We start from the raw sequence: 244,709 nt of genomic DNA on the forward strand, positions 1-244,709 counted from the left end.
CCCTTCGGCCGCCTTCTTCACCAACCTCCACCTCCACCAGTGCCGGGTCCCAGGGAATGACGTTCCTATCAGCATCTGGAATGCTTAACCGAGCCTATCGCCAATCGATGTCCTCAGCCGGGGCCCGAGCGCCAAAGATTTAATTCATGCATGTTAATAAACTTTTCTAATCGTGTTCCTTTCTCTGTCTGAGTCTCTCCAGATTGAATTTGGGGGCAATCAGTAATTCCTGACTGCCCCTAAAATGTGAAAGAAAATCAAAAATAGAATTGACTACATGCAATTAAATTAAATTATATATGAGGTTTTAGCATTGCGTACTTATCTAGGTACATAAAAATGGACCAACCACCAAGTGAAGAAAACTGGTAGAAAACGGTGCATTTACCTTTACGAAATGGAGGTAAGTGGAAACAATATGACATAGCATATAATGTACTTATTTCACTTTATTGCATATTTATCTTTCATTTTATGTTTCTAGAGGACATAATGTCATCAGAAAATACAACACAGTTTTATCACCACATAAACCTGCCAGAGCTACATACTGTATGTCTTAGAGTTTATTTGTACTTATACTCAGAAGAACTCACTCTAAAGTAAAGCTATTTACAGCTTGTGAACTCAATTGGTTGCACTGAATTTCATTCATTCATTCATTCATTCATTCATTCATTCAATCATGCCAAAGTAAATCATGTTCTTTCTACTGTACTGTTTTGCATTGGTCTCTCTTTCACATAAAGGATATGATACTGTAGCATAGCTGGTACAGTACGCTCTTTTTTTTTTTTTTTTTACACTTAAACAGTGGCAGAGATTGTTTCTTTTAACTCTGCTGGCAGATTCACAGCTCAATGAACCTCGTTCATTTGAAGAACTGGAAACCCCAAATCTGCCCTCACTCCCTAGTTATTAATCACCGCTACTTACAAAAAATAAAATAAAAAAAATAAAATTAAGCCTTAACCCTCTATGGCATGGCGTTGCCCTCAGGCAACAAACCACATAGCTGTACCTCACATTGCTCCTTTATTTTATTTTTTGGGGGGCATGATTTTTGACATATTTTTGTCCAAAAAATAGTTCTTTTATGAATATAGTTTTTGTTTGATTTGTATTTCATTTCTCATAATCAGTGTAGACAATCTTGGTGTTCTAGACCAATGTTACCCTGAGGCAACAAACCCAAATCTGGTTCCAGGAGGTGTCAGAGTCCGATTTTATGATTGACATGTAATTAGGGACCACCAAGCTCCCAAAGAATGCAGGAAAATATTTCTTCCCCACAAAAATAAAAAGTCATGCCATAGAGGGTTAACCGCACCAACTTTACTGCAGAAAATCAAGAAAATCAAGATCGCTGACATCACAGTGTGTTCTTCATGTCTGTCTTATTCTTCCAACTCAATTATCCAGCTTAGGAGAAAATCGACTCCACAAATCCTCCTTGTGAGAGGTTAGCAGAAAATGACCGGTTTGTTTTCGCTTTCCAAGGAACAGAACTTTTCAAAATACAGACACGCCTCCAACTACAAATGTCACTGTAAAAATTAGAAGGAGGACAAGAATACAATCTATATCAGAGGTCTCAAACTCCAGTCCTCAAGGGCCGGTGTCCTGCAATTTTTAGATGTGCCACAGGTACAAAACACTGGAATGAAATGGCTTAATTACCTCCTCCTTGTGTAGATCAGTTCTCCCAGCCTTGCTAATGACCTAATTATTCTATTCAGGTGTGGTGCAGCAGAGGCACATCTAAAAGTTGCAGGACTGTGGCCCTCGAGGACTGGAGTTTGAGACCCCTGATCTAGATGAATATAATAAATCATGCTTTGCTTAAATATTTCTCTATCTAGTTAGTTTTTCCTCAAGGTAGTATCTTAAAATGATGCGATGATGGACATTTCTGATAGTTTTTTAATTATCAAGAGAGTCTGCTGAGGGAGAACTGGCATGATTCAGCTCAATAAAACAACTTTCCGGGCATCTTTTTGCGTGCGAGTTGAGATGAGGCGCTTCAGAAACCCGTATTCTTTTGGCTCTACTCTGGCCCCACGCCAGTGAGGTCTACCTCGTTTGAAACAAGTTCCCCAATGTTGCGTCCAAAATTAGAGGCATTAGGGGGCGGGAGATCAGAGAAAGCAAGCTCAGAAATAGGTGTAGACATTATTTGAGTGAACTGGGATGGATAGGGAGAGATGTGGCCCAAGGTTAGAGAGAAAGCGAGAAACGGCGAAGAAATGCGTGCAGAATAGCCAGTGAGTGAGGCAGAAGATTGAGCAAGTAAAGCATTAAAAAAAAAAAAGTCAACATGGAGAGAAATGGAATGATGGAGTGAGGGTAGGCAGGGCAGGAAGCGGAGGCCGATGGGCAGGGTGGTTGAGGTGGAGGACAGGACAACACTGCGGGGGTGAAAGCTGGACCTGGGCCAGGGTCAGTGAGGGCGTCCAAGAAGGAGGCATGACTTAGAAGCAAGCCAGACAGTAGCTCAGACTTGCAGAGCTCAGTTTCATTATGCCCTGCTCTGCACAGTCAGGAAACTACTTTGTTCTTGGGGAGCTTTCTCACTGAAACCCGACTTGGGCTTCCGTACATAGATACGTTTCAACCAATTGGCATACGCTAAATTAGACTGTCTTACATTACATGTAAGATCAGATTGTATTCGACTGTATTTGCATGAATTGTCTTTAGAGCAGTGGTGTAGTAGGTACTGTTGCCTCGCAGCAAGAAGATCCTTGGTTCAAATCAGTTTAAATTGGTTCCAGTGCATATGCGGGTTCTCTCAGGGTACTCCGGCTTCCTGCCACAGTCCTAAACCATGACTGTAAAAGTAATTGGTCTCTGTAAATTGTGTGGGTAAAGTGTCTTGGGATTACCTGCATTGTGAATTGTTGCTATTTATATATATACACGTAGATTTAAACAAACTAATTCAATTTAGTATGCAGTCAATTGATTTTAAGTGCCTCATATTTGGTAAAAAACAAACAAAAATTTGTTGATTCAAATGCTCATACCATAACATATATGAATGTATATTGGATATTAAATACACATATTTTTTTTATATGAATATCTCCATCAGTGGAGAGTGGCAGTACTGAAGCCTCTTTGGCCCAAAACACATGAACAACATGGTGCGTGGGTATGTTATGCAATATTACACAATGTAAATAGGACTAAAGCAATGAGGTGTTTTGGTTGTGAGTTCATATTCAGAAATATCAACATGAATATCCCATGATTCCCACTAACTCTCACCACAAAATCCGATATGGGTCCCTTACAATGTACACAAAAAAAAGAGTCTTGCACATAGCATTGTACAAACATTTAGTGAACATGTTGCTTTGTTGCTTAGATGCAGATATGTAGGGATAAATGTTTCAACTTGTGTTGGTAAAGTGGTCTTGAGACCTCACCTCATTAGCATAAAAAGAAGAAGTCCTGTGATCAGTTATCAAGTATTTGTGTCAGTACGGCAAAGTAGTAAAGTATAGGTGTCAGGAATTATGATGGCACTGGAACATGGTGCTAACATTTTTAACTTCGACATTCTGTTGCATCTGTTGCAAGTTTTTAACTTTCCCTAGCCTGGCCATTGCCTTCCTGTGCCATCCCACTCTGAAAAAAAAATCTCGCTTACAGCACAGTCTGGGTTTTCTACCCTTGACTTGGATTGTCTTCAGTAGATTTTTCTTTCTTTTTTTTTTTACCGGGCCAATCAGCGAACAGTAGTATAAGTTGTGAAACGAAGACACCGATTTTCAGTTTTGCAACCGTAGTCTGCCTGTAGTTTTGGCAATGGCAGTGGAGGAAGAGAACAAAGTCATTCAGTCCATGTTGGTCACGCTTCAAAATACTGAATCAACATTAGCAGTGGCCTCGTTCAGCTCAACACTTCTCTCCTCGCAGTGGAGGACGGTTGTTTACAGCGCAGGCAATTTCCAGTAAGCCTCTTAGCGGCAAACTCGTGCAGTGCATATGTCACAGGCAATCATTAGCAATTGGGTAAAATGTTCAACGCCTCCAGAAAGTAATGGTTTCTCAATACATCTCTAGATGAAGCAATGGTGTAGGACAAGGAGCTGGATTTTACCCTAACGTGTTGATAGAATTGGAAACTAAAGGCTTCCTGAAAACACTTGGTTAAACATGCTTTGAAGAAGTTTTAAGATGTTTAATTGGCAGCACTTTGTGTCCTCAGTAGAAAAAGAAATGGTTACAGATAAGATATGAGTTTTAAACACTATAAAAATACCACTAATAACTAACGACTCTATAGCTCCTGTTAGTGCCAAACTAAAGGCTATTTCACAGTTTTGTGATGAGTCTGGGATGCATTTGATTATGTCTCACTTTCAGTGTTATTATTAGTTCTACACTGGGCAGAACTTTTTTAAAAGATAAAAAAAATATCTATGAAGCTCGGGTATCTTTAATGTGTTTTTTAGGCACTAGGAGTAGTAGAACCCGAACTGGATTTCTTGACACTGATTATAGATTCTTTAGAACACTGCAATTTGTGAAACCCTTCTTCAGCTTTACTTGTGAAGACAACAGTTTTCCATGGATTGTGCCATTCTTCCTCAACCTAACCAATTATTTTGAGTTTCAGAGACAGAATTTCCGTTCAATCCTCCACAAAGCACACAATCAACCGAGGGGTGGCAACTCAACATAACCGGAGGCGTCAACTTCCCATTGACTGAGCATGGATTAAAGCAACAGAGAACGTGTTCAGGAAGCAACTGAAAGTGAATGTCATTCTTCATTAGCTGACGCTTGTGCTCCCCAACCAAACCTTCTTCACTACCTCAGTGTTTTGGTCTTCTACTCAGGACTTATGTACCAACTCAAGCTAGTTGAAACAAATACAAATCTGCTTATAGCTGTAGCAAGGATCCTTTACAAACGGTGAATTAAAAGTCAGAAAACGCTAGTATCCAAATTGTGAATTAACAAAAAGTCATTTTTTTCCCCCAAATGGCAAGATCGTTCTTTTATGTAATTAGGTTGAGAAACATCGCAGCACAGACAGCTTGCTCTAAACCTACCATGTACTCCATGTTGGAGGCCGGAGGGTAGACCTGTCCCCGCAGCTTGTTGTGCAGGTCGAGGATCAGGTGCTTGTCTTCCTCACTGATGGCCCTCTTCCCCCTCGACCGCGCCCTCCACCACTCCCCGTCCTTGCCCTTGTACTTGTCCAGGATCGAGTCGAGCCGAGTGGAGTTTGAGAGGAACACGGCCACAGCGCTCTGGCTCAGGCAGAGCATCAGGCCCGCTGCTCTGACCCAGCAAGATAAAGGAAGAGACCTCCTCATGATGAAGGGGCGACGGACGTTTGATTTCACTGCACAACACCAGGAAGTTGGTTTTAATTTAGCTTTTCAACATTTTTTTACCAATCGGCTCGATTTCATCGATTTTCATCAGATGAAATCGAACCTTGCATTTTTCTCCACAAAGTTTTTTTTGTTTTTTCTTTTATATATAAAATTGATATCTACTCTAATGCCTGAAGCAGCTTAATAAAAACAGTGTCATCTTGGATTTACTTTCAGCCCCACTTTAATAATTCCTTAAGTAGGAGGGAGAAAACTTCAAAACAGTGAGCCTAATATACCTTCAGCGCTCTGAGTGCATCTGCAGGTCACTGCATCAGTACACACAGTAGGACCAGTGTAAACACAGCGTTCACACGACATGTTATACAGCAAAGCTTCACTGCGCATGCTTAATTAATTAAAGATTGAGTAAAATCTTACTAGTTAGCAAATACTATTATTATTATTATTATTATTATTATTATTATTACACCTACATGGAATTAGCAACCAAAGCAAAAAGCATAATCTTATACTTACAAGCAGCAAGAAGTTTTTCTTTGTCCTAAGGTTTTCTTGATTTTCTGCCAGATTCAATCTTCCAGATGCGGAACCGTGGTGAGATCAGCGCGGACTGACAGAGAGCACTTCAATCCGTCCATCAGACATGATGAGCTCGGACAGCCGGGGTCTCCTTCAAGCTCCACATCCACGCTGCAGCAGGACAGAGAGACGCTGAATGTCTGTCGGTACCTGCTGAATTCCTCAGGTCTCTCAGGACGCCGCAGGCTGAGCGGGATCGCCGGTCATTTTTGCACTTATATACAAATTTGCTCTCCTCTTAACGCGGGCGCGAGGCTGCGGCCTCGCCCCCTGACAGCGCGCGCTCTCCCTCCTTTTCGCAAATGTGCGCGCGTGCGCTCCGACAGCTCGCACAGACACAAACACGCGCGAGCACACCCACTCACACGCACACACACTGACACACACACGCACGCACACACACACACACACACACACACACACACACACGCACACACACACACGCACACACACACACACACACACACAGAGACCGATGGCGAGCAGTCTGAGAGTCACGGTTTATCTATTTAAGGAAGAACAGGTTCCCACCAGAAGTGACGTGGTGAGAGTAAGTGAATGATGCCTTTTTCATACGGCAAGCTCTGCTGGTTCAAGGCTTTTAGTTTTGACAGGTAGACAAAATCAACACTTGGGTTGGAGTAGGAAAAACAAGAGCTGTAAGAGGGTGCAAGAGGTGAAAATAACATAAAAGTTTGGCAACCTCTCATTCAAAAACAATTAGAGAGACATAGAGTGTGTGAGTGAGTTAGTCATTTAGCTAGCTAGTTATATTAGCCAATTATAGTTCATTATTTGTGCCATACACCATAAAAGTATATTCAAAGTAAATTAGACAATAGCCTATATATATATATAGTGTGTGTGTGTGTGTGTGTGTGTGTAGTGTGTGTGTGTGTGTGTGTGTGTAGTGTGTGTGTGCAATTGTGCATATATGTATCATATACTCATATAGGTGTAGACAGACAGACAGACAGACAGATAGATACTATTAGCATGTAATCAATTGCATCTTTTTTCTGGACTCTGCTGCCACCTTCTGGCTACAGAGGAACTCTTCAAAAACCACGCAGAATACATTATTTACTTTACTTGGAGCAAAAACATGTCAGGCCTTGACTTCCAGTTGAAATCATTTATCAATCATTTAGAATTTAGGTTAAAATATTGACCAGAAGTATATGCACTGTACCAGCAAATAGTGTACTTGTTAAAAAATTAAACTGTCTGTTTAACAGTAGGAACTCCAACTTAGTCATGACGAAACATGAACATACATCCAGCCTTGGTCAATGTCAAATATTAACCATCTTCTGATCCTGGGCTGCTCAGACAGACTGTCACAAGACTCAGAAGAAAGTAAAGTCGTGTAGGTTCATATTTGTCACTTGTCAAGCTTCTGACTGACCATTAAAATGACAACAGCAAACCTCAAAACGGGTCTCAAGATGACTTCTTAAGGCTTTCTGACCTAGCAGCACAATCCCGCATGCTTCCTGCTGCTTGGTTGTATTTCAGTGGACACCAGCGCCCCCACGTGGTGCTGGCTTAAGTTGCTAAACTTCAATTAGGCAACTTATGATTTGGTGCCAAGTCCGTGTTTTTTAAGGGTCTGCAGTAACAATTAAAAATTTATGTTAAAGCTCAAACTCAAAATATGTTTTTTTTTTTTTTTTAAAGAACAATGTATGATTTGCGAATCATGTATTTTATTTGTATAAACGCAACAAAAATCACATTTTGAATGTTTTATAGCACTGGGGGGTCACGTTACAATGAGACAACAGTGAACACGCACAACATAGAACTGTCAAATCCGGTCTCAGTTATTCTACAAATATCCAAAAGCACAGATTATATATGTAAAATTTCCAGGAAAAAAATGTTTTATTGTTTCTTTTCTCAAAACTTATTCAGTCCCCTATAGCTATCCTTTAACCATCCATCCCCCCCAACAATCAAACCAACGACCAGAACTTTTAAATAATAATAATAATTAATAAAATGTTGTATTTGTCTTATTTAATATGAATACAATTTTCTGGCAATACTTCTTTATAATTCGGTATGAAAATATAAACGTGGGTCCTAATGTCCGATTTGATTGCTAGATGTCAAAAGAATGTAAGAATCGCACATTCTTACGTGACGTGGGGAAAAAAATGAATAAAGTAAAGAACTGCAAAATTCATAACATGAAGAAATGTGCAACAAAACGCGGATATGCTAAATAAAACACCTTTTTTGTGTGTATATGTTTGAAGCGCAGTAAAACGGCCTGCAGAGGTGGCGGCACAGAAGAAGGAGGGTAAAAAGTGAAGGTTTGTGTCAGAAAAGTTAATCCTTAAAGCTGCCGGGAGAAAAAGGGAGGGCTGGCCGGGTGGGTGGATGGATGGATGGATGGACAAGTGTCCGCTGTCTGCTGCTTTGGCGCATATTATGCATGGTAAGCTGAAAGGCGCAACGGTATGTTGCATCGCGCAGAGACCGACGAGAGGCGACGCGCCCGCGCTGCGCAGCAGTTTCATGGAGCCATGTGAGACACATCTGCGCATCTTCGGGACTCTGTCATGGCGCACAAACTTCTGCTGCCCATCGGTGAGTTCGCTGAATGAGAACATATAACCTCTGACAGAAAAAAAAAATCAAGTGCAAACCATCTGCGAAGACTCATCAACTGCTGCTCACTTCCTGTTTCCCCCCTGCTTCTCTCGTTTCTCCTTCTTTCTCTCTCTTCTGGCTCCCCAGCGATAGCAGCGAGCCTCATTCCACCTGAGCTGTGTGGTTCAACAGCAAACACGAAAAAAGCTCAAGGTATAACTTAGTACAAGTATGCAAGTTATTACAGTTTGATGCAATACGTTTGATGCCTCATTTTGCCTCATTCAAAGAAATGATTTCTCTATTAATGCTCATGTTAGAAGCACTTCCTTGAAGAAGAATGTTTTTCTACTTTTTTTAAATTCGGATAATTCAATGAAATACCCCCAATGTAGGGCTGGTGTTGTAAGTCAGGGGGCCTAAAGGGATTTAAAAAGGTTGTGGTTTTAATCCTGTTCAGTTCAAATTGAAAAATACTTCATCCTAAAGGGAAATGAAATGTTGTCGTATCATCCAAGTATGTTGAAAGAGTCATTGTGAATTGTGATGATGTGGTGCAGGATGAATCTCCGACAGCAGTCAGTCTTGCAACGGCTCTCAAGAGCTCTCTGACCGAAGTTACGTTTTATTACCTTGTAGGAGTAATCACTTAGATGATCTTTTACATTTTTTTTTTGCCTTGAATAAGTTTAAATACCTTTAAAAAAGACCGTAGATATGTACTCTCGAGGAAATCCACGAGAATCTCACAGCACCAACTGAGATTTTAGCAATCTGTCTTTTTTGTTGTAAATTAGAATTTTTAAACAAATCAAAACTAAAATAAAAGTAAACACGACAAAAAACGACAAAACCCAATTCGATAAAAAAACAAAAACAACCTAATTCTTATTTTTTTTTGTTAGTGAAAAACAACTCAGGTGTGACCCCTGCTGGACAGTGTGGAACATGGGTGAAGGAGCCCAGTGGAGGGTGCTTCACCTCTCCAAACTACCCTGAGAAATACCCACCTGAGAGGGAATGCATCTACATCATAGAAGGTGAGACACAACGACTGTCCCATCCTGCTGCAGATCTTCCCTCCCACTCTTTAAACGGTCCCTCTGCTGCAGCCTCGCCTCGACAGTGCATCGACCTGTTCTTCGACGAGAAATACTCCATTGAGCCGTCCTGGGAGTGCCGATTTGACCACATCGAAATCCGCGACGGGCCCTTCGGGTTCTCTCCGATCATCGGCCGCTACTGCGGGCAGGAGAGTCCTGCCTATGTCCGCTCTAGCGGGCGGTACCTCTACATCAAGTTTGTAGCCGACGGCGAACTGGAGGCCATCGGGTTTTCAGCCCGCTATAACTTCACGCAAGGTGAGCAAGAGCTGGAGATGTTTTGAGGTTGCCCTCTCGCAATGTGAGCTTGTTATGTCGTAGTGTTGAGCTGTGACAAGGATCGACTAGCGTAGGTTTGGGCACAGTCACCCATTGTTAGAGTATAGTGACCTTAAAGCCCCAATATCAATCGTATTCTATTGTGTTTTGTTGCATAGACCAACTCTCGAAGCAATACACCACTGTGAAATGGGAGGAATTGATTGTGTTGTGCATTTGTATTCAGATCCCTGAGTGTTACAATGTAGAATCACTTATACTGAAAATGCTACTTTAAGTCTTGTGAGTTATGTCTGCCATATTTGCAGTAGTTCCTCTCCGGTCAGACTAGCTAGAGAGCATTAAGATCAATTTTAAAGCTTCTCAATATCCAGTTGCGAACAGGCGATTTAGGGTGTTTTCACACCTTGTAGTTCGGTAGACTCAGTTTGATTAGGCACCAAATTTGCGACATTTTACTAAATTTTCAGCTGGTGTGATTCAAGTGTCAACAAATAAACAAACAAACCAAAACCTTTGGGAAAAGCCTTTGGGTGGCGCTGCAGCAATAACTACTGGAGAAAACGACATGAAAACCTCTGAAGGTGACACAACTTAAGAAAATTTAAATATATATTACATATACATATATGTATATGGGGAGCGGCATCAGATTTAAGCGGTTGTAGAATTTCTCTTTTGTCTTTGGCAAAAGACTATGAGCCATTTTTTCTCCGCTAGCGTCAGTCAGGAGCATTTGTTTTGATTGAAATTACCCAGAATGCCTTGTGTCCACCTCCTGCTATTGCTGGGTTTCAGACACGACCCGGATGACGTACAAAATTCAGATGGAGGGCCGGAAGGGGATTTCTCCGGTTCAAAACAAAGCAAAATTGACCACAACCAGTACGCTAATGCCCTAAATAGGCTGAAACAGATGAGGCTTCTTGAAAAAAATACCCGTATATTTAGGATAGGATCCGTATTAACTCTGTAAAAAAGACTTATCTTATAACCTTGAGGATTTACCCGCATCGAGGAGATCTACATAACTAACTATCTGGAGCTGCAGACCTCATATTATACCACGAGCCAGAAGAAAGTTTTCAAAAGCCTGGAGAATACAATTATTTAGTTTCATTTTGGATCAACCATTTAAGATCAAAAGAAGCATTAAATGGCTGTCAACTTGTTTCTGCCGGGTGAGTAGTGAATTGTGTTATTTTAAGTAATTAGTCTATGATAACAATGCTATCGCTAACAACAAACTAACCCATGTTATTTCTATGAGCTTGGATCTCATGGTAAATCATTTATTTAGCTTCTGTAAACCCAAATTTATACTGGAGTTGTCGTTAATGTTGAGTCGTTGTAGGGCGTTGGATTCAGGTCCAATGTAGGTCAACCATTAGCAGCGATCTACAGAAACTATGAATATAGTTTGTGTCCAGACAGGAAGCATGTGGGGGAACAGTCACAGCTCACTGTGACTGTATGGCTGGGCAGGTTATATTTAGTTCATTTAGCATTTTTATTTATTCTTTTGGCATGAAAGTCCCACTGAATAAACATTATATTTTCTGTCCGGGACTCGGCACTGAGTTAGCTGCTAGCAACATTAGCACTCCGAGGACAACCACTCTAGAGCCTAAAAATAATATATCTTACCTTACATACGAATGCTTGTCTTTCTAAGTGACTGTCCAATAAAATATCTAAACATACAATTTATAACTCTGGCAACCCTCCTGATTTTAGCTGTAGATTTTTGATCCACTTTTCTCCTCTTTTTTTTCCAGTAAGTTTTTAAAATTTAACCCCCTTGTGACCAATTACCTTCTAAACACGAAAATCACGTTTATCTTTCTCTCTATTAGAATGGTTGGAACAGCATTTTAATGTCTAAAGTGTCTAAAGAAATAAATGGGCTGCATTTACTTCCAGGCCTCCATCTGCATTGGGTGACGTCGGTGCTACGTCATCTGAAACCCAGCAATTGGACTGGTCTCTGGTCTGCTTACATTTGCAAGTAGCATTGGAACTGCGCCAGAACTGCACCAACCCCAAACGAACCGGACTTTGTAGGCAGATGAACTGGAGTCCGATTAAAGCCTCCTTCGAATTTGTCTGCACCCATCTGCCATTTTCCCCTCCTCACCTAGATAATGCACAATTACTTCAAAAATACACACCTTTAGAACATTATTTTGACTCTTTGAAGTTATTTTAGCTGTGGAAATCGTAATCGACAAGAATATAAACGGTCCTGCCTGTAGGATGTTGTGCTCTCCGTTTTGTTGTGCAGGCACAGCAGCTGCAGCTGACAAGAGCAGGGCAGCACAGGCATACACACACACACACACACGCACACACACACACACACACACACACACACACAGAGGCTCTTGTTCTGTCCGTCTGCCACGTACACACACACACACACACACAAGTTAATGAAAGCTTGTCTTCAGGGAATGCGGCTTGTCAGCGCTGAGCCGCGGTAGCAGCTTAAGGGTGTCCGAGGCAGAGGCTTTATTAACCACAGAGTTTATGGGCCACCTACACCGACAAGGGGCAGAGATTAATCCGCATCCCTCTGTCCATCCACCAGACTTATCTTTTTTTTTAGACTGTTTTTAAGCATTAAAATGTCTCTGCTACTGTTTTTGTTCCTTCAAGGGATTACTACAGCTAGAGCCTCCCTCAGTCGGTCCTGAAGAATTTGGTTATACGTGTCATGGAGAAGAGTTGAATATATATATATTTTTAAAAGATCGCTATCATTTTGGTGACTCTTGCATATTTTGAAAATTAATAAATACATGTTAGGAATTCCCTGAGATGATTTGTTCCTTTGAGAGGACATTTTGTTTCTTTTTTTTTTGTTTTTGGGTTGTGGGGGAGAAGGAAAGACTGGTTTTTGTGCATCTACATCACATGTAATTAATTGTTCAAGTCAAAAGTTAATCTGATCCCTAATTCCGGCCATCTCATGAGGCAGGAGAAAATTTGGCCACAGGCCTGCGTGCTTCATATCAGTTTGTCAACCAAAATGAAATCAAGTGTTTAAGTTGTTTGTTCACCGGCTGAGAGTATTCTTTAAAGTATTTTTGTGAAGAGTGCAAGCAGTGTAAAATGTTTGTGAATAATGTGTCATGGTCACGATGAAGTTGTGCTGAAGATGTGGTAGGAATGTGGTCAAAGCTAAGCCCTTACAAACGATTGATAAGCGTTACCATGATATCATCACCATAGTTTTTTTTTTTGTTCTGATGTGTTTTCATGTGTCATATGAGACACTTTGAAAAAAAGGGCATCTCAATATTCTATCCCAGCTGCATTATTCTGTGTGTGTGTTTGTGTGTGTTTTAGTATTTCTCACCTTCTAAGTTCCATCTTTCCAGCTGCTACGTTGAGCAGAACCACTGCTCCTGATGGGGCCCAAAGCCCAGAGCTGATCAAACCTGAACTAGGATTTTCCACACTGAGAACAGAAGCTTTAAAAAAACTATTTAAATCAGGGAGATTTTCCCCGATATCCATGAAAAATAGTTTTATCCATCCATCCGTCAGTCAGTCAGTCAGTCAGTCAGTCAGTCAGTCAGTCAGTCAGCATTATCAGGGTTGATCACTGGCCCTCTTTCAGAATTTGTTCACTCTTTTTGCTGATCTATAGTCAGGGTTTGTGCAGGTTTTCTTTTATCATCAGTTATTAAACATCTTCTCTGCCTTTTTTACCCTCAACCCATGCCTTTGGACATATGTCGAAAAATGGTGTCTTTTTAAATATTATTTCCTATTTTTAACACTTTGCATTCTTGTGTATACTTTTTTAAAAAACATCTACTCTTACATTCTCCATCTTTATTTTTATTTTTGTAAACCTACATAAGGACGAATTCTACTAAACGTCATGCCTCTTGTTTTTATTTCAGCCTTACAGTTTTGCTCTTCTTTTTGGCATAAATCCTCTGAGGATAAATTGTTGCGTCTCACATAGATGCGCACACACGCCCACTCCCACACCCACTCACACATTCACACACATAGACTCGCAGGAATAAATGTGAATAATCTGGCCTGGCCTGGAGGAGAAAGGTTAAGAAACAGAGAGGATTAATGAGAGTCGTGGCTGTTTTAAACCTCTCAGTCCACCACGTTACCTTTATAAACTCTGGGTTTTTGGGGGGTTTTGCGTTTTAGGTGGCAAAAAAATATATAGATGTGAAAAATCATTCTCCTTTTTCTAAACAGTTCTGTTACAGCACACAGTCTCTTACATCAACATAAGAGATGTTTTTTCTTTCTTTCTTTTTTTTCTTTTCAAATAAAGTATTTCATAAGAGAAGCCACAAGTACCAGTGATTTTTATCACCAGGTTGGTAGAAACCACTGGAGCCTAATCTATCCTCGACCAAGCTGGTCTGTTGAGATTTTTTAAAGCACAGAGTGTTCAGGACACAATATGTGTTCTCTTTGTGTGATTTTCTTTTTTTTTTACAAAGAGCATCAGGGTTTGTGAGTGTTTAAATGAGGCCAGCAGAACTGTGCCGCAGCGTCAGTATTAAAGCTCCGGCCAGCTGTGTGTTTCATATGCCTTTCAATATGCCTGGAGTATTACTGTTTTTGCTTCTTTTTTTTTTTTCCTTTTTGCTTTTTAATCTTTGGTCAGTGATTTTGTTTCAATCTCAATTTACTGCTTTACACAGCGCTAAACAACAGATGATATACATTTCTTGAGTTGACTGCACAATGAAATCTGTTATTGCAGTTACAATGTACAGAGCAGCGCATAACTTGAAGAGAAATGAAATATATAGAATACAGATAGCTAGATAAACTGAACTGAATCGAAAAGGTCAAGTGACAGTTACAATTTTCTATGAATAAAAATCTGAAAAGTGCGGCCTTACCCCTGAGTGAATGTTTTGTAGAAGCAACAGCTACTATATTTTCCCTCTGCATTGTTGAACTATAAACTGATCTTTTTTCCCCCCCATTCTCGTTTTTTTTTTATTTGTTTGTTAGCTCTTTTCCACAGAGAGTCACGGTTAGCAGTATGGCTGTTGCTAAGGAAACGCGTTGTTTTACTTTTTGCAAGATAAAACTTGAAAATGACCTGCAAGTAGTTTTAAGTTTGTCAAAACTGCCTAATCTAATCTCCTGGCAGATTAGATTTCATTAAATTAAAATTAAAAATGCAAAAAATTGTCGTTTTTTTTCCTTCCACTTTTTTTGTTTGTTTGTTTTGTTTTGACTGCATGATTTTTTTTTTTTTTTTTAAATAAAATTGGAAAGATCCAACAGACGAAAAGGGCTTTAGATTATTGCCTCATTGAAAGAGAAACAGCATTTTTGTTCACTCAACTTTTTGGGGGGGTAATCAGTTGTTTTCTATTTTGTCGACCACATTTTGTTTTACCACTCTTGACTTGCGGTGAGGGGCCGAACAAAATCATGGCTCCCAGGCACCCCCACATCCCACACTATCACAGGCAGTGCATCGCTTGCATAAAAGCCAGATGTTCTCCATGCAAGAGAAATGAAAAGTAAAAAGGACAACAAGTAAATTAAACATAGATAGACATAAATAAATCCAGAAGTATCCTGTGTCTCATACAAACATTTAGAGAGATTTATAAGGCTGTAACAGCGGTTCAAGGTTTTAAAGAATATCTGGATTCTTCACGTGTATACAATTTTTTCCCCCCTCAATTATTGCTCTCAATTTCAGATCCCGAGTTTGAAGGAATTGGAGAATTGTCGGCTCTACCAGGTGAGTATTCATTTTACCATCCAGGCGAATACAAACAAAATCCAACTTTCTGACTCTGGAGTATTTTTATTACTCAGCTTCATAGGAGATAAAGATCTGGGTTGATTCGATTTTTTTGTTCTTTTGCTACTATTTGCTATTCAGCCGCTTACTTTTCAAGCGCCTTGTCAGATGAGCAGTGACATGTGGCTTTGAGGACAAACCCACCTTTTGACGTGCAGCATCATTGTCCTCTAAATTTTTACTACATAGCAAACTTTGTGTTATTTTACCATGGCATCAATCAGTTTGTATGATTTAACGGATTAGTGAGACTTGGGATGAAGTGCTCATGTTGAGAAATTTCATGCTTTTCTTTTTTTTTTTTTAGCTTGAAGAGAAAATCTGTTAGAAGCTTTCCGATTAAACTGGATTAAAACAAGATAAAGATAATCTAACATATAATGAAACTTGTTGATTTGCTTTTTGTTCGGCCATTCTTTTTTCGGATTGGAGAATTTTTCTTTGTTACATTTTTTTTTTTTTGCTTGTTTTTGTCAAGTGGGTCAACACAGTTTTGTGTAGTTTGTCCCCGTTTAAAAGCGTCAGATAAATTTGCCATTTAGTGTTTGTGCAGCTGCGGTTTTCTGCTTACCTCTTTTTTCTTTTCTTTTTTTGCAAATTTCGATCTGGTTAGGCGCAGACGATTCCACATGCACCAACATAAAAACACTACCATCTATAATAGCTCTATGTTGGTGTATGAAGACTTAAATCCCGACATACTGAGAGCTTTCAGATCAGTAAACAAAGATGTTATTACAAATTTCTTTTTTTGACATAGCTTGTGATTTTGAGCTGAGTGGTCCAGAGGGCTTCGTGGAATCCACACAGATAGCCAAAGAGGGAAAGGCACAGCTGACTGAAGCAGTGGACTGCAGGTGGTACATCAGAGCTCCACCAAGAGCAAAGGTAGGCACGCTCCAGAGTATGTTCATTCATTGTAAAAGTAATAATAGGATAGAAAAAAAAGAAGATGTTTGGTAACACTTTATTTGAAAGTGTGTGCATAAGACTGACTTAACATCAGTGGCGCAAAAAAAGGTGGCTATGCAGCGTATGCTACGCATAGGGGCGCTGCACTAGAGGGGGCGCAAAAACGATGAGGGGACATTTTTTTCTTATAGTCAGCATTTTATGTACTTAGCTGTTTGTGTATGAACTGATCAATAACAGAGGAACAGCACTGATTAGGCGCCCCCTCCCTGTGAGATGTTCGCATCAAAAATATGTAGTTGTGCCCCTGCTTAATATCTGTCGTGAACATGAAGGAGTCTTCATGAATGTTTATGACTGTTGTTGTGAAGTGTCGTTCGGTGAATAATGACACTTTTAATGCAAAGTTGACACTTTTAATGGACGTTTAATGCAAATTTTAATATAACTTTGCATTAAAAGGGTCATTATTGACCAAATAATACAACATTTTCACTTTCTATCGACTTTTAATGCAACTTTTAGTGCAACTTTGCATTAATAGTGTCGTTATTTACCGAATGACACATCATGACAACAGTTGCTTACAATCAGGAAGACTCCTTCATGTTTATGTGTGTCATGTCAGTGTTATTCACACCCCCTCAAATAAAGTGTTACCAAATGGGCGTTATTATACCATGCAATAATATATATTACAAATAAATACAAATAAGTTACAAATAAATGTACCAAGTGTCTTTTGAAACTGATTAATGATATTTGTCTTTACAAGGGCGTAAACAGGTATTCAACATTTTTACTGTGGGTGGACTGTGATGTCTGACATGCAATAATTACAGTTCAAAAGATTGTTCCATGCCACAGTCTTAGAAGTGCTCCTTTTTTTTACCTTCATCTGAATGCTGGGCCACCAAAAAATATAGTTTTTGCCTTAAAAAAATAAAACATAGGCAAAAGAATATTGGCGAATTGACAGTTATAGATATGTTGGTTTCCCATCGACCACACGTGCAATTAGGAGGCGTGCGTGTTTCCTCCCCAGTTGGATTTATATCCTCGGAGCTCAGTCTGTGTGTTGGGCTTTTGTTGTGCGTGCTTTGGAGAGTTTCAGCTTGTTGGTTTGCCTTTCGCCCAATTCCCCTCCCCGCAAGATCTACATGCGTTTTTTAGAGTACGAAATGCACAACTCAAACGAGTGCAAGCGCAACTTCGTCGCCATCTATGACGGGAGCAGCGGAGTGGAACACCTGAAGAACAAGTTTTGCTCCACGGTGGCCAACGACGTCATGCTGGTGACCTCTGTGGGCGTGGTGAGGCTCTGGGCAGATGAAGGCAGCAGGAAGAGCAGATTCAAGATCCTCTTTACCACTTTCCATGAACGTGAGTGAAAGTCAATACGTGCACGAGGGAAAAATGCATTTGCGTGTGGTACAGCTACATTTTGCGTTCAATTTGCTTCTTTGATGAATAAAAAAAATAACAGGCATGTGTTCTTTGACACGATGTGTGTTTGTTGAAGTCAATAAATTGGTCCCACTAGTCAGTATGGGGCTCATTTTGGACCACGTTCAAAAAACCAAAATCTTTTGATAACATTTTTATGGTCTTTTCTTGCTTAAGCTTGATCATGTCTCTCTTCAAGAAGACATTACGGTAGTTGATCAATGTGGGCAATATTATAGCAATTTCCTCTTATCAGTAGTTTTTGTGATCTTATGCTAGTATGATGCCAAAAGTCCGGTTCAACCAATCACAGGGACTATAAGAGGGCTTCTTTCTTGTTCACTTTTTGACAGTGCTGTACACTGCGAAACATTTGAAGGTGTCTTAACTTGAAAATAAATGTCCACCTGCTGCCTTGAGAATGCAACAGGTGGACAAGAAAACTGGTTTGGGTTTAACTCAGAAATTAAAGTTTTTTTTTAATTCATCTTGAATTGTGAGTTTTAACCATGTCGTTATTTTACTATATGCAAGAAAGAAACTGCCCTCATCTAGTTAAAGAGCAAACATTTCTGTATTATTTTCACTCACAATTTCAAGTTAAAATGACTTGATTAACTATAGAATAATTTAAATTCTTGTTTTACGTTGCATGAACAGAGTTTCTGATATCATAATGAATTTAAACATCACAATGAGTTCTGTTCAAAAATATTTACTGTGAACAGGACATTATTCCCAAGCTTTGCAAACTGACAGCTGCATGAAAATGTGCGCTCTAAGACAGATCTATGTAACGCACTTCTGTTTCACTCACGGTGCCACACAGGATACAAAAATATGTCGCTAAGCGCACTGGGAATTAGTTCCCACTCCTGTCTTTTTCTTCTTTCAGTTTCTTTTTTTAAGTGCTAACCTAAGAACCCTTGTTTATTCAACTCTTGGAGGTTTGACAAAATGAACAAAAAGTTCACACAACGTACCGCTGCAAGTTTATCTTTCGCAAACCCACACATTTAGGTTGAAAATCAAAAACTCCCAAGTATTATTTGACTTAAAGAGCAGAATATAGTAGACGCAACCAAATGTGTCTCAAATGTTTTGCAGTGCATGTGTTCATCCTTTCATAAGAACCTGCTCTAAACTCAGTAAAATAACAAATAATAAACAATCAGCTCAAAGTTCTCAAAAAAGCGAGCTTTTATATGAAGCTTTCATATGAACATGTTTGTACGCAGTGATGTTTTTTTTTTTTTTAAAGATCTGTAATGGTGAAAAATAACAGAGTGAATCCCTGAAATAGTCTACTTAAATAGTTTGCCTTAAACTTTGACCTCTGCATATCAATCGTCTTTCGTCTTAGCTCCATGTGAAGGAGACACCTTCTTCTGCCACAGCAACATGTGCATCAACCACACCCTCGTCTGCAACGGCGTGCAGAACTGTGTTTACCCCTGGGACGAGAATCGCTGCAAGGGTACGCTGATGGTTTGAACTTGCAACGTCTTTCTTTCTTTCTTTCTTTCTTTCTTTTTTTTGGTTTCCGTCTGCTGAGCCGTGGTTTTTGTCCACTTACAGAGAAGAGAAAAGCCAGTATCCTGGACACGCTGGACAACACCAACCTCACAATCATCGGAATCACGTGCGGCCTGGTCGTCATCCTGCTCATCATTTCCGTCATCATTCAAATCAAGCAACCTCGCAAGAAGTACGTCATCCGCAGGTGAGGGATGAAAACCCCGTGCGGTGCGATTTGCTACCAAGGTGTTTACCACTAATAGCTTACTGTAATGTGGAAGTTACAAGCTAATACTTGCCAGAGGTGGGTAGTAACTAGTCACATTTACTGAATTACATTTGCTGGAGTAAGTTTTTTTGGGGAAAATTGTACTTTTAGGAGTATTTTTACTGTGCTGTACTTTTTACTTTTAGTAGAATAATTTTATTATGACGTATTTCTACTCTTACTTGAGTAAAATTTCTGGATTTTCTACCCACTGAATGGAAAAACAAACATGTTTTAAACAGAAAATTCACCACAAACAAACACACACTTTTGTTCAAGTTACCTAAGGTTTTCATATTGAAAGTAGCTGATGTGGACATTTTTTGATTTGATTTATTTTGTTATATTTTGTCTCTTATATGAAATATTGTCACCTTGGACCTTAAAATACCAAAATTTCCACTTAACTTCATATTTGATCCATCTGATGATGCCATTTTTCAACAACAAAAGATTAATAATTTGATCAGTTACTCAGTACTTGAGTAGACTTTTTACCACTTGAGTAATTTCTTGCACCGTTACTTTTTACTTTTATTTGAGTAAAAATATCTCCAAGTCCTCCTACATGACTACAATGGTTGGATACTCACTTGCTATGGTGTCAAGTTTTACTTTCACTGTTCCTGTCACGTCTTTGTTTGGTTGTAAACAAGCAAACGAAACGTGTGAAGCCAGGCTCACTGCAGACACGTATGAAACTCTCAGCTCCAAACCTTCATGAAAACTTTATTTGGTGACTTGAGGACATGAATTAATCACGATTCATCAGTGTCTCAGCTTCTCTCAGGGTACTTTTTATTAACATATTTAAATGCAAGATGACATTGCTTAAATTACATCTGCGCATCTCTTGAAGCCAAGAAAAGTATTAACAGATTGACGGCGACAAAAGGAAACCGCATTTTACCACCAGGGATTTGCTCCGACTTTGATCCAACCAAGCATGATGATGAGTCATAGATGTTTTCAGATCGTATTAAACGATCTGGAAATTGAGGTGAATGGTAATACGTGTCGACAGAAACATTTTTCTGTTATAATTTTTTTCCCCAATGGAGTCAAAATTATTATTTTTTTTATTTTAGCATACAAAATGGCTGAATTACAGACTTCCAAGTCTTCCCAAACCAAGTGGAACTAAAGAATAAGGAATGAGTTCTTTTCGTTTTGATGTGGAACAAGGGTCTCTCTTCTTTTTTTTATTCAGGGAAGTGGAGGTTTTTACAAAATAAAAATCTGAATTTCAGCTCCACCATTTTTTTTAATGAACACATGTTTTGCAAATGCAACTTTGTTGTTAATATAAAGCTCACAGGCCAAAATTAGACAGGGTGTTTTAATATTGATGGACGTTTTTTAATTTATTAATTCAAACTATATTAGCTTTTTAAAATTACTTAGTTGTGGTGCAATGTTTTTAAGAACAACATGGATTCATCTTCCAGGCGTCATTTATCAAATTGTACCTACTAATCTGTAATCCGACTATCAATCTACTGTAATTTGAACAGGGGTGCTGTCTAGTGGGGAAAGGTTATGACAATTCTAAGGGCCCCTGACCGACAGGGGGCCCTCTACAATTTATTTATTTATTTTTTGTTCCTAAAAATTGAAAAAAAAAATTGGGGCCCTGTCAATTATAAAATTAATGATATTTTATTTTCGAAGATTGTTTTTAGCAGTAAAAATTAAATGTTCCCACTCCCAGACCAAAAAACACACATCCATATTTGCCCTGAACCCCCCTGGACCTGCATGAAATGGTTCGTTCCTGCTTGGAGCTCCTCACTGTGTTCAGCAGTAGACAGTGGAAAAGAAGAACGACTGTGGCTGTTTCTATGCTACTAAGAAATATTATAAAGTCAGGTTTTTAAAAAAAAAAAATAGGGAGAGAGAGAAAAAGGCAAGAGTGTCAATTTATAACCCAGTTTTTCTCCAAGAGAGGTGGGTGAGATGATCAACCATTTAGCATAGTTAGCATAGCTACTATGCTATATTACAGGAAAATAAACAATTTTCCTGTAATGATATGTTGTTTCTCCACCATTAGCACATTTAGCAGTGAGTGAATGAAGTTGATTGACAGCCCTAAGACCCTCCTCCTGGTTCTGATTGGTTGTTTTGGTCGGAATGTTGCATTACTTTAGCCAGTAACAGCAGCTCAGGGAGGAGATTGATGGTTTTCACAGATTATCTGTCTCATAACAAACTGTCACGACATGCTGGCAGCTTTAACAAATATGGAGAAAACATATTTTTTATTAAAGTTATATACTGCAGCTTGAATAAAATGCAACTACATAGCATTTTTTGAGAAGTCTGGATTGCTTCATGTATATTTTGCATCTTGCCTATGACTGTTGCTCATGGGGAGAGACGTTTCAGTAATCTAAAACTAACAGAAAAAATTTAAGCAACCTACTTGCACACTGTATGTGGACTGTTGCATGTAAAATTCATGAGCAGTAAATATTGTGCTAGTTATCAGTATTGGACCAAAGAAAGCAAGGTTTTAAAATTGTGACGCTTTTGTTGGGTCAGATAGACTCAGACAACTGTAACAGCAGCTGCGTGAGGGGGCCAATTTAATTTTTTGTCAGGGGGCCCAAGATTCCTGGCTGCGCCCCTGAATTTGAATACGTAAAGGAAACACCAGGAGCCCACTTTCTTCCTAATCCGACCCGGACTGTACCTATCCTAAACGTTTTCTTGTTATTTTCATTTTGCATCCTAAGAGATGACTTTGACCCAGCCCTGCTCCACCCTGGTTTTGACCCGCCACACTACGAGCTCTGCACCCTGCGCCGCGCCCCTTCTGGCGACCTCACCGACGCCGCCCTGGCGGACGACTTCGACAAGTTCCACAAACTCAGGCGCTCGGAGAGCAAGTGCATCCGCGACCACCACTGCGGCTCGCACCAGGGAAGCATCCACGGCAGCCGCAGCAACCTCAGCCTGAGGGACGCCACCATCGCGCCCGACGGAGGGGCCGCCGTACCCCCGATGTCGCCGAGGCTGGCGACGCAGATGTCTCCGCACCTCTCTCACCACAACACGCCGGCGTGTCGGAGGAGCATCCTGGTGATGAAACACAGCTACTCGCAGGACGGGGCGGAGGCGTACAGGGCGGAGGACGAGGAGGATGATTTGATGATGGACGTCGGCCCCACCACCAGCCAGCACCACATGCACCACCACCACATCCACCACAGCACCCCGGGGTTGGACCGTACGCTATCTAACGACTTCTAATTTATTGCAAGTTAAAAAATCGGGTCATCTGCAATTAGTTTGCGTTGAAATCGACGAGAGATGTTCGCAGGGGAAAGTAGTTTGGGACTTATTGGCCCTTTTTCTTCTCAATGGGGGCTGAAAGTCCTGGAGTTTTTAAAACTTAGTAGATTCCTTTGAGTGTGTCTTCCTAACGTCCATGTTTGACATTCAGCGAACAGAAAGAGCGTTTAAAGATAGTTTTAATATATGTTCCCTCAAGCCAAAGAATTAAGTTCGGTTTTAAATACCACGCTGCTTATGGCACAAATGACATAAAAAGGGAAGAAAGTAAACTGCAACAAAGTTGGGTCAGAAGTTCTACTGGATCCCAGTTCCCTCTTTTGTTCCTGCATTTCTGCCCTGTTTATCTAATGGATAGGTATATACTGTCCTATTTATTATTTTATGAAGAAGTAAATGAATTGACATTTTTCCACCACCAAAGCAAAAACAAATGTTTTATTGAGTGCTAGATACTGTACCATATATGTTTTCACCCAATTGTTAATGGATTTGATTAAATGTTTGTTTGTTTTTTTCCTGAAAGCTAGCATGTCATTGTTCTTTTAATTTCACACTCCTTTTAATTGTGAAAGTATGTTTTATGTCCTTGAATTTCTACCACTTAAACATTCCAACATTTTATTACAACAATAAACGTTTTTCAATGGGATTCAATGTGATGAACGGAAATTAGTGCTGAATCATGAAGTTGAAGGAAAATGATATAATTCACTTCAAATATTTAAAAAAAATATATATATATATATATGAAGACGTGTGTGTGCATTTGTAATGGAATTAATGTGATTGGAAAAGTGTGATTGTGAATAGTCGTACACTTAGATGTGAGAAAGAGAACTGGACTTTTTGTGCAAATACTTCATACATCTGAAGGACGTTTGAACTTTGAAGCATTATGTTTTTCAAGAGAAAAAGTTATTTTAAAAAGTAGTTTATGGAAGGGTCATATTGTAGTGGAATCATAAAATTAACCAACAAAAATTGATGTCAGTGGAAGAATGAAATTAAAAGGCTTAACAATTGCGAAACCTATTCCACACCAGCAGGTGGCAGTCATGTACCACTCAGCTTCCAATCAGAGCCTAAACAAATCCCCAAGAAAAAATAAACTAGATTTAATTCAGTTCTTATCGGTTGTAGAAGGACATTAAAAGTGGCCGATGGTTGATAAATATCTACTTTTGGATTTTTACGTAGTGGAATTTTTAAATATCTACTAACATTTTAGTAAAAACTTCTCTGTTTGGAGGTTAGCTAACGCTAGCTGACTTTTAGCTTGGGGGAGGTAGCATCATGTCACAACATGAACTGGTTCTGGACACTGGACAGGGCAGCGGAGCTGTCAGCGAGGGCAGACGGAGAAGAAGTCGACTCGGGCTGGTCGTCACCGGGGTTGTTGGAGGGTCGCTGGTCGCTCTTTACGCGGTGGCCGCTCCGTTTGTTGCCCCTGCCCTCAGAAGAGTCTGCCTCCCGTTTGTTCCAGCCACCACGGCTCAGGTGGAGAACGTTCTCAGGGTGCTGCGGACCAGAACGGGAACTCTGGTGGACATCGGAAGCGGAGATGGAAGGATAGTAAGTGCAGATTGGCCCTACCATCTGTCTGTATCTATCTGTCTGTCTCTATACATATATACAAAATAGGTTATTTATTTATTTACTTTTGTCTGAAACAGTCACCATGCAATTTCCCATGAATTCTCTACCAACTGGGGGAACCATTAGAAATCCATTTGGACTTGTTATAGTCAGTTTATTCTGATATTTTCTCAATTTTAAACAGTGAAAGAGATTGTCACCATTCTTTTTCAAAGTAAACATGTTAAGATCCTGAGAGTAAATTAATTGTGGGTTATATCCATATAATCTGATCATTTTTGCCTCCTGAAGCAAAAAATGAACAAATGATATTCTAAAAACTTTAACCTTAAGTTGTAAACCCACAGAAATCTATTCTAGGTTTTTTTTGATGGTGACAACGTTTTTTATTTAAATCTAACAGAAAATGGAGAAATTACAACTTTCCTGATTACATGCTGTTTAATGTGTTTATGGACTGAATTTTTTTAAATTTATTTCTCTTTGGAATTAATAAGGTAGTTTTGAATTGAATTAGATGTGTGTAATCTTAATGTATTTGAACTGCAACTGCACTACATTGAGAAAATATACAGTAATATTGGTGAATTCAGTGAGAAATACATACATGCGCTTAGTAAACAAATGAACTAAAATCTGATTTATCTGTCTCAACTGCTCATTTTTATTGATAAAAAAAACATTTTTGAATGGTGTCTGCTGTTTTTGGAATTAAAACAACTTACTTGTAATTTTCACCCGTTTACCTTCTAATACCTTTTTACCCTGCATTAGGCAACATGTGTCACCAAATATATTGCCAGCATAGCAGCCCAGAATGCTAAATAATAGCTTACTCTGATCATTTGATTTTATTTCAATATCCATTACTGTAGCACACCTAGGAAGTTTTCCTGAGTTGGAAAAACTTAACAGAAGACTTTGATCAGACAAAGTACTTTTTAATTTATCCCCTGTTTGTTGACTAAATAGCCAATTCAAGCAATTTAACTTGGTCTGGTATGTTTTTATTTTTTCGGTTAGTTAGCTGCTGTTAATTTCGTCAAGTCTGTTAAAGAATAAAATTGCAGACAGGTGGAAACCGACAGCCTACTTCATTTGTTTTCAGAATTCGAAGCCTCACCAGTAAGTTATTTAATTCATGAATAAAGTATGTCAATCTGCAGAATATGACCATCTCACATAATGAAGTCTGTCATCCTGCCAGAAAATGGTTTCTCCCCTTTTAGGAAATTAAAACAAAAAAATTGAATGGCTGTCCTTAATTATCTTCAGTATTGCTACATTCTGTCCTGCGGGAAGCCAACAGCAGCTGAAAAGTCCACTTATGTCACACAATGGCTTTATTCCATTTTCTACTATGACTTATTAAAGCAATAAAATTAGCTCACTTCTAACTTTGCTGTCTCCTCTCTCTCTTTTTTTTTGCAGGTGATAGCAGCAGCAAAGTGTGGATTTCAGGCTTCTGGTTTGGAGCTGAACCCTTGGTTGGTTTGGTATTCTCGCTACAAAGCCTGGAGAGAAGGCGTCTACCGCTCCACGTCCTTTCACATCTCGGATTTGTGGAAGGTTGGTGGCTCCTGATTAGTGGAGCGCGTACGAGTGTTCGTTTAGTGTGACAAATAAACGGTAAAACTATGTAATTCTACTCTCTAAACCCCAAATGTTTCTTTGTCCTTTTTGACAGGCTAGCTTTGCTCAGTATTCCAATGTTGTTATTTTTGGAGTTCCTCAAATGGTGAGTTTGTAACTCTGGGATAAAATCTTGCTGGGTGAAATTGCTGTACAAGTAAAATAAGATGTTGCTTGTATTTAGTATTCAAAATCCCTAATATGTTTTGTGTTGGGGTTTTTTTTTTCCCATGACTGCAGATGGATCAGCTAGAGGTCAAGCTGGCAAATGAGCTGCCAAGTTCAGCCAAGGTGGTCGCCTGCCGCTTCCCCTTTCCCACATGGGTCCCTGAAAGCACTGAGGGGGAAGGCATAGACACCGTGTGGGTGTATGACGCCAAAACATTTCGCTCAGATCTGCACAGAAAAACGGGCAAAACGTTGTTAGAACAAAAATCACATCCACATTCATGAGATGTTTCCTAAAGCTCCCTAAAGCTTATTTATTGTTTTGTTATTTGCAAAAATATACTTTAAATTAGCTGCCCACGGCATCCCTATCCAAAATTGCTCTGAAGAAAATTGGATGACATGAGTACTTTTGTATGTATTTTTGAAATGAATTATCTTGTGTTCAAAACGAGACTCTAAATCAAACATAGTGATGGTAAGTTGAGAAAGCATGGCTGTATTTCTCACAGCAACAGAGAGTGCTACTCTCATTAATGCTTGTATAATTAGTTGGTTTTGTGTGTATTTAATAAAAACAAATGCTGTAATGTAAAAAAAAAAAAAAAAAGTGTCTCGTTGCTCTTTGGTGCCATCTAGTGGTGAATAAGCCGTACTACCACGTGTTGTCGCTTTTGTGTATGTAGTGACTGCTAGCTTAATAACTATCAAGAAGCGTACGAATTATTTGTTTTAAAAACGCATGTTATTCTGGCCGTTTGAAAGTAAACACGGTGCCAAAATGTTTACTCGGAGATAGCTGACGGCTGTCTCTTTTCTACCCCACCGTCGGGCTGCATGTGTGGAGCTTAGCAGCCAGCCAAGATGGACACCGCAGAAGAAGGTAGCTAATGTTCAAACTTAAAATTATCTAATTTTGTGTTGCAACTTATCATGCCGCTCGTGTTGAAGCTACGCGCGTCGTGGCTTTTGTAGGTCTGAACCAACGACGGAGTCAAAGGAGTGCATTATGCGTCCTGTAGAGATGGACAGTGTTGAGTGAAATGCAAGAAACCGTTAGCCAATTAGTGTTAGCTCCGCAGCTAACGGGTATTAGCTTCCATCTGTAAATACAAACAGCTGTGTTGGGTTGCTGCGGTTTGGCATTTAGAGACATGATATGAAATACCGAAAGGTTCCGCTTGAACCCACTCGAATAGTTACGAAATACAAATGGACTCTTGTAATAACCCCGTGCAAAGTTTCTCTATGGTTTTTTCAAGATAACGTTGATTAAGTTGCACCGTTATCAAACGGTTACGTACAGTAAGAAACTACAGTAAGAAACTAGCCACGCATACGATTAATTAGGTAACACTGTATTGTTTCTGTACTTGTTACAGTTGAAAATGCTACATTTCCAGATTGATGCTGATTTCTAATCGGTCTACTCGGGTATTACATATATGCTACATTACATACTACATAATTATGTAATCTTTAAAAACGCCCAACTTGCTTCCCTTTTGCCTGACTTGTAATAAATTGACATTGACGCTGGTAGTCGATGGCGGATAACCACCCAGGGCATTCTAAATGCCGTCACCGGCTAATTATAGGTATTTTATTTTGGTCACTGAACTACAAAGGGTAATCCAAGAATTAATAGTTTGGCGCTGTTGCCCTGTCCTCTTCACCTGCCAATATTACAGCACATATATTTACATTTTTTAGGCTTCAAGATTTGAGTTTTCAGGTAATACAGAGTTTCTAAGCAGTCTTGGAAAAGTGTGCGAGTTGCTGATATTTTCAAGCTGTGGACAAGAAAATGTTTGATTCTCCAATGTTTTCCTTCCATTTCCCCCCCAAAGTTCAGAAGTCTAATAAATAATAGCAATGATAATAGTAACAACTTGACAGTTAAAATAACTGGTAGTAACACTATACATATGTGAAAAAAGTGGCCTACCGTGTCTTTGATTTGCAAAGTCAGTCCTGAATTTCAGACTTTTTTATGTTAGCATTTTTGTACTTTTGACTTGCTGATTGAATTCACATGGAGGAAAAGAAATTGAAATACTTTTATAGTCTCCAGACAACTCCAGTGTCAGAAAGAACTGGACCTGTGGAACGTAAACTGGCTCTAAAAATCTGAATTATTTATAGTTTTCTTCTGTGGCTGTGTTTAGTATATGTGGCTGTGGCTGGACAGTAAACTGGATTGGTCAAAACACACTAGCCACCTGTATGGGAAAGTGCAGAGCAGGTTGTACTTCCTGAGGAGACTGTGGTCCTTTAACATCTGCAGCAAACTGCTCTGGATGTTCTACCAGTCTGTGATTGCCAGTGTCCTCTTCTACACCGTGGTGTGCTGGGGAGGCAGCATATCCAAGAAGGACACGTCCAGACTGGACAAACTGACCAGGCGTGCCGGCTCTGTGGTCGGCATGAAGCTGGACTCTCTGGTGACAGTGGCAGAGGCGAGGACACTGAACAAACTGCTGGACACCATGAACGATAGCAGCCACCCTCTACACGCCGTCATCAGCAGCCAGAGGAGCCTGTTCAGTGACAGACTGCTGCTTCCCAAGTGCCGGACCAATAGATTTAAGAACTCTTTTGTCCCCCATGCCTTCAGACTGTACAATTCCTCATTGGGGGGGGGGGAGGTGACACAGGACAGAGGGTGGAAGGAGTAGTGCCCCCTTGTATTTTTCTCCATACTTATCAGGTCAAACCACATAGTGCAATACGATATCACTGGTCAATCTATTTGCCAAATTCTTAAATTTTTTTTGTGTTGTATTTATATTTATTTATATTCTTTATTCCTATTCCCTGTTTCTTGCATAATTTAAGGTTTTTCTTGCATAATTTAAGGTTTTGGTTACTCACATTTAGTGTGTACCTTAGTATTTAATTTGTAATTTTGTATTCTTTTGCATTTTTGCTTACTGTGTGTTATCTTTGTTTTTTGCCTGGGAGCTGCTGGTAACTTCAATTTCCTGAGGGAGTCTTCCCAAGGGATCAATAAAGTACAAGTCTAAGTCTGTTCAAGTAATTTATGTGTTTACTATTGAAAAAAAAAAGTTCAATAAAACCACTCAAGAATTTATTGAACTTCTGCTGATTGTAGATGATCTGTCAGAGAGAAATGCCGTGTCGAAGTAATTTTGACAAAAATATTCGAAACCTTCCTAATTTGTGTTTTATATATGCCTTTTACAGCGGACATTTGTCGAGTGTGTCGCTCGGAGGGCACCCAGGAAAAGCCTCTCTACCACCCTTGTGTTTGCACTGGCAGCATTAAGTTTATCCATCAGGAATGGTACGAGTGTGAAAACATTAATACACTCTAATGAAGGCGCATTCAGTTCTATTTTCTGTTGCTCTCGATGTCAAGCCGTTGCTTTAAATATGCATAAGTCATATTAAGCGTCAAACTCAAAGATAGAACGAATAATGCTGTTGAACTCATCCTGTTGTGTTTTGTCTTCACAGCCTACTGCAGTGGCTGAAACACAGTCGGAAAGAATACTGTGAATTATGCAAACACAGGTTTGCATTTACACCAAGTGAGTCGTTCTGTAAATAAAGGAGAAAAAAAAACACTGCCATGCAGAAGAATTCACACCCCTTCAACTTTTTCACATTTTGACAAATACAAATGTATAAATCCCTTTTTAAGTTTGCCACTCAAGTTGTTTAGATCGAGGCTATGTTTATGTGTTTGAGTGGCCCAGTCAAAGTCCAGACCTAAAGCCACATGATAAGACCTTCCCAATTCGTGTTCCTAACCTGACTGAGCTCGAGTTGTTTTGCAAATAAAATTACGATGGATACACTTGGTAAAATGTCAATGTCAAACAGATTTATTTAGCACTTTAAAAGCAGGTTTAAAACTGCACTGAAGTGCTGTACAAAAATGATCATAAAATAAGTTGATGAAAAGGAAAAAACAATAATACAAGAAAAAAATATGTGTATAATGTCAAAGTAGATTAATAATAAGTAAACAAAAAAAAAACCCCATCACAACAGAAGAGCTACAGTATCAGGCCTCAGTTAAATGTCAGAGAATAAAAATGAGTTTTAAGAAGCAATTTAAAATGATCCAGACTGTGGGCAGATTTAATCTGGAAAGGTAGAGTAGGAGCAGCAACGGAGAAGGCCTGATTTCCTTTTCTCTTAAGTGGAGTCCGAGGAATATAGCAGCTGATTATTTGATCTTAAAGTTCTGGACACAGAATGCAGTTTCATAAGATCCTGAAGATAAGGAGGGGCTAACCAATTTAAAACTTTCTAAGTTGATAAAAGAATCTTAAAATCTATTGGATATGAAACGGGCAGCCAGGCCAGTATTCGACTTGCATCCGTACTTGGAACTCAAAATGCAGCAAAAGGTGGATGGATAAAAATGCACACCGCACGTTTTAGATTTTTATTTGTTGCAACAAAAAAAACCCATTAATTCCCACTTTATTTTTATGTGCTAATTTGTACCAGTCTGTCACGGCAAAACAAAAAAAAAGAAGAAAAGTTGTGGTTGTAACATGTCCGAATGTGAAAAGGTTAATCAGCATTGGAGACATTTAAATATCTGTTATAAATATCTGTTCTTCCGTTTTATTCTCCAGTCTATTCTCCAGACATGCCGTCCCATCTACCTGTCCAAGACATCTTTGCAGGGCTGGTCACCAGTATCGGGACGGCCATCAGATACTGGTTCCACTACACTCTGGTGGCCTTTGCCTGGCTGGGTGTTGTGCCTCTCACCGCATGCAAGTCCCAAAAACAAACAAAAAGCAACTCAAAATAAACAGAAGAACTGAGAACAGGCTTTTACCGCGCTGCTTTAACTGACGGTTTGTGTCTTCCTGCCAGGTCGCATCTACAAGTGTTTGTTTACCGGCTCCGTGAGCTCGCTTCTTACCCTGCCATTAGATATGCTTTCCACGTAAGTGTCTGTCCTTGAGTTTGTCTTCCTGTTTGTGGTTTTTGCAGCTCTTCACTGGCCATCGTGTTGTTGAGCTCAAAAACCAGTGATGAAATTCATTCCTCCATTCTTTAAAGAAACTAAGACAGTTTTTGATCAGACGGTTTTAAGGCAGCGGGCAATGGTGGATCTTTCAGGAATGGTGCCCCGGGCATGTCCCTCCTTCTGCCACCCTCAACTAATTAAAACACAAGCAATTATCAGATTTTGCTTTTCTTCCAGCAGAAACCAGGTAATGTAGACTTCCAGTACTCAGCAGCAAGTAGCAGAAACTTAATATTAATTTTTCTTTATCAACAATTAATTTCCCTTCGGGATCAATAAAGTATTTCCGAATTTGAGTTTGAATTACTCCACTGCACAGACATATAATTAGCAGCAAACTTGATCAGAGTAGAGCTAACAGATATTTTATTTTCCAGTTTTTGGGCGACCCATCCCTTTCTAATGCCTCCCTGGGCATCTGCCCGTATCAAAAACTGCCACTGGCTATCAGCACTGGAAATCTTACTGAAGAAATTTTATTTATTTTTTTGTTGTTGTTGTTGTTTTTGCTATTAAGTAAGAAGTAAGAAAGAAATGTAAAAAAAAAAATTACCTGCAGAGAGCAAATGAGTGATGAAACCTGAGACTGCCTTCTATATATATTTTTTGCATGCTAAATTAAAAGCTGCTCTTCATATGATTATTATTTTTTGTTTGTCATACCAGATTCAAAAGCTGCACCGAGTAACTGTAATGGCTGACTAACTCCTGTTCAGTCTGAAAATGTGTAGAAATAGACTAAAAGTATTTCCAGTTCTGAATAAGTTTAGAAAGAAAAAAAAAAAAGGGTATGAATGGAGTGTTTTTAATACTTTTTAATTTTTTTTTCTAGGCTCAATTTTATAAATCATTTGACCAAAAGAATACATTTATAAAAAGTTATTTTTTCTTAGTTTTATTGTAAGTCTGGAATTTTAAAGTGATTATGTATAGAAACCCCTCTGCTCCGTTGTCCTAACCAACTACCAATTTTCCCTCTAATTGCTTATTTCACCAGTGTTTTCATCTTCCCACCACTTTTAGTTATTTCTCTCCCTTCGTTAGACGGATCGTGGAGCACATTTCAAATTCTTTTTTACTTTTGCAGGCAAAACCTGCTCGCCGACTGCCTCCAGGGCTGTTTCGTGGTCACCTGCACGCTGTGTGCCTTTATCAGCCTGGTGTGGCTTAGAGAGCAGATCGTCCACGGTGGAGCCCCACAGTGGCTGGAGCCGAATCAACCCCCTCTGGTTCCAAACCAGCCCAACCGTCCCGCACAAGCTAACGAGGTGAGCGCCATTCATGCTGCGGGTCGGCTACTTTTTTGATTTTCCTGCACATGGGGACTGTCATGTGGATGTGTTTAACTAATTCCCCGTTTTTCCTACGTGAAGATGCCACAATAGCAAACCCATCTGAAAAATGTGTATCATATGTTCTGAATGATAGGAAAACTGTTGGTAAAATCACCCTGCTCCCCCCAAAAAATGTGTCGTTATTGGAATTGAGGTTACATTTAAGTGCAGCTCTTCTACAACCACTCCAGGCCTCGTTGAAGCGGGTTTCGAATTGTTAAATCGAAACCCTCCACTGGGAAATCTGAAAGTGAGGCTGGCGGATGTGGAAATAGGAAGCTGAATATTTTCTGTATGCAAATACACTACAAAAAATCTAAATCCTAACACGTATTTCCCAAAACTTGAAATAAGACAAAACTGACTTACAAATAACTTTTCGGCAAGATATAGGAGCTTGTTTTAAATCAATAACTCCTTTAATATTAATGGGAAAAGTACTAGCTCTATTGGCAGGTTATTTCACATATTACATGGAAAAATGTCCTGTTATAAATAAAATAACCTGCCAATGGAACTAGCATTTTTTCATCAACATTAAGGAATTATTGACTTAAAACAAGCTCCTATTCTTGCTTAAAAGTCACTTGTAAGGTTGTTTTGCCGTATTTACAGTTTTTTAAGATATTTACTGTAGAAACTTGACAAAAAGACTTGGTAAGAGTTAGATATTTTTGCAGTGTAGGATGAATATATCTGCTGCATAGTTCCAACCACAACTCATCCGTTTATTTTATTTTTTTACCAATTCATGGTTGTGCAGAATCCGGCTGATAATGCCGCAGCAGCCGATGTCCCGGCTGCCGCAGACGAGGCAGGACGCCCCGGAGAGCACGGCCCCGACGAGCCGGACCGGGCCAATCAGCAGGAAGCCGGCGACGAAGCAGAACTGGACGACAACGATAGAGAGGACGAGGATGATGACGGGGAAGAAGATGAAGAGGAAGACGAGGAAGAGGGGAGGGAGGAGGACGCCGCTGATGCCAACAATGCAGGGCAAGGTGAGGAAAGATTCTATTTATTTTATTTTTTTGCTTGCTCCATAAAAAAACTGTTTTGTGATGCTTATGTTTCAGCGCTCAAACACATTTTTTATAATTCTTGCTCATTGGGATTTTACTGCACTTCTGTAAATGTTGGGAAAGTGATGACAAGTTGGGTGTATGGCTAATTGGGATTAGCTGAACTTAGCACATAGAAGTTCTGAGATTTACCTTTGGATAAATTTAAGTTCTCACTCAACGTGCCTAAAACAGTATACATAATATTTACAAAAAATAAAACAATTTCAGTAGGCTGTCAGTACTACTTCCTGTTTCTTTAAGTATCTTCCTTCTTTTCAAAAGATTTGAACTGGAACGCCCTGGAATGGGACCGAGCAGCAGAGGAGCTGACCTGGGAAAGGGTAGGAATCTTTATTTCCCTTTTTATTGCTGCCCTTGATTTAATTTTATTTGAAGTTCTTTTTTTTAATTGCGCAGAAATAGCCTCCATTACTAGTGGAAATGCAGAGATCAGAGATTCTGTGGCCAATTTCCGAACTCTGCTTGTTGTTTTAACTAATTTCTTTAATAATCATAATAGATTTTTTTTGTTTTCTGCTTGCTCTTGTGAATAGTCATTATTATCCGCCTTATTTGCAGAGGCGCTATAACATGATGGCTTAAAATAAGGTTTTTATCATCTTTGAAAACTAAGGCAATAATTTCAGAACTGACATCTTAAACCATCTTTAGCGTCTTAGCATTTTAGTAAAACAGCAGCCTCCATCTAGAAAAAGTAGAGTAGCAACTGTGAACTTTCCAATGTTTCTAAATCCAACAGAGGTTGAAAGGTCAAATGGATAAAACTGCTTCTTTCTGTACGGCTTGCTTTCTCTTGCTCTCTGGCAGCCGAAATGAACTGTGCTGTACGGAATGAACTTGACAGACATATTGTTTTAGTTTGGCTAAGTTTTAGTATTGTTTTCCATTTGTTTCTCAGATGCTTGGACTAGATGGTTCCCTTGTTTTCTTGGTAGGTGCATTGCTTTTCTTGCACTTCTTCTTCACACATCATTTAAAATCTTGTTGTAAATTAGATTAATATGCATCTTTAAAGGGCCCAAAAATTCTAACATGGAAGGCTTCCATGAGAACTTCAGTGCTGAATTAAGCCGTGTAAATTACATTAAATGTGAACCTTGTTGTGTGTTCGTTTCCAGGAACACGTCTTCTGGGTGGTGTCTCTCAACACACTCTTCATCTTGGTGTTTGGTGAGTTCAGTCAGTCTTTATACGGAGTCACAAGCTTTGACAAACATTTGTCTCTTTTAATGACATGAGAACCTTTCTGCATTTTCTTCCAGCTTTCTGCCCATACCACATTGGCCATTTCTCAGTTGTCGGGCTGGGCTTTGAAGACTATGTAAGTTCACCAGAATACACAATGAGGAACTTCTGCCTAGACGGGACAGTCAAAAATTATTATTTTTTTTCTATCTGCAGGTCAAAGCCTCACATTTCGACGGCCTCATCACCACAGTAGTGGGGTACATCCTCCTGGCTGCTGCTCTCGTAGTCTGCCACGTATCCTCTTCATGCTGCACTTTTTCTTTTTTTTTAGAAATGATTGTCACAAAATCTTGAAATCTTTAACATTCATCCAAAAGAATTCCAGTTTGAGTCAGTGTTCCTGTCGTACAGTGTCTTTCAAGTATTTGCATCGCTTGGATACATTTTTTCATATTACAACCACAAACTCTAGTGTGTTTTATTGGGGATTTTATTGAATTGATCAACACGCAGAAGCTTGTGCTCTGTACGCTTTTACTTGTGAAGTGCAAGTAACAGCAGGAGAGTTTTCAAACATTTTCAAATCCAGGTTTCTCTTGTCCATCTGTATAAGTCCTTAAAAGAGGCTACTGCAGGCTTTGGCTTCCCTCTTCAAGTTCCAGCGGCCCAGGCGCCTGCTGGGTGTCTGCTACATTGTTGTCAAGGTAAAGAAACACTGGAAACACTTGCTCTCCATCTCTCTCTACACACACACACCCACACACACTTACTTTCATTGCTAGCAAAGCTTTCAATCTCAAAGGCAATTTGGATAATTTTAATGATATGAAAACAAACTTTAATTGCGAGACTTTTTTTGTTTGTTTTTTTGCCCTCTCTCTCAGGTTTCCCTTCTGGTTGTCATGGAGATCGGCTTGTTCCCTCTCATTTGCGGCTGGTGGCTCGACATTTGTTCACTGGTAAAGCAAACGAGTGGAGAGAAAACATTGTTGTCGTGTTGCTTCAGTTGCATCCTGGGCAACGTGAAACATTTTGTTAAAATAACGGCGTTTAAATGTTAAGCCATTTAGCCTAAATCCTTATAGTTACTAAAAAGTAATTATTTTCATTAAAGGAAATGTTTGATGCGACGCTGAAGGACAGAGAGCAGAGTTTCGACTCCGCTCCAGGTACAACAATGTTCCTCCACTGGCTGGTCGGCATGGTGTACGTCTTTTACTTCGCTTCCTTCATCCTTCTGCTCAGAGAGGTAAACCACACCCACTCGCATGTGTGAAGAGTTGCGTTTGAGAAAGGCGTCCTCCAAGGTACATTTTTGGTTTGTGTGTGCGCAGGTTCTTCGCCCAGGTGTGCTGTGGTTCCTGCGGAACCTGAACGACCCAGACTTCAACCCAGTGCAGGAGATGATTCACCTCCCAATCTACAGGCACCTCCGGAGATTCACACTATCAGTGGTAAGTAAAAAAAAAAAAAACATGATTTGCCTTTTTTGTTTTTTTTTACTCAGTTTGATGCTTTGGCTTCAACTAGTCCTTTTTTGCCTGAAGGATGATTTTCATTTAATGAATCTTCATAATTCATTTTATTTGTTGTTTTATTTATTTTGGATATTTAAAATGTCTTCCAGTTCCAGTGTTAAATGTTCCTTAGAATATAAAGTTTATTAACCTTTTGAGAACATGCTTTTATGTTATTGTCACCATTACTTGAAAACGTTCTCCAAACAACAACATCATCGTTTATCGCAATAACAATTTATCGTCCAGCTAAATTTGCTACTGTGACTTGTCTGTTTACAACCAATCCCAAATAAAGGCCACCTGCTTGTAATTTAATGTCTGCATAAATGCTGCTGCTCTGGTTTAGACTCAAAGCTCTCCCTTGGTGGCGATCAGACCTCTCTCTCTCTCTTTGTCTCTACCTCGTGCTAACCTCGTCACGCTGCCGCCGCGGTTGTGTGTGTTTTACCAAACAGCCCACGCTTCAGACTTGAGGGTGATGGCTGAAGCGCCTTCGCCAATCAGTCTGAACAACTACTCACATTCGACTGTGTGGGCGTGTGTGTGTGTGTGTGTATGCTCCCTCCAGGTTGTGTTCGGCTCCATCGTCCTGCTGATGCTGTGGCTTCCAATCAGGATCATTAAGCTGCTCTCCCCTGCCTTCCTTCCCTACAACGTCATGCTGTACAGGTGCGGCAAATTCAAACCGAGCCTCATTTGGCGGTTCACACATAGAGAAAGTGAAAAATGACTGGTTATCAACAGTGATATTACCATTATGTAGTGAATTGGAGACTTGGTGGGTGTGTGGCTTCCACAGTGATGCGCCGGTCAGCGAGCTGTCGCTGGAGCTGCTGCTGCTTCAGGTCGTCCTGCCCGCCTTACTGGAGCAGGGTCACACCCGGCAGTGGCTCAAACGTCTCGTCCACGCCTGGACCTTCACGGCTGGATATGTGCTGTAGGTCTGACACACAAGCTAAGCTTTTATCTTTGTAGAACAAGCTATTGAGTTTAAATGAAAGTCTTAGTTAGAAAATTGCTTTCGTTTTTGTTGAAAATTGCTTTCAAGAACATACTGTATGTACTTGTTCTTCTCTTGTCCTCTTGTCATAGGATTAGATATATAAAGTAGTAAATAAGATTTATTTGTATAACCTGTCATCACTTAGGCAGCTCAGAGTGCTTTACACTATAAACACATAATCCAGTGACCAATTTTGAAACAAGCAATAAACATTGCATTTTGGCAAATTCTATCATCAGGCAAATATACATGAAATATTTCAAACCAGGTTGGGTTTTTAGCCTTGATTTAAAGGAGTTCAGTGTTTCAGCATCTTTGCAGTTCTCTGGAAGTTTGTTCCAGATTCGTGGTGCATAAAAACTGAACACTGCTTCTCCGTGTTTGGGCAATAAACATCCTGCCAACAGTGACCTTCACTCGTACCTCCTGGGGGAGCACGAAGACAACGCCAACCAACCAAACAACGCGCCTAATCGATTGAACAATAACCGCAACCCGGGGCTTGTGGAGGGACTTCACGCCGCCCACCAAGCCATCCTGCAGCGGGTCGGTCCTCTGGCGGTCCAGCCCTACCACCGACCCCCCCACTTCCTCCTCAAGGTGCCTTTTCACAGACGATTTCAACAAATCCACATCAGTTGTGTTGCTCTGATTTTTAAAATTTTTCTTTCATATGTTTTTGTTCAGATCGTTCTGCTGGTGGTCTTCATGTGCGTGACTCTTTTACTCGCGAGTCTAATCTGTCTTACACTCCCAGGTAAGCACTCACTTTAGTCCTTCACAGAATACACCAGATGACTTTGAAATGACCTAGACAAAGGATATCAGAGTACCCTTACTCCCAGTTGTTACATTTTATCTGTCTGCGTTGGACCTCCGCTCCTCTTCCTCCATCCTTCATGCTTCTTTGTTCCCCCTCTCAGTGTGCGTGGGTCGCTGGCTCATGTCTCTGTGGATGGGCAGCGCAGTGGTCCATGAGCTGTACACGACAGCCAGCGGCCTGTACGTCTGCTGGGTGTCCGTCCGCGCCGCCACCGTGCTGCTGTCCTGGATGCCGCAGGGCAGGACGGTCATCATGGTCAAAGTTCAAGAGTGGACGCTCATGGTAACGCCCCGTCTCTGCCGTGGCCGACAACAAAAACCTCCGGCGAGTGAAATTTGGATTGTTTTTGTTTGGATTGTTTTTGGTGGCCGCAGATCTTTAAGACGGTGGTGGTAGCCGTGATGTTAGCCGGGGTCATCCCTCTGCTGCTGGGCCTGCTGTTTGACCTGGTCGTCGTCGCTCCTCTCAGAGTCCCAATGGACCAGACGCCTCTCTTCTACCCTTGGCAGGTAGGAATATACAGTAAAATACACGGTGGGATCAGAGTGTGTAATCATTTTTATTGTTTTATTTCAGTTTCTTTTGCCTCATTTGGTCATTTTCACATAACTTGTCAGTTTTTGTTTAATTTTAATGCAAGATTTTTTTTTTTCTTTTTTTGGAACTGCAAAAGAGCTTAACATGAATTTCTCCTGATAGTTACTGTCTAGTATAATTTTTTCTTCTTGTTTCCTGAATGACTAGTTGTTCACTTTACCAGGTTTTAGGCTTATAAAATGTGGGTGATAAATTTGAACGTTTCTACAGCTGCTTCCTAATTGATGCCAGAAAAGAAATGGGTTGGTTTTCGACAACCTCTAGAAACAACTCTAGTTTTTACTCAAGTTAATACTGAAGCCCGTTTTTTTTGTAAGGATGACTGTAGAAAAATACAGCTTACCTTCAGAAATTAGAATATTTATCTCAGAATCCCAACAAAAAAAAAATCCTAATATCTACAACTCCATTTCTGAATGTTGTTTGAGAATGCTTCATAATCCCAGTCAGATAATCTCTCATCTGCACCAGCAGTGCTGGAAAGTAGGAATTATTAAGCGCTTAATAACTCCGTCTGGTGATATTAAAATGTTTAATTAAAAAGCGAGAAGGAACTTATCTTCAAGGATTTTTTTTGTGGAAAATATGAGCTCTACGCGTTTGACCTACTGAAGCTCAGTGACGCACTAATTCAGTGTTTTATTAGTGTCGAAGCTTTTATTGTCTTAAATTAAAAAGACCTAAAGCAAACTAATGCCACAGTTTTAAACATCTAAGCCTGCCACCAGTTTCTTTTTTTAATGGTCCGTAGAAAAATCATCATGTTTACACCGGACAACTGGAATAAAGTTGTAAAAAAAAATTTTTTTAACAATGTTTTTTTAAATTTTAAAAAGATTTAAAAATCTTTACAAACTGCAAAACCACAAAATCTTACCAAGTATTTTTGGTCTAGTTTCTGGTGTAAATATCTTAGTACACTAGAAATAAGAGACTAACTCATAGATAGCCTTTCAGCAAAACAAAGTAGTTTGTTGTAAGTCAATAATTCCTTAATATTGATGAAAAAGTACTACTTCCATTGGCAGATTATTTCACTTACAACATGGAAAAGTACCTTGTTGTAAATGAAATATTATGTCATTGGTACTAGCACTTTTTCATCAATACTAAGGAATTACTGACTTAAAACAAGTTTATATTTCTTGCTGAAAAGTTACTTGTAAGTTGGTTTTTGTCTTATTTCAATTGTATTACAAAATTTGAACTAGAAACTAGACTAAAATTACTTGTTAAGATATTGTTTTCTTGCATTGCAGTTACTTATTAGGCAGTCTAAGTGTGACTTTTTCCACGTTGGCTCAGCAGTGAGGCATGATTGCATATGTTGATGTGTTTTGGTTTCAAGTCTGTTTGGCTTCTAATCATTTGAAAACAGGTTTTCAGCATTGAATTCGTTAAAAACAAAGTAATTACAAACATTTGCGACTGTCTCAGTGTGCTAACTTGAAAGGCTTCTTGTTGTGCTGCAGGACTGGGCCCTGGGAGTCCTTCATGCAAAAATCATCGCTGCCATAACATTGATGGGCCCCCAGTGGCGACTCAAAGCGGTCATAGAGCAGGTCAGTCTCGCTTTCTGCCAATGAGGAAGGAGAAAACAGGAACAGGGATGTTTGAATACTCTGTGCAAGACGCCAAAACGTTTAAAGCCTCTTGTTTAGAGACGTGCTTTAGAACTAAGCACCCTGTGTTATCTGCATCATTAATGATTAACCTCTGATTTCATAACTGTGTGGTGATTTGACCACTGTTTAAACTGTATTTGAAACATCTGTCTCCAGGAAGTTAAGAATGACTATCGGTTAAAATATCGGCTGCCAGCCATCTTGAATTTTTAAGTTTCGGTATTTGCAGTGGAATCCTACAAAAAGATGCAAACTTTCTGGAATTTCTTTCAATTTCTTTTTATTATCCCAAATTATCCCCGCTTATTTGCCTGTAAAAAGAAAGTTTTGGAATCCCGTAAGCATTTACTCGCTCCTCCTTGCAGGTGTACGCCAACGGCATCAGAAACATCGACCTTCACTTCATCGTGCGGCGGTTGGCCGCCCCCGTCATTTGCCTCCTACTGCTGTTGCTCTGTGTTCCCTACACCATATCTAGAGGCCTCACACCGCTGCTGGGTAAGGACAGCTCTGGATGTTTATCTTTCATCTCTTACCATTTCAACAGATTTCTCTACAATAGCATTTGAGAAAATTATAAAGATGTCAGGAAGTGTTGTCGATTTACAGAAAATAAAATAAATACATATTCAGATTGCATTTTGGGAAGATTTTTGTTTTCTCAACAGCCAAATGAGAAACATAAATGACAACAGAATCCCAGCTAATAAATCCCAGTGATTGAGTTTGGCCCCTACTTTGCTTGATGCTTTATTAAGATAACTGCTCTCATCCTTTCTGCACATACTCCACTCATTTCCATTGCTCATTCTCTGCTTTTTGTTTTCCAGGAGTGCAGCCAAAGATGCAGATACTAGTGGAGAGGAAGATCTATCCGTTTCTGCTGATGGTGGTCGTACTGCTGGCCTTTCTGTCCTTTCAGATTCGCCAGTTCAAGCGACTTTACGAACACATCAAAAACGACAAGTCAGTAAAATCTAATATCAGTTTAGCTACTTTCAGCTTACAGATCCTTGCAAAAGGACACTAGGGCAGCAATTAACAGGTATTTTAGTAATCAATTATTCTGACGATTAGTCAATCGGATAAAAAAAAACTATTGACGGACTATGCAGATTTATCATTGAACCACTGTGCACAGTCCCACAGGTTGAAACTGATACCGCATGTGTTTTTACAAGGCTTTTTTTTGTTGTTGTGTGTTTTTGGGAACTGACGGTCTGACGGTACAACTTCCCTGTTCCCGTGCTGTCCTTTTTTTTTTTTTTTTTAATAAAATGTTAGAAATAGATTAAAAAATACAAATAAACAATTTATTTCTATTAAAAATCTATTCATTGCGATTAATCCGATTGATTGTTTCTGAACTTTTTCACATTTTCTCTCCATAGACTTGAGTTGTATTAGGATGTGAATAACAAATGAAAGGATTCATGGCTTTCTACTTCTACTACAATTTTCTTTTGCACAGATTTATTTCCCCGTTGCGAGATGATGTATTTTGTAAGTAACATCCTTTTGCATTTCTTATTCCTCACTTCTCCACCAGATACCTGGTAGGACAGCGACTGGTGAACTACGAGCGGAAGACGGGCCGCAGCTCCTCCAGCCCTCACACCACCTCCTCATAAGTCTGACACTGCGGCAGCTCCTCACCTCTCGTCCTCAAACACTGCATATAAAACCTCTGACTGCAGCCTCATCCCTTTCTTCTCCAGAATTCTCCCACAGTAGAGGTCGGGGAAGCAAAGCCGACAAGAAGCGAAGGCAAAAACTCTGCCTCATAAGTGTTGATGTGAGGTTGAAAGAATCGAAACAAAGTCTTTAATCTTGTTTAGCGCTCAGTTTGAGTCAAACTTTGTGGGATTACAAAATCCACTCGCTGGTCCTTCCGTTGTAGTCGCCTCCTCAGGTGTTTTTTTGGGGGGGGGGGGGATTATTTCCTGGAAGTTTGCTACGAAATTAAGGTCAGATGAGCATAGCTTTTACCTCAGATTGAGCTTCCTTTGAACATATTGTAGAATAAACGTGTGTACCGTTTTATATATATATACATATATATATATATATACACACACAGTATATATATATTTTCTTAGAGTTGTGAAGGAGATGTTTGGACTTTAGTTGGTGTACTTTGGTACTCAGAGGATCTTTAAGGTAAGGGTGGAGTTGGAAACTGATTGGTCGATAATAAGACAACCCTCAGAGAGGGGGGTACGGGGGAGTTGTAACAAAAAAATGTGAAGAACATGTTTTTATTTTTCTGATGTCACTGAGTTTTAGCGGTAGGCATCTTCATAGTTTTTTAGACATTTTAAAACTGAATCCTTTTAGATGTGGGCAAAAACAGAGGACAGAGGCTGCCTTCTGTCTTACGTCTTCTAGGCTAAGCCCAAAAACATTTGATTACCTAACAGTTTGAGACATAAAGCATCCTTTCCAGTACTCGGAAAAAAAAGTTGACCTTCTTAACACAGAATTTGCACTGAGTTCAGCTCGTCATCCAACGTTTACTCTCTGAAGAATACTTTGGAAAAGGCTAAAACTAAACCAGCCTGGAAACCCTCAAAAGACAACAGTTTAAAAAAAAAACAGTCTAAAGAAAACACTGAGGAGATTAACCAGATGTTTGTTTCAGAGGTCAAAAACAACTATGTTCCGCTCAGCTGCTGGTAGTTCTTCATTTTTACTAGACGCTTATTTGAATGTTTTGTTAGTCATTTGTTAGCTTTACTAATTTGAACAGGTGCGTAAAATCCGCATTTTATCCCAGTAAAATTGGAAACCTGTGGCCGTCATGTGACGAAAAAGAATGTGAAAAGTTCAGTAAAACTGAGCTGCTCTGCTCATCTTTCAGTAAACGGTGAATGGATCGAGAGCTGCGCAACTGAACGACGTCAAGCGTGCAAATTTCAGCTCCCAGCTTTACCGTGCAGTTCTTCGTGGATCCATAAAGTTTGTACAGTAAAGCTGGGAAGTGATCAGTGAGCTCCAGAGTTTTCTTGGACAGAAAGTTGTTAACTGCTTAGAGTTTTTTTCCCCCTGATGTTCCCTTCAGATGTGGGTCTTTGGTGGACAATTTGTAAGGTCATGCTTATGACGGGAGATCCATCTGGGAATTCCCTGGGTCAGTTCTTTGGCCTTATGTTTTTTTTTTGTTTTTTGTTTAATCCAACTGGCATAACGTAAGCTACACATGTCTTCATAACAGCAACATAGCAAGAAATCAGAGATAGCTGCTCCCCAGTGGGCGGTCTATTGGTCAGACAGGCCAAACCTCATGCAAAGGGCAGCTAAACACTTTTATATTCTTGTGTACGCGCGTGGTCATATTTCACATAAAGTGATCCACGTGCATCTGTAAACCGATGAATCAGCCACAACAACAAAACACTGTCCTGAGATAATCACTGATACCTGCATGGCAGTTTTGTGTTTTTTTTTAAGTGTATAATTTTATTAAGATTATGTGGTTTTCATTTCAAACGTGTGAATATGAAATCGAACTGGATGTCAGTCGCTGAGCTTCTCACTTGTGTGACCAAGTTCTCCGGATTTCTCTGCTATCCCCCTTTTTCTAACCGCTTCTAGAGAAAAGGTCAGACAGCTGAGATGCTTTAGAAGTGTTCAGTTGTTTTTCAAGGCTAAAGAGAAAAGAAAAAAGCCTAGCCCTTCTCTGAATTCTTACCGCTGCCGTTTGAGAAAATCCCATTTTTTGCTGTTTTCTATGATCTTAGAGAGACATTTAATTTATTTGTTTCGGATCAGTAATGGTCACGAAGAGTTAAAAGGTTTTTATTCCCCCACGTGTTTCACTGTGTCGCACTTTATGTTTCGGTTGCAATCATTTCAGTCTGTTGTGACGACACCAACATGGCTGGATTTGTGATTTTTTTTTGTTGGTTTTTTTTTGAGACGGACGCCAAGAGACGGAGGCGATGCCCCGGATTTTTACCTAAAGGACAAAATGACTTTTGCATCTGTTCCTTGTAATGAATTTTACATTTTAGCTGGTATTTACTACTATTCCGTCGAGGCAGATTGTGAATTTTACTTTCTTTCCAGTACCCCGTAGCTCTGCTGCTGTGTGGAACGCTGATATTTTAGAAAGATGCTATAAAGTGACCTTTGTAGTCCCTTTGAACTGAGCTGGACACATTGAATTTTAATGTTAAATTTCAATTTCTAGAAGCAAATAATCTCTATTTTTCTATATGTGCAAAAGAAAAAAAAGGCAGTGGCATGTACTGTAACATAAAGGTAAAAAAAAATCTTAAAGTTCAATTGATTGTTGATTCTGTGATATAAACAATAAACGGATGTTAAGAATAGATGATTTTATTTTTTCAGACAAATACCAATGTTAGCTTGACAAACTTATTTTGGAATCCCATATTAAGAAAAATTTAAACTGGCCACTAAAACGCCAAATTATATATATATTTTTAAAAAGTATTCATTTTTGGAAGTTATTAATTTGCCACAAGAAAAGATGCACTTGCTACAAAAACGCCCCCAACGTAAACATTCAAGTCATAATGGACAACCTACAAGCACCAACTGTATAATATGGTCGTGTTTAGTTTTTGAAAATAAAAGTATTGTAATGTATTGGACAGTTTTTAGGATTTTTATAGGTGACAAAATATTGAAACATACTAAATGAAACTTCTGGTGTAGCTAGCATTATATTCAAAGTTTTCTGGTTTTACATAAACGACAGGGCTTAAAGGGTCTAAATATATTGATTACCAATAGATGGTCAAGAATTAAGAAACTTGGACTTAAAACATATGTCCAACACATTTTGTAAGTCTTTAGCAAAATATACAAAGAAAAGTGGTCCAACAATGTTGCCCTGAGGGATCCCCAAAGATTTGACCTGATCCCAACAACTTAAGTAGAAATTGTTCTGTTGGAAGCCCTATTCAGAAGAAGGAATATCTAAATTGTCTACCTTGCTGCAGATGACATTTTCCCTCTTAATATTTTCGGAAACTACTCAAAAAACATTTTTAGAGTAAAGAGAAGCTTTTAACTCTGCTGCTACAGCTGTGCCACAGGGATATACGAGCATTGCGCTGCTTCCCGTCAGTTTTTCGTCATCAAATAAAACACACTGTGATTTTCCGTGTTTAATAACAGCCTGGCTCTTAACGTGCAGCCATTTCTGCTGCAGCTCCAGGAAACAACTCCAGGATGTGGAGTTATTTCTCTTGAATCCAATTACCGTGGAGCCAAAGCACAGCCTCAACAGTTAGTCCAAGCACAGATTAGGAGCATATGCAGCTAACGTCAGCGTTCCCATGCCATGCCAAACCAAATGTTTTCCCTCCCGTTCTCCGTTTTTCAGGAGCACAACGGGATCTGTGTTGTCATGACGATCAAATCTTGGAGTAAGCGTCTGTGGCTCCTTAAGGAGCTCTGGACAGATTAGTGGGGTGTCAAGAAGAGTTTCTCCTGCTCTGCTGTAAAAAACCAGGGTTAGCACATGTGATATGGATTCATTACATATTATGTGACTAGTTATACTAAACCTAAACAGCAACTTTCTATCACATCACATGTTGGGTATAAAAACAGGCTTGTATACATAAATGTTAAACTTTCCCCATGTATTATTTTTAACTCATTCATCTGACTTCCTACCCTACTTCGCACAGCCATATAGGGACCATTTCAACTCATAGACTAAGTTCCCTTTTTGCCTCATATCAAATTAAAGGGATTGTTGCACATTTTAGAGAGCGGTTTCTGTTATAAGGTTAAAACCATATCTTATCTTTGAAGGCACCAATCAGGGCTCAATAATTGGCGAGATGCAGTGGTGTGCGGAGTGCCTAGAGTCTTGAATTGTGTTATTCTACCCCTTTGTAGACCCTATAGTTGCTGTTTTTCTTGTGCATTGTGAGATAATTATGTCCTGCTCCCTCTTCCACCTGTTCATGACTGTTTTGTCACTCTTGTTCTTGCCACAACACTTGTGTTCAGTCATGCTCCATTTAGTTACTTTCTTCTGTGCTCCACTTCCCCTGTATTTCATTTAAATCATGGTTTTACCAGCTTGCTGCTTTCCCTACGGCTGCAGCCTAATGTCATCCAGTAGTCACCACCCCATTCTTTTTGGAAGCCGTTTCTTTTCCCATTCCTTGTAAGTTCCTCCTGTTATGCTGCTCAACGCTTTTCCAGTTGTTGTTGTTTTTGTTTTCTCTGTTGGGCTTTTTCTCCACTTGTTGGATTTTCATTTAAAGGTTCACCGCTTCTTCCTCCATTTTAGTCCCTCATCACAACCTGCTGTCATGCCAGGTCTGGATTTCTTTGGGACCTTTATTTGACCAGAGAGCTAAATATGCCACATGTGTCTTTCTGATACTTATCCTCTTCGTCACGAATCTCTTTCATTTACTAAGTGGCAGAGGTGAATTCGACTCAGAAGTCATTTTTTGAAAAAGGTGGCATGGCTAAAGTTTGGATTGCTCCCAGGTTTTCCACTGTAGCCTATATACCGATGAGGTCACGTGGGTTTGAAATCCAATTTAAGATGGTTGTGTTAAGTGCAGCAGGAGATAAAAGAAAGAGGGGGTTGAGTCAGCTTAGTTAAACTAATGACAATTCACTGATAGGCATATTTGTGTCAAACCAAGATGGCAAATGTAAAAAAAACAACCCATATCTTTTAACAAGAGCTCCCTTTAGGCACCGTGGGGAAAAAAAGATTTCCTCCAAAATGTCTCCGAATTCAAGAGAGGTTTTTTTCTTTTATTATTTCAACCTTGTGTTTGACTCAGTCAGTTTTAGGTCAGAGAGAGAGAGGCAGAGAGAGAGACTAAATGGATTATCAAGAAGCAGTTCAACAGAATCCCTTTCATCCCATTGCTGGCCATCAGACAGCCAAGTGCTCCCCTACAGGGAAACACGGGATTAGTTGCTCACCATCGTCGGCTTCTTCTCATTTGAGTTTTTGGAATTGCACCACAAGAATCTAGGAATTTTTCCAGTGCGAGGAGCGAAGAATGTGAAAGACGGGACTTACAGGGACACTGTCAAAAGCCACACAGAGGACAGCCGTGGCTTGTCTGTATTCTGAAACTCATGGATAATCTTCGACCTTTGAAGCTTCATTTATTTAAAAAATGTGTCACTGACAAGTCAATAGAGAAGAACGGCAAGTACAGTTTGTTGTCATTGACTCTTTTTGGCCACTAATGGACTACCCACAGTGACTGCCTCAGATCATGCATGTGATCAAATCTTTGCCAATGAGTCGCAAAGTTCTGTTGAATCCTGAGTTCACAGGAATTCTAATAAGATGTTGGAGGATTCTCGATGGAGTGCCAAGTTCCCTGTGTCTTTTTTCTCACTTCTTTTAGTTCTTTGCATGTGAGACTTTTAGAAGTCAACTTTTAGAGCGTGCTTTCACAGGATGAGAAACTACGATGCCATGGGCTGTTGGATGTAAACTCTGGGTTCTGTAAAGGCTTTTGTTGGCGCCCCACATGAATTTCAAAAGGTAAGCGGGCCTGGGGATGCTTTAAATGGTGTTAATAACAGAGGAACAAGGTAAAGATTCAAAGGTCAAAGAGAATGGATTTGCTGGAGGAGTTGCCCTTGGCAAGACTAAGAGTAAAGCCAACATCTTGGCTGGGGATGCACCCCTTATGTCCATCTGCAAGGTTGATGAAGATGGAGTTGAGTGTGCGGTATCAGAAGATGATGCTAATGAAGAGGCTGAAGTTGATTACACACGAAACTACTGGGAGGATGAGGACGATATCTATCAAGAGTTTGAGGAACTGGACTTCGACTCCCTACCGGATCGTTCGGACACCCACAGCATCACCACAGAAGACTCCTTCTATCCCCTAGACGATTCAGTTATTGCCCAAATTAACCGCTCCCTCTACCGCCTGGAAACCCCCGAACCGATCTCCTTCTTTAAGGCCTGCTGCAACAACAACCCCATCATAGTAAAGATTATGATCAGACAAGGAGTGACTGAAGAAGAGGTAAAGGAGACCGACCGGAACAGAAGAGTAGGTGTCTGGGTTCAGTACCTTTTACATTTTCTTTATTTTCTGCTAACTCCAGTCCTTAAGAGCTACTGTCCTGGACCTTTAGACCAAGCTCTGTTTCAGTATGCCTCAGTCATATCAGCATACCATCAAGGGATGCATCTCAAAGTTGTAGGACAATTAGCTTGTGAGGACTGGAGTTGGAGGCCTCCTGTGTAGACTGTGTATGTCACTTTAACCCTTTTCAGAAAGGAACCAGAATGCTCTTTTGTTCTAATAGATTTTTCACTTCTCAAGCTAAAGCTTCCTCAGATTAAACTGTTTGAGGATTTACATTATATCAGTAACCCAGACGGCCACGTACCACCCGAGTTGTTAAATAAACCAACTATAACCTTAGTGTTTCTCCTTGACCTAATTGTCTCACTTTGGGATCTTCGGGTTCACGTGGTCTAAAAAAAACATGTATTGAGCAGCATGTTGACGTCAGAGGGAAATGGAAAGACTGATAGGGTTGACTTCAGTTGAGTTTGACCTTATTGAACAAACCGTAGTAAAAGAATAAAGCAGTGATTCTTGAGAAGAGGGACAAAACATGTCCTATGGCTAAAGCACAAAATTTGAATAAAATATACACAAAATATTTTTTTTTTCAAATATCGGACTAAACTAACCTGGGCCATGTGAGCAATGTATGTTTTCCTGGTGTTTGCTGAATATTTTTTATTTTAAACATTGTAGTAGGTGGATGGTGTCTTTAAAATCCCTTGTCCTGGAGCAGAACTCAATACATTATAATAGTTTAAAACAAATAAAGGAATACTAAGATAATGTATTATGACAATTAAGTATAAGTATTTAAATAAATAATTATAAAAGTATCACTAAATTTAATTAAAAATCATTTTTATATATTTTCCAACTAAATTGAAATTTGTCCCAAGTTTTTGTCAACACCGTCAGACTAAAAAAGAATGTAAAAAAAAAAAATAAATCAGGCATTATTGGAGGGCATCAGAACTTCTGAGGACCCCATGACCTCTTCCTTTCTCTTCCTTTGCTAACAGGGCTAGGCAGCGCTGGTTAGCTTATGTTATTCTTTAGTTTCTTCTTCCGTTTTATTCCTGAGTTGCTCATCACAACCATGATGTGTCAACACCATAACTGACAATTTACAAAATTGTGATGAAATTTTGTGAACTAAATGCTTAATTTTAGTAAATTGTAAAGATTTCATGGACCTGATGAGCTACAATATGGCCTCCTTCAGAATAACGTCATATAAATTGAGGTAGTTTGTCATTTCATCAACTCCATCAAAGTTTTTAACTTTCAGTGTGACTCTTTCAGTGATGGTGTTGACAAATCTCATTTAAATGTGCAGTTAATTCATTTTAATATATTTTACATACATGGCATTACTTCACATGTATCAAGCTTTTCTTTTTACTCTAGTTCGTCACCACCTTCAGTTCTGTGTCAACTCCGTCTGATGGACTTTATGTTGTTTTTGTGTTAAATTATATTTCTTTTGTTTCTTGAGAAGCATTTGTCTGTAAAAATGAGTAAAAATATCACTAATAGGGTCATTAAAAATAATTTTATATTTATTTTTGTCGGATGGTGATGACAAAGTTCTGGGTCAGGTCCATTAAAAATTTAATTTTCAAATGTTGCAACTGGGAGCCTGCACCTTGGCATCTTTACATTTCCAAAACATTATTTGTCATATTTGAATACATAAGCTTGAGGAATAATGAAAACAATTTTTGGAAAAATTTAAACCTATTTTCTCCCACTTCTCAAGAATCACTGAAAGGTTAAAGTATATTTAGATGTTCAAAGAAGTGGATAGAAGTACAAACTTATTTTTTATACCCATCTCTCTTACATCTATAGCATCATCCAATAAATTACTACCCATATTGACTTAGTTTTAACACTTTTCTTAGTAATTTTCCGTAACTCTAAATCTATAACTAGTACAGTGCATTGATAATTGCATGCCATTATGAGCCAGCATAATTTTCTTTTCTAAATCAATATACCATAATGCGGTTATTGTTACAACCTCATTAAGTAGTAACAATAACATTGATAATAACTGTGATAGTGATGACCAGCTTCTTAAATGACGTTTTAAACTGCTGCTGAACTCATCCCACAGCTTCACCCCACATACTCGTATACACGAGCCTTTTCTTGTGGTTCTGAATTTTTAATTTTTGAATTCACGTTTTTAATTTTCAATTATAAAGCCCTTCCCTTTTCAAAAAGAGATTTTGAATGTTTCCCAGTAATAAATTAACGTTGGCTTTAAAGCAGATAGATGTTTGTTACTCCACTATGTCAGTAAATTTGAACATTTAGATTTTTTGTTTGTAAATAGTCCGTTTGTATGATCATCCATGTCTGAATGAACAACAAACTTAATCATCCTGGGAGCCTTCTCTGTCAGCTGAAAACAAGAAATTCAAGCTAGCATATATATATACATATATATCCAATGAAATGTCAGTGATTCAGATAGGAGGGTCAGATTCACATGTACAAAAAAGTCCTGTGCTGCTGTTTCAGTGGTTGAGAATGGTGGTGGTGTATCCTGGTACACTTTGAGCCCATTAGCATTGATTAAGCCTCATTTAATTGTCACCGGCTCCCTTAATACCATTGCTGACCATGTCAATCCCTTCTTGACCACAGTGTGTCCATCTACTGATGGCTACTTCCGGCAGATTGATGCACCATGAGTTTTCTGTAACCCAATCCCAAGATCGTATTTCAACAGAGCTCTTTTTGAATGTGATAGGACTTTAGATTAGTGTGATACACACGTAGCCAACCGTTATGTAGCCACTGCGTGATGCTTGATTGCGAAAATGGGCCGAAATCTCTGAAAAATCTCCCCAAGAAATTTTATGCGTATCTACGCCATGAAGAATTGAGCCAGGCGTAAAGGCAACGAGATTCCAAACAGTTCACAGTTTTCTCCGCGTTCTCTGGCTCACTCCGGAAGTTTATAGAAATGCTACACAATACTGCAAAATCTTCTCATGGCAATAATATTCGTAAATACAGTTACTGTGATTAGCTGCAACATATATTGTTTACACCGGATACAAATGACATTGCCCAAAATGCTGCAAACCACAGATTGAAGGAAGCAAAAATGAAAAAGAGAGGGGGGGAAATAAACCAGTCATATATGCTTCAGCATTTTGTGCAAACTCTCTTGTCTCTGCTTACCTTTTCCTCACACTTCAAGCATTAACCGGCTGTAGAAAATGGATGGGAGTATTATAAATTCTAAACCAGCCTCTAAAGAAGGAAACTTCATCTTTTTCAGCAGATATAGCCAAGACATAAGTGATGCAAGTTATAAGTTCAATTCACAGACCGTAAAAGTGAGGTAATGTTTTGATACGTGATGGAAGAGTAGAAAACCCCCAGTGACGGTGATGTGAGATTTAACAGAGAGCCAAACAGAAGGAGGGTGATCCACGGCAAAACTGCAGAAAGCCGGTTCTGGAGGGAGGACTTTAAGCCTTCTGGACAGATGGAGAGCGTAAACTGCTCGGTGTCAACGTAAAGAAACAGCTTGCGTCGAGGGCTCAGCTTTTAAAGAGCTCACTGAAGACACTGACCTTGGTGCCGGGTAAAAGACGCTGTATGCTGATGGACAGGGACAGAAAGACGCTTGCACTGACCGTGGGGCTGTGGGAAGATTTGGCAGACCCAGGTTTGTATCGCTTATCTAGAAGTGTTAAAATAAGTCTTTTGTGGGCTTGTTTTACTCCAGAGGTGGTCGCTGAACTCTGCCTTTTCAAGTAAAGCAGGAGACATTATCAAATACAATTTTATTTATTTATTTTCATATTGTAAATGATGGCAACTGGACGCCATCTGCTGTCTTTGTTTTATCACAGCCAGATGGACCTCCTGGGTGTCCAACATTAGTTCTTTTAAACAATGTCAGTTTTGATTAGCAGCCTCCAGCTGTTTTATTATTTATTTATTTTTATCCAAAAACCAAACTGCATGATTTATAGACCTCTGTGTTGGGGTTCTCTTTTCCAGTACAAACAGAAATAATTGATGAAAATATGTTCGTTTACACTTTTTCTGTTTTCATTACTCACAATATGAGAACGGGGTCTATTTGGAGAGCAGAACAAGGGGGGAAAAAACCAAAACACATTTCTTAACACTTTTTTTTTTACAGTATGTAAACCATTATTTGTTCATATGGTTTGCCGCCCAGGACAGTAGAACTTAACAAAGTTTGATCGCCGAACAAAAGCGATGAAAGTAGGAGAAGAAGGTATTTCTTTCACATTTTAATTATTTTATTTACATGTCCAGTCCAGTTTGGAATCAGCGCAGATCTGTGCACTGAAGTATGAATATTATAACCACTGTAACAGGAGTCTGAGTGAGGAACTCGGCCAAGGCAACTAGACAAGCACGAAACTGTGGGTAAATTTACATTAAGTCCTATTTTTTATATCAGTTGTTACATCAGCATAAAAAAAAACAATTTCTGGTATCCAACTTGGCTATTTCTCTTTTTTTTTCAAATACAGCCATAAAATGGTGTGAAGGTCAGTTAGTTTAACTCTTTTTTTTTTTTTTTTTTGCCAGCATTGGAAAATAGTTTTCATTAAAGTTAGAAAACATTACGTTTCGCCTCAACGAACCACATGAATATTTTTAAAGATCCTAATTGAAAGAAGAAAACAAGTCAGTCTCCTGCTATTCATTTTGTGCGTGTGTGTGTGTGTTACAGTCTGGCCTCATTGCTGCGTGCTACCATGGTTACGTGGACGTGGTCATGGCCCTCTCTCAGTGTCCCTACCTGGATGTGAACTGGCAGGACAACGAGGGCAACACTGCCCTTATTATTGCGGCTCAAGCAGGTAAACACAGCTTAGCCGCCCGCTGATTATCACACAGAACGTTGTTTCATTTCCGTCTAACACTGTTCTTCTGTTAGAACTGATACTTACTTTTTGTACACTTTTGGGGGAAAAAAATAAAGAAAACAGAAGGAATTGCCTATTTATGTTTGTAGTCGGTACTTAATAGGAGCTTAGATGCCATTAGTTTTACACAGAATTATTTTACCTGCGCTGTAGATTGACCAGGGTTGGATGATTGTACAACACAAAACCTAAAGGTTTGTTAAAAAAGGTTACAGTTGTGGTCAAAAGTTTACATACACTTGTAAAAAAACACATACCTGTTTGTCACAAAAAACAGTCATAAAGTTTGGTTCTTTCATAAATTTATTATGGGTCTGCTGAAAATGTCACCAAATCTGCTGGGTCAAAAATATACATACAGCAACATTAGTATTTGGTTGCATGTCCCTTGGCCATTTTCACAGCAACTAGGCGCTTTTGGTAGCCATCCACAAGCTCCTGGCAAGCTTCAGGTCGAATGTTTGACCACTCTTCTTGACAGAATTGGTGCAGTTCAGCTAAATGTGATGGTTTTCTTGCATGAACCTGTTTCTTTAGCACTGTCCACATGTTCTCAATGGGGTTTAAGTCAAGACTTTGGGAAGGTCATTCTAAAACCTTAATTCTAGCCTGGTTTAGCCATTCCTTTACCACTTTTGATGTGTGTTTTGGGTCATTGTCCTGTTGGAACACCCAACTGCGCCCAAGACCCAACCTTCGGGCTGATGGTTTTAAGTTTTCCTGCAGAATTTGGAGGTAATCCTCCTTCTTCATTATCCCATTTACTTTCTGCAAAGAACCAGTTCCACTGGCAGCAAAACAGCCCCAGAACATAATACTACCACCACCATGCTTGACAGTAGGCATGGTGTTCCTGGGATTAAAGGCCTCACCTTTTCTCCTCCTAACATATTGCTGGGTGTTGTGGCCAAACAGCTCAATTTTTGTTTCGTCTGACCACAGAACTTTCCTCCAGAAGGTTTTATCTTTGTCCATGTGATCAGCAGCAAACTTCAGCCGAGTCTTAAGGTGCCTTTTCTGTAGCAAGGGCTTCTTTCTTGCACGGCAGCCTCTCAGTCCATGGCGATGTAAAACACGCTTGACTGTGGAGACTGACACCTGTGTTCCATCAGCTTCCAAATCCTTGCAGACCTGGTTTTTGGTGATTCTTGGTTGACTCTTGACCATCCTGACCAATCTCCTCTCGGCAGCATGTGATAGCTTGCGTTTTCTTCCTGATCGTGGCAGTGACACAACTGTTCCATGCACTTTATACTTGCGAATAATTGTCTGCACAGTTGCTCTTGGGACCTGTAGCTGCTTTGAAATGGCTCCAAGTGACTTCCCTGACTTGTTCAAGTCAATAATTCGCTTTTTCAGATCCACACTGAGTTCCTTTGACTTTCCCATTGTAGTTTTTGTGGCTGAGTCTAATCACTGGGTCAAATGAGCCCTATTTAAATGGGCTCATGAGAAGTCAACAGCTGTAGTCAATCAGAATCACTCACAAGAAGTGAAGAGGCGATGACATGAAGCTAATTTGATTGACACAACTCTCTACATCACCATAATTGACAATTTATGTTGCTGTATGTATATTTTTGACCCAGCAGATTTGGTGACATTTTCAGCAGACCCATAATAAATTTATGAAAGAACCAAACTTTATGACTGTTTTTTGTGACAAACAGGTATGTGTTCCGATCACTCTATCACAGAAAAATAAGAGTTGTAGAACTTATTGGAAACTCAAAGACAGCCATGACATTATGTTTTTTACAAGTGTATGTAAACTTTTGACCACAACTGTACATAAATAGCCTGGTTCTGTACTCTATTTGTTTAAAATAGGAATATGGGTAGTTGTCCCTTGATGCTAACAATGCTAACGTGAGTTCTTTGGGTCACACACGTCTGCCATTTTGGACGACGAACTAAACACAGATGAACATCAGATGGAAGGGATGTAGCAGCTAAAGGAAACTGGTTTCACTTTGGATAAATGTCTCAGTTTTTACTGAAGTGCTATTCTGTTCTGCAATATTAAAACTTGGAACCAGGAATCCCTTCAACATTCTCACCATGTGATTTTTACAAACCGCTTGAGGCCACCAAGTATTTTTTTTATTTATTTTTGTTTTCCCTTTAAACAGATTTGTTTATTTTTTTTTGGGTGGAACAAGTTTTGAGAGGAAATATCATGGTCTTATTTTTGCATCACAAAAATCTGGAATCTCGCCAAGACTCACTTTTTACACCCACCGTGGCTGCGTCGATTAATGGTCGCCAATAAATGCATAGAAGTAGTAGTGAGACTTACAATGACACAAAAAGTGGAGAAATATTGAGCACTGATCATTTTAACCTTTATAGTATTACTGTAAAGTACAGTAAGTGTCACATCTAGGTACAGTAGCTGTTGCCAGTGTTGCTGCACTTGATATACAACACAAATTACAAGATAGCCTACGATTTAAATGGCAGTATTTCAGTATATGTGCGCATAGTAACCAGCAGTCAGTCTAAAGTGTTCAGATTATGCAATATTCAGTGTTATTATACTTGACAAAGTGGTCAATAAACACATTTTAGTGCATTTTTCAGCTTTGAAAGCCAACTTCGACCTTCTAACACAGCAGCTGCTATCCGATTTGTATTAACTTAAAAGTTATGGCAAACTGTTTAAGAATAATTTACAATAGCAGACAATGACGATGATGTGTTGTCATTAGCTGTATGCCCAGTTTAAAACCTCGTGGAAGATTATGAGGCTTATTGCCTCAAAGTGTGTTTGTCATAACAGAGGAGCATCATCTGTAATTTCACAGTGGCTCAGCCAGATGTGGCAGACACAGGGCCCCGGTCTCTTATCACCTAATGATGACAAATAGCTTTCTGGAGTCGGTGATAAATAGTCCAGGACTTGTTTTTCATTTTCTGCTTCGTTAGAAGAAGTATTGATCCCCTTTCATAAAAAAAAGAAAGGAAGAAGAAAAGAAAATACTCTCAACACTAAAGGCTCCATCATGCTGCAAGAGCAGACTGCCAAAAAAAAAGTATAGTTTCCAGATATAGCATGGGATTTCAGCTCAGGGCCATGATGAAGTTCAAGCATCATTAGTCTTCCAATCAGAATTGCCAACAAATTTGTGTGGCATGCTTCGACTTTAGCCTTGTGAACTTGACTGGTTGAAATATTGTTCGTGATAAATATCCAAGCCTGGGTTTGTTTTTGCTACCAATGAACGTTTCCCTGGGAAGTGGCAAGCTTTTCTGACGCTTGAATGACACAAATTGTATCACAATTCTATAATATCCATGCTGGTTAAAAAAAAGAAATAAAGAAAAATCAATAACAAACCGCTTTAACGATTTAGCAAATGGTCTGGTCATATACCTTTGGATTCGGTTTCCACTCTGCGTCTTCTTCACCTTGACTTTCTTCCCCAAACAATTTTACAGGAGTTCTTGAAGTCAATCCAAATTCAGCAACTCTTCTCAAAAACAGTCTAACTTCGACTCCACAGATTTTGGCAGAGACCACTTTAAAACTGATCTTTTTTTATGGGGAAGCAATTCTGTTGTTGAACTTTAAGTATGCTAAGAATTTAAGTTTTGACAAAAAAAAAAAAAAAAACTCTCTTTATCTTTAGTTTCCTAGAAGACTCACATCCTAACATATGAAAATCCTTCGATGTATTCTGCCATATTCTTGCTGTACCGTTTGGCTAGCTAGCTGTTCTCCTTAAAGGAGAATACCGGCCCCAGTCTCTGCTTGGTTTTCCTCTAGATTTTGCCTTGTGCTTCCAGAAAAGCTTGAAATCGTTCTTACACCTGACCAAATTAGATTTAAAATGATTTCTTTCAACCAATACGTTGTAGAAAACCCGTGCGGTTTCCCAGACCAGCTATGGTAACTTCTGAGGGCAGTTGGTGTCACTTGATTTTGGTTAAGGTACCAAAGTGAGTTAAGCACAAATGAAAACCACCATTTGTAGTTTTGTAAAGCTTGTATTATTTTACTCTCATTCTACAATTAGGCAATGCTTTGTGATGATTATTCCAATACCATGTTACGTGGACAGATGCTTGAGAAAACTAGCACAGCGCTTCGTAATGCACGGTGTGTTTCTTTCTCTGTGGTTCACAGGTCACGCGTTTATCTCCAACTACTTGTTGAACTACTTCCCCGGTTTGGATATCGAGAGGAGGAACTGTCACGGTTTCACAGCGTTGATGAAAGCTGCAATGCAGGGGAGGCTTGAGTGTGTCAGAGCCCTTATGCTGGCAGGCAAGTTGTGAAGTTATCGCTTCTCAATGAATCCGATTTTCATGTGGTCTGTTAGGAAACATGATCGTAGGGTCGCGTAGACTGAACGAATTTGTTTGTGTAGAGGACATGTCAATTTGTGCCTTAGTCAGACACCTGAAATCACCAAAATATGTCTCTACGTAGGAAGTGATATCCAGGCTCGGGACTATGGACGGAGAATGACCCCCAGAGAGTGGGCTCTCTTCACCGGACGATACGAGACGGCAGATTTGATGCTTCGGCTTATATCAAAGCCTTGCGCCGAGCAGTTCTGCGACTCCTTCACCCTAGAGTGGCCATTGTTAGAGGTTAATGCATCACGATTGATTTAAGTTTGAGTATCAAATGCACTGATTGGTACTTGTTCAAACATTTTTTCAAAATTAAAAACTGTTCTTTTGCAGGAACTCGTGTGGAACGCACAAAATCCACAGACATTCTGTCAGCGCTTGATGAAACTCATCTCTAGCTGCCCTTACAGGTTCCACTTCAACAACAAAGTAAACCCTGTGAACGATGGTGTCCTTGAACACATGGTGAGGATAACCACAGGCATCTCCAGCCCCTTCATGGCCACGGCGTGCCACACCGTCTGCCCGGGCAGCCCGCCGTGTGTCGGAAAGCGCCGGCACGCCGTGCAGGAGATCCTGAGGCGGCAACGGGTGGCGGAACTCAAACGCCTGGGTCCCGACAGGTTGAACAACTACAAGAGGCTTTTCCAGAACTCAAGGGTCCTCCTCATCCCCAAAGTGAGGGACCGACGGGCGAGCCTGCAGCCCCAGCTGCTCAGCGACGTGGCGGCAGCGTCCACGGTGGCCATCAGACGAGCCAGCCTCCTGCCGCTCAACATGCTGAGGAGAAGCAGCGTGCGGCCAGGCATCGTGGTGCCAAAGGTCACCCTCTGCAAAGCCCCGCCTCCGAGCTTCGTACCGGAAACGTCCAGCAGGAATGGCAACGACAACCAGCTCCAGATCCCAAAATGGGATTACAAGATGAAGAAAATAGAGAGGAGGCAGGAAGAGGAGAGGCGACGAATGCTATCTGCGCTAAGAAGGAGGTGAAGGATCGAAGGAGGACATGAAAAGTGTCTTGTGGCAAAGCGGGCACCAAGCACAGCGTCCCAGCCTTAGCAAATCTGAACCTTTAATGTGAATTTAACTGCAAGTGTTGTTTCTGCTTGTTCAGATCACTGATGCTGCTTTGCCTTGTTTCTACTTGAATTTGCACACTTCCCTTGAGAGGTGTAATTTGTAATGGGAATGGGCAGATGAGGGAGCAGAAGAAAAAAAAAATAAACATGTGACTTAGGAGAATCAGGTATTTTTGGAGAGATCAGACAACTTATTTCACCACATTCGCGACAACTTTCTTTTTGTTATTTCGCTACATCGTGTCATGCTTACGTGGAAAGACTCCAGTGGCAAACAACAGCAAAATGACAAGTGCTAACAAAAAACTCATTTGGTAGAGTCAGTTTTCACTTAGATTTGGAGACAAAAGCCCAGAGGAATAGGCTCACAAGTAAGAAGTAATCTTACAACCGGCCAGATAGATAAAAGATAGTGAGAATTTTGAACACAACCTAATGAAATAAAAGAAGTTGAGACTATGGAGCGTACAGCAGGACGACAAAACAAGGCAAAAGATCCTTCTTCACTGCTGCAGAGTATGTTTAAGGACGAGGAGCAGCTAAGCAGCGTTTCAGAGTCGAGTTGAAGAGCTAGCTCACAGCGGCTTTGTTGGGGCTTTGTGAAGAAGCTGAAAGGCAGAGCCAAAAATAAACAGCTTAGTTCTTCACTCTGACATGCTGACTTTTAAAGGTATCGCGGTACAGTTTCCTGTCTGCAGGCTGCCGGCTCGGTGACTTGTGCCATATTAAAGCTATCATTAGCCGTTTTTGCTTCAAAAGAGCTAAACTGGGCGAAATGAAGCAAAAATAGAGGTGCAGTGAAAAATGAGTGCAGCCTAATAACAAAACATTGTAGTTCCAGGATTGTATGTTTTAGGGTCACCACTTTAAATACGGAGAAATTATTTATTTATTTTTTCTGCTTTTTTAAAATTTTAATGATAGTATCTAAGCTAACGTTGCAGTTTAAACTAGACATGCTATTCCAGCTAGCTAGCAATAGCAGTAAAGCTCAGCAGTTCACTTCTGTCCATTTGTTTCTGTTTTGTTACAAAGTACAGCAAAGACCAAAACGCCTTTAGCTTTCAAATGCTGGGGCTAAAAACAATTACATTAATCAGTGAAAAAGTAGCTATGGTTTAAAAAAAAGAAGTTTTTTTTTCTTTTTCTAGAAGTGCCCATTTAATTTGACAGTTATTTTTTAATAATGAAAATATAATGCTCTTTTAACATAAACAACACCGAGCTAAAAAAAAGACAGCATACAAATCTACCTGCACAGTATATAGTGTATACCTGTGTAATATACTAAACTAACACTAGACTGAGTGTTTCTTCTATGTTAAATCTCTTTGGGTTTTGCTATTGAATTTCTATTTTCAGGTTTCAAAATGCTGGAGTGCATCAGGGGGTTTCTAAGTCATATTAATAAGTTGTGGAAAATAATGCTACAAATCATTAACAGTTCTACAAAATTTCTTAGAAATGCCCGTATACTGAAACAGTTTTTCAGTTACTTATTTTATACACTACACGTTACCATTTGTTAAGCTAAGTTTTGTTCATAAAGAAGACAGTTAGCATCCAAGTTAGCGATGCAGTTAATGTCAGTTTGGCCAAACAATTATGCTAAATATGTGGCCTCATTACTAAAAACCGATGCTGTTTTTGTCTTGGAAATCAGAGCTCAAACTTGGGAATAATATTACACGTTGATGGTAGCATTTTTCCCAAATGCTGTCAAACATTTGGAAAACAAAGAGTTAGCTTCCAAATTAATGCAGCTTTTCTTTAAATAATGCTAAAAAAAAAATCCTGACTACATCTAATGTTGAAGCTTGAGTCCTTCATTCAAATTGTTTTTCCTTTTTTTACAAGACATTGCAAGGCTCTAATACCTACGTTAGATCTTTATATTGAAAGGTACAAATAAAAAAAGCACATTTTCAATTATAAAAAAATACAATTATATATTTCGCATATGTTGTATTAAACATATGAAAAGAAAACTTGATGGCACTGAATGTAAACAAAACAAGAATAGCGCGAGACCTACTTCACATGCCAAAATCAATTAATAACTTTCACTTATGTCACAGTCCCTTGCCTTATGATATACTTATTATCCTAGTTGTTGCATTTTTCTACCTTTTGAGTGTGTCTCTGAATATAAAATTCCTTCAGAATATCAACAAAGCATATATGAATTTTTGGACTAATAATAAAAACCAGTGAAAGTGGATGACATGCGCACCTTTTTTGTGTTTCTAAGACAACAATTACGTTTTTTTCCATTAAGTTTTAGCAATTAGCTGGTTTGTTTCTCATGACACAAGATATTTTAATATTAATGCACCATTCTAAAAAATTTGCTGTCATATTGACAGTTTTCCACTTTAAAAATGTTTTTTTTATGGTTATAGTGAAAGTTGACACTGCAAACTGTGGCAGGCTGCTGCAACGTTTAATGACCAAATCAAATATCCTTTTCTTTATGTATCAAACTAAAAATCTGCAGGAGTTTTAAGATCAATATTGTGTTAGAGGTTCAGTCCTCCCAACTAGCCAGCTATGTTTGCATATACCTTGGGCAAAGCAGCAGACATAACACACAGTAAGGACCTGCCTATAGATACAATTAAGGTCTTTGTTGTTTTTGATGATAAACTTTTGATTTCTCTTCTTTAAACAATTATTTTTAGCACAAAAGCCATGAAAAAGAGGAGTCAAGAGTCCAATCTAAAGTACACGAAAGGCCAGTGTGTTTAAAACGTCTCAGATTTAGTCTGCATTGATAGAAAGTGGTTTTTAACTTCGACTAGAAAGAAATGAAATGTGAAAACCTCTTGAGAAGCTGGTGATCGTGCGTGCTTCAAATAAAGCACCAGCGATGGCGTAACAGACTGGTTCTGCAGTGCCATCTGGAAGAGTCAAGCAGAATGGACCTGCGAGACTAAAATGGCTGCCATCCTGACCTGTAGTGCAGTTTCCCTCACGGCCACCAGAGAGCAGTCATGACCCTTTACAGGTCAGCAGTCTGGTTGCCTGCAGGACTGAGATAAGCTATCCACAAACGCCATAATTAGAAATGAACTCATTTCAACTCAAATGACAAACATCTTTTATTATTTTTCATCTGCTGGCGATTAGTTTCTTGCATGTTGGACGCTTCAGGTCAGGAGTGGTGTTTAATGAAACCAACTTAAAGGCTCAAAGTTGATTTAAAAAAAAAAAAATTAAAAATATTAGTATCTGTACAACCAAAACAAAAAGTTCAAAGATGGTCGGAGAATCCTGTTCGACAACAAAGCTAAGAAAATTCTCTTTTATGCGTTTGGATGATCATTTCACGCACACGTTATGTGATAGCAGATTGTAAAAGGTCCACGTACAGCAGCCATGGGATTGGCTGATTGGATTATTGCAAGAGAAAGTAGTCGAACAATTAAGTTAAAGCAATGGCGCTTTTTTTCTTCTTAAAAGGAATTGTCAGCGCGCCAGCGTACAGCGCACACTGGTTTCAAAAGTCCATATCTTGTTTTTGACCCATTTACCGGAACTGTCACCACGGCCAGAGGGAAACACGAGCCAGACTGTGCCTGAGTGAAGGCGATCGATACGAGCCAGGAGGTGTTTCTGACTGCTGCCAATCAGCGTCACATCTGCAGTTATCAGCCTCACCGGCAGGGAGGACGTCTGGCTCAATTCTCAAACATGATTTTAAAACAACAAAGAAGCAATTTTGCTGCAGAAAAAAAAACAACTCGAACAATCAGAGGTTCTTCAGTGGTCCATTTATATATTTTTTGGAGCAGTTGCAATCTGTTTGAGGCAATAGAAAGATTCACAATTGTCTTTTTAAAACACATTTGGTCTAGCAACAAAAAAAAGAAAATAAAAAAAGGTCACTGACATTGCATCTCCGTTATAAGTCAGGTTTTCTGCCTAAGGATCACAAAAGACATACATAACGTCAGTTTCCAGATGCTCACTAACAAATACGGCACATCTGTTGATCATCCAGTGTGTGTGTGTGTGTGTGTGTGTGTAGGGGGCGGGAACAGCTTCGTTCTGTGTGGCGTTTCAAGCATTGGAAGATGACCTCTAGGACTAATAAAAGAGCAGTGGGTAGGGCGGGGCCAGGGTCTGCCGGTCAGCTGATTCAACGCAGCCTTTTGTCACTTGATGACAAAAAAAATATACTCATGCATTCATGGGATGCAAGTTTTTCACTTTGACATGAGGAGGTCAGCTTATAAAAAGTGCATTGTTAGAGTACTCACATACTTTGACTGTTTTTTTTTTCTTTTGCAAAATGTTTTATATAACTACAAGCCCCAGTGTGATTTATCAGGATTCATAGTTTGTTGCTAAAGCGGAAGAAAATTTTTCAGCCCACTTTGCTTTGATTAACCCTAAATCAAATCCTGCTCTGGTCAGAGAAATTGAAGCAGTACTGAATGTTTTGGTAAATAAGTGAAGAAAAAAAACTCACTGTGTGAAACACGGTGGTGACACGTCATGCCTTCACCTTCCAGCAACGCAACAATCCTTCGAATACAACTCGCTTCAGTTCAACCCAGCTTTTTTTTTTCTTTTTAATAACAAAGGGAAACCATGAATGGTTTCACATTTTCATGTATTAACATGGCCCAGTCAAAGTCCAGACAGAAAACCAATCAAGTATATGTGGCAAAACCTGAAAATTGCTGGTCACAGTTGATTTCCATCTGTGACCTTTGTTAAGTGTAGATCAGGGGTCTCAAACTCCAGTCCTCGGGGGCTGCAGTCCTGCAGTTTTTAGATGTGCCACAGGTACAAAGCACTGGAGTGAAATGGCTTAATGACCTCCTCCTTGTGTAGATCAGTTTTCCAGAGCCTTAATGACCTAATTATTCTGTTCAGGTGTGGTGCAGCAGAGGCACATCTAAAAGTTGCAGGACTGTGGCCCTCGAGGACTGGAGTTTGAGACCCCAAGTGTAGATGCTGTGGGGTTTTATGGCGTTGTCAGACCAGCTCTTTTGCAAATAATGAGCAAAACTTCCAGTGTCTAAATGGCAAAATCTGGCACTGACGGCTTTCCTACAAAGTGCAGTGCAAAAGAATCAAAATCTTACCAAGTACTTTTTGTCAAGTTGCTAGTGCGATAGCCTAGAAAACTTGACATATGGCAAAGCAACTTTACAAATAACTTCTTAGCAAGAAATAGAAGCTTGTTTTAAGTCAATAATTGCTCAATATTGATGAAAACGTGCTAGCTCCACTGGTAGATTTTTTCACTTACAAGACATTTTCCCCATGTAATAAGTAAAATAATCTGCCAGAGGAACTAGTACTTAAAAAAAAAAACATATTAAGGAATTATTGACTTAAAACAAGCTTCTGTCTTGCTGAAAAGTTATTGTAATGTTTTTTTGTTGTTTTTTTTTGCCATTTGCAACTTTTCCAAGATATTTCCACCAGAAACTAGGGGAAAAAACACTTGGTAAAATTTTGTTGTTTTTATTTTGCAGTGTGTTGACTGCAGGGGGCTAAATGCAAATGTCTGCCACACTTTCCAGATTTTATTTTAGTAAAAAACAAAATAAAAAACAAGATGGATTTCTTTCCTTCTCACTCACAACCCATCTATCCAGTGGAATCCAATTCAAGTCCATTGGAGTTTGTGTTGCGCGGCACAACCAGTATTAAAGAAAAGTCCAACAGTGTGAATACTCTAGCAAGGCCGTGTAGATACCCAGAGTAATCCGGAGATGGTTTGTGCACTGTTAAAACACCGACACGTTGGTAATACTCAACAAATGTAGCACCTTGTTGGCTTGAATCAGCGACAACGTAGATCCCTGGCGCCTGGGCTGCTCTCCTCCACATAGCAACAACGTTACTACACAAAGCTGACAATTTAGTGTGTTGACAAGAAAAGAAGATGTGAACAAAATGCCTACATGTAGCTGTTGTTTTTTTTGTTTGTTTGTTTTAACAAGTCTTTTCCCGTTACTGTTGCTGCTATACGTGACATCCACATCTGCACATAAAAAGTATATATTTGCATTTATATAATATATATCCGTACTCTATTAACAGATTTGTCTACCATGAAATTAGAACTGCCACCCATCTCTCAGAAAAGTTTTTTTTTCCTTTGTTTTGTACTTCAAACATTGACTATTTTACAACACAGAAATCAACTAATTTTGTACAACATCGGAGCGAGTGAAGCTCTGCCGGGGCCCCACTGTCCCTCAGTGGGGTTTTACTTTTTTTTTTTAACTTTATTTTGTGTGTGTGTGTGTGTGGGTTTTTTCTTCTTGTTGGTGCAAGTTAGACAATTTTAATTTCAGTATAACACAGTTTAAAAAAAACATAAAAACAAAGCATGTACAAACTAGCATAGTCTGAACCGAGAGGCTGTTCAGCTGAACTTGGACCCTTTGACGCACTCCGTTAAGCCGAGGGGACGTTATCACGCTTGTTTGGCACGGTTATATACAACAACGGGTGACGAGTCGTTCTGAGGAAGGCTCTTCCCCTAAACGACACAGAGCGGGGATTTGCGACGTCGAAGCGCAAAAGCTAGCCTAGAAAAGCGAAAGCGAGCAGAGAAGGAATGGCGTGTCAGTCTCTCTCTCTCTCTCCGGCTATTCCTGGCAGCGGTACCGTCTGCTAACAGCAGGGCAGTGAAAGGAGCACCGTGACCCAGCAGTTCATCTCCAGTGTTTCACATTAGCGACAAACAGACGACTGTGGTGTGAGATTTGAAGCGCGGCTATTCCGTGTGATGCCAGGTTATCAGGTGAGGCTGACCCAGTGGCAAAAAAAATAAAATAAAACAAAACAACAACAAACTAAAAAGGCCAGAAAAGAACATGAGAAATAGTGCAATGTACAGTACACAATGCATCTGCGTCAACGTACAGTGGGACATCAAATACTATACACGGAAATTTAAAAAAGTAGAAAGAAACGGACAAAAAAACCAAAACCATCAAAACGTTTCCCGTTCGTCAGCCCAGAGAAGGAGACACCTCGCTGAAGCCCAAACTAAAAGTACGAGTGACGTACTAAACGTCTGACAGCTCTGCCTCTTGTGCTTCACGTTACTACAAGCCGTGTTGCTATAGCACATATTTACAGACGACCACTTTCACCGTGTCCCTCTTTCGCCGCCGTCCTTCCGATCCCCAAAGCGATCGCCGACCCACACCTTCCTCCCTGTCTCTTCTCCCTCCCTGTACCCCGTACATTCAGACTCTCTCCTCATGTCTGTCTCGTCCCTCAGGGGTGCGACGTCTTCCTGCCGAGCTGAGCACTCTTTGAAAACACTTGTTGATCAGAAACGCAACACATGAACAAAATGTGTCCGATTGGTTGGTGTGCATGCACATGCGTGGCAGCTCTTCTTCCCGTCGGCCCCCTCTCGTGCCGTCCTCAGACGTCTCTGAAAGGAGTGTGCTGTCCCAATGTCTCCGTTCTACTACTCCGTCCTCCTCTTCCTCCTCCTTTGTCTTGCTATCTATAATGCTACTCAGAAACTACAGGGGAGAGGGAGAGGAGGGAGGCAAAATGTCCTCTCAGCTCGAACTCCAAACTTGAACCGTCCCTCCTTCTCCCCGTCATTCGTCTTGTCCTCCTCCGTTCCTCGTGTCTCTTCAGACCCAAGAGTCCGGTGAGGCTGGGTAGTGGCTGGTCTCATAGTTGAGCTCGCTGTAGGGTCTGGAGGCCGAGTAGAAGTCTACATAGTTGCCAGTGGACTTTAGTCCCTGTAGGTGCATGTTGAGGTCGCCCTGGGGGGGACGGCCTCCCGGGTGGACCTGGCTGTCGTAGAAGGCCTGGTCCTCGTAGTTGCTGCTGTCCGGTGGCGGGGGGTTCTGGAAAGGAGGATAGGGCTCTGATGGTAAGCCTTGGGAAGAGACCTGGAAAGAAACCAAAGGTCAGTCATGAGAGGAAGCAGTTTGTCCTGCAAACAGAGGTTCCTGTTGCTCTCTTCTTGGCACTCTTCTGTACAGGAAAAGATTGTGGCGCACACAACCGTTGATGATGCCTTCCCAAAACATGATCCAACCTGATGGAGGTTCTCTTTACCTGTTAGCTTAAGCAGACTCTAGTAATTATTTCTCTTCCAGTTGGCTATCAGAGGAAAGAGGGTGAATCTAAATGGACTGAAGTTTTTCAGGTTTGCATTTGATTAAAACCTTAAAACCACACATCGTTGTGCTTCTGTTTCACTGTTATGCGTTACTTTTTGTTGAGCTATTACATAAAACTCCAGTCAATACATCAAATCTTTAAGATGTTGCAGGGTGACAAAAGTTTGACAGGCACTGATACTCTTGCACACTTTGTGGCTTTGATCCAGATTTCCTCAAGCAAACTGCTAACATAAAAAATGAAAAAAGACTTTTGTCCCCCCCCCCCAGCTTTTACAATCTCCTAATGACACAACTTTTCTTTAATTTTTTTTACTACTAACAAACAAATTAAACAAACTCAATGAGAAGCAATTAAAAAGAAACTGCTGCAAACTGCAGTCCTATAAAGAATAACGGTAATAAGTAATGTTGCCTCTTTATAGTGCAGGCCTGATAAAGTAAGAGAAAGAATTAGAAACTCTTGAGGACTGCAGTATGCAACCTTGGCTTGAAGACGTCTGTTTATGCACTGGCTTGTTAATGTTCTGGCACATAACTTTGACCAACCTAAGCTGATAAGCAAGATAAAGTTAACACTGCATCACCATCACCACGCTTCATGGTTAAATAAATTATTACATCCCAACAGTTTGGTTTTTCATGAGAGGAAGCGCTCTGCTTACAATCCTTCTAAACGAATCGTACCTAATTTTTGTATTCCGCTGTCGAATTGACGAGAGCTTCCGAAACAAAAAGACTCGTCTTACCTGGTTATACTTCAGATCATCAGTAGGGGACACATAGGCTCCTCTGTGCAGGGTTGAAGATCCACCTGTGATCTGACCTGGAGGCACAAGGGGGAGATGTTTGAGCGACAATGGCACAAAACAAGTAAGAAATTTTGAGTTTAATGTTCTTATACAAGCGCCTTGTGTGAAAAGCATGTCTTTGGTTCTGTTGTCACTCTGGACTTAATGGAGAACCCTCCATGCCGTCTCCCATTCACCCATCTGGGGATGGAAGAACAGGGTTCCTGCTGGTTTCACCAACTCAAATTTAAGATGTTAAGATCATTACGAATGGAATTTACGACCCATATCTCCACAGCAACGTCACACTTCATCCAGCCAACTAGAGATAAACTGGAACTTAGCAAGTTAGCTAGCTACTGCATCTAGCTAGCAAGGCTGGTAGCCTCACCCGTCCAGAGTCGCATTTAATGTAGATGTCCACATTTTGACTGACAGAATAGTTTTGTAGAGGGGAAAAAAACGATAAATAGTCCTGTCAAAACAAAACTTAAGACTTGTAATTAATGTATTTCAGGCCAACTTACTTTAAAAAAAAAAAAGAATTTAAGACATTGTATAGCCTTGACTTTACATACTTGAATTTAAGGCTTTTTAAGGATGCGTGGCCACCCTGTAGAAAGACTTTGAAATGCCAGATGTGTGTTTTAGAACGGGCTGTACACACAGGTTCCACCTGTTTGTCGTCTCCTCACAGGGGATTTTCCTGCGCGAATCCTTAGAGACTTTGTTCCCTCGATAAACACCAGGAAACGTAGCTCGGCTCGACTCAACTAACCCAAGCCACCGTTAAGGGCCACGAGTCGAGGCTCCTTCAACAGAGAGCTGAAGCGCTGAGGCTGTTACACTGTCTGCTTGCTGTGGGCCTGTAATCCTGAGTGTGTGTGTGAGAGAAAAACTCCCCGGTTTACTCAGATGGGAGAAATCCTTTGTGATGCCTGCAGTGAAAGTCGACATGAACGGGTGTCCAGAGAGTGAACTCGAGGTCCTTTTCTCTTCGTCACCATTTTCTTCAGGAAAGGTCTCATGATCATGGATAACAGAACTTAATCAGTTCAATAATAATATTGCAGAATCAATCAATCAGCAGAAGCTGAAGAAGTTTTTATGTTTGTTCATAATTTGGTTTGTGTATATCTTACCAATGTTTGATTGTGCATTGCTGATCAATTATGCTTGTAGTTTAAAGTCATTTGCTATTAAACTTTAGATGTTCTAATCTATGGTTGAAAAAAATCAAAACATTGAGGAACATAAAGAAAACATCCAGGTGTTTTTTAAACGTGCGGCAAGAATTAGGCCAGTCATAATAAACAATAGCTCAATTATTTGCATGATGAACTAAAACAAGCTCAATCATTTCCATTTCCATTTGATTGAATTTCGTTTTTCTCTCCTGATGACAAAAGTCTTCAGTCTGTTGCTTTGGTCTCACCCAGCCCTTTGCTTGGAGGACAAGTTTGTTTACAGACTTCATAATTTGTTTTACTTGTTGTTTCTGGTTTTATTTTTAAACTATTTTGGTTATTGAAAATGTCTTCCAGTTTTAGTGTCAAGTGTTCATCAGAATTTAAAGTTTACCGATCTTTGAAAATGCGTTCTTGGATTATTACGGCGTTACCATGACATTACTTGAAAATGGTCACAAAACAACAATATTATCGTTTATTTCGATAATTTCTGGGACAATTTATCGTCCAGCCAGATTTGTTGCCGTGACAGGCCTAGCAAGACTCATTCAGGTAACGAATGGAAGAGAGACTGACAAATAGATGGATGGACGTATATGACTGATAAATTACACAATATTATCATGTTACTCTCTCAGAAATAAGATAAGTTTCAGTTTGGAGTCCAAATGGTTTTATTGTGTAGATGTAAAGTAAAGATGTCTTTGCAGAAAGCTTAGCTTAGCTCGCCCTCCTTTGCCTGGAGCTTCAGTCAGAGCACAGATGTATAGTCAGAGCTGATTCTCCAACCTGCTGGTTTCAAAACCAGTCACCCAGAAAATGCTCAAGCTTTGCTGCACACAGGCAAACCGACAGACACATGTAGGCCGACTTTCTTCCTAAAGCCTTTAACCCCACGGGGGAAACGGTGACAGATATACAAGATGGGATCCCTACCCGTCATGGCGTCCTTCCGGGACGTGTGCTCGCCCTTGTTGCCATGGAAACTGGCATTGCCGGTAGACTCGTAGTCTTCCTTCCTCTCCTTCAATGCCATCATCTCTCTGGGGGACGCGGGAGCACTCACTACGCACAAAAAAAACCAAACAAAAGAATCAACACATGTGCACACAGAATATATTTACTCTTTTATTTCAATATACATCAGGAGGTGAGAACAAAGGAAGCAACAAGCATGGATGAAACATTCTGGAGACCTCTCACGACTCGCACTTCTTCCTTTCTTTGTAAGCTTGGCCACTTGGATTTACTTGGTTTTAATCTAAGCTAACAAACGGAGATCTGACCAACGCAGGCGGATTTGTCGGCACCCCCCGGTAAATCCGGGCGAATATCCATGAAGTAAAGTGTTTCATAAAGCCAGCAAGTTCTCATATTCATAAGTAAAGAAAATTCCCAACCGTTCATTTGAGTACGTATGTTCATCTTCTGATCGAAAAGATCACAAGATGCAAAATTATTGATCCTCTCTTAACGATTCCTGTAGCAAAATATGTTTCGAGTCATACATTACTTTGTTGAATCAAATGAATATACAGATGTAGACAAAGATGTGTTAAACGCCTTTAAAAGATTCTGATTTCATGGCAAAAAGCATCATCCGACAATGAAAGTTTTTGAAAAAATACAAACTTTAACTTAAGTACATTTGAGTTCATTGAGCACAACTTATCCAGGGTGAGAAAAATCTCATGTTATTGGATAAAACGTTTCCCACAAAGTAACTACAGTTACTGGTCATACAATCTGAGCAGATCATCCAGAGTTGTACATTTTCTTCTTTTTCGTTCACCAAATACTCTATAAAATTTGGATTTAAGACGGTCATGGATTTTGTGTCCGCTGAACCATTTCAATCTGGAATTAACCATTCCGTTTTGTTTCTCTGTCTATACTGAAACACCCAAGAGGGTTTCCAAGTTCCTTTGGAAGAGAAACAGACCCACAGCATCACAGACCTAACTTCTCAATAATTCCCTAATATGAATGAAAAGAGGGCGTTTTTTTTTTCTTCCCTCCCCACTTATAACAACACGTTCCCATGTATTAAGTGAAATAATTTGCCAGTGGAACTCGTACTTTTTCATTAATACCAAGGAATTATTGACTTAAAACAAGCTCCTGTATCTTGCTGAAAAGTTATTTGTAAGTTTGTCTTATTTCAAGTTTTATAAAATATTTCCACTAGAAATTAGACAAAAAAAATTGTTTTTTTTTTGCACGGACAGAAGTTAATTACAAATATAAATGAAAAGTTGAATTAAACATTGGACTTCTTTTCAGTGTGACATTATGTTGATGTAATAAAAGATGATTTTTCCTCCCTCCTCTAAATCTTTACCTGGGGTGCAAACGCAACACATTCCTCGTAGCCTGTATGTCAGTTTGTTGTCACTAATATAACCCCTATTTTTTGGATCCCAGCTTTGTAAACACCGAGTCATCTCTTCCATCTTTTTCAAACTTTATCGTTCCACTGTATGGCGAGGACACACAGAAAAACATCCATCGGTTCAGAGCCGATGGATGGTGATGAACACATGGTTTGGTCTAATGTACGCTCCGCTGTCAGCAGCTTTGCACATAAAAGCAGCTTCACTTTATGCCACTTTATGTCTTCAGCATGCATTAATGCGGTTAACATTGATCCATATGCTCAGATGCAGTTCGACTGTCAGTCTCTGTCAGTTGGAGCGCTCTCTCTTTCCTAAAGCTGCCGACACACAAAGACACTCGTAGCTTTCTGTGAGCTTGGAGGACCATCTGCAGGAAGCTTGTAAACTGAGACAAAAAAAATAAAAACTCAAATTAGCTTCCAGATCACAAAGTCTCACTCATTGTGTCACTTTATTGCTCGACAGGATCAGATTAATGCACAGTGTTTCTAAATACAGATCGACTGACACCTGAAAAGATGACTTAAAAATAGTCGATTTTAGCAGCAGCTCCGCTTTACTCTACAGGTGATCGATTTCACCTTTTCACGCGTGTGTGACGTCAGCGACGGTACACCCGGTGCCTTCATACAACTCGATCGTTTTGTGGCATCCCAACCACAAACCTCGTCTCTTGTTATTGGGATTTTACAACAGACTGCAAAAGGCTGCATCATCGTGAAGCGCGGATATTATTTGCACAGAAAAACCTGGAAAGTGTGATGTGGATTTGAACTCCGCCTCAGTTTTTCCTTCCCATCAGGAGAGAATCAACTTGAATTTATTTTCAGATCAAAACAAAAGTACGTTTAAAGTTGGATTTCCTTGATGACAGGAATATCTTAGCAGCGGGAAATCATTCATCCTACGTACGCAGCGACATGCCATTTCTCATCTCTACATGGTTTCCTTTTCTCTCTACATGTCAAAATGTGATTGTTGACGTCTTTGATTTTCACTTTCATAACTAAAAACGTTATTTTGACGACTGGTTTGTTCCATGTGTGGTTTTAATTCTTCCAACATCGTGCACATCTGGTGAAACAACAGAAAAGGTATTTGAAAACAACCGACTGTTTTACCTGTCACTTTAAATTTAGGTCAGTGCTTGAGATTAAAGTAGAATTTAATCCTTCATTTTTCAAAGGAAATATTTCTCCATGACATATGCATCCATGAAAATTCTACAATATTTATATATTATTGCTGTAGCAGTGTAGTAATTGTTGCTTTCTGGCTTTAAATAATCCCCACAATTCCTCTAAGTGTTTGTTTCATCTTGGCAGAAAAGCGTGGTTAGAAGTTAAAATCCAAAATCATACATGGCTTATAAAAAGTTCAAGGAAAAACACAAAAATACAACACAGAGAAATCTGCTGTTGGGAAGTAAGTCTAAAGTTATGTGGAAAGAGGTGCGCTGCTCAGACGAGTCCAAGACTGAAATTTTTTCCGTACGTGTGAAAAGCTACAGCTTATGGTGGAAGACTGACCCTGAACACACCATCTCCCATGGTAAGATATAGTAATGGCAGCATCATGCTGTGGAGATGTCTTTCTACAGCAGGGGAATCTGGAGGAAACGTGCAGAACTGTGAAAGTATTTCAAATTTAACAGCAAGAAAAAGCGATTCAACAAAGTATTGACTCAGAGAGGCTTATTAGAGGATATAAAAAAAACTTTGGTATCACTTCAGAAATGTTTATGACTGTTGTCATGAATTGTTATTTGGTAAATAATAACATTTTTAATGCAAAGTTGCATTAAACGTTGCATAGAAAGTGTCAAAATTGTGTCATTTTGTAAATAATGACACTTTTAACACTTAATGTCCCAAGTTTAAAATGTCCGCCTGGATATTTTTGCTCATTTCAATGTTACGTAGTTCTTTAAATGTCCTGTGAGTAAATATATTTGCCCATTTATCCACATCGACTGGAACTTTCAATATCTAGCAAGTTATTTTCGCAATTTACCGTCTATTAAGAGAGGCGCTCAGATTAATTTCACTCCCTGCTACAGCGGGGGTGAAATTACCGTAATAACCCGATATTGGCTGGAAAGCTCAACGTCTCCCCTTTCAGAAACCGTTGGAATTTTTCACATAGCGCAAAGTGTGGCGGAGTTACAGCACAGGATTAGTTAGAGCGCCAGAGCTCCATTTAGGACTTACAGGGTTAAAGCAAAGTTGGATTAAAACCTGCATTAAAAGTATCATTATTTACCCAATTACTCTTGGCGACAGCAGTCGAAAACCTTCATGAAGACTCCTCCACGTTTATGACAGTTGTCAGTCTTATGCCCACCCCTTCAAATAAAGCGTTACCAGAACTTTGTAGGTTTTAATCTCGTACAAAATCAAACACAACAACAAAAATAAAACAACCTTCACATATTTTTCCTTTCAAATCCAATAAAATGATTCGAAATTTGTGGCTGTAGCAAAACAAAATGTTAAAACTCAGGGGTACGGATTGTGTCTGCAAGCATCGTTTCCAGGCAAATTTAGCACACAGAAACACTTTAAACTTGAAGTTTGTCTCTTTGGTTTCACAGCCTGAGAGCAGTCTGAAAAGATCAGAGATGATGAACATTGTCAGGAGCTGTCACCGTCACCACCATCATCATCCTCAGCCCAAGTTCTGCGAGACTTCGGTGGCTCGTGTTATCCAAACCCTTCCGCTGACAACGCGGAGGACGGGGAGCGTTCTTAATGGACACGAAGCGCGGATTTTACTCGACAGCGCCGTGCTGTGAAGACTCGGGCTGTGATGGAGCGGCGCTCCTCTGACCGGCGGGAAGAAGGATGAGGGGCTTCAAGAGGAGAGGACGCAAAAGAAAGGGAGGCGTGGAGACACCCACCTGACCGGTTGTTCGGGGAAGTCCGCACCGGAGAGATGGACGGCGTGCGAGAGGAGGAATACGGCCGCTGTCTGTCCCGCTCTATCGTGGAGGAGGAGCCCACGAAATGGTACTGCGAATAGCCGTCCTGAAAAGAAAAGAAAAGAAAAGACGGGACGGGAAGGCGGTTTGCAGTTTTATTTTCAGTGTTTCAGTCTGTCGGTATTCACCACAAACAATCAAAACAAAACACCAAAACAACTTCCAGAGACAAAATGGCCGCACCTTCTTGTAAAGACTCCGGAGGTCTCTGTACTGCCACATGCTGTTGAGGACTTGCGATGCCGCTTTCACCACTTTGGGACTATGTCTGGGAATTCAGCAGAGAGCAAAAAGACACAGCGTAAAGCTCAACTGTGTTTTTGTTATGGATGGAAAAGATTCAGAAATATCAGCCAAACAAACAAACAAACAAAAAGCCTTAGCACCTTCAAAACAAAGACGTGCTTTCCGTCTCTGTTGTGGCCTCAAACTGAACCGACGCGCTGACAGCGTGACAGCTGGTTGTGATTGATTAATTGGCCAACATTTCAATCTGCTTTTCTTCTAGGTTTTCACTCAGCTGACTAATGGCTCGGAGTTTAATTGGCTCGTGTGGCCTTATCGAAATTAGACTTCATTTCTCTGAGACATTTCGGTCGGCGTTATTATTTTGGGTTTACGTGAGGGCAAACCATTTATCAGAGAGAGAGAAAAAACAAACAAACAAACAAACAAACACATGAAACCCGGTAGAAATCACCTTTATGTTCCAAGAGTATCTCTAAAGCATTGTTTTTAGTTATAAAACAAAGTATAGTGTTTATAGAAATGAACTAAAGTTGGTGTTTTAGAGTTTGACATTATTTTACTTGTCCTTATGGTTAAAATGATAATTGTTCTAGGCATCACTGAACATATTTTTCCTCTACAGTGCCTTGGAACAGCAGTTTTCCACATTTTGTCATGTTCTAAGCACAATCATAAATGTATCTTATTTAGAAAGCAGTAAGAAGACCCTTTACCACGTAGATGACAAAGCAAGCATATGGAAATTGGTTTGCTCACAGAACAACAACAACAAAATAATTAGAACCTTTTGGCCAACATGCAAAGTGTTACGTGAGGTGAAACACGATGGTGGCAGCATCAGGCTGTGGGAAACAGGAAAACTGGTCACAGTAAACGTTTTAGACCAAAACACATGGATGCATGTCAGTGTGATGACAAACCGCAATGTGAACATCTTGAACAGGTGTGAATACTTTTGCGAGGCACAGTTAGCATTCTGTTTGGCCTTACAGATTCTTAGTTTCTCCTGGATAAGTTTATAAAAAATAACCTTTGTGAAATTAAGGGAATTTAGGGCAATTAAGCTACTTTCTAATCCTCAAAGTTCAAATCATTTTAATGATAACTATTGTCCCGTTGTTAATTTAATCAATTTCAATCAATCAATCAAATGTTATTTGTATAGCACATTTCAGCAGCAAGGCATTTCAAAGTGCTTTACATCATTACAAACACAGAAACACAAAGCAACATAGAATCAATAATCAAAACAAAGCATTAAGTCAAGTTCCATCAATAAATTTGTAATTGATTACATTTCAAATACAATCCTAAACAGGTGGGTTTTTAGTTGAGATTTAAAAGAAATCAGTGTTTCAGCTGTTTTACAATTTTCTGGAAGTTTGTTCCAAATTAGTGGTGCATAGATGCTGAAAGCTGCTTCTCCTCGTTTGGTTCTGGTTCTGGGGATGCAGAGCAGAACCAGAACCGGAAGACCTGAGAGGTTCTGGAGGGTTGATACAATAAAAGCAGATCTTTAATGTATTGTGGTGCTAAGCCGTTCAGTGATTTATAAACTAACAACAGTATTTTAAAGTCTATTCTTTGAGCTACAGGGAGCCAGTGGAGGGACTTTAAAACTGGTGTTATGTGCTCCATCTTCCTGGTTTTAGTGAGAACCCGAGCAGCAGCATTCTGGATCAGCTGCAGCTGTTTGATTGATTTGTTGGACAGACCTGTGAAGACGCTGTTGCAATAATCAATACGACTGAAGATGAATGCATGGATGAGTTTCTCTAGATCTTGCTGAGACATTAGTCCTTTAATCCTGGAAATGTTCTTCAGGTGATAGAAGGCCGACTTTGTAACTGTCTTTATGTGGCTCTGGAGGTTCAGGTCAGAGTCCATCACTACTCCCAGGTTTCGGGCCTGATCGCTGGTTTTCAGTTGTAATAACTGAAGCTGTGCATTGACTCTAGATCTATAACTCTAGATCTATAACTCTAGATCGTTCCTCTTTAGGTCCAAAAATAATAACTTCAGTTTTGTTTCTGTTCAGCTGGAGAAAGTTTTGGCACATCCACACATTAATCTGTTCTAAGCATCTGTTCAGTGATTGGATGGGGTCAAAGGTCACCTGGTGACATCGTAATGTAGAGCTGTGTGTCATCTGCATAGTTATGGTAGCTAATATTATTTCCTGTTATAACCTGAGCTAGTGGAAGCATATCAATGTTGAATAAAAGGGGTCCTAGGATTGAACCTTGGGGTACCCCACATGTGACCTTTGACCTCTTTGATGAAAAGTTTTCAATTGAAACAAAGAAGTCCCTGTTCTTTATGTAGGATTCAAACCAGTTAAGCACTGGACTGGAGAGTCCGACCCAACTCTCCAGTCGATTCAGTAATATGTCATGGTCAACACTGAGGTCCAACAGAACCAGCACTGTGGTTCTGCCACAGTCCGTATTTATAAGGATGTCATTGAACACTTTTACGAGGGCGGTCTCTGTGCTGTGGTAACCATGGAAACCAGACTGGAAGGAGTTAAAGAGGTTGGTTATAGTTAGGAAGCTAGTTAATTGTTTACACACAGCTTTTTCAATAACTTTGCTGATGAATGGGAGGTCAGAGGTCAGTCTGTAATTCTGCATTAGTGATTTGTCCAGATTGTTCTTTTTTATAAGTGGTTTGATTACTGCTGTTTTCAGAGCCTGGGGGAAAAAGCCTGACGAGAGCGATGAGTTACTATTTGGATCAGATCAGCAGCAATAACAGGCAGAACTTTCTTAAAGAAATGTATGGGTAAAACATCCAGACAGCAGGAACTGGAGCTTATTGACTTATAATTTCCTGTAGGGTTTTATAATTAAGTAGTTGGAATTGGGTCATTTTTCCTGTATTTGCATTGCACAGCATTGGTACTGACTTTATAGTGGATGTACAGATTAATCCTCTGATTTTTTTAATTTTCTCTGAAAAGAAGCTGGAAAACTGGTTGCAGGCGGCAATACATTGGAATTCAGGCGGTAACGTCACAGGAGGGTTTGTGATTCTGTCAACTGTTGCAAATAAAGCTCGAGCATTGTTAATGTTTTTGTTTATGACATCTGCAAAGAAAGCCTCTCTTGCATGTTTTAGTGTTAAATGATAGTTACGTAGACTTTCTTTATAGATGTCACAATGAACGTGGAGTTGAGTTTTACGCCATTTTCGTTCTACCCTACGGCAGAGTTGTCTTGCAGATCTAACTGTTTGTGCATTCCTCCATGGAGATTTCTTTTTACCAGACACAACCTTCATTTTAATTGGGGCAATGGAATCAATAATATCTGAGACTTTAGACTGAAAATCATTTACCAACTTATCTACATCATTACAGCTTAAGGGTGAGGAAGAAGAGTAGATTTGATTAAAAGTTTCTGCTGTGTTTTCAGTGAGAGAACGTTTTGTGATGGTTGCTGTTTGTCCAAGTGGGTTAAAAGATAAAGAACTTTCAAAGATAACAGCGAAGTGATCCGACAATGCGACATCAGTTACAGAGACACTGGAAATATTCACACCCTTACTGATAACCAGGTCCAGTGTGTGTCCTTGAGTGTGTGTTGCTTGTTTGACATGTTGTGTTAGACCAAAAGTCTCTAAAATATTAGTGAGCTTTTTTGCCCCTCTGTCTTGGGGGTTGTCAACATGAATGTTGAAATCAGCAACAATTATTAAACAATCATAATCAATACATATAATAGATAGAAGTTCATTCAAGTCAGTAAAGAAATTTTCCACAAAAGTTGGAGTTTTGTATAGAGTTACTGTCAAAGTTTGTTTGTGGCCTTTAACCTCAATTCCAAGATACTCAGAAGAGGTGAAGTGACCCAAAGAGATTTTAATTTATGGTATTCTTAAATATTGAAGCCATGCCTCCTCCTTTTTTGTGTTTTCTATTCTCACTGAAGAAATTGTAGTTAGGAGGTGCAGAATCAATTAGTACGATCGGTTCATTATTATCATTCAACCATGTTTCTGTCAGAAACATAACATCGATATTATGCTCAGTGATGAAATCATTAATTAATAGAGCTTTAGCACAGAGAGATCTGGTATTTAAAAGAGCTAGTTTAAGTGACTTGGAGGCCAAAAGTTCTTCAGTCTGGGGTTCCTTTAGGCAGGGGAACAGTCTGATGTTTGAATTAAACCACCTGTATTTTATGTTTCTGTTTCTTGTAAATTTTCTTGTAGTGATCCGGACAGGTAATGTCCTGTTTTGCTGTGCCGGGGGGCCAGACACATTCTGGAGGAAGAAGGGTGTAAAGATAAAGTCTGGACCCCGGCCTCAGACCTCAGAAACACAGAGTGGTGGATCCTCTGGGAAGTTAGAGTCAGGTGGCTTAAATGAAGTGAGGTCTGCTACTTGAGCGCTAAGGAGAGATGTGCCAACCTGCTGATTCATTACACCTGTAAACTTAAGAAACTCCGGTCCAGAAGACATTTCTTCATGTGTATCTTGTGAATCCTGTGACTAAGTGGGTGAGCAGAGAGGGGCGGGGGGAAGGAAAAAGGGAACCAGTCTCTCAGTCTTCAGTCGATGTATCAGCTTGTTTTGAAACTGTTTGTTCCTGATAAGCCGACGGTTCCTTCCTAGTCAGAAATCCTTGAGCCTGTTCTACTGAAGCGATGATCACGTTGCTGTCCTTGTTGATAAAATGAAAAAGATTTGCAGTGAGTAGCTTTGTCCCACGTTTATTAAGATTGCGCTATTTCCTATATAATCCGCAGCCTCCCGTTTTTATTTTCTTTTTAAATCTGCGATATATTTTCACCTTTAGGAAGGATTTTCACTCTCAGCATGTATTTGAACTTCTCTCTTTTATTTACTTCAGCGCAGCTCACAGTTTTTAACAAATTGTGTAGCTTTCGGTGTATTTCTAAATCTGCTCCTTAGTCGCATCTTTTCGGGCCTGCTACTGCCTCTAGTGGCGAGGGGGTGGCAACACATCTAATCTAATTACGTTACCAAATCCTCCTTCATCGGGGCATGCGGTGGAGCCCAGGTGTGAAATAATTAGAAATAAATGCTGTAGATGTATAACATTGTGTGCAAGGAATCCATATGGAGGCCAACTTTTAATATTATTGAAATAAATTAGCTTTTTGATTTACTCATTCGAGATGTGGACATTTACAGTTATTTAAATCAAGTTCTGAATAACTTTTTTTTTATATAGAACAAATCTGAATGTGTTTTATTTTGCCGGTAATTATGATGTCCTTCTGGTTTGATGCACCAGTTAGTACTGCACTTTGCTTTTACTTTTTATGTGTATTATGTCTGTTACAAGTAACTTTTACACACAACAGAGGAGATTGTTTTAAGTTAATAATTCCTTAGCATTGATTTTAAATAAGTATTAGTTCAACTGGCAGATTATTTCACTTATGGGGAAAATATCTTGTTAAAAGTTTGATCCGTCAGAGGAACTAGTACTTTTTAAAAATTAATATTAAGGAATTATTTACTTTGAAAAGTAAATAATTTTTAAATTAAAAATGTAAAAATAAATTTAAATTCATTTTTAAATGAAAATGTCTTACTAACTTGTAGTTAGTAAGACAAAACTAACTGCATGAAGTTAGTTTTGTCTTACTTCATGTACTAAAAAACTAGACCAAAACTACTTGGTCATAGTTTGTGTTTTCGCAGTGCATTTATTACATGTTAACAGATCAAGAAAAGAAAAAAAAAAAGCAATTGGCTGAGTTTTATTTTGGAATATATGATTGCCACACTTTTCAAACAATTATAATGAAAAACTGTTCAAAAAATTCTTTCTGCTTAAACTTTGCAATTATGTTAATTAAAATTCAAACAAAATACGCTGAAGGTTGTGTTTATAAGGCAACAAAAAGTAAAAAAAAAAAAACATTTAAAATCAATGTAAAAGCTGTGGCGTCTCTCAGCTGCTCCTCTGTGAGGGGCAGCCAGTAAATGCAGGGAACAGTTTTAGTGTTGCCAAACAAATCGTCCAGCAGCCTTGCAGAAGAATCCTCGGCTATTTTGAGAGGAAAAACAAAACAAAGCAGAAAAAAAAGACAGAAGTTCAACAAGAATTTATCATCAATCACACCGTATCCAGGTAAAAGGATCTAACATGAGCCGTGGTTCTGACCACCTGTGCTGCCTCGTCGTTTCCTACCGCAGCAGGGATAAATAGCTCAGTCGGTGTAAGATGTTTACAGACCGAAAACTATAGCAGGCTGTGTTAATGTTAAATATGATCATTTCTGATCACTCATTTCTTTATGTGACGAGACTGAAGTGGAAGCTTAGAAGTTGTGCTTAGCATAGCATCGGAACAATTTACACGACAAAAACACAAAAATATCACTTCATCAGAATATCCTACCCGTTTAAAATGAAAAGCTATCGCAGATGTTTGCACTAATCCTTTTATGAGAATTAAATATTCAAGAAAGAATTTGATGTAAATTATACATTTTGTGATTCATATCCTTAAACTGCTGTCCACTTGTTTTGGCGCTGTAACTTTGTTGATGCTTTTTGGCAGAATCTGTGTGACTTTATCCACAACAACATAGAAGCACAATTTATTCTGTTATGGGAAGATTTCTTACTTGGCCTCACTAAAATCATGCTTAACAATTCTGAGTTTCTCATAAATCCTTTATTGCCACTAGCTAAATATCATATTCATTGTTCCAGGTAGAGAAAGCCATGCCTTGCTGCATTTTACAATGAAGTTAAGTTTTATATCCTGACTATGAAAGACTCTGACAAAAAATAGCCACTAAAACAATTTAAATCTGTACTGCTTTGAGTTGGGAACCGAAGCCCCTTAGCTTTTTCTTGAATATGTTTATCTGTATTTGTTTTTCTTGAGGCATAACAAATGTTTCACTCTGTCGTTATACAGTGTATCTGAGAATAAAGTTAAAAAAAAACATCCCCCCTCCCCCCCTCTCCCCCCGCCCACGCAACAGACTTCTTGTGGCTTTGATGTGAAGCAGTGATGTCACTCATCCTGTCTGTGACATCACTGGTCACTGTCTCTGTATTCCCAGATTCCACAGAAAAATTCATTTGCGGTTTTAGGTTCGACACGAAGAGACAAGTATCATGGCAGAGAAGGATTTTTTTTCGGCAGAAATAAAAACTACTTCACTGGGAGGAAACGTTTTCCTGGTGGAAAGAACAAACAATTTTGAGAGGAGATGCATGAAATACGAGCGCGAAAACAAGGAGCTCAAAGAAATGGTGGCAATGTTGAGTAAAAAAATCGGGTGTCTCCATCGTAGCCAGAGCAAGAGCGACGTTAGAAATTGTCAAAGAGTGAACGAGATGCTACGAAGTCGCAATGAACATTATGAGCAAAAAATCAGAGGACTCGATTTAGATTTGGACGAAGCCAGGAAAACGACACAGCGATTACAATCTGACTACGACTCCATGGCGAGAATCAATGTGCTCCAGGAATGGACAAACAGAACTATTAAAGAAAACGCACGGGATTCTCTGAGGAAGATGACAGAAAAGATTGAAAGGCTGGAAAGGGAAAATGATCAACTTAACAAAGAGATTATTGTGTTGAAAATGAAGCTGGACAGAGCTAAAGCAAAAAAATCAGAGGATGAGATCTTGGTGCTGGAAGAAACGCCAAAGAGAACAATATTTCAGAGAATCGGGCACACTTTTCTGGACATGTACGAGTCGGGAACGGTAGGGAACTGGTTGTCATCATGGTTCTTTTAATTTCTAAAGTCTTCTGTGTCCGTTCCAGGAGCACATTGGTTCTCACCATGGCCTGATTCTACCCCGGAAAAGTGTAGAGTGCCTTCTCCGGGGTCGGGGGGGGGGGTGTGTCCTGCCCCAAGAGGAGGAGTTCAAGTATCTCGGGATCTTGTTCACGAATGGGGGAAGAAGCGAGCGGGAGATCGACAGGCGGATTGGCGCAGCGTCTGCCGTTAAGCGGGTGCTGTACCAGTCCGTCGTGGTGAAGAGAGAGCTGAGCCAAAAAGCGAAGCTCTCGATTTACCGGTTGATCTACGTTCCCACCCTCATCTATGGTCATGAGCTTTGGGTCATGACCGAAAGAACGAGATCGTGGATACAAGCGGCCGAAATGGGTTTTCTCCGTAGGGTGGCTGGGCTCTCCCTTAGAGATAGGGTGAGAAGCTCAGTCATCCGGGAGGGACTCAGAGTAGAGCCGCTGCTGCTTCACGTCGAGAGGAGCCAGTTGAAGGGCATCTGGTCAGGATGCCTCCTGGACGCCTCCCTGGTGAGGTGTTCATGTCCCACCCGGAGGAGACCCCGGGGAAGACCCAGGACACGCTGGAGGGACTATGTCTATATGAGGGGCTATAAACAATGACTATGGCCTGGGAACGCCTCGGGATTCCCCCGAAGGAGCTGGAACAAGTGGCTGGGGAGAGGGAAGTCTGGGCCTCCCTTCTGAAGCTGCTACCCCCGCGACCCGATCCCGGATAAGCAGAAGAAGATGGATGGATGGATTTGCAGTGAGTAGCTTTGTCCCATGTTTATTAAGATTGCGTTCGCCTCTTCCAAAAAAGGTGAAAGCGCTGCCAATAGATCTAGAGGTTATTGATGAAGGTCACTGAGCTGGCAGAGCAGGTTTTAATCAGCCATTTGTTTATCATGCCCAGCCTGGAGTGTTTTTTGTCTGATGGAATTGGACCACTGAGAAATAACTTCATTTTTAACTTTCCCATAGTGTTCAGAAGAATATTAAAGTCCTTTTTCAGAAGTTTCTGCTTTACCAGATCGTTGGCTCCAACATGCACAACTAAAGTAACATAAATATTTGGCCGATCAGCGGTTAGAGAGAGAACTTTACGAGTTAAATCAGATACAGTGTCACCAGGAGAAGAAATCACTCTCATTTTCTTGTGATTGCAAACGTGACTGATTCCATTTACTGCCTCATCTCCAACAATAAGCACTTTTGGGATACCTTTTGTTTAGCTGGTGGTTTACCTGCTTTGTCCTTTGGGGTTTGGGGGGTGGATGTGTTGGTCTTGCCTCATTGTTGATGTTTGAAGACAAGGTTTCACTCAGAGGCTCAGGCTGGAGTGCAGAAAATCTGTTTTTCAGTGGGATTCCCATGGAGTCAGAATGTCTTGAGGCCTGGGCTGGTCGCTCTGTCCTTGGGAGCGGGGTCGGTAGAACCGTTTTGGTTGCAGCTGCTTGTTTGTTTTCTTTTGGTTTAGCAGGTGTTGAGGTTGAAGGTGGGTTTCGGCTCAGAGCCGGCCACGCTGATTCGTCCAGGTGAGGGATTTCTCCCTGTTAGTTGTCTCCACGGATCTGCAGTGTGAGACTTTTGCTTAGGCTTGGCACCCAGAGCGTTCCAGGGTGAGCTGCTTGATACGAGGCGTACGGCCTCTCCGTTGATTTGAGGAGTTGTCTGATTTCCACAGGTAGCGTTGATCTCAAAGTTCACCTCCAGCAGTTTGATTTTCATTTCTATAGACTGAAGTCGTTGTATAATACTGCTAATGTCCCTTGGGGTTAGCTGGAGGCATTTTGCCCTGGTTCAACTTGGAGATGAAGAAAAGTAAGGTAAAAAAATAAAAGTAAATGTAAGAAAATCCCCCAGTCCTTAGGTTTGAAGTAATCCAGTTATCATGTCGATAATGTAAATATAACTATAAAAACTGTCACTTTAAAAAGTAACTCACAGGCAAAGTTATCAGTAAAGACAGGAGATAGCAGGACAAGCTGTTCCTCCTTCAGCTGCCACACCGTAAAGCAATTTGACCATAAATAACGTTGATTTATCAGACTGTGAGGAAAAAAAAAACCTCTCCAAAAATCACAATCTTAGATGCCTTGTGTTCTCAACTGTCCTAGATAGTGGATTTTTTTTTTTTTTAAGCACGGTGCCAACATGCCTTTTTAAAAAACGGTTTTATTCTCTTTAAATCCACGTCAGACTTCGCTTCGTTATGAAACCCCTAATCCCGCTTCGTTCACCCGCCGCCGCCTTCCCGTTCAGCTTACTTGTCTCCCTTGGTGCGCGCGATGCCGATGAGCTTCTCGATTCCGCCGGCGTCCCTCAGCGCTTTGGTGTTCTCCATGTTCTTGGTGATGACCTCGTGCAGCGCGCAGCAGATTGCGGTGATGGTGTCGTCCGACATGGTCTTCCCCCCCAGGATGCTGCTGTTGATGCTGCCTCCTCCTCCGCCGCCGCTAGTGTTGTTGTTGTTGCTGCCTCCGGGTAAGCGATGCACCAAATCCCTCATGGCGTATTTGCCTGGTCAAAGGTGACGGACAGAATGGGGGGGGAAAGAAAAGAAAGAAAAAAAAGGTTTAGCGGGAGGCTGCAGATGAGCTTTTAGAGGCTGAAAGGAATGAGAAACAAGACATGAAATAAAAATACTGTAATTCGTGAGAGTATCTTCAGGCAGAGCTGCAGGAAACCTCTTTTTAAAGTAACTTTTTTCCCCCCCTCAAAACTCTCTATGGAAGTGTTCTATCTAAAGGTTGTACAAGTTTGAAGTGGAGCTTTGAGGTTCGATTAAAATCAACACCACCCGAGGCCGTGGGCCCTCGAAAAGCTTAGAATTTTTCTGGAAAACCCCTTTGCTTCACTTTTTTTTAAAAACTGAAAAAACATTAAAAATAAATAAGAAGTAAACTTGTAGGAGGTTAGGTCTGCTGTACCAATATGATAACATTTATGATCATACGTTGTTATGTATGTCTTAATTATTATTGAGATGTTGAAAATTAAGAATTCACATCATAAAGTAAAAAAAAAAAAAAATCTATAATCAACATAGAATGTTCCGGCAGGAGATTAATTATTTTATTGTGCTTTTCTATGAAGGTAGAGATGATTAGACACAGTTGAGATCCATAAAGAGAAAACAAACATGCATTTAAGTACCAATACGAAGCTGGCAAACAGTTCAAACATTAGAGTCATTAGTGGCTAATAGTTTGTTTGTTGCCATGTCTTCGCAGTGCTCATCAATCGTTTGGATTCACTCTGTCAGTGCTTATCGTTTCTGTACTGGCTGCCTAAATTGCTGCTGGATAAATTATTTAGAAGTTATAGACACTTCAGCCACCTGGACAAGAAGCCATTGTAAGCTAGCTCTGTCCACATGAAGAGGCAACACAAGAACGTCTTCCTTTTGTACTTCAAAATAAATGCAAGGTGTTGAGCTTAAATCAGTCGCCTTCACACGAGGGGATATTATCCCTTTAGACTTCCCTTTGTGTTTTGTGGTACTGTATTTCTTTGTAATTGATTACGTTTCAAATACAATCTTAAACAGGTGGGTTTTTAGTTGAGTTTGCATCCATAAAAGGTTTACCTGTTACACTCCTACTGTGTTATGTGGAGCAAAATACCTGTTGCTATTTTTATTCCCACTCACGCTCACAATCACACAGTTTACAACGATGTAGACAGCATTTTAATGGGCTTCTGGCACGAGGTTCCGTACATCTCTTTCATGGAATTTCGCTCTGGGACTCCGCCGTCCCTCATGGATTTCTGTGCAATTCTATGGTACCTGTTAGTGTCTAGAATTTACAGGGATTTTACACCTCTTTCACAGAATGAGGTGTACGGTCAAAGAAAGACTAGAAAAGAGTATTTTAAAAACTTAATCCCAAGAAAAACAAATATCCACTCTGAGTTTATACTTGCTAGTCACATTCCCTGACACAGACGGACTACGTTTCCCATGACACCTATGTGATTCTGTCAGGGCATCATGTTCTCTCCGCCCCGTGGCTCTCGTCCTGAATGGGTCACCCTCGCCCTGCACTGGTCCCATCACGGCTTCCTGACGGCACACTACTAGACTGCGTGTGACTTCCTGTCGTAAAACTTCCTGTCCGTCTCCACTTTCGTCGCCGTGCGCACCCCAAACAGCGAAGCCCTTCGTCACGTTTTGTATTGCCGGAGTAATAAAACAACAGTTGGCTCACAAGCAGAGCCGCCAGTGCTGACAGTATTGATATTTGCAGCGGAGAGCGCCGCGAACCTGACCACACAATATGCTGTGCAGCTCAAGCAATTTGGTTGTGTTCCAACCAAGGGGAGGACAGTATGTTCTCTGAAAACACGGCCGCACGCACCGGGGTCAGCACAAAGGAAAATCTGACATCGCGGCCTACATCCGCCGAGGACGCGGATGGCCGCATTCACCGACCGAGACGTCACACGGTTTAGCTCAAAGCCAAAAGCATCGAACAGAGCAAATAGAAAGAGGCATGTGGCTGTTGCCATGGGGACCAACAGAAAAGCGGAGTTTATTAAAGACATCAGTCAGTCTCTAGCAAGCAAGAAAGAAAAAAAAAATCTAGCATCAGGTGTTCGGCTGTGCTGTGCGTTGTACAGAAAGGAGCGATCTGCAAACAGAGATTAATATTCCAACATGCTTTTCAAATTCTTTGTTTTCGTTTTGCAAATTGATTTTAAATTCAAACAGTAATCCTTTCCATGAGTTATATGTGCAAACAGATCTGCTAAGATACCCCTGCAGCGCAAATTCCCTTTGCCGCAATCTGTTTGAATTATGGCAAAATTAGGCTCCGTTTGTAGCAATAGAATGACAGCTGATGTTTGTGATTTGCTTTTGAAGTAAATGAAAGCGGCTCAAATAGACCTACACTCAGAAAGATCAAACAAAAAGTCATATTTTAGACTAAATTATATTTCAACAACAATGTCCTTTTCTTTGGCACATGTATATATAAATGTTTATATTCCAGGAGTGCATTCATCCTTTCACCTCATGATGCAATATGCAACAGCAGATCAGATTAATAGAAAATGAGACAAAAAGAGATTATAGTAATATTCTGGAGTTTTTTTGTCACAATTTTTTTATAGAGATATTACCGCCATAGGCTATAATAACTGGCTAAACTTCCTTCACCAGAAAAGATTCCCAGTCTGACACCAGCTGTGTGTCACGTCTTAAGACATTCTTTTCTTCAGATTCTTGACACACGGTTGACCCCTGGTATTTGGGGATCATAGTTAGCTTTAAAATCTGCAAATACTTGAGGCCTCCTCTGAAAAATGCTTCCAACTACCTATTTTAATTTCCCATCAAATATACCTCAATATGCATTGACATGCACAGTGGAAACCGTCTTCGAATAGCGTAAATGCTAATATCTGCAGCCAATCAACACCAAAGAAAATAAATGGCATTCCTGGAGTGGCTGCTGTGCAGAGGCCAGACAATAGCATGTAGGTAGCTATTTGAGCTCCCTAGGCCGTGTTTTCTTTCAAATATTTTCAACATGCCTATTCTATTCTACAGAAAAGAATAGGCATGTTGTCCATGAGTCATTTCTGCATCCCAGAAAAAAAAAAAAAAATCCACGAATGGGTGAATCTGCAAACCTTGAACCGCAAATGAAAGGAGGTCCGCCGTACACCTTTAGCTCGGCCAAGCCCCCTACATCTGCTGTGCTCAGCCGGCTTACCGATAAGCTCCTTGTTCCGAATGTCCAGAGCCATGTTCCTCAAGGCCGTAGCCACGGCGCAGACCACCCGGTCGTTGTCTATCCTCAGTAACTCCACCAGGATGGGCAGGCCCTTCTCCTTGCGCACTGCGGCTCGGATGTAGACGGACCACTGGACAATCGGGACGAGGAAAAGACGTGGACAGAGACAGAACCACACATTTGCAACACTTTCAGTTGTTATAGAACAAGTGTTAGCCACTCAGACCATTGTTGGCATTTACAGGTAACCCCTGTGAAATGCTTACAATTAACAAAAGAATATCGCATTATCATCACTCCGCCCCCCCCCCCCCCGTTAGCTTTGATGAAAACCGTCGAGGTTTCTTTCATTTGAAAACGACTTGGACTTTTCCCTCTCTACTAGAACTGCGATCTCCTCTCCTCTCGCAGATGCTGCTCGGTTACGACAATGACAGCTCTCACCTTCCAGCTGCCGGCGGCCAGGTTCTGCAGAGCCCCGGCTGCTCCCTCCAGCGTGTCCGGGTTGGAGCACTCAGACAGCAGCGTGAGGTAGGGCTTGACGATGGTGGGGTGCCACAACATCTGGATGCCTTTCGGAGGCTCAGCCAAGTCCGGGAAGGGTCCGACGCCGTCCCACTGCGGAACGACAAGGCAACGGCTCAGAACGGAGGAGCAGTCGCGAGGGGCCCGGCAGCACTCCCCGCGGGCAAAAGCAGCAAACGAGAAGGAGAGGATTCCTTGTTTCACAAAGCGAAGCTCATCTGCTGCTTGAATTGGATATACTCTCGAGCGCTGATGAAGCGCCCATGACGCACCTCAGAAAATGTTGGCGAGAGGCTAGACAAACATGGATTTCCCGAAACTGTGCGCACACTAAACCGAGTAATGATAAGTGCATAAGAAGCCGTAAGCTGCCGTGTTTTTAATGAGGGACTGATAAAGCTGTTGCATCTGTCTGGCTGCAAGTCGCACGGTTCTCCATTGTGCGGTGTGAGGGAGAAACGTTTAAAATACAAAAAATATGAATCTGAAAAGTGTGGCATGGATTTCTATCCAGTCACCCTGAATCAATAAATATAAACTCTACTTTAGATGCAACAAAAGCTGATGTCAATTGTGGTGCATCTCTCTGCACACCTAAGCATTTTTTTTTTCTACAAAAGAAAACAATTGGATAGTTAGTGTCCATATTATTGTCACAGACACTCTAGTGGATTTATATATGAACTTTGACTGGGCCATTCTAACAATTTTTTTAATCTTTTTTTTTTTTTATCTGAAGTGTGTTTAGGGAAACGTCCAACCTGGTCTCAAATCCTCGGCAACCTCGAAAAAGTTTTCTTACGTAGTTGATTAGTGAGTCAAACTTTATTAATGTGGAACCTGGCAAGATGAAAATAAACAAATTCACAAAACAAATTCAAGCACAAATTCAAGCACAATAGTTTCACAGATCAATTCACTTTAAATTTACATTCTAACGAACATTTAACGAACCGGAGCAAAATGACCAAGACGACGGAAACAACAAATCAAATGAATTACGAAAAGTCTGCAAACAAAATTGTCGTCCAATTTTGCACCAAAGCACCAGACTGAATACTTTTGTCATCCAGCTTTTGGTGGAAAAAGAGAGAGAAAACAGAAAAATGATCAATTATGCCAATGGAAATAATTGAGCTTGTTTTAATTTCTCACACAATTAATTGATTTACGGGTTAATGCGATGGACCAAGTAGTTATTGTTAAAACTAGACAAAACTCAGATTTTTCTCCCATTTTACTAGTACGTACTCATTTGTGCTGGTTTCGCACTAATCTGGAAACAACACTGATGATGTCACTGCACTATCAGGCTCAAATGATCTTGCAGATTTTATCTTGCATTAATTTTCTGCAGATTTAACTTAAGTTATTGTTTAAGTTTTTCTTGTCACCCTCCAGTGAATGTGCAGACGTCTCTGTCTCTCTGATGCAACACGATATCAGCTCATCTTATTTTCATGTGACTAACGTGCGATAGCTTCCTTCGCTGCATCTGTAACCCCGCCAAGCGCTGCTGTCCATCTTTAGCTGCTCCTCGCGCCTTTAATCTGATTTCGCCGCTACACCCTCTTTATCGTCTCCTGTCTCCTCCTCCACTTCCACTTCCTTTCCCTTCCTCTCCTCTAATTGCCCCGTTGGAGTTTTGTCCTCTTCGGCACACACACACTCCCTAATCGCTGCTTCATGGTAATCGCCCGCAGCTGCACTAGAGTGGCGACGGCGCACAGACAGAAGGGAGAGAGAGCGACGGACTTTTTGGGGTTTTTTTATTGAAGAGGTTATGATCTGTTCCTACTCCAATATGATCGTTAGGACCCGTCGTCCTCCCCACAAGCAGAAAAAAGACGTTTGCATGGAGAAAATCCGGCAAACAGAAGGTAATAAAACCCGAGTCCCAAAACCGACTTCATAAATCTCAGCCAGATTCAGAAATGATTGGCAGAGGTGAGAAAAGAAAAAAAAAAAAGTCATGCAGGGAGGATGAGCAATTCACACACCGGAAACGGTGTGTTTTCAGTTCCCACAGCCACACTGGAAGTGGTTTAAAAAAAACAAACCCCAAAACGTTCTCCACTCAATCAGAATGATACTGATTGCTCATTTGCATGACAAGAGGGCGGAGCTCGTCGGTCTCTTGCTTCTGCCCCTCAGCTGCGTGGAGGATTAACACTCGAGGAATCCAGAGAGAGAAAGGCAGAATCAGCCTCACAGAAATCAGAGCGCAGGCACCGAGCAGACTAAACCGAAACACTTAGACGATGCAGAGCCTCGAAAAAGTAAGCATGGTCTTTATAAGAACAACAACAACAACAACAACAAAAAAAGGTCCACACTCACGTCATGCCGTGTGGACGCAACTTGCCGTTTCGTGAAACGGACCAAAACAGGTGTAGTGTGTGACTGTGAAGCGGAAAGGAAGCGAGGCATGGCTCTCAAACGTTCACACATTCACTTTTTAAATAAGATCCACGAAAACCAGTTGTTTTCAGATTCAAATTCAAAATACTTTATTGATCCCAAAGGGGGAATTAAATGCTTTTGTAAATCAAAGCCTCCAGAGAGTTATTGTGGACAGTAATACCAGTTAGCAGGAAAGATCTATTCTAGATCCTTAGCTCTACAATAACCAGAACCTGTTTATCCAATTTGATGTTGGTCTATTGTACAAAATTTGGATGAAACATGTGGCTGTACGGTGAGAAAAATCTGGAAACAAAATTCAGCAGGAGTGAATATTTTTTTTAAAGGCGCTCTACATTTATTACATCCTGATTGTGTTGTGGAATAACAATATAATTATACTGCAACATGTCATAGCTCTGGCCCAAAATAATGCAGAATGTACTAAATGAGTCAGATGTAAGCGGTGAAAAGAATAGAGGCTCAAACAACATAATTTCAAAATAACAGAATTAAGTAAAAATCTATTTATGATACCAAAACCAAACAAAAAAAAAGAATCCCTGATGAACTAAACAAATACTGCTGAGACATCACAGAAGAACTCTGGGATATACTGAGATATTTAGAGAGGAAAATAATAATATATTTTTAAAAAAAGCTGTGATGAGTCCCAGTTTGCAACAAGCATCATCATAAAAACTTGATGGGCTTCAAGAGCAAAAAGAACATTTAATGTGTCGTTAAAAAGTTTGAGTTGCAGTTAAAATTCAATGATGTGTGATGTTAATGGGGAACAGAAGAGGAAGCGAGGCGGATAACGGCGCTGTGGCGAGGCCGGAGATGGTGAGATTTGTCAGAAACGAGCCCAGAAGGCACCGCAGCGATCAGAGGACAATAAAAGAGTTTCCCAAAATGGAAAATGTGTGTTAGTTTCTGTGGGTTTTTTTAAAATCATTTTTTAAACATGTACACTCATCAATAAATTCAGCTGTCGGGGGGCCGTGCTGATGAATATTTAAAGCAAAGCGTTGCTGCAGTCCGTATCTTTCTCCAGACAGTTGTTGTCTTTCTGTAAGCAGCTCCAAGATGGCTTCATTTTTTAAATAGACTATTAAAATTGAATAGTTGAAATTCCAGCTACACATTTTTATCATTCTTACCCTTGGTTTTGCAAAAAAATAGTAAACAAAAAAACCCCCAACTTAAATATGTCTAGAGGAACTCGGAGGACGGTCACGAATAAATAAAAACGTGAGCGCAGCAGCCTCCGCGCCGAGAACGAAAGCCGCTTCTAACGCGCATCCTGCGTATCTCCTCACCTGGTCGTGGCCCTTCTTTTTCTTCTTCTTCTTCCCCCAGCACCCAGAACTCTCCGCGTCTTTGCCACCGGTGTCGCACAACAGGCCGTCCAGCTCCTCGGAGCCGCCCTGCTGACTGTGCGACGTCTCCGCAGCCAGACGGTAGGACAGGTTCCTCAGGATGCACACGCAGTTCTCCACGGTCTGGAGGAGGAAAGGTTGGACGGGAGGGGAAAGTGAGGAGGAGACGGAGATGAAGGAGGCGCGGGAAAACACGGTGAGACACGCCGCAGAGATCACACACACACACACACTAAACCTATTGTTGAGAGTGGCAGAGCAGTCAACAGTCACAGACTTTGATCTTTTGGAGGATTTAAAAAGAAAATAAAAATCATCCAGAGAAGAGGTGACTCAGGGAACACACAGGGAGGCATCGAGTAACCAACGATGTTTCTGTGTCAGAGTTTGGGCTGAGTAATGTAACATAACAGAAAGCAGTTTAAATCTAAGCAAAGACTTCTCATGTCTAATGTGTTTTATAATGTGCATATTTAATTAATTAGTTATTAAATATTTTCTCACTCTAGATTTGACAAATATCTGGGGGGAGGGAAAAAAAAGTATTATGCAGCGGTTCAAAAACAGCTCTTTTGTGGCGATGGTGTGCAAGAACGGTGATGGAAAACACGACAAACCCACCAGAGCCAGGAGGAGGGTCTTGATGCCGTCAGTCATCCTCACGTACGCGCTGCTCACACTCTCCCCCTTGCTTTCTGCTATGCTAATGCTAGTTACCCCACAATGGGCGACGGCTGGACAAAGAGTTTTTCTGTAACAAGAAGTTGTTTTGTCGCCATTTGCACAACTGCAGCGCACACACGAGAATGATCGACAGCATGAAGACCCTCCCCCTGGCTCTGATTGGCTGTTTCTGATCGAGCACATGGCTGTAAGGACCACAGGAAGACGAAAGAGGAGTTAGATTTTTTTTTTTTTTTACTGTAATAATATCGTGAAAGTTTTAAGAAATCTATAAATAAAAAATATATTTATTTCTCAAGTCCTGCATAGAAAAACAACCACAGCCTGATGCTGCTATGTTACTCTGTCGAGACACTGCTAATTTCCTACTTTTCACTTTTTATCTCATCTGACTATGGCATGCATTTATATTTGGTTTTTTTTCTTCTTTCCTTTAAGCTATTTGTCATTCAAATGCCAGTTTTAAACAGCGACACGTCACACAAGCACACGGTATTCTACTCACGCAGGTATGAACCAGATTATTAATAGTATGCGGAGTGTGTGTGTGTGTGTGTGCCCTGCCGTGTGTCTCTGCATCACCTTGCTGTCTATCTCGCTGCTCCCCAGAGCGGTCTGGATGACGTAAAGCAGGGCATCTGTGAGGCCTTCGCACTCCCTCATCCTCCTCCGCGCTTCCTCCCCGGCAGAACTCACGTTCCTGTTTCACACAGAGACACAGACGGACACAAGTTCACGGTCTGCCGCTGTCGACAATGCACAGAAAAGAAGGGAAAGCTCTTCAGGTTGAAAATGTTTGTTTTCACATATTTTGCATCAGGTGATGTTGACTCTTTGCAGCTACGTCACTCGAGACGCCACTTTGTACGTCAGCGGTGAGACGAGAATAATGAGCAGGGCGACTGGAACTGTTTTTCCCCAAGTTGTTTTATCCAGTTTAGCAGTGGCTTCTGCTTGTTCGAGTCGAGCTCATTTGTCTGTGAACGTAACACACACCTGGTTGGGGTCAGAGAGGGCCAGAGTAGTACCCACAAATTGGACTCAAGTAAGAGTAGAGCTACTTAAGCAAATTTTTACTCAAGTAAAAGAAAAAAAATTGCCATCCAGAAATGACTTGAGAAAAAAAGGTGTCTGTTAAAAAGACTCAAGTACAGAGTAGCTAATCAAATTATCAATCATTTAATGTTTAAAAATTACATAATCAGATGGACAAAAATATAAATTTAATTGGTAATTTTGCATTTTAAGGCCCAACATGACAACAGTTCATATAAGTACAGTATTTTCTGGACTATAAAGCGCACTATACTATAAGCCGCACTTACAATAAAAAAAAACAAACAAAAAAAACAACTAAAAACTGGAAACGTACATATATAAGGCGCTGGTATCTCCGCCGCTCTCGGTTTACCATAAGGACCCAGCAGAGGGTAGGAGAGGGCTGCGTTTTAATAAATCTGCTGGATTTATTAAGGACGCAGCTCCGTCTACAAAGCCGAACCACGGTTTCGTTCACGCCGAGCGGCTCTATTTCCCTCCTGTACTGCCAGATCGATACTCCTCAACTTAAAAGCTGCATCATATGAGTTTGAAAACATTTCTCCGTCGTGCCTGCTGCTAGCATGGGCTTGTTGTGAATGAAAATTAGCACGTTCTTCTTTTTTTATACACCTCCAGGGGGTCTTTTGTGGGCTCTAGTGTCCCTTATATGACAGTAGGCTGACAGGAAACGGGGATGCAGAGGGGGGAAGACATGCGGCAAACATCGCAGGTCCGGGAGTCCAACCCACGACAGCCGATCGCGCTATCCCCTACACCACCACGGCACGCCCAGCATGTTCTTCTTTGATTTCCAATTTTGACTTCCAATGATTCACTTCCTGCTAAAGAGCCCCCTGGTGGTTGAAGAAAAATCCACAGAAAAGCCGCACCGGGCTACAAGCCGCCTGGTTCAAAACGACGGGAAAAAGTAGCGGCTTATCGTCCGAAAAATACGGTGACTGAAAATAACAAAATCAGACCAAATAAAATGTTTCCAAATCAGTTTCTTTCAATAAAAAGCTTATGAAACTTTAACAAAAACTGCAGGTGTTAAATTTTACTCAAGTAAGAGAAGTGATACTTCAAAGTAAAGTGACTCAAGTAAAAGTAAAAAGTACAGAGCAGTAAAGATTATTCCTAAAAATACTTTTTTGGGAATTTTTTTTAAATATTATATAATATTTATATTTTAAATATTCCTAAAAGTACTTTCCCCCCCAAAAAAGTTACTCAAGTAAATATAATTGATTAAATGTAACTACAGTTACTTTCCAACTTTAGTTGGGGCTCATAGACGATGTTGTTTACTAAAGTTTGAGCTAGCTTAGCAACCAACCAAAGTTATCGGTCAACTTCCTACATAACTGGCTACAAAAAAAGAAAGTCAAATTGATGTAAAATAATTGTCAAACATGTATGGTGACCACAACAAAACCATCAGGCTTCCTACACACTGAATCAGATTTCGAAGAGGAAGGAAAGGAGGAGGGAAGCTTGATGTCAATTCTTGAATAATCCAATGAGAGAAACTTTTAAGCAAGTCTATGGCAAACATTTGGTCTGTAGTTATTCAACTTTTTAAGAAACAGAAGACAGGAAGAATGAAAGTGATCCTGCTTTATTTCCTCATTCCCTCTCCAGTGGAGAGTCTTCCTCTCTTTACCCAAATCTAACAGCATCAGAAAAGTTGGGACTCACCTGCTGATCCAAAACCAGTGGACATCTGTACGCAGATGCCGTTTGCACATGACAGATTCATGAGAAGTCTGACTGCGTTAGTGGAAAACCAAGTGGGAAATGTGAAGGTGTTGTAGCGTTCTGTTTAAGTGAGGTAGCTGCTTTTGATTCTGACAATCTCAGTTTATTTTCTACAGTCAAATAACTGCCTAAAAAAAAAAGACATTGAGGTTGTTGACAAACTGTACTCCTCTGAGGCTGCATCGCCCCCCGGCTGTTATTTGCTTCGAGTCGTGATGCAAGTTCACCAGAACACACACACACACACACACACACACACGCACACACACACACACACACACACGCACACACACACACACACACGCACACCTACATGTACACACACACACACAGCAGGACACTGTCAGAGAGCTGCATAACCTGTTCAGTGAACAACATGACAAAATCAGAATAAACAGCCACCTGAAACATCCAAATTGTAACAAACAAGATCCACTTTCAACTGGCTTTAAGCATATGATTTCTCCAATATTATATTTGGTCTCCTGTCTATTTATAGGCTGAAATTAATTACCCTCAGTTGGTTAGAGGTAATGAATTCCAGTGAAGTGATTCCTTTGCAATGCAGCCGAGCTGCAAAGATTATCTCTCATTATTTGATCTTTAAGCGTAGAGGATCAAAATAACAAGGCAGATAAGAAATTACACCCAACAGATAACGCTGTGGCTAAAAGTGAGCTTCTTTTCACTCAAATGAAAATGTGATTTAACTCCCAACGTACTGCTGCCACAAAAAAAAAAAAAATCTCTCTATCCATTTTGAATAACTGTGCAAAGTAGAGATCTAACATGGTGGGATTTTCTTAAAATGAGGGTTTACAGTAGGAAATGCTGCATTTTCCTTGCAGTGAACGGCTGTACACGATCAGAAGGAAACCTGGTACCGTTTCATTTCAGGGGGTCTTTCCTGGACGTTTGTCTGCAATCTTACTCTGTGAAACACAAATCCCCCACAGGCAGTAGTCTGCGAAGAACCTTGCTGCCATGCTGTGGTCTCAGTGTTGACTAGACTAGAGCAGGTGCTGATTCAGAGCTGGGATGGTTAGGTCTGGTTACGGAAGATTTCTCTGTAAGAGATAACAGGAAAAGACCTCCAGGGTTTTTCTTTTTTTTTTTCTGGGCCGTCCATGTTAGTTTACCTAAGGGCTGGAAAATGACGTGCAAACTGTTGCAGTGGAAATAATAAAGACAGCAATTTGTTGCATTTTTAGTAACAGAGAGCCCTTTAATCTGCCTAAGCAGCGAGTTAAAAAGACCTGATGATTCCTAACGGAATGAAAGCCTCCAAAAGCTCAAAGTAAATGGGTTAATATGCTCCTTATTAGCCGCCGTGGCGTTTGCGTCGCATCTGCCCCGTTCTCCGCGCAGAACTCCAGATCTTCTTGTTAGCTGACACAACAGGAGCGAGGCAGTGAGAAACGACAGAGTAGAAACGGCGACGGAGAGGGAACGGCAGAAGGGAAAACGGATAAAAGAGGGCATAATACGATGGAGAAGGAAGTATCGGGATAATGTGACGAGAGAGAGAGAGACCAAAGAGGGGGTACACAGAGAGGGAGAGGGGAAAATGAGAAATTGCGGATGATAATAGAAGATGGAACGAGCGAGGAAAAAGAGAGAGCAGGTGGCCGGCGATAGACCAAACCCGCCATGAAATATTCAATCTTTAATCAGACTCCCAGCATTCCCTAACGAGGCGTGAGAAGGATGAATTAGGCCTTCGAGTTTGGGGAGCCGAGCGGCTCAAAGTTATCTCGCACCGACACGCTCGCCAACAGACTCAATATCACACACGCACCACTGTACCAGATGTGTCCTTTTATTTCCCCCACAAGTGTACAGTGACGAGATTAATAACCCGCACGTGGTTGGACGGAGAGACAAACAGAAAACACACACACACACACGCAGTTAGTGTCCTGCTGTGTGTGTGTGCTTGTGTGTGGAGAATGAGACGGAGTCGTGCTCAAGCCACTATTTTCACCCAAATTCTGCCCCGTTTGTATCCGGAAATATGCAGAAAAACTCTTGTTCAGGGTTCCTGCACATTTTTTTTCATATTTTTCAGACTAAACATGAAAGAAATTCTTTTCAACAGGAAGTAATGGGGCATATCTTTTTTTCTTCTTTTTTTTAACAGGTGGTCAGGCTTTAAATGTAAAACCTGCACAAAACCACAGACAAGAATGAAGGATAAAGAAAAAAGATGGATAAAAAACAGTATGAGACCTGAATGGAGGGACGGATGGAAGAATGGTTGGATTTAAAAGTGCATTTTCTTTTAACAAAATATTGTTTTGTGACGATGTCTCACCAGAAAACCTGTTGGAAGATAGAGGCAGCAGTTAGCTAATCTACAAAGGTGTGGCAGCGTGGAGTTTCGTATTTTAGATGAACAAAGATAAATGAAGACATTTTAAAGAGCTAAATGGATGCTTCCCCATTTAAATATGGGCTGTCACACTTAAAGTGGTTGCAGAACTTGTTGTTGTTGTTCATAGCACACTGCAAATCTTTCTAAAAAGGACAGAAGGTTATATATGTGACGTTATATATTTTAAAAGTGGAGATACTCTCAACCTAACAATACTCAACAATACTAAAACATTCGTATTGTTGTTTCTAAATGAATATGAACGTGTTTTCTTTGCATTATTTGAGGTCTGAAAGCGCTGCATCTTTTTTCGTTTTTTGACCATTTCTCATTTTCTGCAAATAAATACTAAATTTGTGCTTGGAATTTCAGAGACATGTTGTCAGGAGTTCATGGAATGAAAGAACAATGTTCATTTCACTCAAACATAGAGCTATAAAAAGTAAAATCAGAGTGAGATCATCTTAAATGGTCTCTTTAATTTTTTCTAGAGCTGCATAATCAGTTCAGTTTGCATATTTAGTTAGAGAAAAAGCAGTGGGTGGCAGAGTACATAAAAATTGTGCTTGAGTAAAAGTTGTGGTATTTTGACATATTTTTAGTCAAGTAAAATGAAAAAAAGTATTTGGTAAAATGTTTATTCAGGTACTGAGAAACTGATAAAACAAACCATTTGATTTGACATTTTAAAATAATATCAGACGTACAAAATTCTAAATTTATGTGCAAATTCTAGTAATCCAAACAACACGCAAACATTTTTTACATGAATTCAACACACTAACTTATTTATTCCAACTTAAAACTGAACATTAAAACAAGACGACTCACTTTGATGTAAAGCTGCAGGTTTCCGTCTGTGTCTGCTGCATTTTTGGTTAAAACATGTTTGCTTTTCATTCGCTTAAGTTACTCAGCATATCCAGACATTTCACTCAAGTAAGAGTAGCGATGCTTCACAGTGGTATTACTCAAGTAAAAGTAAGAAGCAAGGTGCATAGACATAACTCCTAAAATCATTTTCTGCTCAAGTAAATGTTCCTGAGTGGATGTAACTATTTGCTGCCCACCTCACGTTTTCCAAACTGCACTGAACAACCAACGAGAAACCGAGCAGCTACACTGGTGAGTCATCAGAAATGAAGCAAAGTCTTTCAGTTTTCTGAGTGTTGACTGGTAAAAAAAAACAAAAAAAACAAAATAAATAACACTGAATGTTTTCTAAAAATATATGACTGTGTTAGTCTGACGGACCCTTTTCTGTTTGGGTGCTTAATAAGAGAGAGAGAGAAAAAGAAGAAGAAGAAGTGTACAACAGAACAAGCTCTGCAAAGTGTCAACTAGAAATCTGAGGTACAAGACAGAGACAAAAAAATAAAGAAAACTAAGAACTGACCGGAGGCAGCCTGTGGCGTTGCGGAGGACCTGGGAGGAGTGCAGGTGAAGCTTGCGGTCCTCCTGGGTGTGGGGGGACGTGTCCCAGCCCGAGTGCGGGATGATCACGGCGTTGGTCAGCACGGCCAGGGCGTCCTGGATGATGGGCATCTTCAGGGCGTCGCATGACGACAGGTTCCACAGAACGCCTGCGGACCAACCAGAGCAGAGATGGAGGAGAACGGAAAACATGCAGAAAGTCGACCGCACACCTGGAACCTTTGAAAGACCTTAGTGTGGACTTTGACCTCATGTTCATGTCTACTACCGGTTTAGTACAGGGATCAATATCAGAGCCATATTGGCGTTATAAAATTTCCAATACAACAAACATTTAACACTTATAATCGCAGATTATGATGACGGCTCAAATCAGGTGAAAATCAATTTCCCAGTTGGAAACTTTTAATCAGGGGTTGAGCACACAAACGTCTAGAAATATGGCCCATTAATAATCAGAATGATGTGAATACAGACTGCATTATCTTCGTCAGTTTAGCCTGCTACCAAATGCAAATGCTAAAAAGGTAAGAAAGAGGTTGAAAATGTAACACTTTTAACTTGCATTATGTGTAACGCCAAATTTATTCATGACATTTGCTCTCTAAGACAATGACGACACTCAAACATTGTGCTGTTCTGCAGGCATCATTGTCTCATAAAAACAACAGCTTTTATATCCATGAGTTATTTTGACGTCCGATATTACATTTTACTGCTAATATTGGCCGATACCGATACCGTGCTGATAATACTGTGCACCCTTAGTTAAAATATTGCCCAAGTCTGCTGCTCTGCATCTTTTTGAATGTCAACACATTAAAATATACTTTAACAATATCAGAATGTGACACCCAAATGCAATTCTGAACACCATTTCTTTAAACGACACAGAGAGTGTGTGTTTGTTTGAAAGAGAAAGTGAAGACAGTAAATCCACTGAACGAAGAGCCGCTGCAGCTCTCCCCATCCCTCCTCTTCATTCTCTCCTGAATTCACCATGTAGCAACCAACCAACCAAGAAAGTGGAGTTTTTCTCCTGCCTACCAATTACCAATTACCCTTACCGCCGGCCGCCACAAACTACAAAACACTTTTGACCAGAACGGACAAAAAGGCCTCCTTTCTCTGGAGAACACCTCTCTTGTTGTTTGGAATAAGTATGCTGAACGTTTTAGAAAATAAACAAGGGGGGAAACAATGAGGGAAAGAGAGAAATCACCGTATTTTACCATTCATCACTCTGACTTCCTGAGTGTCATAAATGCGTACACAAACGACGAGAACGTTGATGCAGCACTTCGTCGCTCTCGTTGACCTTTATCTTACAATCTTTGTATTGGTGTAATTATATGCTTTTCCTTTGAGTGTCAGCCCGTAGTCATATCTGCACATTATTGACCCTGTTCCTTAATGACAGTAATTACAGCCATGGTGGCGATGCATCCTTTCTGTCTGTGAGCGTTTAACGCGTCTGGAGCCAGGCGTCCTGCTCTCCAGGCGTCCTGCTCTCCAGGCGTCCTGCTCTCCAGGCGTCCTGCTCTCCAGGCCTCTGTTCACCCTCGGTTCAACAGTGCCTGCGCAATTACTGCTCTTCTTATCTGTAAATAGGATTTTTTGTTTTTTTACTTGTGTGTTCATTTTTTTTTTTTTTGAGTGTTTTTTTTTTTTTGACAAGCCCCTTGACAAATCAAAGCTGACCCCATCAGCACTTTGGACTCTTTTTTTTTTTTTTTTTTTTTGTAAGGCGGACGGCTTCTGTTTGGGGGTCAAACACATTTGCAAAATTACTTTTGGCTTCGTCATTTAGAGAGTTTAGCTTCTCGTGGCGATCGGGACAAAACGGGTGTGCTGCTTGTGCCGCTAAATTTTGCAATCTAATTTTACTTTTCTTAAGATATTCATTAGCTAGATACTTTTTAAAAAAAAAAATCATGTAACCATAAAATAAATATCTGAACTTGAAGTAGGAAAGATTTTTCTGAGGGAATCGTCATTCTTGGCTGCACAGAAATTCAGGTGAAGGTCTTTGCTTGAGTGGTTGGGTTAAACATATACAGTAGCTTTACATTGATTAAAAACATTCAAAATGTCAAACTTTGGTAGACTGCTTTTCTTTTGGTGTAGGAAATGTATACGTGTGTGTGTGTAATGCAAAAAAGGTGGCACACACTCACACTCCCTTATTAAATGCTGCTATTGTCCTTTCCTATCCAGGTGGTTTTTATTCACTAAATGTTTCTTTGAACTTTAATGATGAAACAGAAATCAGATTCCTTGTTTGTACCCACAAACGTGGCGAATAACGTTGATTCTGAAATATGTATTACATGCAGGACAGCACCAGATATGTCGGTGTTTTTCCTCAGAAACAGATGTTCTGGCAATTGAACATAGAGGGCTTTACATATTTTGTTTCCTCCCAACTTTCTCCCCTTCAGTTACTGCTCTGTTGTCGGTTTTGGTCTGTTAATTGCACATACCACTCAGTATGTGCAATTATCAGAAAAAACTGCATGTGCCAAGCATTTTTCTGTAGCATCTATATGCGAAATGTGCAGATTGGAGATTTTTCTGCTATCTTGATGAAAAAATGAGATCGGATGCTGTTCATAATTATGCTGAACATGTTTTTACTGTTCAAAGTGTTTTGCGCGATGTAGTTTAAAGAAAAGTTTCTACAGAAACGCTGTATTATAGTGTCTGACAGAGTTTTATTCCAACAAAACCCTCAGTCACGTGATTGCACGTCTGTTTTGACGACTGGCGGGTCAGCGAGATGATCTCACCATTTTGTTCTCTGAAGTTTGAGTTTATAACTTTTAAAACCTTTCCACCAGAGACATCACCTTCTCCGCAGAGTCTTGCGTCTATTTTCCGGTGTCTGTGAGAGTACGTTTAAAGAGCGGAACGAAAAACAAAACGAACAAAAAAAAAAAAAACATCTAATGAGAAAGAAAAATAATAAAATCACGGCACTTCCACAGCCGTGTTTTACCAGAGCCCCGCTTTAGTAGGTAATAACTACGTTTCGTGTAATTAGAAATGCAATGCATGATGTCATAGCTGCAGCTGCGGAGGCAGAGATTCTTGACTATCTGGAGAAAATTCAGCTGTTTGCCAGCGTCGCCACTCGCTGTGCAGAGAATGACATCATCTCCCCGAGGTGAGAGGCAACGGGATTTTAGATTTGATCAGAAACGTACACACTCACAAACCCACGCCCACACACACACACAGACACACAGAAAGAGAGAGAGAGAGCAATGAGTGTCCGACAGATGAAGGAGGTTAATTGCCACAGCCTTACATCATGAGTGGCAACAGGAGGCAGCGGCCGCGCCGCTATCGTGAGGGAGGGGAAATGAATACGTCGGCTATCGCTCTTTGTCTCCGGAGCCATTTCCCATTTGATTTGCAGTTTGCTTGGATTCGTCGTCCTGTCACGGTTCTCTGTTTAGGCCATCGCAGCGTTGTGCGTCTTTGGTTCTCCCAGACTATTCCATATTTCATCTGTTATTGTTCCGACTGAAATTGTCAAGCGTTTTTAGGTGCTTGATGTGAGGCTACAGTTTTTGTCATAGTGAAAATTATAGCTTATTTTACAGAATCTAATTAACGTCTCTCTGGTTACTTTAAGGTAGAGAAACATAAAAAAAAAAAAGGATCTTTGGTGGCTCAGCAGCAGCGTTTTGTGAACCCTTTAGCAAGGCACTGTATGTACAGTTTAGCTTTTTATGCTAGTGACATGTTGCATCTTTAAGCGGCCCCAGGATGAGGCTTTGACCTTCAGAATGACAGCTGGTCTTCGTGACGAATGAGAAAGTTTCATCTTTTAATCCATGATTCCAGGTCCAAACAAAGCCTTTATATATCTACGTTTCTATTGACTATCCAACTCGTTTTACTCAGTTTATCCAAGTTTTTTTTTTTTTTTCACTCGGGTACTGCCAACAATGTCAGGTCCAGGCCACCGCTGCTCTTTCAGCTACGGGTCAGCCAATCAGAAGACCGCTCAGGCGTGAGATGCGCTCTCACAGCTGGAAAGGCTCCAGAGCGGTGATGGCGCATCATAAACGGTGTGAGAGGCCATTTTCCTCCGGTATCAGCAAATCACTGTTCGGGAAAAAGAAATTTTAAAAAATCCCACAATGGAAGTGGAGAAGGGAAGAGATGTAAATCAGCTGACGAGTTCCAAAAAAAAGTTTAAAAATAAAAATTGATGATGAGTTCCTAATCTAATAACCAGCAGAACCACGACGTTTCAAAGGAATTGGGAGTCAGGGAAGAACAGGCCACTCTGGCGGACGCCTTATGTTGCGACAAGTCCTAGAGTTTAAACCGGTTCCTGCTTTCCGCTGTACGCGAGCCTCAACCAGAGAGCCGGTGAAGTAATCGATGGGTCTCCTTTGTATGCAAGGCAGGTTTCAGGAAACTCTCTGCCATGATGTGGACAGCAGGCCCGGTGTTAACCCAACAGGAGGCAATTATCCTGTCCACAAATTTAGCCTCCAAAACAGAAACAACTTCCGCTGGACTAAGCACAACTATGGACATCCGTCTAGTTTTAGTTTGTATAGAAAAATTATTACCATCATTCCCAACATGCTAGGTTTGGGTCTCTATAGAGTCTGAGATGTGACTGTTATGGCTTTTACAATTTGTCTCAGAACTTGCGCTTTTCCACATGTTGGACACAAACGTTTCCACACACATCTCCAGAAACTTCAAACGGCCAAAACCAGACATTGACAAATGGCCACTTATAACAAAAACGATTATTTTCTCATATATTTGGTCTTAAAAAGAAATCTTAATGGATATATTAGCATTTCAAAGCTTAACAAAAAACAGAAACTGGCCACATAATACTGGTAGGTGCTCCTCATACAGAGAAGAGTTCAGCTGAAAAGTTTAGACACTTTTTTTTTGTTATTGCTGGAACTAATATATAAATTGTACGAAAGCGTATAAGCTTAGAAAGAAATGTAGCAGTAGCTTGGGAAAAACTTGAGAACATCCTCGTAATAACGAGATGCAAAACTCATTAGAACTGGAAAACTTGCTCGTTTTATTGAGGTTAAAGAAACTTGTTATAACGAGATGCACAGCTCATTAGAACCAAACGATCTTCTCTTTTAAATAAGAAAGGCGGTAAACAGCAACAAGTTGGGATTTTTAGATGTTGTCTAGCGGAAGCAGGGAAAGGAGAGTCATATCAAGTCCCTTCACCTCTTCCTAACATCTTGTAATCTGTCAGAGGAGCATATTTTACATCTCATTTAAACAAAACAATCTCGTTCTAATGAGAAACTCTCGCTTGATCTTGTTGTAACGAGAACGTTTTCTCATTTCAACGAGAAACTTTCTTGTTATAACCACATATAAAAATGATCTCATAACAAGAAGCTTTCTGTTTTAATGATTCTTGCTATAGCATCCTGCTACAACGTGAACGTTTTCGCGTTCCAGCGAGAAACTTTCTCTCTAGGAAGAAATGCTGCCCCTGAATCTGTTCCCAAACTCTGGCGGTTCAACGCTTCCGTAAAATTGCAAGTTTATATTTTCCTCTTCATATGTGTGCAGCTGTTGCACTTTGTAAGGTAAGAGATGAAGGTCAAAGATCTTGTCCTTGTCTGTTTTTGTATTCCACACATGTCGACTGCGGATCGCAATTATTCTGTGCAAAATGTTAAACCTGGACTTAACAAACAGAGAGGATTCTTCTGAGCCTAAAGAACGCGTCCAAGAGGCGGTACACTTCAAGTTTAAACATCCACATTGAATATGTATGTAATATTTACTCTGCACAATGAAAAATCTGATTTGTTATTCCACCCACATGATTTCTTTTTAGAGGAAACCGTAACTACACTGAAGCAAAAGGAGAGTAACTGAACAGCAGAGACTGTTTGTCACACATGACTGTGTGATTACGAGTAGGTCAGTGGGTGTGTGTGTGTGTGTGTGTGTGTGGCCAACGAGGCAGGTACCTGGACTTCCTGCTGTGATTCTGATTCAAAATGCTCACCAGACAAAGAGAAGCAAGCAGACAAGGCTGATGATACCGAGGAATGGCAAAAGGCAAAAAAGGAGAGAAAAGGACAATGGAGACGGGCAGGAAAAAAAAATTCCCCCAAAAAGACAGACCAGTTTAAAAAAAGAAATCCAACTGGAGCGAAAGAGAGGAGGAAAAGAGGAGAGACTTCCTGTGGGTCATTGAAGGAGAGAGAACAGAGCGCTCTGCGTGCGTCCGGTCGGTCATTGAGCTGATTTGTGACAGAGGGGATTTCTGTGCTCCACGCCACGAATTGCAGCTCTAATTTATATGGTAATCTTCTTTGACACTCTCGCTGCATACAAAACTCTTTTTATTCCTTTTTTTTTTTTTTGGAAAGACCGACACCTCTCCGAGGCTCACAAACACACAAGACGATGTACGGAAACGTAACACGTCGCTCACGCTCTGTGCGGAGAGGGACAGGAGACGACGCCTCTCAATGTCCCGTTAGCGCCGGTCGGCTCAACCGACGCTTCACGCGTTTGTCCCCCGGCCAGAATCCCACGTCGACCTGCGGCGCGAAGTGAGCGACTCGAAGGACGGCTGCAGTCGCTTTTGTTTCAGGAGGGTTTGCAAGGACACTCGAGTCAAAGATGGAAAATGTCGTTGAGTTAAAATAAATAAACGCCTACTGGAAGCTTTAGATACAGCATTTAAAAATAGTTCTGCTTTCATTTTATACAGAAATGACTAAGTTGAGCTAAAAAAAAAACAAAACAATATTTGCTAGAACTTTGTATTGGGTCTCTGACTTATGGAGAGTATTTGCAAAGATAGAGGAAATCTGATGACTTTCCTTTCAGCAGCATACGAAAAACATCTTAAAATAAACTACTTATAAAAACCATTATTGAGTCTCTACATTTTACAAAGCAAAGAGCATTTTCTCTAGTTTTGTTCCTTAATATTTTTGTATTTTTAAGCCTTGAAGATTCCAACCTTTTACCGCAGGACGCCCATAAAGTTAAAACGTTCATCAAGATTTTATGTGACAAACCAAACACCAAGGATTGTCTCAGTGTGATGTGGTAACAGGAATCTGACAGGTGTGGCATCTCCTAAAGGGCAAAAGGGGATCTGGAGCTGGTTTGAGTAGATAGGATGGGTTCCAAATAAAAGAACCAGGGGCGACCAAAGACATGAGACCTGGGTGGAGGTTCATTCTTCAGTGGAATGGCTTAGACCAAAACATATCCCTGTGATAAAGCGGCCTAGTCAAAACCCAGACCTGAGACCAGTTGAGAATATGTGACAGGATTTGGTATTTATACATCCTCTCCACCCGGTCTGACTGTGCTTTAGCTATTTTTCCAGACAAAAATGGTTGTTTCTAAAGCAGTGTGAGCTGCATATTAAAAGCTGTCCTCATTTTGACACACCCAACAATAGCAATTATTAGCTGGGGTGTCGGAGGTGAAATCTGTATCCCAACTGCCAGTCGCTCTCAGCGGCGCGGGCTACACGTCAGATTTCATACGTCTGAGACCTCAGCAAGATGTTTTCATAAAATGTGGGTGCCACAAAGAGAAATCAATAATTTCCTCATTTAGTCCCTGGATTGGAATCACCCACCCTCCAAAACCACACACACACCACACACACCTCCTCCTCATCCTCCTCTGGGGATTTCCTGTGAAGATCAGCTTTAAGAATTGAGTCATATTCCTCTTTTAGAGCTGTCATTTCTGACTCTAAGAGAAAAAAAATCTATATATATGTATAAAATCTAAATGTAGCAACGTGACGGAAACATTAGCAAAGCACTGATTGATGACTCTGTGTTTACATCCCACACTCAGCTGAAATTAATGAGCCATAAATCCATATTTCATAACTTGTTTGTGTGCAGTGGCAGTTCTGGAAGCCACAGTAGTGACTGTAGCCTCACGTTTCCTCACAATCTCTTTGTGTGAGGGGGTGCGTGCGTGTGTGTGTGTGTGCATGTGTGTGGGCGGATATTTTTGAGCTTCTTTCAGAGTGCAGCAAGGTGTACCTCGAGTAAATTAAATGTTTGCAAGTAGCATGTGAAGGATCATTTCCAGTTCAAACGCAACCAAAAACCCCATTAGGAGGAGGCTCAAGCGCACTTCTGCTACTGAGATCCAAGTCCAAGTAAAAAGAGCAGCTTTTTGTCCCAGTTCACAGTAAAATGCTGAAACGACAGGTGTGTAGTACCTGTGAGCAGCTCCCTGATCTCCAGGTCGGTGGTCTTCCTCAGCAGTCGGACCAGAGCGGGTATCCCTCCGCAGTTCTTCAAGGCGATCTTGTTGTCGTCGTTGGCTTTGCCGTACACCAGGTTCCTCAGGGCTCCGCAGGCGCTGCGGTGAACATCTGTCAACCGGTGATCCAACAGGTCCACCAGCAGCTGGATGCCGCCCTGTCGGCGAATCTGCACACAAAGGAAAGAGTAAAGAGCTGCACACGTTGGAGCTTGTACAAAAAAAAAACGCGTTTCAGAATGTTTTCTCCATCAAAACTGGAAAATAATATACCAGTAACGGGCTGTATCGATACACTAATCTCACGGCACAATACGATACGCAATATTCTGTTCACGTACAATATACTGTATATCACAATATTCAGCAAATGATACGAGTTGATACATTTTGAAGATTTTCTGAAAGATTTCGGAGGGACAGAGTGATTTTGTGACCGTTTTATAGACTTGGATTATTATAACTGATGGTGCAATACTGGTGTAATAAATGTTTTTGTTATACATTTGTTATGCATTTGCTTTGTTTAAATGTTAATTGTGTGGCTTTGTGTATTTGGCTATGCAGAAAACTGACCTTCTTTCTCTTATTCACTTATATTAGATAATGTAATTGATCTATTTCACCTCATTAATTAATTAATTGTAACTGGTTGTTTCATTACATGCCATTTTTAATGTACGTGTGCATCTGGGCAAAACATCTCACGTGTGACAGCTGTCATTTCACTCGTGAATTTGACATAAAACTCAAAGTAGGATTTAATGTATCGATACTCGGAGATAAAAAATCAATACTTTATGAGAAAAAATATCGATAAATATGGTAGAATCAATACAATTACACGGCCCTACTTACAAATGCCTCAAATTTTAAGGCCCCTTCTACATCAGCTGTGTTTGCATGTGTGTGTGTGTTTGTGTGTGTGTGTGTGCAGCCCACACCACTTTTCTTCATCTAGACAATAAAAATGCTGGGCAAACTGGCTGTTCTCCATGAACAGTCATTTTTAGCTCTTAACAAAAAAAGAGGAGCTGTGCAGGGTTGACACTTGTTCCAAATAAAAGGTAAAAACTGAGAGGTCTTAGATTGTAACTCATATACTGAACTTACATTGTTCAAACATTAATTCAACTATCATCCAAGTGAAGTATGTGTGAGTTTTATCACACAAAAATGGCAACACAACCCTATTTCAAACCAAAACTACCACCTGCAGCTTCATGCGATCCGATACTGGTAATCGACTCAAAGTTTGATTTCTCCTACAGGATTCTGACTTGTAGAGAGGTTACACTTTTCTCGCACTACAACAACATCATGAGTAACTTTTTGCCACTATGTGTGAAATCATGGCCTGAAAATCAGATGTCTCTGTGGAACGGTGGGCTCAAAGGACAACGCTGCTCTTTATGGCTGACAGCTGACGGGCATTTCGATCCTCTGTGATCATTTTGATGTGAACCAAAAGTGAAAAGCAGCACATACGACGTGTCAACAGCGCGAGGAGAATCTGTTCTCCAGCGGCTATACGTGTCAGATTCAGTGGTGCCTCAGAACTATAAATTCTGTGTGGTAAACACGCAAGTAAAGTAAATTATGTAACAGACACATTAATGTACCACAGCTAATGATTTTGGCTCGTAGGTTGGAGATCTAAAGAGAGATTTTATTTTTTTTACATATACCTATTCAATGCAGCTGGAAGGTAAAAATCCATCTCAAGATTTGCAGCCTTTAAAAGCTACTCTTCCAGAATCGACTTCCACTCATGATTCCACCACTTTCACTGTGACAGCTGAAGAAAATCACATTGACAACGTGGACCGGCAAACACCATGTTTCAAGAAAGTGGTGGTACGTTCACAATCTGTCTGTTTAAGAAAATGTGTACATTTTCTAGGGGTTCCTCCTAAACAACAACTTAAGAAGGAATGTCATTTTCTGATGGTTTCCTGCTAGCTAGCTAGCTTGCTACATAACTCTGTTTTTAAAGAGCTAGCTAGCTACACATCTAGGTTTCAGGCAAAACCTAGCTAGCTATGTAGCTAGCTAGTTCTAGCTTCACAGCTAGAGAATAGTTAGCTAGTTATTGTTTTTGCTGTTGTTGTCCAATAGAGAGCTCTGGCATTGTTTTGATCTGATCCGCCTTAACATACGTATTGCTCTGTGAGTTGACAAGGCAAATTTGGGTCCTGGTCCATCTTTTTTTATTAATAATTGAAATTGTTGTAGCACAGTTATTGCTCTGAGTGTGGATATGGGTGCCGATTGCCACATAATTTGTAGCCATTTCTTGGTTTGGTTGAGGAATTGAAAAACGCTCTACTATAAATCAATTCAAGACACTTAAGACAAAAACACATATCGCTAATGAAAATAGCATGTTCTCTTGTCCTTTCCATTTTGAAGAGTGGCTAAGCTACCTCTAGGCCACTTCTTATTGTAATCAACTTAATGAAAAAGTAAAGTATGTGCTTAAAAAACAGAAAATAAAAGAAAACATTTTGTTGTATTAAATACATCTACAGAAATCAAAAGGATTTGGGTTTTTCTATGTGATGCATCTGAAAAAGATGCATTGAAAAAATCCATCTTTTTCAATAAAAGTTGCATTTATTTTAATGCGTTTCATAAATTTTAAGTGGGAATATGAATAAGTCTGGAGAATACGGCTGCTTTCTACTTTAGCTGAACTGGACAGGAAAAAACACAACGCAGTAATGAAGACAAATAGGTGCAAAAAGGTAAGCGCTTCAAGGCAGATCACATTTATTCACTTGATGGGACTATGAAATATAGTTTTGATCCTCAGAAATTCAGATGCATTACACAAATGACAGACAGCTCCAGCTGTATTACTTGCTGGGAGACTGATCAGGCAGAAGGTCACACATATCCCTCGGTGTAGTTTCACCAATGAGGTGAAGGGCGAAACAATGTTTGGCCTACAGAGTTCAGTTCCTCCACACTTCATCAGTCTACTCGCTTTGTTTCACCTCGCACTCTGCGTTCGGTTGCCGGTGCCTGAATGCTGTTTGGAGAACTCGGTTCGGACTCATTTCCGTCGCCTCTGTAAGCGTCAATAAAGTGGAACTGAAATTCACAGGGTTGACACAGAGGAGACACACGGATCAGCGTTCTGCCGGACACAGAGAGACGAAGGATGGAGACGGAGCAGGAACCAGACGGCAGTCTGAGCCAGGCTCGGTGTTTGAGCCGGGGAGTTATGGTCTAATGCAGAGCGAAGCAGCAAGCCATACAGAGACACACGAGCCAAATGGAGCGCCCATCCAACGGAGACTAATCGCCTCGCCTTCAGGCAATGCACTAAATAACAATTTTATGCATTTGCACGTCTCGGTGTTACAGATAACGGCAGGATAACAATAAAGTAAATTGGCAGTCGTCAGATTTACAACCTGTCGTTATAGCGTCTGGGCACTGTGTTATGAAGTTGTGTTGTCACACAGGAATAATTTATATTTAAGCAGTGTGATAAATATAACAGTGGCCAGGATATTAGCACTCTCAGCTTGATAAGACAATACAATTAGTAAACTTTGTCTATGGCTAACTTTTTCAACTTTTCTCATGTCTTGAGATTTGCATATTTTTTTTTGGATGGATCAACATAAAGTACTATACATTTGTGAAGAGGAATGAAAATACTACGTGGTTTTTAAATCTTTTTTTTTTTACAAATGAAAATCTGAAAAGTTGGGGTGAATTTGTATTTGTTCAGGTCGTGATTTACCGCCTTTTCCTGTAGTTATAGCTACGACTTTGTAATCCCCCCCTTTGAGATAAAATGATTTTTGAAATGAACATGCAGAGACAGATCTTTCCACATTCTCATTTGCAAAACAGCTCAAACTCAGACACATTGCACGGAGAAAGTCTGTGAGCAACGCTTCGCCACAGACTCTGTCAGTACCGGACTTTGACGGGGCCGTGCGCACAAACGTTTTTCACACCATCTAACCGGTTTTCCTCCCGGGTGGTCCTGGATTTTGCTCCATCCGTCTTCCCTTCAACTCTGACCAGCTTCCATGACCCTGGTGCAGAAAATCGTCCTAAATATGTGATTAATGTAGGTTAGAAAGTTCAGGTTTGGCCTCCAAGCTGATAGAAACCACATCGACATATTTGGGAGTGTGACCAACTATTTGTCAGGATAAATACGAACAAGATGAGTTTCCACGGCTCAGGATTTTAAGACTTTCAGCTACATATTATTCTTCACATATTTAGATTAAAAGTTATTTTTTATTCAACCAAACAGTGTAATTCTGGAAATGACACAGCTGTTTTCCAGAAGATAATAAAACAAAAATAGCTGATAACCTCTGTCGATTTTAATACACATTTGAACAAAAACGGACAAATCAAATGTCTTTATCTAGATTGACTATGGTATCAAATTATTTTTTTCTAAACTTGGTAATCACTCAAACGACTTTATTGGCTAGGTTTTTATTTATTTATTTAAATTTTTTAGCAATGAGACTTTAAGGTCGGAAGACCTCCGTGCCATCACCCTAATCTTCAGCTCAGAATGTAGTTTCGGACTTCGCCTGGCAATTGAGTTTGACGGCCTTGGTTTAGGAGTCCATAGGATTAATCTTTATGCTAATTAAATGACTTGGTGGCACTGAACTTTATTAAGCGGTATCATAAAAAAAAAGAAAGATCCAGAGGACCTAGTCTTATTCTGTTTAGCAACCCAGAACAGGAAGATTTAGTTTATATACTTCACTCAAGCCAGAGCAGGAATAAGAACAAACTTAGAATCCAGACAAACTCCCACTAGTTTATAAATTCTTATTCTTATTAAACATGGGGAACAATACGTAGTTCTATACCTTTGTCTTTTTATGCTTTCATTTTTCTCTTGTTTTGTTTGCATGTCCTCTAATTCATTGTGAAGCACTTTGTACTGCCTTGTTGCTGAAAATGTGCTACATAAATAAAATTACCTTCCTTTAAATGGAATCTGAAAACAATGGCACACATAAAGTTAAACTGAATTTTCAAGCAATTGAAGACCATGTAATTTTACTTCCCCTTAACGATAACTCACTAAAACAAAATTTGTTATAACACAAAAACTGACATTTGTGAGACAGTGCAGCCAAATGTGCAACAGGTAAGCCTATGGGGTATCATTACTATATGTGGTTTTTTAAATTGGGATATTTTAGCATTTACAGTACAGACCAAAAGTTTGGACACACCTTCTAATTAAAATGGGTTTTCTTTATTTTCATGACTATTTATAAGGCAAGAAATCCCACTTATTAACCTGACAGGGCAGGTTGACCTATGAAGTGAAAACCATTTCAGGTGACGACCTCTTGAAGCTCATCAAGAAAATGCAGAGTGTGTGCAAAGCAGTAATCACAGCAAAAGGTTGCTACTTTGAAGAAACTAGAATATAAGGGCTATTTTCAGTTGTTTTACACTTTTTTGTTTAGTGCATATTTCCACATGTGTTATTCATAGTTTTGATGCCTTCAGTGTGAATCTACAATGTCAATAGTCATGAAAATAAAGGAAACTCATTGAATTAAAAGGTGTGTCCAAACTTTTGGTCTGTACTGTATGTCAAGAACCTACACAAATATATCTGAGGCCGCTCGGTTCTGGTTACTTGTTGACAACTGACTTATTGATTCCTGTTTATTTTGATTACATTTAATCAGTGAAACCATTTTAAAGCAACCATTGCGTTGCATTGTCAGGCAACACGATTCTCCAAACAGAAACATATGCATATAAAGTGTCCCCCCCCCCCCGATGTGTGTTTTCTCTATGCTTTTGTTTTGACACTAACAGAAGGTACAGACTGAGGAATAATGAAAGCGCAGCATATTTTTATTTGATTTATTTTTTTCCCTCCCCGCAGGCTCCGGATCATTATCCATCTTCCCATTTCGGCTCTGCCACGAACGCAAACAGCTGTGCTGCAGAAGTCCACATGCTTCCACGGAGCGGAGGCAGATCCACGACTGACGCAGAGAAAAACGGGTTTTCAAAGAGACGCCCGAGTTCAGGCAAAAAAAAAGACTTCGGCAATGTTATTGGAAAATTTGATGAAGGTAAGGTAAAAGGTAATTTCATTTATATAGCACATTTTCAGCAACAAGGCAATACATAGTGCTTTACAAGAATGAAAAGGAAATTACAAAATAACAAACCAAAGGAAAGAGCAAAAGAAGAAAAAACTAATAATGTTGATCCAAAGTAAATAAACTAGATACTCATATTCAGGGTTGGTAGATAAGTAAGTATCCTCTGGTCTAATTCCTTTTCTGGGTTGGAAGAATAGGAGTCTAAAGCGTAATCTTGCTAAGGTAGTTTTTCTGGATTCTAGGTTTGTTCTAATCCCTGTTCTGGGTTGCTAAATAAGTGTAAGTACGTAAGTATCCTCTGGACTTTCTAAGTGTGCTGTTAATTTGTAAAAGTGAATTGACATTTTGCCCCAAAAGAAGTAAGGATGTGGTGAAGATTTGTGGTGATTCAAAGGTGAAGTGAGTGAAACCAAACAAAGTTTTCTCCTGTGGTGGCGCTGATGAATCGTGTTATTAGAATCACTGGAAGTGAGATTCACACATATGTACACAGTAACGCATGTTCTTATTGCATTTTGAGGTTGGATTCTGACTGTGTATACTTATTTTGGGAAAATTGTGGATTTCAATTGGAGTTAAACATTATTTGACACAATCTAGCGTAAATAATAACGGGAGTTGCCAGTTGGTACATGACATTAGGCCTTAATGAGGTTTAACGCATTTCCACAACAAAAACAACAACAATCTAAATCCCCAGCAGATTTGCACTCGAAGTTATATTTGAATTTTACCAACACGTTTCTTCTCGATGGAAGTAATATGAACACTTTGGAGAAGTTAGACTTGAGTCTGAAATACAGATGCGTGGACTTCATGTACAAATAAAAGTGAGATCACACATGATTTTCAGTTAAATAAAAAAAAAAAGACAAGAGAGATCAGGCAAATGCAAACATTAAAAGTAAAAAAAGAAAAGAAAGAACATTTTTTTTTGTTTTTTTTTAAGTGCCTTGCCATTGTATTATAGAACAGTATGGGATTGCTTACAGCGTAGCTAAAAGTTTTTAAAACAACTAAATTTTTGAATTAAGGCCAAAAGGGAAATACAAGTATCTAATTCAGCTTCTCTATATTTGTACATCCTGAGTGCCGCATCAGTCACAAACCTCTCTGCATGTCACTTTACTGTTACTACTACTACTACCAATAATAATAACAATTTACATATTTTACAAAACAATTGGCATGTTGAAAATTATTTATACCCTTTTCTTCCTTTACCTCCTATTAAATGAGCCAATGAAATGCTCATAGTTGCTGAAAAGCTTTTTTTCGAATATTTTCACTGGCTTTATAAAAAAAAAAAAAAAGTGTCACACTAAATCAGACATTTTGTCGTAAGCTCAAATGTTTTGTTTATGTTGGAAGGTCTCCTTGACACCACCCTAATCTTTAGGTATCTCCAGAAGTACTGCATCAGGTTCAGATCAGAACTCAGGCTGCGTCGCTCTAGACCACAGGTGTCAAACTCCAGTCCTCAAGGGCCGCTGTCCTGCAGTTTTTAGATGTGCCACAGGTACAAAACACTGGAATGAAATGGCGAAATTACCTCCTCCTTGTGTACATAAGTCCTCCAGAGCCTTAATGACCTAATTATTCTATTCAGGTGTGGTGCAGCAGAGGCACATCTAAAAGTTGCGGTACAGCGGCCCTCAAGGACTGGAGATTGATACCTCTGCTCTAGACTGTTACTATTACTTTAAAGCTGGGTAGATTACAACATCTAAATCTACCATACTATGAATAATTAGAATTTCAGTAACTTATTTCCCAATGAACTCCCAAACTCCCTGTTAGGTTCAAAAAACCTAGAACCGTCTTTTAGGTTATTTGGTCATAACCTAGAAGACGCTAAAGGTACGGTAGCTCAAAAATATCTCCTCCTAGGACAGAGTGTTCCTGAGCTGTTCCCCCTTTCAGAGTTCAGTACCTCAGATTTGATCTTGTTGTCCCCAAAGCAGAGGTGCTGGAGGTAGGCTGCAGCGTTGGACTGGACCGACGGGAACTGATGCTGCAACATCTGGATCACCTCCGGCAGCTCTGGATCCCTCCAGCCAAACTCCCTGCAGACACACACACACACACACACACACACACACACAACACAAATGTTACATGTTACCGAGCAGTTTGCTTTTGTACCGCGATCCTATTAAAACACGCATGAGAAAACGGGGATTAACGGAAAAAGTGGGCCACAAACGCAGGCTGAAGATGAACCGAAAACAAGGAGGAGAAGAAAATACAAGATGTGTTTAAACAACACTTCAAACTGGCAATGTGCCAACAACTTGAGAAGATGTGTTTCGTTTTATTTAACCCTCACCACACAACAGCTGCCATGTGAAGCAGCATTTATAACTTTGTCATGATGTTCAGGAAACCTAAACTTTTTCTACGATATCTATACACACCCTTGGACTCCAGCGGCAGCGAACGCATGGCAACATTTCAGGAAGGTATAAATAAAATTACATAGTTTTTCACTGGGTATGTGCATAATTAAGCCCTATTTTGAATATGCTTTCCATTAACACACCGCTAAAACATAAAAAAAATAGGAACAAACAGTTAAAAATACCAAGTTTGTGTAAATGTGGGATTGTGGAAGAGCAAATGATGTCAAACACTTCAGAAATGGGATGAATGAACATGTAGTGAGATTTTGTGGTACATACAGTATATATATATATATATATATATATATATATATATATATACATGTATATATATATATATACATCTGTCGTAAGCTATATATAGCTTATAGCTATATATATATATATATATATATATATATATATAATTTAATTGAAGTAAAATTAATCTCTCAAATCCCTGTCTGGTTTCTGAATGTGTTTGATATCGATCGGTGAATTTGAGCTCTTATTGAGAACTCTTCCTTTGAAAATGACTATTTTGAAGTAAACAAGAAATTAATTCCTCAGTTTCTCTGCCGTGTTGACAAAGTCCTCAGATTCAGACTCATCTCCAGCTATGCTAGACTGTGGTCAAATATAACTAAAATATCCACCATTTTAAAATAATTTCTGCACAGAATTGTCTGCATTTGGTAAAAAAAAAAAGAAGAAACTTTGACACAATGGCAGAATACTGTGACTCTTAGCCAGAGGCGGTGATGAAGGAACAACCTTCTAGAGCAGGGGTGGGCAACTCCAGGCCTCGAGGGCCGGTCTCCTGCAACTTTTAGATGCATCTCTACTTCAACACACCTGAGTCAAATAATGAGGTCATTAGCAGGACTCTGGAGAACTTGACTGCACTTAGGAGGTGATTCAGCTGTTGGATTCAAGTGTGTTGGACCAGGGAGACATCTAAGAGTTGCAGGACACCGGCCCTCGAGGACCAGGATTGCCCACCCCTGTTCTAGAGGCACTAAGATATAGGGAATTTAAAATGATTTTTTTAAGATGAGGTATTTCTGGTTCAAAATATAAAAACAATAGGACTGATGAAACCTGTATGTGTTTCATCAGTCCTAAGTTTCTGAGTCACTACTGACAGTGACTCAGAAACTTATATTTTCAGTTGAAGGAAACATAAACAGGAAACTTTGTTTTTTGGCATTAGGATCAAAACAAAATTAGACAAGCATAAATAGCAAATACTCAAACCTGTAACGGATTATTTTGCCATGATTACCTAACTTTAAAGTGCTGTTTTGTTTGATTTACAAGAACAACAAACTGGGATGATACAGCTTACCTAAAAATTTAACAAAATCTTTGTTTCAGTTTTTTCTAATGAACTAGAGATCTCGTGCCGTCTTGTTTTGTTAGTGGAAAGGAACAAAACTTTCAAAGATGACTCACTCAAATGTGAGTAGTTCTTGACTTTTCTTTGCGTGTACAAACTTGAACTGATTTGGTGGCTTTGACACACAATATACTCCCCCTTCATACCCTACAGTTATTCTCCACCTGTCTGCAAATCATTTTGTACCCAAGATAAATATTTAAAAGAAAAAAAGCCATGTAACAATGGAGGAACAAAGTCTTAAAAAGGCTAAAATCTTATGAATAACTTAATGTCTAATTTCTTTTTAAAATTTTATATTTATTCTGGTTTGCATCCGTGTTTGGACCAGCGGATATGTTGTGAAATATGACTAATGACGAGTATAACTAAGCAAATTTCTGCTAGTAGATATGATTTATTGAATAAGAATGTAACCACATTTAGATACAGAACAGATAATACGTGATTAGTTCATCATTGGTTACCAAAGCAGGTGCAAAACGTACCTTTAATATCCTGCTATAGACGGCACCAAGTTGAGCACAAACCAACCAAGACTACTAAGATATGAGGATTTTAAGAAGGGCCAAATTCCTAGCCAGCTCCGAAGCAGTCAGTAATTACAATTGTTTTGCAGAAGAGAAGAAAGATTAGAGCTTTAGCCAATGTGGGGTCTTCCTCCTGCTGTGGTGTTTGGCTGCGGCTTCAAAATGCCCCAGCTGCTCCGGTTTTAGCACCTTAGCAGGGGTCTACAGTGACGCACCCTCGGGGTTGTTCTTCTGGCATTAAGACACGCCACCATTAAGACGCCAACGTTATGTCTCACCATACGCATGTGTGAGCTTTTGTGTATGAAGGTGGAGGGGGGGTGGAAGAAGAAATATGGACTGATGTGAAAAAGAAGCAAACGGAGAGAAAGAGGTCTGGGTGGGAGACGAAAGTTCATCAATAAAGATCATCTGTGGGACCGACCGAGCCTACTACTGGATCGGTGAAAAGTTTCATTCCCAAACTCGGTTCCCCCGACTCCTGATGCTACCCGGGTGCTAATTCAGCAGCACAATTGTTTTACTACGCTCTGCTACGTTTAAGCATTCTCCGCATGCGTCGTCTCCGTTCCACCTGAGCTTCCTCCCACTTTGATTTAAATCTCTCTGACAGTGCAGGAGAAGTTTGGGCTCGGCACAGATTCTCCATTTGCTCGGTTCTCGTGTGGAACTCGTTTCTCTTTGATGTCTCTTATTCTGGATGCAAAAAACAGCCTAACATCCCCATGGAGATGATTTCTGTTGGGTCTAATCTAAAATAAACACACGGACACGCACGCACCCACACACACAAACACACACCCACACGCATTCACGCAGTGCCGTAGGTCAGCGTGCCGCTTTGAAAAGTATTAGCCATCACACACACACACACACACACACAGTTTTGCGTCCTACTATAGGAGCCAACAAACACTCATTGGCTTTGCACACACAGTCAGCCATCAAAGGGTGAACAAAGGAGTCAGGATTAGAAAGCTTTTGTCTCTAAGTTTTATAATGGCTGATGTTATAAACCCAGTGCTTGGGAAAAAAACGGAATAGAATGATTTCAAAGCCTATCTCCTCCTTTCTCTCTCTCTTTTTTATAACAATTCTCTATTTTTGAAAATCTCTTGTCTCAACGCCTTCCATTCATCACCGGCTCGCCTCGAGGCACTTTCCCACATCAACATCCGCAACCATTTACTGCTCTGCGCAGGCACAGAAGCATGTGGCCCAATGGGACGTTATTAAAGATGACATACCCTCGTGTAGGTCATCTCTCGGGTTAACAAGCTGATAAGACATCTGATGCTACGCCCGAGCGAGCTAATACGAGTTTATCTACGTGTTTACGTCTATTTTTTGCCATGTACTAACAAGAAAGCTGAAAACCAGCCACAAACCGGGGCGTCTGTAGCACACATTACTCGTGACGGCTTGTTTTTAGATGAAGCTAGCCCAGGCGGCTAATTAGCTGTTAGAACATGACTATGTACTGTTAAAACATTAAATCAGAATGATCATTTTTCCTGTTTTTCCTCTATGAGCTGAATTATGATGAAATTGATTTTCATTTTTATTTTTTTTTAGCTTTCTTCAAATGTTCAAATATTTTCCAAACGGATGATGATGTCGTGGCTTAGCAAGCTTTTAATTGAGGGTGTTTTTTATAGCTTCCTTGTGTGACATCAGGGTGATAACTCAATCAGCAAAAATATCAGGAAGAAAGTTGCTGAACTCCACAAATCTAGTTAACCTCCGGGTCCAATTTCCAGATGTTTCCGATCCAGTAACTTTTCAAGTCTAGTGTGTTAATCTGTTGCACGTAAAACCATGCAAGCCTTTTGTTTTGTTGACTTTGGATGGGAGTTGCTATAGGTCAGGGGTCTCAAACTCCAGTCCTCGAGGGCCGCAGTCCTGCAACTTTTAGATGTGCCTCTGCTGAACCACACCTGAATAGAATAATTAGGTCATTAGCAAGAGTGGGAGAACTGATCTACACAAGGAGGAGGTAATTAAGCCATTTCATTCCAGTGTTTTGTACCTGTGGCACATCTAAAACCTGTAGGACAGTGGCCCTCGAGGACTGGAGTTTGAGACCCCTGCTATAGGTAGACACAAAATCCCAAAATGACTTGAATCTGTATATGGGAACACAAAATCTTTACCAGCATAAGCAGAAACTAAAGGCATTTTCCATCCAGTAGCATTTCGATGAATACTGGTTAGTGATCTGCCCAAACAAATTCATTGGTTAAAATAGATTTTGTGCATCATCCTCAATAAGTTATTTTCTTCGGATTCAAATGAGCAACTAGTTTACGACTGGACAGACACAACACTGCAAAAACACAAACTCTTACCAAGTAATTTTGGTCTAGTTTTTAGTGCAAATGTAATAGTACAGTTGAAATGAGACAAAACTAACTGAAAAGTAACTTTTTTAGCTAGATATAGGAACTTGATTTAATATTGATGAAAAAGTACTAGTTCCACTGGCAGATTATTTTACTTATAACAAGACATTTTCCCCGTGTTATAAGTTTAGTCTGTCTTATTTCAAGTGTGATAAGATATTTGCACTAAAAACTGGACCAACGTTTTCAAGTTTCGGCAGCAAAGAACAAGTACATTTCACAAATTTTGTATTACTTCAGAAAATATTTGTATTACTTCAGAAAGTGAAACTCAGTCTATAAAGACATTAAAGTAAGTAAAATGTTTCAAACCTCTTGATGCACTACCTCCAGCCTCAGTCCTGTGAAGCTCTCCCCGATCCCCCTTTGAGTGGATTGACAATCCTCTCAATCATCTCTGTGTCTGATGCACCTTTTTCCTTCCACTGAACTTCCCACAAATACACAACTCTGTACAAGCAGCTTTTTAAGCAATGCCCTCACTCATCTTACAGCCACTGAAATGGCTGTCCTCTGGTCGTCTGTCCAGTCAGCAGTCCTCCCTGTGCAGCCTTCTGACCCAGACCGAGACACTTTAGAGGGTCAGGAAACCTTTTCATGGGTTTTGAGTTAATTCGCTGATTAGGGTGTGACACCATGTGATCCCAATATGTCACTTTTTCAACAACATTCACTGGATTCTTGGTTTTGCGCACACACAGATGGATCAGAGACATAAGCAGAGGTTTGAGGGTTGACTTAAAGTCCACATTGCTTAGCCGAATCTTTCATTTGATTGTTGAGTCATGCAGAAAACGTGTAAGTTATGGATCAGATCATCTGAAACTTTTTTTTTTTGGATCTATTGCTGTTGCTGGTTTTCCTTCCATGCCTCCTATACGCTTCTACATGTTACCCTCAAATGATCACGACAGCATTGACATGTCCGGTGGACATGAAGGTGGATGTGCAGAAGATTGAAGCTTTACTTTACTGTAAAGCAAATTTACAGTGACAGACAGTCCAATTATAACAACAACAACAAAAAAAAAGACAGCTGAAGACAAATTACTTGTCAAGGCTGTTGGCAGGACAGAAAATGGGTCTGTTCTGGAACAGCAGGCTTTAAATGGGGTGTTTGTAACCTTTGGGCCCCTGCCTAGGGCCCCTTAATGCACCTAAGTAACTGGTAAGCAGTGGTGATGAGCTACAATGTTTGATTAAGAATCCTTAAATTTCCATTTCAACTTTGTTCATATGGCACGTTCAGCAATTCAATGTTCTTTACAAAAAAAATTCTAATATAATACAATAAATAAACAACAAAAAAAGATTACATTGCAGATAAAGAGAAGTTATGAAAAGTTGCAGTCCAGACTGAAACTAATGATGTTCCAATTATTGGTAATCAAAGGCAAATCAGACCAAATGTGGTTTTCGTCTTGATTTAAAGGAGCTCAATGTTTCTGCATTTTTGCACTTTTCTGGACGTTTGTTCCATATTAGAGCGGATTAGATACATCTGAACAGTGGCACAAATAATTTTTTAGGTGTTTAAAGGCAAATACATATTCTGTAGGCATTATTTTACTTGAGGTGACAACAACAACAAAAAAGTTGTGTCAAATCAGGACATTGTCTTCTACGCACTCAAGTGTAGAACTCTTATAAAGTTCACTTAGGGCCCTCCTACTGACACATTTATATGTAATAGTTGTCAGAAACTACACAATGAAAAAGGTTTTGTACAGACTATGCATCAAGAGCAAGAGTTCCCTCACCATGGCTGAATGTCATAGTTCAGCCACAGTTAGAAAATGTCATTCCTGGGTAAAAACCACTGCTGATCCAAAACGCCACAACTGCACATTAATCATTTACCAAAAGAAAGCGGACTGACAATGACAAAAAAGGCAAAGCTTCCAGGAATTATTTGAGCCTACAAACCTCTGGTTATACTTTGTAGTTCGTGGCCGACCCAGTGATACGCGTGTCTTACAGTTTTAAAAGAGTCTCAAAGCCTCATGCTTTCCTCGCCGTGCTTCAGGGTTAATTTGAGATGTTTGCACCCAAATTTCCTGACTCTCCGTTGTGGCTGAGGGTCTCCACTTATAGAGAATTGACTTTTCATTTGAAAAATTCTGATCCCTAATCAGACTAAAATAACCCAAAGTGATAACCACATGTACTTACGAGTGACTATGAGTAATAAATAGAACATTATTTTCAACCATTGCTTGCTAAAGTAGAGTATGAAATATCCCACTGTAGACAGCACCTATTTTCACCTGGAAGGAAATACTGCAGAGCTGCTTGTTTTATGGGTGTGATCACACGTGCCAATAACCATTTAAGAAATTGCATTCAGTTAGCTGCAACTGGCTTTTACTTTCACCATTAAGTCCATAGGGAGCAGCAAGGGTGCTTTGTCTTGTTTTAACACTTTTCTGAGTTCAATAAATTGTGTAACAGCAAATGAGTGTAAAGGGCTAAAATCAAAGTTTACTAATTCTACAGTCACACTATTAGCGCTGCAACGCTAATAGTTAGAAAAGTGTTACCTGATCTGATGTTTATATCACTACTGTTGTTTAGATGTAAAGTCTATTTAAGGACAAGTTCAGTGTTTCACCAACGATTGCTCTTTGGTAAAGATGAAAATAATAATAAAAATCAAAGTCAGGAGCTGAAATTGGAACTAGCCAGTCAAATGAGCACAGCCAACACAAGTCACCTGAACAGACGATGAAGACACAATGAGTGACGAAACCAACCAGTAGATAAATGGATGGCATGATGAACGGGTAGGCGAGAAGCCAAAGGAGAGAATAAGGATTGCTGAGTCGCCCAAAACAAAACAAAACAAACAAAAAAACAAACTAAAACATAGGTGCGCAAACTGACAGCTACTGACAGTCTGCACAGCTGTCAGTAGGCTGCGCAAACTGACAGCGCAGCCTTTTTACTTGAGTTTTTTTTAAACCTAATTTCAAATCCAGTTAATTCTGACATAATGAGCGATCCCAGTTCAATGAGCCACTAAATGGGTGACAGTAACAAATGTGAAATGTTGCCATGCTACCGTTAACATTTGCATCAGATATTAGTGCCATGTAGAGATGATGGAGAGATTCGGTGGATGAGACAAAAGGTCAGATAGACAAAAATGTACATTACGTAAGAATAAATAGTTGGATTACTTTGTCATTCTTTGCTCGGCTTGATTTTGATTCCACACAAGGAATTCGGGGTCGTACCTATCGAGGGGGGACAGGCAGAGAGAAACAAGAGAGTTGTAGACGTTCGGTGTCTTGCAAGAAGATGTTCATGTAATTGTCAAAAAAAATGATGATGATTAGTAAATAGATACCAAGACGCAATCGCAAGACTCATCTTTCTCTCTCAACATTTAGTTATCAGGCAATGGGTGGAGGAGGTCCGGGTGGAGGGCATGCATGCTGGGTGAGTGGAGGGAAGATGGTGAGCATGACAGGTAAAGAGAGGGTCGGTGTTGGAGATAAAAAATAGCTTGTTTTCATTTTTCCTATACCTATAGGGTTAACTTCTGTAGAGATGTATGTCTACTTGAGGTTTTATTAATTTTATTATCACTTAGAGTATAATTAAGAACTTCCTTTTAAGAACTGTTGGATGGCTACTTCAGCAATGTCCTTATCATAGGCATGTTTACGTCCAATAAAGTAATTCTCTTGAGTGTTTGAGGGTAAGGTTTTACGAGAATGTATTTTCCTGGCCCAAACGTTGAGAGATCACGAGTGGTAACGATGTAAGCACTAAAGACCTAAGCTGACATCTTGGTTAGGCTTGCAAACCTGATATTTCTGATTATTCCATACTCTTCTTTTTGTCAGTAAATCCCACAAAAAAAGGGAAATGATAATGTCTCCAAATGATAAGCAAAAGCTCCAGCTGCTGTTTTCTAGACGGTTGAATGACTCAATGTGGGAAAATTTGAGGATTTAGATGAGAGTTTAACGTGGCAGTTTAAGTTTTATGAAATCTTAGATCTTATGAAGTCTTGGGCTCTTGTGATCGATAGTATGTCATTACATAAAATGACACTGTTTGTAACTGGGTTTAAATATGAATCTGAATTTGAAAAAGTAGGAATATTCTGTTTAAGAATATTTTAATCCCAATTTGCTAGATCAACACAAGAAACTCTACAGTTCACCTAAACACACATTGCCCTACAATTCATTTAAGGTTGTATCTGATTCGACACAACGAAGCTGCAGTCTTACAAAAACCCAAGGGTTACAGACAATATTTTCACACAGAGCAGTTTACTGTAGCGCTAGGTGACGTTAGCGTACGCCCTCTGTTTCGATATGACTCTTCTGTTAATTTGGTTTTGCAACAAAGTTCAACGTAGTTGGACAAAACTTACAGATCACAAAAATCACAAAATTCAATTTCTAATGTCTCAGTCGCTTTCTGTGCACAGTGAAAAGAGTCGTCACGGCGTAATGAGGCTGCAGCAGCCAATACAAGCTCTGTTATACTATGAACTTCTTTGTTAAGGAACCCAAGATTAGCAACAAAACATACCCATTAGGGAAACACAACTGTACGCATGTATGCTGCATTTTTAAAAAAACACTATTACTATATCACAAAAAGTTAAAGCAACAGAGACTAGGAGTTGGGTCTAGTCATATAGCGAATAAAGGCCCAAAACCCAGGATCGGATCTAGATATCTTGCATTGAAATCACAAGAATCTGGCAAAATTTTGAATAAACTATATATATAGGCAAGAACTGCACCCATTTATTTAAAAAATTCTAACCCTAACCCATTTATTTTCAGGAGTTGCCTTGAAAGCGCATTTTGTTGTGCGCTGGTGCTACATAGACGGGCTAAGCTGAACTGAATTAAAATGAAGTAATGTGAAGTAATGGGATTTGTTAACAGAGAGACACAGATGTATTATTGATCAAGTTAACGTTACCACAGATCACTTGTTTATTTTATGCTTTCAGCATCTATGCACCACAAATTTGGAACAAACTTCCAGAAAACTGTAAAACAGCTGAAACACTGACTTCCTTTAAATGTAGACTAAAAACCCACCTGTCTAGAATTGTATTTGAAACGTAATCAATTATAAATGTATTGATGGAACTTTACTTAATGTCGTGTTTTGATTATTGATTCTATGTTGCATTGTGTTTCTGTGTTTGTAATGATGTAAAGCACTTTGAAATGCCTTGCTGCTGAAATGTGCTATACAAATAAAATTTGATTGATTGATTGATTGATTGATTGATTATGAGTGTAGTCTTGGGGGCGGGGGGAGGAGCCTCACGTTAATGGAGGAGCTAGGCATGGTTAGCGCTGATCCTGAGCGTGCATGTCGTGCACATTAAGCAAAAATGCTATGGGTTGGCAAGTCTGCTTATTCAATGAAGCAGGGCAGATGTGTTGAGGGCACAAAACAATGATGCCGGAGCAAAAGAGTGAGCAAACAGACACGGCGGGTGCAATGTGCACAGAGAAATAACCACTTGGACGATGGGTGAAGAAAAGAGCAATGAAAACTGCAGGAACAGTTTTGAGAAGTAAAAGTACACATAATTTATTTTTTTAACTGTTTCTAGAACAGCATGACACTCTGATGGCGCAAATCGTGAGCTGAAATGCCAAAGTGAGAGACTTGAGCTCGATTCAGACTGTTTCTATTGTTTACATCAGCTAGTAAAGAGAAGGAAAAAAAAAATCTAAGACATATTCAGATTCTAGTTTTAGTGCCTGAGTAGTGCTAAAGAGGGAATAAACAGCCTTTAAAACAGCTATTAAGCTTTCTGTCTTTTATGCGCATCTCTCTTGCTGGTCCTTTTCTTTATTTTTATTTTTTTATCTCAGCACGCCTCCACTGCGCCCTCACGCAGAGCTCTGCTTCTCTAGAAGCAAATTTCCTGCAGGTTTTTCCACCTCAAGCGTTTCTCCTGGACGCACCGAATGTAGCCGATCGATGCCGACAGAGAGGAATGTCACACCTGACTGTGATGGTGAGGTTTAAAACCGGCTCTAGAGGTGCTGCGCAGGCATTCAAACAGCTGAGTGAGCGAGCTTTAACACCGGTCAAACCGGAGGGGACGGTGAAAGATGTGGCATGACGTGCGCCTCATACTAAAGCCCAGATTCAGCCAACCTTTTGTCTACAAAAAAACCGTCAAACCCCGACAGTCAATTGTCTGCTGCCGCAGACTTTTGTAGCAGCACTTGTCTTTGGCACCCATTTGTTGTTCACTTCTAGATGCTGTCGGTATCAATATTTCTCCTCAATGCTCGAAACAAAAACAAAAACAAACAAAAAAAATTCTTTGGTGAATCTGGCCCTCAGTGAGTTTTGTGAAAGTGGAAAGGAAGCAGAGCAAAGGGCTTCATCAACAAGTCAGAGCATTAATGTCTTTTTTTCTTTTTTCCTCACCTTGGGTCCTTTTGGATGCTGTCCACCGATGGAGACCTGCCCAGAGCAGGTTCAGGGGGAAGGGCCGGGCCCGACTTGCTGTAAGGGGACTCGGTGGAGGGACAGAACTGCAGAGTGCGGTACGGATTGGCGTAGTCGGCCGCCCCGCCTCCCGTGGCGAAGCTGGCTCTCTGGAAGGTGCCGGCGGCGCTCTGGCTTCCCGTTCGCTGCAAGGGGATTGGGTCAACACCGGGGGAGGATGGGGCTAGAGTGGGAAGAGGAGCGTAAGGATGAAACAGATAGTTGAGGACCTCTTGGTACAGCTGGTTCACCACTGGGGGGTTGAAGGTAGGCGGGGAGGGGGTTTCAGTCAGCAGGGAAAGGGGGAAGGAGAAGCAAAGCACAGGCAAACACGAGCCCCCCCGCCAAACCCCAGGATCCACGCACGGGAAGCAGGAGCAGTAGAAAGCAACGACACCGGAGGGAAAAGTAAAACAAAAGCACACGTCATGAGACAAATACAGACAACTTCAGCTGGACAAGTGGGACATCAAATGACAGTATTTATTTGAAAAGTGTACGCCTTGTTAGTGTAGAGACAAGCATAAAAACGTGAAAAACGTGACAATTACAGTGGATTTTTCTTCTACGTCGGACACACTGTATTAGCTTATGGTTGTATGAATGTGGAGAAGTTAAAGGAGTATGAATATATTCTCAAACCGATTCCCGTCTCTTAGTGGACTTTTGAACTGTTCTTTTTTGCAAACTACCACTTAAAATTTCCAGACTTTATACAAGTAATTAACAAAATACGACATTAACATCATTTATACGTCACATTGATATATACATAAAACTAGTTTCTTATTTTCCCATAAACTTTCACTGAAGTTGTATACTTTTCTTAATTTCTACTGTGTTGCTAGGCTAACGCTAGCTGGATCACACAAACCAAATGTGCTTCCATTCTCCCTAACAATCAATAACATTTATATGAGTTTTGGGAAATACATCGAGGACCCTCCTGTGAAATTTAGCATTCAGATTCTCACAAAGCTTCTGACATGTCAGGATGCTATTTGTTTTCTTTTGTTAGGGTTCAATTCTGCTGAATGCACTCAGTTTACCATGGGAAGCAAGCCTTTATAAATTCCTGTTCCCTGGCTAATCTCACTTTATTGCAAAGATGTGGGACTGATGATGGAAAAAAAGGTCTTTTTCAAACTGTAGCTCAGACAAAAACGGATCGTAAAACAGTCCAGGACGGACCTGGGTAATGTAATCGACGCTTTGGGCATCTCTGTGGGAGTCAAGTTGGGTCATCTTTCGTATACGTGGACAGACAACTACAGGACCCCCTGCAGAGCCTGATGGTGTGCGACCTGCTCGTTTCCAACTCCTTTATAACCCGAACCACCTCATCGATCTGAATATAAGTGCGGAATCGGAGATCACCTTTTTGTTATTTCAAAACTCCTTGGTTTCCTACTTAATTCTCCTGGTGCTATCAGCATCAAAATCCTTTAAGTCCATATTAGTGCATCGGTTGAATATGCTGACTCTATATGATGGAAATTGGGTTCTGAATGAACTGGAGCGTGCTCATTTTATTCTCTTCCTGCGCGGTATTTCCACTGGCTGTGACGTTCACCCAACCAGGCGACCAGGATCCATGGCGCCGCTCCAACAACGTTTCAGCGCACGGTTGATTTATGTTGATTGCGAGGCGCCCAAGCTAACGCCCAAGGGATTAATTGAGATTAATTTTCATCTTTGAGACTAATCAGTTAACAGACTGTGACTGGAAGACAAATTGCCACCGAGACCCCGATTGGATTTGCCTACCTGGTCTGGTTAAAAGCACTTCCGTCATCAGATAGAAAGGAGAGGATCTCCTATGTATATTAACCCAGGCTGGAACATAACATCATTAAACTGCTGCTTGACGGGAATCAAGCTGTGCCTGTTTCTGCTCTTTTCATGCTGTGTTTGTTTGATCCGGCGCCTTATTCAAGGTATCGTGTGGCGGCGTCTTTTACGGGCTGATTTCAGAATGTAATTGGTTCAGTGGATAGGAACACTCCGCAGGTGTTTAGCGCTCCTTCCTGTTGTCTTCCTGGCCTTATTACCATGCAAGTTCGACAGCAAACTCCTTGGATTTTGCTTCATGCGCCCTTTTTATTTTACCTAAGGGAGCTTTTCTGAATATTCTGTAAAGTTGCAACTAATGACTGGTAAGTTATTGACAAAACGGGGCTGGATGTATGTCATTTAGGATGGGAGCCGGTTCAGATCTGTTTAATTTAGGTCTCTCAATAAACCCCAACAGTAATCTCTGCTTAATGTTGCCTTTAAAAACACCTCAGCTTTTCTTTTATATTGAAAATAAATTGGAGTTTAGTTAAATAATCTACAAGTCAAATACCATTTTCACTTGAATCTATGGAACAACTTACAAGCCAAGAAAATGAAGGTGTAATTTTCATTACAGTTAATAATTTTAATGCACTACTTTCTGTTTGTTTGTCATATAAAATTCTCATAAAATTAATTCAAATATGTGACTGGAAAGTGACTACATGTGAAAACACATAACGGGTCTTTGCAAGGAGGCGTAGTGGTGTTTCTAACCATTTGGCAAATCTGCAAATATTCAACAGAACTTTTTTTTTTTTATTTGTTTATCCTGACAATTTACCTCCGTTCATGTTAGCTTTTGAAGAAAGGAGGCCAGAAAAAACACAGTAAAGGAAGGGACAGGGGGCATTTTGATAGAAAGCCATTTATTTAACACATCTAAGTCTCATATGTTTGTCTAAATCGGTAATCTAGTCTCTGAAATATGAATCAATATGAAAATCAATAAGCAATTTCCCAGCCAAAACGTCCTCCTCTTTGACCATCTCACCTGTAAAATTATAATGAAAATTACTTTAACCTTTTTAAGACAGGAAGCTTATGTAAATTATTGTTTTCCGCAAGGAAACAATCACAAAAAAAATCCTTAACTGTTCAAATAAAACGAACTTTTTTTGTGAAGGATATGAAATGGACTTTAAATGACTTTTGCCATTTCCCAAACCAGATTTAATGATAGCCTAGCCAAGCATGGTTTAATGTTTTACATACGTCTGAGTGCCACATAGTGGTGACATAAGTTGAATTATTCAAAGAAATCGGTTGCTCTCTCCTGGCACTGATCGGCATGCTGTGGATGAATTTTCACTGGTGCAGACAGAGTGCCTGCATAGCAAATAAAGAGCACCGTATAGATACAATTGTGAAGCACATGTGTAAAGTGCAATATTGTTTAATAGTGACTGAGTTGCATTGCGTATGCCACAGAGCTTTTGACCAAAAATAAATAAAAGACGGCAGGCCAACTTTTGGGGAAACATTATTTATGCTACGATATCAAGTGCACAAGATTGGAATTGACTTTACCTCCATAGTGGGTAGTAACTAGTTAGATTTATTCACTCACATTTTCTTGAGTAACTTTTTTTTTTTAAAAAACATTCCTTCTAGGAGTATTTTCACTACGCTGTACTTTTTACTTTTACTTGAGTAAGTTTATAATAAAGTATTGCTAGTAGTAAGATTTCTGGATTCTCTACCCACTGAATGGAAAAACAAACATGCTTTGACCAAAAATTCAACAGACACACATGCCTGCAGGTTTTGTTAAAGTTTCATAACTTTTATATTGAATAAATTGATTTGGAAATATTATTTTGTCTGATTTTGTTATTTTTTGTTACCTATATAAACTATTGCCATTTTAAATTTCCACTTAACTTTATAGTTTTGGTCCGTCTAATGATGTAACTTTTAAATATCAAATGGTCGATAATTTGATTAGTTATTCTTTTTACTCTTACTTGAGTAATTTCTTGGATGGCTACTTTCTACTTCTTCTTGAGCAAAAATTTGTTGAACTAGTGCTACTCTTACTTGAGTACAACATTTTTGGGCACTCTGTTTATTTCTCACTGCAGCCGATCAAAACACCAGCGCCATTTTTACACTCTGAATTTTGCTTCTGGATAGTTGCAAAACAGTTCTAATGCCGTCCCTGTGTATCGTTTCAGTGCAGCTCTGTTTCACCTCTGGCTCTGTCTCCTGTTCGATGTGTTGACTCTCTGCTTAGCCTTCATCTGTCAAACCTCCTGTCTGCACCCCCCTCTCCTTTCTTGTGGGATTTTGCTTAATAGACCTCAGTACTTGTAGACATCCCCCTGTATGCCCTAAACACACAACCTCTGTCAATATATGTCCGCTCACCTTGTCCTCTAAGGTTGGGCTTGGTGTAGACTCTGTCCTCGTAGATGGGATCAATGTGGTGCTCGGGGGACTGAAGGGGCCGCAGTTCGGAGCCCAGGTGACTGTGCTGGCTGCTGTACGAACCCCTGGAGCCTGGAGGACACGACATGATTGACTTTAGACAAACACGTCTCTGCTGTGTGAAAATATTGTTGATGATTGTCACCAAATAGCTTTGTGTTAAAAGCCTTGTTAGACATGCCGACGAAGAAGATGGATGATGTAAAAGAATCTTTGTTTGATTTCATATTTTTTTGACAATCTTTGTGAAGATGTGTAAAAAAAAAAATTCAAAATAAATGTGTCTTTATTTAAACTTGCAAAGTCACACTAGAAATTATGGAAAAATCCAGACTTTAATTAAGATACATTTATTCAGAGTGGACAAAAATCCATTTTCCATTTTAGAAAATAACCTTTTCAACCAAAGCCTTGTTGATAATCCCAAAGAACCCTTTTAAAATAAATATAGGTAATTTTAAAAAAAAATGCCAGTATTTATTTTATACACTTTTATTCATACTTTTTAATTGATTAGTCTCTAGGATGTTCTAGAACCCATCACTCTCAGTTACCTTGGGGTTTCATTGTCATGACTTATTTGGCTGCAATTTCAGCCCTGGCCACTAGGGAGAACCTGTGAGAACCTGTATGTATCCTCCCTTCCTCCACAATGAGCAGAGTAAAAAAAATAATATCCAAAGCTCACTCTTTTGAGAGCCACAGCAACAAGAAACATCTTGACATCACCATGTCGCCATAACAACCATTAGTTGTTGGGAGTGGTGTCAAAAAAAACAAAAAAACTATTTTCCGCTTTATCGTCTGAGACGTGAATTTGTGGTGTTTGCTGAACTTATCTGAGCTTTGGCAGAAAACCTCCCAGTTGGGTTTGATGTTAAATTTTTCAGCCGAGTGGAGGATCTGTGATGCTGCAATCTGCCGGTTTCTTTTATAAAACGCCTTGCAACCTTGTTAGAGTGCGTAGCGCTATAACACGTTTACGCTGAAAATGTGGTGACCTCTACCACAAAATCTATGAATTGTGTAATTACGGAGCTTTTTAGGAACGCAACGACGCAAAGAAATAAGAGGAAGTCAACACAGACAGGGTACTCCAGACACAAACTCAAACTTCTTCCATGGTCATCTGAGTTTCCAGACCGAAATCTGGCAAAAATAACAAAAAGCTGGGGTAAGCTGAAGAGAAGAAATTATAAGCAATGATCCAGGATGATCTAGAGAGATTGTGAGAAGAAGAATGGCCAAACATGTCTCCATCTGCTCCAACATTGGGAAACGTCAAAGAGTGCGACTGAATGTACTAGTAGCCATGCTTTAAACAAGCGGGATTTTTATCACTGTTAGGTTGTGGTACTGCAAAAAAAAAATAAAAAATTATTTTAAGGATTTTTACACATCGTTGCCAGAGGTGAGACTGCTACGGTACGGATTTTGAAAAGCTGACAAAGATGAAACCCTGAAATGGTTTTTGGAAAAAAAAAAAAAACATACAACACAATTATCTGCAGTATAGGCAACATATCTCATCCACCTCTTTTTTTAAAAAAATATCTAATGGACTCTGAATAAAACATGAAGCCGGTTATGTCAGACATTAGGTGGCATGTGTTTTCTGTCATAACTTTGTCCCCAAGCTGCTGAACATTAATCACACATGAACGGATATCGGGCTCATGTCACATTAACTAGCATCCACAAAAATTAAAGAAAGCCCTTAAGAGAACCCACGAATCTGACGAGATCGTTGATGAAAAGGAATCGCAACGAAACAGAAACGGAGTTTACAGCAGACGAGGAACACGGAAGCCACAAAAACAAACAAAACAAACAAAAAAAAACAACTAATGAAACAACGAGCTGCGAACGTTTCACGGGACGTGACAAACACGCACGTTCGAAAAGTAGTAATGAAATTGCCTTGACCTCGACCTGCCAGGCTCCCAGGCCTTTGCAGGGTTGCGTTGGCATAAAGCTCGTGGGAGATCTTGTAGCTGTCCGCTCCGATGTGATGCAGCATGCGCTTGGTGGGCGACAGGGTGGCGTAGCTTCCCACGGCCGAGCTGAGCTGGTGGATGGGCAATGAGGTGTGGTTCCCACCGGGGGAGGTGGCCATGGGGAGCGGGGAGGAGGAACCGGCCGCCATATTGATGGGCGATGAAGTGCTGCAGGGAAGGGAGGAGCAGGTGTTTTATCGCTTTTGTGTTTCGGCATTTCATAACAGCAGGTCTGAACAAAAACATTCCGTCTAGTGACGGTCTCCTTCGTGGAGTTCTTCTTCCTCATCGTTTACTCAAAAAGATGGCATTCAGTAGAGATGGAGCCTGGGGAAATGTGTTTACATTGGACCAAAATCGGATAATTTTCAGCTAAATTGGCCAGGCATAGACAGAAGATTTTTAAAATCAGAGGACACACCAAACTAACCGCGAGCAGGTTGAGTTAGCAACACACTTCATTGTGGAAGCAGTTGCTAAAGGAAGCTAAGGGAAGAAGTTAGGTATTGTACCTACCTTAGCTATCTTCAGTTTCATTGAGATGTTTTATGTGTAGAGGAAGCACAAAGATGTAATTCTATCAAAATTTCTGAAAACAGGAGTGTTCAAGGTGCGGTCCAGGAGCCATTTGGGCCCCTAGACTGATTTTGTGCGTCCCCCAATTGTAGTTCAAATATGATACAAATTTGGCCCGTCGATGCAGATGGAGACTTTTAATTTGTAATCAGGGTAAAAATGGTCACAAACATAATTTTCTTGTAGAGGAAAAAGTAAAGTACAACACTAAGTATTAGTCTCTTTATAACCAAGTTTTAATAAAAGGTAAAACCAGGTTTATCCAGAAACCTTTAGTGAGATGCCAACTCTGCTGCACCCAAATCAGCTTTTATTCTTCATTAAATGTCGCTAATTATAGCAAAAATTTTGAAAGAAAGTGACCCAGGTCCTGTTCTTATTACTGAAAATAAATGTATTCAAATGAGCCCAAAAGAAACTCAAAACCTGATGCCTTCATTTCATTTCAATACAGCAAAAATGCTAAATCTGCTGAAGCATATTAGGGCCATTTCAGGAAAAACAAATTTCTGCCTAAAAAAACTCACTTTTTTTTTTTTTTAGTAATCTCATGAATGTTCTAGAAAAAAAATCAAATTTTTAGATTCACATCTGAAATTTTCTACAAAACACTTGGAGGTTTCTATATTTCAAAAGTCGAAAATTTTCTTTAAAAATTCCAGGTTTTCTAGAAAACGCATGAGATTAATCACAACATTTCTGAGTTTTTAGCAAATATTTACTCCTTTTTTTCTATCTACAAACACCCAAATGCACCGTCATAAAAATCCCTTTCAAGTTTTGGATGTACGATAAATATATTCCTTGATTTTACGTTGTTGTTTTGGCCCGCCACTACTTTTTAGTCTGTAACTTTTGGCTACGTGGCAAAAAGTTTGGACCCCCCTGGTCTAAAAAATACATTTTCGTTTTGTACTTGTACTGATAGATCAGAATCAGATAATGTAGGCATTGGCAGGTCAAACCTTCACATTGAAGACCAGAATGTAGTCATAAGATCCTAATTGTTTAACTGGAGTCTATTTTTAGCAATCTAGTAAAACCCATGTATTGGATCTTGAATAAGAAATTAAAATTATTACATTTTGACTGTATTGAAAATATTTGACTGGATGCAATTTGCAAGAGAAGGAGGTTTTTGCACAGACCATTTTTGGTTTGTACAGAAGGACTTTTTTATTTTATATTGTATATTTCACATGTGAATAAAAACAGTTAATTATTTTAACCGTTTAAATTATTTTAAAATGTCAATATTTCCAGGGCCTCTACAGGCTGGTGATGATGACTGAAAGAGGCAATGTGCACCTTTAATGGTTCTGTATGATAGAAGAACCCGGAAATTAACATTTTAATCCGCCACACTGTGAAATTACAGTTTTGAAGTGTATTTTAAACTCCTTCACATTGGTCCGGCTGACGGCTCTCTTGTTTGGGCCGCGTTTCCACACAATTAGCTTTGCGCAACAGCTTCTTAGAATGTGGAAACCTGTTATTTAACAGCAAACTCATTTGCATAGTCGGTGGTGGAAGATTTTAGTGTTGGAAAAGCAAATCACAAGACATAATCAAAGCGGCATACTGATAAAGCTGTCTGTGTGTCATTTTCTGTCAGTTTTATTTCCTCAACAAAATTAAGCTACAGAATAAGACATGGGCCGCTTGCTGCTATCAAGGTACACTGTAAAAAAAACAAAAACAAAACAGTAAAATACGTATTTATACTGTAAAATTCTGGCAACCACAGCTGTCGGTACTTTACTGTAAAAGTAGAGACATTTTTTTTACAGTGTAAACCAAATTTAAGATGTTATCGTTCTAAAACTACTGGAAAACGTTGGTAGCCAAAGAAAAATCCCTCGACGACAACAGGGAAAGCCGCGCAAATGAAGTAGTTCTAATGAATTTCAACCGACCTGTAGGATTTTGCAAGTCGGCTCGGCGACTGTTTGGGTGAAGACACTCTCTGCAGCGTGGCGTAGCTGGGCATGTCGGCGGAGGCTGAGCCCAGGCGCTGCAGCTTGGTGGGGGATCCCACCGCCTGCAGAGGGGAGCTGACACGCTGCAGTCCAGGAAAAGAAAAATTAAATAAAATCATTTGGACATCATTAAGAGGGAACGCCAGTCAACTTCAAAAAGTTTCCCGGGTCTTCCATTTTCGATTTTTTTTTTTTTTCAATCCGTGAACATAAATAAACAAACGAAAAGCTCGAGACGAACTCTCTAACGAGCATGAAGAGCTGAACGGTTGGAAGGGTTTGACATTTACAAAAAGCAACCGTGAGCAAAACCAGGTTGACTCGTCATTTTTATTTAGCAACAATTTTTGCTAAATAAATGGAATGATGAATCCTCCAGTTGAATTGTAGAAAAAAAAAATAAAAAACACATAGCGCCAGACCGAGCGCTGATCGTTCATTAGCTACACAGGATTAGTTCTTTGGACACAATTAAAATGACAATATGTGAGCAAACCAATCTATTTCAGTTCAAACGCACAGGAAACTTGACTATTTTCATGCAAAAACAGGATCAGAAAACTAGTTTTTTTTTTGCAAATCTTCAGCCACAAAGTTTCTATATTATGTGCAATCTGGCAGACTTGACTCAACTACAGCGAATCAAAATACTTCCATTTTACACAATCATAACAACAAAGTGACGTTTTTTTTGTCTGAACTTTCAAAATGAGATCAGATAATATTGGTAAATAATGACACTAAGATGTATCCTGTTGCTTTTGTTACATTACAGCCTAAAAGGCCTACAAAATGCAAAATTAAAATGCTAAAAAAAACATTGCTTATGAGGCTTAGTAATTGCACCATAAAACCATCTATTGTTCCATCTATTGTCACTCTGTACAACTAATTATAAAAAGTTTAATTTTACATATCAGGATTTGGTGAGGAAAGACATTTGGGCTCAATCTCTATTTCCTTACTGTGTTTAATGTTAATACATTTTACATAAAGCAGAGTTATGTTATGAATAATAGCACGAGCCTGGACCGTCTAACAGAATCCATTCCAATCCATCCGTAAAAAAACTGAAGTGAAACTGAAAACCGCTCCAAGAACCAGAAAATCACTAATAAAATTAAGCTTCAGGTTGTAATGGAGGAAAAAAAAAAAACATGGTATATGAATTCTTTTTGCAGTGCTCTGTAATTAAAAACTGTTTGCTAAAAATGAGCAAAGTCAGCAGCATAATGCCAAAAAATAAAATATGAAATTCAGCTTTGACTTGATAGTTCTGCCCCATTTATTTCCATGTTGGATTTGTTCTCTCAGTTGCAAATATATAGACGTTCATTGAACTGCAATCGCTGCAAAAAAAAATCAACAACAACAAAAAGGCAGCTGCAGAGTTTCCAGAACCTCGTTTCAACCGCATGGGACAATTATTCGATGGTCCTTCAATACACAACGTAACCGTCACTGAGTACCTGAGCAGGCAAAGTGGCACAGGAGTAATACATGGACGGTCCGGCAGGTGCGGGTCCTCCGTCGGTGGACATGTGTAAGGCGCTGCCGAGGACCTGCTGGGCAAACGGGTCTCTCTGGGACTGAGAGGGCAAGTCCGTGGCCACCAACTGGGCGGCTGCACGGCTGCATGTCACCTGGACAGGTGGGAGGGGGGGGAGAGGAAAACCCAGGTTCAGCGAGAGCGTCAGCGGTGGGTCGGGAGGAGAGAAGAAGAGACATTCACCTGGTTGTAGCTGTGAACCGCGCCTCCGACCTGCCCGCCGCGCGCCGCCACCGTTTCCCCGAGCGTCAGCCCTTGGTTGCTATGGTAACCGGCAGCTGCATAGGCATCCTGGCTGTTGAGCTGCAAAGCGCTTTGAGAGAGCAGTCCTTGTCCTGTTAGGAAATTGAAAGAGAGGGCTTAAAATAGCCGAAAGCGGAAGCATGGCGTCACCTAGAAAGTGGGGGGAAAAGAAGAACTACATTATTTCTTTAATAATCAACCCTCTGTAATGTTGTGCTTCTTTGAGTGTGTGGTCGCTAGTAGAAACCTGATACAAACATGTTAAATCTTGAGATATTTTGCAAAAAAAAAAAAAAAAAAAAAGTCAAGTGCTCGTTCTGTCAGGAAGACAGAAAACCTCCTGACCTCTCTCCTCAGATGGAGAGGTCAGGATCGGACAATAACGAAACCACGACCGACCCGCCCCGACATCTGAGCCGCCAAGAAAAGGAGCATGAGAAGCACTTTAGCGAGGAATGACACCAGGTCACGTCACCGACTGGAGCAAGCTTCTGTCGAAAAGCCACCTCAAACCTCCGTCTCACTTCTGTCAAATCGTTTTTATGTAACTATTTTCAGATTCTCCTCTCTCTCTCTCTCTCTCTCTGGCAGCAGTCGATCTTTTCTGGAAAGACTTATTCTCTCTGCGGCCTTGAAGGCATTTTGCAACCTAGTTTACATCCCACGTGTTACACAACGTACTACTTTATTATTATTATGTTTTGCATGGGTTTGAAAAAGCGGCAGGTTTGTAACGAGCCTTGAAGTTAAACGATGAGAGAAGGACAGAGAGTGCTGGCTGACAGCTGAGGTGCGATTAGCTAAAGTTCCACGTTTTCTAGTTTTAAGAGACACATTTGCCTTTTCTTTACTTCTCTGGCTTCTTCTTAGTGTTTTCCTCTCCTGCTCTGCGACCCTTGAACCTCTCCGTTCCTGCTCTCTCTTGTACCTTAGCTTTTGTTTTGCACACTGCGATGCAAAAGTGTTTGGAAAAGGGACAACTTCACAATGTAGGAGTTGAATATTCTCCCCAAACATCTTCTGATTTTTTTGTGCTTTTTGTTCTTTCTCAAGAATCAGTTCTGCTTGTTTGCACTACTGTAGCATTTTTAAATGGTGAGATTGTGCTGACCAAGACTAATTGCCTTACACTGAAGGAGTCTGATGAGTGACTTTTTGGGGAAGGTAAAGCAATTAACCTAAAGCTTTCCGGGACAAACGCAGCGCAGCGCCCCATCACGGCTACAGCGACGTGCAAATTTAAATCATCTGCAAACAGCGCCGACATTTGTGGGAGCTCAAAACTAGACAGTAACTAGACTAGTAACCCTGATGTTGTAAAAAGGCAGTCGAGGGAATCAGTCTACATCCATAATATTTATTGATGATTAATTTCCTTTATACTTTTTTGTTTACATCATAACCGTCAGCACCAGCATGTACGTCGTCAGATGAGCGTTTTGTAAGAAAACATGTAGAAGAAGCGCAGCAGCACGCAGCCTGAGCATGACAGCACCAAAACGAAGCTTCGCTGCTAATTTTAGGTACCGCTTCGTCTGAATTTCAGAAGCTCTTGAAGTGTCACGCGTTGTATCGCTTCTTTTTCTTTTTTGGGGGGGGGCGAACGTGCCAACAAAGCCTGACACAAAGAACATGCAGATGTGAGCGCGCGCACCGAGAAAACCACATCAACAAAGCGCACTCTCAAGCTGCGCCGGAGCTGCAAAGTTGGAATGTGCCCTGATGGTCCCATTAAGTGTAAAGCTGAAAGTTAAATTAATCTTTTTGAGGAGAACCGGAGACTGGGAGCCTTATGAAAACATGCCAAAAAAAAAAAAAAGAATGCTCAGACGTTAAAATACTCTGTAATTTTTGATAAATCCCAACATTAATCCACTTTTGCTGATCAAAGCACTAATCTGCCCTATAAACAGCCATAATTACAGATGTAAAACTCATTTCTTTTTCTTTTTTTTTGATGAATCTTAGCAAAAATGTTGGCTAAGCATGGGTGTCCCCAGTGACTGCATTAATGCACGCAGTGAGCAGCAGTGCATGTGCAGTACGGTTCGGTCCTGGTGCTGCTTTTTGGAAAACGGCCCACATCACTGCAACACAGACTTCCTGCGTCCATCGTAAAATCTAGAGCATTTTTCACTTGGAGGACTTTTTGAGCTGTCCTGTTTGACAGACGTCCAAAGAAAATGGAAAAAATAAATAAATAAATAGGTATGCAGGATATTATTGGTATTATTGGCATAGTATCGGCCGATACACTTGTTGCTTGTGAACAGGTTGAGTTTAGTTTCGTGACGATTTACAAATTTGCAAGTTTCAGTGTTGTCATTGTCTTAGAGAGAACAAACGTCATGAATAAATTTGACGTTGAACATAATGAAAGCTGAAAGTGTTGCATCATTTTCAGCCTCCTTTTCAGCATTTGCATTTGGCAGCAGGTTAAATTGACAAAGATAATGTGTTTTATTTCCACAGTAGAGAAAGCCATATAGGTTGAGAAAGTAGGTATAGGAAAAAATATCAGTATTGGTATCGTCAATCTGCCAAATGAGTTTTAGTGTATCGGCATATCGGATTTTGAAAAAAAAAAATCCGATATTGTGCATTCCTAAGAAAATAAATCAAACCCTGAAAAGCACATGAAGACACAAAGAGTCTTTGCATGTTTGCGATGATAAAAGAAGAGAGGGATCCGAGCGCGGCGGTCAGCATCCGCTGCATGGGACAGATTAAGTCAACGGCCAGGGGCAAAAAGGAGTCTCTGTAGATAAAGAAGGCTGGGAAATAAAGCTTGGTCGCAGTGGGAAAAATAGAAGAATGAAAACATTTAGAAGGAAGCGAGTAACAGAGCAGACAGTGATGGCGCACTATTTAAAACGTGATATTGACCTCGGGGTCCAGGTAGCTCCAATTTACTCGGTCAAGAGCGACGCGTCCCGTCAAGGCCGCACGCGCATAAAAACGACAGAAAGTTGAGCGTGCAGAAATCACACGGCCGACGGAGAACTTTGCACTCGAGGCTTTGTGTTTACATGGATTCACGTTCACGCGTGTTTGCACACAAGCCCAAAGCCGGCGGTTATTTTCCCAGAGTTTTTTTCTTCTGTTTATTTGTCACTTAAGGTGCGCTCTGTATGGCTCGGGGAGCCTTTTGGGAATAAAAAAAAAAGAAAAAAGAAGAAGAACGAAAGCCTCGTAAATGCATTATCAGTCAGACGGCAAACACAGAAGGCTTCACTGAATCCATTTGAGAAACTCCCGTGCACCGCTGAAGCCAAATGCCCTCCATCTTCACGTCTTAGCAGTTTTATTTATTTATTTATTGTTTTTGCCATTCATCCACAGGTTATATTAGAATTAAGTGAGTACACGCTCACAGATGGCTCATGCCTTGTGATCTCACGCATTAGCACATCTGCGTACACCTGAAGCATGTAATCGTGTTAGATATTCTGACCCGGATAGACCCGCTCGTTTTCTTCTATTTCTCTCTCTCTCTCTCACACACACACACACACACACACACACACACACACACACACACACACACACACACACACACACACACACACACACACACACACACACACACACACACACACACAAAAAGGCAGAGTGGTTTTCTTCGTGACCGGAGTCGTCAATCGACGCATTTTAATATTTCATCCGTTTTCTATTTCAGAGAGATATTCTAGATGGCCGTCTGTGGATGTGCTGAGTCGGGAATGCAAGCATAAAAAAAAAAAAAACAAAGGAAAAAAAAAGTGGATCCCAAAAGGGTGAATGCAGAGGAGACACGCAGATTATCATGCACACTGGCTAACAGCAGCGGCGTGAAGGCTGAAGACGCTCTCTGTAGTCTGCTGCTGTGCGCCACTGATCTGCTCCGCAGCGTGAGACAGAGCAGACTCTCTGCTTGCTCCCCTCTCCTGTGTGCAGAGTTCAGTAGTAACTAGCTACATTTACGGGATTACATTTACTTGAGTAACTTTTTTGACAAAAAAAAAAAAAAGAAGTACTTTTTACTATGCTGTGCTTTTTACTTTTACTTGAGTAATTTTATTGTGAAGTATCGCTACTCTTACTTGAGTAAAATTTCTGGGTCTTCTGCCCTCTGTGAGTAACTTCACTGAAAGAACAAACACGTTTTCGCCAAAACATTCACCCGGCGCAGTTTTCGTTGGAAGTTTTATATTGGAAGAAATTTTCATTTGCCTGATTTTTGTGTTTGTTTTTTTGTTACTTATATGGATTTGTGTCATTTTCATCCTTGAAATATCAAAATATCCAATTAACTTTATATGTTGGTCCATCTAATGATCCAAACTCTAAACATTAAGAGATTGATCATTTGATCAGTTACTTTGTGCTTGACTTTTTTTTTTTTTAACCAAATACTGCTTTAGTACTTTAATACTGCTAATTCCTTGGATGAGTACTTTTTACTTTTACGTGAGTAAAAATATGTTGAAATCAGTGGCTGTTCCAGACATGAGCGACTTGGGCAGCTTCTTGTGCAACTACCACTCTACTGGCGGCAGTTTATACGTTTATGCTTTATATAAGAATGAGAAAGGTTGTATTTTATGCTATTTTATGTTGCAATGGATGCAAACTGATTTAATGCATCGTTTTAGATTCTAGAGAAACTTATATTAAAATGGGCTAAATTTTGGTAACTTCTCCGATTATTTTAAACCATCGGTTGGTAAGAACCGCTGTTCTCTGATGAAATCCAGGAGAGAAAAAAGAGGAAGATGCTATTTAGAATAAAGTTACTTTCTACAGATATACAACTCTTTAGAAATAAAACTTTTATCAACTAGCATTTTAAGTTCAACTTGAATACATTGCTTTACAACCAGTTTCCAGCTGGAATGTAAGTACTTGACTTTGTGTACGTCTGTATGAGTGGACTGATTTGTCTCTATATTTCTGTATCTCTACTGGATTTGTTTTCCTTACCAAATAGCCTAGGGTGATATTTGACTATATATAAAAACAGTTAATTAAAAAAACAAAACCGAACTGAATATGTCAGCTGTTTATGCCGCTACCTTTGAACATGGACTGGGACTTCAGAAGAGCACAACAAAGTTCAGTTTCATGTTTTTGAGCTATCCAGCTTCCAACTTTTGTCTTTTACGGACATTTGATTTGTTTAAGGAAAGAAACTACATTTTCTAGTCTATACTGGCAGCCAGTAGAGCTGACTGCACATATTGTAAAAAAAACTGAAATCACTTTGTACTTGTTTAAAAACGATAGTCACTTCTCGTTTGATGAATAATATTAACTCGTCGTAGCGACGCACCACCAGCTAAAATTGGTTTTAAAACAAAAAAAAAAAAAACAGCTACCAGAAATCGGTCCCAGAACTCTGACCAGGCTGAAGTGAGCAGATGTAAAATAAAACATTCCTGTTCGGTACCATGTAAACAAAACGTAGAGATTAGCGTTTAATCGTGAGCCTCGGTTGGCGCAGCTTGTTTGCTGTTTAGGGAAAATCAGCACTTTAAAAACCTTAAAACCTGCACCTCATTTCAGAGACGACTCTTATGACTTTGACAAACTGCTCAGGCATATTTGCATCGTTGGTACAAATAAAGCAAATAAGCAACATTTTAGCTCGGCTTTGCCTTTTCTTTTTTCCCTCCATTCACCATCTTTCTGTCCGTTTACGTCCGGTCTGTACCTTCACTCTCCTTCATCCGTCTACTTCTGGGATAAATCAGGTGGTGAGTTACATAACTGTTATGTGAACATTATAAATATCAAGCAGATTTTCTGGAACCAGTATTTGGTGCATGGTGATGTACGTATCTAATGGCAACCACTGCAGGACTCTACACCTGTCTGTGGTGCCTTCAGTGCAGAAGTATGCATTTCCCACTGTTAGTGTGCACACACACACACACACACACGTCTTTTTTTTCCCCCAGAGCTTTTGCAGAGTACAGTAGCCACATATTTGTGTGTTTGCCTCTCCTCTCTGCTCTGCAAACAGCAGGCCAGCTGACATCTCAGCGAGGATGGATTAGCATATCCAGCTACTGGCACAGCGCTGCGTGTCTTCTGACAGCTACCTCACCCCCACAAGGGTCGAGTGTAGCGAAGACACGGGTATCATCTCCAGGACCGAGCGCACGGAGATCACAGCGGGAAGGCGCAGGGAGCGGTTCGGGATCTCAGTGAGCGCGTCTGTTTTCATGACATCGCTGCGCGGCGGATTTAAAACGACCCGTGTTTTTATGCCGCCCCCCGTGAGCCTACCGGCAACTTCTAACGCGGCTTTGCTCAGCTGCAGTTTATCAAGCCACCATAGTGCAGGAATGTGTGTGAAAATTGCAAAAGAGAATGGATGCTGAAATGTTTTATATACAGTATATACTGTATAGTCTCTCTGGCTAAAAAAGACAGATGACCTTTTCCTGTTTTCAAGGTGTAAGGATTGCCAAAGTTATTTCTATTAGCTCAATGTGAGAATTAGTGGTGCACCGATTGCAGTTTTCTGGCTGATCGTCGATGACTGAGATTTAAAAAGCCTGACTCGTCAATTTCGATTTTGGCCAATATCAATTTTTTGTCCAAAATGTCGCTAAATGTAGGAAGAAAGTCACTGAGTTGGTACGTGATCTGGTGGGCCGGCCTGTCAGTCAAACCTTTCACACAGGAGAGCAGAAGAGGACGGTGGTAAATTTTCAGACCTTTGCTGAGGTAGATCAGATCGTCTTCACATGTAAATATCGGCCAACCAAAACTAAGGAAATCGGCGCAAATAAATGGGCTGGTAGATAAATTGGTGCACTTTCTTTTTCCCATAAGCATTATTACTTTCTACAGTTTAATATTTTTTTACACTTCTCATTAATCCTTGACATTATTACATGAAAGCTGAATAAACTTTCCCTGATTTAGGTCTGTTTGGATAAGCCAAAAGGCTTCCTATTTGCTAAATGCAAAAATACAATTTTGCTTTTCCTTTTTCAAATTCAAAAGCTTATTTACAGTTTCTTAGTATTTGGTATAATTGCAATAAAAATGGTCTGACTTGGGTCAAATGTTCCTGGTGTACTGCTACAGATTTGTGACGATGGCTTCCTACAAACAGAACTTGTGTGTCATGCCGCCATGCTCACACATCTTTTTGGGTTCTGCCCACAAACTCTCTCTAGGATTGAGTTCAGGGTTCACTCAAAGACACTGATATTGTTGACACTTTTTATAATTTGGTGTCCATTTGTGTAAATTCATGTGTTTCTTCAATATTTAAAAAAAAAAAAAATCCCCAATGACACTACCTATGACGCCCCCGCCACAATCTCCACACTTAAAAATCTTACCAAGTATTTTTGATCATTTCAAGTGCAAATATGTAGAAATAAGACAAAGCTAACTTATAAGCAACTTTTCAGCAAGATGTAAAAGTTTGTTTTAAGTCAATTTCTTAATTTTGTTCCACTGGCAGATAATTTCACTTACAACATGGGAACAATGTCTGCCAGTTTCACTGCTAGCGGAACTAGAACCTTTTTCATCAATATTAAGGAATTATTACCTTAAAACAAGCGCTTCTGTCTTACTTAAAAGTTACCTAGGAGTTAATTTGGCCTTATTTCAAGTGTATTAATGTATTTGCACTATAAATTAGACCAGAAGTACTTAGAAAGATTTTGTTTTTGCAGTGCAAACCATTTATCTTACTGTCTCCTGTAGAAGCGTCCTGCGAGTCCAAGATGCCGGACTCCTGAAGCGACCTGATGCACGAGTCTACGAGCTCCAGGCCAGTCGTCAGTTCCTCCTCTATGTCCTTCTGTCCATCTACATGTGCATAAAACAGTGAAAAGGCAATAAGTGATCTGTCTTCATCTATGTCAAGATTTCTAAAGGTGATTACAGAAGCACTCCTGGATTTAACCTGAGCGTACTTGGCATATTTTTCACCTAGTGTGAGTTCTAAATCCATGAAATCCCAGGTTATGTTCCAAAAAAAGATCTTAAGGTTTTAATAACAACTAGATGTTAATTTAGTAACCGTGGGTGTGACAATAAATAACCGACTAATAATTTCAGACTAAAAAATAAAAAAACATCAGACACATTTGGATGAGAACACAGAAAAGTCACATTAATGTTAAAAACTTGTCCAAAATAGTGTAATAATACAGCAGCCTCAATGAACTTTTCAAATTTACAACCAGGCAACATGTTGAAGACTTCATTTGTTTTTCTTTTTTTGGTTCCATTGCAAACAAGGCTTCTATAAAGTAAAATATACTGTATATATATATATATATATATATATATATATATATATATGTATATATATATATATATATATATATATATATATATATATATATATATTTAAAAACAGGTATAGGGCATATTTTTGAGAATGCATTCAGACAAGTGTTACTTTTTAAATAGCTTTTCAAAAAATGTTCAATTCAAAATATCTTAGACTTTCTTCTCAAGCAGAATTGAGGCGGTGCAATTGATTATTTTTGCTTTGTTAAAAACACCTGACATAAATGTGGTTTGGAAAAAAAACCCTTACTAAAAATAGCAAAGTCAAAGTGATTGGTTGTCATTGCAAATTCTTGATGATCATTCAAGGTTGACACAACCAGCTAAGGGTAATTACTTTTTCCCATAACTGTTATTGTCTTTTTCCTCAATAAATGTAATCACCATTTGACTACGTTTGTAATTTCTAAGGTTATCTTTGTCTGACGTTAAAATGTCGTTTGATCATATACGTGGAAGTTTGACAAAAGAGCAAAAACTGAAGAAATCTGTAAAGAATTTTCCTTAACACTGCCATCATAAACCCAGTAGGTCAAGGGTAAAAAGCTGATCATTTAGCAACAAATCTTACGGGACTGAGGTCCGCGTTGTACTGAGATACGAGCCGTTTGTCTGTCAGACAGCGGCTGATGGCACGGCCAGTGTTTTCCAGTTAGAGACGGCTGTCAAGGAAGATAAAAGCTTACAAATGAGTCTTAGCGGCAACATTAATCTCCTACAGAGATGGAAGGAGAACGTTAATAGTAGCGGCCTTAGTGGGAGGATTTAGGAGGCCTATTTTATTAACTTCAAGTGATGCCTTTGCAGGCCGAAGCCTCTGCCTCTATAGGCAAAAAAAAAAACACTTTCAGGACTGACTGCGATGTTTCATTGAATTGAAGCAAGGCTGATTTATTTGTGAGCAACGTGCTTTAAAGGGAGAGAAAAAAAATGGAGCACAGACACAGAGAAAGTTACACTAAAAACAAAGCAGTCATATATTGTAGTAAAATTTAAGCTGTACAGAAAGAGAAATTAAAAATCTAATTGGAAACAAAAAAATAGCCAAGATAAGATACAGTGAGATAGAAGATACGATACCATACATACCATACGACAGTGGAATCATTTTTTACCTTTATGCTACAGCTGCCGTAAATAGTCATGTTTTTAGCTGTCATTTGAAATTTCTGCATATTTCAGTGTTTGGCTTCCAGAATGCATTTTAAACCACAACCATTTAGTTCCTTATAGATAAAAATAACACAATATTAAAATATAAGGGGGGGAAAAAAAAGAGACCTTGAGGAACTCCTCGGGCTTTTTTATTATAACAAAGATAATATTTGCACAACTAAAAGCATAAAAAGCAGCAGCAGGTTGTGGACTTTAGCTTTATTAAGCTTAAGTGTAGAGATGATCAGAAATGTCATAACGACCTTATCCAAACAAATGTTATATATGCATTTTTTTTTAAACTTTTCAATGAGTTGTGAGCGATGACACGATTGTGGGTCTGATTGGAGTGCAGATGGGTTTATTGTGGAACAAACCGAGTCCGTCTCTGGCTGAGTGGTCAAGCTAGAGAACAGCAGGCCGGACAGTGAAAGCCTTCACCACAAAACCTCTGGGATCGTTGTGTTAGCCACCTCTTTGTTGGCAGAGGTCACCCAGTGCGCACTCAACTAATCAATCTGCTCTCCACATCCTATAGATCTGAGCAAGGCTGACAAAGAGGCAGGAAGACTGACCCAAGTGTCAAGCATGTTTCTTTTTTTTTCTTTTCCAACTAAAACACTGTCAGAAAAGTGGCCAAGCTCGGTGAGGTGTTTTCATTTGACTTTTAAATAATCTGGAGGCCCATTGATTCTGTCTGCCACTTGTGTGACGCACGCCCCATGCGAATAAGGGCCGGGGACTATTTGCTGAGTTTTACTTGGCTTTTACAAGAGGTGAAATGCAGGAAGAAACGTATGATTCGAAAACATATATTGCAACATTTTAGATTACCTTGGTGGTTCCAGCGAAACTTCTCATCTGCTGAGCTGCAAGACACAAACAATAAAAACAAAACCGGGTTAGAAATGTGCTCTACTTTAATTGCTATTGCACTGGATGTCAGTGTGATATCTGTACTGAAATGCTGCAGTATTTAGCTCAGGTATGTATGTTGGGTGCTGGAGTCTGGTCTTGTGGGGAGCTTTCTTTTGTTTTTTTCCACCAGGAGGAGCCATGAGGTTGCGGTCTGTTGGAGGGTGGTTCCCGCACACCTGTGCATAATCGGCATCATCACCGCCAGCATAAGAGGTGCCGGCGGCCGGTTCTCCAACGCTTGAGTGTTGACCTCTAACGGTACTCTGAGCCCCCTGAGCGTAGTCCTCTGTGTTTTCATCCTTGCTCCCAGCAACCTGAATCTATCTTTATATTTCTGCTTGCAGGAATGCCTCTCGTGGTGCCGGGGAGAAGTACCCCTTGTGAAACCCGCGTTCAAAACCGAGACCCAAGAACCTCCGCTGAAGAAACTCCGGGCATGCAATCTAAACTGGCCGAGACCTGCTCCTCACCCTACAGACAGTCTGACTACCTGCCCGCCCTCCAACGACTCTCCCATCTGCGACCTCAGAGAATCCTCCAGCAATTGGACCCCGGATTGGACTCCTCCTCCTCCCGTCAGCTTTCCAGGCTCCAGTACCCCAACCTCAGTTTCCCCCCAGCGGACGAACCTCACCTCACCCAGAAAGCTCGTTCCTGAACTAGTTTTTTTCAGTTCAACAACGGGGCGATTCTTATCCCGTGGCCCCAAGACATATCACATACCACACCAAATATTTATGTTTGAAAAAATAAATTTTATTTATCTGAGTTATTTTCCATCTCCTATTTGTGTCTCTCCATGTGGGTCAAGCGTGAAGCTTCAAACATGACAATGTAGCCTTTTTAAATTGACTATTTTCATCCAAATCTAATAGAACTACACTGAAATTTACTAGGAATAACATTACGTTGCCAGAGTAAAGTAAATATTAAACCTTCTAAATTGACATTTTTTAAAGTCATCTGAAGTGTGTTGCCAATTGGGAATAGCATTTAATAACATGGGTGCACTTATTAAAACAATAAAGAGACTGATTAAAATTCTTTTTTTTTCTTTCTTATTGAAGCACGTTTGTCTAAGAACAGTTTTGTCTTAGAAAAGGTTTCAGAGGAGTGAGAACAAAAACAGACAAAAAAAAGGTAACGGTAGTGGAAAAATATCAGTAGAGGAAACTATAAATACGAGATATGAAGAAATGTAAACATAAAAGTGCAGCATTCATATCCAACATTAAACACACAGCTCATAACTCTGTTGATGAATTCTTTCGGTGTCGATAACTACACGCCGTCCTGACAAAGTAAACAGTTTAAAGTTGCCTTGAACCGTGTTCAATTTAAAACTTTGCCGAAATATGGAAGATATCCAATTTAAAGGTTTTTCTGGCACCAGTGGCCTTTATTTACAGCATATCTGACAGAAAATAATCAGCAAAAGAGGGGAAGACATACTAGAGTCTTTATTAGGACTCATAACCTCCTTAAACGGGCGTAACCATCTCTACACCATGCAACGCACCAAGCTTAGCTTCCCAATTTTTGCTCCGCAAAAGTTAGCTGCTTGCCAGAATCATCAAATTTTAGCTTTATTGATGAAACCTCAAATGTTTGCCAATGAGGGTGGTATCAGATCTACAACAACAATCTTCAGTGTCATCAGTGTGGAAGTTGTAACTGAGTCAAGACTCAAAAAAAAAGAAGCTATTTTCAGTATTGGTGACATTTTAAAAAGTAATTTAAAAGGAAACTGTCCTGTCCACAATAATTTCATGTGTCACTGCCACAAGTCAGACCATACCTCCTGACAAGTGCAGGTTTTTTAGCATCAAGCTTCTATTGGTGAAAACACATAAAAAAGGCGCCTCTTTAGGACTAGAGCTGGTTTAATGATGAAGGGCTGTAGAGTCTCATCAAACTGAGAACTGAGAAAATTTTTCTGAGACAAAACGTTTTACGCTGGGACTGGTCAAGTAAGTTAATGCGCGGATTCTTGGACAATAAGGGGATGGTTGGCACGTGGAAAGTATGAGTGTGAAAAAAAAGCTCTGTTGGGTCTATGTGATGGGGAATGCCAGATGTGGTAGTCAATATGTGTTGGTCAGAACCCTTTAAGAGGGGCCGTGTCTTCAGATGGGAAAGAAATTTTCAATAATTGAGCAAAGATTTCCTCATGATTTTGACAAATACGCCAGAAAGACTTTTGGAAAATTGTGGTAAAATTGAAATTCTATTTACATTTCTTTTAGCTACCTCTAATCCATTCCCCCTAAATCTTTCCCTGGGACAAGGGTTTAACAACACCTTCGCAAGCAACAAATTTCACAACTGCAACGTCGGCAGTCGTGTTGTCTCTCGTCCGTTCTGCTGCCCGACCGAAAACGAAAGACCTAAAATGACAAACTCCATCGACTAGCCATAAACAGAGACCAGAAGCCGTTAAATCACCCCACTGATTGCCTCCGCTGCGTATGCGTGTATGCAGAGTGTGACGGACTGCGGCGAGTAGCAGAGCAGCACGTGTTAATGGAGCCCTCAGCCAGCATGGCGGCCCCTCATTCATCAGGCATTGTTATAACCAGAGACGCGCCCTGACATGTGTACAAACACAAGCTGTGAGGCGGACGCACGGCGCGTTACAGAAACGGCCAAATCCTAACGTCTTTTAAAACGGGAGCGTGTTTACGGCAGACAAACAGAGCCGGCTGGAAGTAGGATTATTATCGCCAGTCTGCTTTCTGTGAGGTAGCTACGCTAACTCTGCGAGAGGCCGTTTTCTCAGCGAAGGACAGGCCGTCCCGTCTGTCTGCTGGTGTCAAAACGTTGCCTCGGTGGTGGCGAGCGCCTGTTATTTCCCAGCAGCCGGTGGGAGACCGAGCTACGACCGAATGCAACATGAGCGCTCGCGCAGACACCTCGCTGCAAACTGTGAGGAAGGAGGCCAAATGTTGTTAACATCAAGTAGTTGCATGTAGCGAGTTGGCTGAAGGTGGGGAACAAAAACAGTCCAGTGAAAAAAGGAGAAATAGGAGGTATCTGTTCACACACAGAGGGAAAGATAAACGGCTTAAGGGGAGGGGAGAGAACAGGAGGGGGAAATCTAAAAAGGCTTTTTTTGGAAAAGGGAGACATGAAAAACACACAATACATCACATTAGTTACAGGTGGTTTCAATCTGGAGTAAAAGTTTAATTTCCAGGTAAAAAACACAGTTTCCTTCTATTTATTATTTGGTCCGACCAACTCAGCTTCTGCATTTTCAGTGCAGTTCCACAAGCTTCAGTGTCCTCTATAGGGACCTCATGTACAACAGCACAAAAAAGTCCATAATTGCGAAGTGCAATAAAAAAGAATGCATAGATATTACAATTTTTAATAAATGAGAATCTAAAAGAGTCTGTCCTACTTCGGTATGTAGCTCCAAAGGCAACAATTTGTCAAAGAACCTCTTGCTGCACATACATCGTCTCTTCTGGCTTTGCAACATGAAGAGGCTAAGATTTTTGCTCTTTTTGTTTTTTGAAAAGCGCAGATCAGGTTGAGTCAGATCGGATGGAGAGCGTATGTAAAAATCAGGACTCAAAACTGACCCCAAATTCTGTCAGCAATGTTTTGGGTTTTTTTTATTGCCACACTTTCATAAAGACCAGATTGATGATTAATTACATTAATTAATGTAAATTAATTAAATGTAACTAAATGTAATTAATGCGCTAAATCACATTTACCGCATTAATCATGTGCTAAATTTAATCATTTAGCGCATGATTACAATGAGGTAAAGGTGATCATCTGCATTTTATTTAGGGGTATCAGAGTGGATCTTAACACAAATGCATAAAATACTTTTCAAATTTCCTTATATAGAAACATTTTTGAAAACCATGTTAGTATGGTTCCCTTACACAATGCAGTTATTAATTACTTATGTGGAAAAGCTCAAGAGATGTAAACACTTTTGTGCGGCACACGTGGACGGATCGATCCAGGATATCGATAATATCGATACCGAGTCAATATCAGTATCGGATCTATAAAAGCCTGGTAAAATCTAAACTTTAGTTTCAGATTCCTTTGTGAAATTTTTAAATGACACTTTTCTTTTTAATGCAAAGTTGACACTTTTAATTGACTTTTTAATGCAGATTTTTATAGAACTTTGTATTAAAACTGTAATTATTGACCTAATAATGTAAAGTTGACACTTTTAATGGACTTTTAATGCAACTTTTAATGCAACTTTGCGTTAAAAGTGTCATCATTTACCGAATGACACTTCATGACAACAGTTGTAAACATTCATAAAGACTCCTTCACGTTCATGACAGGTGTTAAATCATTGTTAAGTGTAATGTCAGTCTTATGCACATCCCTTCAAATTTTTGGCATTGCGGTTTCTCCACACTGCCTCGGAGAAGATTTTGCTTCAATTTGCTCCCAAACTACTTTATTTAGAAAACATTTACACAAATCCTATTAATATGTGAATAAAGTATTTTGCAGAAACCTGTACCTTTAGGTTTGAGCAAAATAATTCAAAGGAAAAACACAAACACACTTAAAAGTCAAACATTTTATATCTCAAACTTAAATACAAAGTATTGAATTCATACCAGAGTATGCAGTAACACACCTCTTTATTGCATGGTGTCACAACACAGACCCAGATCTGAGTAAATAGGTCACCGAGAAGCTTCAGGTCTTGGAATTAAAATTCTGCTCTGTGAGTTCAAACAGAGGGAACATGTGGGACATCCCACTGAGGGAGATGGGGAAACCTCTACACCCTTTGGAAATCATCCAGCAAGTCAACCTGCCTCACCACACACCAGCTCGACCCTGTAGAAACATCAAAGTCTCGCCCCACTGTAAACCCAATCAGTCCTCACCAGACTGAAACGACTCACTGGCCTATTGACCCCAGACACAGAGTCAGTTTTCTTTTTCGTTTTTTTTCTCTCTCTCTCTCCTCCCAACACCTGCGAATCTGTTTGAAGCATCAATAGAGCCTGACAGAGTCATTAGCGGAACAACAGAGGACTAATTGACAACGCGATCAGTTCCCGTGCCGCAGGTCACTCCACGCCACAGCACCTCATCACTGCTAAAGATGTAGTGCAGCTTTTGGGGGCAGAGTGTGTGAGTGCGCCTCTGTTTGCGTGTGAAAGGAGAGGGAGGAGTGGAGGAAGGCACATGCAGAAAGAAAACAGAAAAGACGAGAATGACATGAATTTGTTGTGACCCTTACTGAAAACACTGACATATTGCGTAACAAACGGCGCCATAATCTGAAGCGGGGAAAAAAAAAGAAGGGACAGCATGCTATTAAACTGCTTGGCAACAATACTGGATTATCCTCAAAATGCCTCCAGCTGTTTTTTTCTTCTTTTTTTCCCCCCCAGAGCTGAAGCGACTGACCTTGTTAAAATGGGATGATAACATTGGACAAACCTTCCCTCGAGTGTGAAAGTCATACTAAGAGAAGCTCTGTCCTCATTTCCTAAGAACTGATAAGTAAATTAGGATGAGGTAATTAACTGTTCCTGTCTGTCACTATTCAAAGCCACAGTGCTCTGGCAAGATATTTGGAGAGGACAAGCAGTTTGTTGCATGTGCTTCAACGGAATCAGGAAAACAAAATGAAAGCTTTGATTTAAATTTGTTGAACTGCAGTAAGAAGCTCCAGGGTTCAAATTTGAGTGTTGCCCTGTGATGATGAACAGGCGAACTGTCCAGGGTTTCAACTGCCTCCTCTCAGATGACCACTGGAGGAACACGTCTTATGGAACCACATAGAGCTTCTCATCCCTGGGTCATGCAGCAAGGTTTTAAAACTGCAGACTTGCAAATCCAGCACTGTTGCCTTGCAGCAAGAAGGTCCTGGGTTCGATTCCCGGCCCGGGGTCTTTCTGCATGGAGTTTGCATGTTCTCCCTGTGCATGTGTGGGTTCTCTCCGGGTACTCCGGCTTCTTCCCATAGTCCAAAAACATGACTGTCAGTTTAATTGGTCTCTCTAAATTCTCTCTAGGTGTGAGTGTGCATGGTTGTTTGTCCTGTCTGTCTCTTTGTTGCCCTGCGACAGACTGGCGACCTGTCCAGGGTGACCCCGCCTCTCACCAGGTACGTTAGCTGGAGATAGACACCAGCACCTCCTGACTCCACTAGGGAAAAGGGTGTTAGAAAAAGGATGGATGGATGGATCTTAAGAGCCATCCTGACAATCTGGATGTTTTTAAGATTGTCAGAAGGAGAAAAATTGGCATAAAAATCTTTCAGTGTGAACTAGCCTTTAGGAATGTGGTAGAACGGGAGATTCCAATCATTGTCAGGCTGACAAAACTAAAGGAGCCACATGAGGCCATCATGTGAACACGCACTAAAATCAAACTCCCTGTTTATTATGTATGAACCTAAATCAGTGGTTTGTGAATCTAACATATAAATGTGACAAAATTAGGGAAAAAAAATTATCCTGCGATTACTTTTACAAATGCCTTTCATAAGCAAGAAAAGCAAGTGTCTATATTTGTGGATTCCAATTTTGGCCAGAATCAAAGTTTAACCCAAACGGTTGCAGCTCACAAAATTTGGAAAGCGCATAAAAGCCCCACCTAAATGCCACCTTTCTACAAAATGGCTCCACTAGACTGCGCCGCCTCTGGAGAAAGAGGACGCGTTGACGTCAAGAAGGAAATGAGACTCCAATCAAGCATACGAGTAAGGTAAAAAAAAAAGAGTCTCCATTACTGCCCCGGTGCACAGTTACCATCCCCAGTTAAAAGCCCCGCTTGATATTTTCAGTAGGATAATTGAACGCGTGAAAGAGCCATTCCAAATAATGATAAACTCCCAGTTGTACACTCTGACCTCATATTTTCAGCTCCACGAAAAAGGACACATTTTGATAAAAAAAAATTTGTGCCATTCTTATTCCATAGGTAACATTACAAATTGAACCACTGCACTCCGGCCTGCTCCACTGAAGGGCGACAAAAACAGGAGAGCGGTCAGAGAACGAGAGGCGCGAGACGGAGGGGAGAAATATGATACAGACACAAACAGAACAAAAGAGGCACATAAAGGTAGAGAATGATAGGAGGGAGGGAGGGATGAGGGTAATATGATATAATAGAAAAAGAAGTAAACACTGCAGAGAGGCTGAATATGATGGCCAGAGAGAACAAAAGAGACGAGAGCTCTGCTGAAGAGGGGCTTAAAAGAGCGAATGCCAGAGATAGCGATGAAAACCCTGTCATTTTATCCACCCAATAAACACATCCCCAGGCCCCGTCCGTATAATCCATCTTTTTCAATGCCTTCCATATTATCTGTTATCTGCGCTGACCACGAGGGCCGACCCTCTTGTAGAAAGAGGGCGAGAGATAACGGAGCCACCCTGAAAAGGGAAAGCGAGGCCGGTTCTGGCCGTGGGGAGGCATCCAACGGTGGCTCAGGTTGAGTCAACAGATTCATAAGCTAAAGAACGGTCTGCTTTAATTTAATAGGGGTCGTCTTGCAGAGGCTGCGTCGAAATAACGTGCAAACGCTCAGAGAAACTGAGAAACTTCTACTGCGGACTAAAATTGTAAATCATTTTTGCGTGATGTTAATTTGGCACAAATCGCCGGCTGTCAGTAGCAATATTTGTACTTGGCTCTGTCTCTCGCCTCTTTGATTCACGCCGTCACGGCTACTGATGCTGCACTTTTAAAGCATCTTCGAAGGATGCAAATAAGTCTGAATTAACATGAAAGGAAAAAAAAAGAAAAAGTGTCGATGTTAATAGACGAAAAGCTCAAAGCTAGTCCTTTTCTTTTTACATCCCAAAAACCTCATCAACATTCATTTTTCTGACTTCCTTTGGCCATCAATTACCCCGGCTTTATACATAATGATGGATATTGGCAGCGATGTCTGCTTCTGCTGCCAGAAAACACAGTTATGCTAACATTGAAAATGAGGTCGGTTGTCAGGCTGCGGTAGGGAAGTCTCGCTTCACATTGACACGGGCCAAGGAGGGAGGAATCAACGGACCGAAGATAGGATAATCGGTACGAAAACGGTCCGATGTGAGTTTTTTTTTTTTTTAAGAACAACAAAGTCTGGTCTGGCTACAGCAGAAGCAGATTAGCACAATGGAGTCGGGATAATAATGTTATAAAGGCAATGAAAGCCTGAACTGGCTCAGCACCTCTCCTTAATACAATCAACAGCTGAGAGCCCGTGTATACGTCTCCTTCTCCGGACTTTACCAGAACCTCTCTGCCTTTACGAATCAGCCACATGTTGTTTTCCCAACAAGCGCCGAACCCAGCTTGACAGTGAGATATTTAACAGCTAATAAGTCACTCAAGCAACCTGTAAATGTCTGCTGTCAACTCTAATTTCACCTGTGGGGGATTGATAAAGTTATAGCATATCATATCTTAGCTTAAAGATGTTTTGCTCAAAGCCCCCGTTTTGCTATTGGCTTAAAAGTTTATATAAGCTGCAGCAGCTAAAGTGTGGATTCCAAACTGCAATTTAGCTGTTGTTTGCAAAAAAAAAAAGTTTGTGTCATAGATCACTTTTTAATACCAGCTGACATTTTTGAAGCATGTAGGACAATTTACTGGTGTTGCTCAGATTAGTATCTATTTGAGGGTATTGTGGTAACATTTGCATATTTTACAGTGTACCGGTACTTTAAACATTATCTTGGTGTAACACCCCGAGATCATCACTGGTCCCCTTTTAGCCCTCTTTAAAAACTTCCTAGATAAAGCCCTGTTCAATTGTCTTAAGGAGGCATTTAATATAAATATTAATATTCAAGCTACCTTTAAATATTTTGAATATGAAATTAAACGTCACTCAAAGGTGAAACGCAGCGGATCTGACGTACCATAATAAATGTCGTTATTAATTTAAACTCAGAAGAGTCTCTGTTTCGTTCTAATTTTTCTCATTTTTGCTCTGTTTTTTCTGCGTTTAAAAAATTATTATTTTTTTTTAAATCACTCCATATCTCAAATCCATGAACCTGACACTGCTGTCACCGTGATGCACACAGAATTGATTATATCCATGTGATCAGAACCGGGTTACGTTTTCCTTTCAGCAGTACCAGAACATGCTGCGCAAACTCTGACTGGATGTAGGGAAAAACAACGACGTCAGTTTTCTGCTCCTTGTTACATTAACTATCCACCAAAAGCGTGCAACTGATCGCTAACAGCCCACTGACCTTAGGCAGGAGTTTGTCCTGTCTGAAATATTTACTGTCCGAAGAACTTTCAAATAAGGTTGGCAACTGTTTGGAGATGGATCTTGTAGCCTTTCACTGACACATACAGTACAGACCAAAAGTTTGGACACACCTTTTAATTCAATGAGTTTCCTTTATTTTCATGACTATTGACATTGTAGATTCACACTGAAGGCATCAAAACTATGAATAACACATGTGGAAATATGCACTAAACAAAAAAGTGTAAAACAACTGAAAATAGCCCTTATATTCTAGTTTCTTCAAAGTAGCAACCTTTTGCTGTGATTACTGCTTTGCACACACTCTGCATTTTCTTGATGAGCTTCAAGAGGTCGTCACCTGAAATGGTTTTCACTTCATAGGTCAACCTGCCCTGTCAGGTTAATAAGTGGGATTTCTTGCCTTATAAATAGTCATGAAAATAAAGAAAACCCATTGAATTAGAAAGGTGTGTCCAAACTTTTGGTCTGTACTATATATCTAAATTCATATTTAGGACCTTCTTATACTTAGCTTGTTCATTGCGTTCTAATGCAATTCCTCTGAATTCTCATCTCCCTTCAGTTCTCCATCTGGGCTTTCTCTCATGTAGATGGATTCCTCTGGTGGAATTTCAAACAGTTCTGTTCACAACTTCCAACAAGAGAAGAAGTTGTGAAGGATGATGTAGATTTACGATTACGAAGCGTAGTCCGCCTGCAGTTTCGGCAAAGTGAATGAAGCCGTTCTGTCCGGATTGGCCACACTTCCAATTATTGAATTATCGTTAACATCCACTTTGACCCTTTGACTGAATGTCTTGCAGATTGTTTTTTTCCTTGTATGTTTTCTTTCTGAAGCATGTTTGTTAACCTTATTTGTAACTGCTCCGGTTAATTCATCTAGGCTAACTCACTCATTCGTAATGTCGATTAAAGAGTGATTTTGGAGCTAACGATTTCGCTAACAATTTCTCAGGAACAGAAATGGCTGGTGAAAAGTTTGAAGGCAACTTTGAGACTAATTAGGATTAAACACTATAACGTAAGCATTAGTGGCGACCTTAGGGTTGCTAACAAATCTGTCCAAAAGCATGCAGCTGCATATCAGACAATTATATTTAATCAAATCACTTTTCAGTCGGCGTAAGATGTTAATAAGTTGTGAGGATACCAATAACTGTGGGGAAATCATTTATCTCTACTGTAACATATCCTGGCGGGAATTACATTATTATAATGCTGCTCAGCTTTATTCAAACGTAGTCACCTTCATCGTGTGTCCCAGCATTATTTACCTCCAAATGACCAAACCTGACGCTACCCATTATTCAGCAGGCGGCATTTCTGCTGGTACATTTCCATGGTGCAGGCTATTATGCGATATTACATTTACAAAAACAGAGATAAGCCAACGCCGCTCATAAGAAAGCTGAATATGACTGCCGAGTATCTGATAACAGCCTGCATTCTGCTACATTAAAATCCTCCACGGTGTATTTGTGTTGCTAAGGTAATAGCTGCAGCTTCTTGTTGTTGTTGCAAGCCAGCGGGTGAAGCCTGAACAGGATATGATCCCAAATGTGTGACCTTTAGAGAAGAAGAAGCTGGTGTGAGACCCACTCTGTGCAGGTCTTACACACTTTGGACTTACAAGGCCAGTTTGCTGCAGCAAGCAGTGTGTAAATGTCACAACTTTTTTTTTTTTTGGTCCTTTTTATCCCCAGCAATGAAATTGACAGTGTGTCTCCCATAAACCCTGGGAAAACTGCCCCATTACACAACACTAAGGAGCAAGCGTGACAAACCGGAGTCACTTCAGAGACCGATTCCCCCTCCAAGCAGCACTACCAGCTTTCTACACTTTACTAAACTCCTTTGCTCTTGCTATCCAACAGAGGACCAGCTACTCTTTAATCGCAAACACATTCCAGTTTAGAAGCCATCTTTGTTTTTTTAAACAATGCGGGGTGAGACGTTTGGGGATTTCAAGAGACAACTTAATGCAGATGTTTTTATTTAGCTTCTTTTAATCTTACACTCCTTCAGATGCAGTAAACTTACAATATTACTGCACCCGTCTACACTGTTTTAATTTACATGCAATGCAAACTGATACAGGTAACATAGCCTGGTGCTAATCAGGGGCTCACTCTGAATTCAATAGGGAATCTGTTCAATAACATCACAAGGTGTCACGATTGAAAGCAACTAAAATGGGGCCGCAATCTTCTAACTCAGTGAAGTAGTGAAGTGTAGTGTAGTGAAGACAAAAAGACGCCTTGTATAAGAAAAAAACTCCATTTCACCTTATTGTAGCAAAAAAACCCCAAAACAAATGAAAAATGAAGGGTAAGTTTCTGATCAGTTACTTACTTTCTACTTCAATTTGCTCTAGCAGAGTTTTTCTAGACTGTATGGATTAAAGTTTTGAACCATGACCAGAGCCTTCCTAAATAGAGTTTAAATGTTCATCTTGTACATGCATTGGTACTCTGGGGTCCTCTTGTAATCCTAAAAAAAGAAGTTTTCTCCAAATTGTGTCTCTTTTTTTCTGTTCGATGGACTCAGAGCCAGTCTGGTGTGCAGCTGGAGGTCAGACAATAGACGCCTGGGTGGCTCCGCCGATCTGATAGTATAATCGGCAAAATAACAACTGAATCAAACAGCTTCAGAAACGGAAAGACCGACGTTTTTTCTCCTGTGCATGCTTCATTTTCCCAGAGAAAGATGAAGTTACTCAAACATTGTGCATTCTATAATAAAATCCAGCATGGGGAGGATTAGACATTTTCCTGATGGCTGTAAGTTAATAAACTCAGACACTAGATTGTGTCTGAGCTGCGGGAATTTGAGAAACTTAACTTTTTTTTTTTTTTTTTAGAAAAGTAAACTCTGTGAATAAGTGCATAGGATTAACTACAGGTTTATTATTAGCTGGGGAAAGAAAAAGAAATAATAAGAAGATGGAGACATTTCTTGAACAAAATCCAGCTCCAATCTCAGCCAATTATTTTGGACTCACTTCAGTTTGATTCAGTTCTAGATTGTGGCCAGTAGCGTCCAGTAATAAAAGCAGAACTTAAGAATTGCCCGTCTGTTTTGCAATAAGTGCTTCTTCAATTGTCATTAAACTTCTAACACTCCGAGCCCAAATCGTCTTTTTAACTTCTACTTAAGAGATAAGTTTGGAACGACATTTTTCAACAATGTCAGGAACGCTTTACGTCAGTCTTTTGACATAGTTTTATAGAAACGTCAACTGCTGCCACGTTAAGGTTCAGCTGCGTCGCTAGAAAAGTAGAGAGCGACGACTTGTTGAGGTTGAACGTCGTCACAGAGGTCATTCTCAGGTTGCTCGGCGTCGCATGGAAGAGAGAACGTTGCAAATAAAGACAGACTCATCCTGCAGAGGGAGATATAAGCTGAGTTTATCTCCACCGATGAAATTCCCGTTGCCGAAAGAGGCGACCAAAGCAGGGCATCGGGCATTCAGCGGGGACGGCCGGCGCGGTCCAGACTGCCTATTGTGGACCTCTAATTACCTCCTGAGCAGAAAGATGGCCGATCCCAGTGCGGCGCTGTAGCCACGCGCTTTATCTTAGCCACTCAGATTAATTCAACCTAATTACGCTTTATGCGGGAACAATGGCTAAACGTTGTCGCTTTGTACAGGTGCTATCTAACTCGGCCGCATCTCATATCTCAAGAGAGGGCAGAAATGAACAGGTCGAAAATGTCAAAAGCCTCCAGAGACGGCTGAGCAGAATGAGTCAGAGTAGCCGGGCGGTGCGTAATGCATAGCAGAATGACATAATCGGACAGGATGAAATTGTTCAACTCAAGGTGGGCTGGAGTATGACCTTCTAGTGTGGCCTTGAGTTATGCACTGGATTTAAGAGCTAAAGACGAACTGAGACTGGAATTAAAGCCAAGGGTTCCTGCTTATGGCTTCTGATTTATAATAACAGCCTCTGAACTTAAGGAAAGAAGCAAAATCTAAAAAGAAAACCTAACCTCTAATTTTGCTGCCTCGTTTCAGGACTGGAAAATAATCCAGCAACAAGTAAGTTTCATCACTGGTGCCACAAATAACAAGATTTCCTAGAACTTCCTTTAAAATAAGTAAAATATTGCCCATATTTACAGTCGCATAAATAGCTATGAAATTTAAAATTTGTGTAAATGTGACCATCAAGATGAGAATGTTAGAAAGCACCAGGAAAAAAAATCTTTAAAGTTGTACCTTTTCTTTTAAAAATGCAAATAAAGACATGGATTGTGCTGCACCCATGCAAATCAAGCAGTTTGTCCTTGACAAATTACAAGCTCCTGATTATTAGGAGGCTACTTGTTTGCAACTTTGTGCCAATTTGCACTAATCATGACAGAATGCTTTGATCACACTTCTATTAAAATTAGGTGGCTGCACTTGTAACATGGATCAGCAGAGTTCCAGGATGAACCGAACACACAACCCTAAAAGTACTGTAGAGGGAAGAGATGCACGTCAAAGGGTGACAAAACTCTAGGTCAGGGGCGTCAAACTCCAGTCCTCAAGGGCCGGTGACCTGCAACTTTTAGATGTGCCTCCGCTGCGCCACACCTGAATAGAATAATTAGGTCATTAAGGCTCTGGAGAACTGATCTACACAAGGAGGAGGTAATTAAGCCATTTCATTCCAGTGTTTTGTACCTGTGGCACATCTAACAACTGCAGGAAAGCGAACCCTGAGGACTGGAATTTGACACCTGTGCTCTAGGTGAACTACATAATCAGCTGGTGAATTGGATTGTTTGTATGTTCTGAAATCCAAGAAGACCTGTAGGACTGACTGGCTTTTACACGCTACAACAGGCGTTAACATTAGCCGCCTAGTGTGTGATAGCGAAGCAGCCACGGATCGACACTTCACTGCATTATTAGTGAAGTTCAATGAGAGTAGTACATTTAAACATAGCTAAATTTTCTCCTCCCATTTCTGTCTGTCGTGGAACTTGATGAATTTGAGGCGAGGGCCTGCACTGGCAGAGCTAAGTGCTAGCATGAGATACTAAAGATAGTTTTAGCTGTCGATATTACTTTCTTTTGGGGTTTGCTTAAAACGGTAGAAACCTGTTTTACGAGTGTCATTTCTCATTGCCCCCTGCTTCAAATATATCAAGGTTGGAAGAAAATGTAACAACTATAACTTCAGGTAACCCCTTAGCTGTTATAATGACTCCGGTTTCCACGTGGAGCCATTGATTTACATTTAAGTGTTTTGGGGAGTCACAGGTTAAGGGTTAAAATCTATCTCCAGATAGAAACTTGAAAAAAAATCCACATAATTCAGGTGAGTGCCAATCTAATTCTTGAGTGGTACTGTTATTATTGTTTTGTTACATATTTTTGCAAGAATTCAGTTTTACTGTTCCCCCCAAATGCTGAAATTTGCTTATTTCCCCAATGGGTCTCCTACATACAACCATTTTGCTTCCTGGTTCAGTGAAGTCATTCCTGTTCATTCGAGTCTGTACACTGCAAAAACACGAAATCCTTCCAAGTAATTTTGATCTAATAGTGCAAATGTTTTAGTCCATTTGAAATAAGACAAAACTAACTTACAGGTAACTTTTCAGCAAGATATTAGGAGATTGCTTTAAGTCAGTAATTCCTTAATATTGATTAAAAAGTACTTGTTCTATTGGCAGATTATTTCATTTATAGTATGGGAAAAATGTCTTGTTATAAGTGAAATAATCTGACAATTGAACCAGTACTTTGTCATCAATATTAAGGAATTACTGACTTAAAACAACCTCTTATATCTTGCTGAAAATGTAGGATTTTGTTTCATTTCAAACGTACTAAAATATTTCGCACTATAAACTAAACCAAAAATTCTCGGTGAGATTTTGTGTTTTCGCAGAAGCATTTCTACCGAGACACAGGAGAAGCGGGAAAGAAACAGATTACCCCCCCCCATTTAGGCGCAAGGTAATAAAATAATGCTGCATTCCAGCACTGCAGCGGCAGATTAGGACAGAGGCAGGACAGTGAAGGTGACGGGAGATATCCATCTCGCCTGCTTCTGATGCGCAGCCACTGAGGTGAGGAGGAGGAGGAGTGGAGCTTCATTTCTCCCTCCGCCACCCCCCCCACACACACACACCCGGGGAGGAGGGAGAGAAACACGAGACCCTTTGAAGCAAGTGATTAAAGCGCAGCAGGATGAGGCGCAGCTCGCCATTTCTGCTAGGCCGTCCACATGCCCCAAACAAATGGCTGGGGGGAGAAAAGGAGGAGGAGGTAGAGAGAGAGAGAAGCAGAAGTCTCCCACGAACCACTAAATTGGTCAAACTGACTACCTAGTCTGCCAGCGTGGACGGCAGCCATTTTGACTTGGGGCCAGCAGTTAAATGAGGGGCGAGGAGAGAGTCATGTTGGTTCTCAGTGTGAGATCAACCAGTATTTCCAGAACCCCTCAGTGATCCACCCAGAAATTATGGTGCAAGGATTTCTGCATGCAATCGAGTTCAAGCAAAACTCACTGTGAGGAAAGTAGTTTCCAAAAATACAAACACATAAAAATATTAAATTACTAATCAAATAAATAATGATTGAACTGGACGTAAAATATAGTACATAAGATTTTTTAATATAGACCAACATAAAGTAGTGCCTGATTGAGAGGAGGAGATAAAATGACAAATTGTTTGTTTGTGCACAGAAAAAAATGGAAAGCATAGTGTGTGTTTTTCTTTAGCACACTGCACCCCTAAAATATGTCAAGTGTTTCAGCAGCACAGTGATGCATTAAAATGGTTCAGATCAAACCGTTTCCATGTGTCAGAACGGCCTAGTCAAAGTGAAAACGTAAGTCCAAGTGAGAAATGATGACAAAGCTTTAAAAAAGAAATAATGTTCCGAGCCACTTCATCCAGTATGAGAAGAAAAATGAACACTATTTTTCAGTGTGTAGATGTGCAAAGTTTGTAGAGACACACAACAAAACACTTGCAGCTGAAACTGCAACAAAAAAGAGCCAAAAAGGTCGTAACGCAATGAATGAATGTAAATGCCACTTTTTAAGATATCTACTATAAAAAAACAAGTATCTTTTTCCTTTTACCTCAAAGTTACGTGCAACTTTCTGCTGGCGCATCTCATAAAATCCCAGTAAAACAGATAGAAAGTGATGGCTGCAAAACTCACAAAATGTGAAAAAGACACTGGATGTTTCAGTGAAGAAATTATCATTGAGGTTTGGCTGGAAAACAGCTGTGTCACATTGGTAAGAGAACAACTGAAAAAAATCTACCAGAAGAAATTACACATTTCTAGACCAACTATCAAGTCTTTTTTTTTTTTTTACCCTTCTGGGATGTGAACGAGATCTTCCAGTTATCTGTGTTCGAAATACAGAGCCTGACTTAAGCTATAAATAAGTACAACTGTCAATAGACAAAAAAAAAATCCCCCCTTTGGGACAGCTGTTCAGAAGCCACTTATTAAAGAGACAGCAGAGCCTTTTCTCTCTGCACAAACTGAAGATTTGTCTTATAATGGGATGAGCGTGTCAGCTTTGTTCACAGAACGCATTCTGACATGCTCTCATCTGCTGCTGTTCCAAAACAAAAGAGAAGAAGAACGCCATGAGTGACGACGATGCTACGGCGGTGAAGAACCTCCTCTTCCAGAGAATCTATCATAACTCATCGCTCCATTGGAAAAGCAAGGTCTGATCTTTCTTTTTTTTTTTTTTTCTTGTAGCAGGACTTCTGATTTATGAGTCTTATACAAATAAAATACACTGAACACTGAAAAGGTTTTACATGTCATGTTGTGAACTTGTGGATTCAGAGACAGTTTTTGCTGTGCTGAACTGTTCCGTGCCATTTTCCACTGTGGCACAATGTAAAATGGCTAAATCACAATCACCATGGACACCTTGGATGCTTTTTTCCCCCTTTTTTTGGAAAGGTAATATGTTTCTTATATTGTGTCACACATTCACCTTTTTACATATCAGTAATGTTTTTGGGTAATTGGACAGATGCTAATAGCTCTAAATGCTCATTGTTGGTCACTGGTGTGATGAAGCGATGTTTTTCTGATGAAGCAGGTCCAACCTGGACAAACGTTTGGATGGAATTATATCTCAAATTGTTACCGATTCCCTTGTTTCCAATAAAAAGTAGAGGGAAATAAAATGTGTTTTTGCCCGTTTCAAAATATGCTGTTTGACGCAAACTAATTTATTATTATTTATTATGTTCTGGTCACTTTCTAATGATGAGTAGTCATGAAGTAGTTTAGTTCTTGTGTATTTATCACACACACACACACACACACAAATCAAACGTTTCTCATGTCAATTTTAGAGTTGTACTAGATTCTTTCTTTTTGGCCATTTCTTAATCAGATGAATGGATAACCAATGGGAAAACATAATAAATTATTAGGAATATTCCTTCCTCATTTTGCCTTTTTCTATATTTTTCCAAACACGCAAAACAATAAAATCAAATCTCATACTTTTCCACACATCATACACAGTATCTTCTCGATTCCTTGCAAATCATATTTTCCAGGCTTGCGTATTTTTTTAATAAACTATTTGGAAAGTTTTTATCATACAGCGCTCTGGGTATAAATATATATTTTTAAAAATCTGATCCCATTCCAGTAATTAAATGTTTGGCTTTTCCATCTGCTGCCTGTTTCTGTTGCAGCTTGTTTATGTTTGGGTCTTATCCAGACTATTTCTCTGTGTTTCCACACTTTCTCGTCAGACGGACAAGCTGAAGCTCTGATCGTCTTCTCTCTGGCTGGATAGATGTCAGATGAATTTTGCTGGCCTCGGACGCGGCTTTCACGCTCCGTCTCTGAGTGAGTGTAGTTTCCGGCAAAGCAACTTTGTTAAAATGGTAAAACTGCCAGCGCCAAAGGTAGCACAGATTGGACTGAAAGGTAGTGGGGCTGTAAATGCCACAGAAAATGTTTTTCGCAAGTTCTGATAAGTCTAACGGAAAACATCGAAAAGCTGTAAAAACACTACTTGCTTAAATTATTCCAGAAAAGCTGGAAACAGGCAACAAAAAGAGAATTTCCAAATGTTGGCATTGAAAAGAAAAATCAGTGAATAAGGTAAAAGAAAACACACTCTTAATATAAACGAATAAATACATAATGCATATTCCAAACAAACAAACCTAAATCTTGTATTTAAGCTGGCGTGTTGCAGACGAGGCTTCTTTCAAGTCACCGTAAATACATAACTACGTTTGGCAGAATTTATGTGCATTTATGATGAAGATTGCACTAAATGCACTAAATGCAATCTTCTTTGGTGGGGGTGTTCATGTGTGTGTAGAGACTAAGAAGGGTTCTTTTTTTTTTTTTAGAGCTTAGCTGTGCCAGTCCTGTCTCTGTTCTGCTGACAGATCAATAATACAGTCACAACTGACTGTGAACACCGGGAGCCGGTTAGCACAAGAAACACGCACGCACACGCCGTCGTGTTTTCATGACTTGTGGGGACTTCACATTGACTTCCATTAATTTCTACAGCCTAACCCTTACCATAATCCTAACCCTACAGCTAACCATCACATACCTAACCACTAACCCAAAAACAACAATTCCCCTCATGGGGACCAAGAAAATGTCCCCACAAGGAGCAATGGTCCCCATAACCCCACATTGTGGACAGAAATAGGTTCCCATAAAGATATAAAAACCTGGTACACACACACGCAGCCGAGTGTGTCAGATGGGGTTTGTCTGTGACTGTGGAGGATATTAGTCTTATTAAGAGCGTCTGGGCTCCAAGTGACTCGTGCTAAATTAGCGCATGTTTGTGAGTGTTAGCAAAGCAGCAGGTTAAGGGGGGCTTATAACAGGAGACTGGACCCCCACCGACACCCCCAGCTTGTCTCGTTTCCCCCTTTCAATCTTTTTCTCTGCTCTCATCCTGACTTCCCCGTTGTCTTCCTTCTTTTTTTGCATCAGCGAGCATCTCAAATGTGAAAGTCTTCCTCTTGTTATTTTTCACAGAAACAACAGACGTTTTAGTTTCACGGATACAAAAGCAAAAGTTTTACCTCGTCATGTTTTACGCGATAAAAAGCACCGAGTTGTATGACGTGTGTCAAACGAGATGGCCTGTAGGATCAATTGCCCCTCAAGAGGCGACATTTTGTCTGTTTTATTCCTTCCTTTGGTAATTAGGGCTGGATGATGTGGCTTAAAAATGTTAGGTTGTTTAAGCCTTAAATGATTTCTGATTTTTTTTTTCTTTTTTTTAAAGAAATAGAAATGGTAGAATGTCAACCATTTCTTCTGAAAGTTGACATGAATTCAAGGTCAAAATAAATAGAAGCCGTAAAATAAAGATGGCAGTTAACATCACTCACATTTCCTATCAGATTCAAGTCAAGACTCTGGCTGGGCTGCTGCGAAATATTAATATTGCTCCCAGTCAAAAAAAAAAAAACATGCTGATAAGATTGAAATATGACTTTAACCCTAAATCTGGTATGACTCATTTTGGAATAATGACTCATTTTGGGCTTAACCAATTTGAAAGCGTGAAATTTAAAGTGAAATTTCCTTTGAGTCATGTTTGATAAATGCAGTATTTTTAATAACTGCTGAAGGTGACATAGTAACTTGATTGTACTATAAAGTGCCACTGTATGCCTGGAAAATACACAACGTTTCTTCTTTAATAGATTTTTAGACAAAAATATTAAAATGTACAAAAACAGGTAAGGAGTTAGATGTTAGTCACAATTATCCACTACCAGATGAAGCAAGAAGAGGAACGTTTCCTAAAGATTATTAAGATTTTAACTCTTCCACGTCCCCATTTGTAATTTTTTAAACGTTTATGTCAATATTGGTGATTAGTTTGGGAACTAAATGGCACAATTTAACACACGAGAGTCGAACCTTGAGGTCCTATTAGAGCCGTTTTCTGACACAAGCAAGTCCTGGAGCGCTTAGCAAAGCTGCAGAGAGATTCACAGATCTGTGAGTCGGAGCTGGCAGCCGACGGGCCTGACAGCTTCTGGGTAATAGGCCCTCGCTGGGGCGGCTAGACGGGTCACATTTTACCGCCAGACGACTCATGGTGGGACTCGCCGGGCGCTGTGCTCGTGGCCAGTTCCTACACTCGCACACTTTCCACCCAGCCAGCAGCCAGACAGGCAAGCACAACCGCGTGAATCCGATTAGCAGACAAACGGTTCAAATGGCGACGATGAGGCGTCGCAATACTCGCTGAGCTAGAGCCAAGCCACCAATCTGAATGTTATTTATTTAAAACAAAACAAAAAATAATTAAGCAAAAGATTTTTTTTTTTAATGTGTTTCAATTGCAGTTATGTATTTTGCTGGACTTTTATTAAATGTTGGACCGAATTTCAGGAAGTGTTTGTTTTTATTTCCTCCTACTTTTACAGAAGTAGGTAAATAAAGGTTTTAGCTTCAAAGCTAAAGCTAAAAACATGACTGTGGAAGAAATCCAGGAGGACTGCGTGTGGTTTGAAAAGACTTCAACGGAAAATAACGTGAAACATGCCAGTTGTCAGAACCAAGCAATAAAACATAGCAAAACTGGCTGGATGTTGACAGCAGGGCCAGTCATGTAATGTGAAAGTCTGTCCCAGTCACTGACTGACTGACTGACACTGTGGCATCAAAAGTGATGCTTGGGTCATTGAATGAATCTGTGTGAAGGCTGCGGCTTATTCCAACAGATCGTTTTTACAGTGAAAACTTCTCCCATTTTGTCAAACAACAACCACAAACTTTGGTGTGGAGTTTCATATGTTAGACCGGCAGAAAGTGGTGAAAGAAATTAAGGAAAAAATGTTAAAAAAAAATTTAAAAATGTATGCAATTGACTGCCTTCAGAGGTCAGCTCATTGGTGAAAGGTGAAAACTTCAGCTGTTTTGTGAAGACTTCAGAGGTTTTATAGAGAACACCAGAGTCAAACTGCAGCATTAAGACCGACAAACGCAGCAGACGGTTCTGCAGAAGTTTTAAAGCAGAGGTCGATTATATAACCACATTCCAAACTTTGAACGTCTAACAGAGCAATGTTCAATTCATCAGCTGAAAGTTTTAAGAGCATAGGAACCACTGCAAACCTCCCAAGACTTGGTAATTCATCCATGCTGAAAAGGCTAGATAGGGTTAGCATCATTCATAGAAGCAGCCATTTTAGCAGAGATGCATCTGAAAGACCTGAATACAGGATAACCATCAGCTGAGGACTTCACAAATCTGGTCTTTATGGAAGAGTTATAAGAGAATATTAGATATCGGAGAGAGAAATGTAAAAGAAATTCCCCAGGTAAACGAGAGCAGACGAAGCGAGTCTATTCAGAAAGAAATCACTGAAGAAATATTTAAATAAAAAGCAAAGGCAACACTGATCGCATGGAAGCAGCTCATCCTCCGTCATTTTCGTTACATTTTTTTTTTTTATCACGGAAAATAGCCGAAGCGCTTGGAAATGCCACACGGGCTATTGTATTTTCTCATAGCGTTGGTCATATCATATTTACAGTGCCTCGGTCCGCGCACTTGTGCTTTGTCTGCGTTTGGAAACAGGAGCTGTCGCTCCATCGACGGAAAAAAAAAAGGCAATAAGAGTGACAAATTTATCAAACAAACACCAACGCGCCTCGCTAGCCAGAGGAGTTCCACAAACGCTGATATCATTACAGATTAACTGGATTTAGACGGCATCGACTCTCCGGTTCACCGTGTAGCGCAGCGCTTAATTAGTTTTGGGGGAAAGAGAGTGGATTCATTTGGTCATGTTTGGCAATTTAGAGACTGAGATGTTGAGAGGATGAGCTTTTGAGTGAAAATGATACGATCTCATTTGTACTAGATGTAAAGATGGACGCAACCTGACAAAAAAACCCACAAAAAGATCAGGGCCTTTCAGGGGGAACAGACCCAAAAATATGGTGATGATTCACACAAAACAAACAAAAAGAAAACTAAAAATCTGTAAAGTGTGGCACCTGTTTGAGTTTAGTCTGCTTGAGTCAATATTTTGTAAATATTGTCAGCAAGATTTGCAGTGTTTGCCTAATATTCTGTAGCTCTGCACTTGGACTGAGCCATTCAATCCCACTGTCTGGACCAGAGGTCTGCAACCTTTACAACCTGAAGAGCCAATTTGATGAAAAGACATCCGAATAAGCCAAATGTCACCTGAATTTTGGAAGACAGACAACATCCCACATTCTTAAAAGGTGGGGTTATTTAGACCCCACACGATTTTTACTCTATTGTGCGCAGTCTGACCCCAAGTGCGCTTTTAGGAGTTTTTCTTAAAGTGTGTGTCGTTTTGGGAATTGACGGTCCAGCAACCCCTCTGCTTCTCTGCTGTCAGACTGTGACATTTGCCACAGAAGCGTTAAAGAACCAGTGTTTTATTCCTATTTGGATCATTTAAAATACAGATGACTATAAAAGAAGATGGATTTCTTTTGATAAACCACATAAATTCCAGCCCGATGGCAAAGAAAACAGATCTAAAAGCGTGGTAGGTCATTCACTGTGAAAATTCATTGCAAATGTTGCAGGAAAAAAAAAAAAAAAAGGTTAAAAACTTGTTATTATCGCTGTATTTAAAAACATAAACTGGTTCCTTCTAATTTTTAAGTTTTTAAGAGACATAGGGGAAGGTCTATAGCGCCTCTTTCGGCTCTGGAGCCACAGGTTGAAGACCCCTGGTCTATGGGACAATTTCTGAACGAAGGTCCTAGCCCCATTTTAAATTCTTCAAGTGCTTCTAATAGATTTTCTTTCAAGACTGCTCTGCATCTCTTTAGCGCCATCCAACCTCCCATCAACTATTTTCAGTTTCCCTTTCACTTTAAGAAGTCTCCCCCCCACAACATGATGCTGCTACCACTATTTTCATGTTATGTGCAGCCTTAGCTTTCCACAACATATCCATATCGGTTCACATGGCACGTGAACCAGAAAGTTGAGTTTTGGTCTCACCTAACCGCTAAGCGTGCCGCCTACATGGTGGGCTGCTAACAACAGACTTTTTATGCCTTCTCTGTTGATTTGTGGTTAAAATCCAAAAGAAGTATGGGGAATTTTGTGGTAAAAATGTGAAAAAAATCAAAAGGTGTGACTTAAGTTTGTGAGCTGCTGTTGTTCAATTCATTCATTCTACAAAAGAGAAAGAAACAAAGACGCAGGACGGTCTGCCGCTCACTAAACAATACCCCGTTTCTAATCGAGTTAGCAAGACAGAAGCTTTAACTCCATCTGGGCGATGTAGAAGAAGAAAAAAATGTTTCTTTCTGGACTCTCTCTCTCATCCCGTGTTGCTGCTGTTTTAAATTAAAGCTCTGAATGCATCCCCTGTCAAAACACCGACGAGCTAAATACACGCAGCGGCTAATTAGATTGCTGAATGAGTCGGATTTTAGACCATCTTTCTGCTCTTTGTTGGTTCGCTAAACATGGAAATTACAATTCCTATAGAAGCGGCCGCGTAATTAGCTGGAGACGGACAGGATCCCCGCTCACTTAGCAGAATGAAAGAAGACAAAAGATGATGGGGCTGCGCGCATCTATTTGTGAGTCGGAGTGCGGTGGTAGGGGTTAGACGGGAACGGAGACCGGGCGCTGTAATCACTTCACACTGTCCTGAGTGGCAGGCTAAGTGTGTTAGCACCAGCGTGATGATGCAGTCTGGGTTCGGCTCAGAGGAACGATAAGGGTCCAGAATCATTCAGCAGCGAAAATGTTTGACAGCCTCTTGTTCCTACTGCACAATTTTATCCGCCTAATCACAAGGAAGGAGGCTCTAAGCAAAAAGAAAAAAAACCTAAAAAACACAACAAAATTGCCAATTATGACAGCTGCATAGCATTTTTCGTTGTTTTTTTTTTTTTACAGCTTTTTTGTTTTTCTCATGCCCAATTTCTGTATTTAATGGTTGATAAAACACCACAGAAAAAAGGAGCTTTGCTGTCTTAAAAGTTTGTTTTTTTTTCTCAAATGTTTGAGTCCTTTTAAACTACCGCTGATCAAATCAACAATTAAGAGACTTGACAGGATTTTTTTAAAAGTTCATTCAGCCTGGATTTCATACAATTAAGAACACAAGTTATAATCTTGTACTTTAATGTAAGACATATCCGTCATGGACAGATTTTAAAGTGACAAAATTACATCCGCTTCTGCATTTTCTCTGCATACTGACTATTGCATAATTTAACTCCCTAAATATGAAGTCTGGCAGTGAGGTTGTGGCTGGAAACAGCTGGTTTTTCTAAACGAACGGCCAGTTGTTCTCTCTCATTTTCAGCTTTCCATTGACGTCCAGAATATTTCATTTATCTGACAACAACAGGAAAGGCCTTAGAGATGATAAGAGCACATTGTGTTAGCGTGAGGTCAGCTAAGGTAAACACAATGTAATGATTAAAGTGATTTGTTTTGCAAAGACTTTTTCCTGCATAAAACGCATCAAATTAAATAATAATTTTTAAAAAAGCCTTAGAAATCTGTCTCAAGATATTTTTTCAAAGACAAATAAGCCGGTGCGTTGGCTGAGTAGTACAAATATTAACGATAGCACATTTAGGAATCTTCTCAATTTAACCAAATATCCCATATAAAAATATCCTACAGAAATACTTAATTTTTTAATTTTTTTTACCAAGGAATTGAGGGGGAAAAAAAGATGAACTGGTGATTTTTTAAAAACTGAAATAATTTTCCCTCTGAAGCTTTTCACTCAAGCTTGTAAAATGGAAAACATGAGCGGTTCGTAAGTTCATTTTGTGAAGAGAACAGGAACGGCAAAGAGAATAGCAAAAATAAAAACACGTGAACACATAAAACATAAAACAGGTGAACCAAATGCTGCAGCGTCACAAACACGCAGTTAAGTAAGCGCGTGCGAACGCAAGGGAACAAACAGGATGTGACACGCCGCCGGCTGACTTCAAAAGCAAAAAAAAACAAAAACTGTTTTTTGAAATGTTAATTCCCAGCGCACAAATCGGGATGCGCAGATCCGACGTGACCGAAAAAGCCAGTCACCTGCAAGAGCACAGACGACACACACACACACACACACACACACACATGTAAACACACAGTAGAGGACGCGGCAGGTGTCAGAACAGCGGCACAACACACACCTGATGCTAGTCATGCTTCCAGTCTCAGAGCCGAGCTTGCATCTCTCCAGCTGACTGGCAACAATCTGTCGTTCGGCCTCCAGCTCCCTGGTCAGACGTTCAAACTGCAGCTCCTGGAGACACAGAGAGAGAAAAATGTGTCAAAAACAGTCTCTATGTTTATTTACCGTCACATTTACAGCCATCCCGGAACTCGTCGGTTCGAACTCGCCGTCTGCGGCACATTTTTAATTGTCACGAAAGTGAGTTTGTGACGGGAAGACGGGCCAAGACTTCGTCGTGTCCGCCGGTACGCCACTGCCAAACGTCAAGAGATGCACAAAAAAAAAACGAAAGCTGGGACAAAAGGAGAAGAAGAAGGTGGGCTTCAGGAGGGAAAATGTGTGACTTTAAGTGACAGATTCAGGTGGAAAACATAAAGAAAAACGAAATCGATACAGTTAGACTGTATGGATTCTTGCTTGGTACTGTGGGCTGCATGTTACTGCAGTAATTGAGAAGGCTGTCGGTCCTTTCTTCACGTGTAATGACTTGATCAGTGGGTGCAGAGCAGCAAACAGTGGAGTGTATGTAAAGCTGATGTGATCTGAATAAAGAGGATCATTTTATATCTGAGAAATGAAACAAAAAAATGGAATTGGACAGGAATTTGATTCAATTCGAAGAATGTTTGTTTTTATGTCGCACCAAAATCGAGGAGAACATTGGCACACGATTCCTAAAACTTCTAAACTAAGGCTGTGTTTACATGACTATGATCCAAGGAAAATGTATTCCCCAAATTCTGTCGCTTTCGGTGTACTTCTGAATCTGCTCCTTAGTCGCATCTTTTCGGGCCTGCTACTGCCTCTAGTGGCGTGGGGGTGGTGACACAACTAATATAATTACATTACTAAATCAGAATACCACAACGTCTTTATTATTGATTATTTATTATTAACTCTGGCATTACTGGAACCGTAATGGACCCGTTCTCTCTCAAACTGTGCCGTTGTCAGAGAAAACATTCGCTATTTTTGCGTAAACGTACGGTAGAAGAAACACAACGAAACTTTTCCAGAAAAGTGACCAGGAGTGGAGAGCGTAACCAAATCCACAAATCTGGACTGTACCAGAAAGTAGCAAGAAAAAAATAAAATCCATAAAGAAAAAAAGAAGTGGTCTAGTAGTCAAAGTGCAGAACTAAATCCAAATCTGAATATGTGGAAAGCCCTCAGCACTGCTGCGAAAATAAATAAATAAATAAATAAATAAATAATTAAATAAATAATAATAATTATATATACAGTATATACCAACATTAGGACATGCTAAATCTAAGTTAAATTTAGAAGGTAAACATAAAAACATAGCCAAATTGTTCCTCCAAAATTGGGTTGCTTTTACATGAACCCCAGCTTCGCCCCTCCTTCCCCACTTAATTAAAAGTGTGACAAATAACCACTAATTACCTGATGCACACAAACAAACCGGCATCCAATTAGGGTGTTTGCGCCTGCGGCTGCAAGGTCCTTATCGCTGATTACACGTAACTGATTTGATCTATTTGGGCCAAATATCTAAATAAATAAAGGCTGGGAAAAAAAAAGGCAAACAGCAGCAACATCAAATAGTCTTGGGGATGTTTTAAATTGAGCAGAAAATAAGCAGAGTGTTTTTTTGTTTTTTTTTGCTTGTTTTTTTCCGTTCCGGCCTACTGCTGCTTTCTGGTGAATGGTTTGAGTTTGTGTTGTTTTTTTGTTTTTTTTCCGGGGCAATTTTTCTGGTTGGTTTACCAAACAAATGTAATGTAATCACTGAAAGAAGACAGCGACGCGTCGTCGTGGGAACAGGTGTGCTCAGCTGCTGGGAAAACAACATAATTGAAAGAGATCAAACTACAAACTCCGAATTATCTGGTGAAAAGTCAAAAAGCGAGTAAGAAAACACCAGCAGCAAACTTTCTTTTTTTGGAGACCTTTGCCCTGCAATCTCATCCCTTGTTAAAACTGAACTTTGCCACATGCAAAAAAAGAGAAAAAAGTAGAAAATCAACCTGCAATTAAAAAAAAAGAAAAAAAAATGAAGCCCAGATGGGGTTTTTCATGTTTGGTATGAGGCTGACCTAATCTGCCAAAGTAAACAGTCCAAAAATGTAAGACCAGGAAGGGGGGGATGTGTTTATGTGCTCAAATATGAAGGGAATGAAAATGATAACCAAGGGTAAACATCCAAAAGAGCTGATGATTTCTGTGTGATATGTCATTCTGGAAAGATACATGCAATTGCAAATGCTTTAAAACTTTTCCGCATTATTTGGCGTTACAAACTTGAATGAGTTTCATTTGGACTTCATTTGACGTTGGACACAGAGTGGTACGTGATTGTGAAGTGGAAGGAAAAAAAAAGAAATTACATCTTATAAAGAATTTTCTAACATAAATCTGAAAGGTTCTCATTAACTCAAGTGGGAGAGTGTTTTTGAAAGGACAGAGAAAGGAGTAGAAAGTAAAACGCGATCGCAGAGAAAAGAAAAAGTCTTCAGACGTCCTATTGGGAAACAAAGCAGATGTGTCAGATAAGACCAAAATGCCAAGCTTTCAAAATATGCTAAGCTAAGCTAACACCCAGAGCCTCCCGAAAACAGCGTCACGCGTTGAAACGTGGAGGAAGCGGCGCGGTGGAGCAGAGGAGACGGGAAAATGGACGGAACGAAACAAAGAAAACTTTGCAAAGAAACGTCAACCTCCGCAGGAGCAAAGCTAAACGAGACACACTTTTCAGTTTTTTTGTAGCACTCGATCAAATAAAAGAAACCAGTAGCAAAAAAGTAATATGAACAAAGACGCTCAGACTTGGTTAGAAAAGACTTGAATTGACCTCAACTCAAGATATAAAGGACATTAGCTCTCAATGCCTTACTAGTCTAATGTTTCTGCTTGCTACTGCTAATGGACTGCACGGTAAAAACTCTGAATCTTACCAAAAAATTGTTTTCTAGTTTTTGGCGCAAACTACTTACTTACAAGTATATTTTCTGCCAGCTGTATGGGCTTTTTTTAAAAATCAATCATTCTTGAATATTGACTAAGTTAATTCCATCTATAGATTTCTTTTTTCACTTTTAACATCTGTTTTTTGTTTTTGTTTTTTTTTTTTTACTTGTTTTGAGGAGGCCATGTTTTTCGCTGTGAAGCCTAAACCTGAATGACGCTTCGGGCAAACTTCAACGATCCCTTCTGTAACCAGGTGAAAAATGGGTACATGTCAAATGTATTTTGTAAACCATGGCTTGCTTTTATTTCACCGACTGGTTGTAATTCTTGCTTTTGTCAGCGTGTGGTGCTGTTGTTACAAAACGGTCTAAAATTACAGGAAGTAGAAAAAAAATCCTCGTTTATGTAGCGTGGCACTCCAACTGGTAAAACGGAAGAGAAGGACATTTTTCTTGAACCGAGACTTGTTGGAGAAGACGACTCTATGGCCACATGAGCGAAGAATAAAGGTGTTCAAGGTGCCACTGCTGTTTGTTATATTTCAGGTTATATGCGAAGTTGCGTTGCTCCTCTGTTGAGTGCTAACAGTGTTGTTAGCCCGCCATTTCACTGAAGCTAAGGCTTTCTACTGATAAAATACGGATCATTCATTTCTTCATATATTGAACCTCATTCTTTTCATTTTTTGCAACTCGGAGGAAAAAAGTGTTGTTGGTCTTTTTTAACTAAAGAACCCCTTTAAATTGAAGCTCCGTGTGTTTAAATCAATAATTCTTGAATATTGACTAAAAGTAAATAATTCCATCGGTAGATTTCTTTTTTTCCACTTTTAAGACGAAGGAACACATCTGGTTTTATATATATTTTTTTTAACTTGTTTGGAGGAGGCCATGTTTTTCGCTGTGAAGCCCAAACCTGCTTCGGGCAAACTTCAGGGTTCCCTTCTTTTACAAAACCATTTTATTCTAAAAGACTCGTTCGCGTCGCACCTTCACGAGTCAATTTGCGAGTTCCACGGTGATTACGCAGCGTATTCCCCTCGTTTACGTGCAGACGTGCCAGCAGGCACAACTCTCACATAGAATTTGATACATAAATGCACCAGCGTGGCCTCTGAAGTGCAGATAAAATGACACGACCGCCGCTTTGTCAGGTGGTGAGTATTCAAGCTCTCTTGAAAGGGGGGGACGAATTGCAACAGATACAAAGAAAAGACAAAAAGAAAAAAGCTGCCAATCGATAAACTGCGAGGAACCAGCAGGACGGAGGACGCGAGCCGTGTTCGTGCAAAAAGACGTTTTATTTTCATCGAAACATGTTGCTGGCGTCGTACGTCCAAACTTGTGTTTGTTGCAACCGAAAAGCCTCCGAGAGCCACACAGTTGCGTGTCGACATCACCAAAGATCCTCGCAATCCTCTGCCAGAATAAAAGCCAGTCCTGGTAGCAGAGGTACTCTCATTTGCATCTTAAACACCACAGCATGAAAGGGGGGAAAAAAAGAAAACAAGCACAGCGCGCTTTCCCCCCTGCGAGATCTGACTTTGTACGCTTCCAAATCAATCTAAACTCCCTAATCGACTGATGTTAAGCCCAAGAAGAAAAACGAAGTCTACTTCCAGTGCAACATCTAAATAAAGTTTTTTTCCCCCTCTTTATCTTGTTTTTTTGTGTTAAATCAGCTTATTTTGCTGAGAGCAAATACTGACACCAACTCAAACACAATCCTTAAAAAAAAAAAAAAAAAGCCACAATGCAGTGGATCGCTCCCTCTTTTTTTTCCCCCCTCTATGCCTCTCTGATCTCTGCTTCATAGCTGACGGCCAGACACCTGTTACTGCTGGAGAAGAAGCCAGGACCTCATATGCAATCTCTTGCTTTTCCAAAATTAAAGCAAAACAAAAAAAACCAGCAAAAAGTCAAACACAGAGCAAAACCTACAGAGCGGATCAATTCAAGCTGCAAGAACACGTAGCCTACCTTCACATGGACCATAATGCAAAAACAGGCAGAAATTCACAAAGGATCCTGCTGCTGCTTCTCTGAGCTCCCATCTGTTCGGCGCTTTTTCCCTCCGCTCCAAACCCTCATCTATCCCGCGTCGGGATGCAGCGAGCGACAGAGGCGGAAAGAAAGAGACTGAGAGACCACAAGTGTCACTTGAGCCGACTGCAGCTCGGCCCCCTCGCCCCCTCTTCGGCCCCCCACCTCCCAGTCTCTGTGTTTCTTTCTCTCTCCTTGCTCAGGGGCCATGAAGCACACAGACACACACACACATGCATACAAAAAAAAAAAAGAAGACGAAGACAAAAAAAAAAGTGCACATACACACCTACTGTTCAGTCAGCCACAAAGATCCCCATGGCAACGCAGCATTTAGAAGCCCCGTGGCATTATTTATGCAACGTTGCATCACAAAAGGCCCTCCCACCGGCTGGTCCCTGCCAAAAAAAAAGAGCCCGCCGCTCCACAATCACTCCCTGCCTCTCACACTAGCTCCTTCTCCCCTCTTTTCCTCTCTAACCAGACCATCTGCACACACACACCACCAACCACCCTTCTTCCTTCCTCCACCTTCTCTGCATCCAACATCACTGGAAAACAAGGAGAGATTTTTTATTTTTTTGAGGAGAGGAGGGGGCAACCAAGAGGGGCTGAATATGCATGGGAGGCCCACACTCAGACTCATGCCGACACAGAAACATGCTGACACACACACACACACACACACACACACACACACACACACACACGCGCGCGCGCGCACGCCGGCGTAATACTCAAAACGCTCACGCATTTGCACTGCGTTCTGCCTGAGTGAAATTCTACGAGTGGAGAGGGGATGTGGGGCAGAAAAATACAAGAAATAATACAGAAATATATCGCAGATTTGCTGCAGGAAGTTACGAGAAAAAGTTACATGTGCAAACAGAGATACATTTCAGACGGTACGTTGAAAGATAACGCTCGGGTACAGAAAACAGCCGTTCTTTCACAGCGCATTGTGAGAAGACGGAGCAACTGACAGAACTGTCAGCAACGCTGGGGATCTTCAGAAAGTCAACACCAAACTGCTGTGCAACGGTGCGCTTAAATAACATTAGCATATGCTGGACCTCTGGAGCGCAATATTTATGTGCACTTCCCCAGGTTCAAATCGGAAGAGTTTCCGGATGCTTTGCAGGTCGTTTGTTTAAATATGAATACAAACAATGGCTGGACGCAGAATTGTTCTACATGTTTCTATAAGAAGGTTGTGAAATTTGTAGAAATAAACTGTTTATTTCCATCGCTAACCCTTGTGATCTCATTAGACCAAAGGCATACCTATTAATGTACAATTTGTGAGCATTTATTTGTGGATAAAATACACATAATGATTGGCTTAACTCTGAATTCTGACTTTTAAGGCAAAAAAGGGCAACATTATTCTGGAATGAAATTATATTGTATCCTATATATATATATATATAGTTTCACTGTTTTTCAGCTCAGCAGAAACAACAAACTGTTTGGTGATTAAAGCCATAACAATAATGGTTGGCCAGCCTAGTTGTGCTAAAACGCAAAACTTTCCAATTTAAAAAAAAAAACTGGGCGGTCCAAGTGGTCAATAATGCAACACAAAAATTCAGAAGTATGGGCCAAATTTGGTTTAAATATGGCTTGGTTTAAGAAAAAGGTTGCGAGAGTTGCATGACTTAACAGTTTATGCCTGTCGTATAATCTCTGTTTTCACAACATGAAGAGAAAACCGTGCGTTGCTGACAGAATTTGCACCGGAGCAGATCAAAAATCCCACTGGTTTTGTGAAACCCTCCCAACTAGAACAAACTCAACTCAAAATTCGGACGTCAGACGGACAGGTCACTGCAGCTTGATGGCTGACGGCTACTTGCTAACGGCAAAAATACTCCTCGGGTTTCTTTGGTCCAAGCAGTTAAATGTCAGTGTTTAATCAAACCAACGGTTCCTGTGAAGCAGGTCACGAGTTCTTCCTGAGGAGCCGAGCTTTCAGATCCACAACTGCTGGTTTAGCACTCTGTTGTTCAGGATTATAGGCTAGAGTGACTAGACTCGAGTTATTCCTTATTAAAAGGCACATGACTTCTGGCAGCGAGTTTGCTATAAAGGAGCTGAAAGAGTGAGAATGTTTTAATGAAAGTAGCATAATCTGATGAGAGAAAGAATGAACATGCGAAAGTTTTACATGTGTACGGCAAGCAGCTATGTAGAAAAACACAGCAAAAATAATCAGTGTATTTGTAGGGAGCAGAATATCTAGAATATCAGACCATTTGCTACTTAACTATACTAAAAAACACAAACCTGAAGCTCCTATGTTTCCATTAAGAAAACACAGCATTTTCAGGGAAACTTTTCTCCTTTTTTTTCCATGTCAGAGACACTTGGCCTGAATCCAGAGAAACATATTCATAGAGATTAGAAAATCTTTCTGCACTGGTCGACATTAAACCAAGCTACACTGTCAAAGAGAGCTGGAATCTCTTTGAAGAACTTAGGATTCAAGTGAAGATAAAAAATAAAAAAACAAAAACCTAATGCCACTAATGTGATATTTCAGTGGGAAAGTCCAAAGAACTATGGACCAAGACACAAAACGAAACACGGACCAACACAACCACCTTTAGCTCATGCCTGAATCTTAGCATATTGAACGTTCAGACGTAGTAAGAAAATCTGAATTTGATCCATTATTATTGTTTTTTAATAACACTTTTAAAGGCAACTGAGACAGCTTTACACCTGTTTAAAATGTACTGCACAAAAGCATTAGTGCAACAGAAAAAAAAAATACACTCAAATTTTCTTACTTTTTGAGTAAACTTTATTAAAATGTGCCTACAAACACACAAGCAGTAATGACAGTTCACAGGCAACAAAACGAGTAAACAAGAGTTCAAAGTCGGTGAGGTAAACGACACACACCGCAGAAGATAAGCAGTGCAATAAAGAAAGGAATTTATTTTAAAGAAAGTCATGGCAAAAAAATATGATGTGCTTCAACGGGCAGGAGGCGGGAAACACCCTGGATCGGGTCAATCACAGGGCAACGCAGAGGACAAACAGGACAAACGACTAAGTACTCACACATCATATATCAACCTAAGCAAAGAGACCAGTCGTGTTCTTCGACAGTGGGAGAAGTGGGAGTACCCAGAGATCCCCAGAGAATATGAAAACTCCACGGAGAAAGACTAATAAAAATAATAGCCAATATGACATTTAAATCAGAAGTACATGGAAAGCTTAGCAAACTTATCGCTGCCTCTACAAGTTTTAGGAAGTCACAAAACGAGCGATCAAATTTTCTGCCTCTGCCATTGATATTTGTGTTTCCAGCATACTAAAAAAAGTGCTTTGTTGGTAAAATTAGTTTTTGGTCAACGGATGAAAGGGAACGTGCAGATTTATCATAAAAACCAGCATAAACGTCCATTTTCCTACCCAGATACATCCTGGCTCGAAATCAGACGCCATGGTGTCCCGGCGGGTCCGAACTGATGAAGCCAATTTCACTCCTTTTCTTTTCCTTTAGCTCACTGGTTTAATCTCTAGTTCTCCCTGTGACAATAAAACCACCCACCTGGTGCACTGGTGTGCACCCGGCACATGCAAAACTCAACTTGGCGGTCATTTCTTTATTCAAATTTGACTCGGCTCAGTTTACATAGCTTGTGATCTGCATCTGAATGACTTTCTGAACAGCGCTGCTGCTGCTGCTGCATAATGGATTCGGCAGAACTGTGATTGAGTACGGCGACTGCAGTCGGTCCAGGAGAGCGAACGGCAGGAATGAGTGTCCAGGTGGGCAGACCAACGATGAGTAGATTTATTTCCTCTGTCTGCAGAATGTGGATAATAACTAAAAATTTGACATTTTCTTACAATGAATGCAAGGTGTGTAAATCTAGTCCTTCCCAAATCCACCTCGCTTTGCAAAGTTATTATTATACCATATAATCATTTTATTATATGGTATAGTTTTAGGGACCACAAGCTTATTTTTTTTTTCGGTACAACACAATGTATCACATTAGAAAAAATGATAACTGCTTTTCAAAAATGTTTATTTTTCAAATAAAAATCTTAAAAGCGAACATTTGTATTCAGCCCACTTTATTGTTACACCCCCTAAAATAATTACTTGCAAAGAACTGTAATGTTAGAATCCACATTTTTCTTTTCTTTTATTTCGTCTCTGTAGTTTAATTTACAGCCATTAAATGTGTCACAACTAAATCTCCCAACTGCTGACATGCGCTCTACTCAGTTTTCTGTACAAATCACTTTTTTCTTTTTTTTTTACTACAAATGAATTCCTTGAAAACTAAATAATGAATTTTTACAACAATCAGGTTTCTAGACGTACTTTAGCCATCAGTTACAATAACGGAGCAAAACCAAGTGGTTTCCTAAAGCGATTGGCATCTAAATATTCTGTTGTTAGATAAAAACCTGGAAAATTACTAACCGTTTAGCTTCATTCCCAGATTGGCTAAAAAAAAAACACAAATAAAAAAATAAATCGGTGACATCCAGAGTTTCTCTGGCCATTAGAAGGAAAGGACAGGAATTAACCTTGGCTCAACGAGAATCTGCTTTAATAAAGTCCTTGTCCACAAATTGCATTACTAAAGATTGTTTCCACCACCAACTCCTACTGGAGACTGATGGAGGAAAGACAGACAGCCATGCTGCCCGCCCTCACCACAAACATCATTATGGACATTACTGAGGAGAAACAAACAATTCTGGGACAGTGGCTCGGACTGTGTACGTGTCCTGTAGCTAAAGCCGTCTCCCTCGTCTCCCCAACGCAAAGTGGTCTAATTGGGCCCCGTGGTGTTCGTATGGCATTTAGAGCCTTCAGATCGGTGGTCCTGTTTTCAAGGGAAAATGTCACAGTGGCTGTACAAGCTAAGACCGCTGCAGCCTGGAAAATTATTAGATACAGTGAGTCCATTTGGTAACAATGCTCTCCCCAAGGCAGAGAGAAAAGAAAAGCAAGTTTGAGGAGGTGAGGACAACAAAACAGAAAAGATGGAAACAAGACACTTCATTTATTGAGTTTGTTGCTTTAGCTGCTCTGGAAAAGACTACAATTTATTTCATCTTGATCAAGTAAATTTGTCCAGAAGGACTTTCAGTTTGTCAGTCTATTAATGTGCTTGCCTTCAATGCTGTACTTCAAGTATAAAGAAGCAAGTTTGACTCAAAGCAGCTAAGACCTGGGGGTGAGGGGGGTTACGCATCCTCCTATAAAAACCTGAAAGATTTGTTACTTTTCAACTTGGTGTCAACTCTGAGCTAATTGCTTGTTTAAGTGGCACTGGTTTTCAGGTGAAGGCATTTCTGGACCTGGCTTGCACCAGGTTGCTTGAGGCACTTTGTGAGAAGTGAATTTGGGATAATTGTGTCGCTTTCAACTCCATGCGGTCCTTCAATACCAAAGAAAAAACAGTGTTTGCATTCTTGGCAGAGGACCGAACTTGGACTAAGCGAAAGGTGGACTCGGCCCCTCGTCATTGGTCCTGTTTTTAGTGCTTACTGAAGTCATAGAGAGAAGGGCACCTATACAAGCCATGAACTTCTCCATGCACTGGAGTGGTTAGCAGCAGAGTTTCAATCAGTCAAGAGCAGTTTGGAGCCATGGTTCACCAGAAAACCGCTGGTGAACAAGTCACCAGTCACCTGACCTGCAGGTTTCAGTTTCTTCCTCAAGTCTAGGAGATCTTTGAACTTAATGTCTTGGTGATGAGTGATGGTAGACTAGGAGGGAGGAACAAATGGATTATTACCTTGCCTTTCAGGAGCTTTTGTCGAAGCAGAGCTCCTTAAAGAGCAGCTAAACTGAAGCCACAATCAACCAGATGTTGACATTTAGCTGAGCCACAGTTTACTTATTGCCTCAATAACTAAACATTCTCTTAATTTAGTTAACTTAATCGTGATTTAATTGTATCGCTGAGACGCATTTAACCCTTATTTTCAATGTTTAATCTTATCTCAGTTCTCCTCAAATCCACTAAACGGGTCATTGCTGCCACTAACTGAACTTATCTGTTTACCGCCGTTTCCCTCCTAGATGGAGCCACGAAAAGAGCTACTGCTAGCACGACCTCTGGGTTTTTTACTGACTAATTTAATTCCAGAAAAACAACAGGCTTCTTTGCCTGTTGTCTTTAGCACGCAATGACATAATCAGCATCCACAGATAGACTTATGCTCCCGAAACTTCAAGCTTGGTTTCTCGTCTTTCGGACGTGTTAGCCATCTGCTCTGTCCTCTACAGAACACGGCCCACCACAAGAAAATAAGACACACTCACACACTCTGTCAAAGCTCAGTCGCCCAACTATTCCTTTACGCTGCCAAACGACGCATCAACAGGGAGAATAAATTGCCAAATGAAGAAGCCCCTTCACCCGCCATATTTCACTGCTCTCTCTCCAAGCGCTGCTGTCAGCTTTAAGCTAACGATAACTCACATGAACTCTTAGCCAGATGGATAAGACACCAGCACACAAACATTCTTTGCTTGAGGTAAGTGAGATTGCACCTTCGCTTGGCATTCACTTCCCTGGTCACTGTCTAATGTTTTAATGCTCTCTGCTCCTATGTACACTGTCACACTGCCAGCAGTTTTTAAATGAGTCTAATGTGTGTGTTTGGCTGATAGTTGTGATGCAGTTCAGCATTTGTTCGGCCAGATGTTTGGTCAGATATATTTATTAAAAACGGCGTCTCCTGTTGTGCTACGTGGAAAGAAAACTGCAACGTGCGTCGCTTTTGTCCTGCTGTTAGGAAAAGGGTCGAGTTTGACACGTTGTTCACAGCTGCATTGAAGAATAGAGGAGATGACACAACATTTTTACATCACTTTATATATCTGGTATCACTTTAAATTCAAAACTACAACAAAATATTAATTTTAACCCATATGGCACAGCCCTACTTTAACTTAACAAGCAACTGCCATTAATTGCCATCAGTAACTGGACAAGATCGTTTCTGCCCCACTGACCTGTGACGACTTGCTTTAATCCAGTCATGTTGGAGGGTTTTTACAGCGTGAACCAGTGAGTGAACCTTTGGCTTTGACTAGGCCATTCTGAAACCGTTAGTTTGTTCTCTTTTAGCCATTTAAAGGTGGATTTGTCATAAAGCTTTAAAGCTTTCATATAACTCAAGTGCTCTTAAGCTGAAGGTCACAAAAAAATGGAGCGGCATTTACCTTCGAGACTTTCTTGTAAACAGTCAAATTTACAAGAAATTTTACTGTTCTATTCAAGATTCTATTCAGCATCTGAATAGAACCTTCAGATGCTAAAGATTCTATTAAAGTGAATTATCAAATCTAAATATCTGGCAGTAATTAGGCCCAGCAGGTCATGAAGTTGGATTCAGCTTAAAAATTTGATAAATTACTATTAATTCATGATTTAACAAGGGAATTAATTACTTTTTATTTTAAACAAATGAGACGGGGATTGTTTGAACAGTATTTTTCCCCTTAATACAAATGTTTACACATTTATAAATGTGTTTGACAATCAGAAACATTTAACGGAATACAACTACTTTTAACATAGTGCGTGAAAAGCAGACAAGTAACGTTACATCAGAAAAACTGAAATTAAAACTGGGCTGTCACAGCGAAGAGCAGACATACAGGAGAAGGAGCAGTTCGTCTATTTGTCTGATGTCCTGGTGTCCTTTGTCTGATTGGAAACGGCACACAATGTGAGACTTTTACAAATGCCGACACCTTGTAATAAATAAAAAACCGGGGATGGAAAGAACAATTCTTCCCCAAATCCTTCCTCTCCTCCGTCTTTCTTTATATATTTTTTTTTCTGCGTGGCCCCCAGTGTTCGATGTAAAATGAAACAAACATTTGAATCACTCTCAGAAAACTTTTTTATGAATATCTAACTTTGAAGAGAACTATATTTGGTATGTTAATGAGAAAGGCGAAGATGCTAAACAAATCTTAATTAGCTCCCAATAAACAAATGAGTAGCGCAGCAGCGAGTGGGAGAAAAATACCATTTGGGAAGGCAGGGACGCCGAGCAAAAACTGAAATAAAGAGCCTAATGAATAGTCATGAGTCTTTATATGTGGCAAAAGTATACCCATCCAATATAGTTTGTGATAAAGACAAATTACAAATGGGTTTGGAGTTAAAGTTTGCACACAAAAAAAAGTACAAGTTCATAATCATGAATTTAATTTCTGGATATGTGAGATTTTTTATTTGCAATCTGTGCCTCACCTTTGTAGGTGCTTGTAAAAACACAGGTCACGTTGGCAGCAAGCAGGAGACGAAGGTTAAAGCTGTAATTTAGTTTGTTTTCCTGGATAAACTGAACATGTACATGTTTTCTCAAACAGGATGAAAACTGGCTTTTAGTACATTGTTGCTGGGTAAATTTTATATTTTCTTTTTGTCTCTACATGATGACATATGTTTCAATAGAGAGGTTTTTAATCAAGACATTTTTAAAATATATATCTTTTATTTTTTTAGAGCCAATTTTATTTATTTTAGTTAGTTTTTAATGCTGTGCAGTTGGTAATAACTGCACAGAAAACTTTTTTATGATAATAAATACCAAAAAGCGGTGAAAATGTTCCCTTTATGTGGTTTTGACAAACAGAATGTCACAATCCCATCACCTTTTTACTTTATTTTTATCTGACTTTCTGTGCTCTTGTATTTTGAGCAAATTATTTTGTTTTTTATGTTTATCTCTTTATTTTTATGTATTCTTTTGATCAGTCTGCTTCTATGAGTTACTCGCCTGATTTCCTGCTTTGTTTTCATATCTCTGTCTCATAGATCGACTTCCCTCAGTTTCTTTATCCCATTTTGGTACCAAGTTCTGCCCTGAATTTAGTTTTTAGGTTATTCTTTGATTAATTCTCAGATGTGATTAATGCACTTTGTATCGCCTTGTTGCTGAAAATGTGCTATATAAATAACATTACCTTTACCTTAGTGTAAGTATCTCAGAGTTTGAAATATGATCCAGTGCTGTCCAGTCTCGTTGTGAAGTAGCCCGTTAGCTTAGCGCAGAAAGGACGATCTAAATCAGATACCAACTTTTCCGGTGTTAGCTACCATTCTCACAGTGCCTATAAATAGTTTATATCATGTCTTTGACTCACTTTCAAGTATCCAAAATGCTGTCATACAAAAATACTTAAATGCAGGAGAGGCCAGCAGGTGTTGTCAGCTAGCATGACAAGTCCTTTTTAGTCGAATCTGTCAGCGCTAAAGGCAAACCTTTCACCTTTTTTCTTTAAATAAGCTCAGTTTAATTGAGTGACTGCCAAAGTGAAATCTACTTTGTAGTAACTCTAGTTTCCTACACTACTTCTCCTTTATGTGATTCCATAACAATGCTCTGCTTTTTGTTGCTAATTTAGTTAGCATGGGGCACATTTCTCACTAAGCTAGCCAACTAACGGTTTGAGGACGGCAGCCGTTACTCCACAGACCCGAAAGGGAAAAGAAAATTTTTTGCATTGATTTTAAAATAACATGCTACAAAAGCATAACGTGACTAAATGTAAACATTTGTTAGATATCTAAAGCACTGAGAAACTTTGCCTACATCTTGTTAAACTTGGTATGAAATGCATTATATCCCTTGTGGGCATCAGACTTGAGATTTCTGACTTGTCAGCTCCTCTCCACTAGATTAAACAGTTACATCTACCTTGCACCAAACTATTGTTTACCAGCAACATGTGCTAAAACACCCAGCTATTGACCTCCTTAGTCTAAAGTTGTCCCACCCGTCCACTTCCTAATCTGAAAATGACATCGGTTTCCCAGCTGTTTTTACCAATTATAGAAGAACTTACTGTGGGTGGTTTGCGACGTAATTCTGCTCTGGCTGCATTACATGATATCAGTGTGACACAGCTATTATCAATACTTTGTAGTACAAGGACTACAAAGTGCAATGTATTTTTTTTCTTTCTGATGAAACAGCCCAGAGTATGCCAGCCCTAAGGCAGCACACTAACCTACCCTTTCTGCGCCGAGCTCCAATTGATTCCTGCGTTGTGTGGATATATTCATCTTAATTTTTTTAACAACAACAAAAAAAAGTAATAAAATACACTCAAAGGCTGACCCTGGCCTGAGGGCTCCCATTGTTTTGTGCTACATCTACGAGACACCGGCGCTGCCGAAGGGAGAAGAGTGGAAGCAAATACACACAAAAATCCTTTTCAGGAGAACAAGAGCACTTCAGTAAAATTTGGTAACCAAGAGATCCTGAAGTATTTCGAATAACGTAAAAGAAAGAGATCTATAAAGACTCACAAAAGTGTTTTTTTTTCCTATTTCTCCAAATAGATTTTGTCTGTGGATTTCTTCTACAAACAAAGCAGAGATTGCTAACAGTGATGCCCTTTATGCTCACCTGATTGTATATGGACAGTACTTGATGAAAGCGTTCACACACCCTGAACTGCTTTTACATTTTATCGCTTCAAAACCAGAGACTCCGATGTATTTTATCGGCTTTTTACGGCAACAAAATATCAGTTTTATTGACACAAAATGCCAATAAAACTGATATTTTATGTCATTTTTAGTGGTTCACAGATATAGAGTGCGAGGAAACTTATACATTAGTAGGGTGGGGAAAAAATATAAAGTTTGATTGCTTTGATCAATATTGAAATCCCAATCATTTTGAATAATAACTCCTGTAGTTAGTTTACAGAAACAGTAAAATCCTTTCAACATAAAACTGAAATGTCATTCAATTGTAGGATATTAACAATAAATACAACAAGCAATCTTTATAATCTTTAAAATAAATTCAATTTGAGAGAAATTATAAAATATGTAAAAATATCAGGAAGCCAGATGAATTACAGAGCATGCAACACCATACCTTTTAAAATAAAACATGAATAGAAAATATATCTATTTTTTTATAATTTAAGTTAAACATTTAAAAAGTGCTGAATGTTTTATTAAATATTATGTATACCTTATGTCAACAAAACAAATTAGCTAAAATTTCCGCTGGGCGACTCCGTGATCCAACACATGCTTTTAGATATTGGCAAAAATTTATTCCATAAAATTCAGTCGCTAGTTTGTTCATAGATAAATTAGCGACACGCTTGAGCTCAGCCTTCAACAGGAGGGAGGGCACACACCCATCAGTAGACACTACAAAATAAGAGTCTGCTTTGCAAAGGAGAAATCCAGAAAATTGCTTTAAAAAAGTCATTTGTTTTTCACAATGGCACTCTTTAAAATTGTTTAGGTCATTTACATAAAATACATATAAGACCATACAGTTAATTTGGTCTTATATGTGAATGATTATACGAGAGTCATTTCTTTTATTCTCTCAAATAAAAGAAATTAAACGCATAGTCAGAATCTGCTAAGCAGATGTCATCTTCTTGGTAAATAATCCTGGCCTGCTGATTGGATAAAGCCGTTTTGCATGCTATAATATTCACATTTCTACAAGGTCAAATCCCACCAAGCTATGAGGCAAAAGTAGCAATTCGGCGGCCGGTCGCATTTTCCCCGGTGTCTGTCGCTTAGTGGGTCAGAGAATGAGTCTGATTTGTCAAATGGAAGAAAGCTCGCTCAGACTCCACACTGAGCCCGCTCCGCTATCAGACTCAGTGACAGCGGAGATGATGAACGACGAGAAGACAAAAGCTGACAGATGTGATGAAGACAATGTTGAATGGCTAATCAATCTCATGTGGGCAGGAGGAAACGGAGAGAAGAAATAAAAAACAAAAGAAGAAGAGAGCAGCAGGGATCTCCTAGTGTGAGTCAGCACAGGAACGAGAGGCTGATTGGCAACATTTGGAGGCATGTGTGTGTCTGCAGACCACATATCTGTGTCTCCGATTGTAATTTAGGCTTTTCTTTTCTCGTGATTTTGGGTTCTTATTGTCTTTGTGAGCCAAAATGAATGGTGTACGTTATTTTATGCCTGTTTTCTTTAGTGGACTGATAAAAAAAATAAATACCTCACCCCAAAAACAAACACTGGCATCAACTCAAAATGAAGAAACAATCATTTAAAGCAGTGACAACGATGTAATCACAGCGGACTCTCCTTTTATTCACACGTTCCGATCAGAAAGCCGTTATCGTGCCCTAGATCATCCGAGAGAGAGTCTGCGTGTCTACATGACCTGCTTGGGTGTGTGTGTGTGTGTGTGTGTGTGTGCTTATATGTTTAAATCTACATGACCTACTTAGGCTGGAAACGGACCTCAAGAGCAATGTACTAACCACACGTCGATACATGAGGAATCCATTACATTTGCTCCTCTTCAGACTATCACTTGCTATCTTTATCTTCTGGATATCCTCTCGGTCCAGCTCTGGTGTCATTAGGAAGGAAGACTGCGCTCGTATAGAAAGCCCGGAGCCATGTTGTTTGTCACTATTAAAACCTGGCACTTGCATTACCACGACTGCAACCTGACGGCCTTCTCTATAGCCGGTGATTCAGATGGATGGTGTTAAAAGAAGCCTTTGGACCACAGGCTAAATAAAGGCTGCCACACTGCAAAAACACAAAGTATTACCAAGTGATGTTGGTCTAGTTTCTAGTACAAATGTCTTAGTAAATTTGAAATAAGACAAAGTTAATTTACCATAACTCATCAGCGACATATTGGAGCTTGTTTTAAGTCAATAATTCCTTAATTTTCATGAATAAGTATTAGTTCAACTGGCACCTATAGCATGGGAAAAAAATGATCGCTGGAAGTGAAATTATCTGCCGATGGAACTACTACTTTTTAATCAATGTTAAGGAATTATTGACAAAATGACCTCTTATATCTTGCTGTAAAGTTACCTTTGAGTTGGTTTTGTCTTATTTCAACTTTACTAAGATATTTGGACTAGAAATTAGACCAGAAATGAAGATTTTGTGTTTTTACAGTGCAAAGTCTGACTAAAAATATCTTCATTCTCTCGTTATGCTTGCAGTGCCTATGAAAAATATTCCCAACCCTCGAACTTTATCACTTCGCAATATTTGGTCCTAATAATTTCATGCGTTCGACCAACACAAAGCTGTGCGCAGCCGTAAAAATGCAAGTGGTTTACGGCATGCTTCACAAAGCACAAATATCCAAAAGGTTATTCAAGTCTTTTTTTAATTATTATTTTTGCATTTTTTTAAACTTTATAGTTGGTGTTCAGGTATTGATCGTCCAATCTTTCAATAACACATAACTATCAAGTGATATTTTCAAATCTCCTGTCAATTTTAAACATTTTTCTACTCAAAAACACGACGGGCCACTGGATGAATAACTGCCCTGGTTTTCTTGGCGGAAACCTTGGTAACATCATCCGAAACACATCAAAGTTTGTGGTAGCAGCATGACAAAATGTCCAAGAGCTATGAACACTCCTGCAAAACACACTGTGCATGTTGTGTGTTTTTTAAAAAAAAATAAAAAATCCAGACTTGTGATTTTACGACCCAACATTGGCTGCGACGTGAGGACAATTCAGCCAATCGGGTCCAGCAGTCGCTTCCAAAACGTCCGCAGCAAATGTTGCATCTAAGCACATAATGGGATCTCACACCAACATCACTCCTAATCTGTTTTGATGTTACTGTATGCTGATTAGTGTTCATCCCACCGCAGAGTAAGCTGCTTTTTAAAGTAGTTTAAAATGCGGCAGTGTTGTAGCTCCTGAGGGCGACAATGTTGGCCCATCTGTCCCAACATTTTAGTCCAGATTAAAAATAAATAAATAAAAAATACGCAGACAAACTGCTGAATGGATTAAGATGAACTTTGGTACCCAAATCCCGCGTGAGTGTTCGAAGCGTAACGATTCGCCGCTAATATTTACGTCGGATTTGGACATGTCAAAATTCCCCGTCTGTCCCAACACTTTTCAATTTGTGCTTCAGCAAAAATATCTCCGTCCCGCTCAGGACATGCGCCGCGGGACGCCAACACATGTCACTTAATCACCTGCGAGAGAAATGAGACGTAATGAGGGTATGTCATGAAGACGTAATTAAACAGCAACAACAAAAAATCGCAGCGGTGTCACATTTGGGGTCTGGCTTACAATACCGGCTTACCGCCAGAGATGCTGAAAAAAAGCAATTGGGATGCGGTGATCAGGATTTTACTGGCTAGTACCTATTATAGTTTAATTCGTAGGTATGCTGTGGAAAATGTTAGTGATTTTATATATTTCTCAGGATTACGACTAATGAAATCTAACAGAAAATTAAGGAATGATAAGATTGTTCAAATGTATGCATGAAATATAGCCCCAATCACAGATAAAAATATCACAAAGTGTTTTGCAGCACTAGAATAAAATGCATTATGAATTGTTAATAATAAAAAAAACCCAGATATTCAAAAATAAAAACATAAAAATCACTGAAAGAATACACTTTGATCTAGTTTCTAGTACATCTACCTTTTACTTGAAATAAGACTAAACTAACTCACAAGTAACTTTTCAGCAAGATATTAGAGCTTGGTCTAAGTCAATAATTTCTCAATATTAATAAGAAAATACTAGATTCAATGGCACTTTATTTCACTGTTAACTAGAACTTTTTCATCAATCTTAGGGAATCATTGACCTAAAACAAGCTCCTATATGTTGTTGAAAAGTTAGATTTGTTTTATTTCAAGGGTACTAAAATATTTGCACTGGAAACTGCACCAACAATAATTGTAGGATTTGTGTTTTTGCAGTGTCAGAGGTGAAGGTTTAATGTTGTAAGGCTAAAAACGCAACAAAAAAAGCAAGAGAAAGAAACCCCAGAGTAACACAAGATCTTTCTTAAAGGCCTGTTTACTAAGATGCATTTCGAGCTGCTTTTTAAAAGATGGTTCTGAGGCTCAGGGAGAGAAAGCTCCAGAGTCTGTAGGGCCACAGCAGCAGTCCTTTGTTTCCTTTAATGAATCCTGGAATTAATTGGCAGTCAGAGAAGCTGGAAAAGTAGCCGGGTGAGATAACTCTATTAAAAGTCTTAGTCCGAAGTCCAGCACAAGCATTTTGGAACCGTCTGGAACCGGTCCGCGCAAGTTACGTCAAGACAGGAGGAAAACGAGTTGCAGTAGACCAGACACAACAAAATGAATCCATGAATAACAGTGCCTAGTCCAGTCCAACTCAGAGTGCGACACAATGGAACTACAATTTAGCATCTTATAGCTAAGATGCTAAGAGCGAAACAGAGAGCCGACATGAAAATCAAAAGAAAAAAAAAACATCACCACTATTTCCGACCAACAGAAACCCGGATTTTAGGAACAATGTTGTCCAGAGCACAGATGAGAATTTCACTTGTTGGACCGGGTTACCACCAATTCATCCATCAATTCATCCGTCAATTCATCCACCAATCCAGCCTCAGTAGCTCTGTGTTGCTTCAGGTCATATTTTGGTGAGTGCTACTCGGGAAGCTTTGGCTTGTAGTCAGGATGCCATTGTACTCTTTGATTTTAAAAATACACGGTGTTGTCATAAACTGGACATAATCAAAGCAGGATTTGCCAATAGATTCTGCATACTAGAGGAGGTAAATATGGAAAATGCTCTTCCTGTTGCAAAATGAGAATTCTACTGCTCAGCATGGTGAAAATACAGGATTGGGGCAAGCTGCCATTTCATACCCTGGGCCTTTCTACTTCCAGTTTGTGCCCATGAACAAACCGCTTCATGCTGGTGTATTTTAACCGCTTATGGATATATGTTAGATATTTCCAGACATCTGGAATTAGATATGAATGCACTCTATCAAATCTGACAACTATGACAGTCTCATTGTTACCCATTACCAAAAGATTCACCAGAGAAGGTATTTCATGTAGTTCTTTTCTTTTTTTTACACACTGAAAATTATTTGTTGCGGTTCATTTATTGTAGCTAATTGAAAACCTGGAGTGAAAACAGCATTACCTGTTTAGGTGACACTTTCCAGAAACAAGAAAAAACAGTGCTGCTATATCTTTAAGAGCCCCAATTTAAATTCAGTACAGGTCACAACCAAGCATACCTTCCACACTCTGGCTGAAAAACAAGAGTTGAGAACGTTCAGCTGCATCTAAGCACCGTGATTAATATTCTAATCCTCGTAATTTTAAAATGAACATCAAAAAGCTTCAGAACTCTAATTCCTAGCCATACCCACGTTGAAAAATAAAGCGAAGGTGACTTAGTCTCGTCTCTGTGTTGCCTCATCACATCCAACAAAGCTGCTCAGATTTGATAAAATGTGGGGAAACGATGCTTTCCGTCACATGAGGCGAGAAATCGCCGCACGCGGCTGTGGCTCGAGGCCCGCTACATCGAGATGTAGTGACATATTTGTGACACGCTGGCTTAGTGGGACGCTCCATCATAGGTGTTTACTGTTTACTGTCACCTTGTTTCTCTCTGAAAGGGCTGCGGGACGTATCCACCGTGCTTTCTGGTGTTCATCTTTCATTAAGTTTGACAACCTCCTGTGTATTTTGCACAAACACACACGTAGTCAGAGGTGCTTGAACACGCAGACGCACAAAAAAAAGAAAAGACTTCTAACCTGTTCCTTGACGGAGGCGAGGATGGCGGAGGTGGTTTCAGACTCGGAGCCGTCTCCGTTGGAGGCATTGAGGACGGGGCTCAACATGGCGGCGGCACTGGCACTGTCAGACGCCACCTCAGGCACTGGCATTCCTCCTGGAAAGAAAGAACGCGTCCAGGTCTTATGAAAGGCACTCTCCGGTGTGACGGCGTTCAGACAAGGTCACTTCCATGCAAAAACTTTGACTCGTTTCAGCATTTTTAGAAAGTGGGCGTAGTTTGTGAGACCAGTTTTAGCCTTCATGACATACTTGCTCATTGTGTCGCGTGGTTACTGTCTTGTAAGTGAACGATGGAGGGTGGCAGCAATTATACAGCATGTTATTTAGAGGAACAATGTGGTGAAATAGATACAGGGCTTAGTCTTAGTGTTTGTGATGGTAGGACTTTCTCATTGTGACACGCAACCAAAATCGTAAACAAATTGTATTAGAATGACTTTAATTGTTGCATCATTGCATCGCTGAAGGAAAAGACAAATCAAAAGTGCTTCTACATCAACACTTTCATTGAGGATCTCAGGATCATCTTTGCCCATTCTTTGTTACTAAACAACTAAAGCTCAATCAGACTGGAAGGGGAGCAACCGTGAACAGCAGTTTTCAAGGTTTTCCATAGATTCTCCAGTAGATTTAGCTCTAGACTTTGACTCTCCCATTCTAACACATAAATATGCTTTGTTCTGTGCCAATTCCTTTCAACTTTAGTAGAGCATTTAGGGTAATTGTACCGTATGTTAAGTATTTTACAGCCTCCACTGGCTTTCAATTAACATTTTCCTGTCAACTCTGACCATTTCCGTAAACTCCAAATGCTAACAAAAAGCATGATGCTGCCACCACCATGCTTTTGATACCGGGACAGTACATTGAAGTTGTTGATTTTCTGTCTCACATTTGCCTGTGGTCCAGAACTTAGTATTTTGGTTCTTCACATCTTTGACATATTCCCTATGCGAACTACAAACAATGTTTCTTACTATTATTTTTTCTCTTCATGCCAGCCAGAATGGTAGATTACAGAACAAATAGTCGAGCTTTTGACAAATTCTTTCAATAAAGTGACCGTTCTGGGCAGCTTCTATTAATCCTTTCCTTGTTTGGTCCGTCAGTTTAGAGCGACTGCTAATTTCTTGGTAATTTCCATTCCAGTTTTCTGATTTTTTTTTTTTTTTGTTAAAAGCCATTTATCTATATCACATAAACAATGAGGCTTAGGCAGCTCAGTTTCAGCAAAAACAAGATGCAACGTGGTTACTTTCAGGAGCAGCAGAGGGACTTAGATTCACACACACACGCCCACGCACAACCCCCCAACAAAAACACAGAAACACACATAAAAACAAAAATCTCTTAGCCATGTGTCATCCCGTATTTGACCAAACGTAGGAGGACACGAGCTCCACATGTGCCTTGTAATCCTGAAGCGGCGTAGAGCTGGTGGAACAGCTGCATCAACCAGCTTTACACACTGATATTTATATATATATACTGCTCAAAAAAATAAAGGGAACACTTTAAGTGTGAAACACCTGTTTAAGTGTTCCCTTTATTTTTTTGAGCAGTGTGTATATATATATATATATATATATATATATATATATATATATATACACATATATAAAGGCTCGCCATGAGGAATCTGCACATACACGCATGAAAACCGGCTGTTGGCATGAGGCAACGCCGGCCGTCTGCCGAGGTAAGGAAAGTGGGGCGTGTGAGCAGAGTAGAAGGATGAGAGCGGAAAGAGGAAGGGAGTGACTGAGAAACGGAGAGGGGAGACCAAGGAGAAGGAAGGGAGGTGACGGAGGAGAGGTGAGGACAACTAGTAAGTAAGTAAAGTTTATTTATAAAGCGCTTTTCACAAACATAAAATCACAAAGCGCTGTACAATAGACCATACAAAATATAACTACGACTCTTGCTTCGTGCAAGCCGACAATCTCTACCTGACCTGGCTTTTCACTCGTCTTCCTTCCATTTTGGAGAGTGCTGCTCCTCCTCCTCCTTCTCTTCCTCTTCTCCTCAATCCTTTTGCCAATCTCTGTTTCTGAACTTAAATTTTTCATCACTTACTTACATGTTGTCCTTTTCCCTTCCCTTTTAACGTTGCTTTTCTGCTCCTAAACTTGCTGCCCTCGCTCTCCCTCTTTGCCGACCGACTTCTCTTCACTTGACCCGTTTCACTGTCCTCCCCCGCCCCCTTCTCCTGGCATCTTTCTGCTACGCTGCGCCCAAGCTCTTCCATCACCCCACGTCCGTTCTGTACGTGTAGTCATAAACATCACCCAGAGAGTTTAAGGTTGGGCGCACAATAGGTTTTCTGAATGGACAATGACAGTCGGATAACTTTTTTTTTAAGTATCTGAAAGACACAGAATGAATTATTTGGAGAGGAAGCCCCATTACCTCAGCCAACACAAGAACGTGAAGCTGAAAGGATGTGCGTGTTCAGCGCCAGCCTGCAAACCTGACTCGGTTAAGTAAGTTCTTTCAGGAGGAAACTGTTGTGAGAAACCTGGCTGGAAGGATCCTTCAAACATTTAACTCAAGTCAGACGATTTTAAAGGCGCCAGCATTGGATGCAAAGTAAATGTCGTTCACAAAACAACATGAAAATAAATGTCCAAAGAAATGCTCTTTCTGACATTTCACAAATAGAAGTAATGTCGGGTGTTTCAACTGACCTAAATAGGAGCATTTATTTTGATCTAATACTGGTGGTAATGTATGTTTTCCACTCCTCAGCTCTCTTTCTTAACAGCTAAAAACCCCTCAGTCTTTCTATTTGCTCTTTTTGTGAATACTAAGTCATCAATCTTATTTCTCTGTCTTTATTACCATCTAAAACATTTGCTTTGTCAAGTTTGAATGGATTTAAGAATCCACATAAACTGGGACACAATACTTTGTAAAGTCGGTGCTGTAAGCTGCGAGGTAAGTACCATATATGTAATTCCAGCTAAACAGTGACCCCAGTGGTCAAATAGTCTCTACAGATTACCAAAGATCTGACTTTTAAAAAAAAACTTCTTCTGCAAAACAAATCAGTTGATTTGCTTAGCTTAACCTGCAAAAATTGCAAAAAATATATGTGATACTTCAACAGGACTAGAAGCCATAGAGTTTAAAATGGAGAATTTTTTTTTTTACATCACATGAGATGTTATCAGCTAAGAAGCTTCATCAAAATAAATACATAATCCTCAAAGCAAAATCCCTGAGGATAAATGATGGAAAATACCACAACTGTAAAAATAACAATATACAGAACAAACATGCTTACATTTACAGACTCGTTATTTAACAATATCGTTTTCTCTTCTCAAAGCCCCTTTTTTCATAAGCGGCACATTAGAAAGCCTTAACTTTTTTTAAAACAGGGTCAATGTGCAGTCTTTAAAAGGCTTTGAAAGCCTGGAAATAGATTTTTTATTGTATTTCAAGAATGGGGGAATTTGGAAAAAAAAGAAACAAAAATAAGAGCACTAAAAAATGTTTTACTGCCTGTCCCGCTGTCTAAAACATAAAACTGTAAAGATGTGCTGGTCCAACAGAATATTTTTGCATAGAATTACATCAGAAGAGTTTATTTGCTACTTGGATACAGCTATACTGTCAGATTTTCCATTTATTCGCCAAATGAGTTTCATATTTTACGCATAAGGATTCTAGGAATCACAAGTGTCACTTGTATGTCAACATCTGATTGTTGTTTCATTCACTTTAAGTATAAGTAAAACATTTTTATGTGCACACAAACATTTTTATACTAATTGTCCCAAGAAATTTCAATATTCGAGTTTTAAAATGTGTGTCGCCGTACTGAGAGGTCATCTAAAAACAAAAAAAAACCACATCGACCTGTTACAGTCTGACAACCTGTAACAGGTGGTAACTTAACTTTTTGAGATTGGTGAAGGCATCACTCACAAATGTAGCCAGATTCTCTGATAACAACAGAAGCTGGTCCAAAAGGAGGAAGACCCAAAGTCAGAGGAAGCTAAAAACAAAAAAAAGCTGTTTAATAGGAAGCCACATTTTCTAGAGAGCCCTGATGAAGGGTCATCCATTGACTTTGGCAGGTCTCTGTCATTTTCCTCCCTTATCAGGTTGTACTATTGTGTTTTTTGTGCCAGTAAGAGTCCTGTACCAAAAAGAGCAACCTACCAAGGGACATTCCAGACCCTCCAGACCTCTCAGGTCTTCTGGTTCTGCTCTGCATCCCCAGAACCAGAACCAAATGAGGAGAACCAGCTTTCAGCATCTATGCACCACAAATTTGGAACAAACTTCCAGAAAATTGTAAAACAGCTGAAACACTGACTTCTTTTAAATCTCGACTAAAACCCCACCTGTTTAGGATTGTATTTGAAATGTAATCAATTACAAATTTAATGTCGTGTTTTGATTATTGATTCTATGTTTCATTGTGTTTCTGTGTTTGTAATGATGTAAAGCACTTTGAAATGCCTTGCTGCTGAAATGTGCTATACAAATAAAATTTGATTGATTGATTGATTGATTGATTGATTGATTGATTGATTGATTGATTGGAACGGCTTTTCGCCAAAGAATGGAGCACAAGAAGCTGCGCAGTTGTATCATCTGTAGAATTCTGCACTTGGAAATGGTTGCAACCATTTGGAAACTTCAGAGTTACAGTAAAGGTATACAATAACTTGGTAACAAACGTGACGGCTGACGTTTACAACCAGTAGTACTAGCTGTGCTAATTTCTACAAATGTCTCACAGTTGCGCCTGTAGACATTTTCTGACTTTAAAGCTTCTAGGCATTGACCTCGAAGCCTCCGCCAGACAACTGACCAGCCATGTTTGATCAACAGCGCGAATCCCCGCACGTGGAAGGCCGATAAAACTCCAAAAACCTCGCCATGTGTGAATTTTCTTCCTACAGCACTTCAGCCTTTGGAACCACGCACTTAAAATATTTCATTTGACAGAACGCTCAAGCTCGAACTCGAGCAGAAAGCCGGATAAGAGCAGAGAAAGATGCCTGGGGGACCGGCCCGCCTATAGAAGGAATCGCGAAAGAAGCTTGGGTTTGGAAGGTTCAGAAAGGGAAGCTGGCCAAATATAGGTCAGCTCAGCAGACCGTGTCCAAGCTCTCATCTCACAACTGACCGGTACAAAGCAGCTTTCCCCAATAACCGCCATCAGAACTAGGCTACAGAGACCCGCCGGCCGCAGACAGGACTTTGAATATGGATTAGGCCTAAAGGCTTTATTTTACTCGTGTATAATCTTGTATTTTTTTGGAGTGTATATATTCCAGTGGTGTTTAGGTCCACATTTCAAAGCAATAATCTCCGATATTGCTTTTCTTGTACCGTCTGTACAGCCGGCCATGATACGACTGACATGTCTGACATCGGGAATATTGAGGTTAAACTTTTGACCCCATAAGCCCGTCTGTCAGGTTTGAGACAGGCACCATGTGGTGAAGACAAAAATCCTCTCAGAGCAAGAATCATTTTATGCCGTCTCACTGTGATTTATAATCACACGCATAACTTTGCTTGCCTCTTCCTCTGTGGATGCTTTGCAGTTTTTTTTTTCTTTTTCCTGCGTAAAGACCACTAAGCTTTGCTTTTGTGTGAGTGTAAATGTGTCCCTGTTTGACAGACAGTCCCATCTTGCCTCATTAAAACTCTCTGCAGTGTTTTGTCTCTCCCAGTCATCTGTCCTTTTGTCTAGGCTGTGTGCCCACGAGTCTGCTTTCAAAATGCTCTTTATAGATGTAATTAGAGCTTTCTGTGTCGTGGCGTGTTTCTATTAAACTTCACTGTGTACAGAGGAGGGAGGGGGGGTGTGTGTGTGTGTGATTTTCGTCACCTCAAACAGCTACAATCTGTACGTGTTGTTTTTTAAAAAATTTATTTCCTTAATGTGCCTACCTAACTAATTAAGCTAACGTAAATAAAGGGAGTAATGACTGGATGATTTCTGACTTCATTGTGCTGTTGTTTTTGGTCAAACCTTCATACTTTCCCACACAACATTATGGAGTTATCTGCTTTTTAAAAAATATCTAAATATAAATATGAAAACTCAGATGCTGTTGCAGAGGTCAGACCTTAAAAATGTAGCTGCAGACAGATCGGTCAAATTTAGTTCAGAAATCATACCGCAGTAGATGCTGTATAAGCACAAAAACATGATAAAACATTGACATTTCAAAATGTCTCTATTATATCAAACATTCTGGCACCACAAACCACCACTATTATCCATTACTAATTCAACCAGCTACTTTAACAGGTAAAGATTGTAAAAACATATGATTTATTGTCCAGAAAGGACGCTGAAATGTCGAATGTTTGGGAAAGCTTGGGAAGTAACTTCTCACTCAATAACTATCTAAGCAGGCTGTCGGTAACATGTTAGCTTTGTGTTCCCAGGGCCAAAAGTAAAACAAAAGAAGGCACTATTTAGATTCGCTGCTCGTCAACATTGTAGCCAAAGTTGAAAACCCAAGATGCAAGTACCGTGACGTCTTCTCTACCTTGTGCAAGAGTGACCGGGAGCTACTGTTAGGTACCCTCAACTGGGGTGGGAGGGAGATAAATGTAGATATTGTGTCTACCCAAATGTTTCTGTGGATGTTGGTGCCATGGAGGCAGCCACACCAGGGGGTGAAACAGTGGTGGGTGAGGGCGGGCAGCGGGGATCTCCCAGGAAGAACTGACACCGGACTTGCAAAGCTTGAATGCATGAAACAGCCTACCAAAAAGAACATCCAATGGCTCCTTTACACCTAAACAACGACAAACGATTAGGATTCGCTAGATTGTACCTTCATGTTCCTTAGACACATGAAAAGGTCAGCACCTAGTGGATGTTTAATTAGTTTTTAATGCATTACTATGGACCATGAAGAGCTTGGATTGTCCTCAAATCCAGGCCACAGTGATGATTGTAGTACATTCAACACGTCTTGTGTTGTTTTCTACACTTTATGTGTTGGTCAACTGAAACAACTGGACACCCAGAATACGTGTTAAACCATCGACCAATCAGGTCGCATCTTGGACTTCTGGAATTCCTGAACTTTCCACAGGAAAGAAAGGAAAAAGTAAACTGAAGCAGCCGCCATTAGAGGATGTCTGTTCAGTCAATCTGTCGTGACTCATACTGCTTTGACATCGGTTAGTAACTGCTAGCTTAGCATACATCGACAGTTTTTGGCTATAAATGTATTTAAAGACTCACTTTTTACCTGTAAACTCCTAATTTAATTGTGATTTTATTACACCGCAGTGGGAGCTGATATAACTGGCTGCCCTTTTATACCCGCGATTGGTAAGGAGGTTTTAGGCTAACAATAGCAAAAATGCACATTTAGCATTTGCTACTACGATAGCAGGAGCGGGGTGCCGCTTTTGGATCTTAGCTTTTTTTGTTTTGTTTTGTTTTTTAACCATAGTTTTGGCCTGTGGTGATGCTGCTTACCTCACTATTCAATCTATGTTGGCAATAAAAGTACAAATATTCCCATTCTGTTCTAATAATACCCCAACATGTGTTTGGATGCTCTCTGACCGGATCATGTCAACGCTACGCTTCACATACACAAAGAAAGGTTTTCACACAACGGCGTTTGTTCCTGGCAGACAATGGAAGATGGCTTAATAAGCTTCATAAAGGATTAATCACCAGTCAGCTGAAGCTTTCTGCGGTAAAGGTCCAAATGCTAATGGACATTTACATCAAGTGGGCACACAGACACTTACAGCACCTACTGCAATGCTGCGATGCAACGAGCATCCAGCAGCTTATCACTTAGGCAGAGCAGCTCTGATAACACATCATTACGAGGCCACTGGCTACAATAAAAACCAATTATTTAATAAACATTATTAATAAATGTATGAGAGCAAAACGTCAAACTACTTCGGGAAACAATTCTGCCTTTTGATGTCTTTTTTTTTCTTCTCTCTCTGCTCCGCCATGTTCCGTGTGGATGACAGTTCCGTCGATTCTGGTTGTGTTTCCATTTGCCTGACCAGAGCAGATGTTAACGACAGATGTGTGGAGATGACAGAAGCTTGATGACGTTCTTAAAGGTTTCTCGAACCTTCAGGCTCAATACTCTAACGCCCGTGTTGATTTGGTCGTCCAGGCTCGGTGACGTTAGCAGAGGCTGACACAGAACTGAACTTCATTTTACGGCAAGTTTTCACAAGCAGACAACGCGTCTGTGTCAAAAAAGTAGAAATGTGAGAGAATGAGAGGCACTCCAACTCTCTGACGTTTATGCCGTTCTGTGTTGCGTCTTCATCGACTGCAGTAAATTACATTCACCAAATTACTTCTTTCCGGAGAGCTGGATGATTTAATCATGGTCAATGTACTGCACACATCAACAAACACACAAACTCTGAGCCTGATTAAGTTGACACTGCAAGCTATTAGAATCATAAGAAACCAGTACGGTTACAGCTCGACTCCAAAACCAAAACAGTGGCAATCAACAACCGCCTGCTACAAAACAATTTTAAAAAATCATTTAGCACAGAAAAAGACAAAACCCACCAACCTGGCTGCTAGAGGTTGGTGATACTTGTTAATAAGATAGTTATTAACAAGTATCTTGTTAATAATTTGTTTTAAAAAACCTCAAAAAACATTCCAGAAACAATTATTGTGCTTTATCCAAGTGTCTGCATGGAGACTGTTTGAACAGTTATGAAAAACATACACATATACTGCTTGTAAAAGATACACACTGCAGTTTTAACAAAGTGGAGTTGACAAAAAGGTATTTCATGGACAACTTAAAATGGACTTCCTTGATTTCCTTCACTTCAATAAAGCTAATAACTGTATCTAAGGAGTAAAATGAGAGCTGTGAGATAAGAAAATGGCACGATGAAAGCTAAAAAGAGCTCAATGTAGACGTCTCATCACTTATGATATCATGGGCTGGATACTCACTGTTTATGAGCAAAGCAGTGACACACAAAAAATCTTTCCATCAAAAGATTTTGCATATATAAAATTCCCTTCTCACCCACCGCGGGTGGTTCTTATCCTCTGAGCTCGGGTCCTCTACCAGAGGCCTGGGAGCTTGAGGGTTCTGCGCAGTATCTTGGCTGTGCCAAGGACTGCACATTTCTGGACTGAGATGTCTGATGTTGTTCCTGGGATCTGTTGTAGCCATTGGTCCAGTTTGGGGGTGACTGCCCCGAGGGCCCCGATGACCACAGGCACCACTGTGGTCTTCACCTTCCAGGCCCTCTCCAGTTCCTCCCTGAGGCCCTGGTATTTCTCTAGTTTCTCGTGCTCCTTTTTCCTGATGTTGCAGTCGCTTGGTATTGCTACATCTATCACAACGGCTTTCCTCTGTTGTTTATCCACTACGACAATGTCTGGTTGGTTCGCCATTACCATTTTGTCTGTCTGGATCTGGAAGTCCCACAGGATCTTAGCTCTGGCGTTCTCCGCCACCTTTGGGGGTGTTTCCCACTTTGATCCCGGGGTTTCCAGTCCATATTCTGCACAGATGTTTCTGTACACTATGCCTGCAACTTGGTTATGTCGTTCCATGTACGCTTTCCCTGCCAGTATCTTGCACCCTGCTGTTATGTGCTGGACTGTCTCAGGGGCCTCCTTGCACAACCTACACCTTGGGTCTTGTCTGGTGTGGTATATCTGGGCCTCTATTGCTCTGGTGTTTAGGGCCTGTTCCTGGGCGGCCAGGATGAGGGCCTCTGTGCTGTCCTTGAGTCCAGCTTTTTCCAGCCATTGGTAGGATTTACTGATATCAGCCACTTGGGTTATTTGCTGGTGGTACATCCCATGTAGGGGCTTGTCCTGCCATGATGGTATCTCTGGCACCTCAACCTCCGTTCCCTGAAGGAAATGAATTTTATTTCATCTCTCTTTTTTTTTTATTTCATCGAAATGGGCGAGAGATGAAATATATATATATATATATATATATATATATATATATATATATATATATATATATATATATATATATATATAGTATATACTGTATATATACGTGTATAGCATGTCTATTAATAGGAAACACATCTAAAGGTTGCAGCATCTTCAGATGTTTTGAGAATTTTAAGAGATACAGACAGATCACAATGCAACTTTAATCCCACACCGCTCAGATATGAAATCATTTCCCAAAAAAAAAATCCTTGCTCAAATTATCACTTCAAATAAAGTCCCTCTGTTTTCTCACTGCAAAGCTGTGCAACGGCAAAATAAACCTACAACCTTGGAATTCAATTATCCTGGCTCTGTGATCCAAGACAATTGGCTTAATTAGAAGGTGCACTCCAGAAGCTGGTGTCTCTGCCTTAAACTCATATCCACACTCTCCTCCGCCTTCCGGGTCCCCTGCTCCATCTCACCAAGCAGCAGAAAGAATGTCATAGGACACTACAGACTTCTAGAAGATGGTCTAGTCAAATGAGATGAAACCATCTTTTGACTTATATTCTATCCCCGCTGTGAAATATGGGCATGGCATGCTATGGGAACTTTTTGGTTTTTTTCAGCAGGGACAGGAAAAAACACAATTCATTGGTAGAGGTGTACTCAAAAATTGTACTCAAGTAAAAGTAAGAAGCAGCCATCCAAGAAATTGCTCAAGAAAGAGTAAACAAGTATTTGGTAAAAAAAAAAAAAAAAAAGAAAAATCTACTCAAGCACTGAGTAACTGAATAAATTATCATTTAATATTTCAGAGTTACGTCATCAGATGGTCCAAAATATAAAGTTAAATGGAAATGTTGGTATTTTAAGGATCAAAATGACCATTTGTATAAGTAACAAAGAATAACAAAATCGGCCAATAGAACATGTTTCCAAATCAGCTTCTTTCAAAAATAAAACTCATGAAATTGTAACAAAACTGTTAACTGGGCTTTTTCTATAAAAGGGTCTGCAATAAAGCTAGTTGATATGTGCCAAAATACCAACCAAATAGATGGTTTCCCAACAAAGCATCTCCTGGAGCAAAACGTTGCTTCCTTCGGTTTGGTTTCTTTCTGGTTTCTCCTTTGGTTTGGTTTCTTCCGCTCGGTTTAGGGGCCAGCAGGGCACCCCGACTTTTGTGCGGCTTTGTTGGGAGGCAGATAACATGGACACTCCACAAGAACCGCAGTCTTGGGCATGTTTTGAGTCAGCTGTCTGGCCCAACACAATTTGCCTTTTCTCATACTAGCTTGAATTCTTATGGTGTGCTAAATTCGCTTTGAGGACAAAACGTTCGCCCATTAACGTGTGAGTGATGAAGAGACGATCAGATCTGATCAGTGAAGGCCTAATGGCAGCAAGTTGTTCTCTTATTTCCATGCTTTTCACGTTTTGCTCTTTCAAATGATTTTTGAGCCAGACACAAATGGGTGAGGAGTAGGAATAACTTTGCTAATACGTCAAAAACTACTTGGTTAAGATTCGGCTACCAAACTACCTGGCAAGGCGGAGGTACAACTTTTAATTCTGCAAGATTATTAAACTTTTGTATCTTTGTAATCAGTCAGATACTTTCCCTTAATCCTGTCTGGCAACACCGCAAGGCACAGAAGACGGCTATAAATAAATAACCAGGTGTCTGCGTGTTCAAGATAGAGAGAAAGAGTGAGTAATCTTCAGGGAGAGAGGGCAAGCTCGTCTTCCAGTGAGTTCAGACAATCGCAGTGAGATGTAAATGTGGAACCAAAAGTCAAGAGGATGCGGCATCTGGGGAATGAAAAACAGTTACTACACTGTAATTGTTTTTTTCTCTCTCTCTCTCTCTCTCTCTCTCTCTCTCTCTCTCAAATGAGGACTATGTTCGCTGAATATATAAATACTTTGCTCGGCACATGATGGAGGCAACAAAGATACCACAGACTGAGATGGTGTGAGAGCGGGGAAGCGGGTAATGTTGTGTCTCGGTAACAATAGCCCGCATTCGCTGTTCGCAAGCAGGTCGTTTGTTCGAGGCCGTCAAGCAATCCGCAGGGGCGTCCCCAGAACCGGCGCGCCCCACAGGTGGCGCCGTGTGTTCGATTTAAGACGAGCACGTGCCAAATCACAGCAAAGGCAATTACTGAGGTGCTAATCACTGGAAAAAACAAATACGATCCACTTGCGGACAGAATCGTGTGAAGCGTCGTCATTGGCAGCGGCCCAATTTTCTTTGCGTTTTTCCAGGATGCGCCCCGGCTTTCACACACACTGACTGGTGGAGACAGTGACCACCCCCTCGGCGACCTTGATTTTAGACAGCCATTAAATGGAGGGATGCACTGTTTTAGCTATTAACTAGGGTCGGATTGGAATGGATGTTTTGTGGTAGATTCAAGACAAAAATGCCCACAGTTGGCTGCTTAGCAGACACAAAGTTGACTAAATTCAGCTGTAAAACAGCGTCGCCTTAGTAACGATGGCGGGTGGTGCTGTACCGCATCGTGACTCTGTGTGTTTGCCATAATATGTGAAACTGGTAGAAAAAAATAATAATTTGGTCACTCCAGACAGTTTTAAAACCGTAATATTTTTATAAGGTTAGTTTGCGTAGGCAGTGTTCACTGAACCATGTCAAGTAGACAAATACTTTTAATTGCCACATTAGATACAAACACCCTCATTAAGCATATAAATAGTAATCACTTTTCATTAGGGTGGCCTCCATCATCAGCTTCAAATCAACCAGTTGGACTGAATCTCACGTTGACACTCTTCTCTGTTTCCAGAAAGCGTGAGCCACCATCAAACGATGATTCTTTGAGTAAACAAGCAACAGGCGAGGTGGTTTCTGAGCGAGGGCTTTTGTATCTTATTCTTGCAGATCGTTCTGTTACCACTGTTAGGTTATCGCACAAGTCCTGTTTTTCTGTTTTATACATCTTTCTGTTTTTTATGGAAACAGATACCATCTCGAACACTTGAAGTTTTTTTTTCTCTAAAAATATTAACAAGAGGGAGAATAAGAAAAAAAAAACATTTTCTTTTTTATTTGCTTCTTCATTATCTAAAGATGGAAATGAAACGGAGAGCAATCCCAAAGCTCTTTCACTTTCTTCTTACCGTTACTTTGAATTTCTCTTCCTCTGCTTCACTTACACATACAGGAAGCCTGACCTTGCGTGGCTGTACTCCTGAGGACCGTCCTCTGGAGCACAGCAACGCCGTGAAGGTTACTGTAGGCTTTTTGAAAGCGATGCTAAACCCAGACCCCTTCTACCTCTGTTCTCGTCTGCACAGCTCAGGTTGGAAACGTAAAAACTGGCTTCGTCGCTGCTCTTAACATTAACATTTATTTTAGTGCAAATCAGCTTCCATTGTGAGGACGTTGATCCACCTGGTCACTTGCTTGGTTGAATGTTGGTTTCTCTGCCACACTGTCTGTTCTTCCTGCTCTATATAACATACAGTAGCCAGGCTTACTGGTTTATTTAATCTGTTTGCATCTCACATTTTTACTTTAATAATCACAGAGCGGTTGTTTTTACTTGTAGGAAATGTGTTGTAAGACGACAACCTACTTGCATTTGTTCTATTGCGTTTTTTTTCTTTTCTCTCATATACAAATCCATCCATCTATCCATGTTTCCATTGATCTACACATCCAACCATCAACTTTTAATATTCACCTTATTATCACAAGGTAGAGGATTATGATTTAAAAATTACCAGTCTTTACCCAGAGTTCTCAGACACTTGGGTTCATTGTATAGAAAGAAGAAAGGAAAAAAGGAAGCAAGAAAGGGAAGAAAGAAGAAAAGAAAGAAGGAATGAAAAAGGGAAGGAAGGAAGAGAGGGCACCATTTAATATTTAGTATTCTGAGTCTCAGAATAATTTATCTTGTGAAATCTGTGTGCTATAACACCAGTAACCTTGTTGCCAGTAAAGCTGAATGACTTTATGTAGACCAGAATCTTACTAGGAAATTTGAGTCTTGTAGATTTACTTAAAAAAAAACTTACACCTGGGCCTGAATCAAGAGACGTAAAGTAGACATAGACTTTAGATACAGTTTTGCAAATACTTCTCAAAACTGAATAAATCTGCTCTGTCTTGTACCAAATTTAAATAAACAACACTCCTGTAGAGATTACTTGACATAAACGAACATGAAAAAGCGCGTAGCCATGAGAAATCTATCCGCTAACACTCCAAGGGGGAAATGTCCAGAAGTAAAAACCAAAAGAAAAACATTTTCTTCCCCCCCTTATTACAAAATGGCAATTGTTTAACGCTACAACTCCACTTCCACACAACAAGCGGCTAAAAATACAATCGGCATCATGAATTAAACATATTTCCGCAGATCCTCCGGGTGAGTTCTGCACACAAGCGTCTCCGTCACATGGTATAATTACAGAGGTTACAACTGCGACAATAAACACGCTGGAAAGACACTTTCAGACTCTCCTCCGCCCACAGAGGAATTCAAGCCGCCTGATCACAGAAGCAAAAGAGGCAACAGTGACAGAGCCGCTGGTGCACAAGAGCATTCAGGGAGGAAAGTTACAGACTGGATCACCTCAGAGTTAACTGTGCTGGTCAAAATGTGGCTTTTCTTTGTGAAGCACATGCCAGAGTTTTGTCAGAACCAAACTGGAGGATTGGCGGGGTTTACTGAGAGTTATGTTTGGTGGTAAACCAGTTATGTTTACTGGTGGTAAACCAGCTTTTTGCGGCCGAGTCCTGGGTCAAACTGGAGCGATTCCCATGCTGTCCAGAAACAAGAAAAAGAAAACAAAAGTCTTAAGCTCAGTAGCTGGAGTTGGTCTAATTAAATGACAGGAGAAACTAGCTGGATGGGAAACTTCTGAGTCGACAACAAAGAAAATTAGTTCCCATTTGTGTCGTAATGAATGTGGGTTGAAGAGAAATAAATGGTAGCATAGTGTCATTAAAATGATTATGTATGTTTTTAAAAAAACTTTATGTGACCTGCTAGCAAATTCTTGTGAAATTTAAGTGTGAGTTATTTGTATATTTTTTTTAAATTTCACACCAGGAAAGCCCTTTGGTACAGAGCCCCCTAGGGGACATGGGGAAAATTTTTTATCTTTTTCATTACCTCACAAAAGTTTTGTAGGTATCGCAAATACATTTTGTATACAGTCACAAATGTGGATTTAAAATTTCAAATATATGCACATATAAAGAGCCTCAGTGAAAATGTGTTGACTCTTAACTCTTTGGTGCGAAACACTGATTGGAAATCAATTTATTCACTGCATGTTTATGTCTGTTTTGCGTAAGGCTGAGATGGACCTGCACAGGGAAACGACCCGTTAAACCATTTAGACTACAAACACAAAAGAGACACAATCAAAACAGTCATATATGAATTTATTACCCCATGAAAGTAACTCAGAAATAGTCCAAATAGTAAATTGCATTTTTTCTTTCTTTCCTTTTACGGAAAGTTTCTGTTTATATCTTAGAAGGGAGGTGGAAAGCCCGTGCTTGGCCTGTTTTGCTTTTGCATTTTGTACGTAGGTTTGTGGTGCATTTTTATACTAAAGAAAAAGATCTAAAACTTCAGATATCTCACAAACGAGATATTAACACACATGGAAAAAGTCTTACGAAAACCTTATATTACAGCAGAATGTACAGTGGCCACAGCAACAAAGACTTTCAGTATTCAAATATGCCGCATGAACTGATCAGTACATTATTACGAGAGAACGCAAAAGACACATTTTTTTTTGTCTGGGGTACTTTGCTCCACTTGTTTGGTCTGAAATGAAAGTGTTGTTTGGTGCGTTTTGCTTTCGCATTGTGCTGTTTTTGCAAGCGGACTATAATTAGTAAGCAAAGCCAGGCGGGTGACAATCATTGCCCCCATTGGATGGTGGGGTTCTAAGGTTCTAAAAACTTATTTAACCTCACAAACTGACATGTTTGTGAAATACAGGAATGTATGATTAAGCTGAGTTTTATATTTATATCACTGAGTTTTATATTCGTTCTTTAAGATACGTCCCAGCGGAACATTCTGCACGTACATGCATACCAAAAAAAAATGCATAAACAGAAATAAAGTAGTCAAAAAATCCTTTAGACTTTTAAATTAAAAGTCTAAAAGACGGCTTATTCTTTCAGTATTTGCCAAAATCATTGAGACCCTCGGTCCAATTAGACGAAAAACATTTTCCCTTCCATACAAAGACCATAAAATGTGTGTATTTTCTTCGCTTGATACATGGGTCCTGTCAGACGTGGGTGGGAATCAATGTTTTTTCTTCCAGCGTCACAATTACAAAATGGAAACTCTTTGTAAAGGATGTACTGTGAGAAAGACAAAAAAAAATATCATTAAGTATCTTGGTTGCCAGCATAATTAACTTTGGTGACTTAAGTCTATACAGAGGCAATGTGTTATTCTGTATGTGAAGTCAAATCAGAAGGAAGAAAAAAAAAAAAAAAAAAAGAAAAAAGAAAAAAAGTTGTGCGTTCCCACACGGACCTAAAAGCGGGACGGACAAGGAAAAAAAAAGAGAAGACGGAAGTTGAAGCCGTCAAACAAAGAGGACAGGAGTTTGGGACTTTTTGAATCACAGATCCTAGTCAACCTGTGTACAACTGGATGATCTTTTAGATGAGCAGAGAGGCAGCCGGTAAGATATAAACTGTGTTGTTATGAGATCGGACCGCAGAGTTGTCTACAATCCAGTTTGGCCGATCGGATCATTAGTGACAGCTGAACTGAGGTGGTGGATTGCAGCGGCGACGCTTGCCGTTCATTGACTGATGGACTTTTATGATTGAATTAATTATTGCATTGATGAAATGGATTTGGGTAACAAGTTCAATTGTTAATTTACCATCAACTTCAAAGAATAATTTAAAGCTAAATTTATGATAAATATTTATTATTAATGTTGAGAAGCAGATGTTTGTATGCTAAGAAATGTATGTGTATGAAATGTAAATATTAACTTGGAATGCACTTTAAAGTTAAGTTAAAGTTAACATAAGTTTAGTTACTTGTGTATTTAATTTTGATTATTTTGTATATTTAATTTGTGATGGGTTGCTTGGTATTATTTATATAATTTGCAACTAAGTGAAATTAATTTATACAGATTAGTAATTATTATTTTTTGGGTTTGTTTAAAGGTTTTTACCTGCATCTTCTGGATCAATGGTGAATATGTCCATACACTGAAATAAATGGAAGTAAAAGCAAGGAAAACTGTTTGGTCCTTCGAGTAAAATCCCTGCCATTAAGAATCTGCATGGGGTCATCCATCCCTTTTCAAGTGGGGAAGTGCACAGTTTAAAAAAGAACTTGACAGTAAAAACCGGCCAAAAAACCGGCAACAGTATAAACCAGCGGCATTGAAAAACCGACCACAAACTGCTGATGAGAAAGAAAGAAACTAATTGAAGGATCTTGTTAAAGAAGAGACAGTAGCTGACATCATTTGTTTGCTTCATATCTGTGAACAACTGAGACTGATTCAAAAGATGGCAGAACCAGCTGATGAGAAGTCTGTTGAACAACTAAAGATGGAGAGAACGACAGCAAAGAGGTTGTTGACTCGATTGATCAATAACATAACTCGGACGCATGAGGACATGACTGAAGAGGAATTAAAGGACAATTTCAACAAGCTCAACATAGAGGCTGGAAAAGTAATGGCAGCAAATGATGATCTGGAAGCAAGTCTCATCGCAGAAGTGGAATCCAAATTGGGTGAAGATGACGACGCTGCACTGACTGAACAGCAGAAATCTGACCTGGAAAAAACTGCAAATGAATGTGAAGCAAAAGTAAGAGAAATCAAAAGTTTAATCCAGGAGACCCTGTGGAGAACTTTTGGGAAAACTGAACTGTTAATTGCACTTCAAGTAGCAGAATCAGAATGTGAACATGTTGCCACTATTGCACCAGGAGTGGAAAAAGAGGCATATGACTTCACCCTCAGTCATCTGAAGGAACTTTTAAAGGCTGCAAAAGAAGTTCATTGTCGCTGGAAAAGATGGATTCCTCATGACTATCGGGATGAAATTCAAGATCGGCTGAGAGGATTGGAACTTAGTGTCCCAAAGTTGGTCTCCAGGACAGCAGAGTTCATTAATGCAAGATTAAAAGAAGATGAAGGAAGAAAGGAGCAAACTGTAGCTTCCCAAAATTATTCATTACCAACCATCAAGCTGAAACCAACATCTCTCCCAAAGTTTCTTGGAAACAGGCGTGATTTTTATAGATGGAAAAGGGACTGGGAAGCTCTTCAAAAACAAGGAGAACCAACCGGTTCAAGAGAGGTGAAAAAAGTGCAGCTACTGGACAGTCTAGATGAGAAAATCACAAGAGACCTTCGCTTAACCTCCTATAGCACTCCAGAAGATATTTTTCAAGTCCTTGAGAACCGCTATGGAAATCAGACAGCTATTGCAATTGAAATTGTGGAGGAGCTACAGAGAATTCCTGCAGTTAGGGGTCACCAGCCAAGAAGAATCGTGGAGTTGATTCAAGCTGTTGAAAAGGCTCTTAAGGATTTAAGTGACCTTGGAAATACTGGCGCCATCAAAAATCCTCTGGTGACAAAGTCAGTTGAGACCAAGCTTCCTGAAGCTCTGAAGAAGGAGTGGCTCGTTTATGCAGCTGATAAAAGGAATGCTGTGGTACCAGAGAATCGGTTTGATCACCTCCTTGCATTTCTGAAAGATCAAGAAAATATTTATGAGCAACTAGAGCAACTGAGAGAAGAAGAACCAAGTAGGCGAGAGACCCGAATGGAGCAAAGACACGCCAGAACCAAGTCAGTCAAAGCAATTGATGACTTCGTAAGCTGTGTTGTCTGCGGCGATGGAAAACACAGAAAAAGACTCTATTTTTGCAAACAGTTCAGAACATTAACACTAACTGAAAAAAGAGCTGCTGTTAAGAAGGTAGGAGCATGCATAAAATGTTTGGAAATACATGATGATAAATCATACTGCAAACCTGGGTTTTTGTGCAAGAATCAAAGCTGCAGGAATGGGGAGGATCCACATCACTATTATCTATGCCCAAGTGCTGAAGCTAAGAAAAGCAACACAACCCAGAGGAGGAACCGAATTGGCCCACAAGAAGACAAAGGTAGCAGAAAGTATACTGAAGATCAAGAAGAATTTCTTAAGAAATTGTCACCTGATTTGGCCAGACATTGTAGAGATGTATTTTCAAATACTGCATCTAGAAATTTTAATACAACTCAGAATCAGTTAAATTTCCTGATGGATAGTGGAGTGCAGGAGCTGCCAGTGTTAATGATGCTTCTTGAAGTAACCGCAAATGCTGGACAAAAGATTGGCACATTAATTGATCTGGCGTCAGATACAAATTACATAACACACAAGGCTGCAAGCAGATTAAACCTCAAGAGTGAGGAGATCACACTCATTGTCCATGGAGTTGGAGGGATGAAAGTTTGTGTGGAGACTAAACGTTACCTCCTGAAAATTCGTGTGAAAACCTCCAAAGGCACTCTGAAACCTTATCAGCTTGTTTGTTATGGACTTGACAGCATTGCAGACATTCATAAGCATGTCAAGGCAAAGCAGCTGAAAAGATTTTTTCCAGACGTACCACTGGATGAACTTGTAAGACCCAGAGAAATAAGCTTACTTATAAGCCACAGGGAAGGTCAGTTGACACCACAAAGAATTAGAGTTGTGGGGAACCTTGTACTGTGGGAGGGGCCCTTAGGAAAAGTGGTTGGAGGAACCCATCCAGAATTGTTTGAGGAACTTGCCATGACAGCTCATACAACCAAAACACATTTTGCAAGGTCAATGAGGGCAGCTGCTGTGAGATATGAAGAAGTCATTCATGAAATCCCACAGCATCCGCCATTAATTCATCAGATCTCCAACCAACTTAAGGCATCAAAGACTGCAACTACAAGCCAAGATTTCTTGGAGTGGTGGAGATGGGACAGTATTGGCACGGCTTGTGAACCTAAGTGTGGAGGATGTCGTTGTGGAAACTGTCAGCCGGGAGGAAAGGCGATGACGCTCGCTGAAGAAAGGGAGCTTGAGGTAGTGAAGGAAGGCCTCACCTACAATGAAGGAGACAGCCATACAGACGAACCTCACTGGCATGCTAGGTACCCATGGTTGGAAGATCCAGCATCCCTGCCAGACAACAGAAATGCAGTCGAAGCTACATTTTTTAGAACAGAGAAGCAACTGGCTAAAGAACCTGACTGGAAAGCTGCTTACACTGAACAAGTGCATGACATGCTTCAGCGTGGAGCTGCAATTAAATTGTCTGAGGAAGCAATCAACAAATGGAACGGCCCAGTGTGGTATGTAAGCCACCTAATTGCTCCAAATCCACACTCAGTGACAACTCCTGTAAGACTTGTGTGGAATAGCAGCCAGAAATTTAAAGGGATAAGTATGAATGACCTGCTGATGAAAGGCCCAGATGTCCTAAACCAGATCCGTGCTGTCCTATTAAGGTTCAGAGAAGGAGCTTATGCTGCGTTAGGAGATATAAAGAAAATGTATAATTCTGTTTGGCTGGAGGAAAGAGAAGTTCACTTGCACAGATTTATTTGGCGTGATTCTGAGGATGAAAAAGTTGGAGATTACGCAATTACAAGAGTGAACATTGGAGATAAACCTGCAGGATGCATTGCACAGTTGGCGATGCGAGAAACTGCAAGTTTACCCTCATTTATTCATCTTGAAGAGGAGCGACAAGTCCTTCAGAATAACAGCTATGTTGACGACATTCTAACATCCCACAATGACCCAGACAGGCTAAAGGAAATCACAGAAAATGTGGAGTGCATTCTCAAAGCTGGAGGTTTCAAACTCAAACCTTGGGTGTTTTCTGGGCAAAGTGGGAGGAAAAATTGTAACAACAAGCAGGATGAAGTGAAAGTAAAGACCATGGTTCTACCAAACCAAATGCGGGATGAGGACAATAAAGCACTCGGTCTGGGGTACATTGTGGAGGAGGATAAACTCCATGTCATGGTCAGCATAAATTTTTCAAAGAGGAAAAAAAAGATGCGACTTGGACAAGACCTCCAGTTGGACCAAATCAGAAGTCAAACACCAAACCCTTTGACAAGGCGAGAGCTCCTCAGTCAGGTGTCTGGTCTGTATGATCCAGTTGGCTTAGTAACTCCTGCAAAACAGAAGGGGGCAATCCTGGTGCGGAAAGCTTTCCAAGAGGCAAAGAATGTGAGTAGCCAAGTAAAAGACACCTGGGATTTAGCACTCTCAAGTGACCTTAGAGAAGATGCAATCAAGCTTTTTGAAGAGTACACTCAGCTTAGTAAGATCCAGTTTAGCAGAGCATTAACTCCCTTTCATAACAGCAGTGACCCTTTAGCAATTACATTTTCAGATGGAAGTGAATATTCTTATGGAGCAGTGTTGTATCTGAGGTGGGGATCAGCTCGAGACCCAATCATTAGGCTGGTGGAATCCAAGGCTAAGCTTACTCCATTGGAACAAAAAGGTGAGGCTGTTAAAGCAGAGATGTGCGGAGCAGTGTTTGCATCACGATTAAAGAAGTACTTTGAGATGCACAGCCAAATCAAAGTTGAGAGGTGGTATCACCTCATTGATAGTCAAACAGTTCTTGGAGCAATTCAAAGAGAAAGCTATGGGTTTCAATCATTCTTTGCAAATAGGATTGGAGAGATCCAGAGCAACACAAGGATCCAAGATTGGTGGTGGATTCCTGGGAATCAAAACATTGCCGACATCATTACCCGAGGAGCTAGCCCTCAAGATCTTGATATTGACTCTAAGTGGCAACAAGGCCCAGCATTTCTAAAGTCTCTAGTTGAAAAGTGGCCAATTAAATCATCTAAACAACTTGCTATTGATGCAAAAGGGAGCATCACCAAGTTGCAAAAGAAGGCATTCATTGCTGTAACCACAAGGACTGGGATAAAGGAATCAGAGCTCAAACAAGAATTACCGCAAAATCAGGCAGAGGTTTTGGCAAAGAAGCAGCGGCCATCAATATCCATACAGAATCTGATAGATGTTAGCCGCTTTAGCAGTCTGACACGACTGGTCAAGACAATTGTCTGGGTTTGGAGAGCAGCGAAGAGATTCATTAAGAAAAATCAAGTTGCAGCTAAACCAAAGTGGGAGGCAGTCTGCTCAAGAGGGGTAATCTCTGTGAGAGAACGAGAGGATGCTCTCAGGGATATTTTTCTTGCTGCTCAGATGGGTGCCAACTTTCCCAACACAACCATAGATAGGTTGGTGGTTTATCAAGACAAAGAGTCTGGATTATTAGTCTGTGGCGGCAGGATACAGATCTTTAGAGAAGACAGAGCTGCAGTTCCCATCATACCCCATGATGCCTGGGTGTCAACACTGTTGGGCCGAGAAGCTCACAATGCTGCACATGATGGAATTGCTGGAACCCTACTGAGGATGAGGAGAAAAGCCTGGGTTGTAAAAGGACGAAGGATAGCCCAAAAGATTGTTGACAATTGTATGGTCTGTAGGAAAGCTCGAGCTCTGAAGTGTCAGCAGTTGATGGGTGATTTGCCGCCTGAGAGGGCTGAGCCTGCACCTCCTTTTAAGTTCACTTCAGTCGACCTCTTCGGACCTTATTATGTCAGAGATGACGTCAAGAAAAGGGTGACGATTAAGGTCTGGGGAGTCGTTTTTTGTTGTATGGCCAGTAGAGCTATTCACACTGAGTTGGCAAGCTCGCTTTCCACTGAAAGTTTCCTGATGGCCTATCAGAGATTTACTGCAATTCGAGGTCACCCACAGAAGATCTGGTCTGATGCAGGCACCAATTTTGTTGGAGCAAAACCAGTTATGGAAGAGTTGTATAGGTACCTGAGCACCCAAAACAGATCAGATTTGGAAGAAGCAGCAGCAAAGAATGGGACTGAATGGGTGTGGAAAATCCTTCCCGCAGACTCACCTCACAGAAATGGAGCTGCTGAAGCTGCTGTTGGCATTGTGAAAAAAGCTTTCCAGAGTCTTGGTCAAGAATTTACACTGACTTTCAGTGAATTTCATACAATTCTGTACAACGCTGCCAACCTTGCAAATGAGCGCCCAATTGATGCGAGAATACAAAGTCGAGAGGGTTGTATTCAGTACATAACACCTAACAGTCTTTTGCTTGGACGAGCATCTCAGAGTGGTGATATGAGAATGTTTGATTTTTCCAGCTATTCATTCAAACGACTTGGAGCTATGCAAAATGAGGTTACTAAGTTCTGGAAAAGTTGGAGGCAACTGGCTGGTCCTAACCTTTTTGTGAGGAGTAAGTGGCACACTTCTCAGAGAAATGTGGCTGTTGGGGACATCGTCTGGTTGTGTGACCAAAATGCGCTTAGAGGGCAGTTTATGCTGGGCAAAGTTGTAAGTGCAAGTCCTGACAAGAAGGGTGTTGTGAGGGACGTAAATGTCCAGGTTGTCCCAAGTTATTGCACCCCTATAACAAGACATGTCAAGCAAAGACCAACTCATCCACCAAAGAAAGACAAAATCAAGACCACCATTCTTCACAGGGATGTTAGGAGGCTCATTGTCTTAATACCTGTAGAGGAACAAATGGAAAGTCAAACCAAAGAGTAAAAAACTCCAGATGTACCAAGATGACAATGGGCTGCGATCTTCCCATTGATTAATGGAAAGATCGAGTGGGAGGTGTGAAGTCAAATCAGAAGGAAGAAAAAAAAAAAAAAAAAAAGAAAAAAGAAAAAAAGTTGTGCGTTCCCACACGGACCTAAAAGCGGGACGGACAAGGAAAAAAAAAGAGAAGACGGAAGTTGAAGCCGTCAAACAAAGAGGACAGGAGTTTGGGACTTTTTGAATCACAGATCCTAGTCAACCTGTGTACAACTGGATGATCTTTTAGATGAGCAGAGAGGCAGCCGGTAAGATATAAACTGTGTTGTTATGAGATCGGACCGCAGAGTTGTCTACAATCCAGTTTGGCCGATCGGATCATTAGTGACAGCTGAACTGAGGTGGTGGATTGCAGCGGCGACGCTTGCCGTTCATTGACTGATGGACTTTTATGATTGAATTAATTATTGCATTGATGAAATGGATTTGGGTAACAAGTTCAATTGTTAATTTACCATCAACTTCAAAGAATAATTTAAAGCTAAATTTATGATAAATATTTATTATTAATGTTGAGAAGCAGATGTTTGTATGCTAAGAAATGTATGTGTATGAAATGTAAATATTAACTTGGAATGCACTTTAAAGTTAAGTTAAAGTTAACATAAGTTTAGTTACTTGTGTATTTAATTTTGATTATTTTGTATATTTAATTTGTGATGGGTTGCTTGGTATTATTTATATAATTTGCAACTAAGTGAAATTAATTTATACAGATTAGTAATTATTATTTTTTGGGTTTGTTTAAAGGTTTTTACCTGCATCTTCTGGATCAATGGTGAATATGTCCATACACTGAAATAAATGGAAGTAAAAGCAAGGAAAACTGTTTGGTCCTTCGAGTAAAATCCCTGCCATTAAGAATCTGCATGGGGTCATCCATCCCTTTTCAAGTGGGGAAGTGCACAGTTTAAAAAAGAACTTGACACTGTATAATCCACAGATCCCACAAACCCATTAGCTCATAGACGTTGATTTAAAAGACTTAGCACCCACATTTCAGTCCTTGAGAATCTGGTTTATGATAGAAGCAGTTCATGAACTAAAACGAAGTTAAAAAAACAAAACAAGCATCCGCTCATAGAAAAACATAAATGACATATCTGGATTTGTGTTGTTTTGATCTACGAAGGTCAACATTAGAGCTCCAAGCTTCATAGTACAGCTAATAAATGTAAGTTCATAGATACATCCGCAGCAGAAAGAGTAAAGCATCCACAACTTAAATGGAACATATATTTGCTTGAAGGGGGAAAATAAAAAATAAAAAGAAGAAAAGTTGACCACAGAGGATTTCATCTTCAGTAGAAGCCTTCAGTACAAAGGCTTCCCATAGCTATTCTCAGTGCATTGAACATCACCCATTACCACCCCAGAGCACTACTGGCTACCTACTGTAGCGCCATGCATAATACATCGGGTCGACTTTGAAGGGCTTTTCTCCGAAGAAACGACATCGCAGACGAAATCGCTTATGGAAAGTAGCATCAAAGAGCAGCAGCCGGCGTTTTTTTTTTTTCAGAAGTCTAAGAGCGAGATCAGCAGCATTACACAGCCGGGACGACAGCCTAACGCCAGTTGGAGCACAGCGAGAAACTGACAATATGTCAGGGGGGCAAAATAAATAAATAAAAATAAATCGGTTTCAAAGCATTTTCAAATATGATTTCGTCTCACTTGCAACCAGCTGTATAATTTTTTTTAATTTTTTTTTGGAGAAGGGAGGCGATAAGAACCTCTTGAGAAACGTACCCATTTGCAAATGTGCTTCTTCAGGACACCATATGCATAAAGAAGTGTGATTCGTATCACTAAACTGCACACATATTTTCACACTTATCGATATTTGATACTTTCTCTTTTTTTTTAACTGTGGAGAAAATTGTCACGGCAACACGAACAGGTTTAGGATGTTTTATACATCATTAATTGGAATTTATCGCGACGACAAACCTGAATTGTTTATTACGATAAATGATAAAATGCTCTGGTTTATTATCCAGTTGGGGATGACACCAATAGAAATCATCTCACACAGAGGGATGACAGAGCAGATGATATATGATGAGAGCTCTCCAAACAACACTCATTGATTTTTATTAATGGCTAGCCTCATGACTCCCAATAATTTAGCTTAAGCAGTGTCGATTGTTTCTATGGCTTCTGGCCGTGGCAAGGTTCTGAAAGCTAGGTTCTGCTAAAAGGTTTCAAGCACCTGCAACAGAGTACTCTTCTTAGATTTATAGTTTGTGTAAATCTAGACGTCAGTGTTTTTTTTCTCTTTTATTTAAAAGTGACACGCCCCGGCTTTGAAAACATAGATAAACTGAACCAATCTGATGAGTCTTGTTAACAACATTTTGGTTATCTTTACCCGATTCTGGCCTTACTGTCTCCAATCTTTATCATTTTTGGTGTGAACAGAAGTATGTTGTGCAAATGCTGTGACCGTGTCATAGGCAACATGTGACTGCATGAAAGTCAAGAAGTGAGAGCCTCAGTTATATGAAATTAACACAATAATAATAATAATAATGAAATCGGGATTTTTTTTACCTTACAAATTTTGTCGGAATCAAATCGTCTGAGAAATTATTTTAGCAAAACATTCACCTAAACCACAACAACAATAATATTTTTTCTTACACCGCTTTACGTTAACATCAGTTAATCTGACGGAAACATTCGGCGTGTTTCATTCTCACACGTGCAGAAAAATTCATTAGAGGTGCCGCCGCCTCCTTTCTCTATTTTCAGTGTAAATAATCACCAAGTTTTGTCCTAATAACAGCCTAATCCAATCATGTCAACATTTCAAAATGTCACGAAATAACATTTGGGTTAATAGCTCTGCTTAGAGATGTTTTAAAACTGCAGAAGACGGTTCAGGTGATCCCTGTTGGACTAGCAGCTAGCTTCATCCTCAACTACTCTGGTTTTGAATTAAATGGAAGATGTCATAAAAGTTATCTACAGCAGGTAGGATATCACCTGCTTTAACAGAGCCACGTGTTAAAAAGAAAAAGAAGAAGAAAAAAAAATCTTCAGCAATCCTGTTAAGTAACCAGTGAAGATTATCTAAGTAGCAAACCCCGTTTCTCTCTGCTTCTTCTTGGCTTCCTGTCACCATTTCTCCCACAGAACAGGACGTGCTGCTGATTTCCCAGCAGTGCTCCTACATTTTTGGGAGTTTGTTCAAAAATGTTTTCCAGAGCTAGATATAGGTTTAAACTGGCGCATTAAAAAGAAGAAGGCGGCGACTGGTGCAACCTCCCCGAGCGACTGCTTGGCTGAGAGTAAAAAAAAAAAAAAAAGGAAAGTCGGAGGATTATTTAGCCACCTTTCACTGTACCGATGACGCATTTGTGCTCACAAATCCAAGCGGACCATCTGAAGCTACTGCAGTGACATATGCACATCCTAAAAAAAAAAAAAAAGAACGAAAGAAAAAAAGAAATCGCGCACAACTCGTCTTTTTCCTCTTAAGCGAATGAAATAATCATTCCAGCTCTGCCCTGAAGTGTAAGTGGTGTGGCCGCTTTATCTTCCCTTTTTCTCTCTGGCAGGGCTATAAATAGTGGAGAGAGCTGCTGTCTCTCATATTTCATGTGTCACTGGCTCCCACAGTCACTGGTTGAAGAATGTTCACTGCACACATAAAGCCTCTTCTTGCATCCTTCTGTGCTTCCTTCCTTCCCCGTTCTGCCGTCTAATAGCCTCTCTCCTGCCGCCTCTTCTCTCCTGAATGCCTTGTCCCAAGAGGCCAGGTCACAGTCACATGTTTTGGGCCGCAATATGCCAATGTAGGCCAGCTCCAACAGAGAATACCAAGTCATGTTTACTTAGCCACAAAAAGCAGCAACTGTCAGAAATTGTTTTCCTCTGTCATATTAGTATTAAAGGCACGGAACATATTATGTAAAATTAACTATTTTGAGCTTTCTATCATGTCATAATGTCACTCCCTCATCAAAAACATATCCATTGCTTTGATATTTTTCATGCATTTTTGAGAAATCCTTTTAATCTCCCACGGTAGACATTCAGGGGTGCCTAAACGCTTGCTCACACAATGCTCCGCCCATTTCCACAAAGCTCCGCCTCCATGCGAGGTTCCGCCTTTCCCGCTCGGCTCCTCCAGACTAGCAGCAGCAGCAATCAGCAAACACCTGCGGCGGAACTGCACGTCTGTTCTGCGTATCATAAGAACCGTTTCCCCAAGAACAGTTGTAAACGGCAAAACGGAGGAGCACTGTTACGATGAAATAGAGGTCGATTTCAAGGCGTCAATTTGCGAGTGACATTTCTTTAGTTTCTTTCCTGGGTTCGATTCCCGGCCGGGGTCTTTCTGCATGGAGTTTGCATGTTCTCCCTGTGCATGCGTGGGTTCTCTCCGGGTACTCCGGCTTCCTCCCACAGTCCAAAAACATGACTGTTAGGTTAATTGGTCTATCTAAATTCTCCCTAGGGGTGTGTGTGTGTGTGAATGGTTGTTTGTCCTGTATGTCTTTGTGTTGCCCTGCGACAGACTGGCGACCTGTCCAGGGTGAACCCCGCCTCCCGCCTGGAACGTAGCTGGAGATAGGCACCAGCAACCCTCCCGACCCCATTAGGGACAAAGGGTGAACAGAAAATGGATGGATGGATGGATTTCTTTAGTTATTTTAGATGTGCGGCATTTTTACATCAACTGAAGGTAACGCAGTTTGTAGATTTTGCTATAAAATGGCACCGTGGACCTGGAAAACGCATTATACTGCCCCTTTAAAAGTGATCCTACATTCAAAACAGAAAGAAAACTAAAGCCTTAAATATATATTTAGTTATATAGAGTGAACATTTAATAGATTGTAGAACACTGAATATGTTGGGAAATGGATCACATTTACCACATATGCCTCGACAGATGTTACAACAAAACTGTACTTGATGCTAAAAGCAAGGTAACGACAGGGGTTGCAATTTGGGTTAATTTTTAGCACAATTAGAGTGGTTTTCACACACAAAGCCAAAGCAACACAAGGCTACAAACATGAGATAAAGCTTTGCACAGGTGGACTGCTATGCCAGCTCTGTGAAAACATGCGCCGCCATTTGACCTGCTGATCATCGCTTTCTCAAGATTGCGGAGGTAAGGCCGGGACAGCTGATTTCTCCAATTTGTGTCAAATTCTGTCATCATTAGGCCGGATCTATCCGGACATCATTCACAAAACTATTCAGCCTTATCTACACTTTTCTTGTATATCAGCATCTTGGAACTTGACACGTTATATTGACAACTGCATGTAGAAAATGAGATGTACTTGTCGTACTAGTCTGAAATGGCTTGGGGGGGGGAAAGAAAATATTCTGTTTCTATATTTTTGCTTTTTGTTTTGTTCTTGTTGCTGGGGGGGTTCGCAAAATGAGAAAATGACTTTATAAATATCAAACTGTGTAGAATTTCTTATCATATTAAGGTCTCATCAGATAATAAAAAAAAAAGTGAAATGGCCCTTTAATTTATCCCCAATAGCTAGCACTGAAGCACATGGAGTCTTTCGTGGCTAACTGTTAGCTGCTGACAGTATTTTTCTTTCTGCCAACAATCTGAAATGTTGCCATACAAACAATTAAAGATTTCTAAAATGTTCTTTAACAAGCAGTATTTTTGTCTACTCCATCACTACGACAGTTCACTTGAAGAACTACTTTATGTTTAACTTCAAAATAAGAGTTTCAAACATAGATACAACAGGGTGGAAGGCTTAAAGCACTTCCTACAATAATACAACACACCAACTTCAGCAGATGAAGTCACCTGCTGAAAGCAACTGGCTAATTCTTTACAAGTCAGACTTTACCTTAACAAGAAATATGATGGGGCTTCATCAACAGAAATATTGTGGGAACTCGAGTCCCACAAACGAATAATTAGTGGCTACTGCTAGCAACACGAATTGAGCACAGCTGCAATATGTTTTTACTCGCCTTTTATTAGAGATAAAAACAGATCCTGTCAGATTAGTTATCACCAGGATCAATAGTCATTTCTAGTGCCAATGAGATGGCATTGCAAAGCTTCTTTCATTTGGTCTTCTGATCTTTAGCGTGCACTAGAGGAAACCAACAGGTTGAAATACCAAATCATATCAAAGTAATTGTAAAAGCACAATTCCATGCAACCCACCACATCAGCTGTTGAAGTTATATATACAAAAAGATTTAGTTGCTTCACATTGATTTCTTCTCAAGTTGAATTTCTATCAAATCAGCAGCCTGGATGGATAAATGTACAGAGAAGTAAATCTGAAAATACAAGCATTCCTATTCTCGGTTCTCTTTTCCAGACTGCTAAGTCCTAACCTGGTGAAGAGCAGCCAATTGTTCTACAATGGGCCCTGGGCTATTGAGAAACATTTTTTTTTTTTTATTTAACCCAAATGCTAACGTTTGGCCGGGACGTATGGAATACACCAGTTTGATGCTGTGAAGCTTACTGGAAATTGCGTGTGCTACAAACAACCGTCCTCCACTGCAAAAAGAGAACGGGTTTGCCAAACTACAGGCAAACTACAATTCTAAAACAACAACAACAAAAAAATCATTGTTCACTACGTCTTCTGTTCACTGATTGGCTTGCTTGAAATTCTACAGGAGAAATCCTCTTCAATGGCAGAAATCCCAGACAAAGCAGTGAAGGGAGATGAGAATCAAGCGCCAGTGTTTAGAAAGGCTAAGTGGTTCCATACTCCCATATTTTTTCCAGACCATTTGTAGGAGCCATGTTCAAGACTCAATAAAGACTTCAAAAAGCAATTTCATAAACCTTGTTATCTTTTGCAACTTAAAGATACTAGCAGTGAAATGTGCCTACGGTGAAACATCAACTTAACTCCAGAAAAAAAAATACTCCATTAAGCCTATCATAGTATGATCAATGGTTTCCATTAATTAAGCTGGAAAGACATTTAGCTCGGGACACAATGTTGTATAACTGCAACAAATCAATGACATTCATTAATTCAGCCTAGAGGCTACGATACATAAGGACACACTTTTTATGTCACAGGAGCAGCTGAGAGAAGCCCAGCGAAGGAATTCCCAGTACAGGGCTGCAGTGCTGAAGCACATGGAGCACGATATGTTAGCCAGCCGAGGGAAAGCTTCACAGCGATTTGACCTGCAGCCAAGGAACTCTCTTAATCACTCAGACATATTGCTTAGTCACCAGCTCAACCTGGCAACTCCTTACAATCCAAAGAGAAAAAAAAACAAACAAAATGAAACACTTCCTTCAAGTCGTCCTCGGAAGCCAGTTCTGAGTGTCCTCTACCTGTGGCATATAGAGAGCGTTAGCCAAATGGATTTCAAGAGAATCTCTCCAGGAAAATGACTAACAGGAAGCTTTATGGGGCAGAGAAGTTTTTTTTTTTTATAAACTCTCGCTTGAGTTCGGTCTGAAAGCTGTCTCACACCAGCTATAAAAAGCACCTCTGATTTCATTTCACTTTCAACCATTTCCCACATGTGCATGTCCTCTTATCTGTCTGACACCAAAGCTGTTTAAAATATCCTTTTGGTCACTGCAAAAAAAAAACTTTGCAGAGTCCCAGATGAGCTGATGCAAAAAAAAAAAAAAAAAAAAAATTCCGTCTGTAAAATAATACGTTTCCAGACGCATGATGGAGGCTTGGGGTTAAATATAATCATGTCATGTGGCAGTAAGTATGACTCTGATGAAACTCTCTGAGCTCATTCGTTAACAGTGGGTAAGAGGCAGGTTATTGATCGGATCTGTGTTTGTGTATGTCCATGCGGGCGGATCAATGACGACCCTGTGTCCAGTTAATCCCAAACCCGGAGCAGAGGCCCAGCAGTGCGGGCGTGGCCTTGTGAGCTGGAGGGAAGGCGGAGGGGTTTGTTTCGGAGGCAGCAACTGGAAACAACAACCTAATTATTTGCACCGATTCTTTTGTGCTTAAGCATCTCATAACGAGACCTTTCCAGCTAATTGCCTCGGTTAATGTTTCCCACGTACAGTGCAGCAACATCAACATCAACAATTTCTGGAGGGAGGAAGAAAAAAAGTGGGTTTTTTTATTGTGGATTTATAGGTCAGAATAAAAGCTGTTGCAGACAGAGGTACAGATCTTCAGTAGCAAAGATATTTTTTAAAATACAATGCTTTGAACTTTTTTTTTTTAACCACAAATATTGATGTATGCTTTGGGATTTTATATAATTGACCAAAAAAAAAAAAAAGTAGCACAAAATTGTGAAGTGAAACAAAAAGATGTATTTGAAAAGCAATATGGAGTACTAACACAAAAGCTTTGATTTAAAACCTTCTCTTAGCTCTTGTATCTTTAGAGTCCCTAAAGTGAACCTGCACAAAGTCTTTGGGCCTTTATGAAATGAGCATCATAAATATTATGGGTTTTTTTCTAAATTTGCCCAGTATTTATATCTATCCATATTTATATCTATCCATCAAGTTTGGCTTCCCCAGTCAGATTTGTGCTCTGCAAACCTTTGCCTGGATGGCCCCTAAGATCCAAGTCTCCCAACTAATCAACAGCAACACGGCGCCAAAGAATGCAATGATCAAAGCGATTAAAAACATGGAATGTGTGCGAAATGAAACGTTGGAGATTATGGAAAAGAGGATAATCTGGTTGAGTTTTGTCAGCAGAGGTAGTGTCTGAATATATGTACTAAATATAACTCGGCTTGTCTGTTTTCTTCTTTTTTTTTTTCCTTTAGAAAAATCAAGAATTACAACGAGACGGAAGAAAAACGTCTAACTACAGCGAGACAAAACAAAAATCCACCATCCAACAAAAGATGTCACAGTGGCTAATTTATTTCCTTACCCATACGCTCCTTTTTGTAATGGCTGTCTTCAGCTGCAACTGCTTTTATGACACACTTAAAGTTATTTTTATGCGACATGTTTTGTCAACATCAAGTAGAACATAGCCATAACCTATCTGCAAATAATTCCACAATAAAGCTAAAATGTCAAGCTCTCAGTTGCACAAAAGAATAAGTCACGGGTCACAGAGGGCGTTCTATAACAATCAGACCAATACTTTCATCTGGACTTACAAATCAATTTAAGAGCACAGCTGAAATGTCATAAATGCATACCCTAAAGTATACTAATATCCAGCGACCGCAACAGAGCGACCTATACTGCTCCGCGAAATCTTGGGTTGGAAGCCTTCTGAATGTGACAGCAAAGTGCTGCGCAAACCTTTAGGATAACGAGGAGGATTAGCGGGTGTCGGGGCGCTGGCTGGATGCGAGAGCAGTGAATGAAGAGGCATTAATAGCCAGACAAAGCGAGAAGCACACGGGCCAGCCGCCACTTCCTCTGCCGCGCATGTACAGGGAATCAGCCAGCCAGCAAATGACTGCAGAAGGGTTCGAAACTAATGAGAGCTGCAGGCACCCAAGAATGCCATTTAAAGGATACAGAATGATAATTAAAAAAAACACACAAAACAAAAACCAAACAAAAAAAACATCAAATAAAAGTCTGCTACAAGAAGACCAGATATAGCCAGCTTGCCATTGCCAGACCTCTCAACCTTCTCAGGGTTTAATTGGTTGAGTGGTCAACTTTCACGCATTTAAAGTTCTGTTTCAGCGAAACATTACTGCTCAGAAAACAATCCAGGATGCAGCCTGAAGCGACAGAATACAAAGAAATCATGCAGTTTTCAGCACAAACCGCTCTGATGTGTCGGCAACAACGGACCCGCAAAAGGGAAACGATGCGAGAAAGTCGCACTTGGCAAAGTGCATCTCGCAACGTCCTTTATCAACGGAAGTGGGTTAAAATATAAAGTCAAAAAATAAAAAAACTAATTTGTGTTAACGTGGTGAAAAATGTTAGGATTTTAAAACCACTTGCGACCCAACAACACCAAAAAGTGCCCTGCTAACTGTGAAACATTTTAAAGTGCACCGATGTGGCTTTGCATGGCTGACGTCATATTCAGAATTTTGTCTGATTCTGAAGTTTTGATGGGTTCAGCATGCGGTACATAAAAGAGAGAATATGCTTCAGGTTAAATAACAGACTTTAAGCCCAACAAAGAAATGAAAGAAATACATAATTATTCACATAAACACAAGGACATAATGGAGCTGCAGCTCAGTAAATTAGAGGATCATCGAAAAGAAAGTTTATTTCAGTAATTCAATTCAAGGGGTGAAACTCGATTTTTTTTTATTTATTGGACCCAAATGATCTATTTGTTCATTTTGACAATTACTGCTTACAAGATCTGAAAATACAACACATTTCCTTCCACTTAACTTTCCACTGATTTGATTGGATAGGACATTTTGTCAGAAATGTAAAATGTTTTGACATGTAGTGACCTTCCGCATACAATCATTGACAAGCAGGTTGAGATGCAAAACTGTTAGGTCAGCAGTCTTTCCCCGTGATTTGCATAGGCCACATAACAACACTCCTGTATTAAAAGCATGACAAAATGTCTCTAGTGGAAATAATATCTAGGACTTCCACCAACTGCAAGCCACAATCGTCCAAATTAACAGAAACAAACACTCTGCAATCTATCCATCACTAAGTGTATAATTAATTCGCATCCAGAATTTGCATAAATAATATTCTGACTTACTGAAATGCAGCTGTAAGATACCAACCTTGACCTGACTTCTATTAACCTACAGAAAGTCGCTACTGGTTGATGCCTTTCCAGCCCAAAAAATTTTATGAATTTTCAACGAAAATGAAAATAAGTTATGACGTAACCTGCTGATTGAGGATCAGAGCCAATCCGGAGAACATTAGTCCATTGCTTGGTGCATCTCTGGAAATATCTTCCCAACTGTATCTCCTCCTGACAACAGACAACAGCTGATAGAGAAGCTTGTTCACCTCAGGGTGATGATGGTGAAATAGTGTAACCAGGGTGCAGTTCATTTCTCTTTTTTATTTTATGTTTTATAAGTTTTTAGCTCCAAAATCTCCTCAAGACATAATGGCTCTCTTTCTCTCTCTCTCCCGGTCTCTCTCTCTCTCTCTCTATCTTTTTTTTTTTTACACCATTATGGATAAGAAGCTCATTTGTAATTATGTAAGGCCCACTAATATTGAAGAGTGAGAACAAAGAACGGCTGTCGGGCTGCAGCTGACGGTCCTCCAACACCCACCAAGTCCGACACACACACACAAGCAAGGAAACAAGGGCACGCTGAGCATACATATTACAAGAACCACATGTCATGTCAGGATAATGGAGTGTGCTGGTAAATGTATCTAGAAAGGCTTGTCGGTGTGTCTGGCAGAGCAATCTGCTGGAATTAAGGTGGGTAAATAAAGAGCAGTAGAAGGCAAGGATTTTAAAGCCCATAACAAGCAGACGTCTATCGTAAGGAGTTAACCTTGATGCCTTGTTTAAAGCTGAATCAAGGATCTGCTGCGTTAAATATAAATGAGGTCCAATTAAAAGCTAATTGTCTCACGTTTTACTGTAGTACTGCTAAATAATCTAAGTAATAAAATATGTACACTTTTTGTAATATTCTAGTTCTTTTTTTCCACAACATATTGCTCTTTCTTTTTCTTTTTCTTTAGGTAAGGGAATGTTCTCCCAGCATATGAAGGGGTTTTCTCGGGGTACCCCGGCTTCCTCCCAATGTTCAGAAAGCACAATACAGTATTTACAGTATTTAGTATTTGTACATAAACAAGAAGCAAATTTAGCTCTGAAAGGAGTGGGAGGAAGCTATGTTAATTATGTAGTGAGTGTGTGCATGTGTCTACCCCGGTTCTCATCCATTTACATTTTACTGGGAATCTGATCTACTCATTTGAACTCCATTAAAAGCAATCAACAACAGACGGATAACCCTGTTGCAATAAGCAATTGTAAATTACAATTATAATTTCCATTCTGATTATTAATTCTGTTTACATTTTATTTATGATTTCTGTTGCACATGTTTCATGTCATATTTTATTTCGCATATTTGTGTTAACAAGTGTTAACTGTTCTTTACAACATTAAAATGTATTGGTCTCTCAGACGGCAAACTTGCTTTATTTTTGCCATTATCTATGTACTGTTTGAAAATGACGTCAAAACAACAGTATTGTCACATATCGCAATGACTACTGGGACAATTTATCGTCCAGCAAACATAGTTATCGTGAGCAGTCTGCATGTGTGGAATAAACTTTGCACTCAACTGTACCGTGGCGAGACACACACCACACACACAAAGAGCTCGCGTACGTTAAACTTGTGAAATTTACAGCCGCAAACTTGAATGTGTTTTGGTGGCATATTGTGTGGAAGTCCAGAACCAGCCCACTCACCGCCTCGCAGACACACTCCGAGCTAATTGTGAGCCGGCAACTCGCTGTCCTCCGCTCACAGACACAAAGAGTCGTCGTCATGACAGCGGAGTCCAGCTCATTATGGCCCAACAAGGGCCGGTCCTGTTGCAGGTCCAAACCGCTGCCGCCACACACCTGTGCTGACATCACAGCAAATAAATAAATAGAAAAATTGTAGCTCGCGTTGCCCGGGCAACCGCAATTTGGCAAACCACGGCTTGGCAACGCTCGGCTCGCCTCCGTGGGGGATTGATTGGGTGAGCAGTGCCACGAGAGGTGGATTAGGAGGAGTGCTACCGTCTCCCTCAGCGGCGAAGGAACCGCCAAGGGTGCCGATTCTGCCAGAGACGAGGAGAGAAAAAAAAAAAAAAAAAAAACACAAACAAAAACAAAAACGACACACTGGGTTGGAACAACACAGAGAGCGTGGCGCGTTCACGGCTAAACGCAGAGACGAAAGACTCCTGTCAATTAACCATGAATTCACTGATGTGCTGCAGTGATTACAATAGTTTTGCGACCTTCTGGCTAAGCGGGAGGAGGCCTGCTTTGTGTGCTTACGAAGCTGAACTAAATGTCATCATTTTACTGCGCAAAATGGGACAGAGTCGGAGACGTTTTGCTCAAACATCTGTTTTTACCCACGGCGGGGAAGGGGGGGGGGGGGGGGGGGGAACGGAAGGCAAACAGACGTCAAGTGATTTTGCAGGAGAATTTGTTTTTGTGTTATTCTGAAAGAGCAGAAAAACACTATATATATTATTATTAATAATAATAATAATATAAAAACAGCCTTTATCCTGTCCACACAAGCCAGTCTCACACTACTGCCTGTTCAAGCTAAAAGAGAGGCTAAGCCACCCAGTGGCTCAGACAGAAAGGAAAAGTGCTGCTGTTATTCAAAAATCGTCCATTAGTGGACCACCCCGACTCACAAGTGGATGCTGAAGAGAGAAGATGGGGATTTACAGTCAATAAGTCGAGCTCCGTGACTGAACGGTGCTGCAGGTGTTTATGTCCAGCGCAGACAGCAAAGGTCAACGTCAGCACGGTTAGGCCTCCGTCACTGGATCCAATTACACACACTCAGAAAGTAGTTATTCCACTGTTTACTTCCATTACAGGGTGTCTCTTTTCTCCTGCTGGTAAGTGACCAGCTGGAGATGAAGAGCGGTTCATCTGCCGCTTAACGTTTCTGATGTGGGGAGAAGCCACGCGATTCCTCACTTTTAAGACTCAACTGATATGTACTTTGAAAATAAAATAAAAAAATCCTGTCATGAATAAACAATGAGGCCACTCAAACGGATCACCTCTCCACTCTAGGCCTATAAACAGATCAGGAGCAAAACCGAACACTGTTTTAGTAGCTAACACTTTATCTTGCAAATACGGCTTAAATTGAAGTTAGTTCATACTCACACTGTCTTGATTTGCCCCTTTACAGACATTGTGTGCTTTTAATGTTTGTCACATTTACATGTTTGAGAAATGACTAGAATAGGACTCGCCTGACAACATGAAATATTTCAATGAGCAAAGTGTCATACCAGTTCCAGAAAAGATTAGAAGTCATTGAAATATATGAGTCTGGATAGGGTTAAAAATAGACATATTTAGAAATCAGTCAACGATCTACCAAAATTACTCCAAGAGCACAACTGATAACTCTTCCATGCGGTCACAAAAGAACCGAGCAAAACATGTAAAGCGCTAAGTGACAGGTGTCAAACTCAAGGTCCGGAGCACCAAATCTGGCCCGGCGTAGCTTTCTATGTGGCTCTCTAGAATCAAAATGACATCAATACGTCCTTCCAGTTTTTCACGAATCTGCAAAATTCTTACACAATCAGCAAATCTCCATATTTCTTCCTGATTTTGCTGCAGATTTTCTCAAAATTGGTGAAAAACATTGAGCTTAAGTGACTGATGCCCCGGTCTTACTTGAAGTTATAGTCCGTAACTGATACGGCGAGTAATAAAAAGTCACATTTAGCGTCATGTATTAGCGCAAATATCGCAAAATTACAAATATTTCTAAATTGGCACCACAAAATCTGTCGTTTTGATTGCCACAAAACCCCCCACTAAAAGAGTCACAAAATCCAGGAGGAACAGCTATTTATTGATATATTAACGGTTTAATTGGTTTTGTCAATATATTACCCAAAATGAAAATGAGTTTGACACCCTTGCACTAAGTGAAGGTCAGGGTTCATCATTTTCATATATGTATAAAAAAAACTAAGAGAAGATGAAATTCAAGAGAGAGTTCCAAGGAAAAACCATTACTGACCAAAAAAGAATACAAAAGCCTAACATCTTTCTGAAGATGTGTGTACTGTTACATCTCAATTATCAGCACTTCAGGACAAGAAAAACAGCATTACACCAGCAAATATGGTGCTCCAGTGCTGGTAACGCTTCGGGGCCTGGACAACCTCCTGTAATTGCTGGAACTGAATTCTGCTCTCCACTGAAAATCCTGGAGAAGAATGTCAAGTCATCACTTTATGGTCTGAAACTGAAGCACACTTTGGGCCATGCAGCAAGAAAGAAACCAAGACAAATTCTCTCCAATAAGTAGGACTGAGTCATACAATGCAGCATAAACATTTAATGAATATTGTTGAGGCAGTTTTTTGGGGGGTTCGGGGGACGTAATTGAGTCTTCACATGCCAGATTGGTTTGGATAGCTCAACAAATAAAACCCTCAAAAGAAAAGAGAATCTTATTTGTCTGATATAAAAGTATATAAAAATGAGTAAGGAGCCAAGTACTATTTCATAGTATTCGTTTTTAAAAGGTTACGGTGTCAAAAAAAAGAGTCGAAAAAAAGAACGTATCATCTGCAGATTTGTCGATCTGCCATAGTGACTCATGACTGAATCCACATAATTCAAACAAAACGACTCGCTTATTATATTAGTCTGTAGTCCAACTGAAAACAAGTTCTTGGGAACTAACAGGGTTTCACAGTAACGGCATTTTGAATCATAACGGTGGAAGCAGAAACTCTGCAGGAACCAAACCTCTTACTAAAAATGAGCCCTCTTCTCCCCTCCCCTACTTGTCCTCCCTTTTCCACCAACTGTTTTTTTCTGCTTGCAGTGATTTTACAGTTCAAAAAATAAAAAAATAGAAGTTGTTGACCAGGCAAGACATCCCGCCTCACCGATGCAAAGAGGAGAGCCGCATGCTGCGATATGAATCAGGTTCTGTCATGACTGGAATACAAAGACCCGGCAACACACAGCCTTCCCCTGCTCCCCCCGTGTCTCCTTTCCTGAACAAGGTTATCAACAGAGATTATCAGGTTAGACATATGGTTCGCTGGTTCACATAGTGACTGGTTTTGCAACAGAGCGAATCTCAGTTGTGCCTCATTGTCATTTTCTATCACGTTTGACTATGGATGTTCATAAGTTATTTAGCGTTCGCATTAAAAGTAGAGGGAGGAGAACAGCTTTGTGACTTAAGGATAATCTAGTGGAAATGAAATACATTATTGGTATTATGTCAGATTTACCAGCGGTGTGGGTGATTATATACCGCTAACGTGAAGCAACACTGAGCTGAAATAGAGTCGACCATTTGACTTAACGTTGCGTTGTCACAGAAACGTACAGCTAATAAAACTTTATGGGTTAGTGAATTATTTGTGGTGTATTTTGTGAGACAGACTGAATTTACAGTGAGCACTCATTGCCTCAAAACACTTTGAATAAAAACAAAGTGAATTTAATGACTTATAGAAGTCATTAAATCCTGCCACAATACAGTGATAATAATTGCATTTTTAGATGAAGTAAAAATTGTTATAAATACTAAACAAAAAATTTTGAAAACCATTTTAGAAAGAAAATGCTGGAAACTATCATTGAGAGGAATTACACAATCTGATGTCAGCAGGGAGCAAATTCTGCCTGACAAACACAGATTAACACAAAAATGTGCTGAAATATTCAACACATCCAGTGTGTTATAATGTTGTGTTTATTTTAACACATTGTGTGTTAAAATGAACACAAAATGTGCATTAAAGGCGATGACACATTTTTTTGTGTTATTTTTTTTTAAACACATCTGTTTCATGATCACGATCATAAAAACTTAATGAAGTCTGTTCAAGACGAACAGGCGAAGGCGAACCTTTTTGAAAGGGATGATAACGTGCTCCAAAGGGCTCCGCTGAACCACTGGCAGAGTGCATCACTTTTCCAGATTCTCCTCCAGGGACACGTCTCCGCGGGTCATTCTACCATCTACCATGAATCCTTGGCAATTAGGGAGAAAAAAAAATTGAGAGAATGGGGCTGGGAAAGTGGGAGGCAGTGCTGGGGTGGTGTTGGGGGGGTTTATTCGTGTCCCAGACTAACAGATGAATGTACTCTAAAGACTTCTGGCTTCCTGTAACCGTGCCTCAGACTGTTACGGGAACGCAACATTAGATAAAAGGAGCTCTTTGATCAGTGCGACGCTGTGTGACGAGAACAGCGGCCTGTGTGCTTTCACAGCCCTGCTTTGAGACGTGGCTTACGTAGCTTAAAGCAGTCGGCGAACAAACTGTCTCTTTATGAGCGCTAAATAAAAAAAACGGTCGCAAAACAAAAAACATAAGAAGCAGTTAATGTTTTAGTGGTAAAGATAGGTCTTAAAATGCTAGGTAATGGTTCCAAACCTAGATAGAGAGATTCTCTGGGGGTTCACAAAAGATATAAGAGACAGTTTGTATATGACCTTTGATTCTGTTTTAGCACTTCTGCCACACATAAAGCTGAGTTCAATTCATTTTGCCAAAGTCATTCAAACCTGTAAAATAGAACTTCACTGACAACATGAGCTAAAGGAAGAACAGATGACGGACAGCCATTGACATTTACCAGTATGAAAAGTATTAGTAAGGCATTCCTACGGGTTTTGGACTCTGCTCATGCAAAAGGAGAGCCATTATCAACAAAAGCAACAATAAAACATGCTAAAGTGTCAATCCTTTGCGGGATTGCCCAGCCTACCAGAATTACTCCAGAAGCACATCAACAACTAACCCAGGAGGCCACAAAAGAACCAGGAAGAACTTCAACACCTCTTTAAGAGAATTAAAAAATGACAGAGTTCTAGTTCCACAACCAAAAGGAGAACAAAGTACTGTCGCTGTGGCAACCACACTGTCCGTTGACCGTCCACATTAAAATTATGCTACCACAAGAGTTAAAAAGCGTCAAAGAATCTATATAGCTGTGAGCGAGTGTATAGAAAGGACATCTCCTTCTGGATAATGTGTAGTATCTTTCTCCCATCACATTGGAGTCTATTTTTGATCACAAATCGCAATTTTGACTTTGTATTTTTTTTTTTAAAGCCGTTTAATTCCAGAGGGGAAACACTTGCTAAGCTAACTAGTTGCTGTAGTTTATAGCAGTTTGAGTCCTATTTGAGTTTGGTACATGGGGAAATAAATGTTGGCATTAAAGTGTTTACTACAAGCACATAATGAAGAATATCCTTTTTCATATAAGGATGCTGATCCTTTTGCCCTTTTCTCAATTTCAGATTTTTCTAGTTTTGGGATTAGCAGAGCCGCCGCCTGGAGTCGTCTCCTATTTGGACATGATGTAAGAAATATTTGTCAGTTTGTACCAGCCTTGGCGACATTTTTGCTTTGACAAGTATTGATTAACAGTGATTTTTTTTATATAGTCTACTTAGAATCTATTTCAAGGAAACATTGTTAAGTAACTCCAATCGATTATCCATCAGGGGTTACAATATCATATTATATTAAAGTTGACTGCCCCCAATCAGAACCACAATCAGTGGAAATAGGAGAAAAATACTACATTTTTAAAAGAGTTATAGCTAAGATTTGAATATATTTATGAATATGAATCAATGTAAATAAAATACTTAACTAACAAGAAAAATTCACCGCAATGGTTCAGTACAGGAGTATGCGAGGGTTTGTTTACACAATTCCTCTTCATGAATATAAAATCAAGGTATGAACTGTCGAAGGGCAACTTGGTCTGAAGCCTTTACAGAAAGGAATCCAAAGTAAGGCCTGCCCAAGGACATGTGAAAGCAAAAATGTATTTTATATTTTAGACAACATACTAAACGCTAAGCCTCTTTCCTGGCTTTGTATGAAGCATGTTATGTGAACAAATCTGTTGACCATTCACTAGTTTCTGAGCCAAATGGCTAATTAAGGGAAAGGTGACATTTAAAGGTAAAGGTTATCATTATTTTACATCTCCAGTAAATTAAAATCCTCATCACAAGCTCATAAAAGCAGTAGCTCAAGTTTTTAAAGATCTACAATCAAACAGGATTTCTGTCTGTCTAGGAGTCGGGTATGATTGGCGATTTAACAATCCAGCTCATTAAACGAGACGGTACACACATTATTATTAAAATGAGGCAAGATGAGATTTTCACACTATATGGGCAATAATTATGAATCCTAAAGTGTTTTTGTTTAACAGCTGGAGTAAATGTGTTGTAAAACTTAGACTGTGCTTTTAATAATTTTGCAGTCTAAGGTTGTCATTTTGAAAAAAAAAAAAACCCCAAAAAACAACTTTGCAAGCTTAATTTGTGTTTTCATAAGTAATATAAAGACTTCATGACTCGGAAACTCCTTTATGGAATATCTAATATGGATAGAATAGCAAAGTATTTTTCAAAAGCAGTCCAGAACCTTTTAATCTAGCACTGATGTGAAGCCCTGAATCTTAATAGGCTTCAACTTCTTTTATCTCAGCATAAATACAGATGATCTGCAAAGACTTTAAAGACCAACTGAAGCTCTTCAGTTAAACAGCAAGAATTCAACATTACGCATTCGCTTTGTGGAAAGATCGTTGGAAAAGCCACCAGGATCCAAGGAAGACGATGCTCTGGTCAACTGAGGCCAACGTGCAAAATAGTTTTTTGAGTGGTGGAAAACAACCATGACATGCCAATCATTAAGGTGGAGGTGGAAGATTCATGCTGCCTTTGTTCGATTTGATGGGGAGATGGTGTTAAGCCCAGGAAAATCCTGGTCCACTCAAAGTACCCAACTTAATCCAGCGGAGATTAAGTGACAAGGTTGCTGTTTAAATCTGATATCACAAAAAGACAAGCGTTGTTATTTTTACACGTCACATGCATGCACTTCTTTGTGTGGATCTAAAATCCTAATCAAAGACACTTATGGATGTAATATGACCAAAATAATCAACCGTGAATATTTGCAAGCCAGCATATGACCCTTTTTTGCATGTTATGCATCACATTTGCGTCTTATTAGACCCCATTACCCAGTCTACACAGCGTCTGTGAGAGGATCATGATGCAATATATCCAACTGAAAGGCAGAGCTAACCCAGAATACACAAAGAGCCCTCCATGTACGGACATTAAACAGAGCAGACGTGAAAATTTCAAACACAGTCATCTTGGACACACAATGAATGGGATTCATTTCTCCAAAATCAGGGAGTTTAAAAATAAAAAAATAAATAACAGCATGAGGCTGATTACAAGGACAACGGAAGTGTGTTTTCTAGTTGCTCATCACGGAGCATGCACACAGGCAGACTGGAGCCACAGCGCACAAGCAGCAAAGGTGCACTTTAACAGTGCACATGCTTCAGAGATGGCCGATGGAAACAGCATTTCCCAGCGTCCAGGCGTCCCCAATGCAAAGGGCTGCACAAAGGCGTGCAGCCAGCGCGTGCCGGGGCCGCTGTCACGCGTGATAATCTCACAAATATCGCTCATATTTAGGTCAATCACAAAGTAATAGCGTTTTTAGCTGCAGCCATAACCCCCTCATCACTCCGTCCCCCGACGCCCCACCACCACCACCACCACCACCTCTCTCTCTGTCTCACACACACACACACGCACACACACACACACCTCGGCCTCGCACGGCCAGCTGAGATGCAATAAGGTGAGGGGGTGGGTGATCAATGCAAACACACCTCTTCTCTTTCAGCACATCATAAGACAAGAAAAAGAAGAAAAAAAACCTAATTCGTATCACATCAAAAAAAAAAAAAAAAAAAAACATCTGGCGTACACTCCCAAGAAGAAATTCAACATCCGGCCATATTCCCAACAGGCTGTCATATTCTAGCAAGCGTCAAGCGTTAGAGTAGACGGGAGGCGCGAGACGAGCGAAAAGAGGAAGCTGGAATGACATTGCGCGTGCTTACTGTAAAATCAAATCTCCCCCGGGGATGGAGAGCCTCCCTTCTTCCTTCTCGACTCTCCTCCTTGCCGACGCGCAGAATCCTCCTCCCCCCGCCCCCCGAAAATTCAGACCACGGAAAACAGGTAGTCAGTCATTCCAGCCCTGCCAAGGGTTTCCTCCGGCTCGGTGGCGTGAGAGAAGGACAGCCAGCATCAGAAAGGGGGAGAAAGAGCGCGCGCGCACGAGAGAGAGAGAGAGAGAGAGAGAGAGAGAGAGAGAGAGAGAGAGAGAGAGAGAGAGAGAGAGAGAGAGAGAGAGAGACAGCTGTGGGGAGGAAATGAGGAGGGAAGGTAGGAGCGGTCGGGCCGGAGCACTGCGCACAGGAGAGGAGGCAAGGAGAGCGGCAGAGGTGCTTCCCCTCCCTATCTCTCTCACTCTCTCTCCTCTCCTCTAGCTTACAATAAAACATCCATCCCCCCCTCCCCCTCCCTGCTAGACAGACTGACAGACGGCTCGGGTACCAGTGTCAACAGCGCCACTCACTGGTGACGGAAGGGAATGCTATAAGGAAAGAAAAACAGAGGCACAGAAACAGCTGGGAAGCAGGAGTGCTCTGCAGAAGGAGCCTCAGCATTCAACTGGACAGTAAATAATCAAATAAATAAATTAGTCTCATTCAGAGTTGTGGTCTAAAGTTTAGTTGCTGGAAGAGCATATCAAACTCATGTAAATTCGAAACCAAATGATTGAAACAGTGAAAATGTGTGGGTGGAAAGGATAAGAATTTCAAAAGAAAAGGTCAAAAATATCCACTGTTTCAGAAAATAATAAAATGACTAGTTTAAGAATAAACAAGCGGTGACAAAAGACTCCAAAAACCTTTTTAGTCCTGTCATAATAACTAAGAATAGACTGATCTAAGACAACGACAAAGGGGATCTTAGAATGGCAGTGAGTGCCTCTGCTCCTTTTTCTAATACAAAGACATTTATTCACCACAGAGCCGTTTTCTACACAGTGGAAAATTAACACTGCATCGCCTTGAACACAGTGACACAAAGTGGTGGCAGTATTATGCTGTGAGAATGAGGTTTTTTTCTGAAGCGAGGATGGATGGATGGATGGATGGATGGATGGATGGATGGATGGATGGATCTAAATAGAGGTCAGTCTTGGAACAAAACCTTTAGAGGGTGAGATTATTTTTCTAGCAGGACATTTGAATGTACATTGTGGAAAACATTGGAAGTCACCATTTTAAGCCATTTTGTTTTAGTCCATTGCACAAATTCCCATTAAAATGCATTCATTCAATGCACCCCAACGGATGACCTTCTGTCAGACTTGTTTTAAATTCATGCCTGTTTTTCTATTTGGAATTGGTCAAAGCTTTCACATTCATTAACTGTAGAGAGCGCTTAGGAGTTTTCTAAAGCAAAAAAGAAAGCAAAGCTCAACCAGGTGTGAAAGACCAAAACCGTTTGGGTTTTTCTTGATGCCGACATCAACACAATAAATAACTATTTCCTGCAAGTCTCAGAATTTTGGGTTGTTTTATAGTTTTGATGAATTGTTGTCGGTGTTATTCTTGTTTTGATTTAGATCCCCCTTGTCTCTGTTTTACCTTATACCAGTCCATTCTTACTTATTTTAGATTATATCTACTATTTATTTCTTTGTCGTCATGGTTCTCTCTTTCTCTCTCTCTCAACAAGAGAGAGAGATTACCCGAGAAACCTCCTGCTGGTCTCTCCAGTAATCCTCATGTACCCGATCCCCCGTTTGCTCTCGCTTGTTGATTGCAAGTCCTGTTTTAGGATATTTTTTAAATTAAATTATTCACCTTCGCTTGCCTCCTGTGCCTGTACTACATTGTGGAATGCATCCATCATTGTCACTATCGCACATTATTGGAACTTGTTAACATGGAATGAAGTTCAGCTACAACAAGTTGCGTTCCCGACTCGTCTCACCTTTAGCATATCTCGCGCAAATCTCACTCTGCCTCCAAAGCAGAGGAGAGGTACTCCTGTTTCTGTGCTGAAGTGGCTGGGAACAACATCATAAATGCAGACACACACGCCAAATCGGGACAAAGCCTCTAACACGGCGGGGATGGACAACAAAAGGAGGCTGTGAAAAGTTTGTAATCTAGCTGAACGGAGCAAATCAGAGGATACGCAGATCCTCTTCATCCTGTCTCTTTCTGTCTGTCTTCTCTCTCTGTTCCCCTTTGTCAAGCAGCTCATTGTTCAGTCAGCTGAAAGCTATTTTGAAATGCCACAGCCAACTGCATCAAAGGCAAGCTAAATCTTGAACGCGCTGTGCTCATATGCACAGTTTGCTTCATTGAGCAAGAAATGACTGTGGATGTTCCGATTAACCACACATCTCCTCCAAAATGTCACATTGTGATGCCTCAGAAAGTAGCCATTTTAACACAAACCAAACTATGAAGTCCTACCAAACATAAAGAGGACGCATGTACGCTGAAACAATGTTCATGTATTTGAATGTGCATACTCCTCTTTATGTGTCGTCTCATCCTTTTGTCGCATTCTTTCCTTGCGACGCTTCGGTCTTTGCTGCTTTAATGACCTGACGTCTCGGTGGGTGACATTAAAGTTTCATCTGACCTCGTCTGAAAAATGAATTCCCTTAAGCAAGCCGCTTGTCTGCTCCAGTGAAGCTGTTTATTGTCCATCAGGAAGGCATCATGACTGTGGAAAGACGCTGCCCGGAGGTTTCATGAAGTCTGCGCTTAATCAGAACTCAGTGCATGCTCCACTGAAATCACATATCTACATACACTACATTAAAAACCCCACAGCACAACTCTATTGTTCTCACTGTCTGACATGATAAACTTTTCCTGTTTTAGGTCAGTGATTATTACGCAAATAAATTATTTCTATTAAATGTCTGAATGATAAGAGAAATTACCTTTTTTTTAAAACACATAATTTTGTATTACTTTCTTTTCATACAGGAAAATTGCTATAATTTGAGCCCAGATTATGTTTCCACATGCTTTGTAAGACGCTACTGGGTTTTGGAGCACTTTTTACATGGTGGCAGACCTGTGGAGGTATTTTTAAGGCAAGACTTGGGCATGAAACAGGAAACAAGATGCATGCAGGTTGAAAGACTCTGATTCCTCACAATATTACTTCATTGTTTTCTTCTAAATCGTGATGCAGCAACACCGGCACCAATAGAGTTGATTGGTGTTAGAACCGACAACCCCGATTGGCTAATGAGGGCCCGGAAGACATTTTGTGTTGTTTTTGGCCCATGAACAAACACAAATGATCTTCTTTGCTAAATGGAAATTTAAGTTGAGCAAAGCGTTCCTCGTTCAAGTTGCAGGGACACATTGGGACATAATGCTTCTCACACGGTGGGGCTGAGTGTTGACAGTAAGTTTACATAATCCCAACGTTTACCCCTCCTACTTTAGGGTTTAAGGAGGATTTTCTATAATTAATTACGTATTTTTACGAGAACAGACCCCATAATCCGCTGAAACTGCCTTGCATACATTGTGGCTTTTGCAGTAATAGACTAGCAGGATCAAGAACTGAAGCTGTGCCATTCTAATGGACAGCAGCACCATCCTGTGGCTAAAGAGAATAATAATTAACATTCTCTGTAGGTTTGGCTAAGACATAAAATTAGAAGTTCACACTTTTTCTGTAATAATAAGGGTAAAAGTCTTTATTTCAGACATTTTTTTTTTTTACAACTTTCCTGTTTCATTCTTGTACTTTAGACTTTCTGCAGAATCCTGTCTCTATCTTACAACTCTCCCTTATAGCAGAACTTTGTTTTTTTGTGACAAGCTTCCAGCTAAAACACAGAAATTAGTTTTTATTCTTCCAGGATAGGCACCCCTCACCATTAAATGCAACTTCAGTTAAAAGCTAAGGAAAATAATATCTACACTACTCAATATTTTCCCCTTTTTTAACCAGCCTGAAAACAAAGTTCTTTTTAAAGTCATACTATTTAGATTAAACACCACAAACTGCCACACATTAAGTCTATAATATCATAAATGTAAGTATAAAGCTACAGTATATTCTGTAGTATTCTGCTCTCTGTTGCATTCAGGTGTAATGTTTGAATTATTTTTAATTTTGGTTTTTACTACTACACACTATCTGACTTATTATTATCATAAGTACATCTACATATTTATACAACAATGGTATGAGCAAAAACATTTACATTTGAATATACTCAGTATATAGAAGTAACTGGCATCATTAAATACATGCAGTAATTAATTGATCATCAGCAGGTGTGACTGAGTCAAGAAATCTAAAATAAGCTTTATAGAAGTCAAAATGGAGAAAGGTTGGAAGACATCAGAAGCGTGGCCATGAATCAGGACAATAATCATAAAAACAGCAGCAAATCTACAGATTAAAAGAAAATATGCCACTTGTTACAATGGCCTCGTCAAAATCTTGACCCCTATTTGTTTCAGTTTGTTTATATGGGTCCCAATTATCATGAAATGTCATCTTTAGACCCTTTAAAAGACAAAAGGACCAATTTATAATGCATTTGTGAAAATTGAATTAGTTGCAACAATATTTAATTTTAAGTATTTTAAATTAAATTGTATAAAAATATAATAATTGCATCAATCATATTCAGGCCAATACGATCCAATAATTTCAACATATTGAATTACATGCACTCCAATTTAACTGTGATTATTGCGCACAAAGTCAAATGCACTTAGTTCCAGTGGTGTGGAAAACCGCAGAATCGTCAGTCCTGACAATAATTACGGTATATACCTCGTTGGCAGCTTTGGCCATATTTATCACC

General features: G+C 40.1%; 6 protein-coding genes and 1 pseudogene across 12 annotated transcripts in view; 5 read left to right on the top strand and 2 right to left on the bottom strand.

The window, feature by feature from the left end:
- The window catches only part of LOC102219356 (cysteine-rich secretory protein LCCL domain-containing 1-like), a 17,584-nt gene extending 11,289 nt beyond the window's left edge, over window positions 1-6,295 (bottom strand). Inside the window, exons 1-2 of the mRNA XM_023334923.1 lie at window positions 5,877-6,295; window positions 5,067-5,362 (exon numbers count right to left, since the gene is read on the bottom strand). Of these exons, the coding sequence (XP_023190691.1) occupies window positions 5,067-5,333 (267 nt within the window). The 5' untranslated portion in view covers window positions 5,334-5,362; window positions 5,877-6,295. The remainder of the gene's footprint in view (window positions 1-5,066; window positions 5,363-5,876) is intronic.
- Window positions 6,296-8,415: 2,120 nt separating this feature from the next.
- LOC102219608 (neuropilin and tolloid-like protein 1) lies at window positions 8,416-23,820 on the top strand. The gene is made up of 10 exons (XM_023335047.1): window positions 8,416-8,537; window positions 8,688-8,753; window positions 9,446-9,580; window positions 9,653-9,901; window positions 15,636-15,677; window positions 16,501-16,628; window positions 17,807-18,035; window positions 19,462-19,575; window positions 19,677-19,821; window positions 22,623-23,820. The coding sequence occupies exons 1-10, from the start codon at window positions 8,510-8,512 to the stop codon at window positions 23,137-23,139; spliced, it is 1,653 nt and encodes a 550-aa protein (XP_023190815.1). The 5' UTR covers window positions 8,416-8,509; the 3' UTR covers window positions 23,140-23,820.
- Window positions 23,821-24,247: 427 nt separating this feature from the next.
- On the top strand, window positions 24,248-27,171 carry LOC102219859 (protein FAM173B-like). The gene is made up of 4 exons (XM_005814099.3): window positions 24,248-24,756; window positions 26,212-26,349; window positions 26,468-26,518; window positions 26,653-27,171. Exons 1-4 carry the CDS (start codon window positions 24,478-24,480, stop codon window positions 26,863-26,865), a joined length of 681 nt encoding a protein of 226 aa, XP_005814156.3. The 5' UTR covers window positions 24,248-24,477; the 3' UTR covers window positions 26,866-27,171.
- A 30-nt stretch (window positions 27,172-27,201) lies between these two features.
- Window positions 27,202-45,109, top strand: LOC102236164 (annotated as a pseudogene).
- A 92-nt stretch (window positions 45,110-45,201) lies between these two features.
- On the top strand, window positions 45,202-61,415 carry LOC102235912 (ankyrin repeat domain-containing protein 33B-like). The gene is made up of 5 exons (XM_023336139.1): window positions 45,202-48,811; window positions 53,577-53,706; window positions 57,902-58,042; window positions 58,208-58,371; window positions 58,468-61,415. The coding sequence occupies exons 1-5, from the start codon at window positions 48,314-48,316 to the stop codon at window positions 59,122-59,124; spliced, it is 1,590 nt and encodes a 529-aa protein (XP_023191907.1). The 5' UTR covers window positions 45,202-48,313; the 3' UTR covers window positions 59,125-61,415.
- Window positions 61,416-65,971: 4,556 nt separating this feature from the next.
- Window positions 65,972-240,296, bottom strand: LOC102232724 (catenin delta-2-like). 6 transcript variants are annotated; one of them, XM_023335130.1, is made up of 25 exons: window positions 239,890-240,296; window positions 195,651-195,787; window positions 174,056-174,168; window positions 148,560-148,594; window positions 145,965-146,081; window positions 138,204-138,355; window positions 137,941-138,114; window positions 136,409-136,554; window positions 133,846-134,084; window positions 131,860-131,991; window positions 127,594-127,837; window positions 124,338-124,394; window positions 116,380-116,512; window positions 108,269-108,482; window positions 99,995-100,181; window positions 94,008-94,125; window positions 92,682-92,864; window positions 88,876-89,049; window positions 88,411-88,561; window positions 84,955-85,207; window positions 74,880-74,973; window positions 74,616-74,742; window positions 70,257-70,385; window positions 68,089-68,165; window positions 65,972-67,105 (listed from the first exon to the last, which is right to left on the bottom strand). In XM_023335130.1, exons 2-25 carry the CDS (start codon window positions 195,780-195,782, stop codon window positions 66,842-66,844), a joined length of 3,645 nt encoding a protein of 1,214 aa, XP_023190898.1. In that variant the 5' UTR covers window positions 195,783-195,787; window positions 239,890-240,296; the 3' UTR covers window positions 65,972-66,841. The 6 variants fall into 6 exon arrangements, with proteins under 6 accessions (XP_023190898.1, XP_023190900.1, XP_014326315.1 ...); XM_023335132.1 differs by lacking the exon at window positions 239,890-240,296 and adding an exon at window positions 239,656-239,699; XM_014470829.2 differs by lacking the exon at window positions 239,890-240,296 and having other exon boundaries at window positions 74,880-74,964.
- LOC111608835 lies at window positions 212,104-220,235 on the top strand. 2 transcript variants are annotated; one of them, XR_002752877.1, is made up of 3 exons: window positions 212,104-212,308; window positions 212,811-219,562; window positions 220,065-220,235. XR_002752877.1 is itself a non-coding variant. In XM_023335128.1 (2 exons), exon 2 carries the CDS (start codon window positions 213,162-213,164, stop codon window positions 219,258-219,260), a length of 6,099 nt encoding a protein of 2,032 aa, XP_023190896.1. In that variant the 5' UTR covers window positions 212,104-212,308; window positions 212,811-213,161; the 3' UTR covers window positions 219,261-220,009. The 2 variants fall into 2 exon arrangements, 1 of the variants encoding a protein (XP_023190896.1); XM_023335128.1 differs by lacking the exon at window positions 220,065-220,235 and having other exon boundaries at window positions 212,811-220,009.
- Window positions 240,297-244,709: the final 4,413 nt, after the last annotated feature.

Source organism: Xiphophorus maculatus, chromosome 6 (assembly GCF_002775205.1).
Source record: "Xiphophorus maculatus strain JP 163 A chromosome 6, X_maculatus-5.0-male, whole genome shotgun sequence".
NCBI classification, from domain to species: Eukaryota; Metazoa; Chordata; class Actinopteri; order Cyprinodontiformes; family Poeciliidae; genus Xiphophorus; species Xiphophorus maculatus.

Excerpts from the sequence above, each read along its gene's own strand:
- LOC102219608 (XM_023335047.1), top strand. The coding sequence starts at position 8,510 with ATGGCGCACAAACTTCTGCTGCCCATCG. Across the intron at positions 8,754-9,445 it reads AAACACGAAAAAAGCTCAAG|TGAAAAACAACTCAGGTGTG; the intron begins GTATAACTTAGT and ends TTTTTTTGTTAG. Across the intron at positions 16,629-17,806 it reads GAGCTCCACCAAGAGCAAAG|ATCTACATGCGTTTTTTAGA; the intron begins GTAGGCACGCTC and ends CCTCCCCGCAAG.
- LOC102219859 (XM_005814099.3), top strand. The coding sequence starts at position 24,478 with ATGTCACAACATGAACTGGTTCTGGACACTGGACAGGGCAGCGGAGCT. Across the intron at positions 24,757-26,211 it reads GAAGCGGAGATGGAAGGATA|GTGATAGCAGCAGCAAAGTG; the intron begins GTAAGTGCAGAT and ends TTTTTTTTGCAG. Across the intron at positions 26,350-26,467 it reads ACATCTCGGATTTGTGGAAG|GCTAGCTTTGCTCAGTATTC; the intron begins GTTGGTGGCTCC and ends CCTTTTTGACAG.
- LOC102235912 (XM_023336139.1), top strand. The coding sequence starts at position 48,314 with ATGGTGTTAATAACAGAGGAACAAGGTAAAGATTCAAAGGTCAAAGAG. Across the intron at positions 53,707-57,901 it reads TATTATTGCGGCTCAAGCAG|GTCACGCGTTTATCTCCAAC; the intron begins GTAAACACAGCT and ends TGTGGTTCACAG. Across the intron at positions 58,043-58,207 it reads CAGAGCCCTTATGCTGGCAG|GAAGTGATATCCAGGCTCGG; the intron begins GCAAGTTGTGAA and ends GTCTCTACGTAG.
- LOC102232724 (XM_023335130.1), bottom strand. The coding sequence starts at position 195,782 with ATGCCAGTGCCTGAGGTGGCGTCTGACAGTGCCAGTGCCGCCGCCATG. Across the intron at positions 134,085-136,408 it reads CGACTTGCAAAATCCTACAG|CACTTCATCGCCCATCAATA; the intron begins GTCGGTTGAAAT and ends CCTTCCCTGCAG. Across the intron at positions 92,865-94,007 it reads GCAGCGAGATAGACAGCAAG|ACCGTGGAGAACTGCGTGTG; the intron begins GTGATGCAGAGA and ends TTCCTCCTCCAG.
- LOC111608835 (XM_023335128.1), top strand. The coding sequence starts at position 213,162 with ATGGCAGAACCAGCTGATGAGAAGTCTGTTGAACAACTAAAGATGGAG.